At 40.8% G+C, this 273785-nt stretch overlaps 12 protein-coding genes across 20 annotated transcripts; 5 read left to right on the top strand and 7 right to left on the bottom strand.

Annotated features, from left to right (window-relative positions):
* Window positions 1-47642: 47642 nt before the first annotated feature.
* cpne7 (copine VII) lies at window positions 47643-76098 on the bottom strand (the record flags this gene model as incomplete). Its single annotated transcript, XM_080491613.1, has 17 exons — window positions 76001-76098; window positions 74392-74458; window positions 73990-74304; window positions 70100-70282; window positions 69742-69816; window positions 66141-66215; window positions 61695-61778; window positions 61529-61618; window positions 61246-61344; window positions 60969-61055; window positions 60471-60530; window positions 59715-59848; window positions 54151-54205; window positions 51489-51540; window positions 51093-51226; window positions 48952-49188; window positions 47643-47792 (listed from the first exon to the last, which is right to left on the bottom strand). Exons 3-17 carry the CDS (start codon window positions 74161-74163, stop codon window positions 47643-47645), a joined length of 1689 nt encoding a protein of 562 aa, XP_080347739.1. The 5' UTR covers window positions 74164-74304; window positions 74392-74458; window positions 76001-76098.
* A 5514-nt stretch (window positions 76099-81612) lies between these two features.
* Window positions 81613-85692, bottom strand: rpl13 (ribosomal protein L13). 2 transcript variants are annotated; one of them, XM_080488922.1, is made up of 6 exons: window positions 85659-85692; window positions 85110-85227; window positions 84048-84189; window positions 82718-82891; window positions 82116-82172; window positions 81613-81818 (listed from the first exon to the last, which is right to left on the bottom strand). In XM_080488922.1, the coding sequence occupies exons 2-6, from the start codon at window positions 85211-85213 to the stop codon at window positions 81660-81662; spliced, it is 636 nt and encodes a 211-aa protein (XP_080345048.1). In that variant the 5' UTR covers window positions 85214-85227; window positions 85659-85692; the 3' UTR covers window positions 81613-81659. The 2 variants fall into 2 exon arrangements, with proteins under 2 accessions (XP_080345048.1, XP_080345049.1); XM_080488923.1 differs by having other exon boundaries at window positions 85663-85686.
* A 3172-nt stretch (window positions 85693-88864) lies between these two features.
* gcshb (glycine cleavage system protein H (aminomethyl carrier), b) lies at window positions 88865-93411 on the bottom strand. The gene is made up of 5 exons (XM_080490334.1): window positions 93154-93411; window positions 92096-92175; window positions 89858-89921; window positions 89647-89778; window positions 88865-89485 (listed from the first exon to the last, which is right to left on the bottom strand). Exons 1-5 carry the CDS (start codon window positions 93398-93400, stop codon window positions 89388-89390), a joined length of 621 nt encoding a protein of 206 aa, XP_080346460.1. The 5' UTR covers window positions 93401-93411; the 3' UTR covers window positions 88865-89387.
* Window positions 93412-94501: 1090 nt separating this feature from the next.
* Window positions 94502-102128, bottom strand: kars1 (lysyl-tRNA synthetase 1). Of its 2 annotated transcripts, XM_080492041.1 has the most exons (15): window positions 102043-102128; window positions 101120-101286; window positions 100672-100816; window positions 100409-100574; window positions 100227-100320; window positions 99797-99983; window positions 99057-99182; window positions 98810-98929; window positions 98562-98724; window positions 97045-97218; window positions 96807-96892; window positions 96632-96717; window positions 96422-96548; window positions 96062-96205; window positions 94502-95608 (listed from the first exon to the last, which is right to left on the bottom strand). In XM_080492041.1, exons 2-15 carry the CDS (start codon window positions 101257-101259, stop codon window positions 95534-95536), a joined length of 1833 nt encoding a protein of 610 aa, XP_080348167.1. In that variant the 5' UTR covers window positions 101260-101286; window positions 102043-102128; the 3' UTR covers window positions 94502-95533. The 2 variants fall into 2 exon arrangements, with proteins under 2 accessions (XP_080348167.1, XP_080348168.1); XM_080492042.1 differs by lacking the exon at window positions 101120-101286 and having other exon boundaries at window positions 102043-102124.
* An 868-nt stretch (window positions 102129-102996) lies between these two features.
* nfat5b (nuclear factor of activated T cells 5b) lies at window positions 102997-139030 on the bottom strand. The gene is made up of 13 exons (XM_080492600.1): window positions 138789-139030; window positions 119985-120110; window positions 116714-117344; window positions 115526-115712; window positions 114678-114868; window positions 114213-114385; window positions 112169-112303; window positions 112028-112080; window positions 111165-111297; window positions 110873-110947; window positions 110603-110706; window positions 108506-110402; window positions 102997-107608 (listed from the first exon to the last, which is right to left on the bottom strand). The coding sequence occupies exons 1-13, from the start codon at window positions 138859-138861 to the stop codon at window positions 107370-107372; spliced, it is 4017 nt and encodes a 1338-aa protein (XP_080348726.1). The 5' UTR covers window positions 138862-139030; the 3' UTR covers window positions 102997-107369.
* A 988-nt stretch (window positions 139031-140018) lies between these two features.
* On the bottom strand, window positions 140019-156981 carry LOC308106361 (polycystin-1-like protein 2; the record flags this gene model as incomplete). The annotated part of the gene is made up of 41 exons (XM_080458059.1): window positions 140019-140492; window positions 140588-140719; window positions 141516-141617; window positions 141735-141945; window positions 142543-142703; window positions 142797-142924; window positions 143024-143157; window positions 143697-144027; window positions 144248-144433; window positions 144522-144662; window positions 144762-144858; window positions 144955-145427; window positions 145521-145737; window positions 145835-146061; window positions 146401-146600; window positions 146705-146851; window positions 146927-147105; window positions 147231-147332; window positions 147544-147774; window positions 147907-148097; window positions 148418-148643; window positions 148714-148842; window positions 149291-149411; window positions 149497-149621; window positions 149708-149854; window positions 150515-150652; window positions 150752-150931; window positions 151025-151167; window positions 151579-151758; window positions 151841-151979; window positions 152059-152170; window positions 152437-152638; window positions 153029-153176; window positions 153303-153403; window positions 153522-153932; window positions 154023-154252; window positions 154339-154486; window positions 154777-154887; window positions 155583-155771; window positions 155854-156012; window positions 156660-156981. 41 exons carry the CDS (start codon window positions 156979-156981, stop codon window positions 140322-140324), a joined length of 7422 nt encoding a protein of 2473 aa, XP_080314185.1. The 3' UTR covers window positions 140019-140321.
* A 1487-nt stretch (window positions 156982-158468) lies between these two features.
* Window positions 158469-161609, top strand: bola3 (bolA family member 3). Its single transcript, XM_080489417.1, has 4 exons — window positions 158469-158637; window positions 158720-158846; window positions 159570-159658; window positions 159823-161609. The coding sequence occupies exons 1-4, from the start codon at window positions 158569-158571 to the stop codon at window positions 159886-159888; spliced, it is 351 nt and encodes a 116-aa protein (XP_080345543.1). The 5' UTR covers window positions 158469-158568; the 3' UTR covers window positions 159889-161609.
* A 1071-nt stretch (window positions 161610-162680) lies between these two features.
* On the top strand, window positions 162681-177685 carry vat1l (vesicle amine transport 1-like). Its single transcript, XM_080458774.1, has 9 exons — window positions 162681-162976; window positions 163568-163697; window positions 163919-164134; window positions 165051-165193; window positions 167105-167208; window positions 167903-167958; window positions 168114-168308; window positions 172743-172826; window positions 174624-177685. The coding sequence occupies exons 1-9, from the start codon at window positions 162762-162764 to the stop codon at window positions 174720-174722; spliced, it is 1242 nt and encodes a 413-aa protein (XP_080314900.1). The 5' UTR covers window positions 162681-162761; the 3' UTR covers window positions 174723-177685.
* Window positions 177686-179121: 1436 nt separating this feature from the next.
* Window positions 179122-180823, top strand: clec3a (C-type lectin domain family 3, member A). Of its 2 annotated transcripts, none has more exons than XM_080491002.1 (3): window positions 179122-179382; window positions 179538-179624; window positions 179862-180823. In XM_080491002.1, exons 1-3 carry the CDS (start codon window positions 179265-179267, stop codon window positions 180257-180259), a joined length of 603 nt encoding a protein of 200 aa, XP_080347128.1. In that variant the 5' UTR covers window positions 179122-179264; the 3' UTR covers window positions 180260-180823. The 2 variants fall into 2 exon arrangements, with proteins under 2 accessions (XP_080347128.1, XP_080347129.1); XM_080491003.1 differs by having other exon boundaries at window positions 179202-179376.
* Window positions 180824-206532: 25709 nt separating this feature from the next.
* Window positions 206533-231802, top strand: usp47 (ubiquitin specific peptidase 47). Of its 4 annotated transcripts, none has more exons than XM_080493385.1 (28): window positions 206533-206814; window positions 212103-212297; window positions 215394-215510; window positions 215626-215773; window positions 215866-215962; window positions 216053-216198; window positions 216312-216391; window positions 218431-218580; window positions 218736-218831; window positions 218919-219071; window positions 221189-221347; window positions 222538-222669; window positions 223279-223355; window positions 223471-223526; window positions 224125-224237; window positions 224331-224432; window positions 224906-225113; window positions 225269-225384; window positions 225518-225637; window positions 225734-226544; window positions 226762-226937; window positions 227020-227100; window positions 227222-227337; window positions 227429-227547; window positions 228301-228431; window positions 228535-228582; window positions 228665-228795; window positions 230128-231802. In XM_080493385.1, exons 1-28 carry the CDS (start codon window positions 206770-206772, stop codon window positions 230300-230302), a joined length of 4098 nt encoding a protein of 1365 aa, XP_080349511.1. In that variant the 5' UTR covers window positions 206533-206769; the 3' UTR covers window positions 230303-231802. The 4 variants fall into 4 exon arrangements, with proteins under 4 accessions (XP_080349511.1, XP_080349510.1, XP_080349513.1 ...); XM_080493384.1 differs by having other exon boundaries at window positions 206558-206814; window positions 218404-218580; XM_080493387.1 differs by lacking the exons at window positions 206533-206814; window positions 212103-212297 and adding an exon at window positions 215115-215299.
* Window positions 231803-232113: 311 nt separating this feature from the next.
* Window positions 232114-237789, bottom strand: dkk3a (dickkopf WNT signaling pathway inhibitor 3a). Its single transcript, XM_080493383.1, has 7 exons — window positions 237508-237789; window positions 237207-237302; window positions 237054-237113; window positions 235653-235745; window positions 234441-234585; window positions 234193-234349; window positions 232114-234062 (listed from the first exon to the last, which is right to left on the bottom strand). Exons 1-7 carry the CDS (start codon window positions 237712-237714, stop codon window positions 233975-233977), a joined length of 846 nt encoding a protein of 281 aa, XP_080349509.1. The 5' UTR covers window positions 237715-237789; the 3' UTR covers window positions 232114-233974.
* Window positions 237790-239832: 2043 nt separating this feature from the next.
* Window positions 239833-272785, top strand: mical2a (microtubule associated monooxygenase, calponin and LIM domain containing 2a). Of its 3 annotated transcripts, XM_080493584.1 has the most exons (22): window positions 239833-240022; window positions 248459-248815; window positions 253322-253529; window positions 254002-254118; window positions 255737-255838; window positions 257357-257512; window positions 257862-257962; window positions 258622-258879; window positions 259527-259642; window positions 259928-260054; window positions 260171-260261; window positions 260965-261112; window positions 263004-263203; window positions 263877-263983; window positions 264143-264211; window positions 264777-264911; window positions 265219-265323; window positions 266985-267251; window positions 268839-268946; window positions 270056-270236; window positions 270327-270403; window positions 270772-272785. In XM_080493584.1, exons 2-22 carry the CDS (start codon window positions 248555-248557, stop codon window positions 271171-271173), a joined length of 3336 nt encoding a protein of 1111 aa, XP_080349710.1. In that variant the 5' UTR covers window positions 239833-240022; window positions 248459-248554; the 3' UTR covers window positions 271174-272785. The 3 variants fall into 3 exon arrangements, with proteins under 3 accessions (XP_080349710.1, XP_080349712.1, XP_080349711.1); XM_080493586.1 differs by lacking the exons at window positions 265219-265323; window positions 266985-267251; window positions 268839-268946 and having other exon boundaries at window positions 270772-270862; window positions 272613-272779; XM_080493585.1 differs by lacking the exons at window positions 265219-265323; window positions 266985-267251; window positions 268839-268946.
* The last annotated feature ends 1000 nt before the right edge of the window (window positions 272786-273785 follow it).

Below are 273785 nucleotides of genomic sequence, written 5' to 3'. Positions count from 1 at the left end.
CCTTGGAGGATTACTGTAACTTCTGATAAGAAATAATCAAACGCATTAAGTCGAGGCCAAATCCATTAATAATCTTACTAAAACACAGTATAGAACTGGATGTATACTTTATATTTAGCCACAATTATTGTTTACTGAACTTGTGGTGTTTCAATCTGACCCCTCAGCACCGCTCCATAAAATCAATAGTATGGCTCCAACTTTGTGGCTTCAGTTTGGGTAATGGCCTTCTCTGTTTCAATATGATGGTGTCCCATTGCACACAGCAGGGGCAGCGATGAATCCCACTACTGACAGCGGCTCCCTGTGCAGCCTACTCCACCTATAGCAGGTGTAGTTAAGCTTAACTATAAATAGGATGGGTTGAATGTACAAGGGCATTAATGAAGTAAGAAATCAAATGTAATTACCAAGATCCATAAAGACATCATTGGCTGAGTTTACTGTTGAAGGACTAAACAAAATCCTGACTTCAACCCCCCCCCCAAGCAATCTTGGCATGAACTGGATTATGATCCAGGCCTTGTGGTCTAACATCAGCAGCAGGCCACATAATACTCTACAGAGTACATAGAAGTACTCAAATATGTTAGAAGGCCTTCAGAGAAGAGGAGCGGTTGTTATGGCTGTAGATGTAGTTCATGTATTTTAATACTGGCGCAATACAGTCCTTGTTGGTGTCATGGTCATGTGTCTGGATAGTTGTGTCCATATAGTTTATGTACCACTCTAATTCAGTCAAATTACCATACCAGGCTATAATTGTAACAAGTGTGACAGTAAATGAATCTAACCTGGATGTGAAGAGTTGTTTGGTTTTTTTTTAGTATCTAAAAATGTATTTGGTATACTTGCAGATAAAACATGTGTGAAGCTGGCGCTGATTCATTTTCTTAAATATTTCTATTCAAACACATTTACATTTTTTGAAGTGTTTTGTTTTGGAAATATAGCTCTTTGGTATTTATTAATTAAAAAAATGTTGTTTAGTTCATTACGGTTCTAAGACTATATCATTTTTGACACAATGGCTGGGTATACTGTATCCCCTAATTATGTTTTGTTTGAATTATTCATATGTAGAGGGTGGATGTATTTCTACAAATGCAAAACTTCAGAAGAAATCGCAAGCAGATTTTGAATCAGAAACAGAATCATTTTTAATTGCTCCAAATTGGAAAAAGCTATGCTTTGTCAAGTATTTCTTCACAATCCTCAGAATGCATATGGAAATTTGATTGTATTTTTTCCCTTTAGCCTTCTTTATATAATTCACATATGTTGATATAATTGATCTACTAGGCAGAGTAATTAATAATACAAAGTATCAGTAAGACCTGATCTGAAGGGGGAACAGTTAGAATCACTGAATTGTTTATGCTTTGGTTCATATAGAATTGTGTTTCAGCATATGTAGATTAGTGAAATATTCCTAGTCCATTTACATAGTGAGTGAAATGACTTGTTATATGTTTTTCCATCACTGCTCTAATAAAGCTAAGAGACATAACTCCTTCAGTTCATACATATGACATGTGGGTCTTGCATAAATATAGAGCATATGGACAGAACATTTTAGATGCGAATCTCAAAATGCACACAGTGGAATGTTAGTCATTCGCCCATTATGTATACTTAGTGGGCGAAACTACTATTAAGCGAATTATATGTAGAAGCTGACCTGTTTGCTCTCTCCTTTGCTTTATTAATGCAATTAGTGAGACACTATCCACATTGCTGGGCTTTCATTGCATCCTATAGTTTGGAGCAAAGAAAGCTTCTTTGTTTGTTTTTAAATGGGTCCTCTAAAGCCATTAAAACTAAATTCATGTAATAGATTGCCTTAATTGTTGCGCATATGAACTTGTCTAAGCATTTTCATCACCATTATTTTGTTAAAGTAGTTTTTGTTGCAAAACAATGTGGGAGCAAATGAAAAAGGCCACTTCTAACTCCATTCCCAACCTATTCCACATAGCAAGTTTGCGGGCCTCTCCATCTTGGCAGGTTTCATCATCAGCAATAACAATGAGTCAGTCAACAATTTATCACCACCAAAGAGGTCCCCCTGAAGACGTAAACTCTGTCAGCCTGACATATCACAACCAATCATCGTCCAATTTCCACAATCCCACACCACCAGTTTTCCTTCACCTGCTGTTTCAAACTGAAGTGGTTTTTTTTTTCTTTCTGTTGTTGTTTTTGAGGGCTACCTTGTTGACTGCTAGCAGTCGATGTTACTCCTTAAAAAAAAAAAAGGACAACATTGCACAAGGGGCTAAAGAAAGGGCGACAAAGATTGTCACTGACCTTTCCAACTTAGGTAACCATCTGGTTCAGAGGTATTCTTCTGTGTGATCGTCCCTTCATTAAACTGTAAACTGCACATGTTGGCAGACTCTTCCATCTGCCTCTCTGCGTCTCCAGGGACAGTAATCCCAGCAGTGATTTATTGAGCAATCTTACACATCTTAGTGGCTGGCCTCTGTTAAACCATTCAAACTACAACTGTTATCTATTTAAAGAAAAAAAAAGCTTTCAGGAAGTGAACAAGACATGTCCATGTAATCAGTAGAATGAACAGGGCTTTATGTTGTGCATGGAAGGTTTAGATTAATGAAAAGGTGCATTTTGTTTTTATATGAAACTTGGATCACATTATTGCACTTTTAATTGCACGATTCTATTTCACTGCAGAATCCTGCAGCGGTCATCAATCTTCTGTCTCAGTGCTAATATTATAAATAAGTTTAAAGCATATGCTACACTGCGTCATGGGAGTCCTACACAAGGCCCCGCATATACATAGGACAGGCAGTAAATATACATATGCAGTACATGAGCCTGAGGCATACAGCTTTGCCGTTCTGGTGCTGTTACCAGAACCCCCAGAGGAGAACTGACAGCTATCTGTGTTTGATATATGTGTTTCTCACGCTCCTAATGAGCCCATTTCTCTTGGTAACGTCTAACACGGGGCCTGGAGGAGGAACTGGACTGAGGCTTTGTGTCCATTGAGCAGTCAATTGCATTTCCCTTACCAGACTCATTTTAAAAACAACGTGTAAGCACCAGGCACTCGTACATGAATTACAAGATGCTGCATGTAGTAAAAGTTATTTTCTCAAGGCTGCTGTGGGGTAGAAGTACTATGATGTTTTCTGAAATCGCAAAACCACAAGGCAAATGTTTTTTATCGTAATTGCATTATTTCTATTTGTTTAATTGAGTATGGGTGTAAAAAATACAGGTAAGACGCTGAAAGGAAAACTATCTTTTCTGCAGGACGTCCTTATTTATAACAAGCGAAGCAGTAAATTTAACAGGTACAGGCTTCACATTCTTGGTTCATCTTTTGTGGCTATCACCTTTTTAGCACACCAAGCTTCCCCTGTGACCCAGCAGTGACACCCATGAGGAAACCTTTCTTCTCCCAGCACAAGCTGTCAGCCTGTTACAGGAGACACACTATGCCATTGAGACACGTCATGGGCTTTTAAATCCAGACCAAATCCTGGCCAGACATGCAACAGGGCACTCTTCATGTTCTTTTATATCTTTATACTGGCCTTTCGAGACTTTTCATATTGTCTCTTCATCCATAATGTCTGTTATATCATGGCATATTAGACTAAAACTGCTGACTATAGAATAATTTCAAATATGATTCATAACCAGATTAAGACATATCCTGAAAATGTAGTATTTGCTTTGAAAATGACCAGTCATAGAAAAGAATAACACAAATAATAATCACTCAAAATTGTAAACAACCTTGTTCACTTTCCTTTCCTGCCAGCACCGATTCATTTAGTTTGTCCATTAAATGTTTTGCCCTTTCAGATGAAGACCATTTGATGTTTCTCGTCATGATGTTCTCAAAGATATAGTTGGTGAGTACGGCGAGTAACCTTAAGCACATCTTAAAGAAGAACGGGTACTTCCGCCTGTTTACGTGACCTTCCAGTTCATTCATGAATTCAGTGTTTCTGTGAGGCCAAAATCCTGAGGTGTTCATGAGTGACAAAGAGCAAGTGTTGTGAGCTTGTTTCTATGTTGGGTCTACATGTGTGGGTGCGTACGCACAAGCAGCACTTGCCCAAAGGTGCATGTGTAAATGCGGCCGATCCCAGGCGGACATGAGTGAGATAAAGAGAGGATGAATTTGTACATGCTTGCAATTGAATATCCTGTGAGTGGGTGGACTCCTCCATTGGCCACCTACTGTACAGCACTTCCTGATGTGGAGGAAGGCAGCCATTGATTTGATCTGTCTGTGCATGCATGCTCGTGCGTGTGAGTGTTTGTGTGGGCAGTAACGGTATCTGATTCTACCAATGAGAGACGATGCATGATGTTTAGAAAGAGATAGTATAGCGGAGACGTTTGATGGACATTTGTGTGAAAACCCGATGCCTGTTTTGACAGTCCGTCTAGCTGATAACAGGACTCTGCCAGCACACACAAAAACCCAACCTGGCAGGTTAGACGTTATTAAGTTGACGTCTAACATATATCCTTTGTGTGCTGACTGAAATATACTCCCTGTGGACTCAAATAAGGAAGCCTACCCCATGGTGTGCACAGAGATAAGTGTAGAAGCTGAATAGAGAGATCCCTGTAAGTGGTGTAGTGCTTTGTACGGCATATCAAAGCCAGAGGTATATATTATTCATATTCACAACTGACTTGGCAATTTTCATCAAATAATAACATATATGGATCTTCTTCTGCACGATTCCACATTTTAATCTAAAGACTGTCTTTATCGAAGTACTGAGAAAGATATCCAACGTTGTTTCTGTGAGAAAAAAAAGGCTTCAAGCATGAGGTCTTCTTTATATTTGATACTCACTTTTGAAATATGCCAGAGATAGAAGCAACAGGACAACAGTGAGACCTGCATTTATAAAGTTTATTAATTGATGCAAGCTTGTTAAAAGGATTTGAGAAACATGCTCGGTGAGCTGCGTGGACTTTAAAAAAACTGCAATCTGCTGCTGTCATTTTCTAAAGAATCCTCTGTAATTTAAGCAGCACATACTGACCCTGTTACACAACATTTCTATGTCATAGTGCCTCTGCTTCACTTCGTTGTACAAAAATATCTAAAGTGAGGCTGGAGCATCAGCTCATCATAACATCTATTTCCCTCCTATTTAAAATCCTGGGTATTAAATATCCTGAAAGATCTTTTTGCCTTGTTTTCAGAAAATCACATGTGGATTAAAATTACTTGTATTTCAGCAGTTCTTTTATGATTTTACAACACAACTTTCATTTTCTCCTCACTAAAAGGTTTCCTGGCATTGGGGTAGTGTTGGGTTAAACAGGGCAAATCCTGCTTTGGTACTGATCTTTAATTTTCTGCCAGCGGCTGCAATTTAAGCCTAAGCGCACAAGCAAGGTAACCACTATCCATCCTCAGCCTTGCTGATATGTAGTTTTATTGTGAATCCTGTGCCTCCCACTGAGCTGGCCATTTTCAAGGTATTGCAAGAATATTTTTTCTACAAAAATGTTTAGGGAAGATTTTACTGTAACTCTGCATTCTTTGATGTCTAGTACTCAATGTACATTCCACATTAAAACCCAACAATCATCATTTCTGCATTAAAGGTATAGGACAAAAACACTATTCTTTTCATATAGATGAACCCAAAATCACCATGTTTTAAATGGTAAATGGGCTACATTTACAAAGCAAACTCCTCCTGCTTCAACATATGCAGCGCACTTTACATGATCAGACCAATTCTCCCAAACATACAACATTCACAGAAACACAATTAAGCAGATCAGAATGGATGGCAGGCAAGTTGTTGCAACTTGAAGTTCAGTGTCCTGCTCAAGGATGTTCGTATACTGAGACGAGGGTGAGATGGGAAGTTATACTGTCATCCTTGGGATAATTAGACAACCTGCTCTCCCAATTGGAAATGGTAAATTGAATTAACTGTCCATTTTACTAATGACCAATGTTTTGATCAACTCAGTTCAAAGTAATGGGTTACTGTAACGTCAGACCTTTGAGAGAAGGTATTAATGAATCATAGCCATAACACTGATACATTTCAGGGAGCTTGTTGCTCCGCACGGTGCAGTAAAAGCAACGACTGTGACACAAAGTAGTTGTCGCTCCACACTCACAGCAATTTGATCTCAAATGGGCTACTCGACCCATTTGAGTGATTTGTCTTTGTGTTAGCACAAACATGTACAATAACAATAACCCAAAAGTTTGCTTGAAAACTCAACAAAACCTAAACAAGTTGGAAAAGTCATTGCAATTTCAACATCACACATTTTATTTTTTAATAATGCCGTGAAACATGCAGGGAAATGTCAAAACAATGAAGCTCTCCGTTTGTGATTCATTTTTTCTTTTTGAAATTTGTTGAATCTTTTCATAATGAGAATCATAACAGACCTTCCCCCTAACTATAACAATGCAAGAAAAGACTTTGTACCTTTTTCTGATGAATTTCAACATCTGAAGTCTTGTCTGCTGCAACTTTTCTCTTCAGACTCCCGACTGTCTTCTGCAAAAGACCAAATCCAGCATGCCAGCTTAAGGTAAAGCAGTAGTGGTACCTCATGCAGTATGGAAGCTTCATCTGCTGCATCACTGATCTCTCAGGTGTGATCGGCTATGATAGAAAAAATATCGTGATCCCAAGTGGCCAGTATATGTTTCAACTCCTGCTCTAGACACTATTATGCTTTACTAATGTTCAGTAATCTGCACAAACCTGTGCATGACCCATTTGCTTCCTGATTTTCTTTTTTCTTCGGATTACAATGTTCAACTTTTTCTTGTGTTTGGCTATTGGGAGCCGAACTTCAGAATACATTTCCTCGATCAAGCACATTTATGTCTAATTCCTTCAGTCAAGCTTACTGTGTTTAACAGGTTTAACAAATTCTGAAACACTCTCTCATTACAACTGACAGTGTGGTTGCTGCCACAACTCATTGCTACTTGCAACCAATACAAATGCAGGAGAAAATGAACCAATGATAGACAGTATGCTGGCTATACACAGACAGTAGTTTACAGTTTCACATTAAAGTAAAATACTGAACCATTTCTACATTCTACATCTACATCTATACCAACAGAAAGGCTGATATGGCTTGATTTTATGTCTATTATATATCTCATGAATGAACCTACAGTATACCTGGATGATGTACTGGAGGACTTTGCTGCTCTTGTTTATTTTGAAGTCCCATTGCGATTGACACCTGCAATTCAGTGGCGACTGTCTGTTCATTTAAACTTTTATTTTTATTTTCTTTTTTTTTTAACAATAACAAACAGTGCTTGAGTTTTAAGTAATGAGTAATCTTTTCCATTGTGTAAATATCCTTGATGATTTCAAACCATTGCTCCATGCTTGGTGTTTCCACTTTGTGCCAGTTCCTGCTTATGGCCTTTTTACTTGCAATAAGTAAAGGTTTAACCATGTATCTGTCTTCATTCTGATTCGTCAAGTTTTCCCAGATACATGATAGTGGCGACTGTCTTATAGTCAAACCTACTGTCCGACTCAAATTAAATAAATGCACATCAGTGTAGCAGCTGAAAAACTTAAAAGTTTTCAAACCCCTGCATTAGCCTACCGGTAATATTTATGAAATGAGAGCCTCAATGTTTATAAAGTCAACCAAACTGAAACAGCATCCTACTGCAGTTATTAATGTAAGTAAAACAATAACAATAAAAGTAGCAATAACAGTGGTATTGGCCAGGGGTAAATATACGCCATACGATTTCAGTGTTGCATTATCATTCTCTGCACTGGCCTCTTCCTATTCATAGTTAACCTGAACTTCCCTGCAGGGGGCTGCCGCATTGCAGCGTCCAGGTAGCGGTTGGGGGTCAAGGGCCTTGCCCAGGGACCCACAGTAGTAACCCATCGGCAGTAGGATTCAAACCAGTAAACCTTTGGTCACTTACAAAACAAGATTTATTATTTGGATCCCAAGAGCTCCTAGAGAAGTTTCAAACAGTTCTCTTGTGTTAGGACTAGTCACCACCTCAACAGTAATTGTGTACTCTCCTTAAAACATGACCTTGCTTTTCGTTCACTCCACCCTTGTATAATAAATAAATACATAAATAAATAAATGTTGCCTCTTTGCCATCACCTACTCTTCATCCGTGTTCCTCTATTCACAAATTATTCAAACCACAATAATATAATTACCTTTGTTTTAGTAAATGTTGGCAGTGAGATAATTAAGTCCATTAGTGAGGGCTGTTAAGTAGAAACATGCTCAATCATAAATGGTTGCAGCATTGTTGGGGGAAAAAAAGGGAAGAAAAAGCAGGAGATACTACTCACTTTCCTTGAATTGCTCAGTTTTCTCAGTATTTCATGCACTGGGCCTCCGTCCTCTGCCATTATGTCAGTATGTAGCCAAAATGCCAGGTATTAGAGGAAGGAAAAACACTGTTTGCGGCATGACTCCAGTAACAATGTATAAGGCTTCTCCCCAACCCCAACAGAAAGTACAAGGTTTGAACCTGTCTGTTACCCTCTAATCTGCCATGCAACCAATTCACATCTCAGCACATATAGTCACATAGCACAGCAGCAATGACCAGCTTCAATCAAAATCGAGTCTGCCAGCATAGTTAGTGACTTTCTCCTCCATCAGTTGGTTCCTGTTGATCGTGCAGAGAAATGTTTATTATGTGACGTCATCCATGTGTGCGTCACAGCTTTGATGCCGAGTAACAGGCAGAGAATAACAATGAGCCCACTGAGTGAAAACTGTGCCTGAAATTTTCTGCCCTCACATTTATGGCAATGGTTTTGTTCAATTTCTGTACTTTCATCAGAAACAGCTGAGGTTATGACCAACCTGATATGCCTTCACTCAACATCCATCCAGCAACAGGTTGTTTTGTTTGTTTGTTTTATTTAAATATAAAAATAGATTTGCCTTCAGACGTCACCAGGCACCGATGCTTTCAGAGAAGCACTGTTGGCTGTTACGTCCACTTTCAGATACGTCTGAAACCTGTTGGCCAGTGGATCTTTCTTTGTGTCTGTGTTATTGCATTCTTTCCCAAATGTAGGGTTTAAGAGACACACTTTGGGGGTATGATTGCCCATCTTTCTGTGTTAAACCTTTGATAGACTGGCAGCATGTTCACAATGTAACTTTACATTGTGAACATGTGATGACAGGTGACCCCCTGCCTCTCCTTTTTAGAAATAGTTGATCGTTGATCGAATTGATGAATACATAGATGGCAGAGAGGCTTATAATAATGCATTTGGCTGGAAATCAAAGCATATTGATTAAACAAAAAAATCATAAAAGCTCACAATGGCACTAAAGATTGAAAAGAATATGGATCACCAAAGTGCTTTGGATATGTGCAGTTTATTCAAAGACATTTCAGTCTCGATCAAAGTGGCAGACTGTTTGACTTCAGCAGCTCTCCAATGCCTGGAGCTACCTAGCTACTGCCCTAAATTACTAGTTTAACACAGCTGGTAGGAAATTAAAACTGAAGGGTTTCATAGTCTAATTAGGTGAAGTCCAGTGCTTAATTATTTCTAAATGCTTATGTATTTGAATGGGGATCATTAATTAAATCTGAAAACAACATTAAACCAACAGTTTACACATAAATGCAGTATGTTCACAATTAAAGACACTAATTGCTACACTAATTGTATGTTGTGGTATTGCCTCCCATGATTAATTTCCCTCTGATTGCAGACACACACACGTGCACATAGACTGGTTCACTGTCTTAAGTGTGTTAAGTGTGTCTTTAGCACGTGTTAAAGTGGAAAGCCCAACTCAACAGTTTCACTTTCACGTATGAAGAAGAAAAAGCAGAATTAATATAACATGCTGTCGGATTGTTGGCTCCAGCCTCAGGAGTGCTGTCAAGCTTTATAATGAGCATCTATTAAATCCATCCGTTATATGATTAAAATCACTTTATTTACCATGAAAACAAAACATTCATATCGATAAAATCTGTTGGGAGCATTTTGAAAAGACCAGTGAATAGAGAGATTAGTTTTCATCTGCCACAGGAGTCTTTAGCAGCAAAATAAGATAAGAGGCTTCATTTCCACACAGAAAAATGTTTCTTGCAATATTTCCAGTGGGGTAGCCCTGGTTGTTGTCAAGGCTCAGTAATGGCGCTGTCTGACTCTGAAGCTTTTTTTTTCAGCTGATGTTATCAGAGTTAACTTACTGTCAGTATTTTACCTGGTGGTGGCACGTCAAAGCTGTCACATGTTACTCCTCGAGTTGTAAAACATAGAAATTAATCAATCGCTTGCAATATAGGATTTTAATTGAGTATGCGTGATTTATTACCATTCGGACATAAGCAGTTATGTTTAATTTTGCATTTGCTGGCAAAACAGCCCCCCCCCCCCCCCCCCCCCCGATTTAAACAGACAGAGTTGCCTCATTGGTTTTTCGTTTCAACCAAATCCATTCAGAATAAAAATAAATAAAAATCAGACGCTGAGCTCATTTACTGTCCATTTCCCATCAGACATCTACAATCTGTCATTACTGAATAACTCAGCCCTATATTTAGAGAGCATGCCTCCCTTATCTTTTCTCCCCTCCCCCTCTATCTGCATCCCCTCCTGTTCTGGATTCACTGCTGTTTATCTAAGTCGGGGTGGTTGCTTGCAGCACGATCTCACAGGATTTCATCTTCATATGAACCTTGTTTGTCATTCATATGTTGGCAGCCCGACTTGCTATCTGTGTGTGACGAAAGAGAATAAACATCAAGATTATACATTTCCTTTTAACAAACATCACAAGACATGAAATACAAAAAGAAATGGCAGCTGACACAAGATACACGTTCACACATAGTCAAGGTAGATAACGGTCAGTGTGTTACAGCCATCCGCCTTGTTGTTGTTTTTTTTTTAATATTTTCTGTAATTCCAACACTTCCATTTTTTTTTTCATGACAACTATCTTCCACTGTCAGTTTGCGAAGGCACAAGATGTCTGTGTCTGACCTGTTGAGGGAACAGCCCGTCCTCCGTTTCTCTGGACCGTGGTGAGTCATTAAGCATTTCCCATCCAAAAGAGCTGCAAAATGCCTTACTGTCGACAAAGATTGGACCAATTCCTACAATTAATTTCCCATATCTAAAAGAATGTGTATACAAAATACACACAGTATATGGTCTTTCAATTGGTAGGATTTCTTCTAAGCTGTTTGGACTGGCCTTATAGACCAGAACAGATGAGCAGAAAAATCCTTTGCACGCACGCATGCACGGACACACATATACAACTCTTGTTTTGGTATTCGTATTTGGTATTGTTTAAATTTATTTAGCATATTTACACACAAGCCCATTGTCTCCTCAAGTATTCATTGCTCAAATTCTCAGAGGTATTCATGTAAACACTAACTGACCTGCTGGCATGTATTGGCTTGAAAACCAGAAGTAACATTCAAGACAGATACTGTATATAGTATAGGTCAATGTGTCCCTAACAAAGCCGGTCACGGTTTCACAAGTAGAAACTGCAATTATTCGGTTCGATCGATAAAAACTGGAACTAGCTGTTACGTGAGTTGCACAAATGTTATGTTGCAGGATAACCTTTCAACAAATAGCATATTAAGTCAAAGCAAAAGGTGGTCAACATATTGAGAAAAGACTGGGAAAGCTCCATCGTGTTTCTGCTGTGATGAATGAACCATAAATCGAGTGAAAAAGACAGCAGCATAGAATTATGTATTAAATTCAGGGGTTTAGCAAAACACATTACTTATACTGGAAGTATGACAGAGCAGTTCTGTGCACCAGCTCACATAATGTTGTACAAGCACCACTCTGGACACTGAATCACTAACTAAGCACGACTGAGCCAATGTTTTCAGTATAAACCAATAAACTGAATACATGGTTGTGTTCTTCTTCTAAAGAAAGATGAAAACCTGTGTGTGTACGTATCGCGTATTTTGTGTGGTCTGCTGCCACATCTGTTGCTACCTCTGTGCACCTTAAGGTACAGGTAAGGCCATTTATGGTTTGTAGAGACCATGACCACTCCTCTTCCATGACAACTAGAAGGCAACATGCATTGGAAGGAAAAAAAAGTTGTTGAAATTTTGCAAAAATACAGGAGATAGGTGTTAATTAAATCAACACTTGAATCAGAATTTTCCTAATCCCATCAAGGTTTGGGATTGATGTTGTTGCCAATGAAATGCAAAAATTAGGAGAATAAATGACTGTTGGTTTTGTGACAAAACTTGACAGTGTTTCTATAATTATTCTTTCCTAAAAGAAAAATAGGAGACACTGAAAATTGGATTGCAAGGTCTAATCAGACCTCCGGGTTTCACTCACACTAATATCCCTCATCAGACCATTTGTCTGCATTACTTCGTTTTTGCAGCATATCAAAATTTATGAGGCTAATTTGGCCGCTAAATAGATAAAACATCTAAGTGTAATTACAATCAAGCCTCACAAAGGCAAGTCCGTACTGACTACTGAGCCTGGTCTAGAGGAAACACAGTATCACTACAATATACATTGACCAACCCAACGAGTAACAGGCGTTTTCCTTAGTTTAACATACTTTTAATCTCAATTAATCATCTCTCTCTCTCTATCATTTTACACTTTGTCAAATTACTTTCTTCCTTTCGTAGCACTTAATGTACAGGTTGTACTGTTTCTGAGCTCCTATCCTAACAATGATCCCATCAATGAATCATTAATTTTTCAGCAATGGCGCTAATGAATATGGATGTTGGCAGCATCACTTCCATCAAATGGAGACTGCAGTATGGGCATACACACACGGAGTGAGAAATGTGGTTTTTTTTGCCGGCTGTGGCTGCATCCCATGTGTCACAGACTCGACAACTCTCTTTCATCCCCTCCATTTACTGTCATTTCCGCTCCCCCAGCACCTGTGATTTATCAAAGCTGTGGCGGAGAAAAAGAATACGAGATTAAACAACGGCATTATATTCAGGTGCTGGTTAGTTTGAGAGGAAAAAGCTACATTAAAAAGTGCGAGTTGACTTTGATGTTAAAGTAGAAGAACACAGCGATGAAGCACTCAAACAGAGAACTCTTCACCAGGACAATGAAGTGTGGAGCCCACGGCACATCAGTCATGGGCCTGCTGGTACGAGCGCACCACATTCACACTTGTATTTGCCTTTACGGCTGGCTGGAGCTGCACACCTGTGGTGAGAGGCACCAGCAGACAACTTGTTGTTTTCTTCAAGAGGGGGGGGTGGGTTCTTGCACTGTGGGAGCAATTATAAAAGTCATGTTGTTTTCCAAAGACACAAAACAGGCGTCTAGTATTTACACTATTTCACAGGTGTGTTGATGCAGGGGAGCATCGATTGTAACACACACAGATGTTATCAACGCATAAAATCAATATGTCAGACAACCCGCGAGATCAGATATAACTAAACCCAGCACATTCGCCTGCCTCTACACGCTCTCTGCCTACTGAGATGCTGAAGGGGGATGGGAGATCGACAACACACATGCAATTTGGTCATTTTGCTAACAAGAGGGGCTGGCATCCCCTCTAACCCCACTATTAATGACCTACTTAGCATTACTTAACAGCATAGCAAGTGATTGGATTGCTTGACAGCTTCTTTCTTTCTTATTTAAGCTAGCTAAGTTAGCGCGAATACACCCCCGCCCCCCCAAAAAAATACAAACGTGGCATTGCTTTTTATAAGCTCTCCTACTTTAAGATGATAAAACGCATCCAAGCAAAAGTGTTGTTAGCTTTCAGAAAGAGCTTTTATTGTGTTTTCCACAATTTGATTTGAATTGTGTGTATTCTTTCTATTTGAGCATTTCACAAATGTGAGTGGCGTAGCTCTTCTCGCGTTTGGAAGGACAAATGTGAGATGCTCGTTAATGGATGAAGGCTATGAAAATGCTGCGAGAGAAACATCCACTGGAGTGCAATTTTAATCATTTACAGCACAAAGTTTTCACAGTCAACAAATCGATTTATATGGCCCCCACTTACCCCTACCCTCAGAGCGAATAAGTGCAAATTTCTTGGTATCTGGTGCTCTAAAATACTTCGACAAACATTCAACTTGTTAAACCTTTTGACAGGAGAGAGAGAGAGAGAGAGAGAGAGAAAATTCATCTAATTTTCCATCATATTTGTCAGTATTTTGCCTGTTGTTTACAGCTTGTCTTTGCACATTTCATTGTAACAGTCTCCAAAAAAAGATACTAATAGATAAATATTTGGAAAAAGGGATTTTTTTTTTATCTGTGCATAAAATAACAAGGCTGATTTAAAGTATATTCAGTATAAATCCAATTCTGAATCTAATATTCGGGAAAAACAGGACACATAAACAAACAAAACAGAGCAGAGCGAGAAGGTAAAAGAAATGACACGGGGAGAGCAGGGAATCGGACTTGAATGAGACACAAAGTGAGAAATGGAGCTGTCTATCACTGACCAATGACTGGATACTGATGGAGTAACCCTAATTATTAGACTACTCACTTCGTCGCCTGACACAATGATTCACAGCCACCGTGGGAGAAGAAGCTGCCATCTTCATTGTGAAGCTCAATATTGTATCACACACACACACACACATACACACACACACACACACACACACACACACACACACACACACACACACACACACACACACACACACACACACTAAACTATTTCTGAACTATTCAAGTTAGGGTTTCAGGGAGTGGAGCCAATCCCGGCTGACAACAGACGAACATACAGACACACACAAATAACAGATTTACAGCTACAGGCATTGTAGAGTTCCCAAATAACCTTACCAATACATTTTCTTTTTTTTAAATGGCTAGTCAACTTCTAAAGGATGAAACAAACATGAATGGATGAATAAACTTGACTGATAGTGGAAGAAAGACAGAGCACCTGTAGAAAAAAACCCCGATACAGAAATCCTCCATCATTGACGGCCTTCTGGTTGTGGTTGGAACAAGATCTGAGAAGAAAGTAACACATTGAGTGAAGAAGTGAGAATAGGCTAACAATACACAAATACTTCGCCCTACTCCCTTTTGAACACTTTGTATTGGCTTGTTCGTCGATGTTTTGTTTTCATGCCTTTCGAGGGCATCAGGCCTGCAGAGTGTGGCTTGATTTGTTGGTTCTCTGTCCAATTCTTTTCTCTCTTACTCTTACCATTCTCACCCTGTGCAAACAGAAAGCCATTACTTCTGGATCGGCAGGAAGTTGTTTGGTTGTTGGTTTTTTTCTTAAATAAAATTTTGTTTTTCCATTTCACAGATGCCTATGTTTGCTCATGAGGGGTTGTTGGGTTTCTCTCTGTGTTTTATTTAACTGTAAAGTGCTGTAATTGACATTATATATTTGTATTTAAAAAAAGAAAAAAAAAGTGAATTGAGCTGAATTGAATATGCATTGAATCAAAGTAATTTGGTACAGTTTCACTCTGTACCCAGTGAAAACCACACTTTACTTGAAAATCTATTCATTTTAGTCTCCATGAAATATTTAATTATCTCAAAAACATAAACACAATTGACAAACCAGTAAGAGGTCATTTAAATGTTCCTTTACGTCCTTTTTGATTGTACTCGGATAGAGAACTGTCTGGGATTTTATAAGATATATAGATAGATGGACATGATGAATTATCTTGTAATATAATGGAATGGTAAATGTGGTGTGCGTCATTCTTTTCTTTTTCATTAGACCTTTAAAGCATTAAATATGGGCTGCAACATTAACACTGTGTGCTTTATAAATGTGAAATCTATTTTGAAAAGACGTTTTGGTTTCATTAAAGCACAACCATCTATTATCACTAGTTTTTGAGCCTGAGGGAATTTCATGACGTTAATTTCAAAATCTTCATTGTAACTCTTGTAGCAATACCCGTAATACCATTTATCTTCATTTCTATAACAGAATTGCATGAGCTAAAAAGATTATTCTTCTGCTCTGTTGTTGTTTCTGATTTGTGCATGAACAGCTGATCTAAAGCTTTTTGAGATTTCAGCTGTTATTCCCGATGTCACTAAAGGATATTTTCCTTTGCTACCACCACAACTAGGGCTTTTATAAAACTAAAACAGCTGTTTTATCACTCTGCATGGAAATCAGCTCAGTTTATTTAATTGTTTTTATAGATTGTATTAATTGATGGGTCATTGAGGGAGTTCATGCATTAACAAAGTTTCCCTCGCTGATTATTTACTGCATGCATTGAAAATAAAGACAGCGCTTAAAATAATTTCCCGATATGAAGATGTAAATCAGCTCAAACATGTTTATTCAGTTGACAGTATGCTTTCGTTTATTCAACCTCTCAGTTCAAATATATTCCGGGCACTAGATGCGAAATTGGCATAATCTGAACGCCATCCCTTCAGACAAAAATCAGTGGCAGCGATAACGCGTCAGTCAAATGTTGCAAAATGTCAGGCGCATTGATATGAGGCGAAGCGTAGGTGGAGGTCTGTTTGTGCCAGAGGGAATATAATAGACAGAACTTCAGGGACGGATTTTTCAACTGCTGGAGACACATCACACTTCCTTTTAACACTGAGCCTTGAGAAGAATATTTCACGAGAAAAAGAAAAAAACAAAGAAAAGAAGTGGCATAATGCCTTGATGTTGATCTTGGAACTATTACATTTTTATTGTCAGCGTTTCAAACTTGTATTCGATTTTAATGTCATATAAACCGAGTATATTTCCATAGGTAGGGAAAGCAGATGGTTTCTAGATGAAAAACAAGCAATAAGAGCCAAATCACTGTGGAACGGGCCCGTTTTTGTTTCAAGCATTGAGAATGTTAAACAGCAATCCCGGAAATATAATTCCAATATCAAATATGTACAAAGAGTGACTTATATGGATGCAAACACAGATGTCACAATGAGGCACGTTTCCCTTTCCATAAAAAAAACCCCAAAAAAAACAACAGCAAAATAAAACAAATAAGTGTAAAGGGAAACTTATATTTATTTTTCAACACAAATTTTAGAATATAATTTAATGCAGGTGAGATAGTGTCATGGCTGGGATATAAAAAAAAAAAAAAAAAAAACCTTCGGTACAAGAAGAGTTGGTTGTGTGCGGTTCAATGTTTTTTGGGAGAGCTCATCCTCAAATACTTCCTCCCACTTGAGCCACTGATCTAAATATGCATCCTTCCATTGTATAGAGTCCATCCATTTCAGGGTCACCAGATGCTAGAGCCAATTCCATCTGACTTTGGACAAAGGTGGGGTACATCTGGGTCAAGTGTTAGCACAGAAACACTCACATTCATATCTACAGGCAGCTTTAGAGCTCTTAGATTAGGAGGAAACTTGAATACCACGACAACACATGTGCTTGAACAAGGAAAACATGCTGTATACAGAAAAGCCAGGCACGCACTCAAACCCACGGCTATCTTGCTGTGAGCTGAGTCTGCCAGCCACAGGGCCACAATACTGCGAGGATCTATCAAATTAAAATAGAACAATTGTAAATGAAAATGGCACAAGCTCTTGAAATATGCACACAGATTGCTTCAATGACTGGCACCAGTTGACGCATCCTGCTGATGACGCAGTAGCTCCAGGTGATAACAATCACCCAGTCACGTCGGGAGGAAACCACCTGGACACACAGAGGGAACTGCAGACAAATGAACAGACAGACCCTCGGTGATTCAAATCATAAGCAAGAGCAGTCATCAAATCTATGAGTGCAATTATCAACCCTTGTTTTAGAATATTTGAATTAACGATGTATGTACAATGTGTTGTTTTCTTGTTTTGTTTAGTTTTTTTCTGCAGTGAGCCCTTCCCGATGATACTCCGTGATAGAAAAGACTGATCTTTTTTTTTTATTTAAGTATTGCAAATATTCAAAAACACTGCTATTGAAAGTGATGAATGTCAAACAAATGTCCAACGTGCCCTTCATTCATTGACTATGCTATTAATCAGCTCATTCCCAGAACAATCAAAAACAAGAAAATACATAGATATATTGATTTGATATGTAGGCTGCACAGTGGCGCAGTGGTTAGTGCCCTCACCTCACGGCATGAAAGACTGGGTTCAAATACTGGCCTTTCTGTGTGGAGTTTGCAGGTTTTCCTTGTGTGTGCGTGACTTTCTGTCGGGTACAGTCTAAAACATTCATGTGAGGTCAATTGGTGAGCCTAAATTGCTCCGAGGGAGTGTGTGTGTGTGTGTGTGTGTGTGTGTGTGTGTGTGTGTGTGTGTGTGTGTGTGTGTGTGTGTGTGGTTTCTATGTGATGGACTGGAGAATGTATTCTGTCCTCGCTCATAGTTGGCTGCTCCAGTGTCCCATGACCCTGCACATGATTAAGTGAAGAAGATGGCTTTGATATTTATTACTGATTCTTAAGCAAAGAATATTAATTGCTTCATTGAAAACAAAACTAAAACCAGGCTCCAACACTAGAAAAACGCAATCACCCCTTTCATGCAAAAGTCTGTCATCTACACAAACACGTTCGATCAAATGTGTCCAGAGCTTGTGATCATATGGATGAGGATTCTGTGGTCAGTTCAGTCTGGCAGCTTTAGGAATCTGCAGCTGTTGGACGGTCTCAGTGGTGTGTCTGTGGATATGGTGCAGGCTTTGTAGAAACCTACAGGTCACTTGAGGTAGAGTTGACGCAATGATTTGCTGGTTTCTGATTTCTGCAGCATTTTCTGGATGCTTGTATTTCAAACTGCTCTTGTGTTTGCATTCTTTTTGATATCATCTCTATCTCCCAGGCCTATCTTTTCACAAACTAATGACACTCTCATGCTGTAGCATATTTCAGGTCTGCCAGGCATCAGTTCAGGGACCTGGCCGTCTGTCTCTTTTCTGTTCTGGCCACAGTTTTTTTCTGAACCACATCTTTTTTTGAAAGGTTCCATTTCTTTAAAGAAGTAGTTTTGCTGTCCCTGTAGTTTGGTGGCAGATTTCAAGGACTTCTGTTTCTTACAGACATTGTGATTCTTGCCACTTTTGAGATTTAACATTTCACCTTTTTAAAGAAAAATAAAATAAAAATTCGACTGCAGTTTTCCACCCACCAGTCTCTGAGCTCCCTGACCACCTAGGCACTCCCAAGGACCTCTGGCTATCAGCTTTGTCCTTCATGTTTTCCACTTTTGGATGGGTGAGTCAGAGTCTAGTAATTCCTTTTGTGCATGCCATCTGCAGTGTCTGATGAAAACTCGGATGGCTTTCAGAGGGAATGTAGTGACACAACATTAAAAAGAAAGCTGTTCTTTCTTATGGTAATTTTCTTTTATGGACAGATTTCACTCCTTTACCTACAGTATACCTCACTGAAACATCAACCCCTGCTACTTTTGTCTCCCTTTTGTGTCAATTATAACATCTCCCCTGACATTTCGCTTTGTCCTTTGCTCTGGCAGGTGTCACTTCTTTTGCATCAGTCAAAACTGTGGATGAACCGCACTCGACAGCACAACTCCACAAAAAAACATATTTCACTCAGGTAATGAGAATGATTCTCCTTATGGGAGATTTGAAAGGTGAATAATTTGTAAAGTGAAGAAAAGCTACACAATTAATTTAATTTCACGGAGAAAAAAGAAGTCACCTTCCTCTGCCAAATAGAGTCTTGTGTGCAGGCTCTGCCCTCAAAGCACTGTCTTTTAATACCGTAACAGTTATTGAAAGTCAAACTCAGCTATCAACCACTTTGCTTCATCAAGAGAATCTGTCCCCTCCTACTTTGATTTGGTTCAATGAGAACAATCACTGCAGTGTGAATTAAAGTCTGGATAAATGGGATTAGAGACTCATCAAAATACAGTAAAAAAAAGTTGTGCGACAGCTTTCTTTCACATGATTTCTACACAGATATTGCAAAAAAGAAAGCATGATGGTCTACACCCCCGACCAGCCATCATTGTTTATCCATTCCTACCCTGTATGAGATTGCGTGAGCCAGACCAGTAAACGCCAAATAGTTCATGTCAAGCATATTACGAAATAAAATCCACATTTCCTTCAGTACCTGAATACCTACCAAAATTTCAACAAGTTATTTTCTTTGAAGTAAAATAAGTGCATTTCCAATGTTATGTAATTTTTGATAATGCTTCCTGGTTCAAAATATATCTAAATGTCCAGTGTCGTCAATTTGTGGCTCATATTATGTTTTGAATTTATTTTTTTTTTTTGCATCTAAAAATGTAAAAAAATGACTTAACTTTGTGCTTTGGCATATCTCCAAAAACTATCTCAAATCCTGTCTGGTGCTGTATGTAGTAGTGCAGTTTTTTTTTGCAAGACGAGAGGCCTGATTTGCTAAAGGTTTATAAAAATGGGGTCAAATGTGATATTGTGTGTACACACAAGCCAATCTAATAACGGCACACTGTGAGATTTCCATCTGATGGATGGGTAATATAACACACACTATCAATTGAGCTCAATTCCCTTCATCAACATGGGATATTGTGCATTTGCTGCACATTGTGCAAAATGCTGCAGTTTCTACTATTAGATGAATGAACAGCCTGCAACGTTATTTACAACATCTGATAACTTTTGCATTGTTTATGATCGCATCTCTTTTTAACACATTTGAAAAATACCCTAGGTGTAAATTGGCTCAGCCTTTACCAGAGATACTGTTGTTATGGAGAAAGGCAGTTCCTACCCTCCTTGACTTTAATTGTGGACTTTATTTAGAACATTTTCTTTGTTGTCCACCTTTGAGGAATACAGACAGACGCCCCAAGGGGAAAGCCAGGTTCAAACGAAAGATGATGTATTAAGATGAGGGGTAACTACACCGCCAAACTAGGGCTTACAGGGTTAGAAATACTGGCATCAAAGCTAAGCTGCAGGTATCAAGTCAAGTCAAGTCAAGTCCTTTATTTGTGACAAACGACTTGTTTGTGACAAACAAGAGCAGGAACAATGCCGCAAACAATGCTGATGGACCAACAAAGACACATAGACAGACTTAAGTGCTTATACACAAACCAGGAGGAAGGACATGATGAGATGCAGGTGGGATCAGAGTGGGAGCTCCCAGGAGCAGATCCAGACCAACTGGAGAAATGCAGAAGACTCAATTAGGAGGGGAGAGTACATGCATATGGAAACACTCCACAGAAATGCAACGCAAAAGGATCATGACCTTGAGAAAAGATGAATACACAACAATGTGAATAATTAACTATGTAGTTTGTAATCATGTAATACGGACATCACATGGAACAAGAACATGAGTAACAAAGCCAGAACCATCTCCAATAAATATAGCAGCAGTTACCAAAAACCACAAGGGGATGACACAGACACAGGAAAAACAATAAATGAAGGCAAACGAAGAATCAAAACGAGGACATTCACTCCGGCAATCTTTTCTTAATCTCTTCTGTTGCTTCTGTTTTTCCCACAGCTTCAGTACAAATATATTTGATGCTGTAGCATTCTAATATGTTTAATAAATTCACCCACCAGTACTTACAGCTCAAGCAATAGTGATACTGTTTCCAGCAGATCATTCTCTTATCAACAGGGTCTCATGCACACAAAAAAAACTATTCACCTGCAATTCTCTTTGGTGGAAAGACAGTAAACGTCGCTGCAAATCAGTGACGATCAAAGGTCTTCATTGCAAGGCAGTTCTCCATCACTTAAGGCGCTGACATTTTGTCTGATATCGCTGCCTTTTTTTAAAGTTTTGATAAAATGTTTGACTTTTAGAATCTAGAAATGAAGGATGGAGTCTAACATATGGCTGAAAGGTGTGAGATGAAGTGTCAATGTTTCCCCGTAGCTGCCACAGATTTGGCTGCAATACAGAAAGATATGTGGTGATAGTGCAATGGCCATAGTAACTTCAAACACTGAAACAGAGTGCATGCTAATGTTTACCAAAGCTGAATAATAAACACTCACATCAGGCTTCAACTTTGGTCTCAAGAAAACTTTAACATGAGAAGCTGTTAATATTCTGAGCAGGTTGCAGAGTGGTGATCTTTCTGACGGAGGGTCAGTGTTGTTCCAGCTGGCTTTTGCTTTGTCACTGCGACTCTACGACCTCAAACAACCTCCCTGTCAAGTAACATTATATTTTACTTTCACACTGAATAGCTGGGAATGAATCCAGTTCCTTAAAACATTAGCCTGGGTACAGATGGATGGATGGATGGAGTAAATGTTAACCTTTTTGGTATTTCTGTTAGTCTCAGACCAATGTTTTAAAGCCATTACTCATGTCCACGATGTGTAAAAGCCTTTGTCTAATGCACTCGGAATGTAACAGACACTAAAAATGATAAACTCACTCAGTGTTACTCCAGACAGTACAAAGGAATGACTATAACTAGGACATTAAAAATGCACTACCCATGGATAGAGGTAGTGCTAGAAAGATTTAATGTATGTAGGGACCACATGTAATGATTCTATGATTCTGCTTGTTATATATTCATACACAGATATCCCATTATATAGATAGGTTAACATTATGAGGAGACAGATATTGTATTGAATACAGTATGTGAAATATTGTGTAACTATTTAATGTTGACATATTTCAGTACGTTTGGAGTTATGATATATTACTGTGCTGTATTTCTACTCACCATCTCATCTGATTGGTTAAGTTTCTTACTTCTATTTTGCCTTTTGTGTACATAAAACTTTAATGCAATAAGGTAACATCAAATTGTTAAAAAGGTAGATGCATGCATGCTGTTGTATCCAGTCATAATTTAGCCTCTTGGTAGAGAGAATAACATTTTTCTGGCCCTCACAATGGTAAAAGTTTCTTTGGCAGAAGTGAGGCAGCACGCCCGATTCCCATCAGGTGCTTAATCACCTCTCTGCCCATAAAGGAGGAGCCGCCCAGAGACACGACATGGCAGGTGGGAGACACAGAGTGCAAAGACTGTGTGTGCGTTTTGAGTTTTGAGTTTTGTTTTCATTTAAAGAAACGTATGGTTTTGGAAAGTTCCGACTCCGTGCCTCTGTGGGTGAACCCGACGGTGGCAGGCATCCACTTTTGAATACTTTTTAAAACCAATCTCAGGTCCGTGATACGTTCACACCTAGGGGCAATTCATTATCAGGTTTTTATGTTTTGAATTGTGATTGTCCCATTAGGGGGAAAAAACCAGCCTCTGCATGGGAGGAACGTACAAAATCCACACAGAATATTGCAGCAAGGAAAACACAATCATGCTGTAATAGTTGGTTGAATATTTATTGTATTTGTACACACAAGGTAATAAGAGTATTTTATTATGTTAACTTAACCTTTCTTTAGACCTGATCTTTGATATGTACCGAGACTGTAATTGAAAACTATGTATGGCTTTATGTGACCGCTGACCACTTTCTATGCCTCTACCACCATGGGAGAGTCTGATTTCCAGCTTTCCAAAAATCCATTATACAGTTCAGCTTACTATAACACTAAACCAGTTAACTGAGACATGAAACTTGTTTTGGATGCAGCATGTAATCCATCAAAGTGAACAATCGGTCACTTTTGGCCTTTTATAACATTACTCAGTGAGTAATATAATGCTGTTATGAGGTTCGACAACTGTGTCTGAAGTGTTTCGGCCACAAGCTGTGCGAAATGAATCCAGTCAAGCTTTTTTAATTTCAAAGGTGCCCGATATGTCCGAAGCATTTTGAATGAAGGAGTGAATGGTGTACTTTTGGTCATAGTTCAACACATTTAAAATAGGAACACAAACAAAATACTGGGTTCACTTTGAATGACCAAGGAAAGGAATAAGCTGAAGCCAGCGGCCTATTCATGTCTATTCTATAAAGTCTATTGAATAACCTAGAATATGTGCGATTTACAAACAAAAGGAAAAGAAGAAAGAAAAACATTCAAAGAACAATAACCATAGTATGAATTATGATATTCATTTTCTCTTATAATTAGTTTGAACTGTAACCCTTTATCGTTTTGTATTTTCAGCTTTTTTGAAAGTTGACAGTGAGCTACTAAAAAATTCTGGCTTGTCATTGTGAGATGCTCATTTACATAAACGCCCATACCCTTCAAATTCTTCACTTACTTTAACACCTCAGTTTTATCTTTTCTACTCACAAAGGGAGCGATGATGTTTGGTCTGTAGGTTTTCCTTCGAGGGGCGGTACAGAAAGCAGCTATGTCTTCACTGTCAATGGTGTGATCTGTGTTGTTAAAGAACTTTATGACTTGCTGCTCCAGTGAGTGCAGTCGACCCTCGTCAAAAAGCCCACAAACAAACAAATATAATAAACATTATTCCCAAAATTCCTGGTGAACCAATACAGTGATCCAGTTGGCCTGCTTTCAGAGATTCATCAAAAGTGTCCAAATGCATTGAAACATCAGAAAAGAATAATGTCAATTGAGTCTTAACTTTCATATAGTGCAACCGACTCAACTTATAGATGTTGATGGGAAGTTACTTTCTTAATTTTTCTTTGATTGGTTAAGGTCAAGCACATGGTGAATCTAACCAGCAACCATCCCGTCAAAACTGCAGTTTGCTTGTTTTTGAGGACCTTACCCAAAATCATTGAAAATGTGTATCTACTTTAAATTGTTAACTGTGTAGGCATGGTATTGTCAAATTAATATTTTAGCTTGACATAATATGCATTCTAACATTTCATAACCTCAAAAACTAAATAGATAAATAGTTTTTCTTTCAAACCATAAACTCAATAGAACTCACTTGTATAGTAAATACTCCGGGAAACAAAACTTTGCTGCTCAAGCTCATTTTTAAAGTATTAAAGCATCCAAATTGTCAGTGCCTTCACAGCTGTGTGCAATATGTATGTGACACTGCAAAATTAAACAGCTCATATTAAAGTTTTTATTTCACAAAATATTGCAGGGGTCTTCAGATCTTTTCTCAAGTAGATTTTCTATCACAAAACAGTAGTAATACACACATATATATATATATATATATATATATATATATATATATATATATATATATATATATATATATATAGTCCAGCCAATCATAGATTGGGATGAGAACCACATTATTTAGGATGTGATGTTTTACAATAAGTATCTTGATTTCTTCGGAAGTCATTCAGATCAGAACGTTCAAAAACAAGTTTTCTTGGAAATGGAAAGTTCTGCAGCTTTGAACAGATTATTTCAGGATTACAGTTGAAAACATACAAGCTATTGACATCATGTGAATCACGGGATGTGAAGCCAAAGCCATTTTTTTTTTTTCCAAAAGTCATCCAGTTCAGAAAAAAACATTTGAAAATTTATGTTGCGTGCCAGCTGTCTGTGAGAGTTTAATAGACCGTCTGTCTTCTTCTTTATGTCTTAGCCTTCTCCTTCCTTCTGTCTTTAACTTCTTCTCCCTTCTTCATATGATCATTTGATTTCTTTTACATTCTGTCATCCTCTTCCTCCTTCCGTCATCATCATTTTCCTCTCCCTTCTGACTTTGTCTTCCTCCATCTGTGTTTGTGTTTTTTCAGTGATGCTGTGAATACTGAGGTGCCCGGACTCATTGAATCATATAAAGGATAATGACTTCAAAGACATCTTGAAGCTGTGAGAAAGTGATCGTAGCTCATAGTACTTCCTCAGCGTAGCTGTTAAGTTGGGACCGTGCAGAACTGTCGCTTTCCTTTTTTTTTTTCTTCTCCCAGTTGAACTGTTTACTCATGTTCAGTGTACTCGTATCCTGGCAAACGCCTCAATACAAACAACCGGAACAAATATGCGCACTTGTATCAGGCAGTCTATTTGGACAGCATGGTTTACATTAGGCTTTACACTCTCACACTTGCAATGAGTTTTCTATCTCTCCACCAAAAGTGACAACTAATCTGCCAAGCTGTCAATTAAGTTGGGAAAATTGTGATAGCAGAGACAGACAGAGAAATGCCAATTGAACTCATCGGCGTGTTATCTTCTCCACAAAGTGGACCTTTGGAGAATCACTGGCATTTATCACTCCATTGCTCTGCAGACTGAAAAGCAGAGAAAGAATAAACAACCGGGCCCGTACGCTGCTCGACTGCCAAATCGCATAGCTTAATAACTTCTCAAATTGTACTTTTTCAAAGACGGTCAGACTGAGTGTGGCCGTGGCAGCCCCACATCCCTGTTAAGCAAATTTGCTCAAAGTGGAGCGCCTGTTTTAAATGTACTTTTTTTTTGTCTGTTTTACCATCTGGAGAAAGAACGTCGTCACGGTCCATTTACTTTGCGAAACAATTTTGATGGGCATCAAAGTATCACATGGCACTGCACACTTTCATTCCCACCTTCAAGCATTTTGTGCCTGTTGTATGATTATGTTTGGAATCACTTTGATATTGTTTGAGGAATAGCGCTTTACAGCATTAGATAAGTAGCTGGCTTCATGAAAGAAAAATTAGAGTTCCGAAAATTTGAATTAGATACCAACGGAAACACGGGAAAAGTCAGAGGCTTGTAAAGGTTGTTATCATTCATCCTTTTCACCAGCCAGTCAGTACTTCACCACACAGCTTAATCTAGACCTGCAGGAGTCTCACACCTACTCTCTCAGCAGCTCAGTGCTCTGACTGCTTTATGGTTTCTTCTTCATCCCTCAGCTTACTTAGATAAGGAGGAGTCCCTCCCAACTGGCGCAGATTGATTGTCCAGACTAAGCAGAAATCTGAGCTTTGAGTCGTTTTCCGATGAAACACAGCCCAGAGGAAAAAAACTGAAGTAATGTACACACCAGTCAAAGTGTTTCAGGACGCTGCTGAAATAGTGTCACATGCTCAGCTCATATTTAGATCCAATACACATCTACTCTTCTTTTTGTACCCTCGTGATGAACCAGTTGACCTGAGACTCAAATGTGTAAAGAACAGTGGTGGTGGTGCTGGACAGTGGATTCAATTCAGTTTTTAAGGTGACCCATAGTAATGAGATTGTGGCCTGAAGTAGATATAGATATGTAAAATATCATTTCTAAGCTCGTGCAGGTAGCCTAGCTAAAAGCTTCATTTTAAAAAGTTTAGCTTGGTCGTGTTTGTTGGCACATTTGGACCACAACTGCCCTCGAAAGTCAGCTGAGTATACACTGTGTTGATGACTGGTGAGTAGCTCTCTCCCAGGGATACTGATTAAAACACCCTTCGAAGAGAATAACCAATATCAGCCTCTGCCAGGTGTACAGATTTACAGGGATTTACTACTGCCTGCAGCAACTGACTGCCATTTCATTTCATTTGACTGCTTTTATTTTTCTGTCTCCAAATTCTACTTAAACATGACTCAGACTGTGTGTTTATGCTTGTTTTGTTTGGGCATTAAAGTATTGTGCAGTATCTACTTTGGTGTAGTCACAGCAGCGGCACCAGTAGCACATTAACATTTATCGCATACAAACCACAGTGGGTGAAGACATATTGAGTCTTGTTTGTTGACAAGAAAATATTTTGTACTCTGTTGGCCTCTAGATAGATCTATAAGTAAAGCGGGGACTCTGCCGCCTATAAGTCTAATAGGGACTTTTTTTTCTTCTGATTTAAATTTTATTTTTATTTTTTAAATATAAAGGCTGTAGGAATGAAGGTTAATGTTGGATTGTACGTTAGTAAATAACAACAGACTTCTCATCCCAGGTGAACTTCTGACTTTTCTGCAGATAGACTGGGGCAAACATTTAATGGACCAACAAAAACATCATCAACTTCTTAATGGGCTGAGAACTGTTTGTGTTCATCATCCACAATCTCCACGGATAGTTGAAGGCTATTAGCATTATTATTGTTTATGCTTGAAATAGATGGTCAACGTTCTCTTGAAGAAGCAGCTCACTGTAATTTAAGCAGTACTACTGAGATTCATCACGTAAATGTTACTGTGAGGAATCACATGGCTTTGCAGCTTCTAGTTCAACATGCGGGTTTGTTATAGCAACATAAAAGCAAAGAGAATTCCGAGGGTCTAACAAGCATTGTCTTTGCTCATGACAATGAAACACAAACACATCTTCACAGCTTTCTCATGAGTGAATGAGTAAATGATAAGAGGAAATGTATTCTCCTATTTACGGCACTCAAATGGTCTCCTTCAGAAAATCGAAAGGACACCAGCAGCACGGCACTGCATGCAGGAAGACACTGGCCACTATAGTTTCAGTCAATTCCCATGATACTGTCTGCAGTAGTATATGTCAGCCCCCCCCTACAACTGAAACACAACCCCATTTACGCATACTGCATACGCAGGATGTGGCCGTGGGTGTGAGTAAAGAGCTTTTTTTTTTTTCAGGATATCTCTTCCCACCTCCACTAAAGCTCAATACACAAAGAATAAAGGTCATATACTGCATATATGCACAATTTGGTGTCACTGTGGATTTTTGGTACTTGGTCGCTGTGCCACCAGCGAAATCCTGGCCATTAAAGTAATCCATTTAAAATGTGCTTTCCTAATGAATGACATTAGAAAACATGTCCATGTTTCATGTGTTTCTTTGATAAACGTGGCTCGGTTGATAATGCAGGTACATATGCATTCATCCGAATTTAGCAGTTTGTGTTACTCGTGGGACTTTCAGGTTCAGACAAAGGTCTTAAAAAATGCTTCAAAGAATTTACATCAATTGAATGTGATGAGCTAAACAAAATGCAGTACAAAGAAAGTGTATGTCTTGGTGTTTTCACCCTGGTAAATATGTATAAAGAAGTCCAAAAATGTTAAAAGGAAAGGGACAATAGTATAAAATGACATTTTCTGTGGTGCGTAGCAACAATACTAAAGAAAGTGTGATGAAATAGAAAAAATGTAATGCAGCTCCAGATGAACATAACATCCTGTTACTTTTTCTCAATGGATGTTTTTGTTCCTTGCTCCATTAAGATTTGACAGTGAACCAATATTTGTTTGAAGACAACTCACGTTTCTATACATCTTTATTCACTCAACTGTGGTGCCCCTATTATTTACAATCACAAATGTACCACTAAAATAGAGCACGAACACCAACCACAGCCTATACAGATTCCTTTCCGAATCTTCTAAATGTGAATCAGATGTAATTGATCTTTAATTAAATTTTCTTTTGACGCTAGTGCATTAAAGCAAAAACAACTTCATTGTATCTAAGCCACTTTACTGAGATTGACATTGCTTGAGATCTGTGACGACCAATGTAGTATGGCTATTGTCCCGACTCAACAATGAAATGTCTGTCCATACTCTTTTGCTCTCATTCTGCCCAGGCCATGGAGGCAGAGACTGCAGAGATGGATGAGTGAAAGAAGTGGAAATAGCCACAGTAATGTCAAGCGTTTGTTTGTTGACTCACACATTTAAGGCGTTAAGTCTGGCATTTTGTTTGAGTCAGGAGTGATAGTGAGAGGCTGGGTAGGGGTTATCATTTCTGAAATGTCTTATCGGCTATACCCCTTTATTAAGAAAGCTTAATCCATCTACTTCATTTATTGTCAACTAGTTCCTGACTGCTATTATGAAATTAATAACATATTCCTGTTTCCGTTTAACCAAGCATGAAAACAGCTGTGGTGCTGCTGCTTCTCTGTGTCCTGCTCTTTGTGGCAGCTGTTTACTTTCATGGTGTGAGAAGCTTTGCCTCCACAGTGCCAGAGGTGTATTTACACTGCTGAATGAAGGTTAGCTTACCTATAGGAGTCATCTGCTATCAGCATGTTGGTATTTTATCTCAGCGGATTGGCTTCCCAACGCCTTTTCTTCATGAATTAGTGTTTCACGTTGTTCCGCACGGCTTCTAAAAATTGTATTCCCTCTATGGGACCGCACACAGATAAAGACTGAACAACTCACACTGAACAAAAAATAACATGTGTGCACCAACATTTGACTTCCAGATGACTTATGTAACTTCAGCCGAACCTCATGAATGACTCAGACGTCAGACCCACACAGTGCTGACAGCTCTGCTAATGTATGAAAGCAGCATAAAATTATTTTGCCATTTTCACATGATTAAAAGATGCTCATTAAGAGAGACAAGATAGATGGATGCATGGATGGATGGATGGATGGATGGAGTAGAAAAGACTCGAAAAATACTTTATTCATCCCCCAGAGAGGAAATTCAAGGTGTCCAGTTGCTCACAGTGTAATCATCACCGTACACAGAAAAGTTCAGTATTCTATAAAAAAATATAAAAAGATAACATGGAATGAAAACAATGGACTCCATAGCAAGTTAGAAATGTAATAAAAATATCATAAAAGTAGGCGATACAGCAGCGGTATCTAGATGTCACCATTGTCTACAAAGGCTCTCCTGAACCTCTCCAACCTGCCGTGCAGTGAAGTGAGCCTCGAACTGCGGCTGCTTCTTTGTCCCACCGCAGGTAACGGTGCAGACAATGAATCGATGGATGGTTGAAAGAGGATTCTGGAGGGATGGATTGATAAAGTAAATCCATTATTTTTTCTGAAAGTATAGTAACTTTAAACAAGAACAAATTTTTCGGCAACTTGTCCAGGCTACCACTTACCAAATATGTTAAAGAACACGCCGAAGAAGATTCTTTAACACAATATAAAGCATCACTGCATCTTGAGAGTTAGGTTGCAATTTATGATTTTGAACATTGTACTTTTCATTGACGTATCCCATCTTTTAGCTTCACTGACGCTCCCATACTGTAGGTTTACATCATTTCCTCTTCCAGCTTTGTCAGTTGGCTGAGTGCTGTCCTTTCTTTTGACTAAACCACTCAGATTTTTGTCAAAATGTCAGTCTGTGAGCAAACCACTTTATTTCCACCAAGTTTTAAAGCTGCTTTTTATATAACTGCTGTCAGCCGTCATTGTACAACTCAATTCATATAATCCACTTTATTCACTTTTCAATTCTGTACATTTTATACACCTCACGTCTTTGGGCGATGATCTCCTTCAGTGAACACAATGTCAAATAGATTATTTTGATGACTCTTTCAACCATTTTATAATTTGTATTTTCCGTGATTGATCATCAATTCCTAATCTATCATCAGAACAGTTTGATCAGTGTTCTCAAACATTTTTTTAACGAAGTGATGTCTTTTAACATGTGCCTAAGTCTCCTGCCTGAGTCGAGTTAGAAAATGTGATTAATTGAGGCACTATTGTGAAGAATAGTGACAGATGTGCTCATGCGCTTAGTCAGTTCTGATAGATATCCCCTCTGTTGTGGGCTTGTTGGTGGTCATTAAGACAAAATGTCTTGTTTTGAAGTTCCTTTCACACTTTGCTTAGGGGCATTAAGAGAAGAATTGTTAGCAATGCTTTTCACTCCCGTGATGAATGTGTTTGGCTGAACAGGCCGCTCTGTCTTGTGGACAGCACAAAATAAATATTACCCTCCTTCTGGTGGGACCATTTGTCTCAAAAACATTTCACTGATGTCATTCTGATTATTTGCTTTGCAGATCGGGCCGCATCAACGGAGCCTTTCGGCGATTTATAAGAAGATAACTATTGGAGATGTAGCGGTTAGCACTCTGGCTTTACAATGATTGTCTACCAAGACTGATTCTGGGCAGGGAGGCGTTCCTGTGTGGAGTTTGCTTGTTCTCTCTGTGTAAATGCAAAAACTCAAAAAGGATAAAGAATAATTAGTCCATCTAAAGTGACCATAAGTATGACTACTTATCTCTCTGTGTTTACCCTGTGTTTGACTGGTGGCTTGTCCAGGTCGTCTTCGTCCAAAGTTAGGTGGGATCGGCTCCAGTACCCCACAGTCCTGAGTTCGATGGATGGATGGATGGATGGATGGATGGATGGATGGATGGATGGATGGATGGATGGATGGATGGAGCCACTACTCATGTCCACGATGTGTAAAAGCCTTTGTCTATTGCACTCAGAATGTAACAGACACTAAAAATGATAAACTCCTTAATTGACTCGCTCAGTGTTACTCCAGACAGTACAAAGGAATGACTATAACTGACATTAAAAATGCACTACCCACGCATGGAGGTAGTGCTAGAAAGATTTAATGTATGTAGGGACCACATGTAATTATTCTATGATTCTGCTTGTTATATATTCATACACAGATATCCCATTATATTGATGGGTTAACATTATGAGAAGGAGGCATTTATTTTATTGAATACAGTATGTGAAATATTGTGTAACTATTTAATGTTGACATATTGCAGTACTTTTGGCGTTATGATACATTACTGTACTGTATTTCTACTCACTATCTCATCTGATTTGGTCATTTTTGCACTTATATTTTGCGTTTTGTGTACATGAAACTGTAATGCTTTACAGCAACAATGATGTCAAAAGTGTAACTTTAGAGAAAAAAGTTGACGGTATCAAAACCAACAGCGAATAAAATAAAGAATTGTGGTATATTTTAATTGAAAAAAAAAAGGGTCAGTAGAAAAATAGAAAGACCTCTGCCTGTACCCATAAAGGCATTCAATTATAAACTGACAATTATGATGCTAACATACTTGAATGGAGGCAGAGCAGTTAATTCAGGATTTGGCTTCCTGATTTTAATAGAATACATCAAACGTCATCTCCTTTTTCATTGTATCCAAATCAGTGCCTACATTAGAAAATTACCTGCCTGCCTCATGCCTCATGCAGCTGCCTCATGCAGCCTATGATCTGCTCAGAATTTGATTTAGCGCCTGGAAAAGGAAAGTTCATATACACGAGCTGTCGCATGGCTCAAGAGACTCTCGGACAGTCTGACCTTACCTTTAACAATAATCGTATTGACAAAATGTAACAGCAACAAGTCTGAGATAAGAACAATGCATGGGACTGTATTAACCTTTAAATCCCTGCTACAACATTAAAAGACCTCCTCCAACAGAAAAGTGAAGGTCACTGGTAGTCCAGGCCTGAACCATAAAAAGGATTCTTCAATTTCCTTGTAATTTTATGTCTATTTCATCTGTTTAACGCCACAGATGTAACCTCAGGTGAGGTTCTCTTTGTGTGCGTTGCTCTTTCGACATAGTTGGTAATTAATGGCTCGTAGATGAAAGACTAATAAATGCAATAATGCGGGGGATTTTCTTTTAAGTCGAAACTCATTGATCTCTGCCAAGGTGAATAATAAAGGCTATTTAATCAATCAGGGTCTTGGATTATTCACACTATTCGTTTGTAGCTGTCAAAAACAGGTTCTAAATATTTTGCCTTTCCCCCCCCCCATGTCGATCCAATCAGAGCCAGTAAATATTCATCCACAAGCTTAATACCTTACTTCACAAAAACAAATATGTACAGAAGTAAGTAAGTAACAATACAGAAATAAAAGGCATTTTAAATCACAAGTAAAGATGTTTTGAATCTAAATAAGACACTTTGGTAGATCACAAACCATCAGTGGATCTGGCTCAAACATGTGTAAACATGATGCTGTGCGCACACACTGTGGAAGCTGATGTACTAATGGAGCGTAATGGGCATCGCATCTGACACCAAATTACACACACTCCCCATTTAGTGAGTTTACCTTAATGAATATGGAATATTGGGCGGAACTCCCAGATCAGGCAAGATACTGGGAGGTAATGTGGAAAAAAATCTAAAAAATGTATCTTCTCCTTCAGGCTTCATCATTTTTAGTCCAAATAATTGTGACTATTCCTTATAAAGAGTATATGCTTGTGAGGAGTGTAATTTCCTGAGCTGCCAAACCTTTTGAATGTTATGTTCTGTGTTGTGCCTCAAATGTTCAGACCGATCATGCTTTAGATGGCAGACTCCTATTTGCACGTGAGGTTTAGCGCTTCATGCAGGATCTTAGTATATCAAGCCCATAGTTTCTATGTTGAGATGAACTCCTGATAATGTGAAAGTACCATGAGAGGGGTAGTTTGTAATATGGAATTATTGCTAAACAAATAAAATGTAATTGAATGCCATATAAGCATGAATACAAATGGAAATATCACATATGTTTCCTTGTTCTCTAACTCAACATGAAGGATTTGGTTAGAGGACTACAAGTTAGTGCACTTTGTGTACTAATAACTCTTTTCTTTGCATCAAATTAGCAAATTGTAGATATTTGATTAAATTATAGAAAAATGTGTCGCCTATAAAAGCCAGTAACAAAAATAAAATAGAATGCGACACAATTCAGGTTTAAAGTTTAAGGCAACAAGAAAGGTGAGGTACGCTTCAGTGCTCTGAGTGAATTGACGCTCTAATTAGGTTGATTGGCTGACTGATGAAAAAAGAAGGGAATTGCTGGGATGCAATCACAACTTCTTCTGTCATCACTAATCACCTCGTTGCATATGTAACAGCTGTCTGTCAAGAGCACTTATCAAATAAATTCATTGCAGACATTAAAACGAATATTAATCCCGAGACACAGTTTCTTAAAGGAGCTGTAATTTATTTAATGAAATAATCACAATTACGGGGCTCAGTTGGTGGAATGTGTCGCCTTTTAATTTCAATATTGAAGTGTCCTTGAGCAAGACAGTGAACACAATTACCTCCACTACAGAATGCCCAGCAGTGTTTGGCTTCACTGTAATGTTTTTTCACAAAGTAACAATAATAGAAGGGTACACGGGCTTTGGCCAGGGACAATTTGTCTTGGGGTTTTGCAGTTGCTCTACATATTAAAACATTTATTCTGTTACAGCGTTTTTTAGTCGCAGCAGAGATGCTATTTAAAGGGGTCACTAATTAATTCCTCAAATAAATAACTAAAATAGAACATGCGATCTAACCTTATATCTATTATGTGATTGAAAAACATTTCCTTCAGCAGCATGTCTGTCGTCTTATTCATTTGTGCAAGAATTCTGTCTTTCAGGCAACTGAAATTACTCATATTTCATTATATACTAGGGAAATCTGAACGACGGGAGGTCATTACTAACATCTACAATCAATAGAAATCAATCAGGTGGAAGGTGCTTCAGTTAAAGAAAAGACACTCATCACATCAGTGAGTTGCCACATGTGAATGCAAACTTGAGATTGCAAGCAAAAGATTGTAATTAAGATAACAGAAATGGGGGAGGAAAGGGTGAACAACAGGACTAATCAATAGGAAACCAGCACGGGTTTGCAAAGTACCTCTCATGTTGATCCAACATCAAAATAGAATCGGGGTCTTTAGTGGCAATACCGATCAATAAAAACCATCCACTGACATTAGCGAGATAATCAACATTTCCACACAAAAGATCAGGAGAAATCTTATTCCCAGGGTCTGTGAGAGAGGGGGGATCATAGAAAAAGGTGGGGTGTGTCCCTTTAACTTAAAATGTGTCACCAATCAATGTGCAATCAATGCAAAATCATCAGCCCAATTTAGGCCCACCTCTGAGTTGTTTCAGGATGATTCCCCTCATGAGTGCTACCAGACTATATCTTTGTTTAAAAAAACAAAACAAAAAAAAAAACACCTTGAGATCAATATGGGAGGAGAGTCTTGATTTGCAATGTGATCTCAGGGTCAATACCTCCCTTCAAGGGAAAGATGAGCACAAGGCAAATACTTCAACATGAAACCGTCAGATTCAAAAGCCTTACTGCATGCACTTATCCAGTGTTGTACAAATCTCTGCAAACAGTCAACCTTTAAAATTAAAACTCATTGTGGTTGCTCTGGTGCTGACAGAAATAATGATTTGCTTTGTAGAAAGTACTAAATGTATAAATTAGGCCGTAAAATATGTGACTATTAAAAAGACCCCTGCGTTTGACTTGTGGATCCAAATACCCTGTGTGTCCCCTTCAAAACATGAATGGGTCACCAGCTGTCTCTCAAGGCGAGCTTGATCAGAGAACAAGGAGAAAATAGCTGTAGATGGCTGAAGCCAATTGCATCTAAATATGAGCAAAGGCAAGGGACATCTTGCACAAGTCGTCAGATTTTTTTAAATGTCGCATTATTCAATTTGCTGACAAGGCAGTTGTTGTGTCCCTTTCAAATGACGAAAGTAGTGATCATGGCCCAGTTTTAGAAGACATCATTCAGTGATGCACTGAGTCCTTCCTCAGTAATAATGTGCCAAAAAAAAATGAAATGTGGATAGATTTCAGGAAGAAGCCTTCTGCGCACGCTCCTTGGCATCACCATCGACAACAAACTGTCCTTAGAGCACCATGCCGATGCACTTTGTATTAAAGTCAGCCAGCGCATGATGTTTTCAAAGAAACTCATGAAATTTAAACATTGATCAAACTTTTATGACAACGATATATTGATATTATTTTATGGAATCTCTTCTTACTTTTTCCTTTTCCTTGTCTGTTTGTATGGGGAGAGTCTAATAAAACACTGCTGCAAAATTGCACATGATACTCAACAACCTCAATGATTTATACAAGATGAGAAGCAGGATAATAGCTCAAGCAATCCTGATCAAAGCCATCCTCTGTTTTCAGTGTTTCACTTGCTGACATCAGGTCATCGGTTCAGTTCATGTGCTGATCCCACAGACACAAGAACTGTTTGATTCCAACCACCATTGTTCTGTTCAACAACTGTACATAAATGTGTCAGTGTGTATTGTACGAATGCAGTTTTATTGTATGGATGTTTTACTGTAGGCTGTACCACATATTGCCCCTCTGCAATATTAAAGTTTACGTTAACCTTGAGTCAATCACAGGCAAACACATTTAAGCCATTTCAGTTCAAATGGCTTAAATGTTAAAATAATGTTAAACACATATGTGCATTTGAAAAAATATATATATATTCAATGCCTTCTACGCAGGAAGCATAAATGCTGAACGTGCACACACGTGAACAATATTCACGTGTGTGCACATGTACAATCCCGCTGCTGACTCCCACGGTTATCATAAGCACGTGTGCAAAAACCCATTTCACCTGTTTAACATGTAATTGCCAATCATCGTCATAGACCAGAGAATCAGCAATGACTCCAAAGGCCTATTGTTGCCTTTGGTTTACATTAGCTGCATCCTCTTGAACCCCCGAGGCAGACGCTATACAATGATATTACGCACCATTATTGCAGCATAGCTTTCTTCTTATTCAATGCACAAATCAGTCCTCTCGCATAACACTGTATGACTGAAAGAAATCTGCCGGCACTGAAAATCTCATACTCCTTGAGAGGATCAGAGAGAACAACTTGTTCACTCATCTCCTTGTGGTTTACATTACATTTGCATTTGGGTTGTTCTGCTTCACTGATTCATACAAGAAGCATTATTTAAATTGAAGTGGTCATTGCATTGCTGCCCAGAGGTTGTGAAAGATGTCAACATCTGTAAAAGTAGTTTCCATAAAAATGTTTTTGCCTTTTGACTTTTCCATTCAGGGTTCACCACAGCAGATCATCTGCCTCCATCTCACTCTATTCCATTCCTTCTCGATTCTCCTTATTCTTATCTTGGCTACATCTGGTTACCAGATACATCCTCAAAATCCTCTGCCCCTCTCAACCTAACCTCTAAAGCTTTACCTCTAAACTTTCTCTGCATTTTCATCTTTGATATCTTTAGCACTTCATGTCTTTCGGCTGGGCTGGGAACGCCTTAGGGTCCCACCGGAAGAGCTGGAGGAAGTGTCTGGGGCGAGGGAATTCTGGGCTTCCTTGCTTAGACTGCTGCACCCGCGACCCGGCCCCGGATAAGTGGAAGAAAATGGATGGATGGATGGATATCTTCAGCACAGCCTGCTGTCTTTTAAACAGTGCCATTGTGTTCATACTCTATAACAGGTTCCACTATGCAAATTTCTCCACATGCGAGATAAATAAAGGGATATCTTATCTTACTACTGTCCCTCCTTCACTCTTTTCCTCACCGACTTTGTACACTGTTCATTACTCTGGATGATTGACCCCAGGTACTTGAACTCAGCCACCTTCAATACCTCCAATCCTTTTATCCTCACATTTCTACCTCCGTCTTTCTCATTCACACACATGTTGTGTTTGGTCTCTACTCACCTTTATTCCTCTTTACTGTAGTGCAGACCTCCACCTCTCTACGTACTTTGCAACCTGCTCTCTACTTTCACCGTAGATTACAATATCGTCCACAAACAGTTAAATTCATTCCTATATATGGCCATTGTAAGCATGAAGGGGCTCAGAGCATTATCTCTTATATATCTTGACCCTTTTCCTGAATCCATTTTTTCACTCTGAATGCCCATCTCACCACTCGCTGACATGTATAGTTTTCTCCTCCCAGTCTTACTTATACAGTACCCACAATTCTTCTCTTTCCACCCAATTATATCTTTTCTCTAGATCCAGAAAGACACAGCGCACCGCCTTCTGACCTTCTTTGTACTTGTCAACCAGCTCTCTCAAAGTAAAAATAGCATCAATGGTACTCTTTCTGGGCATGAAACCAAACTGCTGCTCGCTGAGCTGAACCTCTCGCTTTAGCCTCCGTTCAACAATTCTTTCTCATACCACCATCGTTTGGCTGATCCACTTTATACCTCTTTAGGTACTGCAGCTGTCTCTGCCATCCTTCTTGTAGATTCATACAGTATACTTCTTCTCCACCCATCAGGCATCTCTCACTCCTCAGGATTATGTTAAATAACATGGTCAAAAGGTCTACTGCCTTCCCTCCAACACTTCTCCATCTGGACCAGCTGCCTTTCCAATCTTCACTCTCTTTAAAGCTGACTTCACTTTGTCCTTACTAATTCTCTCCACTTCCTGATCCTCCATCTGTCTCGTGTCGCTCTCTCTTTATACTCATTCATCAGCTCTTCAAATTTTCCCAGCTCACAATGATTCTCTCAGGTTGGTAAAGATACATGACAAGCTTGTTTAACGATACTCTGAAACACAACACAAAAATCATGTAACCCTCTAGTGACTAGTTCACGAACAACATCTGGTGATACTGAAACGGTAGAGGTAGGTATATGCATTGATTTTTGCCCGTCACCGTAGGGCTTCTTAAGACTGTAAAGCAGCAGGAAAAAGGACTATTGTGCATTGAACATTTTAAGTGCAGTGTAGATTTTTGTATTATTTTAAACATTTATTTTTTCCGATGCAATATTTCCATGGGAAATACTCAGTGTCACGTGTGTTAGGAAAACACGGAAACGATCTGAGACACAGATGCAACCAGGGGCAGAAAAAGTGATCCAAAACAATAGAGACTAAACGAAAACACTAAACTATCTAAACAAACTTTCATCAGACCTTGAAAACTTGAAGCAGAGGTAAATTATTAAATGTTTCATGCAAAACCTGTTACAACAATTGCAGACTATAATGGTTCAGCAAGTAGTTCAGATTTAAAACACTTAAAAAAAAACTCCCAACCACCAATCAAAATATTTTATATTTAGAAAAACACAGGAGCAAGTCGAACAACCCAAAGTTACAACTTGGTGGAAGAAAAAATATTTGTAAGTTTAGTTGGTTCAAGCTCGGACAGTGTGAGTCTCGCGCACTACTGTCATGCATGTCAGCTTGTCTGTCTGTGTGAATGACAATAAACGAGAAAGAGGCAATGCGGAGAGATAATGTGTTGGTCGAACCAAAAGCTGGCATAATTTAATCGTGGCGGGCCGCCATGATTGTATGGGAAACACTACTTTACAATCAAAAACATCACCAAATGGCAACAGCAGGGCCAATCTAATCCAGAGAAAGTAAAAAAAATAAAAATAAATAAAACAAACTAGCACTGACCCATCACTTGTAGATCAACTCCATCCTGCGATCGTTTTTGATGAATGGCTCCATGAGGCTGTTACAATCACTGTTATTCCATGTTCCGGAGCTTGTACTGAAGGGTCAACATGGCCAGCAGAACAGCTTGTTGTGCTCCCAGCTAGCTGTCATCCAGTCGTAGCGTTGGTAGTTTCCCACTGTAAAATGCTGCACAAAGCCTTTGGTCTTCCTCTTCTCACAATTTCCATTTCTTCTGCAAACGGGCGCCTTGAAAAAGGCACTTGAAGCAGGTCCGCTGTCATATCACCCGATGTTGCTGTTAAATTAGCCGCCATCACCTCCAGAATAGCAGACAATAACAGTGTGTCATCACGCACCTGCCCATGGGCCAATCAGTCAAGCTCATTTCAATGACGACACCAAGACCAGCAAGAGAAACCCCGCTTGCCCCGAGGGCGTTCCGTCAATAACACATCAAAAGTTGATTGGCTGATGATACTGTCACTCAACATTTTAACCCAATAGCAGCGTCCAGCTTCGATCAGAGGTGAGCAATGCAGTTACTGCTAGCCCCAGCAGAGGAAAGGAGCTGTGATGCGTTTAGAGGACATAGGAGATTTGAGCTCCACAAAATATAACCAGTCGTTGTCTGGATAAAGTTGCATGCTGAACAAGCAGCCTAATTGATTCCAGACGCAGATTTCAGAATCACTTTTTTATTATAAAAAAAAAAAGAAAAATAATTTTTGACAGGGTGAGCAGTGCTGGCCCTGTTGCCCCTGACTGCACACCACTGCTTAAAAGGAAAACATGTTTTCCATTGCCATTGGATCCCAACCACCAATCAAAATATTTTATATTTAGAAAAACATACAAGCAAATCGAACAACCCAAAGTTACTACTTGGTGGAAGAAAAAACATTTGTAAGTTCAATTGGTTCAAGCTCTGTGAGGTTCTCCTCCTCCTGTACATACAACCTCTGGTGTACATATAAGTCAAAGGAATTAAATGGACAAAAGTGGAGAGAGGAGATTTGTTTGTCGGCAACATCCCAACGAAAGATTTTCTGTTGTGGAATAACAGGGCAGAAGTGAGAGACGAGTTGTTCAACCAAGCATTCACAAGTTCTATTAAATCACTCCATGTACGTCGATTGTATGTCAGAGGCCAACACTTTTTTTTGTCTTTTGCTATGATGGACTCACAACATAATCTTGACAGTGCGAGTATTAATAACATATAAGTTGAACCTAGTGAACCTGTTGAAAATTACATTGTAACGGCATCATAAATTACACAATAGGTATAATATTGGCACAGTAACATTGACAATTATCTTTAGCACACAGGTTGACAAATGAGGGATTATACTCACATACTCATGCAATGTGAAAGCAAATGGAATGATAATGAGGGTTTTTTGTTTTCTCAGAGGTGGTGACAATATCTTTTGAGTCACAAAGTAAATGTGGAAACTGAAAAAAAGAGAGTAGTGCACGAGGGAACAGCAGCGTGAGATGGAAAGCAAGGTGTATTTCGGGACTGCATTGTGACGTTGTTTGAGTGCAAAACACTTTCCTGAGGGTCAATTTAACTTGACTAAATATCACAACTCCAGCCCCCTGTGTGGTGGTTGAGTCTCCCCTTTCTCCTCCTTGTCAGAGAGTGTGAATCTTGATTCCGGATGAGTCATCTATTGACACTTTCAATAGACTGACTTCAATCAAGCGCTCTGCATGCACCATCGACCAAGGATGCCAACAACGCTGCTGGAGACTTGGAATGCAGCTTTATTTGGAAAAAAAACGGATTAAAATGTTAAAAAGTACATTTCCTTTCTGGTAATCTGCCAGGGATTTTGCACAAATGTATTATTGTACTTTTGTTTTTGTATTTTCCAATCAGCTTCATTCTTCAAATTGTATTTGTGTATATGTGTGACCAAACATGTATGTGCTGCACAGTGTAACTGAGGAATAGAAAGCGTGTGTGAGACAACACATCAGAGAAACTAGCTGGAAGCATTTCAAAGGTGTGCACGGTTCCCTCAGGGAAAGGAGGAGACAGCTAATTACTGCCGAGAATTCCCATTCTCCATCCCTTATTAGTCATTTCCTCATTACAGGCAACTAGCCTGAGAATAAAACCGATGTCCTTCTTGTTTTTACTGTGCCCCATCCAAACAGGTACTAGTGAAACCCAACTGGGTTTAAAGGTATTAAAAGTAATCTGATGAAGTGACTTTACAAACAACAGCACCTTTTACAGAGGTACAAGCTACCTGCTGATTTTATTGCCACTGAATGTTAAGCAGAGCTGAGTGTTCTTTAATTGTGGCAATAAATCAGTTGGTCAGGCACAAGAAAAGAGTTGCAGATGAAAGACTGAGAGGAGGAGTGAAACTGTCTATAGTGGACTCCTCTCACCTAAGGCTCACAGCCATGCTGGATGTTCGGTGGCCTTGCTAAAACCGGCCATGTTCAAAAATCAGAGCGTCCTCTTTCCCTCGGAGCATACTGATGACCTCCTCCCAAAGCAACCACATCCGACATCTTTGTCCCTGAATCTGATACACACACCAAAAAAAAAATCTCAGACGGTCTATAGTCCCCCCACAAGTAGGTGTCACCATGGAAACAACCGTTATTCAGTGCTCTCAACAATAGCCATTATATGAAAGGAGCTGCCTGATGGAATTAAAGAGTAGGCTCAGTCCCTCTTACCTTGCAAAGTACTCACAGTACCATGTAAATGTGCATCTGATAGTGCAACATGCCTTTTATAAAGTCCAGCCGTATCCTTTTTTGTTTTCAATTTATTTTTATCTTTTCAGCACACCTGAATGTGGTCAGAAAATGTTCTGCAACCTGATCACCCAAATGACAATAATGATAAGAACTATGAAATATAAAGGAATAGATTATTTATATATATATAGAGAGAGAGAGAGAGAGAGAGAGAGAGAGAGAGAGAGAGAGAGAGAGAGAGAGAGAGAGAGAGAGAGAGAGAGAGAGAGAGAGAGAGAGAGAGAGAGAGAATGATTAAACTTATGAAAGCACATTCAGTTTTGGAATCTGAGTTCATTTGACAAAATGAATGACACTCCAACAAACAACAGTAATAAATCACAGAGCCGCTTTCAGTTAGATGATGAGATTTATTTACCAAACTGCAAGACAGTGAGCATAAACTACAGGAACAGAGGTTTGTGCAAATGCAGGCTTGCATATCAGCATATCATAAAATCCAAAGGAATGACCACACAGCACAGCGTAACAATAAAATTAAGCATGCAATAAATCCCCTTTATTCTGTTTGAAGAAACCAAATAATTCCTAATGATGTGTGGGTTGCTTCTCACCCACACAGCTTGTAGTTACACCAATTGCATATTAGGATTATGGACTGTAAACCTCATTCTGATTAGTAACAGGTGATTGAAACAGAGTGAAAGCTTGTGTGTGTCCAGGGAGTTTCAAACCCATGACGGTGGCACAAAACCTATGACTTGTTAATTTTATCTAACAGTTGTTCGCGAAAAGATAAGAGAGTAATCAGCACCTTGACGGATAGTTCAACTGAGCCTTTCTGAGGATTTGTTAATCTGCAGTGCCTGAAGGTAATGGGAACTGTGCTCCATTCAGCACGGTGCTTCAGTTCGCTGTAATTTGCACCAAAGATAGGTTTCCATCCGAACATGAATGTTGATTACGTTTGAGTTTTTTGGTTGTTTTTTTTTTTTTTTCAAAAAGCTGCTAATAGTTTCAGTAACTCCACAGAACTTGTATTAAATAAGCTCTTGTACACATATACTCAATAATCTGGGGGAAGATTCTGGCCTTTTTTTTTCTTCTTTTTATTTTTAAACTAATCAAATTTGACACTTAAATTTAAAACAAGAAAAATAATAATGCCTCTCTTTGTATCTGAATAGCATTTATAAAAGTCATACTTAATGGGGCAAATCTGGTGAAGCATAAAAAAAACAGGAATCACTTTATTTAAACACAGATTTGTTTTTACTGACATTAAGTATACAAGTGCATCTAAAAGAAATATGAAGTGAAATATTCTTATTTTGTAGATCGTGTGAAAAACTATGATTTCTGCTCGGGTCGGGTAAATATCTAATCTGATGACATTTTTTCAAGGGGGGAGATTAGGTATTCAGAATAGATTCTTATAAATTATGAGAGAAAAGAAAGTTAATGTTTAATAAATCTAAAATATACTTTTCCTTTGTACTCTATTGTCTTTTTAAATGCACTTGCACTTCACAGGAAACCTCTAAGAACCATGAAACAAACCAAACAAAATACAAATATAGTCACTGGCTCATCATTTTAAAAAAGAAGTTTTATCATTTGACTTGTTCTTAGAACAATGGTCGAAAACCAACATCTCCCATGTCTAAAAAGTGGGTGATGCTGGGAAAGTAGCTTTTAGAACTGGTGTAGCTCATAACCTGAGGCCAAATAGCATTACCTGTGGACAAAGAGTGTGATGTCAGGTAAGGCCTCAATCATAAAAATGCTTCAGCATTTTCGATATTAATATATGAGCCGGCCTGCCCTAAAGAAACACAGAAATTGGCTGATATCTCTGTTGATTGCCTTTTTTAGTCAGAATAGTTAAAGATTAATGGGAAAGCACAAAGCTGGTTCTACAGATAGTCCTACACCCAGTTTACATGACATTTATACTTCAAAACATTGATGTGTAAACGGGGCCTTAAATAGTGGTGAGGGATAATAAATCCCTGATATGCACAACACTTGTTCTTCTTCATACCTGTTTAGGGTCAAATAATCTGGAATGCATGTAAACAAAAACCCCATTTTTAAGGTATACTATACCAACAATTCATCGAAAAGAAAATACAAGCTTTCACAATTAAAAAAAGAAAAAAAAAAAATTTTTTTAGTGCTGTTTAGTCCAATGGAGTATTTCCTAATCACTTTTCCATTTATTCCCACATGACTAAGGACCCTTCACATGGAGTTGATCTTCAATTGAGGTACTGAAATCCCTTGTTGATAATCTACATTACAGCAGCAGGTTATGGCTCCAAGTGACGGCCCATTGAATCAATAGGGCTCATCATGTGATCCACAGAGACAAGATCCTCAATAACTGATCTTCAAAGGAGTTTAGAAAGCAGCCATCAGCAGAGGTAGCTGTGCTCAGGTGTATTCAAGACAAGTCAATAATCTGTATGCTGGAAGAGCTGCTTAAGGCTCTAGAGGACAAATCAAAGTCAGATTATTATTGTTGCTAGTGGCCATTTGCTTGTGAGGGGATCTTTATGGACTAGACATGTGTGCTGTGCATTCAATGGCAGCGAGAGCTTTGCATCCCGCCGGGTGAATTAATCATCACATAAAGCCATTCAAAGCACAAATGCCACATATAGAATAAAATTAAAGAAACCCATTAAAGATATGCACAGCACACATGGTTTTATATGAAAAGAGAAATGAAATAATTAGGCCTATGTCCGCAGAAAGATAATAGAGTGGTTGAAGACAGCGACGGGCTTCAGATGTTTATGCTTTCCAGATCTACTTCTCATCAAACATAACATTTTGGGATTAAAATATATTGATATACTTATTCAAAGTCTTAATCATTGACGTGATTGTGGAGGAATCTACAGAATATCATTTGCATAAGCCTTTAGAACCAAGGGGAAATCAAGTAAGAAAAACCTCAGTGTTATGCAGACCTAATTGTATTTTTTATCAATAATTCACAGTAAAACAGATGATTTACTGACACTTGTGGAAATATTTGTATATTCATGCAAGCAAAACATTTTCTTTTCAAATATTTGCATTCTTCGTGTATAAATGCTGAACACAATTCTGAAGAGATGCACTCTGAGAAGAATTGTCTTTTCTCTCTCATTCTGTCCCGTTTGCCTTCTCCCTGTGAATGTAACCTGAACACATTTGTCTTGTTTACTTACTTTTCACACTGACACTGAAAATGCAAAAGCGCTTCCTAAACAGCAACTTGTTTTTTTTGTTTGTTTGTTTTTCGTAAAGTGTTGATTACAGTGAAATATTGTGCCTTCATCACTGTAGCAATAAAATGTTCCCTTGGAAAATGATGAGGTCAAAGCATGACGCAGGGCTTTTTCTTACAAGTTTGCATTAGAGGCAACACTGACAACTATCTCACAAAGCTTTAACAAGTAAAAGTGAGAGTTTTTGAACCTTCTGAACCTTTTAAAGCTGAGCTGAACGGAAAAATCAAGGATCCCTACTTTCTTTCTTGAAAATAGTGACTTTTAAGGCAAGAGTTTCTCTGGAATGAAACGATTCACAAAATAGGTTATACTTTCGTGGTAATTTTATATTTTTGATTTGCTAAACTTCTCACTGCTTGAATGTCTTTTGAATGCATCTAGGATGCATATCAAAACCCGCAAGACAAAATTGAAATCTGCAGAGACATGAAGAGCACTAACTGCACAATGACTGGCTTGAAGATGACGACAATAATGGACAATCCAGAGAGAAAGGTTTCACCTTGTATGACGCATGACTGTCACAGCTTACACCAGAGCCACTTGACAAAAGACCAAGAATGGGTGCGATCGACTGATTATTTCCTGGAGAAAAATGTGAGTTCAGCTTGAGTCCAAACCTGCACTCAGAAAACACAGCGCTCCATAACCTTTTGTACCTATACAGCAAAGCAAACACACCCTCCTCATCGGCGTGCGAGCTGATGACCTGTACATATTGTCTGCTCCTTGCTGTAAATGGAAAAAAAAACAAAAAAAAAAACATGCACAGAGCGGAAGCAGCAGCAAACAGAGCAGAAAGCAGAAGTTATTACGTCCCTTGCCGTTTCACTGATGAACCAGTCTGAGATGGTGACACGTCAGGGCTAAACAAATCTATTTTTAATGCTGTGGTTTTCCTCACCTGGCGTTCCTGATTACTTGGGGAATCGCTTAATTAATGGTATTTAGGTGACGACTTTACACAGCACACACACATTTGGCAGCTTGTCCCCACTGACTGACAATCACACGCTGTCGTCGTCGTTTGTTTTTGCGAGCGAGAAGTGGTGCCATTCACAGTTTCTGTTGTTGAAATCAGCATGTTTTTGTCGGTGTTAGTTGACAATGGCTCTGCACTTTGGAACGAAGCCTGTAGTTTCAGCAATAGATTGCAATCACAAGAGCATTTTCCAAGAAAAAATTTGACATTTGCACCTTGTTCCAACGTGGACTCACAGTATGTTGATTTGAAATTATTATCCACGTGTATCTGGAAATATTGTTCGTAATGCTTGTCAACATATAGCCAGATGGACTTATCATGCAAGAGAAGTAATTATAAAGCCAAATCTAGTAATGTAGCTAATGTAGCTAATGTAGATTCTGCTGATATATTTATCTTGAAAAACCTTTGCCAGTGTGTTCAGGTTGAGTAGTTTGATTTTAATTGCTCTGTACTATACAGTTCCTCTCGGAAATTGTCTGCGCAGCGGGAAAAGAGTCATTAAAGACAAAGGTGTGGCACTAAATTTTATGGGCAATCTGGAGTGCGATTGCCGCTTCCAATCGATGGATCAGCACAGACGAATAGACCTGCATGCATCAAAATTAGTGTGGGAAAGAAAAAACTAACTACAAACTTTATCACCCCCTTTAGACTTAGTGATGCTGAAACAACTGGACAGTCAATGTGCACAGCCAAGGACAAATGCTCATTCCACACTGAGTAGAACAATATACAACCCCACAGTCTCTGCAGTGCTGTCCTTGTGTAAACACTTTGCTTCGAGTGAAAAATGAAATAAATGAGTAACAACACATTTAGGAGGATTTTCTCATCCATTCTCATCCCAAAATGTGTGAGGCATGCGTCCTCATTCCTTCCCAGTTTGCCAGACTGCCGCTGCTGGTCAAAGCCCGGCCACAGCAAGAAGGCAGCCATTATTCTGTAGGGGTGGCGACTGGGCTGAGGATGGGGGTCAAGCAGTCCCTCATAGGACACATGGGTGGGATGGCCTTATGGCTGTAGTACTCCACCACTTGCTTGGGCACCTCTGCCAGAACACATTTGGCCAGGGCTGCAGGTGAAGCCTGCAAAAGAGACAGAGAACAGCTGGAGTTGTCAAACCAATTATTAAATGATGTGTTATTTAGAGAAACAATAGGAAACCAATTTTTAAATGATGTGTTATTTAGAGAAACAATAGGAAAATGTTTCCTTTTTCTTTTAATACATTTTTTTTACAGTGAACAGCCTGTGGATAATGTAAGGGCTGCTTTTCTTTGTTTCAGGCTAATTAAAAGAGGTCAGTCAGGGCCAAACATTGTATTGGAGGGCAATTGTGTACGGAAGGAACGAGGCAATCATCTTTCTTGATCCCAACAGCAACATAGTAATTTATGGTTTAATTTTAATTACTAAATTGCAGAACACAGTTTTAAATTAATTTAAATTGGCCCAGGGTGGAAGACCAGTCAGGTCTGCCCCTGCATTTAATACAGAAAATCTCAAGATTTCTAACAAATTCTGTACAAAGTCTACTTGGACATATTCCTTGGTTTACAGAAGAATTTTATGTGTTTATTTGTTTGTTCGTTTAAATTTACAATCAGAATGACTGTATAGATGAGTGAAAAAAATACAAATCAGTAGAGTATCAGTGTATTTACAAGACACCGGGCCACCACTAACTGAAAAGCTCTTACATAGTCGAGACTTTCCAACACTAAGACAGGGATCAGTACCAATCTTATATGATATTTCTGATGAAAATCTGGTGAAAATCAAAGCACAATAGGAACATTATTTTCAAGCTGGAAATGTAATTATACTGCACTCTGTGTCCAGAGGAATGGGCATTTCTGTGTGTCTCTATCCACATACCTGTTTATCATGAATATATCAATGGAATAGTAAAAAAAATGTCTCTGTGGTAAATGAAACATTTAATCCACAACAGACTGCATACTTGTACATTTGAAAGCTTGCCGCTTGCATGTGGAAACAGGGACGATTCATTTCTGTGTGAGCGAATGTCTGAATCTCCTCCAGTTCAGGACGCCCATCTGTAGCGCTGGCAAAACCGGCAAAACCTGGCTCTCTAATCTTTTCATTGAACGGGGGCATGTAACATAGACAATATTCAATGTGCATGTGCATCCCTGGCATGGCAGTCAGCGGCGAGCAGCGTCGAAAGCAAAGCTGAACGTCAACAAGTGCAGACTGACAGATATTTTTAAAAACACTGACCGTTTTGAAGTCTCTGAAGGGCACAAATTGCACAATGTCCCTGAGGACTGGTTCGCCCTTTGGTGAGCGTAGGACTCCATCATCACCATCCAAAATCTGCATGTCTGTGAAGTCCGCGTTGCCAACACCAACAATGATAATGGAAAGAGGCTGATAGGAGGCCCGTACAATGGCTTCACGCGTGTCTGCCATGTCCGTCACCACACCGTCCGTGAGGATGAGCAAGATGTGATATCGCTGCAAGAAGATAAGAGCTTTCAGTGTGAATTGATCCGTGTTAACATTAACCCATTTCAGTGCCTACATGGGGTCATAAGAGAGGACACCTCTCAGTGTGTGCTGTCGTCTGAGGAAGGCTTTTCATGCTGTTTTGGTTCATTTTTCCATCTTTCAGTGAGGAGTGAAGATTATGGGGAAGATCGGGGAGGTCAAATATTGCACAGGAAACATGAGAATAAAACATGAAAATGAACAAAATACAAAACAATAAATCAAACAACTACTGCAACTCACTGCAGTATAAACATATACTTATGTAAAAGACAAAGTATTGTGTTCGTTTTCCTTCTACTCCCTGGGATATTTTTTATTCTTGTTTTAACATGAGATGCAAATGCAAGCCAAGAACAGTATATAATATTGAACTTCTCTCATGTCCACAGAAAGCACAAATTATGGAACCATGTTAAGATTTTCTACCTTTATGAAATTGTCCATGTATTAATTCAATCCATACACACACAGGTGTCATTTTGAAGTACCTTTGCCTTTGGAAACTGTGTATTAGTACCCGCTTCCATGTAAAGGGGTTTGGGTCTTTATGGCAGCAGAACATGTGGCAGCACTGAAGGTCACAGCATGGGGAAAAGATGGAGATGGGCTCTGTTCTCTATTTTTGCTCCTCTTCTACACCTGATCACAGGACACTCTAGACGTGTGCTGGGGTTGTTTTTTGTTTTGTTTTGTTTTATTTTGTCTTAAATGTCGAATGTTGAATTAGACATTTTGCTATAAGAGGAAACAAGAATCGTGCTGTGAAAATTAGTTTCAGCTGCCTGAGTTTGATCTTTTATAACAGATTCTCGCTCTTTTGCCCAGTAATGTTTGTTTCGCCACAACAGAGCAACTGAAGTGAGCTCTAGGCTTTTTGTCCTTTCACCAACGTGAACTTTTGGCTGAGGTCTCATACATGAAGAAACTGCGACGGCATATAATGAGCACAATGATCCTTAGCGCCAACAGTGATGCCATTCAGTGTCTTGTTGAAAGACACTGTGACAGATGAGAATTTAACCCAAAAAACATCTATCTGTTGATAAATGTTTAAGCATTCTTGCACAATTATTTTATTTTACTACCTGAGAGACCGTGGCCCCGAGAAGTGAAGTAACCGTTCTGTAAGTGTGTTCTTCGAGCATTAATCAACATCAAGTTTATTTGGTATGTCACTTCTTTCTTGTAATAATGACATCTTTTACCATTGAAGGGCGTGTTTATCTTCCTTCCATTCCTTTCTTTTTATGGGTAGTTTATCTACCCAGATTAAATGAACAATTACGCAAATACGTGGCACAAGTAAAAGTGTTATTGTAGTAATAATATTTACAATATCAAATGATTACTGATTTCCAGAAGGAACCTCATAAGTGTGATGTAGGCCTATCAAATGTAATTAGAGGAAATGCACTACTTTATGACCCTGCTGCAATCATTATGTCCAAGGGATTAATGAGTAATTTAGGACAATGCACAGATAAAAGTCTAGTATTTCATCTCTTTTTTTTAAAGTTACACAGTAAGAACTAAGATTTCAATCTGAGGTATAAAGACTTCATAAACATTACTCAACGGGCCTCTTCTTCTGAGGTGGTTTTGTTGATGAAATGCTCATTCACAGGGTGTGCGTATGGGATGTGTGGGTAGCTTGAACATGTGTGTGCCTGTGAGTGTGAAAGGGGGTAAAAATAATTGTCCTGGGGCTAAATCACAGTTATTTGGTACTGTCGACCATGGGGAGTCATTACTGTAAACAGTAAGCTGGACCAGAAGCTACACACTCACAGAAGTCGACAGGAGGTAAAACAACAAAGTGTCTGTATTACATCCATATATTCCTAAAAGACCATAAAGGGGCCACTCACAGAAGCATCTTTAATGTTCCCATCCCCTGCTGCCAACTTGGCTATCCTGTTAATGATCGGAGAAACGTTGGTGGGGCCATACAACTGAATCTTGGGTAGGCAGTTCTGGTATGCCTCCACCACTCCCTGGATGCCTGATCAAAAAGAACAGCAAGTAAAAGTGAAGGAAACATCAATACAGTTGCCTAGACTCCTCAGTAAACAAGCGACTATGTACTAAAAGGTGCACTCGGATGAGTCTTCCACTGCAGGGAAGAGACAACTATTTGTGACTTTGATATGTTTTCCCGTTGTCATGAAGCCGTGTTATCGTAGCAGCTGTGTACCATAATTACAAATGTTAAAATTGAATACAATCAGCATAAAGGCACAGTTCTGGTCTGTGACATTTCTTACCTTCACATTCGTCATCGTCTGGGTTGAAATTAATGGCAAAGTCATGGGACACCTGTGATAAAAGACAGCCAAAGTGTAAGATTGCAGTTTCCCCCGCTATGAAGACTCTTTGCCGAGCCATGTTTTTACTTATATTATATAATGTTCTCACATTTGATTATTATAAAATGACTCCCATGCTTTTATTTCATTGACAGTTTTTTTGCTTCTGCGTTTGTTTGCCGGCTTCAATTCAGTTTAGAAAAATCTCATTGAAAGCAACCTGAGCCAAGCAACTGCAACTGTGAACAGTTCTTGAAAGTGAAGCAGCATCTGTGAGTTAGAGCTGCTGACCGTGTGCACGGGGAGCTGGAAGCCCCCACCAGGCAGATTCATCAGAGAGACCATAATATTTCATATTGAAAAACAAATAGCAGAAATGCTTATTTAGGGCACAAACAGAAGTTTTCCTTTGGGAAAACACCAAGTTTCAGTGCTGCACATCTATTCAACAACAGGCTGCATTAACTCATATTAACAGTGACCTAAAGGATTCTGAAAAATTATGACTTTTTTTCTTTAGAAGTGGGGAAAATATGCAAGATTACAATGTTATGAATGATATTTTTATTACATCTTGAAGTTTTATTCATATAATTTAAGCACACACAAAATGGCATTCCCTTCTGTTTATATTAGCAGTATTTTTGTTTATGCTTGTTTATGCTGATGTGTGGCTGCTGCTTATATTAACATCATGAATCATCTGTTCATCACATTATGAAGTAACAAGCATAGAATGTGCTATATAGTTTAATATGTGGTTACTGCAAAGGGATTGCCGGGCTCTCTTCTTTTATCTGCACTATTCTTGCCATCCAAACATCAGATTGATGCAGTTATTCTCAAAGCTGTTTAATTGGCAAAAATAACCCCCCTCCTTTGGTTCTTCCTCTCACTAGAAACAGGCTTTTTATTTTCTTGAGCACCAACTGTCAGCCAGATCAGTGACAACTGACTCCTCTCCAGCTGGCAACTTTTTTTCCCTTAAAATTATTTCTTGTTTTTAATGTGATTAACAGCCTGAATTTAACCACTAGGCACATAGACAAGAGAAGTAAATAAGAGAATCACAGTGACATTGCAGACAAAGTTAATTTTGGTTTGTATCTAAATAAAAGACATTCTGTACAGCAGGTTTTGTAATGTAAAACATATACAAGAGGAACTAAAGCTCCAGATGATGTAGGAGTAGAGCTCGGGCATTGTACATGCTGCACTGCTGTAATGGCTTCCGAGATACTTCAGTGGGTCATCTCCAGATATTGGTGATGTTATTAGTCTCACCTTTCCTTTTTTTCTCCGCCTCCTGACAGCAATTCAATATTACATCCTGAGCTGCTGCCAATCATGCAGAGTAGTCTGAAATGGTTTCCTCTTCTCTTTTGTTTAAAGAAACTCATTTTCACTCACCTGCAAAATATGTGTTGCTTCTGTCTCCAAATAAATTGCATATATCATCAGTACATCATTTTTACTAAAGTTGGTTAAGTTGGTTATTGGTTTGAAAAAGAAGAGCTTGATTGAGAGTCAAAGTTCAACCTAAATGTAAAATTTGATGCTGGTGAAAATGTTTAAATTCCCAGCAGACTTGTCATTAGTATTTACTTGGACAAAAAAGCGGCTTGAAATATGAATATCAAGCACCACATGTACTGCAACAAAATGCAATGTTTCACATGGCTACCAATTCATACTAAGGAAAAGAATAACCTCATTTATTATCAAAATATATTTTCTGATCACCCTTCACAGGTCTATACATGATTAAGGATACCACATTTCTAGCTCACAGATCTGTAGAGCTTATACACCTGACGCAAAGGAGCCTGTGGCTTATTGAATTCACACACAGCTCATGATTAGTCCCACTTCTTAATCAATGTTCATCTGCACTCATCACACAGACACAAATGTAACTAGAAGGTTGTAAGGGCACATTCAAATATTAATAGTTTGCTTACTGGGCTGAACATCATTAAAACAATAACTATTGGCGTTTTACGAAGACACACAAGGTATTATACTGTTTTGCTGGACAGTGGCTACGCTGGTGGATTGTGTAAGTAACGTGTTTCAGCCATATGTATCTGCGTCTGCTCATGCACGCACACTTTTCACATGTCGGATGTGTGCACGCCTTTATGCACACGCGCACATTCCCTTCACATGTCAGATATCTCCCTGGGGCTCTATCGAGGATCGCTGGTTCTCAGGGTCCAATTTGCTTGAACAAATGCTCTCACACTCAGGAATTCTTATGTAAATTGAGCATCAATACTCTGCGGCTTTTATGTCATCGCAACATGATATTTTCTCAAGACAAGTTGATATTTTGAGACAAGGGCCTTATGAATAAAAATACACGTAGTAATTAGTTTTAAATGTGAAATTTTGACAGGATGACAAATTGTGTCATAAAATGGGTCATGGATATCGACTTGAATAGTGTAATGTTCCAGAGTAGAGGAAATACCAGGCTTCAAGAGGAGCACATGAATCTGCAGCATGCAATATATCATTCATGTGAAGGAAACGTTGGTTTCTAGATGTGAATTGCAAAACTGAAGATTTAGTATGAACAATAAGAAGGAAATACAGAGATATGAACTGATCTACTCACCTCATAGTTGGGAGGAATTCGAGCACCAAACCCCAAGGCAGAAAATCGTTTGTCACTGAAACGATAGGCAAATTAAAAAGTGAAGAATTAGTGTTGCTGCGGTCCAATCAGGGTGGCTCTTGACAGCAATCAGAAAAATATTAGTGGATTTTTCATCTGTTTATATTTCCAAGGGCATTCTCATTGCTTGTTTGCGTTTCATAATACGCTAAAAGCTTGAATTCCAGTTTGAAAATGATCCCAGTCTTTGCAGCCAGAGCTTAAACCTGCACAAGCAGCTTCAAAGTCTTTAAGCTCTCCATTTATTGTAGCATACAATGTTGGGAAGTGTCCTTGGAGTCAAAGGCCAGGGAGCACAGTTTTGTAAATAGCAAAATAATTTTGTGCGTGAAACAACAGTCCATTTAATAAGATAGCACTCAGTATTGACTCTACAATTGTATTTTTGTGTGGATTTTAAGCATGAAAGCCATCGCTGGTGTGCTTCCAAATCATTTTAATGGATTGAAAGAAGTGTCAACATGTCCACTAAAGTTAATGCAACATACTGGGGTGTTCATCCAGATGAGAAGTCGGTAAGGTGCCACTTGGGATGGTGCCATTTCCCAGTTTACATTCTTCATGTGATAATAACAAGTGAAACGGTTGCCTCCGACTGTGCTGCTTTATTACTGTTGTTAGTCCAGCAAAGAAAGAAACAAGCTTGTTGTCATGTACTTCAACCAAGGATCAAACGAATATCAAGATGTACACTTCATTTACACATTGGTGCAAATTTACTTTAGAGCAGTCACGCTGTTTGCATACCCAGTAGCAGTTATAAGTGTTGCTCTAAAGAATAAGTTGTCTGAAGGAGTGTTGTAATTTATGCCTACTAATGACAGCAGAAATAACAATTATTTGCATATTGGAAAAAGATGTACCTTTTTTTAAATTAGACAGTTCATATATGCAATCAGATTGCAGGACACTGGTGAAATACACTTTTAAATATCATATGAGGACATATTATACTGTATGTCTAAGCAGATAACACTTTGTTCCTCCTTTATTGCATTTTGGACGAGAACCAGAGCTGTCAAATCTTATTTTCAGACACAACTCTGACTGTTTGCCTACAGACAGCTTCCCTGACTGCTTCTGTTATCGCCATCATTTACTGTACTTCCTGCCTTCACGAACGACAAAACAGCCCTAAACTCTAGGCGATCACACACAAGAGCCTCATTTTGAGCCTCAGATCTCAAAGACTATGTATTGACTTCTTGGGGCTGTTGACAAGTGTTGATTAGGGAGTTGTTTGTCCACTCACAGTGCCTAAAAACAAGGTTTGGTTGACTATGATGGGTGTAGATATTCACTGATATAGAATATTCTCACTTCAATATGGTATCACTGTGAGACACTGTCAGGTCACACTGTTTGACATTAAGAGGAGTCATCAACTCTGATCTGAAATTGAATATTCAATTCAACTTTATTTATATAGCGCCAAATACAACACAGTCATCTCAAGGCAGGTTATTCAGGTGGCTATTGTCCATATAAACTGGGTTGCCTGAAGCAAGAGGAAAGTGGCAGCCTTTCTCTCAGTCAGCTGACTTGTGTTTGTATCTTTTGCTATCCTAAATAAAACCTCCTGTGCAGCGTCGAAACCCTGACTCCTCATCTTTGGCCTCACAAAATTCCACAATATTCAGAATCACTGGCAGTGAGATGATTTTAACACGAACAGAGTGAGCAATAACTCTGCAAGTGTTTGTTGTTCTTAAATAATCAATAATTAAGAGCATTGTTTGCAGCATATATAATACTAAAAGACATGCTAATATTACATTCTGATAACAACTACAGTTCCATCCCAAGGAACTCATTGATACAAACAGATTTGTAAGTGTTGCTCTGCAATTTGAAAAGCATGAATTCGGCAACAAAACCATCAAAAACCTCTCTGAATATATTAAATGGGGAATTTTGAGTGCATACTTTCTTACCACCATTAGTCTCTGTTATAAACAAACAACAAAAAAGACAAAGCTATGAATGAGCCCAACTTGATTCGTTTTAGTGAACCCTCTTCACAGGCTCTTGCTAATGTGTTGGACTGTATCCAGACATAAAGACACTCAGGTAACAATGATGCACCTGAATTGAATAGATTTCCTGTCCGATAGCTACTGGAAACCGGTATGAAAGTATGGAAAAAATATCTCAACTCACCATCAACAGTGACATGTTTTATAACTGCAGTTTTATTCATTTTCCAGAAAATAGGTCCCATTCATTTAATACAGGTTTTAACTCCCACTATTATTATTATTATGACCTTTGAAACACACTGAGTTTTATGACTACTAAACAACCATCAAGAACTAATCAGGACTTTGCTATTATGTTGGTTTCACCATCTCTGCAAAAGTAGAAAAAAAAGTTGTAATACAAGCAGGAGAAGGTGGAGGGAGTTACTCAAAACTGGTCAACTTCAGTCAAATGGGTTTTCTTATTACTGTTAATGAGGGGAAAAAAGTAAAAATTGTGAAAGTCATTATCGTGACCCCAGAACTTCGGAAATCCTTTCATAAAATGTGTCCTTGGAGCTTTTTATATGGCACCTTTTAAAAATGTCTTAAGACATTATCAAACTCAATCAATCTGAGATATGGCACAGCACCCAGCCTTGGCAGCAGAACAGACAAGTAATTTTCATCATGTGAATTCTTCTGTGAAGATGACGGTGGCCCTTGTTTTCTCACTTTGTCAGCACACGTGAAGAGCCACAGGGAGATGTGCCCCATATAATAGTCCTCTCAGCAAGCCAAATGAGCCGCTACCCACACAGACAAAAAAAAAACTGGTCACTCCAGCTCCATAATGCACTCCTCTGCAAGAACTCTAAAATCCCACGTCACCTATATTCACTAAAGGCTAAAAGGCTTGCTTGCCCACGTTTTACTCCTCAATAACAATCCCAGAGTAACAGTGAAGGCCTGCCTACACTTGTGGTCATTGTTCTCCCAGAGGCATGTTTGCATGTATGAAGCTGATGAGCATTTACTGTAACATGAAGATAATTTTGCTACAAGGATGAGCAGCTATTTTTCAGGCGTTTTTTTTTTTTTTTTTACTTCCATTTTCTCCAGTACGATGTCTTGAATGCTATAATTAGCCAGACAGTGCTCCCCTGATATTAAATAGGAGGATCTGCATAAATCAGCTGTCAGGGTGTTAATCCTCATCTGACTTAGATGCGACAGATGACAGAGTCTTCCTCTGGAGCAGATCATATTACTAATGTGCTTTTCATTAATCATCACACACCTGCAAGTGTACACACTTGTTAGCAACTTTACAAAAGTCCTAATGAAAATAAAGTAGAAAGAAGGTTTTTGGATATCAAAACCTCGCTATTACATCAGCTGTGTATTTAAATTCACAAGAACAGCAGTTCTTAGATGAAAATATCTCATTTAGCAGCCTTCATGCAGCACCTCCTCTGTCTTTACATCGGATTCTACACCAGGCTGTTATTTCTCCAGCCATAATGCTTCCCACTTCTTTGTGAAGTGCCTGCGATCCCAGTGTCAGCCCCCGTCTCTGCATGTGTTCGTCTGGGTAATAAGCCTGTGCGGAGCTAAGGAGGGCCCGTCTCTGCAACAGATGCTGTGGAGAAACTGTATCATGAAGTTATCCACAGTAAAAAGCACATGCAGTGAGAGCAAAGAAGCTGTGACACTAATGCCAACAGTAACACACTATGTGGAGCAGCTATTTTTATGACCGTACTAAAGCCAAAAGACCCCCTGACATTTAGTATGTTTGCAATAAAATGAAACAAACAAACAAACACGCATTCAAATTCACACATGCGGGCAATTAAGAGTGACCGGTTGTACTCAAATACATGTTTTTAAACTATGGGAACAAACCAGTGACCCAGGGAAAGCTTGCAAACGTTCAGATATCAAACATGACGGATATCGCACAAACGAGTATAGGTGACGGGATTCAACAGGAAGACATCACAGTTTGCGAAAAAAATACAACGAAAGCAATATTATTTACTGGTAGCGGCACTGTTCCCGTAAACAGAGTAGTGGATGTGTCGAAGAATAACGTGAAGCTGCAGTCATTGTAATCTCTGACGACCGACAGGCTTCTGCTAACATCAGTCTGAAGAGAAACATTGAGGCAGACAAGGCTTCAGATCTCGCTGCAGGATTATCGTCATTAGTTGCGGTGGTAGTCATTTGTTGCATTTTAAGATGCAAGAAAATTCAAAACAAAAATACAAGCCGCATAGTGAAGATATGGTTTTTATTACTGTACTTCACATTAGGAAATTATAGCAATTGAAAGTAGATTCCTTGTTTCTATAACATACGTTTCCCTCAGCTCTAGAGCAAAAGGAAACATTTGGTGTAGTTACTTGTAGGTCATTATCATTTCACTGTGATTTGGCTCAGCCCTGATCAACATGCGGCTTCTGAATGAGAATGGGTAGTAAAAAGGTGGCAGTGTTTGCAGTGGCACGCTGTTGGCCTTGTGGCGCATCGTATCGAGTCTTGAACTTGAGTATCTGAGACCTGGAGTCAAAATTCTGATTAAAACCAGCCACAAGTCTACGTATGGTGCAAGATTCAATAGCAACACTCGGTTAAAGGAAGCAAATAGACAAGTAATCAGTTTGTACTGAGTTGATACCAACGAACAAAACACTGACAGTCAAGCAGAAACTCACTGCACATGCAGAATACTTCATACACTCACTTGAGTTTGTTAGTGTGTGTTATAACAACAAATTTGTTTTCTTTAGTGGTAGTATTTGCTGAAACAAAAATCAATATGTGTGAATTGTGACTTTGGTAAGCATATATTTTATAATTTGCTAATAAATCTCCACCAAAAGGCTGTCAGCAGCTGACATGCACACAAAATTTAAATGCTCGTGGATGAGAAAGGTCAAAAGTCCTTCTAACTGACAGAAAGATAGACAGATTGATGGATATTTGGGGAGGTGAAAATGGCCATTAAAGGAGTGTTTTCAGAATATTGTGTCAGTGTCCTTGACCGCTGCCTCCAAGTGACATCTTCAGTCCTAAATTAGTCTCATGCATTAATAATACAGAGGCCAAATTTGCTTGCTCTAATTTTTCAAGGCGCAAACACTTTTCTCGGTCTTTCCTATATGTGCAGTTGAACACGCATTAAAGCTAACTGAATAGTGTAAACATGATGTGGATGGAGAGAATTCATAATTAAATAGATTTTCAGAAGGTAAAGGATCGCTGGTGGTCAAGCGTTTGTTTCTATCAGCTTCCTTACAAACTCGAGAGTAGAAATGTAATAGCCTGTCTCATTCTCTGCCATTCTGTATCAGTGCTTCCAAATGTCCATTATATTTCCATTTTGCTGAGGTGAGGAGTTACCCATTTCAGGGAGAATCGGTGTGATTCCACCGAATAGTATTGAAAACGACACTGCGCTGCCCAGACTCACGACAGGACACACGGGCAATGCTTGTGAGCACCAAAGAACCTTTTGTAAAGTACAAAAGATTGACAAACCTGTCGTAGTCTTGACAGATCTCCCCAACCGCTATCAGCGCCTTCAGATATTCATTGGGCTGGTACGGGTTGATGTAGTGCAATGAGCAGCTGTTCCTGGGGTCTCCATTGGAGGCTGTGAAGTCAATGGCAACCTGATAGAGAGTGTGCAACATCAACCAGGGATCCACATATTTGTTTTTCTCATTGCACTGCAAGCGACTGTGAGAGAAAGAGCTTGAAAGATCCACAACAGCACCATGAATTATACAATGGGAGGTAAGAAATTTCTTTACACCCACATAGGCTGCAGCAGCTACAGCTTCCATACACAACAGATCTAAGCAGCTAGTTATTTCAACGAGGAGGATGTGCATCGAACCAGCAGTCCTCATGATTAATATTCATTGCTTTGGTAATCCAGCCAGAGAGTGAGGATGAGCACTACAGAGGGCGGACCAAAGGGCAGGAGTTGAAGGTTTGAATTTATTCCATGAAGCTGCCTACGACAGGACAACTAACACACAAAATATGATCGAGTTATGAAATGAAGAGAATTATTTTTTTTTTTAAACCCCACCGAACCCCGCACGATCATAAAACCCAGAAAATGTTTACCATGGCACCGACCAGCAAAGTAAATAACATGCCAAAGCCGGTACCAGCAATTTAACTGACGTGTTGACTGAAATGCAAACATACTGTGTTTCAAAATGAACAGATAAGCAAGAGCTCAATAAAAGCAAAGCATCAACAAACACAGACTGTTATACTTACCGTAAAGTGAATTTGACATCCTCCCATGATATAATCTAAAAAGGAATACACTCTGTGGAGCTGCAGGGATGAGAAAAAAAAGGAAATTTTCTTTTAAGTGAAACCTCAGCAGTGAAGTTTGGGTGCGAAAGCAAATGCTCTGCTATGCTTTCAGAAGCATTTGGTCATTAAAAGAGAATTAGCCCAAGAAATCTGCTGACTGTAAAGCGTATAAACATGCTGTTATGTATCTTGTCAAAGCAGTGGAGGCTACAAATGTCCTTGGTGTAAATATTAATGAAAGTCTTTCATTTTGATGGATAGTGGGAGGAATATACGGAGATCATTTCTTTGTACAGAACAAACAGGTAGAGAGGCATTTATGATGGGAATTAATTCATGTTGATATATGCAACACAATTTTGATTCTATATTTCAACAACACTTTATTCGGAATGAAAATGCCATCAGTGTGGGAGAAGAAAAGAAAAGGGTTGTTTTCGCAGAAAGAATTCCTACCTTAAGGTCAGTGAGACTGACAACTCCTGAATTTTTATAGTTTCTCTTCTTTAGTTTGTACTTGGGATTCACACAATCCCACGACACCTTGAACAAAACAAGTTGACACAGAACAGAAGCAACAGCTTAAGGTGTTTTGATTACATGAAAATGCCTCAAAATGTGTCTCATCTGTCATGGATTCCAGCAGAGTATTTACAAGACGCACATTGGAAACGGATGAAACAGTTGCACGGCTGTCTCCCCTCAGCTCTGCTCCGCCTCTCCTCTCACTGACCTTATTTCCACTGGAAATTTCCTGCATTTCCCTGAAAGTGGCATAGAACTCGCCGATGAAGTCGTGCTTTCCCCTGGAGTCGTAATCCCACACGAGGCACTGTGGCACACAAAGATGAGAATGTTCACTCACCTACTCTGCGGTTACGCAAACGCTTCACTGAAAACGAAGCTGTTTAGACGGGAGCCACTACATAAATCAAAGAAACACTTCCTCATTGTTGATTGTTGATGATTTTCACCTGTGTTATTTGACAGATTTATAGTTTTAAGACATTCCATACCTTGATCTTTCGGTCCTCATCACAGCTGCACAGCGATATAAGTGACACTTTGAAGGGTTCCCATACTGGATTCAGGTTGTTTTTAATAACCTGTTAAGGTATGAGCACATTAGTTGCTTCGTTTCAAATCAAAGAGGGATCGTTGAGTGAGTGTGGTGAGAGTTACCTCTGTTCTGTGCACAAGCTGCTCAGTCTCGTCGTCATTTATTCGGTATATTTCCAAAAATGGGTCTGACTTGCTAAAAAGATCCTGCAGAAGCAAAACGATATCACAGATTAACCCGACATCTCAGAAACAATGAGTTTGCTGAAGATTATGAAGTTTAAATACTGAAAGATATTTTATTCATGACCATAATCTTAACATCCATTTGTAAAACAGCTGTAATTCAATTTATTCAAATGTTTAATATTTCACTGTCTTCTTTTTTTTTTTTTTTTTTTGCCTTGGCAGAAAATTTTACAGAAAATAAAGCTACAATATAAATCAATGAGACACAGTAACGCTCTTGATTTTCTTTGATCTGTACCATAATGTTTAAAGCTCTAGAGATTTGTGTTTGTCAATATTTACCATGAAGACTCAGTGTTTGGGTAATTTTAACATTTATCTCAGCCTGGTCCAGATGACTCATGTGACAGAAAGCTAAAATCTCTCCAAATGGCTGTTGATGCTGCTCTATCACTGCTGATTGCAGGAGGGGTAATTTTCTCCATGATTAAAGGTCAGGGAGACACAGGCAGAGAATTCACAGCACAGCACGGCTGCATTTTTTGGCACAGAAATCATCAGTTCAGAATTTCATAAAATTTTATAGGACTCCAACTCCTACCAGTCCCTAGTTATTACAGTTTTTGTTTCTCAATCATTGACCTTTTTCTTGAAAAAAAAAAAAAACCCTATTGATGTGCTATTTCCACCGATACAGCTTTCTCTGCTGCATCTTCATTGGTTTCTTCAGCCAATATTTGAATTCTTACCAACAGAGACTTTAAACACTGTATTGCCCTCTGAGTTCTCAAAATGCAAATGCATCTGAAATAGCACCAGCAGTGAGCAGAAATTACCATCATGGATACAAATTAACAGTATTTATGTGTCCATTTCTACCCTGAGTGCTCAAAGCACCTCTCTTTAACAGAAACAACACAAAACATTTAGCATCCGTTAAAAAAAATCTGTGTCCACCGTAAATCATCCCTGAGTTTCAAATACAGTCGCCAGAGAGCCGAGGCTACACTGATTATTTGGGTCAATTGATTCTTCAGGCAAGCGCACAAATAATTACCGTCTGTACATCTCTGTTGTGTGTGTGACTGTGGTGACTGGGTGGTAGTGGTGGTGGTGGTGGTGGGGGGGGGGGGGGGGGGGGGTCTGTGTACGCCGAATGAGACAGTTAAGGATGTATTTCCCGCCACATTAGCCAGATACATCTCCTGAGGGACAGGAGCAGAGAAAGAGAGCTGTAGCATCCTCTCTTTTGTTGCCACGGTAACCAGTAGCCACTGGCACCGTTGCCCCGTACTGACGAGACACACGTGTCAAAATTCACTCTCAGCCTGACAATGATGGTAATGTTAATCATCGCCAGATTCCACAGCTGATCACATGTTTTAATGAAGCCCGCCGTACACCGACAACTTTCCTGTGACCCTTCAGTATTTACTGCGGGCTGCGCTGATGATACGGTTCACCAGCAATAAGAAACAGTTGTCTGTTTCACTCACTGTCTATCGTCCTCATGGGATGTAGTGCCTCACGCAAGTGGTCTGTCGCAGCTAATTTGTATTGTTCCTCATAGACGACAACAGAAAAACATCTGATCCCTGACACATCCAGAAGTTTTGGAATCTCAAACCAGTTTCTTTCATCTGTTTGAACACTAAATATGCCTCACGGACCATATTGTTGTGGATTCATGATCAATATTTATGTTTTTGCGTCCGATCAGCAGGTTAACCTGGCTTTAGAGGCTCATGATAAAAAGAAAATACTGAAAGCTCTTGATAAACAGTAGAACCCTAGGAAATCTGCTTTATGTTTATTTATATTTGTATCCACCTGATACATTCAGCAGGGAATTTCTTACATTTTATGATGTGATTGGCTGACAAGGATCTTTTTTTGTGTGATAATTTATTTATTTTTTCTAACACATCTGCTCGGCAAACTCATGTGCTAAACATGAAGACTCAACACATGAATACCAAGAAACATGATTGCATTTGGTCAGATTTGTCTAAGGAACAATCGTCTTCTTAAAAAAGAAAGAAAGAAAAAAATCTTTGCCTGCTGTAAGGATATTTTACATTTTAAACAAAATGTAAAAATAATCATAGACTTGAAATGCCAACACATTATCAACAAATCTGTGTTTATATGCTTCCATCAGCTTTCATCGATTAGTTTTTCTGTATTTTCTGCACTGCAAAAAATAATATAGTAATACATAACATGCGTCTATTTGATAAATAGGCTGCTTATTACTTACAGAGTTCAGTGAATTACATGTGATAAATAATCCGGCATTTATCCTCAGCTGTACTTATTTTCCAAAGTCCCACGAATGCATTTTAAATATCCTCCAATCCAGATGTATTTTAATCGATTGTGATGAAGAGGTGTGAAAAGAGAAAATAAGACCTGTTGGTTGTTCATGTTTTAAAGGTTTTAGGGAGGCCATCCAATGCTACTTTCAAGTGCAACTCAAGATGAGCTTTCTCCTCGCAGTACTTGCGCACTATTCAACTGTGCACAAAACCTCTGAATTTAACACAATGAGGACAGTTTATGTTGTGCAGTTTTATCGAATCCTGACCCCACAGGGGCCGCTGTCCTTCATGTTTTAGTCGTGTCCGTGCTCCAACATAAATGAGTCTAATGAATATGACATTAACAAGCTTTGTCGGAAAGCCTGAATACAAACTGACCGTTACAATGAGGTGTGTTTGAGGAGGGCAACGTGTAAAACATGTTGGACTGTGACCTTCCAGCAGAAACGAGCAACTCGTGGCCCGCAGGCCACATGCCCCCCCCCCCCCCCCCCCCCCCCCTCATCTGCCTTCTTGTGGCCCACTTCTAAAAATGGTGATGCAAGGAATAAATCCAAAAAACAACATTTGAACCCAATATAATCTGCGGCTATTCTTTCGACATTGGAAAAGTAGATGCATTTTAAGGAGAATTTTAATCAATAAATCTTATCTTACCCATTCAGTTAGCTAATCAGTTTACATTGGAAGCTCCAGTTCTCATACATTGTGGGATAATCAGTTACAAGCTGGCCCTCCGTTTTACAAGACATGCATGAAATAATTTCTAAAGTTGCCTCTTCTTTGTTGTTTACCTGATTAGACACGCTCATATCTAATGAAAAGTCAAGATGCTATTTCACATTTAAATGAGTGCTGCTTCTTCAGTAAATCACTCCTGTCACCGCCGTCATCTGAATGAGCAGAAGCAGCTGAGGAAATGTTAATTCTAACTCTATTAGTGACAGAAAACAGTGCTCACGCCATGTTTGTTGTTGACTTGTTTGCACAGATGGTTCAAAACTGAACCAGACTTCAATGGAAAAAAAAAACCTGTCCCGAGCATTCAGTTAGTTTTCCTAGTTTATACGGAGCAGGTTGTGTATGCGGTGATGGAAAAAGCAGCAGAGAATAAAGAGTGAAAACTGTTCCTGCATGATAGAACAATCAGTGTCTGCATCCTTGTTTTGAAACGCTCGTCTCTCGTAAGACGGTTTCCATGCAAAGAGATGTCCATATCATATAAACCTTGAGTGTTTGTTAAGAGTAGAGACTCAAGTATAATTGGAGCTCAGTGCTCATTGCTGCAAAAGAAACACTGTTTCATATGAATGTGGAGAATTTTCAATGGCAATTATTTCCGTTTAAACAAAGTCAATAAGATTCTCAAGAAAGTTGACATTAACTTACTACTTCACCTGCAAACCGCATATATATATAAACCATCATATGCTGTTTCAATTTCAAAGATAAATGCATGTCCAGAAAAATGAGAAAGAAACAAAAAGAAATTCATTACTCAATATAGCCTGGAGTTTACAAGCTGACCCATGAGTGGGGAATCTTGTGGCTCAATCCTGTGAACACGCTGTAACTTCCGATCATCAGACTGGTAACTGGATGTAAGCTCCCGCTGTCTTTTTGATTGAAACATGCCTTCAGCAAAATGTGACTATGTGCGATCAGGAGCAGCTAAGGTCAGAGAAAACCCAATCTTAAAGTGAAAGCAGCAGAATTCAACAAGTCGTACCCGACAGTTCACCTGACTTGAGATGCACTCGACTGAGATGTAATCCGTGTGTAAGATTTTTACAAATGATCCACTCTTCCTGAATTACAATGATGGTTTTACTATCATTATTGTCAATACTGTATATTTGCAGCTATATATTGGTATCGAATAAATCATAGTGGAAAAGAAAATCATCTGTGTGTCACTTAGGGTGAAGCATTGTTTCTGCTTTCTACTCTACTGTGTCAGTACACTGAGTGCATCGTATCATCACAACCAGACATGTTCAGCACCGCTAAACTCCTGATAAAGCAGCAGTGTTGATGTCAAAGCATGTGCAGTACTCACTTTATCGTCAAGCTTCTTTGCGCGAAAAGAGAGCTCCACATATCCATTGTTTCCAGAGATTTCCTCAGCATGCACCTAAAAAGAAATGAGATTTGTGGGTAATACTTTGCTTTTCAGGCTCTCCATTTCTTGTTCAACATTACTAAACCCAACCATTGGAAACGCTTTGCAAAAGTTTGAGGCAGGTGAAATATTATACTGCTTATCCATTAGGTAGTACCTTTAGGAAGGTCCACCGCTTAGGAAAACAACCACACCGCCTGTGTATTATATCAGCCTTTCTGCATCAAACGGAATGAGTAAAGGGCGGTCACATCAAATAGTGATTTCTTTTCTGCTCATTTACTTTGTAATTTGCATAAACTGATAAAGAATAAACAAGTGACACATCACTTTTGAAATTCACAGCACTGGCATGCATTTCTGCAACACCGCCTGGCAACAACTGGGAGTGTCACTCCGTACAAAACAAATGTACGATTTTTGTGAGCATTCAGACACGTTGTCTGCTCACTGTAATCATGACACTGAGATGTTTTTTTTCTTACTTTCAGAAATCACTAGGGTCAGGGATGCTCCCCTGTTGCTTCAGTCTTGATTAAACAGTAAACACTGATGATGTGACTACTGATTCTCTCAGCCATGTAGGTTATGAGAGTTACTGTGAGGCAGCGAACCGAGAAACACAATCAGCTTCGTCAACAAAATCTCAAAAAGTTGTACGAAAAACAAAAATCGAAACTGTCACGCGCACAGTGTGTATATGTAAGTGAATGGGAATGTAAAAGTTTTACCTACTCATGGATTCAACTTCTCGCTGTAAATGCAACAGCAAAGTTATGTAACAGCTGGTTCTCTGAATGGCTGTTGTTGGCTGTTTGGAGTTGTTGTTTTTAACGTGCTGTGTTGTTGAAAAAGAATAAGTTCAGCCACCTTCTGCTGCTCCCTCTGTGCAGTCTGGCCCACTCACAGAGCACAGACGTGTGTTCTCAGCTACCCTGCATGAAACTGACTGAAACCTCACATCAAAGTATAAGAACCGAGGCAATGCAGAAAGCCTGGCCACGGCTCAACCAAACCTGACAGTGACAACGGGCAAAGTAGGAAACCTTTTTTTAACCGGAACAGCTTAAATCAGGGGTGTCCAAACTCGGTCCTCGAGGGCCGCCATCCTGCATGGTTTTAGGTCTCTTCCAGTTGCAACACACCTGATTGCAATGAGGGGCTTAGCCACTGGGCTTTTTCACAAGCTTGATGATGACATCATCATTAGATTCAGGTATGTTGATGCAGGGAGAGAACTAAAACATGTATGATTGAAGCCCTTGAGGACTGGAGCTGGACACCTCTGGCTTAAAAGTTTAGAAACACTGAGAACCTGGTGTGTGTGCGCGTGTGTGCGCGTGTGTGCGCGCGTGTGTGCGTGCGTTTGAAATTCTGCTCATTTGGACACTGAGGTTGGAGATTTGGGCTTTGGGCTATATTCAGGATATGTAAAGGTTGTCCGATCAAGGTTAAGTAAGGTTCTGTCTCTGTTTATAAAGAGGGCTAAGATTAGGTGTCACCTTGTCATAGTTAGCGATACGGTTTTCACTGTGAGGAACACCTCCCCAAACGTAAGACAGAAATATTGCCTTAGCTGAAAGAGACAGGTGCATGCAGGTGGTGTTAAAACAACATAACATTAGTTATTTTTGTTGAGCCTTTGATGCTCAAGATGGTCAGTGACGGCGGCGCCTGTGATACAACTTTAAGGACGGCCTGTGTCAAAATGCAGCCGTTCACTTCAAAATGTGCTCTCCTCCTTTGGGGCGTACATGTATTTTAATTGTAATCTGACTTACACTGATTGATGATATAAATACACCCCATGAATTCGATATATCTTAGAGCAGAAATAGAATTTTCTTCAGTCCACTAGTCACAAAATGCACAATTGTTGCACACAGAATAAATATTTCCTATATACTTCCTGTTTACCTCATCCAAATAAGAGATGGAAATATGACCTTGTCGAGGAAGCCTCATGAAAAACTAGTACTGCTGCCGAGGGCAGAGCCTTTATATCTACTCAATTCAGCTTGATTTAATACATCTCTAAATGAAAAGCAGTATGTTACGCGGTTTAGATGAGCTATTGTTCCTGCACTGCATCAATCAACTTCTTGTATTTCTTTGTTTTGTTCGATAATGGTGACTCAAACTGTAATCTTTCAACACAATGAAGATGGATGAAGGTACACCCACAAGCATGAACTACATAAACTGGAAAAAATAAAGCTGTCACCTTCAAAGTGAAAGAAAATCAACCAATCTGCATGTGTCATGAGCATGTTAGGAACAGCCAAAGGACCATATTTGGACCCCAGATAAAAAAAAACGCCCAAGTCTGCTCTAAACAGTTAAACAGATTGTCACATCTTCAGACAGGCATTTTTTTTCAGCTGAAAACCACTGCATGAGCTCGACACCTCCAGAAATCATCATCTGTGAACCACAAGCAGAATAAATGAAGGCCAGTGGGCAAGAAACTGCGGAGCTTGTTATCGGTGCACAATTAGCAAGTCAATGTATGTATGGGCTTGCATCAGTGCATATGACCTCAGCATCTGGACGGGCATTAACTCTACTCTACAATCCTCTCGTGTGAATTTCATTGTGATTCTGACATCTAGCAAACATGGGATTTTTTTTCTTTCTGGATCTGGCCTTCAAATCTCACTGAAAATATTTCTTTGTTTCTCGTCATAAAGAGAAATACAAAAATAAAAGTTCCCAGCTTGTATATGAGAATGTGGCTGACTTTGGGTAGAGACGCATACTCTTTCAATCACACCAAATACCTTTTCTATGAACACGGTAACATCTGTATTGCACCACACACTCCAATGCTACCCTTACTCTGAGTTCCAGAGAACAACAAGCTTTGTGTGCGCAGACATCCATTAGGAGAGGACGCTCTCCTGTGTAGTCACAAGCAAGGTAGAGGGGTTATTCCACAAACTAGAGTGAAGCGCCGCATCATTTGGCTTGTCATGTTTAATATGTTCTCACCACTGGCTTGTTAACAGCAAGATGTTGGTTAATGAACCAACATCTCCTTTTCTTTCCACATTTGACACATGAGTTTTTCTACATGCATCATTTCGTCCCTACATGTGGATTTTCTTGCTTTCTTGTGTGCGTATTTGCATATTTAGAAGGGACGGCTCTCCGCATCATTAGAAATGGACGCGAGCTTAAGGAAAATGCTTAGAAAGGATGTGTGCATTGATCCCTACACGAACAGAACATGGAAGCATGAATTCTAATGGTCTGCTGAAGGTAAGCTGATTTCCTCCTCATCATATGCTAAAGGAAAACTGAGGTAATGTTATGATACATTCAGCAAAACATTAACAGAATGTGAGCCCATTATGGTGCCTGAGGGTGAAAAGCTCTTGGACAGGCAAAATCTTTTTGAATAAAACTAGCGCAATGCTGCTTCCCATCGATTTGCCATCCAATGTTCCTCTATGCTCATCCACTTTCTTGATGTTCTGCAGCCCAAACAGTTTCATTCACTTCAGCAGGGTGGTAAGAGAAATGCTGAGAAACCTACTGTGATGGTGGATTTGCCTGCATATTTTCCATACTTCAACAACAAAGGCTTCACCATCTTCTTCTGTGCCACAATCTGCAAAGAGCAAGATAAACACCAGGTTGGCCTTGAGACACCATCAGCAGTAAATCCATACAGGGACCTGAGGGATCATCACCGGCTGCTATAAGTATCAGCTGTTTACTCTGCCACTTTAAACGGCACATGCTGTATATATTCATATAAATCTACTGCTATCATCCTTTTTTTTAAATTTAAACAAAGACTGTCGGGGCACAAAACTCACAGAATTAAAATCCAGGATAACAAGTCACTATTGTTACAAATCAATAAAACGAGACAAGCAACAACCGCCTACCTGACCAAGAGTGCACTCCACCCCTCCCAAAAAGTCGTCGTCGCGGGTCCCGATGCTGTGGGTGCCATGGATGTCGTAGACTTCGAATCGCAGCTTCTGAACCTCCTCAAAGTAGTAATCCAGTGAGAACACTTTAGCAAAGACTGGGTGCAAGTTGCTCTTGATCACTTCTGTCCTGTCCAGCTGAGAAAGAAAATACTGAATAAGACTTTGAACCTTCACACAATGTAAAAGTGATGATACAATCATTATCAATTTCATTCAGACAGTAAAACTTTGCTATGTTTTAGATTTATTATAGTACATATAACTAAGTATTTGAAGCCTTTTTGTTGAACTTTTAGTAGTTTTTGCTTTTCAAAGAAAAAACGAATCTGAATAAATAATAAAATCCATAATTATAATTATTCCATAATTATCATGATTGAAATTGTATTGATGAAATGAACAAATCAATGATATTTTCAAGATGCACCTGTTTCAAGTAAAGTTAATGACCCTCCAGTTTCTGAAATTATAACAAAGTAAATTGTTCATCTATCAGGCTCCACTCTTATTAATCCATCTTCCAGTTTGACCTCAAAACTTTTAAGATCAGGCTCAAAACTTTCCTTTATTATCATGCTTATTGTTAAGACTGGCTCAGGTCACCCTGATATATTTTGTTTAGACTGTTGGGAGACAGAGGCCTGTTTGACAACAATTCGCTTCTATCCTCTTAGAACTCTCCAGGCATTTATTCCGTCACTGCAAGTCATTCATTTTATATGTTTTTTAGGGCAAATTCTGAATTTTGTGATAGGGCACAGGGGTACTAAGATGGAAGCACACAAAAATGATCAAATTTAAACCACTTTGATGTTTAGGCTACAAAGTGGAAATAAACTTGAAATTGTCCAGTTGGTGTATCTAATTCTGCATCTTGTTTGTGTTTCTTACTGTAGACACATGGGTTTCCCCCACACTGTCCAAATACAAGCTTTTAAAATTAGTTAGTGACGCTAAAATTGCCAGAAGGTGTGAATATGACTGTGTTGCTGTCTGCTTCTCAGCAATGGATTGGTGGCCTGTGCAGGGTATCCCGTGCCTTTGCCTATTGTCATCTGCGATCAGCTCCAGGAACTCTGAATTAAGATAGAAGTTCACTTATTGTTGTTGTTCTCGGTCCGGTTCTTTAATTTTAATTAAATTGTCTTTAATTCCCACATTATTATCCTCTCGACAGCCAGTCCAAGCAGAAAGCTGCCGCATCTTATCAAACAGGGAGCCTTTAAGAGAAAACTCAGCTTTGTCAAAATGACAACAATTATACAATTTTGTTTTTGTGATATAATATATACAGTATCTAGAAAAAGGCCTTGCAGGATATTTCTTGTGATACTTATTTTGAGAAACACCAGAATATATAAACAGGCAAATGTTATTATATTCCATCAAGAAGATGAAATAAGAGACGAATGGCAAGCTCTGACATTTAATCTTAGCACAGAGAAAGGCGTTCAAGCTCGTCTTTGACTGTCTGACAGGGAGAAGCTGAGCTCTCCCCAGCCCCATCTGCTCGCCATGTAGGATTTAGTTCTCCGACAGCTCCATGAACTGCCCAATTTGTCACAAGGGCAAATCATCGTTTAAAAAGATATTGAAGTCTACACAGCTTCATGTCATTTAAAATGACAAAACCAGTGAAAATATGCATCTGAAACCAATTTTCTAACTGCTTATGTTGATGTTTCAAGGCTGAATCTATATACTATATACTGAAACCATCTGCCTCTTAGTGGACTTGACCTTACTTAAAACGGAGAAGGCTCTGAGAAGTATATATATATATAGATATATATATCTATATATATATAGATATATATATAGATTATATATACAGTATATATATAACTTTGAGGAGTAAAAGCAACAGAAATGAAAATGCAAACAGCTGCTTTTGGCCTGTAGTTGACATGCAGGTGTACATTATAAGGGGAAAACAACTGGCTAAGATTTGGCCTCCTCAATTCCATTTACCCCAGATCCTCTTCATTGTCTTTCCCTGCCTCCTTCTCCCATGTCTCTTCGTGCCATCTGGATGGACAGATTTGATTTGAGTCTGATGAGTCCATTTATTGATGAAAGCTAATCAGAGCTACGTAGGATCGGTTGTGTCGACGTCTGTGACGTCTGTTCATTGTTGGTATGGCGCCAGAACTATGAAGAGATCCCTGGCATCGAGGATTGGTGTCTATGATCCGGTCCTCTCAGGTAGAACAAGTATTATCTGTGTAGCTTTATCAAGACAAACCCATGTAGCTGAGGTTGAAGAACAAACAGAAAATTCGGATTGGACTTCAACTAATTATCACCAAAGGGCAGGGGAGTCCGGGTCACATCAAACGAGCGCACAGCGTGCCAGTCGACGCTGTCATGTCATCTCCAGTCTGCCTTTGAGTTGAGATCGTGACGAGGTGGTGAAATAAGGCCAAAAAAAAGAAGAAGAAAGAGGAGTGCCGTTCGGCTCTATTAGCACTCGGAAGTTCACTCTGGCCATCTTTCGTGTGCTCAGGGTAAAAAAAGAGAGGGTGACATGGTAGTGAAGTGAGTGGGCTCTGCTTCTTACTCAGTTGTTGACGTAAGTAAACAATTTGCACAAGCAATGGTGCCTCCCAGTACTGAGGGAAGTGACAGCAGAGTATTGGACAAACCCTGTACACTGTCAGGACTGTCAAGACTAGGGTGGATGGATGAATGGAAAAACAAACAAATAGAGTGAGGGAAGGACAGATAGATAGATAGATAGATAGATAGATAGATAGATAGATAGATAGATAGATAGATAGATAGATAGATAGATAGATAGATAGATAGATAGATAGATAGATAGATAGATGTATTGCATCCTAATGTGACCTTATTCATATCATAAACAATTGCCTTAAATAGTGCAGCTAAAAAAAGCTCCTACAATCACGCTACACTGAACCTAGGTCAGTCGTCTCAACTAACAACCCCCCCCCCCATCACATTGAAACCAGGAAAACTCCATAACACTGCCAGCCAAGTGTTTCTCCCTGCCTAAAATAGAAACTCATAGTTCTCCATTCATAAAGCCCAAACATTACAGCAAGCGCCTTCAACAAATGGCTCCCATGTGGCTGAAATCTGGCAGTCAAAGTTAATTATTATCTCCCATTTTTCTAGAATTGGAGTGTTCTGTTAGATGAAGACTTGCTGGGAAAAGCCTATATAATTAGATTTCCTCTGCCGTACTTTAGCACATCCTCCACTTCATGGAGACCTGCATTTTGGCTCTCCCTCCTGAACCTAATGACTTAATTAGCAGGCAAATGAGGGACCTGCTGCACACATCCAAATCAGCTTGGGACCAATCCAAGAAAGTAAACATTTTCAGCTGGAGCACTACTCCTCATGCCGCGTAATACCAATCTACTGTTTGTCCATGTAGAGAAGTGAAAGGTGCTTATTGTATCTGTCTCTGATTAACTGAATTGTGGAAAAAGACACTGTTGACTGCCAACAGTTTACATTTCGATTCCAAAACCAGACTGATGTTGCTGGAAAACAGCTGCAAGACCATCAAACCATCGTAAAATCTCTGCATTTGTGATCATGATGAGTGAATGTTAAGCAACTATCTTTGATGTGTTTCTACCCATTAAATGAAAATATTCTGAGATCATCTAAAGGCACTTCATGTAAATAATTTGACCTCTAATCACGTGTGAGTCAAGACACAATTTCTAATGATGATGTAGATAGGGTGGTTATTCAAAACCTGGGTCATTATTTAACACTACATTTATAAAGCTCTACCCCCCCCCCCAAAAAAAAGGCTCAATTATACATTAATTAAATTAAAGAAAAAAGTAAATGATGCTCACCTCTGTCCACTGTCCATTAGTCTGTACCATCAGCATGACACAGGGGTCTGACTTATTCAGAGTGTCTCGATCCAACAGAGCTTTACAAGACACACGTAGCTCCACTTTGGAGACACAAGTTGCTGGACCACTGAGGCTGGTCGCAGGGGAGGTGGCCTCCAGAACATCATTCATGCTGGCGCAGGGCAAGAGGAGCTGCCGACCAACCGAGCAGTGCGATGTGATTCAGTGGGTATACGCTCCAAAGGAGGGAAATGTGTGGTCAAGGGATCTCAGTGAAGACGTGGCGTGCTCACAGGAGACAGGCCCTATTGACTTGATGCAAACGTCACAAAAACAAAGATTCCTGTTGAGTTTCCTGGGAGGGTCAGACAAGTTATCTTGTAAGGAATATCATCTCACCTTAGTAATGGTGAGAGACAGGGCATGAAGGTGCAGGCTTCTGCTTTCAGAAGAGTAGATCAGATTCCTGCAAATGAGTCATTTATTAAATTGAGGGCTCCCGTCTCAAAAGAAAAAAAAAGTCATTACGAATTACTGTGCTGCACATAAAGATATACAAACAACATGACATACGGTCATATATATGTACATAGTTCGACCATCAATTTCATAATGAAATGCAAATGAGTGGCAAAAAATGCTTTTTTTTTCTTTTTCCTTTTTTTAATAATTGACCAATGGCTAAACAAGCAGAACGGGTTAAATTACATTTTTCCAAGTGTCTCTATTACTCCGATTATACAAAGAGATCTGAAAGGACCTTGATTTCAATTGCAAAATACTTTACGTCATATCATGACGGATTTAATATAGTCTTGCTTCTGTTTTACTACAATTTATTTTAATGTCCTGTGTGAAATGTAAGGCAGTAAACATATTTAGTGGTATTTAATGTTTGTTTTAAATACAACAGTGGTTAAACAAGCAATGGTGACAAAATGACATCTTTGTGAGTGTCGTTCTTGTCCAGCCAATGCCAAATGACCATGGAAGGACATTGATTTAAATTACTGTGCAGCACATCAAAAAGCATAATGTCACATTGTGATGATTTAATGTAGTCATTCGTCTATAATATGATGCCACATCATCATATCAACCATGTTTCCAGGGATAGAGCAAGCAGATATATTCCAATACAGTGTCGTTTTTTCTTGAATCCATGAATGGATAAGCAAAAGTAACCAAACGAGATTTTTCTGAGTGTCTTCATTGCTCAGAGACCCGAAAAAGGACTTGTTCAAGCTGTTGTGAGGCAGGCATCCGCCCTGCTGAAGTGTCCTTGAGCAAGGCGGTTACGTATGTCTGTGAGAGCTGCCTTACAAGAGAAGAATGTGTGCGTTTGGGGCGTCGGTTTACATCTCTCCACCGACATCGTTTACTGTAAAAGTGCTCCAGTGTCTGGAGACAGACGCAAGAGTCTGTCTGCTGCACGTTTGGCTCTCAGCACCAGGGACAGCGCCCGTTCTGTCCGCGCGCGCCAGCTGTGCGCCTCAAACCACATGCGCCTCAAACCCCCCCCCACACCACCATCCCAAATAAATATTCACCCTCAAAACTTCACTCAGCCATGCTCCACATACAGCCAGGGGCTTTCGCTCTATAATACGACCCAGTTGCTCAAATCAAGCAAAACTTCTCACCATAATTAAAGCGCAGCAGCAGAGAAAGCAACACGTCCAGGAGCGAAAACAAAAACCCCGCAGATCAAACCTAACAACTTCACCTATAAACGCTCCCATGTGGTTTATTAACACTTCACTACTATAAATGAACTGTACTGTAATTATATATTCTTGAAACCCCATCTAAGAATCTTGCAGGCGCACTCCGGGTTAAAAGCGTTTGTTTGCCTGTGTGAGGCAAAGCGTCCGCAGTAAAAGCGCACTTTGACTAAACTGACTGATATTATTCATTCCCAAACACATTCACACGCACTTCCATTGACCACCACGGACAATAAAACTGCGCCGAGGGTGAAGTTACAGACGACAAAGTCACTTCCTACCTTTCCTTGGCGCTCCACTCCTGGAAACACTTGTTTAATCCGCTCCCATAACACACCGCTCGGTTTGTTTTGCTCGGATGGAAGTCATTGGCTGGACTGGAGAGGAGGGAGTGGGCTCGGATTGTAGTGATGGGGAGTGGAGCGAGTCCAGCTGCTGATGTAAGGATGGGCGTTTCGCCAAGACCAAGGCGATTATTTAGAGTTCAATCTAAAAAAAAATAGATGAAAAAAACAAACCAGGTCTGGAGGAGAGATAGGGGGAGAGATAGAGAGAGAGGAGGCATCTGCCTTCAAACAGACGTACAAAAAAGCAACAAAACATGAAATACATGTGATGATTATGCGCCGAGCTTGTGTGTGATTTGCTGACAAAAGAGACTCTAAATTTAGACCCATCAATGAATCAGTGAAATGCACAACAATCTCACAAAACCGCATGTTCAATTCACGCTTCATCATGAGCCCATTGAGCGCTGCTGAAACATTCTCTGCGAGTTCAATGGAAACATTATAAATATTGATTTAAATGTGTTAAAAGCCCCATATCTTTCCCAGCATCAGAAATCCACGTTACCATGTCTCAGGCTTATTCTATAGTTTGTCTCAGTCTGCAAATTATAATTTGTTTTTAGCATGGAATAGAGTGAAAGAACAGGAGATAATCAGTATTAAAGTGACTGCATCTGCATGTACTAATAATAACACTCAAAATCACTAAACATATGCATATAAAATATCCATTAAGGAATCCTATGGTGAACCATGTGAGTCTATATCAATGTTTCACCCATCAAGTAGTGTGTTAAACCATTATACAGCTAATTGATAAATAATGACACCAAATCAATACTATCAGTGCTGGTTTGTTATATATAATACACTTTATGTGCAAATAACCCCAAAAGATAGAAGACTATAGTAGGTTTAGGATTTTTTATTATTTATTTTTTTTACAAAAATCCAACAAGAAATCTTTCCAATTTTAATGGATCAGTTTAATGGTGTTCAACCGAAGTCAATTCTAATCAAATTCCAGGATTTCATTAAGCGTCCAAAAAGGGCAAAACAGTTCGGCTGTGGCTCGGTTGGCAGAGCGGTCGTCTCCCAATCGGAATACTGTGGTTTGATTCCCATCTCCACCTGTCCACGTGTCAGAATATCCTTGAGCAAGACACTGAACCCCAAATCACTCCCAACGGATGGATTGAGTCCCATGGAGGGCAACCATCTCCGTTGGTGTGTGAATGGGTGAATGTGATTAACTGTGTAAAGCGCTTTCGGACTGCTGGAGCAGTTAAAAAGTGCTATATCAGTGAAATCCATTTCCTCATTTCACTCTCCTCCAGTTAGAAGGACTCCTTTGTTATTTCTGGAGTTTCAAGACAGACGTGTGCTTTTTTTCACACATGAATATAAGAAGAGAACACAGGTGATTCTCTAATGCCTCTCTCTGCAAGAGTCATATTGTCCATTTGTGCCCAGAATGGTTTTGCGCATCTTCATGAAGAACTAAACCAAGAGTGATGTGAGCAGCAGGGGCTCAGAAAAGCTGATCTACCAGCAGCGGCACGCAACAATTAAATCTCCATGTTAAGCTCCAGACAGCTGAGGACCAGTCAGGGGTTCTTTCATTAAATGAAAATTTAATAAAAATTACATATCATGCACCCATATGTTGTATAACATGTAACCAATGTTGAAACGGTTATGAACTGATTTACAATGTAGATTTCTAGTCACTTGACAGCTATGTATATTACATAATGTATTGTTCCAACACAGCATCTGTGCTCACACCATTTTGCAGCCCACCCACAAGTGTATTATTTTCATGAATGTATTTCCAGACATTGCATAACAATCATGGATTGCGCTGACAAAACAGCGGCGCTCCTGTTTCTAAAATACAATTACTTGGGAAATTTTACTTCCTCAACATCCAATCTTAAAACTGCACATAAAGGCATTGTTTTGATTTTCTAAATGTACCTTGTATGGTGGGCTGTTAATAACAGGGCACTTTGCAAAGATAGAAATGTGTTGGCTTCAACTGAACTGCTGCAACATTTATATCTGAGGGTTGTAAAGTCTCATCCTGAATCGTCCTTCAAATGAAGAAAACTTTCTTTTCTTTTCTTTTTTTCATTTGAATTTGCAGCATTTCAACACGGTATTTGATTTCAAGAGGATATAATTGATTCGTTGACAGGCTTTCCAAGCATTCAAGCAGGCAGGGCACTCAAATTACCCCTGCAGTAGGAAACAAACATTTAGCTCGTGGCTTTTTGAAATCATCAGCACTATTGGAACCACTTAACATGCAGCTTACACATTAAAACGCCAAAATAAACACAAACTCCCATTTCAGGCTGGTGTTTCTTTTGAAGAATCGTTTAAGTCTTTATCTGCTTAAAGTGTCTTTAACACCGAATCCGGCTGCTTTCTGACACCTCAAGTGGGTTCTCGTTTCACCCTCACTGCCTCTTCTTACATGAGGGCCCAGAGTTGGTCGGAAGCGTCTGCTGTGGGGCACACACCTGAGCCCTGTTACGCCACAGCTCCAAACAGCGGCCATCTGCTGCTGCTGTGTGGGTTCAACACCTCACAGGACGTTCTCTGCGTTTACACATGGATTATCCATCCAGACTCCCCCTGCTGCATTTCCCCAGCTACATTCAGGGCTTTCTTTGGCTCTCCTGGCAACACTACATCTACAATATGCGCAAATGGGAGCATCTCAACGTGGCCTGACGCACTCAAATATTTGAATCTGTCTCGCTCTGGTGTGTTTGTACAACATCATCGACTGTGTTCCACCAGCAGCTCCCTCGAGTGCAGGTAGTTTTATACATAGGTAGATTTTTGGAACATTTCGAAGGCAATATAGAATTATGAAGCCTTTCCCAGTGTTGACGGCTGCTGTAGGGTTTCCATTAATGATACTCAATCACTGCCATTGTGCTTCAGATAACTCTGACATCAGATATTTCCAGGAGTATCATCCATCATCATTATATTATTGATCAGCTGAGTTTTCTCTTTTCACTCAGACTGAAATAAAAACACACACTCAGGATAGAAACGATCGGAGGGAATGCACAATCCCATTGATTGTATTTGAATAGTGGCAGAGCATGGCGGAGTCCATTTGAGAAAACCTCAAAAACAAGGCTGCAGCAACTAATCAATCGAGATGTTGCTGTTTAGCTCATTCGAAACAATGAGCATTACATTTCCTCAGTGATTATGTGAGGTAGTGAGCCAGTGATTATCCATCCAACAATAATGTCCCATTAAATGGCCAAATAAAGCCAGAGCCCGAGATTTATATGGCAGGAATATAAATGCACGCTTTACAAATTGTAATAGAATATTTAACCAACAAAAGCAAGACGATCATATAAATACACGATTGTAAAGCCATATTCATTTCCTGTTTTTCTTTCAGTCATCCAACGCTCTGCGATACCTTACCTTGAGAATAAATAGGAGCAACCATGCAGACTTCAGGCATATCAATCAAACTAGATCCAAAACAACTTGACTGTCCACTCACCTTCATTAACTGAATTATTGATGAATTTTTTAGACTGCTGGAACATGGAGGAACACTCTAGCAGACGCACACACACACACACACACACACAAGGACACAAACCTCGTCCTGCTCTTTCCGCCTGTAAACACCGACAATGGATGTTCCAGCTTGTCTGGATCTGTAAACATTTTAAAACCAAACAGTGAGTAACACACAGAAATAGTCTCAAGGTGACGGAGTGATGCTCTGTTGTTATCAGAACAGTATAGTACATGCAACGTTCACAGTGTCTGCAGTGATGAGTGTTTTATTACAGTTCGTTTACTTTATGTGAACCACTAGAAAACCTTCAGTAAGGGTATTAATATGCAGCTTTACTCCTGCATGGGCCCAAGAGGAAAGCTGGCCCGTTGGGATGGTATGTTTCCACTTACTGTCAGCTCCTCCTGACCTTTCTTTGCGTCAGGGGTTGTTGTTGACCTCCACTCCTTCCACCTGTGCATTAGCATGCTGGACCCGATGTCCTCTAAGTATCTACCAGCTTTAAACTGAACTTAACATTCACTCCTCGTAAAGTGAAGTAACTCCAGTTCGTTTTCCGATGGTGAAAGAACCAAATGCAGTTTTCACAATTAGACTGTCAAAACAGACCTTCCAATCCCAGACCTCTGTGGCTTCGTGTCTTTATCAGAGCCTATGTTGTGCCTATAGCGCCACCTACTGCTCTGAACACCAGCAAAACTCAAGTGGTTTTACACAGGAGCACTCAGGCTGGTGTTGATATATTAAGAGGGTCTCCCATTTTTCAGTGTGAATGAATTTATTTATTTTTAATATTTTGTAACGTACCTTTGATAAAGAAAGCCAATGGCAGGGGTGGATCAATGCGAGCAGTTTGTTGGTTTGAGTCCAACACAGGCCTCTTACTGTGTGGAGTTTCCATGTTAATGAGGTTAATTGGTGACTCTAAATTGCACGTGTGTGTGATGACAGAACTGTTAAAGAAATGGATGATTACTTAAAACATGTCATTGTGACGATGAAAGTATATAAGGTAATTCTAACAGAGCCATCTGATTGGACAAGACTTTCACAACAGTGTCTGTGGCACTTTACAGTTTTTTTTTTTGCAATTTCATTAATCACACTCAAAACTCTGGTTGGGTTAAGTAATTCACACTTTTCAGAGTAATTCTAAACATCAATAACTATTCATTATAACCCATTTTGTTCTATTTTAGTGAGTTATGTCATTGAATAAAAACCAATTCAAAACATAAATCAATGAAACTTCTTTGTGACACTATGGAGTCTATTCCAGAAAGTGGTTATAATGGTCATCAGTGGTGCCAATATTATCTCCATCATGCGTTGGACAGAACTTCCTCTGAAGCCACGAGGTCTGAGGGGATCCGCGTCCTGCTGGGTAGTATTCTGGGTGAATGTACTACACTCCTGTAGACCTCTCAGGTGGAGGGACAGCTGCAGCGAGGAGAGTTCACTTTCCCATTCAGTCTTTACTACTTTTTTTTTTATCTAACTTTATACCCAAGAGGGGTCAGCTGGTAACACCAATATTGATCAATCTTTAATTTATACTTTCATATCACATCAGACTACCTCCTTTGCACTATGGTCGTACATTAAGTTCATCACCAAACATTTTATTTTCCTCACAGGTTGAGTACAACTAAAGCCACATGCTACGTTTACGAGTCAACATGGGTCATGTCCCAAAATAAAATGTGCTCATTTCATTAGAAATATCAAAACCAAAGATATGTTGACTTTCAAATGTTGATGTTTATAGTTTTATTACCATGAGTCATTAACTGAGCTGCTTTGCATAAATGAGGATGTTCCACTTTGTCACATTGAACCACGACGTCCTTAGTTTTGTAAAAGAATTTAGTATCCCGTTGAGAAACCGTTTTATTAACCCTTTGATAATAAGCCCCGAACTCAGAACTCAAAAAATATCCAAACCAGCTGGATACTATAGTGATGCAGATTATATATTTACAATTACAAACCAGCACCAAACACTAAAATCATAATCACGACATTCCCCCAATTCTCTTTTTAAACACTTTATTTTGCAAAGTTCCATAGTGACTATTTTCACTTCTTTTTCTCCACGTCCTGCTCGGCAGCCTCTTTGGCTCTCTTGGCACGAATGCCGAAAAGACGGGCATTGGCGCGGGCCATACGCAGGCTGGCGAAGGCCTTGAAGTTCTTCTCGTCCTCGGAGATAACGCGGGCCTTCTCCTTCTTGTGCACCTGAGGAGAAAACAAGGGGCACATGAGACCGTTTGATAGCCCGTCTCCTACGATGGATTTGTTTGTTGAAAAGCAGTCGTCAGAAAAGGGGTTCAAATGCGTCATCAGAGACGTACAGAGATTCCGGAGATTTGTCATCGTCCGACTGCTGCCATGAAAAATATTTCTGCCTTCTAGTCAATGAGGACACCATGACGCTCAGACATGAAAACTAATCCGTTATTTCCATCCAGCTTGTCTATTGCTGAATAAAAAAATGTTCAAGTAATGTCGAACGCCGCAGGAGATGCAACTTACAGTTCTGATGGGCATGACTGGACCTGTGAGCTGAGTGGCCATCTTCAGTTCCTCCTCCTGGAAAGATTGAAACAAACATCAGGATGGCCGACAAAACAAGTCTGTTTATTTAGGCAGCATTTAAAGAAAGGAAAATTACACAATGAAAGACAAATGAAAGATCAAATCAGCTGCTGGTAAAGGTGTTTGGTTTCTATCTTCAACAACAGTAAATATAAATGAATTACTTTTGAAAACGGAACTGGATTCTACAGGTTAGTTCATTAAAAACTCCCATCCAGTCCAATCAATCTTATGATGAAACCAATGCAGCAAAACAGAAAAACCTTCAAAATACAAATTTTTAGTTTCAAGTATTTATCATAAAAGCGTCTACGATTTAGTTTTGGGGTCATTACTCACTGTTAAGTGTGTAAAGAATTAAGTGTATAAAAGCAGGAAAAAATGCACAAGACTTTAAGAGCTGAAAAACCAAGTTATTGTTATATGACTCTTAAATGTTGTCTCATGGATGCAGCGATCACACAGCCACACACACATCAATGATAAGAGTTCCATCAAAAATAATCTTTCTGCTGCATGTGAAAACCTGAGAAACTCACAGTGCTGTCTCCCTTCTTGGGGGCAGAAGCCTTCCTGGGGAACAGGATGAGCTTGGAGCGGTACTCCTTGAGGCGCTGCACGTTGGCCTGGAGAGACTCTGTGGATCGGTTGCGGCGACGAGCGTCAACGGCGATGCCAATAGTGCGAGCCGTCTTTTTGTGGATACCAGCAGCCTGAGGAGAAGCACAGCACAATGAGTTTCCCCTCGTATACTCGCGTCAAATCAAACCTCACCACTTTTTACTTTTCAAAACAGAAGCAGTCATCAGAAAAGGGGTTCAAAGTTTTCATCAAGTGAATACAGAGATTCCGGAGATTTATCATCACCTGACTGCTGGAACTGTTTTTTTAGACTTCAACATGTCTGATCACACTGAACAGAGCTTTACTGGAAACCCACAGCTTAGTATCACTTGAATCCTGGCAAACAGACATCTATAAAGACTAGCGAGAAATCAATGATACTGAAAGTGTTTGATAGGAAAGGATAAGAACTCTACAAAAACATGAGAAGTCATTACAATCTGTAATTTGCTTTTGAAGCAGTGATAGACCTTTGTTATCTTCATCTACATCGGAGGAGCACCTTTAGTAGCAAGGATGAAAATCATTTTGGCTTCAGTGATCAAAAGGTCAATGTTTGGTCAAGTATTTGAACCACAATGACATGGAATTAATGTGGCCGATTCAAACAGTGCAAGTCTCGAAATTATGCACATTAAATAAATGTGCTTGCTATCCGTATTTGTTCCTTTGAACTACAAGAATATAAACATCTAAATACAGTTGATTTATTAAAATTGAGCATCAGTATTTTGGTGGCAAGGACCAACATGTTCAAGTGGCCATTAGCACTGATAAATGTGCCAACCACTGCACCAAATAACCTCAATTAAAATATTAAATTGTGCTTAAACATACTCCTTTGTGAATAAAAAAAATCAATCAAGTCCACAGGCTTCACAGTGATGCACATCAACAATTATTTAGCTTTCCTCCCACTGCAGGAAAAGTACATGGCAGGAACAGCATGGTACACATGGGCAAAGACATCAAGTGTCTGACCAGCACTTCATGTTCTTTTAAGTTATTTGGCAGCGTGGAAAGTATGAGTCATTACAGAAAGGTTGAACTGGTTCTGCCTTCCATCCACAGAAAATGTCAATCGCTCTTCTGATGTGGAGATCCTGACAAACTAAGTTTTAAGGTGCAAGTAGCACCAGAATTTCCTTCCCTTCTTTGGAGATTACTGTTTCACGTTTGGGCATGTGAAAACCGGCACACATTATTCTTGCACAAAAATGTTGGTATTAAACTAGAATTGATTACCTTCAGCTCCTCCAGGGTGAATCCACGCCCAGAACGGACCTTGGTGTGGTACCTGATAGTGGGACACCTGACTTGTGGCCTCAGCGGTCCAGCGACAGGACGAGGAGCGATGAGACGGGCCTTAGCCTGACGAGCCTTTCGCCTGAAGAGAAACATATCAGGGTCAGACAGTGGTAATCACAAACTTTTGCTGTCCGAGGGCATTAAGGCACACAGGCCAAAAACACATCAAGTTAACAATTTTGAGAATTCGTAATTATTGAAATAAACAAAGCACAAGCAGTAGATAAAACTAAAAATTGCAATCAAAATTTGGTAGGTTGCAATCTGACTTGTCACTATAATGCAACACTACAGTAAAACTTAGTAAATCAAATTTTCTTCCAGTGATGTTTGGAAAAAACATTAAACCTGCAAGTGAGTGGTTTTTTTTTTTTAATGGACTCCTATGTCTGCATTAAAGATGGTCAATTTTGAGCAAATTCCTACTTACAGCTGTTAATACATAACTGAGATTTTAAGCACAATACTCATTTTAATGATATTTTAGAGACCTGTCATGCATGTTATCTGCACAAGTATGCTGAACATGGATGGAAGCAGCTTTGATTGCAAGAGGAAACATCCTTGAGTGTAAACAGTTGCACACATTTTATCCCCGGTCTCTGTGGTTTGACAGAACAGAGAAAATAGTCCAAATTTTATCTTTGCATATGTGTTAAAATCAAAAGCACTTGATCTAAAAACATTCAATGCAGTAGTTGTGTATATAGCATGTATTCAAATGACATTTAACTGCATCACACGTGGAAACCAAACAAATGAGAACTATGACCATTAACTACTCCAGATGGAGGCGCTTGGGTAGGAACACAAACTCAAGGTGTTTGACAGCTTCATTTCAGTTCCATTTGAAGTGTTTAGTGAAGATTTAATAGTTCTGACCAGTCATAAGTCTCTTTAAACAGCGCGAGCTCTGATCGTCACATTCAGGTTACATCTCTCACGCGCCATGCTAACTCCAGTTAGCATCACTCGGGAGTGTGAACGGACTGTCCTCACCTGCGGATCTTCCTGGCGGGCTGGTTGAACCAGGTGCGGACTCTTTTCTGCCAGTCTTTGTGGAAGTGAGGGTTCAAGATCATTCCATTCCGGTTGGGGGCCATGGCTGCCTACGTCCCTGAAACACAGCGTGGTACACGGACATCAGCGTCTCGTCATGCCGGCACACTCAGCTAAAGGCTAACGAGGCCAAGGGCTACCTTGGTGAGAAACTAGTTAGTCCTACAGCGCTAAGCGAACAATACAAGCAAAATGCACTTAAATACAAATTTAGTATATTCGTCTTTATTTACTAGGACACCGGTACAAGACGGAAGGCGCAACTATTAAAACTGTACCGCCAATGCTAAGTCACCCAGTGAACTGGTAACGCCATGAAGACATGGCAATCTTTACAAATCAACAAGGGTTTTTTACGAAAATAGTCACTTTATTTGAAATGTGACGAATTGCTCTATGTGATACTAGCAAATAGAACAGCATGCATTTATAAAACGACGCGGATTGAAGCAGATTCTCTTGAAATTTATGGAGAATAATTTCTCATACCTACAAGGGAGGAAAATGGCCGAACGGAAAAAGGAAGTTGAAAGGCGGTGCATTGTGGGATATGTGAACAGCAGCCAATGAGCGAAGACTCGTGCTCGCGAAGAGCAAAGGCGAAGGGTATGTCAGGAGTGTTCCCCCCCTCACAGTAAAACTGAGAGTAACGCTTCAAAATATAAACAAACACACGGGGGCATGATACTGAATCATCACTTTTAGTCTTTGATTTACCCCGCGGTATAGTTACAGTTTCTAAATTATAAAAGCGAATAAACGAAACGCTTATGACAAATGTGCCTTTGAAACTAAATAGTGAACAGTTTTGTTTTTCTCTGAAAGAAAGAGAGAAAAAAAAACAGTTTTGTACAACATTGCAATGATATTTGTTTTTGCTCTCAACTGTAGGAGCTGTGTATGAGTACACGGTGAGTAAATAAAGGTGAGGGTTTTTGTCATTGCCACTAGGTGTAGACCTAACACCTCTATGTTGTAGGTGTTTGCCCACAGACCAGTGACACGCGGTGAGGTTCATGGCTGGTGAGGCACTGGCTCCTCTAGAGTCAGATTTACAATTGTAAGAACTGAAAAGAGCATCTTATTTCACCATTCATCCAACAGCATGCAACTGGTAATGCTTCATATCCCATCAGCATTCCTCTTTCAATTACACTTACGCCAACATAAACATATACACAGGAACATATTTGTCCTACAAAGAAAGTTATACAAAGAAAGTATAAAACCCTTTTATAGAAATGGATAGAGCACCCTTCTTGTGTCCAAGCAATTCATATTTACTGTCAACAAATTAAGGTACAGAGATGTGTGCAGCACAAATTTGATTTTGAGTAAAGATTTGTTATTTTTCAAACTTTAAATTCAGGTGCTTTAATCAATTTTAATAAAGGTTGTCTATCAAAATGATAAGAAAAAATATTATTCTTTAAGGCCAAAAGTTTAATTATCACATACTTGAAACTGTCAGTTTACTTACGCCCCCTTGAGGTGAAGCAGAGCACTGCCTGCCTCACCTGTTGCCATTTCTCTGCACTTTCTTGTTACAATCAGCCCGAACAATTCTCTCAAACATACATTAAAGACATTACACAGACTGTAGAGAGTCATGCTGTATAAAACAAGATTTCTGTAAAGTTCATATTGGCGATATGCAGAGGAACAGAAACGGGCACGTGTCAAAAATGTGTAGAGTCGTACTGAAAATGAATCTTTAACACAAATCTATCACAAATATTAACATTAATTTTATGTACTTTTTTCATGACAGGTGAGGGACTGCCTCACCTGCCTACTCTGACTGCACGTCACTGGCACAGACCATATACCGCAGACAGCTTGCAGGGACATTTACTTTGTAGATGAATTGTGAATTGTAGATACGCAGCAGCGTACATTATTTTGATAAGAAACCTTTAATGACACGCTGTAACCAAACCGCTGCAGAATATTATAGATGGATTACTGTAAATGTGCACCAAGCACAGCTTGAAATATAGCTTTAGAGCTGACGAAAGTCACTAATTTATGTTGGAAAGTAAAATGTTAGTCAATAGAAGGGAATGCTCATGTGGTCAGGTTCTTGATTTTATTTTATTTTTTTGTGAATCTAAAATACAAAATATGTTTTGAGTCATTTCACACTTTTTTGTTTACTACATAATTCCACATGTGTTCATATTTCATGCTTTCAACGGCTATCTACACTGTAAATGGAGGTGTGTCTACACGTTTTACTGGTAGTGTACATTTCCAAGAAAGTGATACTTCCACTTTTAATTTCCTGTGTGAACTTGCTTGGTGAGTCAAGTTGTCTTATGAGCATGAACGGACGAGTTAAATATTTACTGCGTCATTAAATTCAATTGCTTGTATGCATTAGGTAATATGAGTATTCTTGAACTGGCAAAACAAAAACAAACTGTTGCAGCTATCATTAAGGTAAGGGACAGGATTTATTAGGAATATTATGCATGTCTTATAATAAAAATGTTCACTTTGGCTGGCTTGTGTCAGATCGTTCCACTATGGTCAGGTTTGATGGGTTATGCCCGTCCAATGTAAATTGCTGGTGTTGCTCAAATGCAATGGTCAGTGAGTATACAGCAATCACAGCATCAAGACTGTCGGGATATTGTGAAAGTTCCCTTTTTTTTTTTTTTTTTTTAAGTCAAAGCAGTAAAGACCCATTGAGTGTGGCATCTGGCACCAAGATTCTGATTATTGTATTTATTATTGGAAGTTGCAATGTGGGGGCATCCATTGGACCATACTGATCAATCAGCCATGGGCACCCTGTTACCTGATACCACCACAGCTGCAGTTTGGAGATGCTCTGATTCAGTCATTCAATCAGTTGGATTCTTGTCAAATTTGCTTAAATCTTTATGTTTGGTGATTTTTCTGCAACATGGGAGTACCAATTGTGAACTTGCTGCCTACTGCCCCCCCCCCCAACTAACCATGACAAAGACAAAATCAGTGTCTTCTATGCAACTGTCATGAAGGCAGTGCTGACGGGTACAGGTCTACATAAAAGAAAAAAAACCATCTTGCTCAACCGGTTAAGTATCATACAGTAAAAAAAAAAAACTCTTGGGTACAATGCGTTTTAATATTTGCAACAAGTCAACTTTAGTGCAGTGGAAAAGAGGTTAGAGAAGCAAGCTTGTGTTTGGAGGTTTGAATCCCACTGTGGGTTAGAGTAAAGCTCCCTGGGTGCTGCACTGTGACGCCACACTGTGACTCACATGTTTAGTTAAGGTTAACCAGGAAAGGGTTAAACGCAAAAAATTTATTTCAATAAGGGAGATAAGGGAAGTAGGTCTTCTCAGAGCGGTGTCAGGGTGGTCAAATGGGCAGTTTTGAATGGGACACGTCTCGGAGGCATTCAGGAGTCTGCCTGGTTGTTTCAGGAGGTATTGTGAAGTCATTTGATTCACTCGTCTTTCAATATACAAATAACTTCACGGGAATTGTGAGCGACAGTTTGAACCAGGAAAAGCCCTCAGTTTTTCATTTACAGCCAAACAGTGCAGTGCTCACTCGCTGGTTTTAAACTACAGTTGTATTAACGATTGATAAGCTTTGAACAATCTCAGTTGAGCTTCACCTGAGGCCAAAGGTCAAGGTGTGTGGAACTACAAAGGAGCGGTACGCCGGGTCAGCACATGTGCAGCAACACCATATGAACATGGCAATTTGAAACACATTGAATAAGTTGCATGGATTTTTTTTTTTTTTTAAGAAAAGTTGTATTATTGCTACAACTGGAGGAAATTGTGCCATTTTAACACCAACTATATACTTTGGTAAATTAACTGAAGTTGCCATAATGTGATTTTCTTCCCTTTAAAACATTTTCTTGCTAATCAAATCAATACTCAGGCATATGAACACATACAAGGGTCAAATTTTATTAAAGGAATGTGACACAGCACTTTCCAGTCTTACATCTGCGCACGAAAAAAATAAAATAAAAGGAGCAAAGCACCAGACACAAGACCCAAGAATACAGACCGATCTTGAGTGTAAGAGCCCTTTAGATTTGATAGTATCTAAACCTTCTAAACAGATTTGTTACTCAGTATTTCAGATTATCCTGATGGCACAATTCCAGTATAAAATAAATACCACAGATGAAGATGCGCATCACACAAGATGTTAGTAACCCTGCCAACTAATTACATCTCAAAGCAGCACAGTGTCTCCACGGAGTTATTCTTCCAGAGACTTTATAAATTTATCATACGCAGATTGATCCATGAGGCCATCAAGTTCTTCGGGCTTTTCAATGGTCATCTTGATTAGCCACCCTGAAAAGACAAGAGTTCAGGATTTGAAGGCCGGGTGTGAACAGATTTCATAAACAAGACGCGACTTTGTTCTGGTTATTCTCGTTCACTCAACCGTCACGGCATCAGAACCACTCGGAATGGCTTCAGGGAAAGAGCACCGGAGATCACAAGGCGTTTACCTTCTGCGTAGCACTCTTTGTTCACCAGTCCAGGATTCTCCGTCAGCGTCGTGTTGATTTCAGTCACTTCTCCCGTTAGTGGCGAGTACAGCTCGCTGGCAGCTTTTACACTTTCCAAGGCACCAAACTCCTCTGAAACACACGGGCCTTCTTCGTCAGCACGTACACAACTGAGGAGTCTGTGAGTGTGGCTCGTCTCTCAGTGGCTCACCCATTTGTTCAAGTCTTTGGCCAACTTCAGGGAGTCCACAGTACACCACATCACCCAACGCTTCCTGCGATGACAAAGGAGGCTGATCAATTCAGACGGGATCACAATCAAAGTGCATGGAAAGACTCACGTATTACTTTACCATTAAAATCTTGTACATTCATTAAACTGGGGTAAATATTAGACATTTGCAGTAAATAAATTGGGTCCCATGTTGAAATGTAGCACAGTGTTTTGCTTTGTACAGGAAACTCGCACCTCAAATAAACAAAGGACAGAACAGCTTGTGAGCAATAGGTTTTATTATGAAAATTGATACTACTGCCTAAATTGGGACAAGAAGCTGTACAGACCAACTCAAGTGCAGGAATAGATCTGTAATTTCAAAACAGAAGAGTAACTCAAATATGACCACTACGTTAAGTTCTGCACCTGCTTACATATACTAGGATTGTTTCACATTATATATATATATTTTTTTAAAAGGACAACCGATTTTCCTTCGGGACATTAAAAAGCTTTTTTAACAGCACCAGTTCCAGGAAACACATTTGATTTAAATGTATTTGTCATCGATTTGAAAATCCTGGTAGCGAATGGTGCATTTTAGTCAGATGTATCGAGACTTCTTAAAAAAAATAAAAATAAAATACAGGAGAGTCCCCAAGTAAGTGTCACAATAAAACCTCAACCTTCTTTAGGATTCAAAGACTTCCTGTATAGAAGCTAATGCTCACCACTAACAAAGTTTAAAAAGTAAACAGTTGACAGGCCCTTTTATTCAGCATGTAGAAGTAGATTAAACTGTAACTTAATCCGACATATGTTCACTGAAACACAATAAAAACGGTCCATTGATTCATGTGTGACTAAATGCATAACAGAACCGCAGTGTGTCACAGTCACTGCTCCTCAAACAAGTTCAACTGTTCCATTACCTGCTGGGAAACTTCATTAACTACTGAATTTAACAAAAGACAAAGAAATTGTTTTCACAACCTCAAATTATTTTTGAGTGTAAAAATTTATCTCGACTGTCCAAAACGCCGCCTGCTGTATACGTGTTAAAAGACACTGTTAAAACCAAGTTGGGAATAAATGCAGAAAGGTTAGTTTCACTTTATAGAAGTGCTTCAGGCTGGAAACATCTGCAACAGGTGTAAAACCACTGCTTCAACACTGAAATCAGCTTTTCGTAGGATGGTCCTGTTTAATGAAATAAAATGTACTTTTTTTTTTTAACTCAGACATTCAAATTGGAAAAAGAAAATTCGTACTAATCCATTTGCCGTCTAACATCGACCTTTTGTTTGTAGTTTTTTTTTAATTTTATGTAGAGTTCAGTCTTCCACAACAAAGTAGTTGCACAAGCTCTCAGGTTTGCTAAACCTTCACATCAAGTACAGCACAAAATGATAACGTCCACACTTTGCTCGCAAATTATCAGAAGCACATGGCTTTGTGTCGTGGCGATACGGGGTCAATAGATAATGTCAACGGAAGCATGAGGAATGAACTAATCGAGAAAAGAAGACAGTGTCAGCTGTGGTTCAGGTGGTCGAGCAGGTTTATCTTCCAATCACAGGTTTGATGACTTCACCTCAAACCTGCCCCGTCCTTGGGCAAGACACCGAACCCTCAAATTGAACCCACTTTTTGCGGCAGCAGCTGCTGCTGCTTCATGTCAAAAGACACTATCGGCTTAGAGACAAACATGTAAAAAGGACATTTTTTCTATATCAGCTCCTGAGGAAACAGTAAATCCTTTGAGAGCGCAGCGGGTGACAAACAGTGCGCTTTCTCTGTCATTTCATTAAACTTTCTTAAATCAATTAATCGCACACCTTTGGTGAATTAATCACGATTAATTGCACCTCTCTTTATAATTTGAATTCTGTCATTTTTAGTGAGTGCACAGGAACATAATTTATCATATTTCAATCAATGTATATTCCACACGATTCTATGGCGGTAACAATACATTTAACAAGACAAGAGTCTTTACTGAAAGCTTTGACCTTCTACAGTCGACGAAACAATGGCACAACTCTGCTGATCTCATTAATCTATAGCCTCAAACAATAGTTGTATAACAATAAATATTCCCGATACCGTGAGGCTGCTGAGGGCAAAGTGCAGCACTCAGGCTCGTATCACATACATGAGGGTATCAGTGAACGGCTGACCCAAGTGTGCCATAAATCAGTGATTAGCAGAGAGTCAAACTCAGCAACCTACCTGAGCAAAACTGCTGATGCCAACAGTCCCGACTCCACCGTCCACTCGCACCCACTCATGTTTATCTGTGAACTTTAGGGCTGCACAAAGAACAAAAAAAAGGAAGGAATTAGTCTGGGAAGAGTCAAAACAACGGCTTTTTCTTGAGCTTGTCAACACACTCCTGACAATAAGTGCAACTGTTGCAAAAGAGGGAGGCCTTATCAACCCCCCCAGGGAACAAGGAACTGTGCCAAACATTGTTTTTACTCATGCTGTACAAGGTCTTGCATATTTGAACTCTTTAAAGAGCTGGAGGGTTTGGATCATAACTACAACCTTAATCCGTTTGACAGAAAGCAAACACAACCGAGATCACAATTGAGTCGAACATGCCATGACACACATCTCGTTATAATTACCCCCCCCCCCCCCAAGGGAGGAACTGTAATGCCTCAAAAACTTCCAGGGTTGGCATCAGACCATGCAGAAAAATACAGGTTTGAACCAGATTGTGGGACAGTGCAGATGCAGATGAATAACCACTGCAGTGTCAGTCCTGGAAGGCCGAGAGTAGAAACCATTCCATTATCCTTCAGGCGTGGATTTTAAACACTACATGTACACTGGCACGAGTAATAAATTGCATCAGAGTTGGCTCACACGCACACAATATATAGTACTCAGCCCACCACAATTAATTACACGTGGCCATGATCATGGGTGACTTTGGTTCTAATAAGGTCCTTCTCGGTGCACGAGACGCATTTTTGTTTCAGGTCAACTTCCCAAATGTAGAGCTCGTGCTTGGACCCTCACACACACACACACACACACACAAAAAAAAAAAAAAACCAGAAATCTCTGCAGCACTCTCCCTTCAGTCTAACATGTGGCTGATAAAACTTTATGTCGACCAGCAAGTAGAAAAACTAACTTTCTTTTAGCTGCCCTCTCTGCTCCACTGTGGGAAAGTGACAAACTGCGTGGGTTTTTTTCTTCCTTTCCGCCCATTACAGTCAGAAGAATGCGGGACCGAGCCCACATGTAGCCTGCACCGTTCCGTTCCGTTCCGTTACCTGTGGACAGGACCGAGGCGGTGCTCAGTGTCCGCGGAGAGCCGCTCCTCCACAGAAGCCGGGTGGCGGAGGACTGCGCTGCGGACGACAGCTGAGGCAGCCTGGGGGAAAAGTTTGCGGAGAGACACCGCAGCGTTGCTCGCATCGCCATCTTCACTCCGTGTGTACCGACCGGTTTAATCGGGTGCTCATACACTTGACCGCGGGAGCGCGCACCATCCCACTGGTTGCGTGCTCCCGTCAGCATGTGCGCGTGTTTGTGGGAGGAGTGTAGGGAGAGGACAGTAATGTAGCGAAAAGCTTAAAATACAGACAATGTTACGATTCGAGTCTGTTTTTACACGTGACTTTTCATAAACTTCTGCAGTGAGAGGATTTAATATTCCATTTTATATGGACCTAAGAGTCTGCAAGATTGATTGATTGATTGGTTGATTGATTCATATATTCCGTAACTTCAAGACTTCTTTGCCCTTAGCACAGGCTCACGAGGAGGGTGTGAAGAAGTTTTTATTTGCCGCTTTTGTTTGTTTAGTTTTTTTTTCCGCAAATTGGCATTTGTGAGTTTTTCCCACATTTCAGTTTTTGTCCCTGGCAGCATTTACATATACTAAAGCCAGGGGTGTCAGACATATGGCCCGCGGACCAAAAGCGGCCTCACAAGCGTCACTTTCTGGTGTCACCTCACGTACTACTTTTTATAAAACCCTCACATTTTCTCCTACCTGGAAAAATGTAGTGGTATCTTATGGTGTTGAGAAGTTTTCCTCATATAGTTACATCTTTGTTTATGTGTCAATCAAAGACACAAAGTTTTCAGCCACAAAATATTTCCAGTGCTGCCAAAGAGCCCAAATGATTGACACCACTTAGAGCCAATGACAATTGGGGTTCGCCAATAAAATTACAGGGGTGTCTCTCCCCTATACCAGCGACCCCATGCCAGTAATAGGTTGACAAACTGATCACAGTTTGGTCTTAAGAAACTGTATGTAAAGTTATGACTAATTCATGTTTCTTGCCATTTCTGATTGATCAACTTTTATTTATACAGGTAGTCCTATTCAGACATGCAGTCTCATTTACTAGTCTTGAACTGTAATGTATGCTGTAAAACTTAATGCAGCTATGCATAAGGGGTGTATGTAAGTAGGCATTAAAATAAACTGATTTCAAGACGGTATGAGATAGTTTGAGGCGTCAAAGGTTATTGTCAATTTTAGGATCATCCTGAAATATGACCTGAATGGTGAATATCCTTAACTTTTTGTGAGTATTGTATGTAAAGGAAGAGAGTTGTTGGTAAAGATACTTTCAGGGATTGGATGTCATCTGACCACAATATTGTTTTGAGAAAAGCTTTATTTTGTTCTTAGATTAGATACAGCTTTTATCGTTTTGTAAAGGTTCAACAAAATTAAAAACTCCAGCCGGATTACAGCATAGCTTAATGTCCTCACCCATTTTCAGTTCGTTTTCCTTTAATAATAATAAAAAGTCCTCACTCATGGAGGAAACAAAAACACATGAAAGCTTAAAATAAATAAATAACCTCACTGGAAATGCATTATTTGCATAATAGTCAAATATTAAATGGAGGAATTGTAAAATCCAGTTTGCATTTTAGTTGTAATGTAGTCCGGCAATTTGATACATAATTCATAAACCTTAAATATTGCAGGTTTGTTGGGTCTAAATTAAGCTGCTGCAAGAGTCTGATACTAGTCACAGATGTCACGATACTAAAAAGCCCAAGACAATTTATTACTCTGAAAAGGAGAGAAGTAAGAGTCTAACACCATCATGAGACAGGTGCAGATTCATTTGCACTTTATTCTGACAGACAATCTTTAAAGTTCTTGGCAGAGAAATCTTGAATTTGCAGAGCAATCATTGAAAACAGGACAGATGAGCACACGTAGAGAAGAAACTAATGGACATACTGCAAATATTAAGAGGGTTCAGATTCATTTTGATGTATTTCTACGCAGCATATTTGGTAATCAAGCACCCTCTTTAGTAACTCAAAGTATATTCAGAAGTATTAAAACTGATTCTGCATCCAACAGCACACCAGATGGCTTCCTGATCAAACGCCACGTTTACCGACTGACTTACAAAGGAGGTTAAAATGTGTTTTTCAGTGAAAAGAGGATGCAGTAAACGGGTAAGAAATATACAAAGAAAATTGTTCATCAAAACAAGATGATTTCCTTTGCATTAACTTTCAAATTCTTAACACTCTGGAAAAAAATAAACAAAAGTACCCAAAACAAAGAAAACCCACTGAATCCACGGACAATTGTAGTGAGGGAAACACTCCAACACGATGCTTAGCCCCGTCATGGCGGAACAGCAGGAGAGTTTGCGGGTCACGTCATTAGACGGAGGTCCCCTCGTTGGGTGCTGATGTCTTATTGTCATCAGGCTTCATGGCTGGGAACAGCAGCACCTCCTGTGGAAGCACAAAAGGGTTACATTATTATTAGTTGTTTTTATTTAACTCCAACATGAACATAACCAACTGAAATATTAGTGAAACATGCAGGTTGATCTGCTCATCATTCATAGGTTCAAATCTGTTCTACCAATGTTGTCAACCTTTGGGTGTGGATTTTGCAGGGGTGTATGGGGCCCTATATTAGAAATCTGTGTGGTGGTCTGTTCAATTGTTTTAACTTGGAAAAAAATGGCAGGACAAAGATTTTCGCCTCGTCGTTTCATTCGAGCAGACTGCTGTGCTGCAGGCATCATGGTTAGTCTGACATCCTGCTGTCTGGATCAGGCTGATATTCTGTTCTCGACTAAATTTCATATCTGATGGTATAAGGTATCTGACCTGTATTTGCTTGGTTGTTATATATGTGCAAATAAATAAAAGTTAAAAACAAGACTCTAATATCTTTACTTTGATGTTGTTGGAGTCGGTCAGGAACATGGCGACGCGATCGAGACCCATTCCCCAGCCGGCGGTTGGCGGTAGACCGTATTCCAGAGCTGTGCAGAAGGTCTCGTCAATGAACATGGCTTCATCATCACCCTCAGCTTTGGCCTGGGGGAGGAAAAAAAACAAAACAAAAACAAATCCACCTCCATGATTAAAATACATTTGTCATGTGATGTGTGTGTGTGTGTGTGTGTGTGTGTGTGTATGTGTGTATCTATATATATATATATATATAGATAGTGACAATTGGACAATGCCTGAGCTTTTGGATAATCTTCCTCTGTAGAAAGAGAAAGAATAACTTAAGAGGTTCATACACACCTTGGATTGCTGCTCAAAAAGCTCTCTCTGTCTGACGGGATCATTCAACTCCGTGTATGCATTGCAGATTTCCTTCTTCATCACAAAGAGCTCAAAGCGCTCCGTGAGACCTTTCTGTGATCTGTGCCTGCAGCAACAGGGGAGGCATCAGGACCCAACCGAGCTTCAACTCTCACCATGAACGTGAGGGCAGAACAAAGCGTTTCTCACCATTTCGCGAGAGGACTCATGATCTGAGGATGGTCACAGATGAATGTCGGGTTGATGCACTTGACCTCGAGGAAATCGCCAACCAACTGTAATCAAAAATAAACCTAAAAAATTTGTATGCAAAAGGAAGAACGGCAATAAGAAGGCAGACAAGTGGTGATCAACAATGCAGCACCTTGTCCAGGAGGCGGGCGGTGGTCCTGGGTGGAGGACATTCAACTCCCTTCTGAGCGCACAGGTCATCAAAGAATTTACGCGTCTCTGCAGGAAAAAAGTGAAAGATGAAGCACAAAAGTTGAATACAGAGATCGCACGCAATCTGAAACGCATTCTCAACTATAAAAAATATTTAGAGAAAGGCACGGGGCTGTCCTCTCGGTTGAAGCAATTCTTTATAGTTCCACATTTCTTACCATCACTGTCGTAGCTGTCAGTTGGAGGGAATTTGACCCCCATGATTTTCTCCAAATCATGCGTCATGCTCACTCTCCTGAAAGGTGGGGTGAAGTCAATCTCATAGGCCTGTCCCTCCGGACCGTCAGGGTGATAAGTCACCTTGTATCCTCCAGTGATGTGCTTCACCATCCCTAAAGCAAACAGGATCATGTGAGCAGCTTCTAAATAGATTTGATTCCAGCACATTTTCACTATATCAAAAGCAACAAAAGTGAGATGAGACTGGTTATTCTATACTATTCATTAACAGACACAAATTCATTACTTTCAACAACCCTGAAGTTGACCAAGTAGCTCATGACTGACACCTGTAGGTTTTTAGATGAAGTTCTTTTTACATAATCAAAGATGTGTAACCTTAACAATTCATTAAATCCCTTTCCACCTAATAGTTCTTCTACCCTACAAAATTAAGACCCTAGCCCTGTATGCTGTATGCATGTAATTCAAGAACCACTGATTCCAACATTCTTGAAGTGTTAAGCTCCTTCGATGATGAACTTTTGTTTTTTAATGCCATTTGACCAACACTCATTAAACGTACAAGTGGACTTAAGTTCACACAGTTAATTGTTTTTGTTTTCAGGCTGCACAGGGGTGTAGTGGTTAGCACTCACGTCTTATGTTTGAATGAAAGGTTGAGCTGGAGTTTGAATGTTCTCCCTATACTTATGTGTTGATTTTCTTTCCTGGATAGTTTGGATTCTTCCCATCCAGAAACATGCAATTGAGACTAACTGGACACTCAAAATTTCCCATTGACCATCTCTTGGCATTTGCCCTGTGATGGACGGATCGGCTTAACATCATCATACTTGGGATCTGGTTTCGTTCCCTGTGAGACAAAGGTTGATAAAGCGAAATAGAAAATGGTTGGATGGATAGATACCAGGTAACTTGGTAAGTTGTACTTAGAACTGCAGGATGAGAAAAAGATTTTATCCCACGCTTAAAAAAAACCTGGTCTAACTACTTATTAATATGTAGTCCAATAAAACAACATTGAGTCACTAAAGACAGAATTAAAAGCAGCCAATTGTAGACCCCTGGGCTATTGGAGCATACTCTATAAAGCTTTATTTTATTCAGAGTGCCAGGGAGCTGGAGGTGATCCCAGCTAACAAAGAGTAATGGCAGGGTAACCCCTGGACAGGTCAACAGGCCGAATCAGGGCAAACACTGAAAGACTGACAAACACAATTTAGAGTCACAAAGGACCTCCAATGCTTTTGGAGTGTGGGAGGAAACTGGAGTGCTTGGGAGAAAACCCACACATGCAAATGGGGAACTTGGAAACTCCACACAGACACGCAAACCCAGATTCACTTCATTATTACGAGATGAGGGCGGTGAACCACTTCACTGCGTGGGCTCCTCTGGAAACTTGAAATGTGTTATTTATCCGATGGACAGTTGAGTCTCACACAGATCAGTTAGAAAATGATTTCTAAAGCGCGGCTCAGATTTCATTTACCTGAGAGTAACTTTTCAGTGATTTCCATCAAGTCGTGGTAATCGGCGTATGCCATGTAGAATTCACAGGTGGTGAACTCTGGGTTGTGAGTGAGATCGATGCCTTCATTCCTGAATTGACGGCCAATCTCGTACACTCTGTCCATTCCACCAACCACCAGCATCTGAGGGAATGACACACAGGCATTGTTAGCACAAGAAAAGTAAAACCTTTTTACTTTTGTTTTTAATTCCCTCCAAAGATATTACCTTGTGGTAGAGCTCAGGGGCAATCCTCATGTACAGGTTCATATCCAGATCATTGTGGTAAGTCACAAATGGGCGGGCCACTGCTCCACCAGGAATAATATTCATCATTGGTGTCTCAATCTAAAGCGAGTACAAACATGACTCAGCCAAGCAAATTGACACTAAATGTAAGTCACTCACATGTACAAAAAACTATGTGATGTGGTTCGCTCTACTGTTGCAATACATTCTGGACATCTCATCTTACCTCCAAAAAGCCAAGCTGGTCCAGGAAGCTCCGCAGGTACGTGATGATTTTGGAGCGAGTGATGAACTTCTGCCTCACGTAGTCATTGAGAATCAGATCCAAGTAACGTTGACGGAATCTTGTTTCCTTTGAGAAAACAGAGTCACAGCAGTGATAATCAAGACCGCAGTAGCAGTTTCTGCTGCTATAACAGTGTCAATTTTACTCAACATCCCACATGCAACTGTGCCCAACTTCAAAGTCAATATCCTGAATGTATTTCCAGTACTTTCAACACTTACAACTAATTTAGTCACCAATTATTTAAGCATGTCTTTGGGCTTTGAGAGAAAAGTGTACAACTGAGAAGAACCCAAAGTTAACATTAAGCAAAGGAGGCTGGAGCTGTATTTTTTTCCAATGAGGTGAAAGTGCTCGCCACCGTAACACTTTGTCACCTCAAGTAGGAAGACAATGAAATAAATTTTAAGAAAAAGTTTCTGTGAATAATAATTTTGACATCTGCTCGGTTCTCCGTCGAGTGAGCGGAAGATGTTTTATGCCTTTTTTTGACAGTCCAATCAAAAAAAAACTTCTGCAACAGTTGAACTTCTCCCTTCAAACTCAATGTTATATTTAGTTTCATTTTAACAAACTGTGTCAAGAAAAAAACGTTTCATTGCTTCTCCTAGAAAGGAGTAGCCATGTACTGTGTGAGAATAAGGAAATTCCATGAAGGCATCTCTGAGGTTGTCCAGTACCTTGTCTTTGAGGCCAAAGTGGAGGTGGGGCAACATGTGCAAACATGGCGACAGTAGAGTCATCTCGATAGGAATAATGCTCAGCTCCCCCTTCTTTGTCTTCCCCGGGTGACCGCGGACCCCGATGATGTCACCACGGCGCAGTTTGTCGTTTATGGCCACAAAGTCTTCCTCAGACTTATAACTCCTGTCAAGATTCACCAGAAATTAAAACACGCGCTACAATCTTAAGAAAGAGATTGAAAGAAGAAAACAAAACAAAAAAACAACTAAGTAACATTTGACACAAGGCTGCCCACTGACTATTATTTTCATAATAAATTTATGTCATTTGGGGTTTTAAAATATCAGCATTTTATACTCACTAGTTAACCAGTGGTGAACGTGACTAACAATATAAAAAGCTACTGAAGCGTTAACGAGCGAGTACCTTGAGTTTGCCATAACTTGCAGCTTGACTCCTTCCCCTCGCAGGTCATAGAAAATCAGCTTGGCTCCAGAAGCCCTCTTAGCGTGGACACGACCTGCCAGACACATACCAAGCTTATCAGGGAACATGCTGCAAGGTAACAGCACTTGTTTTATTTAAAGCTCATTCATTAATACCGGTACCTGACACGTTGAGCACCACATCTGTCAGCTGGTCTCCTGGCTGTAGATGATTGTATTTCTCAATGAAGTCTGTAAGCGACAGGTCCACATTGTACTTGTGTGGGTACGGATCCTCGGCTGTGCCCTTCAGCTCCTGGATGGCCTGGGAGCGAATCTTGTAGTATTGCTGTGTTGCAAACAACAGATTTAATATTGGATTCATTTATAACAAAAAATTTGGAAACAACAAGCAGAACAGTGCAATAGCCAAACAAAAGCCTCACATTTGGATCAAGTGTCTCTTCATCCACCTCACAGGCATTTTGTGCTGCCTGGTCATTGGACTCCTTCTTCTGTTCCACTTGGTCTTTGACCTTGGCTTCTTTCTCGGCTGCCTTTTTCTCCGCTTTCATCCGCCTCTTCAGCTCACTGATAAAACAGGAAGGAGGAAATAAAAATGACTCGGATTAGATAAAAACATTTTAATTGTCTCTGATGCAATTGCAATGCAACAGCTTTGTAGATGAATGTGAACAGAGATATGAACTTTCAGGAAACTACATTGCAGAGATCAATGTATTGTGGTTTATTAAAACAACAAAAGAAAAAAGACGAGAGGAAGCAACAAATGCAGGAATCCATGCAGAAAAGAGGGTGGGGGTGGGGGGGCTACATCTGCTCCGATGACAAAAGGTTGGTTGATTTTCTCACTTTAATGGAAAAGCCACCAACCTTTTGTCACCTTTCCACCGGTTCCCGTAAATTTGAGCTGCGCCTGCAGCTGTACATGGGGGTGCATATTTTAACCACTGTCCCCTGACCCGATTGGCTTGGCACAGCTGCTGCCTGGCTGCCCTTATCAGACACAGCATGCTGACTATCTCGGTCAGCAGACAGTCCTGAGAACATAAGACATATATGCAAAGACAGAGTACAGAATAAAGATGAAAAGCTGACTCTGTCTGCCAGGAAAATGACAACACTGTCATCATAACGCAAGTCTTACATGTCAAGAGCCCTAAGGGAGCTGAAATTTTATTTTTCCATGCAAATCAACAGAGTTTATGGTCAGATGTTGAGTTCATTAATTTTCCCTCAAGGTGCTCAACAGTTACGGGAGTGTCACTGCAGGCATGTAAGGTTAAGTGAAAGCGAAAGAATCATATCTGAGAAACTGTTACTGTGCATATAAAAAAAATATATATATATATATACATAATACACCGAAAATTTTGTATGAAAAGGTGCCCTGCTTGAAATAATGCGTATCTTCATGCAGTATTCACCGCGACTACAATCTGACATAAGAAAAGGATCCGTAAGATTGCACGATCAACGTGTGGAGGACATTTGGATAAATGTCTTCTGGTACTTGTAGTTTAATGGACTAGCAGAAATAAAGTATAGCTATCGGTTTAAAACAGTGTTCAAGACTACAACTACCAGCACCCAAAAACGAAATGCATGCTGGGATGTGTAGGCTTGTACGGCGCCTCCATATGGGACCTTCGTTTCGCTTCTATCCTCTGACTGAAGGACTGGAATTACGAAAGGGAAACAGTCTTAACCGCATAGAGACGCACTGCTTTGAAAATTGAAGCTGAACGAGAGACCGAGGGGACTTGAATGGCGCCGAGAGTAAAGAAAGAGCTCACTTTTTGCTGAGTTTTTCGCCGTCAACCGCTGTCACGTCGGCCATGTTCTTGATGCTGCGCTCAAAAAGACCAAGGAACGCGCACGCACGTCGAAACACGAACGCGCAAGGCACCTCGAAAGTAACGTGACGCTGCGTTTTGGTCCGTCGGAAACCGCATACACTTTATAATAGTATTTCACTGTCTCTGGTTTAATAGATCTATTCTGCAGCAAACAAAATAACAACAACAGGAAAATACATGTTAAGATCTAATGAAGGTAAATTTTGATGAATTTTAACAAGTGAAAACTAACAATTCCAATTCAGATAAGTACTTTTGACGTCCGCTGCAAAATACCTACTAATCTCAGCTGATATTGAAATTAAGGTCTCGTGAAAAAAATAATCTGAATTTATTGCAATTATTATTTTGATTATTATCATTATAGGCCACATGGAGTAGTGGTTAGTGCTCCCACCTCAAAGTGAGAAGGATGCAGTTTTTAAATACCGGCTGGCCCTGTTTGGAATTTGCATGTTGGAGAAGTGTGGGTTTCCTCCAGGTACTCCAGTTTTCCTCCCACAGTCCAAAAGCATGCAGGTGAGGTTAATTAGTGACTCTAATTTGTCCCTTGGCGTAAATGTAAGCATGTGTGAGACAACACACCCTGAAACATTAATCCTTTAATACTCTTTTATTCAGTTCAGTGTGTTTGAATGCTGGAGACAATCCCAGCTGCCTGTGGGTGAAGGCAGGGCAGGCCCTGCAGGTCAATCACTCCAGAACAGGCAAAATAAAGAGATGTGTGATCACGTGAAAATTGAGCCATCTTGCATTCTGCAGATGAATGCGGGAACTTTATTACTTTTAGTGGACAGCTCAGAGACAAACGAACGAGGCTTGTAGGTTGTGCCACCGTAGCAATCTCAATGGACCAAACACATGAAATAAATACTCAAACACTTTAAAGTATACAAGTTTAATATGGAGAGCAGCAACTTTACAGGAATCAGATTGCAAGAGAAGAAAAATGTCTCAACAAAAGCCAAATGCATCAAACCCTTTCTATCAGAGGTGATTGTTTGACAGTTGTTCACTTGGTTACAAACAAAAAGACAAAATTCCTCCCAGAACAGTGATTCACATAAAATAGGAAGCTTTTAAAGAAATGCTCAGTGAGAAATTCAGACGTTTTGCAGGATTTGTAACCAATAAAATGCAGGACATAACAGATGTAGAGTGGACAGACTTTTGCTATTCTGTTTGACGAATCACACGACGCCCGTGTAACGCACAGGCTCTCAGAGAAATCAGCAAGATTAGAAATCATTGTGCTAGTAAACAGTAAGTCAGGGTAAATCTCCTCTTAAATTCACCAAACAATACAATTAATGACTTGTATTTTAAAAACAAAAAAACATGTTATACTGTTGTTGAGAGGTTTTGCATTTTGACTTCGGGAATTAAAATCAGGCGGCACTCAAAGCGTTGGAAAAGGCAACACAAAAAGAAAGAACATCCAGTCTGTTGTTTTTCCATTATGTGGAAAACCAAAGAGGTTATATAGAAAAATATATGTATATTCAAAAACTAATAGATCTATATTTAAGATATATTAGCTGCATAGCAGTTTCAGAGAAAATTTGTCTGCATCTACGTCAAATAACATAAATGCGATGGATACTTTAATACAAAGTTACAACGTTGTAGATGCATGACGGAAATTGCACATCACATGAATCCACCACAGCCACATCGGTCTGCTCACTGTTGTCGAACTAGTGAAGAACACTTTTGTAGTGTTATGGCTTTAAACATTCTAGATCACGAGGACTAGTCTTCGCTGGCAGGACCGGCGGGATGTTAAACCGGCAACCATGAATAAGCAGAAATCCTGCTGCTACGACAACATCTACTGAAGGCACATGTACAACTTCTGCAAGTATGTGAAGAAACTTTTCCTATGAAATGTAACTTTATGAATACATGTGACTCATAAAATAACTGGTGATACTCAAAGAAAACCGCATATTGTTCTATTGCGAGGAACAAAGAAATAATCTTTGGCAGCTTGAGAAAAATGAAAAAAAAAACTCCTGTTAATAATCTCTTTTCTGGAAAGTTAGTATAAAGTGTAAGAGTCACACACAAAACCTCTTATATCCAGCTATATTGTGAAAACACAAATGAGAAGAATGTAATTTCAAAAAAGTAATTACCTCCCCAGATTGTGACTCGAACAACATTGTGGCTCTAAGTGACACATTCACAATCACAATGTAAAACCACATTCAGTAATATTTTCCATTGTAAAAATACTGCAGATGAGCTGGTCCAGCAGTTTGCTGCCATTTTTCCCTGCTGTCTACCATTTGGTCAAATGGACTACAGAGCCACTGCTCTCAGACCACCTCTGAAAGTTGCAGGAGTTAGTGCAGACAGGAATGTGTGTGTTATTCATTCGTGTACAAAAGCACACGTCCAATTTGTAAAGCATCACCGCCAACACCACAAGGCGTTAAAGAATCAGATGGTCTCAGGGCCAAATCACATTGCTGTCATAAATTATAGTCAAAAATACAAGTATGATTACGGGAAGAAAATTTGGTAACAACCAACACAATAAATTAGATATGTTTTTTTCTGAAAAGAAGCTGGAAAGAAAAATAGACTTTCTACAAGGAAATGAAATCATAAATATGCAACACTGGAAATCTTAGTTCTTCTTTTCTGTTTCACAAGTTGAAGAAAGCCAATCTCAGACAGCTCTTCTCTCCAAAGTCAGGTTTCCTTCAGGAGTAGGGTCCCTTTAAAAACTACTCTGACTGCTCGTCACATTGATAAAGTTTGCACCATCTCCATCAAAAAACAAATAGCTCATTCCAACTTCCGACGATATAAAATGTAACGGTGTTGACATGTTAACAAACTATACATGGAAAAAAAAACAAACAAACAAAAAAAAAACCCAGACACAACAATGACGCATAAAACGGAGCTAATGCCATCATAATGAGAGACCAGCCCCTTGTTCGTACAGACACTGACAGTGAAACGACACATAATGGGGACACGCAGAAGCACACGGACACACAAAAAAACTGTTTGGCAGCAGGACACCGTTCAAAAAACTGAGCTGGATAATCAGGAGGCAAATACATCGACGCCTATGCTGATCTTGAAGTTACATTGCAGGCCAGTAGAAAAGAAAAGTTTCCGAGCCATAAAACTGGCCTGTCATCAGGATTTATGCAAAGCCAGAGTTGAGTCAAACTTTGGTCCTGAGGCAACTGGCCAACTGCAGACGAGGACAGAGTCTGTCAAACTTGCAACAAGTTTGTATTTACAGGAAAATGCGTGAAATGGGCTCTGATCCTGCTTCTGAATACCATAGACATGATGCAAGGAACTTTGTCCTCACCATTCACCAAATCCATCACATTTATAAAACCGGTGAAAAGGCTCTTCTCATGCTGGTTTAAGAATACTATTCCAGTTTCTGCGTGCCGGACGCAGAAAAAAACGACAACAAAATGACACTTAAACACACAATATTCTGAACCCTCACAACACAAATGATAATAATATACTATGTTACACTCTACTCGTTCTATTCCTGAAGACTGAACTTCTATTACATCGTTATAATGACATTCTCCTGAACCACATTCTTCCTCATCGGTCCAGTCTTGTAGGAAATATGTTTTTGAAAAGCGCAACGCTGATTATGACACTGCTGACAACCGCTTACGCCAAAATCTGGACCAGAAAACTCAAATTTGAACACAGTGGATCTAATAGAAATATATTGAATGATGATGACATAAAAGTGGATATTTACATGATCTGCGTTAATGTGAAAATATTATTTTTGCAACTGTAAATAGAGGAATAGGCAGAGCAGAAACCAAAAGCACCAGCTCTGGTGGGACTTCATGAAAAAAAACCAAAAAAAAAACCAACAGTGGCTGCAGATCATACCTGTAAGTCTCAGCCAGCATTTGTTGTATATCTTCCACTATTCTTTGTACAAAGATGAATTTTTGGGGGGCTTTCTTGCGTCTAAACCAGCAGGTTTCAAAGTGCAGAATGCGTGAAGGATTGCATCAATGTGTGGTAATTCCATTTAGAATAAATTCCGTTCTAACAATGTGTTTTTATTTAAAAAGAAATCAAACTTTAGCCTCCTGTGAAGCTCAGTGGTGTCCCTCAGGGTAGGTCTGTTTCCACACTTTGAAAACCCATGACTTAAACAAGTGTAGAAAAAAAACCTAACGAGTATTTTCTGCTTTTAATCAGATCACTAACAAAATCAAAGCCAGTTTTTTTTGGTTGATCAAGCACAAAGAGAACTTTTAAATGTTATTGGTTTCCATGAAACAACAAGGAAACTGAAACCCATGTACATAACAGACCACGCATCAGGTTCGCTTCGACGTATTTATCACCACAGACCTTCAACCACTAACTTCTCAGCCTTCTTGCGACTTCTCGAACTTCCTTTGAAAACAACTCCTGCATTGTACGGTGGAAATGACTATAAACCACATCTGACGCAGGTGCCTTCAAAGTCCTCCCAGTTCAACCAAACCTTCCAAAACCTCTCTAACATACTGTACCATACACTCCAGCCTCCATGCAACAAGATATACAAACAAAATGATTAAGGAGAACACTATTCCAGGAAAGCACTCAACACTTTGGAGAACACTTGAGAGAAACACCTCAACTGGAAGGCGGTGTTGCTAAAAATCTACACATAGATCAAAACTTCACAAAACGTCTCTCCACAAGGAAAGTTCAAGAAACACGAGTTTTACATTTCTCATTAGGATTTTCCTCACATCGTTCACGCTTAAAACAACAGGGAGTCAGTCTCGTTTGTAAAACGTGCTTAGTTTTTCTCAATTAACTAATGAAGCTAAGGAATGCCTACTTTCTCTGTGTGAATATGAATTTTGGTCAACTTTTCTTCATGGTCACCATCATTCATGCTGCTCATTCTGTCGCTATAATTTTGAAGATGGAGACAGGCTCATCATGGCCAGTAGCACTTAAATAAGTGTGACTCTCCTTCACATTAGTTTCAGTTAAATGCATGGCTTTAAAAGGGATCAAATTACTTTTTCATAGACCGTAAGAACATTAGATGGCCACTATAAACACATGCTGTAATGCTAATTTATGGACATGTCTCGTTTAATACGGAAAATATCGGGATCCTTTAGTCCACATTTCATTAGCATTACAAAACCAAAATCAGTTGGCCCAAGCTGCCGAACAGGACAAGGAAAAAAAACAAAAAAAACAAACAAACAAAACCAAAATCAGGTCTTGCGTGAAGGTCAGTATGAACGAGTTAAGTTGCTGCCGTTGTCCTGCAGGCTGACCAGCAGGTCGTCAATCTTCTCCATGTTCTGAGAGGCAGCCATGCTGCTCTGGACAGCCCCGGGCTGAGACAGCGACTGGTTGAGCAGCGACTGGATATGTGCGTCGCTCTCTCTTTGGTTCTGACCCGACTGGCTGATTGCGATGATCTGGTCCGACACACTGTTTCCAGGCGTGTTCATCATCGGGCCACATTCTGCCAAGACGGAAGAGGGAGAAGGACGTTCAATTGTAAAAAGTATCACTATTGGCGTATTTTACATGAGCTTTGTCTTTCGGTGAAATGGTGTCATATGATTCTACACTCGAGGGAGTTTCTCAGTTCTACAGATACAGCACATCTGTCATTTTCACATGCTAATAAAATATCTTATTATTGCTTTTTTCTTTGTCATTTTGTGAAGTTCGTAGCCATAGTTGATTGTTTTGTGTCTGATAGGCCAATTCGCTGTGGGCTCTATGAAGGTGATGACACGGATATCATAACTGCCAAAGCAGCCGTTCCTCTGCACCAACAGCTTCCGCTTGAACTGGTGGGGGGGTGAAACACACAGACAACACAACTGGCTACTGAAAACGTCAATCAACACTGAAATACGCCCCCTTTACTACACCAAATGAAATATTACTCAGACATAATTTGTCAGTGTCCTCAAACAAAATTTTAAACACCTAAACAAAACAAAAAAAAAAGTACCGTAATCAAGTGGTTGATTCATCTCTATTCACTCATTGTCAGTAACATGAGATTGTCTTAGCGTTCCGAGTGAGCTGATTTTAGCCACTTGGGGGCAGGAGAAACAAACTGTACACACATGTTGCTTCATTTGAGATTGAAGTGGTTATACCTCATTTAGATACATTTGCCAAATTGCTCTTGTTACTTTCCCAAGTTACTTTGAGATCGTGTCCTTAATATTCACAAAGCAGATGATCAATGAAACAAGAGTCTGTGTGGATGATAAAACCAAAACAAGGAGTCAAAAGACAAGCAACACCTGAGAGATGAGAAGCTTCTAGTGTTGAAAGCTAGTTACGAGGGTTGTAGAAAAATACAAAAGGGTGAAAACACAAGGCAATAAATCAAACTCACCATTCTGCATACCGAAGATGAACAGGCCTGGCTGCCGAGGCTGGCCGGGCTGACTGATGCTTCCACTCATAGCTGTTTGAAACAGAGTCCCTGGCTGTTGAACCGGGGAGGAGGTGGTCGTCTGGAGGTTGGCCACTCCGTTCTGTGAAGCGTACAAGGCAGACTGCGACAGCTCCTGAGGCGACAGTCCTCCCTGTAGAGAGCCCATGTTGGACTGGGGCATGAAGAGACTGACGGGCTGCTCCTGCCGGTTATTGGTGCTGCCGCCCAGCTGCATAGGCTGCTGTTCCTGAAACATGGTTTGCTGTCGTGGATCAGCGGGGTTCCCCAAGGCCATGGGCTCAGAGCGATCCTGCTGGTTAACATTCACCATGCTGGTCTGGGAAAAGAGCAGAGGAGGGTTTTGGGGCTCTTGAGAAACCAGACTGGAGCTGGTCGGAGGAGGCATCTGTCCCTGGCTGCTGAATAGGAGGCTGGAGGCCTGGTCTGACGTAGGCACGGCGCGGTTGCAAAAGAGCAGACCAGCCTGCTGTTGCTGCTGCTGTCCTGGAGAGAGCACATTTGCCGATGGATGTGAGGGGATGGTCTGAAACAGGGCAGCTGGCTGGGCTGGTTGTGTGTGTGGCTGTGGCTGGGAAGGCTGCTGCTGCTGCTGCTGCTGCTGCTGCTGCTGTTGTTGCTGCTGCTGTTGTTGCTGCTGCTGTTGCTGCTCCATGGGGGTTCTCTGCTGGATGGGTGAGATCTGGCCTTGGGTCTGAAATACTGATTGTGGTTCAGGAGTGGAGGACTGGAGAGCATTCAGGAAGGCCATCTGCTGTTGCTGCTGCTGTTGCTGAGCAGCACCTGTAGAAAGCTGGCAGGATAAGGGGGCCTGGGGGAGGAAAAGTCCAGGAGTTGAGGGCTGCTGCTCTGGAGATTGCAGTACTGTCATGGTGTTTTGAAACAGAGCAGCTTGAACCTGCTCCTGGGATGCTTTCTGAAACAGCGCCACCTGTGGATCCTGCGGTTCGGTCAAAGAGCTAGGATTGTGGAATATGGGTGGTGATGGGTGGGAGGACGTCTGTTGGAGGAAGTTGGTCTGAATGGAAATGTCATTAGCCTGTTGAAAAAGAGCTGCTTGCTGCTGTTGCTGCTGCTGCTGTTGCTGTTGTTGTTGTTGTTGTTGCTGTTGCTGCTGTTGCTGCTGCTGCTGCTGCTGTTGGGGTTGTTGGAAAAGAGGGCTCTGGTTTGGTACAACCCCCTGTGATGAACCCTGATGTTCTCCATTTTTCCCTGGAGAACCATCTGGGAACATGCCACACTGCATCTGAATCTGTGACTGAAACAGTTGCCGCTGTAAATTCTCCAAAGCCTGCTGCTGCTGTTGCTGCTGCTGCTGTTGGATTTGCTGCTGCTGTTGCTGCTGAATTTGCTGTTTTTGGAGTTGTTGTTGATGCTGAATGTGTTGCTGCTGCTGTTTGGTGATAGAGTTGTCAGACTGAAGTGGCAGGCTGCAGTACGCTTCAGCTTTCAGTTGTCTCACTGCTTCCTCGAGCTGTGCGACTTCATCTGGAGGAAACAGTTGTATCTGCTGTTGTTGGGTTGCAGGTTCCCCACAAAGTCTAACAGCTCCAGGAACGCTGCCCGTGCTCTCCTGCCGGATGCCATCTCTGGGCTCCAGAAGGAACTGCTGGGAGCCTTGCTGGAGGAGGGAGTCCGCCTGCACAGGAAACGAGCTGCTAGCAGCAATATCCTGCTTCTGGATGGTGCTTAAAGGCTCAGCGTTAGTGAAAACTGGAGCTGGGCCTTTGTCTGGATTGGCTGCAGACGGAGACAGGTTGTTGGGAAAAGCTCTGCTTTTATTTAGATGTCCTGTTGTCATGTCTAAGGTCTGCTGGGCCGGACAAAGGTCTCCCGACTGCTGGGAACAAACGACACAGAAAAAGGGAGATGTGTTACTTTAACTCATCCCAGTACAATTTCAGTTAACTTTTTTTCAAACTTGCTTTTATGAAGCACTTTTTTTTCTACAGGGCATTTAAGTAAAAAGTGAATTTAATCAAATATTCAAACACCTAACAGAGACACACTGAATGAACTTGTAGGTCACTACATCACCTTAAATACTCCAGAAGACTGGAGGTTACTTGTCACTTCCATTGGAGTAACATCCTCTCTCTTCACTAACGGCAACATTGACGGCATCAACCCACCATCCAGACCTGTAGAAGAAACGATTATATTAAGGACATCTTTCTGCAGTTATGTCTCTCTGAAACATGCAATAATGATGACATTAAGAAGAGTTCACAATTCATTTTCTCCTGAAATGTATAAATGTAGTTCAACAATGATTGAGTATAACAGTAAAATTCAGACTCAAATAACCTTTGATTTGCTCGTCAAAAGAACAATTCTTCACTGGGGAGGGTATCTCTTTCTTCACAGAAACATCCGGTTTTACTGCAAGAGAGTTGGCAGAAAGGAAAATAAGTTTTACCACAACAGACTTTCTAACTCGGTCAGGCCGTCAGTCGGTAAATATAATAAACATTTTGTCAAAAAATATATATAATCTAAAAGTGATTTACCACTTAACAAGAACCTTGATTGCATTTTCGTGGACATTGTGATGGTGAGAAAAGGGAAGTCGTTTTTTGGATGAGCAGACGAAACAAACCTGGCTCTGGAGTGTAGGTGAAGGGCTGAACATCATGAGATCTCCCAGCGTTTGTCACCACGTAGATTCCCACACACACAGGAGAGGTGATGGCTTGGTTCTGATATGGCGGGACCTTCACTATTAAATGATTCTTGAGAATAATAAAAAGAAAAGTCAGCAAACTAGAATGAGAACGGGCTATCTGACTTCATGAATCGGAGGAAAGCCATAAGTCACCAGGTTAAATAAGTGATTCAAAATAGAACAAGTTACATAATTCTCTGGGATAGCAGATAAAAGTGAATGAGTAGTGACCTGCAGTTTGCAACAAAAACAAAGGGAATGGTTAGCTAAAGAGATTATTATTAACTAAGTAGATCATTTACAATTGGAAAATGCTTTGGCAGGAAGCAAACTAACCATTAGTCCAAAACGGCAAGTTCTATTTATTTGACAATAATGTTAAAAAAAATAAATAAAAAAGTAGTCAGTGATCAATAAAATCTCAAAATGCAATCATATCCACCACATGACATTCCAGACCACCAGAAGCTGGGGGGCGATAAAGCTACAAGTAGTTTTGCTTCAACTTTGAGGACAAAAGACCACGAGCCAGTTTGTACAATTTGGGTTTCAAGACAAGTCCGAAGGTTTAAACAGTCCTGTTGAGACACACTCAGCAGAGCCTCTGACGCTGTGTGTATTTAGGTCACCACACAATAAGACTACTCAAACCTTTGAACCAGCATCCATGTAAGATGATTACATCTAAAGCCCCATACCAATCTGAAATGGCCCTGTCTATCTAATCAGCTCATTAGTAAATAATACCAACAATTATTCGGCACAAAAAAAACCGCCAGGAAATAGAGAGTTTTCACCTGGTGAAACAGCTCCATGTCGATTTCGGCCTCTGCTTTCCATGACTTCTCCTCTGGAAGAAAGAGAGGATGCAGTAAGTTGAATCGAGAGGAAGTTTTACCTGAAATGTTCAAATAACGTTCACTGGGCTCATTTAATACCTGAAACATTCTCCTGGAACATGACTTTGGTATCTTTGAGAAAGTTTTTGCCAATGATGAAGACTTCTTCTCCGCCTCTCACTGAGCAACTGTGGAGGGACTTCTTCAGTATTTCAGGAACTCCAGCAGGCTGAGCTGCAAACAGAGCGGAACATTAATGAGACACTTCCATGGCGAAGGACAGGAAACAATGCAACAAGAAGAGGAACTGCACCCCTGTAACCATTTGGAAATAATGTTTAAAAAATGTACCTGGAGCATTTTTTCACTCTTTTCCTCCACAAAGTGAGAACTGTTTCTGTAACATCAATGACTCTTATATTGTAATATTTAGGCTATAGGGACCAAAAACGCATGAATGTATTTTGTAAACAGGTTTGTTTCTTTCATTGATTTCGTTACAGGTTATCAGTGGGAGCTGCAGGGCATTCTCCTGCTCAGTCTCCTTCTCTTCTTCCTTCTTCTGCTTCGCCATATGTTAGCCCCCTTCATGCCAACAACCCACAGTGGAGCATCTGCCTCCATCTCAGCCTCCTCTACTGTTACACCACCCATCTCCGTGCACTCTTTCATTACACTGTTGGGACACTTTCTGTGTGCGGTTGGGTCCCTGACCAAGGCTTCAATAAAGGGCGAGCGTTGCAACAGGAAGGGCAACTTAATCGTCTCAAAGCCAACAAGCTTTGGCTTTTTTTTTTTTAACACTCAAAAGTAATTCTCTTTGACCCCGAGACATTTCTAAGTGGACACGTTGAATACTGGACAGAGAAGTTGTTTATTATACCTAACTGGTGGAGGCACAAAGGGGTCGACAGGTTTCTGAGCACAAAGCTGGAGAAACAGGTCATTTTTTGTTTGTTGGGGATGCAAGTGGGAAATAAATATCCAATTGGAGTTTTGGAACTTGCAACTTTTAATGTGTGGTTTCTTAGTGCCAAAAGGATCCGAACCATTTCAATGCAGACCAGCGACACACGCTTGACCTTCTAGATTGTGCCAACAAGTTCGGTTGAAACATACTGAGCAGTAACGTATTATTAAATGACTCCCGTCAGTTGCCCTAATATAATTGGCTTTGACACATTCATTCATTCACTTCTACACCACTTCATTTAAATCAGGGTCACAGCATGCTGGAGTCCATCCCAGCTGACTGTAGACTTGGTTGCCAGTCCATCACAGGACAAATACAGAGAGACAGTCACACAGAATCACACCAATCAACCCCCACAACATATTTTAAACAGTGGGAGGTCAAAAAACAGAAGAAACTAATTTAACTGCTGCGATTGTAACCATCACAATTTTTCACCACCTTCCTCCCCCTCCAACACACAATTTTACATACACACACACACACACACACACACACACACACACACACACACACACACACACACACACACACACACACACACACACACACACACACACACACACACACACACACACACACACACACAACACACACACACACACATAGGCTAAGAGGGATTACTCTTTTTTTTTTCTTCTTATTTTGTAGAAAGATATTTCCCTGGATTGCATGCAGGCTCTGTGTAAACAATGGAAGTCCACACACCTCTATTGTTTTGTCCTTTCCCTCTTTTTTTCTCCCAAATCCACTTACACAGATATTTCTCTGCTGTAAGCGTCTTTCCTGTTTATGAAACCAACCACGCCCTCCTGTTGTAGGTATTATCAAAATGACTGAATCTGACAGGATCTTAACACATTGTCTTCAAATGTGTCCATCTGAAAGTCTTCTGACCTCCAGCTATTTTTAACATAAGACTGTCTCACGGAGGAGAAAAAAGAAGAAGCTCTGTTTACCCTATAACTATTAACTAAGTAGGTTGCAGGTCAACACATTGTTTCCTTTAATGAACCTGCCAGATTGTAGTGTTACTGGTTTATCGAAGATGATAATAGGCTGTGCATCAAGCAGCACTCTGTAAGGATTCCTATATTACCAATGTTTTTTTTACACGTGTCTCTTCGAGGTGCGAGCATTCCCCCAGAGGCAAGCACAAATCCGACTTACTACATAAGATTGAAGATGAGGGAGTTTGCAGTATGAGCACCGATCCGTCTGGACGGGGGATGCTGACCCGAAACACCAACCGAGCTCGCGTGCTCTTCTTCTTCGACCCGGCCACACCGATACGAGCCTCGACATCAGCATTACGAAGCTTCAGGATCCCAACACAGTCCACTCTGCAAAGAAAAGCGGTATTAAACAACAAACCTGACATTTACTAAACATGCATTTTTTTTTTTACCATGAAAATAACTGATACTTTCCAGAAGGCTTAAAGAAGAATTCCACAGTCTTATCTATCTACTTTATAGTTTACATATATCAAAAATTCCCTTCATTAAGCAGTTGCTATGAATTATTTGTAAGGCACATCTAAGCACCTGAAATCAACTCACTTCACGACACTTTGTTGGATTTCACATCTCAAAACAAAAACGAGACTTTCCAGTCTCGGAGAAAAATACGCACGCGAGTGTCATGTTGGTGCTCGGCTCGAGGGACACCTCAATGACGGTTGTGCCATCGATGTCAACCTCCTTGCAGGCCGTGGTGTTGCGTCCGGTCACCCTGCAGGCTTGGTAAAATCCGTGAGGCTTCACACGTCCCGCGTCGTTCCCCACAAACACCTGCAGCACTACTGGCTCACTCACACCCTCCACCTGCGTCACGGGAGAAACAACCGAACGGCTCAGATCACTTTTTTTTTCGCTCATCTACAAAAACCTTACGAACATTTTTAGATATAAATTTCAGGAGATCCTTTTCTTTTGTACCCCGCTGTACAGCAGCATGCCCCGGCTGGGCCTGAACTTGTGTCTCTTCTATCTTTCAATCTTTGTTTTAGATGCACCACTAATAGTAATTACCTCACCTATCAAGGAGAGTCCTTTATTGTTTTGCCCAACACACCTCCTCAATGTTTATTGCTCTCCTGTACAAACGAGTCGGGCTTTTAAAAGTCGGCCTGTACTTGTTATGCTCCGCTTTCGAAGTTACTTTCTAACTTGTACATGTTCTCTTCTGAAAGGACATGTCAATGATAAACATTAAACCTCATGATTGAACAATGGTCTCAATTCTGGATCGAAATTTGTAAACTCTGACACACAATGACCTTCCGTACTTGCAGCATAATGTTTTTTAATTACTTTTTATTTTAACGTCACTGCTCTTATGGCTCTGTGCAAATATTAGATACATAGGTGTGAATTTGAAACCTTTATTTACCCTTAAACAAAAGCAAACCACTGCAGGAATGTTGAAGGTAAGCGGTCCAAGTGTTCACCATAGAAACTATGCCATGGGATTATCTTTACCTTGACAGTAGGGAAGCCCTGCTGAGTGCGGTCCTTCACTGATCCTCTGCTGCCTTCAGTCAGGTAACGCGCTCTGTGCTGAGTCTCAGGCTGGACCAGGATCTTCAGCTCCTTTCCTTCGCTCTTTTGTGGGAATTGCATTGAGAGAGTTCCTCCTTTGTGATTTGTTGTTTGAGGATCATCCAAGCTGCAAAACGACGACAGCAGATCATCTTCAATTACAAAAAGATTTGTAGAACTTTTATCATTGGATATGTAACCTGGCTTTTTCCCTTTTACATTGTAGACAATTCATAGAGTAAGTTCATAACTGAATCAGTTAATATACTCCTTAACTGTTCATATTTCAGGAAAGTTCATGTTTCTGTTTGCGTCCTCTTTACCTGCCGGTCCAGTGAAATTCAAGATAGAGCATGCACTTTCATCTTTATTAAATATATGTGCGTGCATCTGGCCGGTGCTCACTGCTGTTCAATTTGCAGCCACAACAGTAAAAACACTTCAAAGTTGCCATGGTGCTTTGAGCAATGCCTAGTTTAGAGGCCCTCCATCAAGCGGGCATATTCTATACCCAGCTCTTAAAACCTTCAGCGATATCTGTTTATTTAATCTGCTCTGCTTATCCTCGGTCTTTGAGGGAGGCTCTGTGATTCACTGTGGCTGACCATTGTTTGTACTTCAGTATCCTGCCCCTCCCTCGCTTCTGATCTAGCCGCCTGCTCTCCGTCAGTCATAGTGTGGTGGGAAATTTAGAGCCTGCGCCGTTTGTTGAAGATTTCCATCTGTCGGTGAGTGTCAGAGTGTGTAATTTCCTGATAGAACCTAATCTGACCATCAGAATGAGTGCGGAAGGAGATTATTATTAGAGGACCTTTAAAATAATGGTGAGACCAAAATAAGTGCCCACTTCAGAAACTTCAAGGGTGGGACTAATTAAAAAAAAAAATATATAAATGAATGTAATGTGAATCACTGAGTAAATTATGCCACAAATAGAATTGAGACATTTGTATTTGATGGTTCCGCAAGACAAAGTGCGCCCCCAAAACAATCATGATTAAATACATGAAGAGCAAATGAATGTTATTCTTTCCTTCCAATCATTCATCTTTCTGTGCATGAAAATATCTTCTTATCAAAACCTAAATGTTGTGAGCCTGTTGTGGCCATTTGGAACTGGGTACAAACCTTCCTTTTGCTCCGGGTTTGTTGTCAGATCCCAGCTGGGACAGCACAAAGTGTGGCCCTTTCGCACTGTCTGCATCAAACACATCCATGCTGGCTTCCGCTGCAGGCACAGTCTTGGGCCCGGGTCTTTGCCGAGGGGTACGCTTGCGTGACTTTCGTGGCACCTCGGTGTTATCATTGTAGGAGACGCTGCTCGTGAGACTGAAGTTGGAGAGGGAGTCATCCATCCAGATGCTGTTACTCTGCTCCGAGTCCACAGACGCCTCATCCTGGCAGGACATGCGACTGTCGTCAAGCAGGTCTTGTGGAGGTGGAGAGATGTTTAATATGGTGCGCCGCTTGGATGGTGTCATCTGATGGTGTGGTTGGGGCTCCTGGGGTGTGACGCCTCTTCCTCCTCCAAGCTCGCTGCTGCCCCTGCTGTTTCCACCACTGCTGCTGCCATTCCCACTTTCTCCTCCTCCGATGACCTCTGGGACCACTCTGCTACTCCTGTGGTCCTCCTGGTCCACATTGCTGCTGTGAACTGGGTTCTGGTCACTGACTAAAGCACTGGAAGGCACGGCGGAGCTGGAAGAGGTGGAAAAAGCACTGCGGGGGCCTTCCACGGTCACAGAGGAGGACATGGCATCTACATGGCAGATAATTAGACAGTGAATAAAGGTTTCTCAGCCAGTGTTGGCTAGCAGTCCCTTGTAAGCAGCAAATTTTATCCGTGATTTTTTTTTTCCTTTTTTTTTTTTCTTTATTTTTGCATTTCTTTTAATTTATCCAAATAAAATTTCCCCCTTTCTTCTTAAATGTGTGCCTGTGTGATGCAGATGTTATCTGTACATGTGAAATAGTGTGGCAAAGATTGGACTCAAAACGAGGTGAGCAGTCCATTTATGTTTTGTCTTTTAAAGTTGTTTGGCAAAAAAAAAAATTTTAAGAAAAAAAACATCCAATTATCATAAATTAGCATTATTGCATTTTGGTTATAATCATTTTTTTTTTCTTTTTTTCCAAAATGAAGATATGGAGAGGGAAGTATAAAACAGTAATATGTGCAATAACGAGGCATGCCAATTATTGGAGCTTTTTGTTTTGTTTGTTTTTTTTCTATTCTGTTTTTGCGTCAAAAGCTCATTTTTGGGACTGAACGTAGCCACAGAGACAAAATAAACAAGCTTCTGACCTATGAAGCAGAGAACTGCAGACCATTTTATATGCAGACACTCCCTGCTTCAGAGGGAACTTCCTGGAATATAAAAATGAGACAGCGAATGAGCAATAAAAGCTGAACAGCAAAAAAAATTTATTCAGATTTGAAAAATCAAGACAAAAGCTCTTTTGTTTGCCAAAAATAAAAATAAAAAGTTGCTCCAGCATGCTGACATACACTGTGACTTCATAAGCATTCAAATAGTTACAATGAACTAGATGAAGAGTGGGGAAAAGTGTGGTTAAGTTGCAGATTGTAGAGAAGAAGTTAGACTGCTGCTGACGTTGTTTGGTGATTCATTAGTTTGCAAAACATACAGTTGGAAAGAAAAAAGATGCACATAAAACACATGGAAGGAGTTTCATCTTGGGCAGTTATCAAAAATACAAAAACATCCACGATCAGAAGGTAGACAACATATCATCAACCCAAATCTGCAAAAAATACCAAAAGATTTATCGGATATAACTTCTTTTTTTGTTGTTGGTGCGTGAAAAGAAAAATGAAGCAAATGAATGTATGGAATTTACCTAAGCTCATTAATAATTTGTCAGATCTGCATGCAACAGGACTGACAAAGTGAAACCCACAAAGAGGTGATATGTGTAAATGATCAAACTTGTTTAATGGAGATCTATTCCAGTTGATTGCTTGTGATATTTTCAAGCTATATCGTAGTCGCTTTTTTTATTTTTTATTTTTTTAAGTTCACAGCACAAAGAAGTCCTTATAGCCACATTCTGGCCTCTTCTTCTAATTTCAGTAGAGCTGAACATCATCACAAGCAGAGTCAAGTGCATTTCTAAAAATTTGAAAGTATTTTTTTTGTCACATGTAGACTCATAAGTCTAGACGCATGTTTAATTAGCTTAACATTTTAAAAACATTTGAAATGAAGAAATATGCAAGCACTCTGATTCAACATTTCTGAATTAATGTACAAAAAATAATCAAGAATAAAACATAAAAAGCCTTGAAATACTTCATTTTATGCATACTACAAGTAAAGTATGCAATGGTTTCACAGTTTCTAATAAATATTTGGAAACAAATGTACTTTTCCAAGAAGTTGTAGTGCTGTATTCTCTCTCGGTTCTATTTTTTTTCTTTTTATTGAGACACACCTTTATATAAAAACATCCATGATGACCTGTCAGAATGTTGACCATGCACAGTGATTTGAGCATAAACATTGATTAATCTCAATACTTGATATTAAGGACCCATTTAACATGAGCTAATGTAAGAATGTATGTGGAATGTTCATATAATGTATATACACGTGACAGAAAAATGCAAGAAAGGTTAATATGTCCCCTTTAACATGAGTTGACCTAAAGTAAGTTGTTTGTTTTGCTTAGTGACCCAGACTTGGACCATCTCTGCATTTATGTCAGCATAAAACCAGACAACCGGTTCACTTTAGCTCGATAATCTGCTCAAGTAAAACATTGCGTCACCATCACACAACCAAACACCCTGTGGATGATCAAAAATGGCAAAAAAAATAAAATGTACGCTAAATCGTTTGCATCCAAACAATGAAGGATGATCAATGGATGAAGTCCAACAAAGATAACTACATGAATGAAAAGTGTGGCGGATAACATTTACAGTGGACTGATGACAAAACTGTGTCGTAATAAGTCATGAGTCATCGGATTGTGCAATATGCTGAGTATGCAAAACAACTGTTGCAAAAGGTACACACTTTAAAACAAATCTTTATTATTATCCTGCAGGCAGAAAGATGCGAGCAAATTTGAATACTGTTTAAATGAGCTGTCGTGGCCGAAATTTAAAACAACAATGCTGCAGAAAATCACCGTATGGTGAATCACAACAAGCAGATATGATCAGTGAACAAGTAGAGCTGATTTTAAATCCTTCTCAAGGTAAAGGGTTTTCCCACATGTGTCAAATAACCGAGCAGCATGTTGTTTGACTTTCTCTCCTATAATATGCAAATGTTTGTTTGCCTAAAACTGTGAGCTGTAACATGCGTGGTGGTGTCTGAGGTGAGACGTGATCAGCCTGCGGGGCAGCGGAAGAGGAGCAGGATCCTACCTGATGCGAGAGGAGCTGAAGGGAGAGGCCCTGCCTCTCCGCCGCTGGTTTGACTCATGACTTTTTGTTTGTGGTGCGTGGAGGAAGGCAACAGCAACTTTCTGGGAAGAAGGTCATACACCGACTCTGTTGAGAATGGTGGCAGAGAGGCAGTGAAAGGAATAATTAGAGGATATATTAATGGGAACAGCTTTTGTGAGTAAAACAATACTGGTGTGCTTGGCTGATGGCAAACGTAGACAAATGAAAATATGATGGTTAACAGCAAATAAATGGACATTTTTATTAGTTTTAAAACACAGGTTACAATCAAAAACATTCACAAGTCATATTCAAACACAAACACTTCCACACACACACACGTCAATGGTGATGGCAGTCATTCAAGGTGTTTGCAGAACAAGGACTTTTGCTCAAGGACACTGCTTGATGGGTGATTAGACGCCAATCGCATGTTTAGACGACTACTCACTCTATCAACAGAGCTACAGCTATCCATGTCACGTTATTGTCACAATATCTAAAATTTTGCCTTAAGGCTCTGAGTTATTAAAAATTTATCATAAATGTGATGAGTTGATTGGTCTTATAATAGAGCATCCTAACTGTAATGTCTGAACACTCAATTGTCCAGGTCATGATCAGGGTATTTCTGCTTTGTGTCTTAAAAGGCAGCTGAAATGGAGCACTTTAAAGACTATTAATGTAACCGGGTAGATTTTGTTACTCTCTGAATACACAGACCAAGTGCCACTAATAGGCGGTGAACGGACAACTCGTCCACGACTAATTTTTTTCAACATTATTGATTTAAAGGATTGGGTTTCAAAGTATATTTGACACAAAACCATAAGATATAAAGTATATTTGACACAAAACCATAAGCAGTGGCTGATTTTGCTATGGGCGAGGTGGGCAGCTGGCCAAAGCGCAAACTCAACAGGGGAGTACCGTGAAGACCGGCTCAGGTACGGTCGTCAGATATACGGTTTTCAGATATGTATTTCTGAAAACAAATAGGCTGTGCAGTTGAAAAGTTAAAATGCACTTCGTAGCTGACAGCTTTGAGTTATGTTCAGGTGCATTACGTAAGCCCACCTTCTGACATGTTAATGAGCTGCGAAGCTCATAAAGTAGCGACATTACATGCTAAACATGATTAAAATATGACTGATACAGTCATTAGCGAGCTGGAATGTGCATGCGCTGCACACGGCAGTGCCGAAGTTTCTGGTGGGTGTGGGTTTATATATTAGAAATAATATGTAAAAGTACATTGTACAGGATTTATTTTCTCCCAAAACAATTCTGAAATCTCATCCGTGGACGAGTTGTTCGGGGTTGCAGTTTTGTGGACAAGTTTTCCATGGAAGAGTTGTCCTACAATCCTAATAGGCATGGCGCAACAAGCACATGTCCATGCATGTTCTCATTTGTCCAGGTCAAAGGTCTCTCAATGCAAATTGAATCAGGTCAACTGGCCTTGGTCGTCGTCTCACTAACTAGCCAGTTAAGTCTAGTGAGCAGCACAAACTGATAAAGCCACTTGGATAAGGGACCATACCTCTTCCAGGACATATGACAGAGCCCGGCTAACCTGATTTAATTTGCAACAAACATAGACATTAAAGTGACTTATTAACAAGCACTATGCTCAGTTAGGTAGTTTACAATAGTCCAGGGTTTACAATAGTTGGCGGTACTAATCCATAGCTTTGTTGTTTGTCATGTGTCAATAAACCTCAGAGTAAAACTGAAAGGACTGTTTTGTGTCTTTGCATTGAGTAAGAAATTCTTCCAGGTAGTTTTGGCATATAATCCAATCTCTTATCAAGGCAAAGTCAACACATACACTGAGTATTGTGTGCAGTTTGGAATACAACATTTGACATTTTGCTTTCGAGCCTTGGTTCAGACACAAGGCTCTAAAGCATGAGTGTCAAACACACGTTAGTTCAGGGGCCACATGCAGCCCAATGTCATCTCATGTGGGCTGTACCAGGAAAATAGTGACATAATAACCTTTAGATTTAAACTTTAAAGTTCTTCTTTGTCATGGCACAGAGTATACATGATGAAAATGTCTATATTTTCACAAAACCAAACAATTACAACTAAAAATGACTCCACTCTCAATATAAAGCCAGTTTCTATGATACCTTCTGGTGCACAGCAGGGCTTAGAGGGCAGTTTGCTAGTTTTCCAGTAACAAGGTAGTTAGCTTCAATGGCAGCATCGTCAATATGGCAGTTCGGATCTCAATTTAGAGTCGTGCCTGCCACTCCAAAGAAATGTGTTTTAGAAAAATCTACATTTTCTTTGAAGTTTTTACGATTTGCTTGATGGCTTGGCAGCCCGAATTGCAGCCTCTTGCTTACTCTCCTCCACAGTCACAAAAAGTGGCTTGAGAAGTGAAATACAAAACTAAATTCTGCGGGGGGTTTTTGTTTTTTTTCCTTGAAAAAGCTTCTAATGCACATTGACGTCATCTCACAGCACTGTTCATTTCAACCGACCGAAAACTGTTCCTCAAGGCTCTTAATTTCCTGTAAAGATCATCAAACCAGGTGAAAACAGATTGATGAGACAATTGAAGACAAAACAAATGTTCTTGTTTACCAAATTAAGAGTGGATCTCATTACAGACAGCCTGCAGAACCCCACAGAGCCTGTTTCTCTCCATTTTGTGCTTCCCTCAGGGCCGACAGGACATGGGGATGGGAGAAAGCCTTGGGTCAACAGCACGGCAACACTTTACTAGCAGCCTGATTCATCAGCCAAATATTATGGTATGAACTTAGAGCGCCCATTACAGTCGCCTGACTCTCTCCTCTGCCAACTGCCAGCTTTAATTACTTGCAGATGAGTCCCGGGGTTTGGTGTGTATATCAGATACTTAACCCCCCCATTGTTACCACTCGCTGTGTACAATAGACAAACCTGGGCCATACTGAAACTAACCCAATGCCTCTTCATTCCCAAAGCCCTCCGGTCTCTTGCGGCTCGCTCTGGAAGAGCATGGAAAGCTGGCTCCCAGAAAGGGAGCTTAATACTGCACTCCGCAAACTCGTATAACTTCCAATGCACACACACAAACACACACTCACCCACGCCGACACAAGATTCTAGTGTGGGTTTTTTTGCTGGTTATTTGCTAAGTTCTCCAAACAAAATCACAAACACACATGCATGCACATGCACACAAACACCACTCCCCCCCCCCCCCCCCCCCCCCCGACCACGGCAACAAAAACACTTTTCTGGCCCTGTGTTTGCACTTAAACTCGGCAGTCTTCGCGGGGCTTGCTGACTGACTGCACATGCAGCAACATGTGCGCCGAGTGAGTGAGCAGCCCTTCCAGTAAACAGATTGCCAACCGCACAGACAGAAAATATATACTCTTCTGTCAAAGCAGTGGTCTCGAGTCACTGGCTGGCCTGTTCAAAGTGTTTCCACAGCCGCTTTGACATTTTAAAGACTTACAAAAAAAGAAAATCTCATTTGCCTCATATTTGTTTCCTCATTAGCAGACAGACTGCAGTTCTTTCTTCACACGTGACAAAAACACTGTCCCTTTCACAGGAGAGGAGATTTTAAAAAAAACAAAAAAAAAGAAACGGACAGCCGGGTTAGCTGGCAAATAAACTGTACTGACTCAGACACCACGTGCTGTTTTCATTTTACCTTAAGACTACAGTCGTGTTGTGTGCACCACACACCGCACAGGAAAAAGCTTTCATCTTTATTTGGTTTGAAGACGACGATGGTGACACGTTACAACACGAACAAAAACATTCACCCCGACGCCATCAGCCGGCCTTGGTGCCGATTCGCTCCTGCTGATAAACATTGTGAGACTTAAAACTGAGCAGAAGGAGTCCACCTTCAGGAGCTGCTTCCCTCGCTTGGTTCCACTCATCCGGGGGTAAGTAACGAACCGCACACAGAGAGTTTTCTTTTTCCTGGAGCCAGCTTTAAGAATACTTTTACTTTTCATACCTTCGCCGTGCCTTGTCTCATGTTTTACGGTAAGTAGCGCAGGCTAAAGGTGAAGAAATAGAGAGAGAAAGCACTCACCATGTGAATGACAGGACTTACACTCCCATTCATTTCTCCCACATTCCTGCTGCTTGCTCTTACTAGCCCTGGCACCTGGGGCGTGGCACTGGTTTTTTGGCTGAGTGACTGATTTAACTCCCTTCTGTCCCCCTCCTCCACTCCACCTACCTCTCAGCCAGTCTTGTTTACTGTGCTCCAGACCCTTTTTCTGTACCGCATCTTGCTCGACAGGTTCGTGGTATTATTGTGTGGAATCCTGCCAAGCAGAAACAAAGCAGTACTATAACCTACAAAACTGAGGACCAAATAACCGAGCCACTCGGATACGCAGGTGACTGAGCGCAGAGGGTTACGACTTCAAACTTAATGAGCAGGACAAGCTAGACTCACCTTGCTCGCACATTTAGAGATTGTTCCAATCGGCAAAGAGGAAAAGGAACAGTAGAGGGGCTGGCACCTGCGGCAAACCATGTACAACAACCCTGAAATGTTTACAGCCAAGCCTACATGAAGGCTGCCAGCGACTCCATAGCAACACCGAACTGGGGACAAGTCTTTAGAGCGTTTCACTCTCTTGAAGGCCGACAAAGTCTGTAGAACCAAGCCTCGGCTGCAGGACAGCACTACAACAGCACTGTATCGTGGCAATTATTTGAATATCTACTGCAAGGTGTCTAGTCTGCATGATCTTCACGTAGCCTCTTCATCGTCTATCTATAAAAAGGTGATGGAGGGACCATTGATAATTGTGTTATGCAAGGTTACTTTAATATTAATAATGAAATCACTATTTTTCTATTCGTTTTTCTGATATCGCTTTATGTTTTCATTTCACGTTGACCCAACTCCTGCCAGAAATGTTTAATTTGTGGTTTTTGAAGGCTTGGTAATAGTTGTATTCAAATTCTGAAATACTTGGCTTGTGTAAATTGCGGCATACGGTGGTGCATTGGTTAGCATCCTCCGACATACAACAAGAACGTCCCGGGTTCAAGTCTTGTTTGGATTCTGTGTGGAGTTTGCATGTTCTCCCTCGGCATGCATGGATCTTCTCCGAGCACTACGGTAAAAAACTAAAAAGTCATTTTTTTGGATCAGGATATATCAAGAACATGTGTAAACTTGTGAGACAGCACAAGACAACCAATTAACTGTCTGAAAATAAGCAAAGAAACATTAATTCTGTGGAAGAGGAAAGTCAACACAATGTAAGTATGAATGGATTCAGAGGCTGAGCGAGTGTATTTAATGTTTTCATCTGAAAACATCCACTCGGGTTTTTTCTGCAATCAGGTTTTTTTCTTTTTCTTTTTACAATGACTCAGCAAAGGCACATTAAAAAAAACACTCAAATACGTCTAACAACTACTCACCAATGACAGGGATCAATATTGACATCTTAATTACTGTATGATGTGCCAAATGTAACAATCCCCGACTTTGCCGACAGCATGAATCACAATAGCCAAATATGTGCTTCCTCCTGGGGACGTTTAACCGACCTGCGATCACCCTTTCACATCCAGAGATCAGTTCATGAATTCAGTAAACTCTTTTTGTCAGACACTTCTGTCACGGACATAATGAACAAACATATACGCCTGCCTTCATGATGAGTGATTAATTACGGTTAGTGTTGATAAAGTTTAATAGTTATGGGACAATCATTGATATTATCTGAGGTGAGCCTCAAGGGTTTTATATCATTTTACTCTAGGTCAATAAAGATAGTGGTGAGGTTATATGGCAATTCAGTCGAGTCAAATCATAAACACAAGTCTCCATTTTGCATACTGTCCTTTGTGAAGCCAGTCGTGGGTTCGATCCACATTGTTCCCACTGGGATTAGTAGACCTACCACTTTATCGTGAAGTACTCACAGCTGTTCCTGGAATACATGTCACACAACTTTCATTTTGACTGCGGAGTCTGTCGTTACTGTTCGAACGATTGCGTCAAGCCTGATGACTCAAACTGCTGAATACACTCTCTCTTACTTTACAGCCCGGAGCACAACAGCACACATTGCAAGAGGAGATGTCATCATTGCTTTGAACCATTTATTGCATTCAGGAAGGAGCATGACAAAGTCACATGCGTCTGATGAGGAAACACATAAGAATGACCAAACCACAGCTGAAGCATGGGAAATCACAGTTATCGTGCGTATACTCAGACACTGGTTAGAGACTTGGAGCCAGTCAAGAGTCTTCAGGAGAATCTGAATCAGGCCAAATTATACATTTAAGAGTAGAATTAAAACATTCTCACCTCAACTTTAGTCTGGCTTTTATGGCGTCCTATGTAATTTATAATTACACGTTGTTGTTGTTGCTGCTGTTTTTTTTGAACTTGGTGTTTATCTTTTTTGTGTTTTATGGAAATTTACTTAAAAATATTTAAGATGTACAATTATATTTTTCTTACTCATCCTCATCATGTGACAATAACATCCACTGTTAACTAATTTTACACACCTTTTATTGATTTGTTTCATTCAACTCCTTATTCCCCTGGTCTCTAAAATGTTATTGCTCTGTGTAGTTAAACATTAACAATATTTAAATTTGTGAGCATGTGCAAATATAAAAAAATCATACCATCCTGTTCTCTGTTGTCCCCACGGCTGCCTACCCTTGAACAACCCCCTCTGCCCTTTGTCAGACTGTCGATCACCTATGAAACTGGACTGTGCTACATAAATGTTAATATATAATAATTGATATTGCAACTCATTTTTTGATCAGCCATAAGGACAAGCAGGGACAAAACATCAGACACAGAGAATGGTTTTATCCATATTATTTTAAAGTAGCTTTCATATTGGCATCACCATACAATAAAAATCACATTGACTTTAAACTACCATTTGTATCAGAAGATTATCAACATTGTCCACACTGGAATAAAAGTCATATTGTAGAACAATAAAATGATTAAACATAAAATCTACTTTAATATTGGTTTTACACATTTCTTTCAAGTTAGATGTTGAGGAAGTGCTGGAGCAGAATAGTGACTTTTCCTTTTATTAAATTTTGTTGCAGAAGTGAAAACCACACCACAAATATAATTAGAATCAATGACTTTCAATTTCATTTTTAGTTCTTACTGAAACAATCCAACAAGCTTCCCGGGGCAGAGTTTAAGGGAGCTGATATGTTCCGAGTTACAAATATGAAGAAACTCTGGACTCAGGAATGAATCAAGCAACTTTCCACACCGATACTGCAGCAGCTTTAATGAATACATTATGGTTACCGTTTTGTTTTGATTAGATTTTGAATTAAAAAACAATCTAGCAGAAAGAAATGCTTGTTATAAAGTATCTGCTGCATCTCAGTGGCCGGAGTCTCAGTAATTGTCGGCATTTTTTGTGAGAAAGTGAGTGAAGCTCTGGGTCACTTCCAGCAGACAGGCCTCAAGTCATTGTGGCACATGTTTTTTCAGTCGGGCTAATCCTAAAGCTACCAGCAACAATCTCCAGGCCTCAGTTTACGTGATTTGCTTTCAACAAAACTTCACAAAACAGCCCACAGAGGGCGAGTCCTGTGAGGGCTAAAGCACCCAGCAATGGGTCCTGCTCAAAAACAAAGTAGCTCTGTCGTGTTGAATATCCTCACCGCAGTGCAGTGAAGTTAGTGATACTGAGCGTAGGAGGGGATACAACTTGGAAAAATGGATTTCAAGAGTACCTTCAGCTGTGCGCTCACCAGCAGACTCGAAAGATCAACCAGGCAGTCACTGAGCTTCACATGAAAGCGCGACTTCGGAAAGCCGTGGAATTCAAAGCATCTACAGAGGACAGTGGCCATGCAGGCTCACATTCATGTGCAGCCGCCGAAAAAGGGCCAATGTTTACATACAAATGACTGGAACTTAGAAAACTCCTCCACACAACGCTTCCAGGGAAATCAGCCCTCAACGGCAGTGATAGAATCATCGAGTAACCGCAGGCTCGGAGGAGATTACACTCACACACAAAAACGTTAGTGACAGACTACAGTTTTCCCCACCATATGTTTGGTGTGCCAATACTGGTATTTCACTGGAGAAATCGAGCTGAGGCAACAGGAAGAGGCTTTAGCAACGCTGCACGCACTCTTTCACAGTGTGACATCAGCAAGGCGCTTCATTAATTGCACTCAGGTATTAAAGCAATACCATAAGCATTTTGAAAACTATTCACGCCTCACAAGGTTTTCCAGCTTGTCTAACAATAAGTCAAACCTTTACCTTGTCCAAAAGGGGTTTGAGAAACAAAACACCAATTATTGATCAAATAAAATACCACCTGTACCGCACATAATCCCTTCCTCCACACCGTGCTCTTTTGCTCCTGCTGTCACAACACCAGTATCTCTTGTATGTCCACCGTCTCGACCCATCCATCCATGTTCCACTGACTTTACTCATTTCAGAGCAGAGCTGGAGCTGGTCCCAGTCGATGGACAGGGTACCAGTCCATTACAGAGCTTACACAGTGACACATTCAAATGCATGTTTTTTTGGACTGTGACACCCTCAGACACCCTCAGACTCGGAGGAGACGAAAACTTCCATCAGACTTGAACTGAGTGCTGTCGAGCTGTGAGGTGAGAGCACACACCACTGCACTGCACAATCTGCTTACTATCGGGTCCCAATTAACTGTAATCCTTTTGTGCTTCTATACGTGTGGGTGTTTTTTTTCTTATATAACTTTAATACAGAGTTTCAGGTCTGAATATACTCATTTTATTCTAACTTGTTTGTTTGAAGGGCGGCAGAGTATTAGAATTCTCTTCTGGATTAATGAGGGATTTTTTTCTTAACACCATTACTTTACATGAGCACCCATGACATATTATGAGATAACGTGCAACGATTCTAATGAGTTGAGAACTGCATAGCAGAAAGAAATGTTCCCAAATACTGAATATTGACTTAAAGATCATTTCCACAGAGTTTATAAGTGCGCTGATACACCGCTGCATGAGAAACAGTCAGTACAGTAAACGCTGAGCCACACCCAGTAGCCGGTAAACCGAGCACACTTATAAACAGTAGCCATGCAGGTAATAAAATCCGCCATCCAGTGACTCTCAAGCCCACTACTTAGCACAACTTTTAATCTATACAAAATCTTTACAAACTATTTGCTGAAGTGGCTTGACTGAGCTTGACGTGCTGCTCAAAGCAATACACGGGGAGATTAGTGAAGAAAGAAAATCTACATACGGCAGCTTCAGGCCAGTGTTATTAGAGCGATGGCGCCCTGAGAGTGTTCATGCAACACCTCATTACAAAACCGTCACAAGTCTTTAGAAAAACACAATCAGTTTTCTCTTAAACAACACAATCAAAAACCACCATAACAAATGTGAATAAAATAAATAAACAAACAGAAAACCTGCTTTTTTAAACCTTGTGGGAAAACTTGTGCAGAAACAAGGAAATAGAGAGTTTCAAACCTAAGGGATCCGGCATTGTGACAACATTTTGTGCGCACTGGGAATCTCGAGTCTTGAGGCACTGACAAGTTCACAAAAGAACAGAAAGCAAGGCAGTATGTAGGACTAGAAACCTAAAGCCAACATTTTGTAAACCGAGAGCCCATTTCAAAACAATCACTGCTCCAGGCATTGCAAAATCCTCACTTGCTCCACTCCAGCTCATACAGACTGTGCAGTCATTCCTCACCGGTTTACTAAATCTTAGAGCTTTCAGACTTGACACTTTTCACATCCATAACAATTCATGACAGAATTCGAGAAAGAGCTGGAGCTTGAACCTTCAGCTCTCAGTTACATAAGAAGATTTGCTGCAGGGGCTAATAAAGGATTTAAAATGTCTGCCGATTAGTGAGGCAAAAGCAGACTGCAAGAAGGGTGACTGACTGAGAAGCAGCAAACAACGTTGTCACACAACAACGGAGCCGTTCTGGCCTCTGTGTGACTATTTAATACCATAATCTTGATTTGGATGAAAGCAGGTTGTGTCTATTGGACTTTGACTTCAGTAACAACTTACAATCCGGTGTCTTGGCAACATAATGAAATGTGAAATGTTGTACCTTTAATCCAGCACTCTTTTCATTTCATTTATACAAGCAAAACTGGTGTTTGAAGGTTGTTCACTGTCATGTCCTTCTTGCTTAAACGTGACTTATATGAAAATGCACACTCAGTAACGAAATATATTGGAGTCATGTTTCTTTTGCTCACGATATAAACAAGTTGCAGCTTGCATTAATGATGTTATTTAATAGCGAACGCTGATACATAGGGGAGCGGCAAAAAGGGAGTTTAACCTTAATACTGTAATTTTGGCATCATGTCACACCACTGAGGTGTCACGGTGCGAATACACTCATTAAAGAGGAGATAAAACATGCTTTGTTCAGTTCAAACAATCAGGGATTAAAAGAAACAGAGAAATTATTGAAGAAATTATCATAAATACTCCAGAGTTACCTGAGTTCACTGTCACTCGCTCTGTCATGTTTCGACTCGTCTTCATCCTGATTGAGATGCCTTCACTGTGTGTGGTGATAAACATAAATGAGACCCGTCTGGTTTCACATTAAACAAAACCAATGCGACTTTTTCTACATTATTAGATATGAAGAACTGTGTGTGTGTGTGTGTGTGTGTGTGTGTGTGTGTGTGTGTGTGTGTGTGTGTGTGTGTGTTTTATAAAGGCGTATCCAAAAAAGTAAAAATGCAAAAGTTAAATTAAACTGCAGAACTCCCATACATATTAGATTTACATTAGACTGAAATATGTCAAACTTTGTAGTTTCATTCTTTGTAATCATAATTTAAAAGTTACATATATATATATATATATATATATATATCAAGGAGGAGCACAAACAAAAATCGGATCTTAAAACATTTCAGAAGAAAACAAAATTGCAACGGAAGGTCACACATTTCAATGCACTACAAAAGTAATTAGCTTTTTGATGGTATTGTAATCTTTTTAAGGTGCACTTGTTTTAGTTTGGTCTGGTTTATTTTATGTCTTCTTGTAATATTGTTGTAAACATACAATGACAAAAAACGCCTTCAACTGAAAAACACTTTGACTGCAAATAAATGAATAAATAAATTGTATCCTATTTTATACAACACATGTATATTTGAATGTATTTTTTTTTAACTCATGGTTTCCAAATGTAGATATGTATTCCATTCCAAGTGTATTCCTCACAATTCTTGTTTATCTTTGTTTATTGTTTTAAAACTAAATAAAGGTGAAAATCTTTCAAACTGCACAATCAGTATCCGAAATGAAAACTATAGGGCTGTCATCATTTTTATTTTTTAATTTTTAGCTTCACTGCTGCCATTAAAGGCTGAGAGAGCTCCGAGTTGCCGGTTTGTTGAATATGCATTATTCTGTCCCTCGTCTTCACTCTTACTATATTTAATGCGGGCAGAGGGCTCAGTGGGACAGTTTCACATCACTGGGGTCTTTTAAGTGTAAGAAGCGAGAACACAAACAATGACAGGATACAGGGGAGAATCAGAGGGACCAGCGGGGCGATTCATGGGAGCCCTTGCCAGTCTGCCGAGGAAGCAGCAGATGACTCAGAAATATGAAATGAAAACACAGATAAGAGGAATGTCAGTGTTGGAGTCATTCACTACTTCAGGTCAAAGGTCTTGATGATTTCTGAAGGTCATGGATACCCGCCCCCCCACCACCACCACCACCCGGTTGAGTGAGCCTCTATCGGGAAACCTTGTCATGTGACAAATTGTGTAAAAGGCAAAAACAAAGTCACTCAGGACAGAGCCATCCCCTGAAGGCAACACAGACCTGGATCATGTGTTTGCAACCATGGGGTGTAGCGGCGATACGCCGTTTCAAAACATGAACGGCAGGTGGGAGGAAAGCTGAGGGCACGTGTCCTATGATCATGACCTAGCAACACTGTAACTGCTCTTGGATATACTGGTGAGGTAGTGGTTAGCACTCTCCCCTCACAGGGGAGAAAATCCCTGGTTTGAGTCCGGGAACCTTTCTATGCAGAGATCGTATGCTCTCCCATTTGCTCCAGGTAGTGCGATTTCCTTCCACAGTTCAAACACATACTTTTTGAGGTTAACTGGTCACTCTGAATTGCCCGTGGGTGAGCGTGGTTGTTCTGTCTGAGCAGAGTGATGGCTGGATAACTTGTACGGCAGGTTGATCAGAAATTTGCATGAACACAGTATTGCAACGTGCAACCTAAGGCGCATAAACGAAACCTCTCCTGCAGCTCGGGACTCCACTTTTGAGCAAAGTTACCTCACCTGGTGCCACAAAATGAAAAAAAAAAATAAAAATCTAATCAACATGCAGATAAATAAGGCACTTTTCATAAAGATGAAAAAAATGTCTTTACTAAGCCTCACTGCACATATTTGCATATTTGACCATATTGTTCATCTTTTGAGCCGCACACTGCTAATTATTGTTGGATTGAATCCGTCACTGTCGGCTGTCACAGCAAAAGCACCACGGATCCAGGGCTGCACTAGATGAAAAGACAATGTGGCAGGATGATAGATAGGCTAATTACAGTCGGCCACTGCGGGCATAATTCACACAACCAACACGGTGCAGTAACTGTGATGGTGGACAGGACGGCTGCTGCAGCGGAGGGTGGACATGATGACAGACTCCAGTCAGAGCGCTGGTGTTGGAGGTCACAGCAGTCAGCCTTCAAACAGCCCAAACCACTTGTGAGAGCTGTTGTTGAAAACGTGACGAGTCAACAGCTCCCTGGCACAGTGTCAACAAAAAACTGAATATGATAGGCTTCACAAAAGGGGAGTTGCAGTATTGGATTACAAATGGAAGTGTTTTTTCGGTTTCTGGTTTTCCAATGTACAATAAACAAATGTCTGCTTGAGGCTGGGAGGCCCGACTCCGTCTGAAATTCCTCTTTGTATTATGTAGGTTATGAAGCAGATCCTAGTTTATTATTGTTTATTAATCATCACATGTTGACAGGGCGGGATCTTACATACAGTGAAATGAAAGTTCAATGCACCATAGTTTATATACTGGGTTTCTTTTACCGCGGGCCAGAAGAACTTCTCACACTGTGCACAAGTTTCAGACACCATAACTGCAGCATCTCATCTGTCCAATGGAAAGAGACAAGCCGGCCAAGATTCACCACATTTAATATTTAATGTCTGACTTCAGAATCATCTTGTTACGGAGAGAAACACAAGGGGAGGCCGTTAGATCTCACAGGGGCTTTTGGCTTTTCACAAAAGAGTGTGAGAAATATTCCAGAAAGCAAGGAGGCCTCCAACACTGAAAACAGACTCTGTCTCAACACTTTACCAGCTCAATCTGAGAATGGATGCATGCTTCTGCACTGTGGTTTGTGCAGTCCAACATTATTTAATGGAAATTCTCAAGGAAACTGTATTTCTGTACTTACGTCCCTGGCAGAGGGGACCGATGAGGAACGAGGAAGCAGAACTCTCACTTTGAATACACGACTGCACTATTTAACTTTAAACTCCATATCACAGTGCTTCAATTTGTACGTCACAGTACTTTTTCAGAGAGGTCGCCTGCTCTGGTGTGTGGAATTTTATCGAATCTCCACTCATGAGCAACACTTTCTTTCCATTTCACGGAGCCTGCTAAACCCACTAACCTAGAAAGATCAAACTTAACCCAGAAAAAATGTTTCCTACTCCTCTCGAGAACATTTAAAAAAAAAAAATACATTACTTGCAGGACAGAAACACAGCAACAACAGCATGCTAACGAGAAAATCTACTCAAGAACTGCATGCACTAACTGCAGACACCGCAGATAAATGAATATGCACAGATGAAACACTTCAATTACTGCTAAGTAGTGTTGACTAAAAACAAAATATCACCTGTTCATCAATTTCATGTGAAATACTCGTATCGAATATTTTGACGTTATGGGATATTTCTCAAATACTGTTTAAACATTGTAGTTATTACTTTACTCTGTATTTCAAGCCAGATAAATGTATTCCCAGGCCAGTTTGCTTGTGTGCCAGTTAGGAGGACGACATACAAAATAAAAGTCAGATTTTTATGAACCTTGAGTGGAACAAATGTTGGATTTCATCAAAAACAACCAATAGGTTCGACGAATTGTTATTTTGACAACATAAATATTAAATGGATCTGTAGATCACAGGAGAAGATCATCAGTGCTTCTCCAGTTTTACAAATTTCTGTTACATATGCATATGTAATGCAAACAATCTGACGCTGAACAACAACAGCAGCAGCAATTCAGAGGATATTTCTGGGTGTGGAAGCCAAAACTAGAACTTGTGGGCATCAATACATCAACAATCACACACAGAGAAGCTTTTTATTATCAGCTCTGGGAGCTTGTGCAGGTTAAACCACTCATTCAGTGATTTGCTGCGGCCAAAACAAAGTCCCAGGTGTGCAGTAAATACCAAAGCAGGTGACATTTTGTCCAAACCCTGATTAGACTCCTTACTGGTGTTTGGTTAGTGTTAATAATTGATCAAAGAGATTTAAATGAAGGCAAGGTCACACAACATTGTGTTGAATTAGATCATCCACAGTTAAACATTGAATATATGCAGATGATTGCCAGAAAAAGTTGGCCTTATATTTCCAACACGTGGACTTTAATTGCTACAGCACTAAACAAAAGAGATTTCACATAATTATGTATTAGAAATGTCTTTCATTTGGTCTGTCATTGGGCTGTTCAGGTGTATCCAGCTACTCTGTTATGTCGCTCTTCTCAAATGAGCGACAATGTGTAAATGGTGGCAACATTACCAGATAGACCAACATCTACTGTGACACTACAGTCACAGAATACTGAGGGGGTTATATTACTTCACAACACTGTGACAAGTATACGACTTAAGGGAAGTAGAATGTGTTTTTTTTTTTTAAAGACACCAGTAGGTCAGGAATGAATTTGTAACACGTGACAAAGATATTAAGAAGAAGAAAAAAAAATACGCCAGATAACAAAACAGCCTGCTGTGTTCTGCAGAACAGGTTGGATTTCATGTTAAACAGATGAAGACACCAGAAAGAATTCGCTCGATGAGGTTCAGCGTGATCACAGTGGAATCAAGTTCACAAGTCAACTGGGTCAAAAGTAAAATATGTCAGGCCACATGAAATAAAAATGTTCTAAATCCTCTCCCGTGATGTTTTTTTTTTTTTTTTTTCCCCAAATGGATAAAATAATGCAGAAAAAAATGTATTGTGCTTCCAATCAAATGCACAAGTCTCTATGAGGAATAATGCTCAAAAGTGGCCATCATTGCAGGTAAAGCCAAACAAAATAAAAGCCTAAACATATATGGTCTTGACAAATCAGACTCTTTTACACTTCAGCAGTTTGGAAACTTAATTCAAAAACCTCCAAATGTTTGTATGCGTTCATATTCCCTGTTCGTGGCGCTCAAACTCCAGATAGTTCCTTATTTTTCTAGATCTCACCCACTGTCTTGTCGCATTGTTTCTTTCATCAGCCAATATCAACAAGCTTTCAAGGCAGTCAGATACTTTTAAGTGCATGCTGCTAGGTTTGCTTAACACAGCAGAGTCAATATTAATAGAGTGCTATTTAAGCTCAGGTTTATACACAGAGCAGCCAGATAGTTAATGATTGTCCTGGGTTTGGTGGGTGTCAATAAAAAAAGAAGAAGAAAAAAAAAAAAAGAAGAAGCACAAAACTATGTCGAGATCTGAGGCTTTACAATTCTTTCGCGGGCCTGACAAAGTTACGGGAAAGCTATAACATTCTTCACCCTTAAAGTGCAACTGGTGGGAAGACGTTTTATTACTTCCATTAACCTGCAGTCCATTACAAGACAGAAAGATAAGCATTCCTGTCCGGAGTGCTATTGTTACAGTGGGATGTTTTTCCTCGGTATTCCCTCGACTACTCGCAGGCCAAAAATATGAGTTCCTTTTTATAAGTGAGAGGTTCAAAGCAGATTTAGGGAAGGAAGCCCTAAACATGAGAGGAAACATTTACTACAATTCACAGCAAGTCCTGTTCAGAAATGACGGGCTTCTTTTAATTCAAGTGTTCGGAACGACTTGTCAGCACCGAGGAGCTCCCTGACATGAGTGAATCTAAAGACAGACGAGGTCAATCAGCGTTGTCGGCGAGATGTGAAAACTAACTTCTCCTCACACACACACACACACACACACACACACACACACACACGCACACACACACCCCCCGAGTCAACTGTGTTTACACAAACACACAAAAGAGTGATTGGTATTCAAACAAAGTATAAGTAAGACCGGTGAACATTTAGATTTCAAAGGAATTTCTGCTGATTTATTGAGTGAACTGATAGTTTACAGTACAGGGAGGTTTTATCTAGAGGCAAATATTAAACCAGAGTTTTCCATGAATAATCATTCTTGACCTTTCTGGGTGACTCCCATTTTTTTATATGTATTGTCAATATTTTTATTGGAGAATAAATACAAATGGAACTGATTATGGAGGCAACGTGTTATAATAACACCATGGCAATGTTTCGTTTGAAGTCAACTGTTTGAAAAAGGAACTCATTTTTTATCCGGTGTTATATACAAGCCAGCCATTGGACCCGTGATTCAGCTGCAAACCCGAAAAAAGTGTTAAATTTTGGCAAAAGATTACTAACTTAACCAGCATTTTCTTCTCAAAACAATGAGTTGGGAAATAAAAGTTGACAAAATATCCAGTGAGTCAACATACTGAAATTCAGGACAGACAGTTTGAATAGCAGGTTTAAGGCTTAACGTGGAACAAAGAGCTGCATTTAGTCTGGTCATTTGGAATAAAAGGAGAGAGGGAGTCACAAGATTATCTTTCAGTCATCGCCATATAAACATGGCACAGACAATACACTCCACAAGAATGTAATGGATTAAACTTTTATTCCATACAGCTTTTATACTCACTTTATCCAGACTAAGGTCTGATGGCTGGAACCAATCAACAGTTTGTGCTTTTTGTTTAGGGGAAAAAAAAAATCTGTTTTATTCGGGCCACATTAATCTTAAACACTAATTAATTTCACTTGTTGTGATAAGCTGAATTCTACTAAGAGGTGAATCAACTATTTCGATGAAATTAATATTAAAAGTTTAACGTATATTTATCAAAGTTACAGTAAAAAACAAACTGACAATAATTATTGGAGAAACGCACAGAAGTGATAAGCTAACTCGACAGCCACAGCTTGTAATACCACTTTATGCCACAAGATGGTACAGTGAGTGCTGAAGCAAGAATGGGAAATACAGTACTGCACAGCAATGATTCACTCCTATGACCCAGAGCACAAAAGTGGCATTACTTAATTCTTATGAACTGCCCAAATGATCTTTAACTGGCAAACTGCTGAGTTATTCCTTTTTCTTTACATGAAAATGAACAGGATTGCAACGGATTCCGTGCTTTCACTATAACCATGTAACTAACACTAGTAAGAGTGTCACATCATATCCATGGAGTCGTGCGGAAATCAATCAATCAAATGAATGTCACTAAAAGTAGAAAAAACAAACTATTGAGCCAAAGTTATGTTTCCCCCACCCTATACTTTATGGATTCAGGTACAAACTGTTTGAAATGGCTCACAGTCATGGACCACTTGCACACAATAGGCCAGCTTTATGCTGCAGGGGTTTGCTGAAAACTTGTAACAGGTGGAGATGAGTTACCAATGCAATGAAACAGATCAGTGATACTCCTGTGCTATTCGTGAGTAATATACATTACAAAAGTCTTGATCTCTGCCTCAAATAGGGTTTGATCAAATATTCTAAGGGCATTTTAAACAACAGTATATCATAAAATAATGTTTTTACAAACGGTCCATTACTTCTTTTTCCAACAGCAGCGACACCTTCTGAATAGTAACTATTTGTCAAAAAAGAAGGAAAACAAGCTGATATATTTTTTTGAAATATGAGTACTTCTCACAAATGCGTGAACTCTAAAGCTTGGAAGAGGTTATGTACATACATTTTCCCCTCATCTATGGTAAACTACTGCTTTATCAGAAAATGCTTTAGGAGATACAAGTTGTTGTTGTTTTTTTTTGCCATCTAAAGCTTTTATGTGAAAACTATTTCAGAAGTGAGCTTATGAGCCCCACACCTGGTGTAAGAAGTTCAGTTCAGCTCAGTTCAGTTATTTGATCTGCTGCAGGGCCCACTGGCCGATGACCACTCAGGTTATATTAATGGGGGGCTCTCTCGCGCCGCCCTATGGGCCACGCCGTGCCTGTGCATCCCCTGAAGGGGGCGGGTGGCGCTCTGATGGCCTCTTCAAACGACCAACAGAAAATAGAAAGCGATATTTTTCAGCTGGCAGAGAAATAAACTGGTCTGACCGGTGTGCATACAGCTGCTGAGGGCTTCAGTATGCAAAAAAAACAAACAAAAAAAACCCCACCACTTCACCTTGCTCCAGGATAGAAAGACAGCGACTGAAGGACATTATGAGCATTTAAATGACTCTACACGAGATACCAAACTAGAAAAGCGGAATATTAAGAGCAGACGTGTTGTCGGAGGAGGCAACTTTACACATGAGTGGGACTCAAATTGGCTCGTGGCCACTGCAAAGTTATTGAAAAATAAATAAACAAATAAGTTACAAACATATTTATAACAAAAATAAAGCAGCGACAAGTGGAAAATAAAGCGACATAAAAAAAAAAATCTATATATATTTGTTTTTACCTTTGGTGTATAAGGATCTGGGAGAAGTCAGGTCGGGGTCCCCGCTGAAAAGGGAGATAAAGTCAGAGGGCATCGCAATCCCTCAGACTGGAGGAAACAGGACGCCCTCAGTCACACACAGCGGCTCAACGCAAGTTCACTTTCTCTGTGCCGCCAGAAGAACCTTTAAGTTGAGCTCGGACAACTCGGGTTAGTGACTGGAGTCAGACTCTCGAGCTGCTGGACTACGTCTACTGTCACTCGCGCACCTCGTCCCCCCCTTTCAGTCCGCCCACGACGCATGTTGAATGCCAGCGGAGCCACGCCCCCCTCAACGTGGTGACGCAATACGCACAGACGACGTGTGGAACGCACTGCAGAGAATCTCATTTCTCTGTACAGGGCTACTTTTGTCAATGAGCACGACAATTAAAAAGTTTATAATTACATATCTCTCCAGAGAGCTCCTTTTATCATTTACCCTGACCAAATAAAAAGTGAATGTTTATCTCCAGAGAGCTCTGCTTATCAATGACCTTGATCAGGGGTGGGCAAATAATTTTCCCAAAGGGCCACATGAAAAAATTAGCACTCGGGCTGGGACTTCAATTGATCTGAAATTTGCTAAATAAGAATTATCTATTGATGAAGAGCATTTTTAAACTTGGTTTTTATGAGCTAGTGTTGCTCTGTGTCACTTTTTCTTTCCCAGCCTTTATCTGGAAATCATGATGACATTTTTCTAAATTTCGAGTTCAGTAAATAAGTAAATAAAAACTATATTTTTTTCATTAACTGTCTTTTCTTTCCACTGTGAAACACCAATTTCATGAGGTAACAATTGCTACTCCACTAGCCAAAGTGCTGAACACAACCAAGCCTGTAATAATGTAAAAATGTGACTATTTTAGATGTAATAAAGCCAATAATAACAGTAATTTTCATTTGATTCATGATTTCCCAGTGACACCCTGAACCAAAAGCAGAATAAAGGGCCATCTGCTCTCAAGGCCTTATGGCGCCACTGGCTTTGACAAAGTGAACATTTACATTTCTCCTCAGGAAGCTCTTTTTATTATTGACCACGGCAATAACAAAAGTAAGTTTTTGTCATCAGAAAGCTTTTTATTAATCATGGCAATAAAACAGTAAGTATTTACATTCCTCTTTAGAAAGCTCTACCTATTAGCGAATTTCACAGTAACTCATTGAAAATAACTTGACAAAATAAAAGCACACTGAACATGATTTAGTCACAGAAACTCACGTTTATTTGCATCACAAAATATAGTTGTTACTAAGTACAATGTCTTAAGCATAAGCATAAGCATAAGCATTATGTATTATCCTCTGTTACTACCATCATCACGTCAGATTCTTGTACAATGGCAACAGCACTGCAGCATTAAAGAACAGCTAATAATTTATCATTTATAATTACTATTCAGTCACAGATCAACACCATTGCACCAATGCGGAGCTAGCAATGAAAAGCAATATCAGATCTTGTGCGATCTTACATTTTATCTATATTTGACTATATAAACTAATAAATCACCCATCATAAATAATCCCGGAGGAAATTGTGGACATCTTGGTATTTGGATTAGATGAAGCGGCTGGTTTCTCTGTGAGGGTGTTGTCCTCTTGTTTCTTACACTTGAGTCCAAACAAACTGCAGAGTTTCATCAACATCATGTCCACAATCTCATCCTCTTCTGAAGGCTGAAACAACAGTGACTCAATAAATATCAAATTATATGAGGCTCATTTTCCGACAGTGATATCAACAACAGTCAGACTGAGTACGGGTGAGTTACCTTGTGATGGATCTGCTCTTGACTGAATGCCACCAGAATGACAGAGATGAAGAGGTTCAGCACTACAAACGTCATGAACACAATGCAGGAGCCGATGAGGAAAGCACCGAGCACAGGATTGTAGTTCAAAACCTGAAGGATCCGACGGAAGAAATTGATTGTCATCGTCTGCTGAGAAACACTTGCAGTAATACGTGTCATAATAGAGGTTGTGTGGTGGTGGATATTTGGAAAACTCTGGGGCACACACTGCAAAAAAAAAAAAAAAAAAGGATTGCCCAAATATCAGCTATAAACACTACATTTGAGAAGAAAATTACTCAAAACTGGTGAAATTATTCATCCATGCAGCAAGTAAATTCTACTTGCTGTAGTAATTTTTATAAGAACTCTTGAAAAAACGTTTTTAAATCTAGATTTAAAATTATACTGTAAAAATGAAGGACTAAACCCAAGTAAATTACTTTTAAAACAAGCCAAATCAACTATCATGTCTGAAAAGGAGATATTAAATCTTGGCAAGTGTCAAATAATTTGTAGTGTAAGAGGAAGTCTTTTCCAAACATGTTTTAATTTATTAGAGGAAATCTTGAATAAATCACAGATAATAAATAAGTGAAGGGTAAAAATAATGAATTTATCGGTAAAACAAATACTAGGTTTGATTTCAATGTAGGCATAAAGGCGACAACTTAAGATTATTAGATATATGTTGGTGCAAAACATAAGATAAAGAATGCCACCTATATAGAGAGTTATTACCAATTGTTTTTTTATATTTAAAAGCAACCTCAGTAGATCAGGAATTGGATTGGTCTTTATTGCCTATTTATGATAATATTTTTAGAATGATAATATTTTATAATGTGAAAAACATCAGGACACCCTGCATTCAACCTACACTTTGAAAACCTTTTCAAATACAAACCTCATCATAGTTAAAAATGCCAAGTTGCAGGCTGATCATGGTCAGTGCAGAATCGAGCAGAGTCCGATACGAATACAGCTTCCAGCCATACATCAGGTTGGACTACAAAAGAAAAAGTATGCATCTGTTTCAAAGACCACATTTGAGTGAGTTACAATAAAATAAAGCAGGATAAAAATGTAGCAGCATGGTGATGGGAAGTGTGGGAAGTCTCCTCACAGCAATGGAGTAGGCCAGGAACATGATTGTCATGACCACCAGGAATCCTGAAATATCAGTCCAAGCCCGCTGCAGCGTGGCTGTGATCATGTGCAGCTTGGGGTTCAGTCTCAGCAGGTGCCACAGCTTGACTGTAGCCAGCAAAACCAAGAAAGCAATCAGATACCCAAGCACTGCGTCGGCCTTGGCAGTCTCATGGAAACTGGCATATCTGGACACAGAGCACAAGAGGAAACAGTCCTCTGAAATCATTTATCATACTGCTTTTTTTTTTTCTTTTTTTTTAAACAAAGGAAAAGTAGAATTTCAAAAGTCAATTCATTAGAGAGCACCTTTTGGTGTACAGAAATTGGCTATATGATGAAACAACATTTTTCCCTGGTTATAGAATACATTTATTTTAGTATTTTTTTCTTTAGACTTAAAAGCAGTACTGACACAGGCCTTGAATCTATATGTGTAACAGTTAATGAAAGATGTGGGGTTTTTTTTTTAAAGCAAAAGAATTGCCTTCAAAATTATAATTAACATTAGTTTTGAATATGTTGAATTGAAAAACATGCTAGCTATAGTTGTTGCTAAAAAGGTACATTCCCAATAATTTGACAAAATACAAAATTTAGTGAAATGCGAAACAAAATAAAAAATATAAGCTACTATTTCTCTGGAGAAAAAAAAAGAAAAGCACATCATTTGTTGTAATTCACTGATATGGACAAATTACAACAAATAGAAAGCGAAAGTTGTTGTTCAGAGTAAACAAAATATTTCACATTTAATATAGGTAGTGTTACATCTTGTGGCTTACTGATCTTTGTTGTTCTGGTAGTAGTCCATGTCCCTGTTCCCCAGTAAAGTCCTCTTGATAAAGACAGACAGCGCACTCCAGCTGAGAAGGATGATTGCCAATTCCAGCAGGTTCCACTTACTCTTGAAATAAGCCCATTTCTGTGTCTTCATCAGATTTCCCTGTCAAGACAAAAGGGTTACATGGTCACATGAGCAGTTTTATCAGAAAAAATCAAGTCTAATCGTATTTTCTGAAGGTCAAGGACTACTCACCTGAACAAACATGTAATAAATAACAAAGAGAAAGTAGATGGCCTCAGAGGCCATAACAAAGACGTGAAGGCCTCCTGTCGACTGGTAGAGACGCACACTCTGTAGCTCACTGCGGTACTGGAAAGCTCCTGCAGGAAACAGAGGGAGGAAAACATACACAGATGTATTCTCGTCAGAGAGGAGATTTTGGGAAGTTCTTAAACACTGCCCTTTCCTGGTCTGCTTACCGATGGCTGTGGTCTCCAGCATCAGTGTGGCAATGCAGAAAAGGTTGACGTTCGCGTTGTACACAGTGAACTCAACGAAGATCGCTTGGGTATACACATCAAACCATTTGTTGTCATAAAGGTACTGGAGGATTCTGTATGAATATGAAAAAGCAATAACATTCTCGTATGATTTTTATAGAAAATATAAGTTGAGGCAATCAATTCTGTCCAAAGTTTCCAAAAAACAAGTTGTTTTCTACATCAAAGAACCAAATGAAGGCATGCAACTAAATAAAGAGCAGGGTCAAATTTTTTAAGAATGAATACTATTTGAAGAAATGAAACATTGAAGAAATCATGCAATTTCCTTCTTTCATTATATTGGCAGAGGCCCATTGCACATATAGTATATAAAGGCTAAAGTATCCATCCATCCAATCATTCTAATATGCCTTTTAATAAAATACCAATTATTCAAAGTATATTTCATTATATTGTGTTATAGTAGATAGTTGTGTTTCTTTCTGTCTCAAAATTAATATAAAGTGAAATCTGTACAAACTAAAGTTGTTTTGGCAATTTTATTAGACATTTCATTATCTTCATAATCTCAGTTAAATAATGGAATAATGGACCAAACATATTTAAACCATTCAGTTGTTCTGGGTTAAACAGAAAACAAAATATGTACCTGCTGGAATTTTCTAAATCAGGGCCCAGATCCGCTACAAACCCTCCTCCTCTGTAAAGCTTCACGCTCCCCCAGACAGGGTATGCTCTCAGTTTACCCTGAGACTTGTATGTCCACAGGCTGTGGAAGTTTGCAGGAGTGTGGTTTCCCACCAGGTGATTCCAGCCAGGGCCGTAGGAGCCAGTGTCCTCCACGTCCCATGAGTAAGGAGCGTGACAGTCTGGCACAGACTGCTGCATGGACTGAGGGATGCGGCAGGAGTTTTTCTGCACCCTCACCTGGCGGATGCGTGCGTTACCAACCAGCTTTGAGTTTCCGTCTGTGATGAATCCTGTGTCAGGTTTTCAAAAAGTGAAAGAAAAGCATAAAAGTGACGACTTTCTGGACCATGAAACTTAAGTCAAAATGAAACAGAAACTAAAATAGCTCCATAATTACAATGATGACATCCATTGTTTCCCGTGTCAGTATGACATAGATCCACAATATTAATAATTTAAAAAAGAAAAAAAACAACAAAGCAGTCTATATAGACATTTACAGATACTGACCTGGGTATTCTCCAAAAAGGCTGCTTACAAGAGTTGTGTTTGCCCAGTTGAACACATCCTGAATGCTCATAGTGTCAGAGATCCCTTTGCTGAAGCTCTGGCGAATGTGTTGTGTCAGGAAGAAAGCATTGGGGTCCCTTTGACCGTAGGCCACCAGAAGCAACATCCACATAAATCCCATGTAAGCTATAGCACATAAACATATGTTGCATCAGAAACTGACATTGTGTGGCATTGTTTGCTACGTGGTTAGATATTTGAGCAGTTCTCTTACCAAGAATCTCTTTTATGAGGGCAAAGACTTTCTGCTCTTTAATCATGTTGTTTCGTATCTTCTCAATATCAGTAGGGGGTGGTGGTTGATAGAAGCTACAGGTGCTGTCTCTTCTCGCTGCCCGCATTGCATCAGGATCACCTGAGGGAGGAATGTTGCACTTGTGAATTAGGTTGTATTCCATTTTCATTTTATGGGGGAAAAAACCCACAAAACAATAGACATGTAAATAGACGATACCTGGATTTCTGAGGCTTTCATCTATCTGAGGTTCCCCGTACTCCTCTTGATCAACTTTTTTGAGAACAAGAGCAAAGAAGGCAGCGAAGCCAAGGACCTGAGAAGAAAGAGTTTTATTAATATTTTAATTTCAGGGTACTGCTTTGTGTGTAGCGCATACATGCATCGTAATTTGCTTATTAAGGCTTCTCACCTTCAGGGGTTGGGTGATGAGGAGACTCTCAAAGAAGGACACAACCATGGAGATAAGCCAGCTGATTGAGCGGTCTTTGCCATAGGTCAGCCCGTACATCATCGTGAAGTATCCTGAAACACCGCTGGTTGCTATCACCAGTATCCAGCCAATGAACACAAACCACCATGGCAGCCCTCCTTGGCAGCACTTCCTGCTGGTGTTTCCATCAATGCTCTCCTCTGGACTGGGGCTGCGAGTGAGCTGGCATCTGTCCAGGCTGGATAATGGCAGATGGTACTCCAGAAGATCTTTCATTCCCTGAACCTGCTGCACAGCCCGGCTGTAGCTGTCTGCCTTTGGAAAACGAGAAGGTCCCAACAGACTGAGCTCCTTCTCTACATGAAGCAGCTGTCTGTACAGGTAGCGGTTGTTGTTAGTTTTCTTCTGAACTTCCTCCGACGTCTTCTCAGGGCTCCCCCACATGTTGTTTTCTGTCAGTCCAAAAAGTGAAAAGCAAGATGAGGCGAGAACACTAAGACAATCCTAAACAGAATAAAGCGGGACAATGTGACGTCGGCGTTCACCTTGCAGATTAACTGCACCTAGACTGAGGATCATGGAGCGGTCCGTCTTTGAGGAATCAGTGTAGAAGTCTCCAGCTGCTCGGTTCTGGTGTTTAATGATGTCTTCCACCAGAGCCAGCAGAGTGTTGATGTCCGCCTGCTGGCCAGGACGCAGCTCCAAATGGGGCAGTGGACTCTTCATGGCTTTTGAAAGAGACTGAGCAATCCTCTTTATGTCCTAATGAAGAAACCACATCAAACTCTTCACACATGTAGAACAAAGTAGTTACCAGGTCTGGGCTGTAACGAGGGACGGTCATGAATCTTTATTTCACCTTAATCACAGTGTCGGGTGTAATGTCCTTCAGCTCCTTTTGAGGAGAAGAAGTCTGTGAGGGGGACACTCGAACGGTTTTCCCTTGTTTTGAAGCATCTGTTTTGGTCCTTTTCTCACGAGGACGAGTGTTTCTGAAGATGCTCACGATCAGGAGATTGATGGGAAACATAATGATTGAGCTTTGAATTCCAATCATGACCTGCTGCCAAGTAAACTCGATGTGACCTGCAAAGTAAAAACTTTTTTTAATCTGAATTTGAAAATAATCCTTTTGGATTTCAATAAATAAGTAATGCCCATATATGCAGATACAATAAATTCTCAGCACTGTCAATCCTGCAAAACGTCTACATGGTTTACTGGATTCACTTTTAAGACAGTCTAAACATTTGTAATGGTTGCATGCTGGTCAGTGCTACAAACTAGGAAGAGGCACATTTTCCTTGAAAAGGCTAAACTGCTGTTGAAACATTAATAGGCTCTGATTAAAACTACTGAAATATTCAGACTTTTACTAATTCTAATACTAATGACTTATTGAACTGATTTGTATTTGTTACTGACCCAGGTCCATGGTCTGCTCAGAGGGGTCTGTGGGGATGCCCCAAAACATGATGCTGGTCAGCATTGTGCAGAGCAGAAGGGAGAAACAGCACGAGACTCGCTGCACACGTGTGAAAGTGCTGCAGGGAGGCCGACTAATGACAGAGAACCAGATGTGGCCGTCACGGAAATCCTTGGCTGTCTTCATGAAAAACAAATTGCTGGAAAAAAAAAAATAGCTATATTCAAGAAATGAAAAAAAAAAAAAAAAAGACAGAGACTTTAATATACCTCATCTGTTATTGATGTCTTTGGCAGGACTCACCTAAATCTCTTCAAATCAGTCTCTGTTGCTACCGGGAAGACCTTGTCAAGCGTGCACTCTGCCACGTCAACAGCCAACCAGGAGTTACACAGAAAGTGCCACTTTTGACCACTGTCCAGATCCTGCACCATCACTTTGTTGACATACCTGCACATTACATAGATATGGATTTCTGAGTCTCACAATAATGAGACGAACTCAAAGGTAACCTCAGTCTCGTACCATGCCGGGTGATCTCCTGAGTTGTCGTGCCAAAGTCGAATGCTCTGAAGATCTCCAAGAGAAAAGTGTGTGGTCAGCAGAAACATATCCACTCCGCCCCGCTCGAACACAGGCTTCTCAGAGTCCGTCATGTGGTGGGGCTCACTTTCTCCCTCTGTACCAAGCAGAGTTATGGTTACCTGAAACAAAAATACTCAGTCAAGATATATAGAGAAGCAAAAAGTATCAGAATGTCCAGTGTTGTGCATCAGATGTGGACAATCTTTCTTTAGAAAGTCTTTGAAATTTCTTAGACATCCCTGACCTGGGAGGAAGTGGATGCACCGTGCCGGTGCCCGGTGCTCACACTCAGCATGTAACGATATTCAGCCAGAGGGTCGTTGTCCTCAAGGACTGTTATCTTGACCTGCGATGGAAAAAGTAAAACAGAGGGGAAGATACATTTTTTAATGAGAAAAAGTCAATCTGTATGTCAGCACAGAAGAGCAAGTACTTCTATTATTTTTTTTAGTTTTATTGTACTATCATGCAATGGTACAATTAATTTGGACATTCATTTGGACCAGGAACAAATCCAATATTATAATATAAAAGAACCTTTTTTTTATAACACTGACCTTGGCTGAGTCCTGGATGTCTTTCCTGCGTGCCCATATGGCCACCATTAGATAAGCAACAAAAATAGCCCCAACAAAACACACCACCACAGGATTGTTGGTGAATGTGGCAAAAAGTTCAGCGGTGCGTGACACATCCACCAAATTTGGCATGACGAAGAAAGAGCTGCCAAAGACAGTTAAGTGGTTACAAAGACACTGAGTGACCAGCGGTGTGGTGAGCGGACCAACCTGTTGGGGGGGGGGGGGGGGGGGGGGCAAAATAAACGTCACAGTCAAACCTCACAATTTGACAACGTGTGAATGCAATCAGATTGTAATAAAAAAAAAAAAATGCTTTGTGTTGTTTCTGTGTTCACTCACCCTACAACCGTCTTCACTCCAAGAAGATGCAGTTTCATTCCAGTATTTGCACTGAGCAGCGACGGTGCTGACGGTGACGGTCGCGTTGACAGATTTGATGCCAGGCTCAACAATGGGCTTCATGACAAGGTAATGCACCCCAACATCTCCTCTTCTGTCTTTGGGACTAAGGACCCATGTCAGTTTTTCCTCTGTGTTATAATGACACACATACAGTCTCTTTGAAAATTGTTGAGCAATTATATCACTAATGATAATATTCATAATAATGACTGTCTGTCAGCTGTTCCCTTCTTCCAGGGTCAACGAAGAAGATCATGTCACAGTGGATTTTTTTTTTTCACAAGTTTTATGCCAAATACCTCTTCTGATGCATCCTGAGACATTAGGGATTAAGTGTCTTGCTCAAGACTCACTGTATTGACCCACCAGGAATGGAATCCTACCTTCTAGGCTTTCACGTCCTCCAATAATCATAACGTGTTTATTGATTTCCATTTAAATAATTTACCTTCTTTTGTGTTCTCTAAAGGCATCTGAGTCTTGGCTACATGATTTTTATCATTTGGGTAGTCTTTGTATCCCAGGAATAGCATAAAGGAAATGTCTTCAGAAGGCTCCATTTTCAGCACCAGCGTGATGTCCGGTGATGGGACATCAATTATTAATGTGCTGTAATTGGCGAGGTCCAGGACTGTGCTGCTCTGCTGACCCACGTCTAGTCTTGGCAGGAGAATCTGAAAAACCAACAACAACAATTTTCCTTTCAAGTGAAGCAAATTAAAATATTTTTGGAAGGGACGTTACCTCAATCTCTTCAGGTAGGTTTTCAACAGGAATGACAGAGCCGTTGGCTCTGGTGAGAGAAACAGATCCGACTGTTCCTGTGATGTTGTCTTCCCTCCAAGAATATGGATTCTTCTCAAAACTCATCATCTAGACGATGAAGAATACACCAACAAACCGTCTAGTCAGCGTAAAAGGTGATGAGGGTGAATTTTGTAGGGTACACCTTATCTAATTTGTCCCTTAATTAAATGTTTTTTCCATGTTATTATCACAGAAGGATCAACTATGTTTTAATTGATAGTCAATATAGGAAGCTATAAAGGCAACATTTGCTATTTTTTTTACCTTAACTTGTGGTTTGGATTGTCTATGAGAGATTCAGTCAAATCTGATGGTTTGTATATTCTTTTAAAATCAAGTATGAATGTACAGTCTAACACATTTCAACAACATCTAAACGCCTCTCCCCATAGTCCACTCTATTCCATACATCTTCAATTCCCAATATGTATTATGATACAGACTTTTAATCTGTGTAGGCCTCTGTAAATTCACATGATGACGGTTTCATTTCCTCCATTTAGCGTAAACATACTCTGACATCCACTGGCTCCTCTGGAGAGACAATGTCCCCAGGCAGTGTGGGGAAGGAAAATCTGGAAGAGCTGTTCTTCTGGACGTTTATATCCTGCATTTGCATGGCTCCTGGAGTTATTCTGAAGGCGGAGAAGTTGAAAATATTCAAGTCAATTTCAGATTGTGGACAGAGCCTTTGTGTAACTTTTTGGAGTCATGTCCTACCTGTTTACATACACACTGATCTGACCCGAGTCTATGATGGCAGGCTCTCCATCCAGCTTTCTATTATTCAGCAATGCACTTTGGACGTTGTTTATTCCGGTCAGAAGAAAATCTGAGACTTTTTTCTGTGGCAACACATAAATCTAGTTGAGGGAAAAGCAATACAATTCTCAGAAATAACACTTAGCGTCAATGATAGTTGTGTCCTTACATTGGACGAAGCATTGAGAATATTGCTGGCTGCTTCAACTATTGGTGTTGCTGCTTCAGCAACTTCTTCTTCTTCTCTGCTGTGCTGACCGACAATGATAGTGTTGAGGGAGGAGCTGAGGTCTACCAACAATGAACTTGCTTCTTCCTGTTGAGAAATTCAGCAATATAGACATCGGATGAACAAAAACTAACACATTTTATATGCTGAGGTTTCAAGTTGAAGCAGACAAATTGATTCAACTTAAAGCCCTTCAAAACATTAATTTCCATCACCTGGTTTAATGCTCAAAACTATTTTGAAAGACATAAACGTGTCCTGGCCAATAATGTTTGGCCTACAGGAGAGATAAACTTGAACAGTATAATTTGTTGTAATTTTTCAAGGTTTGTATTGTGAAGACAATGTATTGTAAATTATGAGTTTTAAAGAAATGCAATTGCTCAATAGATGTGAGGGCCAATCTCAACCTATACACACCACAGAAGGCCATGTTGAAGCCACTGAACTATAATCCATACATGTTAGTTTTTTTCATTAGCCAAATGTGCATTGCTCTTTGTTTTTTGTTCTTGATGTAAAGAAACTCACATATTATTGGCCTTGTTCTCAAGAAAGAAAAAAAGACACAAGCCAGTTGTATCTACCCGACTGCTCCCTTTTTCAGGCGTCACCTCAGCATGTTGCTACACTATACTGTAGACTTGCTTAGTTTTAACCCGGACACCCTTCTATACTCGGCCAAGTCTCGAATCCAGATCTCTCACATTCAAAATGTCACTCATTATCAAGTATTTATTGCCATACCTGGGCTGCAGGACTGAGCTCGTCTGAGCGCTGGGTCAGTCCAGCCACAGCTCTGGCCGTGACTTGCACTTCCTGTGTTGAGTTGCTGGGGGAGTCCAGCAGGACTGAATTCATTTTGGTAAGCATTTGCTCTCTGAGCTGAAAGAGAAAGAAACAATGATTCATGCTATTTTGTTCTCGTCTCACTAACACTGGACAATGATCTCAGCAGGCACAGGCTCAGCTGCAGTCAGTTACCTTTGACCGAGCATCCTTTTGGTCTTGGTCTTCCTCTGTATTCAGCATATCGGAAACTGAAGTGAATATTTGTCCCAGTGTCTCCCCAGAGAGAAGCCCCTGCTGCTCTAACTGATTGACAGTGTCCTCCACGGCAGACTGGAGAGTCACTATGGATGCACTGGAGTCACTTTTTCGTACCTTATTAGAGACGTAAAAGTCAAATAATTCATCATCATCTATTGAACTAATAGTTCTTCTTTTCTTAAAGACACATTATTATTGATGACGAACCTGAGTGGTGACAGTTGTGGTGGTTTTGTCAAAGTCATTTTTCACAGTCACCACAATGGACAAACTGTAATTGTTGTTTTCATCCCCGAGAGGCAAGAAGACAGATTTCACGTCATTTGCATTGCTGCATCGCAGATGTTTGCCTTAAAGAAAAGAAAACCATTGACTATAGTTTTATTTTCTTATTCTTAATTACGGTCTGCGTACAGCTGCCAAAGCACTGATAATGATTGCAATCACTCAAATTGAGCGCATCGAGTATTTAGAAGGCTCATAGGGGGGGTTCTTCTAAAGGTTTTTCTTTTTTTTTGCCTTACTGTTAACAAGCAATGAACCATATTTCATATCTTCTCAAATTTCTTGATTTTTGATGTTGTTGTTGTTGAAATAGTTCTGCTATGGTATTCATTTATGTGTATTATGTATTACTCAGATCAAATAAAAATTGGATCGGAGGCTCTCTATGTGGACTGCTTTAAATGTTAATGATATTTTGAATTTTGAAACTTGTTTAAATGTGAATGAAAATGGTTAACAGTACAATTCCCTGCTACCTGTGTTGGTTTTGAAGCAATAAACACATCCTGCTGAGCAGAAAGAAGTTTCTTTGCAGGTAATGTTGAACGCATCAAGCACAGTTCCTGATGATGGAGAAATGCTACACGAGAGCAGCGAGGGGTCAGGTGGAGCCGGGATTGGAAGAACGTACTTGACAAAACCAGGTACCTTCTTGCCTGTTGAAAAAAAAAAAAAGGTATAATTTTAAAAAGAGTTTCTTAAAGAAAACATTATATTTGACAACCGAAACAAACCCACCATAAGCATAAACAGTGATGTTTTGAGCAATGTCCCTTGAAACTTTTAGATATTGGCTGTGGACGGTATACTCCGTGGTTCCGTCCTGCTTCTCAATAGGTGGCGTTCTGCCTGCTTTGGCGTAACATTCAAAGTTATCCTGAGGAAAACAAGAGTTGGACACGTGAATCTTGGTCCACATTGAATGATGATCCAATTGATGTGATTCCTAGACTTACTGGTAAAGGTTTGGGGTCCTCAATATACCAAACAACATCTGGGCAGCTGGTCTCACAGTGCAGTTTCAACTTTATGTCATCGTTTGCATTTATTGATGTGCAATTTTCACAACTGAAAATATAAAATGAATAAATATGCAATAGTCAATTCCCATTTTTTTCCGGAGTTTCTCCATTTAATGTGATGCCTGTTTGCATGAGTTTGTCTCTTAAACCCATGTTACATTATGAATTATTGCCTCTAACAAAACCTATCAAACCTGATGTGTCATGTGAATTGAAAAAGGGTTTGTTGTCCTCAATTTGCTAATAAATTCTCCTCAATTAAGATGCTTTGAAAATGGTTTATTAATGATTTCTCACATGAAACCTTTTTACCTGATTGTTACACCTGTAAATTCCTCTGAAGGAGCAACTGTGATGCACTTGAACGCCGAAGCGAGGTCAGGCCATCTTCTGAACCATGTTCTTTTCCTTAAAGTTATAGTGTACTTGAACATTTCAAAAGGACTGGGAAGGCAAGTGTTTTCAATGACATGAGTTTCGTCCTTGGTTTTGTTTCTGCATTTGCATTCACCATCTGTGTGAAAGAACACAGAACCTCAGCTTCAATACACCTGAACCATAAAAATAAATAAATAAAGTAAAAGTTCATATTCCTGCTATTTTTTAGAGACAAATTGTGGTTGGAAACAAATAACCATATAAAAGCAGTTTCAATCAGACGTAAAATAAACAAAGGCTGACTGAATAACCTGAGTCAGATCTGAGTGGTTTCTCCAGGGAACTCAATACCAAAGGTCTTCGCAACTCCCATAAATGTCTAATCATAGATGATTATACCAGCATTATTTTAAAGTACTTTGTGAATCACACTGGATCGCTGGAACAGTTTGTACTCCTGTAAAATTAAATTCACGAACTTGACTGGTACCTTTAAATCTTGAAAGACATTTAAAATCACACTTACCACATTTCCATTCAAATGCGCGTCCTTGACTGGGTAATGTTTCACCTACACTTGCCGTCAGCGTGACATTCTGAGAGTCGTCAACCAAAGTGTCAGGAGTTGCAATTATTTTCAGGTCAGAGGAGTGGTGGATACTCATATTGCCTGTCTGCAGACATAAACAAGAAGAGGATGTACATTTTGAAAACTGAACTGAATGGCAAAGCATAATTTAACAGTGCAAAGGATTCGACTGTTTATACATAGAGTATATGATACAATATATTACACGTACTGTATTTGTATGCAGGCAGGCCTGAAGTATCTTTTCTACATCCACATCCACATCAGCAGATGAAATGGCGTTTGTGGCTCGTATCTCCACTTTAAAAGACCCTTCACCAAAAATGAAATAATAAAAATAATCACAATTCAAGAGACTTGGACATTTATTTAAAATCCTTTGATTTGATTTTTGGCTTTATCTTTGCATCCATACTCAAGCTACTAGTACCTTCGAGTGGATTGGAGAATGTATACGTTTGTAAGGTACCATTGAGCATTTCTCTGGTCTCAGACAGTGTGTCTGTGACTCCAGTGAGGGTGAAGAGAAGCTTCACAGGGGCTCCGCGATCCAATGACACCCCAACAATGAGATCAGTGGAGTCTGGACACTTGTGCTCCTCTGTCAGCACAGACGCCTGCAGACCTTCCACTGGCTGCAGCAGGCACAGTTCCAGATCAGTGGACACTGGCTGTGACGTGACCCTGTTTGAAGCGGCGAGGGTTAAATTGTGGCAACCATGCCCAAGTTTTTCTGCTATGTTTGCATCCAGTGTGACGTTGAGGGGTGTAATCCCTCTATCTGCTGAGACGTTTGTCAGAAGGCGATCTTCATGGTAGATGGTGTAGGAAACATTTGTACCTGTTTATTTAAAAAAAAAAGAAGGTTGATTTTGTTTTTCAAATACTTTAACAGGGCTGATAGATTCCCCACGATGTTATATTAACTCACCTGCCTCCAGATTGAGCTGGATCCGAACAAGCTCTCCATAAAGTGCATTACATTTAGTGTCACCTGTTGACATATTTGTGCCGTAGCACTTGACTCCACCAAACTCCCCAACAGGCTCCTGAATGGTTATCACTTTGTGAGCAGTGACATGCCATTCGCTGGTAGTGCATTCAACCGTGACAGTGAAAACACCAGGATACTTGTATTTGTGTATGACTGTGCTCTCCATCCTGCGAGAAAGGTTAAATAAATGTTCATTACTCGAGTGTAGCTGCAGATGTGTGGGCAGTATTGTGTGAAGTGAAGTCTGGCTCACTCTTCTGGGTTGTATGGATCTATGGTGTGGCCGTCTCCAGCATTCAATGTGCATGTTAAGTTCCCCTGAAATGGATGGAGGAGCCACTTCACGGTGATAGTGATATTATCAAATACGGCAGCCAGTTTACTCATCAGCAAGTGAAGTCCTGAGAATAAAGTACAACAAGAAGTAAGAATCACAGAAAAATACTTCCCCAAGCAAACATCCAAACATTCATATTTGACTTTATCTCATGGGGTCGATGCAAAATCTGAACTAATTCAAAAAGTACTGTTGGCAAAGATCGGTACAATATCAAGGAGATAAAATGTGGTCATAAAAAGAGGAACGGCACAAAATGTACAGTCTTGTGATATCACCAACAACTTCCCGTGAATCATTTAGAAAGGCATTGGTGCGTGGTGTGATTGCAAATTTACAAAGTGTGCATCTGACCATGTTTGCAGTGGTACTCTAGAGACAGGTAACTTCCCAGCAAAGGACACGGTTCACCAAAGGAGCTCAGATTCACAGGAGCCTGGCAAGCCTGCAGTCCGTGGCAATGGGCTGCAGAGGAAATACCATGTTAATGTTGGGGGACAATGAACAGAAAATATCATGAGGACTATGTTTTGGTGGTTGGGTACACAAATTATAAATTGAGGGAGACAATTCTGATTCCAGAACCAAGGTTCCCATTTTGATTTCCTCCATATTTAAATAATCTTTCAAATAAAAGTGTCAGTTATTTCAATATCTGTTATCTGCATGAAAAAAAGGAACAAAATTTTTTGTAGAACATTGACTCCCGCTCTCCCCCCCCCCCCCCCCTTTTTTTTTTACACAAGCCAACCCATCCAGATTTCAGAGGGTTTCACTAGGTACTTCAGTGGCCATTGAAACCTGCGATGTGCAAGCAAAGGAGAGTAATGGTGTTTGTGTTTAACGAAAAGCAAAAAATAAACACATGCTGCGTTTTTTTCCCCTCCCAGAATGCTTATCTAGCCTCTTAGTTAATGTACTTTTGACAAAACCAAACATGCTTTCCACTCCCACACAATGTAAATACATCTATACCGACAAAACAAAAGATTTCTTCATCCATCACAAAGTTTTAGGTTACAACATGAAAAAACTATTTGTCAAATAAAGGAGGTGTAATCAGCTCTAGCGCACATTAATGTTTCTATTATGGCTGCTATGAAAAAAAAAATGTAATTTAAGTTTGATGGTAATGACAAATACTATTTCAGAACTCAGACCTGTTACTGAATCCACCACGTCTATCCAGCTGCACTCTTCCTGAGAGGGTGTGTGTGAGGTGGTGAGTTTGGATCGGCAGTAGTGAATTGTTTTTCGACCGTAGAAGCTGTCGTCAATCTCTATAACCTGACCAGAGCCGCACTGCAGCGTGGCATTTTGACCGTCACAGGCAATGGATTTTCCAAAATCTGAAAGACAAAAAAAATTAAATTTAGCTTGCGGAGCAAACGCCACAAAATACAACTCAGTGTTTCATCGAAAACTGCTCACCAAACTGGCAAATGAAGTTTAGTTCCTGGCTACAGTTTTCTGTGGCTTCCCACTGGAAACCTGAAAGTCTCAATATATGTCCACAGCTTGCTGGAGTATCAGGCATGGTCTTCCAGTTACTATAGCTGACATCTGAGCCATCCAACCATGCAAGGGAACCTGCTACAAAAAAAAAAAAAAAAAAAAACATTTCACACCAACCCATATGGTTGAAATTGCATTTTGAATCTCTTTATTGTGGAGGAAATGTTCTGACTAATAAAGACAAACTAATTCTTTATTAACCAACCCACTGGCAAATAAGGAAACATGAAAGCTGGGATTGTTATACTGAGCTGGTGACAGGGTGAATAAAGACTCATTCTCTGTGAAGAACAATAAAGATACACTTGTAAACAGGCATCTTGACAGCTATGGAACCATTAAAAACAACGACAATTCTATATCATGAAACCTGTTGGTTGAGATATCATAATGTGGCAATGGTGTTAGTAAAAAACAAACAAACAAACAAAAAAAATGCATCACAATTAAAGCTTCCTAACTAGATAACACCTGGGGCAATAATTTCCTAATGTTTGAAGTGTTTTCTGGGCTGTTTAGTCAAATTTCAGATCACATTTATCATCCACATTTCAAGAAATGTACTACAAATCTGAATTACTAAAGGGGTATTTATTCCCCTTTATAAATACCATTGAAAATGTGATTTTGCCTTTCTTTTTTTCTTATCGAAACTGTAAAATGCATGTATATTTACAAAAAAATGTCAAATGAAGCCTTGTAGTCCCTTTATGTCCTCTCACCTGCAGAGGTTTCTGAGTCGAGCGTAAGGTTTGGAGCTGCAGGTGCCAACCCAAGCCACCAGTCCTTCGCTGGTTCCAAGTGCTTCTGAAGGAACTGCTGCGTTTCATCGTTCAGGATGAAGGCGAGGTGTCCCCCTCCACGCTCACACCATCCTTGAGCGCTAAGAAAGGATCGCTGCAGACTCACAAACTCATAGCAAGAGCCGTCAAATCCCTCCTGGTTCTCTGGACAAGGGAGAGTGTCAACATCCTCATCGGCATAGCAACCCCAGCTGAGGACGAAAACCACCAGAGTCAGTTTGGTTGAAGCAGGTCTGTCCATCTCTGAACCTGTGCACTGTTCGGTCTCTGTGGTAGCATCTTGTTTTAAAGGGTAACAACGTCAGCAGCTCCAGCAGGGATGGCTTTCTTGACGGTTGTTCAGCCTTGTGATGTGATCATAATTCTTAAGCACAAACAAAGCTCAGGCATGTAGTGAAAAGAGCAGAGAGCCAACTGTCAACAGCCACTGATTGCAGGTCTGCCTCCATTAATGTCGGAGGCAAACCTGCTGTGTGAGATAAGCTTCTCATTCAAACCTGTTCTACCATTACAATGACAACGCAAGCTCTGAATAGCCAGCTCGTACTGTTAGTTAAATCAGATTTCTTTCCCCCCTAAGCTAACTGTAAAACTTCAACGGCATTAAAGACCATTTGTCAACGGTTTTAACTACTAAACTGAAAATTGGAGACTTTTTTTTTTTTATGTATGTTAGAGTATCTCACATTTTTTATTCATGATGGACACATCCACATCAATTCACAGGTGACTCTGGTCCAGTACTGAGAGCTCGGGTTTGCACAGCTGCAGTTATTGATGATGTGTGCTTTACAAGTGATGGATTTCACTTATATAGCACTTTTTTAAAAATCATGTTAATCGCATTTCACTTTCACAATTCCCATCTTAGGAGATTTGCACAATTTTTCACACAATAGTTGAAGCAAATTTGAAGCATGTTGAATAAGCAAAATGCAGTCCTGTCCATAAAACAGTCACATTTTTCCAGATAACAGAATCAAAAAAAGAAAAACATTTCCCTTCAAATACTAAAGTGTATTTCACTTGTCTCGTCTAGTATCTCTATTACAGTACAGTTAAGAAATATATGTCTGTGCTGTTTCTCATTATTGTTTCCTTTATTTGGGTAATTATGAAATATGAGCATAAGTGCTCTCCAGAAGAGAGTACAGTGTTGATTTTTAAAAAATGTATTAGTTCATTGAACTTTGTCGATTAGATATTTAAGAATGAAGAATAAAATCTTCACTGATTGTTTGTATTATTGTAAAATGACACATTACTTTAAATTAGAGACACATTTTGAGAAATAACTGCATTTTTCTTTGTGTTCAGAAAACTGGAGTGGCCCCCAGCTTTGCTTCACTTCAGTTTTATGACCAGTATTGTTGTATGTTTGAAAGAGTTCATATCAAAAATACAGAATTGGGAACTTTTGAGCGTGACAATTGTAATGCTCAACTATTTTAACCACAACTCTATAGATAAAGCAACATGTCACTTGTTTAACAGTGTGGAAATAAATACAATACTTCGATAAGAAATGTGTGGAAAACACTAGGTCGGGAGCAATTTGGGTTAATAGTTTTTGTGAAAAGCTGATAAAATATATACAGACAAACCAATGAACAAACAAACAAACAAACAAACAAACAAACAAACAAACAAACAAATAAATAAAAAAATACACACAGACAAAAACAACATTCGTTGGCGAAGGTTAAACTTTTTTTGTTTATTACCCGGATGTGTGACGTCATATATACGAGACGAAGCTGCGTGTGGACATGGCTTGTTGAATGACCGGAGTTGTTTTTATAATCGACCCTCGGTCTCAAACTTGACAATGTTCGCTTGTAAGCCGAACCTGACAAACACCATGATCTCTGCCCTCCGGTGTCTTCGCTCTAACCGGGTAAATGTCACTGTTTCCGGCTCTGTCGAGCTACAGTTGGTGTGTAGCTTCTTGCTAACAGCGGATTCTGTGTTTTCCCCAGGTTGTTGTTGTTTCTGGACCGGGGCACAGATGTCTGTCCACACGTACAGACGGAGAGCTCCGCATCGCAGAGATCCTGAAGGAGAAGTTTCCCTCGGCTTCGTCGCTTAAAGTTGTGGATATATCAGGTGAACGCGGATGTGACGACTGGATTACAATAGCAGGGCATTTAAGATCTAGTGACCTCCTTATGTATGTAGAGTCCAACGACATTCCTCTCTAACCAAAGCAACAATGTCAGCTTCCCCAACATGGTTGATTATTCTTCATCGATTGTACAAAAACAACATCAAACTCTCTAGAATTATAGTATAATAGAATTCACAGTGCTTTATAAAGAAATTAAGGAAAAATATTCAAACGTGGAGTAATAATGTCTTAAGTCCTGATTTAGAAGAAGTGAGTGTGTCAGCAGTCCTCAGGTGTTCTGGAAGTGTGTTGTACAGATGAGGAGCAGAGGAACTAAAAGCTACTTCATCTTGCTTCATTCTGACTCTGGGAACACTGATAAACCTCGGTATTGTATGAATCTTGATGCCCTTGACATGACATCAATAGTTGATGTGCTCGAGCAAGACAGGACATTCCGTCATTGTTGATTTCAGATTACACCAGAAACGACAAATGCACTTAAAGTTGACTCATTGTATACCAAAAAAGGTGGAGATTTGTGGAATTTCTAACTCACTTTACGTTTTACTTTAAACGTTAATCTGAATGTAACCAATGCCACAGTGTTGTTTATATGTACTTTACTGTGGACACATGTATGGATTTCAAAACCATGGGAGGATCTTGGCCACTTCACAGAGCTTGAACTATCCTGTGTCCTACTATCCTGTGTCCTTCAGGTGGTTGTGGGGCCATGTATGAAATCCACATAGAATCCAGTGAGTTTAAGGGGAAGAGGACTGTTCAGCAACACCAGTTAGTCAATCAGGTAAAACCCCACTTCTTTTCTTCGCTATGATGGTCTAAATGTTATGGATCATTTTATGCTCCAAATCACACTTTAGCAGTTGGATTGAAGTGACAATTTTTCTATTTAGCTGAAAATTGTCTTCTGGTTTTTATTAACTACATTTTACATTTTGTCTTCTACAGGCTCTCAAGGAAGAGATACAAGGAATGCATGGATTACGGATATTCACCGATGTTCCAAAACAATAGATGCAAGATGTTCCATCCTTTCGCTGAGGAGCCAGTCTTTTCTTTTCTTCATCTTATTATGAATGTATAGTTTATTTTAAAAAAAAAACACACACAAGATGTTGTGTCAAATGAATTTCAGGAACTTTGATGTGCCAGGAGCAGATACAAAGAGTGACATTATCTCTGGCACTTACTCATTGATAGTTTGAAATGTGTATTGTATTTAGGATTACACTAAGCTCTTCTTTTTACCTCATGATTTATAATTTTTCTCTTCGATAATATACAATATACAGTGAAAGCTTTGATACGCACAAAATGGCTTGGTCAAATGTTAGCAAACTGTCAAGTCATTTAGGTTTCTACCAATTTCGGGGACTTCTCAGGATTTATTGTGATGCTGATGTTACAATAAACATTTCAAGATTTTCTGAAAGGGAATCACTTTGAATAATGGAAAACAGCCATAAACCTTTGCTTCAAAAGTCCCACATTAAACAGTTTTTCAACAATTTCAGATAGGTGTAATAGGTCCAGCAACATAGTATTCAAAGTGTATTGCCCCAAAACCCAGTCTTGGTCCTGAATTTGATCAGTCTTAAAGTCCCTCTAGTGAGCTCTACTGAGAACAGGTTGTACCTTTAAATGCTAATGAGCTGTGTCGGCCCATACCTACTCCATCCCTCTCCGGTTGTGTTTGCAAGGAGAAAAAGTGGCACTCACTCTTTAATTATAGAGGGCAGAGCTCATCTACCTGTGGGGAAGTCAAAGGGAGGGTCCACTACCAGAGGGAGTGTTTTTTTTTCTTCCCAAAAATCTCTGATTTGCCTGTTTGAGCACACACTGACTAAAATCAAGTAAGAGAGGTGACAGACTTTCTTCACTTCTGGGGCTTCATACACAGACTATGGGGATAGAAGTTACTGTTAGAAAACCTTTATGAAGGGATTTTTTTTGCATAACATGGGACCTTTAAACTGAGGAAAATGTGTCGATTGACCATTAGTGTGCCAATCCATTCAGATTGTGACCATGGTTTATGTTACTTTCCAGTGGAACTTGGCAGGTTTTGATTATAGCCAACATTGGATTGTACACGAGTCGTGTTTTTATGCTACCAATGCATTGATGAGTTTTAATAAAAAGCTGCTGCCTCAGTTGACTGACACTGAAGTCTTTGTGATTAAAAAATGTTTTCAGAGGAAATGTTTCCACTTTTTAGTGATAATTTAATCAAACACCTTAGAATATGTGTCTGGTAGTGAGGATCATGTTAAAAGGGCTCATTTACATTTTATATTTTTAATTTCTCACCTATTGCCATTATAATGATATAATGTAACAATATCAACTACAGAGGAGTCCCCAATGAATGTATAAGCGTCAAACATGTCTAAACGTTGGATGTTCGTAATACCAACTTCAAAACCCAGGTGAGTACAGTTACTTTAAACTCTATTAATAAATGTGGTCACAACAACATTTGTAGCAGTAGGTGGGGAACCTTTAAAATTTTTTTTTGCTACAACCACAAATAGATGTAGTGCTACCATGTCAGTATAAATGTGTGTTCACTTGCTTAATTTCTTCATGTCCTTCGCTTAATGAATAAGTGCCGGAGCCTTTGTGTCAAGTGTGTTTTAGAGTTACCAAATAACTACTGCAGTACTTCACAAAAGAGAGAAAATTAAGACATTACGTGGCATGGTTTATGATCTCATTAAAACTAGAAGAGGGGCTATGTGGAACTTCTCTTGGAATCAGCAGGTATTGATTGGTATTAAAGCAAAGTAGAAAAGGTTGTCCACGCACAACACAACAACCAACTTCTATATTGTTTTTCTAATTCAGTGTAGGGGTAGAACAGCCGCCTCGGGCAGGAGACACCATGGACAGGTCACCAGTCCATCTCAAACTGGGGATGGTTGTGAGATAAGAGCACTAACCACTGGTCAACTGTGTGGCACTTTGTGTATTTAACTTCTCAAGATATAAATATGGGCAGGAAAGGATAACAGGTTTATGCTGCATCACTTAGTGTAGCCGACAGTCGCATCAGACTCTGTGGCTTTTGTAAAATTTGACATTTGTTCAGACAATTGAAGACTTAGCGTGACATTTTCACACTAACTTACCTTCAAATGCATTACATAATCTAGCGACTGGCCACTTGCCAAAAAAAATTTCAATCATATAGAGACCTCCTTTAAATATAAATGCTCCATATCTACAGTATCAAATAAATCATTATTAAGAAGCCATAATTCCTATATAGTCCTCCCCCCTGGCGGTAATGATAATATTTTTTGTAGCCCTCACAATGATCAGGTTGCTCATCCTTGGTCTATTTGCACATACAGGGGATTGAGCCAAATAACAAATCATTTTCTTTCATCTGATTTTAATCCCTTAAACACACCACCTGATTGTATTGCAAATCTGACAACATCCAAGTGTACCTGAGAGCCTCCTGGTTTATGAAGCAGAGTTGATCTTTCCTCTCCTCTCGTTTTTATCGAATGACAGAAGAGGAAAATGTAGACGTGAGTTTGAGCTGAACTTTTGCACAGATTCAACCAGCAGGCGGCGCACTTCCTGCTCCACAGCAAAGATAACGCGTCAGGATTATTTTTTATTTTTTTTCTTTCTTTCTTGCTATTAGAAATGGCAAACTTTGCCCATATGAACGCCATGTTTTGAGACTGGGAAACACATGTGACGGGTGAACCGCGTTTGCCAAGAGCGTGCAAGAGTGGAGAAAGTGTGATTTGGTGAAGCATCATTCACGCGGTCACAGCGCCCGTGTGCGCGCAGGCGGCTCCTCCAGTACCGCACAGTGAGTCCGCACATCACTCTCTGGAGAAGGAGCGCAGAGGCAGCTGGTCTCCGACATGGCTAAAGAAGGAGCAGATATGACGGAGGAGACGGAGTACATGATAGACAGGAACGTGGGGAGAGAAGCGGAGAACCCGGAGTCCCCCGGCAACGTCAAAGAAATGCGAGCGGTGGTCCTGGCAGGTTTCGGAGGTTTGAACAAACTCCGGGTGACCAAGAAGGCAATGCCCGAGCCCCAGGAAGGTGAAGTGAAGATCCGCGTCAAAGCATGGTAAAATACTCTTGTTATCCTCCACATTAGATGCTCACGTGTGTTTTAGCCCCTTTTCTCTGCAGCGCTCCGATGTATTTGTGATCAACAACATCTCACTGGACGGATTGCAGTCGTGAAGCCAACAGGTCCTTTACAGTGCAGTGGTACTCGCTCATAACAACAAGCAAAACTGCTGTCAGCAATTTACCCAATCAGTCGTTGTTGTTGTTTTTTTTTTTTTTAAATCAGTTTCTGCTTTTATGAGACTGAAACACACAGATCAGGTCGTTTCGCTCCGGGTTGTAGCCGAGGCAACAGCTCTGGCAAACTCCCATTAGATAAATTAAAGTGTACTTCGTTTTATTCAAAGGAGAGTATTTGCTGAATGTGGCCTTGGACCCACAGATGAAAATCCAGTGACTCACTGCTGATAATAATAGAAATCCAGGGTACTCCCCGAATCCCCCGCCTGGCAGCTCCTATCAGAGATTTGATAAATAAAAACTGTGAGTGGTCAGAGAGTTTTGAGGCATGATTTCATCCAGAATAATGCACCTGGTGGATGTGAAGTCTAACAAATACTGAGCTCCTAATTATTTTCTGTTGCAGTGGCTTGAATTTCCTGGATTTGATGGTTCGTCTGGGCACTATTGATAATCCTCCCAAGCCCCCCATTGTCCCTGGATTTGAGTGCTCTGGAATAGTCGAATCAGTGGGTGAAAACACGAAGGGATTTGAGGTTAGTGAATTCATCAGTTGTTTATGTGGTGATCATGCCTGAACAAATGGTGCGACAGAATCTGAATCAATATAACTGCAGATAATGCAGATTTAAATGTGTGTGTAACAATGCAGAAGGGCTAATCCATACGTTTAAATACCGTCCCCCTGATGCCACACATGATTGCTTCACATGACTGTGTGCTTGTTATGCTGCCACTCTTAACATTTCTCTTTCAGATAGGCGACAGAGTTATGGCCTTTGTGAATTACAATGCCTGGGCAGAGGTGGTGTGCACACCAGTGGATTTTGTCTTCATGATGCCAGATGAGATGACTTTTGCTGAGGCGGCGGCGTTCTCGCTGAACTTTGTGGCTGCCTATATGATGCTCTTTGAGGTCGCCAATCTGCGAGAAGGGATGTCAGTTTTGGTTCATTCGGCTGGAGGCAGTGTAGTAAGTCCATTTCTTAAATTTTTTTCTAGAGTGCTTCTCAACTCAGGCAAGAGGCTCATTACCAGGCCTCTGCAGTGTCTGATTAGGACTCAGTGGTTTGAATCAGGTGCGTTGGATCAGAGCGACATCTAAACCATGCAGCTCAGTGATACATGAGGAGTAGGATTGAAAAGCACGTAACCACCAAAAAGTAAGTTTAGCTGATTCATTGAACTCCCCTTGAAAGCTCTAATCGCACGCACAAATGGAACACGTTTGTTTTTCTCTAATTGCTTGATGGCGTTGTTTATATAATTGCAAGCAGGGGCGGCGTTACCTTTGTGCTCATCATGTGATTGGCCGCCCTGTTGGCCCCCTCCATTGTCATTGCTTCCAAGTGATGTCATTGTGTGTCTGTCACTGGATTATGAAAAAGAAAGAAAACTCAAAACTGAAAGTAATGTGGAGGACAAGACTTATCATGTCCTTGATTTTATTTTGAGGAAATCTCTGTAAAAAAAACAACCAAAAAACTATTAATTGATTTCTGGTCTTGTTTTGCAAGTTTTACTTGCGATTCTGTTAATTTGCTAATTACACTGAAGAGCCAACAACACACCCAATGTGATATTAATATTAAAGTAAAGAAATCAACTTAGCTTCCAAAAACAAGATGGGGGGGAAAAAAAAACAACTATCTGAATTTAACTGAAAGTTGATTTCATTTCTTCCTTTTTTTTTAATAAAATGGATGTCCCTTCTTCAACTCTTGGTACCCTATATTTATAAAACTCATTTATTGCAATAAATGACAGTCATTTCAGTGGTGGATTACGTCTTGTGTCTGAGTGGATTCTGGTGCTTTTGGAGATCCATTTTCAGTAAATATCTGCGCTGTCGTGCTTCGATACATTGAGGTTCCTGTTCTTATTTCCAGGGTCAAGCCATTGCTCAGCTGTGCTCCACCGTGTCTAATGTCACAGTGTTTGGGACGGCGTCGTGTTTCAAACACGCAGCCATCAGAGACTCAGTGACTCACCTCTTTGACAGAAACGTCGACTACTTACAAGAAATCAAAAAGTAAGTCGGTCCATGTGTTTGTGTGACTGATGCACTGCTGAGGACTCTGTGCTTAGTTTTTTTTATTGATGCGCTTTTGCAACATTGATCGAAGGCGTCCCAGGTCGCGTCTGCTGCAGCCTGTTGCACGTACTGAACTAATGCGATAATGTGGACTCTGCTGAGAGGAGAGGGCTGAGTGACGATGCAGATGTTACCGGTTGCCTCGTTTGGTCTTGCGTGGCAGTGGTCCCCATGGCAACGCACAGCTCATCTCTGAGAGCAGCAGCATTCTGTTGGGTGGAGGTCTGCGCCGGCAACGTGGAACAACTGAGCCAATTAGAGCCAACCACTGCTAACTCCTCGCAGTCCACTGACGGCGCTGCCACCATGCCTGTTTATCAGCGCCGCATAAGAGTTGATTTGCAGTATTCCAAAGATTCACTGAACTTACGCCAGGGAAGTTTCAATCCCTTTAAACCTTTCACTGACTTTAGAAATTTCATCCCCACACATCCTCCTACGCTTCACAGAGCTTCACCAGTAATATACCATTATTGCTGCTGCCGGTATACCAGGAGTGACTGTACTATTTGCATATATATACTGCATATTTGCATGCACTGTCTTTGTCAGTTTATAATACATCAGAATTAAAAGAGCTTCTTTGGTAATTGATGTTTCATGCTTTCTGCCTACATATCAGCTGTGGTAGTGGATTAATATGCCTTTCATCTCTTGGGCCCACACATTCTTCCCAGGATCAAGCCCAAAGTACAATTAAATTAGTCTTTTAACAAAAGGCAAAAACTATGGGAATCACAAGACCACAGTTCAGCCAAGCAGGTGTTCAAGGCCACAAGGCAGAAAGTAAGGCATTATCAAAGTAACATGCCAATCATTCTTTTACATCCGCTTCTTTTGTAATGATTCTCATTGTGGAAAGCTTTTTTTTTTTTTTTGTCTGATTCCTTCTGGATGCTGTAAAACCACATATTTGTCAATGCAGAATGAGTTATAGGTAAGAAGTAATGTAGGTACAGCACAACAGTAATTTCTGTTAAAGAAACTAGAGAGAGGCTAAAGAAAAATGTGAGCTGTGCACTGCAGCTTTTTCTCAGAGCAACACCCAAGAGAGTTGACGCTGATATCTTATGAATGCATCATTAGACAAAACATGAAGCTGCTTCGGCATATGAATCACACTCTGGCTATATGAACTCTTTGCATTAAGGCACAAAAAAGGGGCATACTGTAGATAAATGCACTGCAAATTAGTTGGCACCTGCCAAGATTTAAACTCTTTAGTTGTAGACATGATAGATCATTTGACTTGTTTTGAAAAGTTATTTACTTTTCTTTAGTTCTTGATTTAACAGTATAATCTTGAATCGAGATTTAAAAATCTTTTTTTCCAATTTTTCTTATCAAGTAACATTTACTTTCTGCATCGACTGATGATTATATAATTTTCTTCTCAAATTTAGTGTTTCTATCTTATATTTGGGGTGCCTTTGTGTGTCTGATTTGACTACTCGTATCTATTTGTAGACATCCACAATGTATGTATACAGCTGAGCTTTAAATGATTCACAGTTTGAAATTGAAAACTACTTCAAAATTTACATTTTGAATTTCTGTCCATTACCAAATCAATATATGGAGCATTTCATAATCGGAACAACAAAACTCTGGTCAGAGCTTCTGCAGTGTTTCAGTTTGTTGACTCTTTCTGGCTTTTGATTACATTTACTAAATTTGCCATCTGAATATATTAATCTTATTTATTTTTTTTGTCATTTTGATTGACTGGGCAAGTAGTTGAAAGTCAAATTATCTACTTAGTAACCAGTACCAGTAATAGCTGGCAGCTCAACCTTGAGTAAAAAGAAATGTACATATTCACCTTTTGCTTTGTTCCTGACGCTTCAGGATTTCTCCAGAGGGCGTGGACATCGTGTTGGACTGTCTGTGTGGGGAGAACACGGGAAAAGGTCTGAGCCTGCTGAAGCCTCTGGGAACCTACGTGCTCTACGGTGAGGGGAAAAAAAACACTTAACGCCTTTGTGATGTGTTTACTGTCAAATTTGCTAATCAATGTCGAGCTTCAACTCAAATAAGACTAATTTGAAAATGACTGTATCAACTCTCGTTCAAATTTTTTTGATTGAATCATGGCTATAGAGATATTTAACACTTTGTAAAGCAAACCTGAATTTTGAGGTTATATTCACTTTGAACCAGGTCAGATTAACTGTTTCTACTCTTTGTGCTTCAACTAACTTAACTGTTCCCTGGCTGAAGCTTCATTGAAGAGAAAGGCATGCTGGTGTTGATAATCCAAGAAAACTTTCTATTGTTTAAAGGTTTTTTTTTTTAAATACAAGTGTTTCATACATTCATGTGTTGGCAGCAGGGATGGTTACAAAATAGCTCATGTGAATAAGATCCAGTCCAGAGCTTAAAAATGAACAGTATTGTCCTTCACAGCTACCACTCTTACCTGGCCGCTCTGAATTACTTAACTTCTTGTCAAGCTTCATGAATCAAATATCTGCATTAGATTGATTAATTAGTTGTAGTAACACTGACTATGCACAAATGACATGCTTTCATAGATTTAAGGGGCCAAAGGTGCCAACCCCCCCCCTTTACCCACCTTTTCCTTCATGCTTCATGGCTGCCTGGTCTGCCCAGCATACAAAACGCTTTTTATTTTTGTTTTTTCAGGCGCGTCAAACATGGTAACTGGGGAAACAAAGAGTTTCTTCAGCTTTGCAAAATCTGTGAGTCAGAGAAGCAGCCTGTCATCAATATTTGCAGGAAACAGTGTCCTGTTACCACCCAGTCAATTGCATTCTATAGAAAATGAAATGCGTAAACAAATGACCGACTGACTGACTTCTTTTTCTTCTTTTTTTGTTTTGTTTTTTTCCTCCAGTGGTGGCAGGTGGAGAAAGTGAATCCTATCAAACTATACGAGGAGAACAAAGTCATAGCTGGATTTTCGCTGCTCAACCTCCTCTTCAAACAAGGGAGATGTAGTCTCGTGAAATCAGTCATGGACAAACTGTTGAGTCTCTATGAGCAAAAGAAGATCAAGCCTGTGGTGGACTCGCTGTGGGCACTGGAGGAGGTGAGAGGCTGGGCTGAGCACAGGATAAGACGGGGAGGTCGATGACGATCAAATTAAACATGATCTTATTACCGCCGCAACATCGTTTGACTTTCCGTGGAAGGTGTCAGGATTCATGCAAATATCCAGGAGCAGTGTACTTAATCTGTTGTTTGTTTGTCACTGCTGTGGACAGTGTCCGCTGTTCTTGGACATTCTTCAACAGATGGCGGGTTGGTTGAATCTCCCTGTTCCACAATTATTTTCCCACCCACACAATAACCCAACAGGCCATACATCAATCACTTCGCTGTTGATTCCTACAGACTCTTGAAGTCTCTGTCGAACTGGTTATTCCATCTCCGGAGAGTGTTTGCCCAGCAGATGCACAACCCACTCTAATCATGATCAGTTTATAGGCCACCGCGGGGAACAAGCACACGCAGTAACTGCATCATTTGCCTCTTCCCAGTGCGTCGGTTCAGGTGGACGTCACTCGCTGGAAAACGTAGCTCAGAGCAGGAAGCGATGGCGGTAAACAGTTGATTCTTGGTTGTGGCGTATTTCATTAGTTTTCACAAAGATCACAAAAAAGATTGATTAGGAAAACATACCATAACAGCATGTCAAGCGTTTCCCTTTTCAAGTATCTGGATGGTTGTGTATTTTACCTCACGGTGAAAACGTTAGCCGTATTTCATTGTTGTAAGTAAGTATTGAGGTCAACGAAAGAAATATGAATCACATTAGTGTACATGATACAACAGTCCTGCTTTTCTTTCTGACACTGTGTGTAGTTTGGACTTTTACCCTTACTGTTGACGACTTGCACAGCTAATAATAGTTTCCCAGAAAATATGTCAGCTCCTTGTTAATAAAAAAAACAAACAACAACACACAATTATACAGCATGTTTTATAAGTCTGAAAAGTCAGAAAATATGTCTCTTTCTTCACTTTGCGGTGCGTCCATGGCTGTGTTTTGATGCCTGGTTGCCGGCAAGTGTGAAAGGCTCGCTTGGCGGGGCTCGAGAATCCTAACTTTAATTTCACCCGTTTCTTGTAGTTGTTTACTAGTAGATGACAGCAGTATGACAAAAATGTTGTATTATGTGAATACCTTTATTTTGTTATTGCTTTTTTTGACTTTTTTTTTTTTTTTTGGTGTCATGAGGACTTTAACAGTAGCTTATCAAAATCGTGTAACGGGCTGCTTCTTCGAAGGAGATGTATTATTATTATTATTATTATTATTGAGCAGAATTCAGGTCAATTTATGGCTTGAGTTTAACAAAACAGTCCCTCTTTTTCATCTGAAAAAATTACTTGCCCACTCCTGGCAATAAGCCTCTACTACATCATTGATTATGGAGATGGACAATGGAGTATAAAATACAACAGTTTACCAGAAAAGTTGATATTTCTAACCAGGTGCAGTTTATTGCAGAATTTTGTAACTTTGATTATTGTGTAAGAGTAAACTCATTGAAGGTCTGTGCTTTCTGAGTGGTGTAGTAGTTTCATTGCTGTTTGCAGGTTTGTGTCCATGTGTAAATTAAAAAAAAAACAGACTTCTGTCGTAGCAGAAGTGTAGTTGTCTAAAATATGTGCGGACTTCAAACTATGCCACTTTAATGAAACTCTGAGTGGAATTTGTATTAGACGTTGAAGATTTGTCCATGGGATTTTTTTTTTTTTCACTCCTAAGAATTTAGCTAAATGCAGAGGCATTGAAAGCAGTACCTCACGGGACAAATGACAACAAGTTATTCTCAGTGAGAGATATTGATGAAATCGTTGCTGCCTTCAGATTTTTATTTCTCATGGGAAACTTCCCATGTTCTGTTGTCATTAAACTTTGGCAGGTTGCTCCGGCTATTCACTGGAACCACTGCCCATGAAGAATCTCATTAGAGCATAGCGTGGGATGTAGTGTCAGGGACAGCGCCAGCTTCACTTCTTTATTTGCCTGTAAGGAGAATTCAGAATGTGTTAGTTGACCTGTTGACGACGGAAATCTTTCATGTTGGAATTTATGTGTGTCTGGGACTGAGTAAAGCCAGATTGCCATACAAGCCAGTTGTTCTACGAATAAAAATCAATTTTTTTTATTTCTATCACTTAGATTCCATCTAATTGTGCGTGCTGAGAAGAATTGGGGTACATTTGCATATTAATACAGTGACTACAAGGACCTAATGCTCCCAAAATGTAAGAGGAATTTACCCCCTCCTCCGTGTACACGGAAACAAATTGCTGAACAAACTCCTGACCTAATTTTGGTCTTGGCTTGATTTTTTGCTGAATTGTTGTGTGGTTTGAGTGTTTGTGACACAATAGCTTCAACACAAAGTAGAACGCATTAATTTGTGCCTGTGTGAACTAAAAAGAAAGAATGAGTTGTAGCATACAGAGTTTTCTCCTGGTAAGGTCTCAATCCAGTAGGTCTACAGGTTGAGAACGCTGTTTGATTTGTCATAATAGAACTTCAATTGCAATAATCCTTCAATTTAAAGCACTCAATTAGAAAACTGCAACTTTTTATTACAATATTATCCTACTAGATGGCGACAGAGAGCCAAAATATAGTCAATGGTGAGCCACATGTGCTCTATTAATGTGAAGCATTTGAGTTAATTCCATGGAATTGATCTCAAACATTTATGTAAACCTGAGTATTGTTTAAAATGTTTCTTCCTGATTCCAGATATTGTCAGTAAACACAAGCATGCTGTTGTTCTTCCTCATGAAAAATCTATAAAGTCTGAAATTGAAGCATGAGCAAGTGCTCAACACCTTTTTTTGGTTTATCAGTGAATTCAGTTAAATCCAAACTATCAAACTTTGTGTCTGCCATGGGGACATAATTGGTCATGACAGCAGAGGGAATGCAGTGTAGAAGTGAAGTAAAATAAATTCACAATTGCAGTCCGCCTGTTACCCCATTGCTTTGCTTGTAGCAATCAGGCTGCAGCTGATTTGTGTTGAATTGAATTTCACACTTATTTAGCTCAAGAATCAATCTGTCAGAAAACATCATTTCAAAAGGTGACATTTGTTAAATTGAAGACGCGTTATGAAGTAGGTGTTTCGACTGAAAGCCTGGTAGTGAAATTCTCACTGTCCTTGCCTTACAAATGATTCAAATAGGTGCGATGAAGCTCAAGTATCCTGACAGACAAACTATGCAATCTATTGGAATTTTAGTAGTGTTTTATTTTAGTTTTGAAAGCAACATTATCTTACTTTGACTACAACAGAGTTTTTTGTTTTTTTTTTACTGTGGGAGGAACTACCCAACTCTCACTTATGTACATGCTTTGTCTCACATAAAGTCATACGGTCATATTTGGTTGAATGCTTGACTTTATTTTTGTTTTTGATATTATACGATATTATTAATGGAGCCAATAGACAAAATCTCTCTTTGTAGTTGATGCACCCAGTTTGACACATCTCTCTATAATTATTACCTGCAACTGTTGCACCTATGAATTTGCACTGATGAGTAGCTTTTTCCTATTGTTTTTATAAAATATATAACCGTTATACCTCTTTTTTTTTTTTTTTTTAAATCATGATTTCCTCTGTACAAGTCAAATGAAAAAATAATTTTGAGAAAAAGGTACATGCCGCACGTCTCACTTTCAAAAAAAGCTATACAGTACCCCCTTCAGACTGCATTTATAGCATTGAAAACTGCAATTTTCTAAATGTGTTTAAAAAGGAAGTCTGGTCATTAGGAGCTCAGAGTTTAGAAAAAGTTTGCCGAGGATTATACTGAGCAAACTCAGCATTATTTGCTGAGTTAGGAAATATTTCTCGTTGGCAGTGCTTTGTGATCCATATTTAAAAATAATCATAAATATTGCACTTATGGTAAGGTTATTTTGTATTTGATATTACAAATGATTAAAAATGAAACAAAAAAGGAAAGTTATTGCTTTTTTTTTCATTTTTTAATGAAAGTGAATTAAGTGATTTGGTGTGACTCACTTCAGAGCTGTAGCAGAATAGTAAGTGACTTGAAAAACATGTGTTATTCACATAAGGTGTTTCTCATTAGAGCGCACTTCATGCTTACAGATGGTTAATTCATTCTCTAATGTGTGGTTTATGCTGTTCCCACAATCAGATATGAAGTGAAGCTTGTATGCATTTTCTAAAGCTGCATTTGTGATTTCAAACACCTCTTAGCATCAATGTTGAGTAAATGATGCTGACTCACTCTGCCATTCCTCACATAGTGAGCTTATATTATTGCTGTTCAGAGAAAGAGTGTGATGAATAACCATGAAACAAGAACTGAGGTTTTTTAAAGCTTCTGGTTTAAACTGCATTGAATAAAGTTATTTTAGAGCTAATTTGTGTGGTGATAGAAGTTTTTGCTTGATTTCTTTTATTTTATAATCTATTAAGTTGTTGAAAATGACTTTATATTGTGTTTTATTCTCAGGTCAAAGAGGCCATGCAAAGAATTCATGACAGAGGAAACATAGGAAAGCTCATACTGGATGTTGAGAAGTCCCCCACCCCTCTGGTAACAACAATTCCAACTGTTTTTGTTTTTTTTTCCCTCCCCAGAACATTTCTATCAATGAACAAGGCTAATGCAGCACCTCCGGAAAGTATTCACAGTGCTTCACTTTTTCCATATTTTGTTATGTTTGAGCCTTATTCCAAAATGTATTAAATGCATTCTTTTCTTCAAATTCTATACACAATACCCCCATAATGAGGTAACGTTTCTACAAATGTATAAAATTGATTAAAAACAGGAACCTAAGAAAATACACGTATTCACAGTCTTTGCTCAATACTTTGTTTCTGCATTATTGGTAGAAAGTAAAGCCTTAGGGCACAGTTTATTATAATTATTATAATACTATATACATGTTAGAAGCAGTGGGCAGCCATGGCACACATTGGGGGTCAAGGCTCTGGCTCAGGGACCCACGGTGGTGACCTGTCTCCTGTGGGATTCAAACCTGCAAATTTCTGATCCCAAAATCTGCTTCTTTAACCTCTAGGTCCCCACTAGATTGACACAGTTCTCTTCGGGCCGTTTGACCCATTCCTCTTTGTAGCACAGCCATTTTCAGATCTCTCCAGAGATGTGCAGTCAGAGTCAAGTCTGGGCTCCAGCTGGGGCATTCATAAAGTTTTCATGGAGCCACTTGGGTCGTTGAACCGTTGACCCAGTTCAAGGTCAAGAACACTTCAGAGCAGGTTTTCATCCGGAATGTCTTTCTTCCTGCTTTTGAAAAGCATCCCACATCATGATGCTGCCACCACCATGCTTCACTGAGCTGATGATGTTTGCCTGGTGATGAAAGGGCCCTGTTTCCTCCAGACATGATGCCTGACATGAATGCCAAAAAGTTCAATCTTGCTCTGATCAGACCAGAGGATTTAGTTTCTTATTGTCCAAAAGTCTTTCAAGTGCATTTTGGTAAACTCCTGATGAGCTGTCATGTGGCTTCTGTCTGGCCACTCTACCATACAGGCTTGGTTAGTGTGGGGAAAAAGTGAAGAGCTGTGACTATTTTCTTGATGCACTCAAAATATTTCAATGTGTTTGTATGGATGGACCTTAGAGTGTGAATGTTGAATATCTTTGTAGGTGTTCAATTAACTCAATGTATTTTTCAGAGTAAAAGTGGCTGATTGTTTGATCTTGAAGGAATTGCATTACCTGTCGCTTTGCTTCTTGTAACAAAAAAAAAATTCAAACAAATTAAACAAGACAAGCTTAAAATGTCATTTTGATCACAATAATATAAGAATGATGTACAGTTACAGTTTCACTACATGTCATGGAGGATTTATTCATGATTCAAATAGTTATCTAAAGTAATAATTAATTGGTCTTTATTGTTCAATCTCAATGTCAGTTGTAATTAATGCTGATGGCAAAAAACTAAAATAAATGATTTAATCTTCCTGACAATAAATATCCATTGCATGTGGGAGACAAGAAGAAAATGATGATAAAATTAAAACAGGAGGTGAAAGATTCCTAACAAAAACTGGCTGACCTGCGGAGTGGTATTTGTTATTATTAAAACTATATTTATTGCAGCACATTCCAGCTCATGTTCGGGTCATCAGTGGTCACTGAATGTGATTCACTCTTGTTTTATAGCCCTGGTTTCCATGGTGATCTCAACATTTTACCTTGGGAAAAAGTGTCTGATGCTCATTCTGAGAGATGATATACAGCAGCCCAGTCACCACATTCCTTGCACTGTCAAATGTCGGCTCACTTTTCTTTGTATAATCCATGTGAGGAGCTCAATAACGGGTTATTGATGGCAGGAAACTGTGTTCCCACTAGATGGCCAGTGACAGCACGGAAACCAGTGAAGCAGGGGAGGAGGAAGAGGAGCCTGAGGGAGACAACGACAGCAAAGAGCGAATGCCTTTCATCCATTAGACCCAACGGAACCTTCTGTCACACCCCGGGAACGTGCAGAAGCTGCACAGACTCAGTGCAGCGAAACACAACCACACACAAGAGTACATGTGTATGCATGTGCTGTATGCATGAATGTAGGTGTGTATGTGCCTTCTGTGTGTCACCGTTTGTCTGTCAATTGATTAGTCAAACAAAGCATAGACATAGCCTGTCTGAACAAATGTGTTTGACACCAAGTCCAAGAACCATTTTCAGAACAGTGTTACAGTCTTTACTGAAGTAGGAGAGTGGCATGATGGAAAACCACTCTTTCAAAGATGTATATGTCCTTTTTGGAGTTAATTGCATTTACAAATGTTAATTGAAATAGCAAACCCTGTTGAAGTGCCATCATCACTGTTTTTATTTAGCACCCTTAAATAAATGTAGGAACTAGTTTCATATACAAGTTGAACATTTCATGGGTAAAACTCTTATGTTTTTGAATTAATACGACCTTATGCATTAAGACAGTATTTTTTGGACAATGACTTCTGTGTTTTGTTACTGATCAAAGTTGTGACTCATTCCTCCTGTAACGGGAAGTAATGTGCAAGCTGCCACAGGCCGCGGGTAGATATTGCATTACACTTGATTCTCGGTGCCAACAGTGCAATTCTATGGGATCAACAGTGCCTTTGTTGGCTGATTAAGTACACACGAAATGAAAAAAGGCTGTTTCGCTCCGACACGGAAACTGCTACGTAAACTATTGGCTAATGATACACATCGACTGACCAGGACATTAGGTCCAACTCAACACATTGGGCACCCATTTTTGTCTGTAGCGCTGCCTTAATTGTTTGTGATACATATTCAGCAAGAAGTTGTAAACGATCATCAGAGATGTTGGTCCATACTGACACGATAGCGCCACACAGCTGCTGGAGATTCACCAACTGCAGAACTATTTGAAATGGCAACAATTTTCGCTGTATTGGTGCTCTGCTTTTGGGTGAAAAGTTGCTTGAAAATTCACATGCATGTCTTCACAGCAAAACTTGCTCTGAATTTGCACTTCCGGACACGAACGCAAATCTCTTACACTAGTTTCTTGCAACATTGCATGGAGGTTGTATAAATGTCACAGGAGATTTGTGTAGGACAAATGAGAAGTCTTGAACGGTCCAGCCGTCACTGCCGTCGTTCAAACACCAAGCAGAACGGAGATCGTAGCGTTGCAGAAGCTGCAGGACGGGGATTCCAAACTCTTAAATGTGTTGCAGCCTAGTCATTGCATCATTGCACCACCATTTAAACCCAAACTTTTGCGTGTAAGCAGAGAGACTCCACGTTGTGGTGTTGCCGAATTGTGATCGTACCATTCAAAAGTTGCTGCAGAAAATAAACCTCACCAGGTCAGTCGAAAATGTAGCAGTGAAAGCTCAGGTGCATTCCAGCTTCAGTTTGTCGTTAGGAAAGGTACTTGCTGTGGTTCTCTGCTGTTTCTTATCTGCTTCGAGTTCTGTTGTGCGGTGCAATCAGAAAAGCTCTTCTCCACGTCTCAGTTGGAAAAAGTAGTTGATTCAGTGTTATTTCTGTTGTCTGAAACCAATCTCGCTGTTCTCCAACTATTGCCACTCGTTCAGGATTGATTCATTTGATCCAGTTCCTTGGATACTGTTGAGATGCATGGAAATCCTAGTGGATAAATCGTTTCTGCAACATTTATATCAGCATCTTTCACAATTACCGTACTTCAGCATTTCAGTTCAATCTCTAGCTGGTCGTTTCTACCTCGCATTAATGCCTGGATTGCATGGACTGCGTTGCTGCTTTGTGATTGGCTGATCTGCATTAATGAGCAGTGGCACAGGTGTATCTAATGTTGTGGCCAGTGAGTCGAATATGGTGTATTGAGTGTAATATTTCTAAATCTGTGTGTCTGCCACTGTACAAAGTTAGAAATATTCCAGTTTCGGAAAGGCTTCCAAAAATATCAAAGTTTTAGTCTCAAGTAAGCAAATCAATCTGTCAAAAATTGTAAGCTCAAGATAAATTGGTTAAATGAATAAATCTTCCTTTTTTTCTGTGTAAAGTGAAAAGTGTCAGACAGGAGCGGAAATCTTTGCGGAGTCTTTGCTTTGCTTGTCTGTCCAAAGCTGTTTACTTGCGGGTGCCGCACAACAGAAGTGCCAATAAAACTCTGTGTAAAATTATTTTATACAGTTCACTGGTGTGTGAAATCAGTCTAAATTAGGTTTGAGCAGCACTCTAAGTACTCAAGCGTATTTAGAACTGCTTTACTTCTCATCTGTGCGTCATTCCTGTAAATTACTCAACTATTCACATCACTCAAGTGTTTCTATTTCAAAAGTAAAAAGGAACCCTGCATTGTTCAATTTTCACTGTTTACCCAACATAGTGTTTTTTTTTTGTTCAGGGTCGTTGCCGGAACTATAAAAACAATAAATCAAAGCAGTGTTTGGTAGTCATTTCAGGAAATAAATTAAAAAAGACTCAAATTTGAAAGTGTGAAACCAACACTTCTCTGTCAGCTTTCAAGGTGCAGAAACTTTGGATTTTCAGAATTGGAAATAAACATGCATCCATCCATCCATCTGCCCTACAGCTTATATCATGTGCAGGAGCCAATCCCAGCCAACTGTGGGCGAGGGCAGGAAACATGCTGGGCAAATTGCCAATCCATCGCGGGAAATGAACATGACAGTGATAACAATTAGAAAATACAACCCAGTTTTAAAGCCTTTAGTGTTGTGTGTTACGTGTGCACCAGAGAGAGTGGATGTTTTGTATGAATTAATGATTCCTTGTTTAAAAAAAAAGAAAAAAGAAAAATGTGTGCAGAGGTGTTTCTGCATTGGTGTAGTGTGTTCACAAAAACCCTTAAAAAAAATATATGGTTTACCTGTGGTCAAATATTTGTTGTGTACTTTGAGTTCAGCTCTGTTTACTTGAATAAATTTGTCTGCGAAGCATTTAATTATTTTGTTGTTTCAGTTTGATCAATCAATACATTCATCCGATAAACCAGCTTCACCCGCGGTACGGTCACAGTGCCAATCCCAGCTGACGCCATTTAAGAGCCGCGAGATGCACCACAGTCACCCACTCATTCTCGTATATGGACCATAATAAATATATCCTCAAGTAGTTTTACTCGAGTGAAAGTAGAGTCGGCATCCGAAAATATTACTCGATTAAAAGTCAAAGTATTTGGATTATTGTATTAAAACCTACACAAATAGTGAGTAATTGGTGAATAAACTCTATGTCATTAAAGCAGGATGTGCAAATTCAGATGCAATGAAACAAAATATCATCTTGAAATTGAAAGAAAATACAGCATAAAGAATTGCACATTAACTAAACTGTTGCCACAAGAATTTGTCAATATAAATATTTTTCCAAAACATTTTCTTTCCCCTCACCACATTCTTGTGAGATAGTTTTCCTACAATACTGAAACTTTGGAAGCAGCATGAAGTGAACATATTCACTTACATCAGGGAGCCTTTAAATATTGACAATTGGAGTCATTATCGACATAATTTAATCTATATTTGACATTTAAGGTTTTTTTGTTCATTGTTTTTCAATGATGGATGGAGTCACTTGCATGAAAAATTAGTTTTGAAGCTTGTCTTAGAGCTCAGGCCCAATCCCTGCCCTCCCTATGCAGACAACTACACCAACGTTTTTCTCTGTATAACCTGCCGTTAAATGTTCAGGAGCTACTTTATACAGCTTCAAGCACAATTACTACTCTATGATTTTGAGGGGTCAAACATGAGAAAACCTACCTGAGCTGGTTTTGAAGGTTGTATGGCTATATTGAGAGTGTATGCCCAAGGGGTTTTTCTGATTTAGATCGCCCCTCCCATCGGTATACAACATTTCATTCTAAAAATAGCATGACCAGCAGCAGAGCTGGACCTCCACAGGTCTAGCAGCAGCTTTATTTTTCAAGATTGCATAACAACCTTTAAGACTGTAACTTTAAAAGATATCTTGAGACACTCTCTTAATGCAGTGACCATTCACAACTGTTGTATTTTTTTTCACATTTGAAATCATCTTTTCAAAAATATGATGATTATGGTGATTAAATCTGAGAATTCACTGCATGTGTTGGTGTGATTCGACAACAGGGGGTGATATTGTGTACTTTTCAAATGGCTAAGTTAGTCCAAAACTGACAAATAATGAAACTCAGATGAAAAACATTTTGTATTGGGTGAAGAACTCAATAATGTTCCTGTTTGGTTGTGAAATGAAAGGGAATACTGCTTAGTGCTCCCTTTCCCAAGTCAATATTTATCTAAAAATAACTAGAAACAAGGAAATCATTATTTGCCTCCCTCCTTTTTTCCCTTCCTTGCCTCCTCCTGATGTTTGGACAAAAACAAACAGACGTGGAGCCAATGCAGGGAGAGAACCCAGAAAGGCACACACAGGGCCAGTATATATTGAGTTGCCTGTAGGACTTTTGGTTCCCTTCGCAGCAGTACAAGGTGTGCCACTGTGTCCCTGCCCTGTGAGGATCCTCTGGCCTCAGTCATGGCACGTCTGGCCCTCCCTGTATTCCTCGTCCTCTGCTGCTCCTTGCTTCACCTTTGCTGCAGCCGTCCATCCCGCACCAGGGAAGCTGTTTCACCGCGTCAGTGTAGAGGTATCTGTACGTGTCACACACACACGCACACGCACACGCACACGCACACGCACACGCACACGCACACGCACACGCACACGCACACACCCTCGGTACATGGTGTGCTGCTGTGCACCAATGCTTATCTGACCTGTTTTTCCTGCCTCCTTGTTGTGATGCAGCGGTGGAGGAAGCTGATGTGAAGTCCCAGCTTGAGAGGTTGTGGCAGGAGGTGAATTCACTTAAGGAGATGCAGGCATTGCAGACAGGTACTGTCATATATTACTGTGCAGTACTGCACTCTTGGGGTGTTATCAAACATTCTAAACTTATATCTATGCTAAATTACCAGTAGAGGGCAGTCGCATTCACATTATGAAAGATTGGATTGGGTTGAACTTTTGTTTGAGGTCGTTTTGCATAAGATACATTTAGAAATTTAATTGGAAACTGAACCTCTTTTGACGTGGCACGCTTACAATTTCATCCCTTTGTGACGTTTCCAGTCTGTCTCAGAGGCATCAAAGCTCACAGAAAGTGCTACCTCACTATCGAGGACCCCAAACATTACCATGAGGCGAATGAAGACTGCATCGCTCAGGGGGGGACCCTGGCCACGCCGCGGGACGCCACGGAGAACAACGAGCTGAGGGACTATGCAAAGAGGAGCGCCCCGGGGTCCAAGGACTTCTGGATCGGCGTGGCGGACATCGTGAAGGAGGGCCAATACGTGGACGTCAACAGCCTGCCGGTCAGCTACTTCAACTGGGACCGCTCCAAGAAGCAGCCGACTGGGACGAAGCGGGAGAGCTGCGTGGCTCTGTCCGTGGCCGCGCAGGGCCGCTGGGCCGACGAGGTGTGCCGCAGCCTCAAGAAGTACATCTGTGAATATGTCATCCCCTGAAAACTCCCCCATCTCATCGGCAGCCAGCGGGTTCAAGTGATGCAAACTGTGCAGAGAAAAAAAAACAACCATTGTCTGCTAGAGGCGAAATGACTTATTTGATTTGATTGGTCAACACCTCAGGGCCACATAAACAATTAAAAACTATATTAGATCACTTCTACAGTTCTTCCTCTTGTTTACACTTGTGTTGCATGTGGATGATTCTGCTTTTCACTTCCCACTAAAACACGAACTGTGTTTAGGAAAAGAGTTTCCTACAGTTAGTGCGCCTCATAATTTGAAGGTATGAAAGAAATGAACATCACAACAATGTGAAGTGGGCCCAGAATACAGGATAACCATTTCCAGCTCCTAATGCTTTTATTAAGTCACATTTAAGGTCAAATATTTATGATACTGAGGGACGGTATAGTAGAAGATGTGTAATTGCAATTGTACAATGTTCTATGAGAAAATCATGCAACACCTCTATGCTGGTTAGAGTTTGTAGGCTTTTACTTTTGTCTGTGTTTGATTTTAATTGTTAAAATATCTTCCAATAAAAGTAGAAATGTGTCATTTCCAAGTATTTTAGTGAGTGACCTGCAAATGATTAATTGTATTTTTGTGGTTATCAGGTATTGGTTTATAAACACGATTTAATTGATTATCAGATGACTTTTAACTTCCACACAACCTCCTGGCCGAATTAATCAGAAAATGAATGAAATGCAAGAAAATAAAAAATCTCATATTTTATTGAAATAAATACAAATGTAAACTATTGCAGCTCTGCTTCAACGTTTTGTCTGGAAAAACAACAGCAACAACAAAATCGTTTGTATTCCCCCTTTTTTAAGAAACTGAAAGCAAAATCAAACTGCCAGTTCACAAGGAATTGTACATTATAAAAGGCATAAATGTCCTCAATTGTGTAACTTGCAAGAGGCCCCTAACCATGATCCCAGGATGGAGACCCTATGCCAGGATGTCTTGTTGATGAGCCACAAACAACCCAAATTGATATCAAGTGATTCAGACCAGTTAAATGACTGAAAAATAATGTGGAAAAACAACTGTTTCCCTTTTTGAAGGTATAGAAGGATTATGTTAATGTCTACATTTAATTAAATCTCTTCACAGAATAAAAAATAATTCAACATTAATGTGTTAACTGAAGCCTCCTTTTCAAAAATACATTCAAATGTAAAAAAAAACATTTGTTTGCAGCTCCTGTTTTGTCTTTGAATATAGTTTGTTTTTATTCAAAAGTGTGAAATATACTAAAATTAATGGACGTTGTGCTTCTTTCAGCAAATCTAATGAAACAGGTGACCTTTGATCACTGATGATCATCTCATGACTCAGTGTTTAGGAAGGGAGACACTTCTGTACAGGAGCTGAAGTGTGAATATGACTCTGCTGCTACCCTTCTCACCTAAAAATATATTTAATCCTCTCACAGATTTGTCCCCAAGATGAGGACAAGTGTGAAAAATCTGAGGGTTTATTTTTTTTTTTCAAATAACAATGAATACAACAATTTATACACACATGTTGGTTTGTCAAAACCCTTCAGGGACACGTTATTGACTTACAGTTATTTCATGCTGACTGAAGTCAACCATAACCTGCCTGCCCAACTCCAGCCTGGATCACACCCCGGCGCTTTTTATTGACTTACTTTCCCAAAACTCCACCGATAAGAACTACGACTTAGCAATCCCTAACGTTTATCTGACCTAAAAAAAAAGCAGATTTTACTTTTTTTTTTAATCATTTTTGTCTGCACAATGGCCTAAAATATATAACCTGACACACACAACCTCACACACACTGTTTCATAAAGAAGCCTGCTGCTGACAAACATGAACCTGAATCACAAAAAAAAAGATTTTTGACTTTTCTCCTCACACACGCACACGCACACGCACACGCGCGCGCACACACACACACACACACACACACACACACACACACACACACACACACACACACACACACACACACACACACACACACACACACACACACACACACACACACACACACACACACACTTCATTTGACTACATTCACATTCAATTGTTGTGTTTAAGTCTCTTTATTTTTCAGCCGGAGTAAACGAAACAGCTTACAGTCTGATGCTCTGACAGACCCAGAGGTATCCACTCTCATAACAATTCATTGCCGCCTTCCTCTCTCTCTCTCGCCTCTCCTTCCTCTCTCTCTCCTGCCTCTCCCTCCTCTAGGTCTCTGGTTCCTCTTTTTCCTGTGTCTTCATGGCCTCTTTTCTGGCTTCCTTCTCTGCCTCTCTCGCTTTGACCTTTTCAGCGATGCGCTGATACACCTGGAGGTATTCACGTTCAAAAGGGTTCATAGCCACCTTCCTCTCTCTCTCTTCCCTCTCCTTCCTCTCTCTCCTCTCACTCTCCGGTCTGTCTTTTTCCTGTGTCTTTGTGGTCTCTTTTCTGGCTTCCTCCTCTGCCTCTCTCGCGTTGACCTTCTTAGCGATGCGCTGATACACCTGGAGGTATTCACGCTCAACAGAGTTCATATTCGCCTTCCTCTCTCTCTCCTGCATCTCTTTCCTCTCACTCTCCGGTCTGTCTTTTTCCTGAGTCTTTGTGGCCTCTTTTCTGGCTTCCTCCTCTGCCTCTTTCGCATTGACCTTGAAAGAAATGCAGTCATTAGTGTGTTCTTTAAATTGATGAAGGAACAGAAAGATGTTGTTCACAATACGTTTATTGATAATTACCTTCAGGCAGAGTACATGGGTTACAGCGAGATCTCGGGCTCAACCCTCTGACCGTCCGGAAGGACCAGACATCAGAGTGAAAGAGCTCCGAGTCTCCAAAAACATTGGCTTATAAGGATTTTCTTTCACCCCTCCTTTCACATATGATGTGGATGCCACAGGTTGTTTTTACCGAAGCTGAACACATCTCTATTGTTCTGTCCCGGGAAGATTTGTGATCTTATAATGGTACCAGGCCTTACCTCTTCCCGGCTTTAAACTAGCGACTTCTTGATTTATGACCTTCTCCAGCTGGTTTTCCTCTAAGATTCTCTAACTCCCCTTTCCAGCATGGCGTTATCTGCCTGTGAACCAAGGTCAGTTGTCTGCTTATTCCTAAGACTCAACAGTTCAATTGTTCTGCCTCACACACCGGATGGTTCTTACATATATGGTCATGTTATTAACAGTTCTGAGCAGAAGAGATACAAACAGATTATACTGCTATGCAAACTAATGTGTTGATCACTCATAACACTGGTTTCTTCCTTTAATCCCCCTTTTGACATCTGGTAAGACCTGATGTCAACACACAACAGTGGAGTAAAACAGTCAAAATCATCAGCATCCATATCAGTGAGAGGGGCGTTGTCAGGGTCCACCGCGTCTGGGGTAATTGACCCCTGACACTCAGCCATCTGATATGGGGGTGGCATTTTAGCTTCAATAGTAGTCACAATCAACCTATTACAAAGAGAGCGTATACATGGCACGCAGCAGCATCCACACGTGACCAAGATGCCCAAGAATATAGCCAGAGACAACAGTATAGCGACAGCTAGAGAGTGCCATTTTCCAAACCATTTATCCATCAAGTCACTGAACCACGGATCTACTCCGGAATGTTCCTTCATCTCCGCAGAGGGAGGTAGCAGACAGTTGTTCATGGACTGCTATTCCCAGATCCCTGGTCAGTGACGTGCAGTCATGGAAAGAATAAAATGTAAAAAGAAAAAAAAAAACTATTAAATTGTTATATGTATCCAGTGATTATACTATAAAGTTATTTTCCATTTAACTAAACTTCACCAGTTTTAGATTATTTTCATTCAAAATCGCTGAATTTTCACATTTACCGTTCAAATACTGAGAAGAGACTTGCGGTGAGGCAGCAGCCAGCTGAGCCTCACCATGGATTGCGCAATGACTCGGCTAACTGCTGGCCTGCTGTGCAGTGAGACCGTATTGCTATCTCTCTGTATGTCGCTATTAAAATGTTCAAATACTTTAGTCATATGAATTATATTATAAATTTCCATAGTTTAGTTAACTGAGGTATATAATGTACAGTGTATTTTGTCAACAACTGTACGTGTGTAACGTGTTTCTTGTGCTGAGCAATCAAAAAACGGCTGCGAAGACGCACTGGGTGAGGCACGCAGTCCTCCTGCCTCATGGTAGAGGGCGTTAGTGATCCCAGGGATCCTTCTTGCGACTCCTCGGCTGCAGAATAAGTGACAACAAGCTACAATTAGCAAGTCAAGTGCAGCGGCAGCGATCGTTTATTTTTTCCTCTCGCCTGGACTTACTTTTAACATGGAGGATTACATATCTAAAATAAAACAGTTTTCTAAACTTTTGTTCAGATGGAGCGACGCATGGACTTCATTTATAAGTAAAGGTAAGACCAAAAAAACATATTTTTTTTGATTAAATGTGCTTTTTTTGTGTGCTTACAGTTTGTATGTGTAAAGAATGCTGGTATGAGCTTTTAAACATAACCCGTTAACTGCTGCCAATCAAATGGTGAATAAGATACTCTTTAGGGTTCATATGTTTGTAAATCTGACTGTGATGAAGTCAGTGCCTCACCAGCCATGAACCTCACCGCACGTCACTGTCCCTGGTGTAATTGGCCAAACGTTGGACATTGTAATGAACGTAGTTGATGCGCTCAGTGTTCTTAAATGGCACCACAAAAGCGCCAGAGAAACCGTCTGTAACTTCATCGGCGAGTTAATATTCAGGTGGGATGTTTCTGGGTTGTCCTATTGCATCAAAATAGACTGGGGAGGTGCCAGTGAATGACATGACCTCTCTTTTGTGTTGTTTTAGTTCTGTCGGAAAGAGAGCCTTCAAAGATGACATAGTAGCGTCCTTTAACGGAACAATCTGTACTGGAGCAAGAAGTGAGATCAAGGTGCATCTACCAGACCAATTTATGGGCAGCCAACCATACAGCTGCCGGCCACCACAGTACCACCATACATCCGCTCTGGAAACGGTCAATTGTGGAGCAGGATCAATATCTGAGACATTAACAAGTGTGTGACATTGGTTTAATGGTATTTTGCCCAATTTAATCATTTTTCGGCTCGTAGTGTACCGGGAGTAACATGTAACATTGAAGGGCAGACGAGAGTCGAACAGTGGGGGTGTAGCTGTGGACGGAGTGACAGGGAGGACAGAATCTAGTGTGAAAGTGAAAACAGGTCGGATTTTACGAGCAATAAAACGAGGCATATGTGTGTGGTTGTGTCGGTGGTGACTTGGCACGTCACTTGGTGGAGACGAGCACTCCTTCTCTGTCTCGGGGTTGGAGGGGAGGTCTTGCACCTTTTCCCTCTTTTCGTCGGAGTAGGACGGATCAGGGTAGACCACCTGACGGTCAAGGGGACTCAGGGATTATTCTGCCCTGTGGTTGAGAGTCCCCCTTTTAGGTGTCGCGCACAGGAGCACAGGATGACCAGTGGAACCACGTGTTCCCTTTTCCGGCCAGACGCACGGCGTGAGACGTTCTTTCCACGACTCGGAACGGTCCCGTACACCTTAGTTCCGTCCACTTTCTTTTGATGGCCTTCAACCAGATCTGGGTTGTGTGTTGGACGTCTGGCTGGTCTCCTGGCTGGTTCTGCTGGTCTCCGATCTGTCTGGCGAACCTGGAGTGCATACTCTGTACAAATTTATAGTATTGTCGATGGGCGATCTTACCTGTAGCTTGTAGATGCGGTGGGGTGCTCACAGGTCCAGGAAACGGCCTTCCTGTTTGTAACTCAAAAGGAGTGAACCCAGTTTGTGAGTTGATTGCCATTCGAACAGTCATTAGTGCGACAGGGAGTGCATCTGTCCACACCACACTCGAGTCTTTGCTCATTTTGGCAATCTTGTCTTTTACTGTGCGGTTCATTCTTTCCACCTTCCCTTGGGATTGTGGATGATGTATCAAATCTATGTTTTGGCCCTAGTAGCTTTTCAAACTCCTGCAGGTCTTTGTTTTTGAAATGTGTACCATTGTCAGACCTGATGGCCTTTGGAAAACCATGATGTGGGATATACAGTTGTGCTCATAAGTTTACATACCCCGGGAGAATTTATGATTTCTTGGCCATTCTTCAGAAAATATGAATGATAACACAAAAATCTTTCTTCCACTCATGGTTAATTGTTGGGTGAAGCTATTTATTAGCAAACAATGGTGTTTACTCTTTTTAAATCAAAATGACAAAAGAAAGTACCCAAATGACCCGGATCAAAAGTTTACATACCCCAGTGACTTTGACCTGATAACATGCACAAAAGTTGACACAAACAGGTTTGAATAGCTAATCAAGGTTCCCACCCTCACCTTTGACCTTTTTGTTTGTAATTAGTGTGTGTGTATAAAAGGTCAGTGAGTTTCTGGGCTTCTGACAGACCATTCATCTTTCATCCAGTGCTGCACAGACGTTTCTGGATTCTGAGTCATGGGGAAAGCAAAATAATTGTCAAAGGATCTGCAAGAAAAGGTAATGGAACTGCATAAAACAGGACAGGGGTATAAAAAGATATCCAAGGAATTGAGAATGCCAATCAGTGTGTTCAAACGCTGATTAAAAAGTAGAAAATTAGTTGAAACCAAACCATGGTCAGGTAGACCAGCAAAGATTTCAGCCACAACTGCCAGGAAAATTGTTCGAGATGCAAAGAAATATCTATAAATAACTTCAGCTGAAATCCAGGACTCTCTGGAACATCGTGGTGTGGCTGTTTCAAGATGCACAATAAGGAGGCAGTTGAAGAAAAATGGGCTGCATGGTCGAGTCGCCAGAAGAAAGCCATTTCTGCGCAAATGTCACAAAGTATCCCGCTTCCATTACTTCAAACAGCACAGAGACAAGCCTCAAAACTTCTGGAACAAAGTCATTTGGAGTGATGAGACCAAAACTGAACTTTCTGGCCAAAACCATAAACATTACATTTGGAGAGGAGTCAACACGGCCTATGATGAAAGGAACACCATTCCTACTGTGAAACACGGAGGTGCATCACTGATGTTTGGGGATGTGTGAGCTACAGAGGCACATGGAACTTGTCCAAAATTTATGGCAAGATCATTGCAGCATGTTATCAGAAAATACTGGAGGAAACTTTGCACTCATCTGCCTGGAAGCTGCACATGGGACGTTTATGGGGGTTCCAACATGACAATGATCCAAAACACAAGGTCAAGTCGACCTGTCATTGGCTACAGCAGAACAAAGGGAAGGTTCTGGAGTGGCCATCTCAATCTCCTGACCTCATTATCATTGAGCCACTCTGGGGAGATCTCAAACATGCAGTTCATGCAAGACAGTCCAAGAACTTACAGGAACTGGAGGCTTTTTGCCAAGAAGAATGGGCAGCTTTGCCATCTGAGAAACTAAAGAACCTTATCCACAACTACCACAAAAGACTTGAAGCTGTCATTGATGTTAAAGGGGGCAATGCATGGTATTAACAACTGGGGTATGTAAACTTTTGATCCGGGTCATTTGGATACTTTCTTTTGTCATTTTGATTTAAAAAGAGTAAACACAGTTGTTTGCCAATAAATAGCTTCACCCAACCATCAACCATGTGTGGAAGAAAGGTTTTTGTGTTATCATTCATATTTTCTGAAGAATGGCCAAGAAGTCATAAATTCTCCCAGGGTATGTAAACTTATGAGCACAACTGTAATGGTTTACCAATGCCTTGATTACTGACCGGGAGTCTGCCTTTCTGCAGGGATAAGCCTCCGGCCATCCTGGTGTATGCATCCACCAGGACGAGCAGGTACCTATATCCCCCAGATCTGACTCCCATGTCAGTAAAATCTATTACTACTTCCTTTCGTGGGAGCAGAGGAAACCTCTGTTTTCCCTGTCCCGCCTTGATGGTGGGTCTGGTATTAAATTGTTGACATGTTCTACACTGACTCACTTGTTCCTCCACCTTTCTGTTTAGGTAGGGGTGCCACCAATTCTGTAACAGTCTCTGGACTTCACTCTGGCCAACATGGCACGGCCCATGTGCTTCACTTATCAGATCCTTCAATAACCTAGCAGTTGGGACGGGACGTCCGTCCGGCCCTTGCCACATTCCCTGGTCCTTCTCTGCACCTGCTTCTATCCACATTGTCTTCTCTTCTGAGGACGCTAGTTCCTGTTCTGTCTTTATCATGCTTCTTTCCAACACTTCCCTTCCTTTTCCACTTCCTCGTTTACCATCATCATTTCACATCTATATCCACCTGCTTCCTTCGCTGCTCTGTCTGCTGCCTCATTTCCGTGAGCTACTGACGTGTGAGTTTTGTCATGACCTTTACATTTTAGTACTGCCACCTGTCGTGGAGCATGGAGTGCCTCCATTAACTCTCTTACTTTGTCTGAATGTTTGATGTCTTTTCCTGCTGTTGTTCTGAACCCAGCTCTCAACCATTCTGTTAGGTGTACATGAATGGTGTTATGCACATACGCTGAATCAGTGTATATGTTGGCTGTCTTGTCCTGTGCTCTCCACAGAGCTCTTACTACTGCATGTAGCTCAGCTACTTGAGCTGAGGGTTTGTCTTCGTCTGTGTGAGGGACCGAGGCGGTCACCCTGACTCGGGATGTGTTCGGCCTGGTGGTGGTAGCGAGGATGAGGAAAGGATGAGGTGGCAGTCGGCGTTTCAAAAATGAAATCAGGTTTATTTTAAATGTTCTTGTTCCAAAAGTTGACACAAACATTTGTTTCCAGCCTCACAGCAGGCTGGCTGCCACAGACTTACTCTCTCAGCTGTCAGGCCCCACACACTGAAGGTGTGCCTCCTTAAATAAGGCCCGCCCCACCCTTAATTCAGCCAATCAGGACAGGCCGGAATAAAACAAATGTCCAAGGGGTGTTTAAACCACCCGAAATTAACATGACTGAAAAATTATAATAATAAAGTAGCTGAGCCATCAGAAAACCATTATAACATTACACCTACCTACAATACACTATTTTAACCCGTCACCAATTTCCCACTATACATATTTACACATACATCTACAAACAATGCACTCCTACACCCAGTGGACTGGGCCAGCTGCCGTCTGACGGCTGAAATACAGCTCCTCCAGCAGCGCGCGCTCCGCTGAGGGAAAGTCTGACGGGCATTGCAGGAAGTGCGTGCGGTGAGTTCTAGTCTTTATTTTAAAGGGAGAAGGGAATATCACCTTCTCACAGTCTGGTTTTGTGGCTGCTTCTTCCACAATGAATGTGTCTCGAGTTGCCTCCCATTCATCCAGTCTTACCACTGCATATGACGCTATCAGTCCTTTAGCGGGGTGTCTGTAGCAGCAGCCGTCGGTAAATAAAGTTAGGTCCGGGTCAGTCAGTGGTGTGTCTGAATGTTCCTGTTTAAATTAATTTCGATCTCTGCTCGGTCCTCACATCGATGGGGTTCAGCTGCTCTCATGTCTTCTGTCATGTTTATCCCATCATGTGTGTGTGTTTTGTGTGGTTGGAGTAGAACTTTTTCTATTCGTGTTTGTCTTTGCGCGGTCATGGTGAAGGCTGTGCTTGATATATCAGTTACCAGATCGTGATGCGTTAAAATGGTGAGTGGGTGTTTCAGTACTATGTTTGCAGTTTTTTTTTTTTTTAATCAGTTTGGCTAGTCCTGATGCATGTTTTGCACAAGGTGCTGCTCGGTTGTTTTTTTTTGATCCAATAGTACTCAACAATACATTAGCACTCTTCTACCATCCCCCTTTTTCTGGAAAAGCGCAGCTGAAATGGACTGGGCTTTTTCAGAAACATCCATAAAAAATCGAGCTTTATAATCTGGAACCGCCATGTCTGCTTTAAAAGAATAAATGCTTGAGAGGCAGCTGGAGTCCAATCTAACGGCACCATCATGCCATTGAAACTGATCAGGGGTTAAATCAATACCAAAAGCGACCCCTTGGGGCCCGGCATATAGAGTGAAACCATCAGCTGCCACGTGGTGCCACAGATGTCATGAAAGGCCTCCTGATATAGCAAATCGCCATCCCTATCATAATATTGGGTGCAATCAAAAGGATCAACAGGGGGAAGGTAGGGATGTGGACCCTTGAGCCATGGCAGCTAGTCATAATAGAAGCGCATGGTTTCCGGCCAGCCGTCTGGGTGTATTTCCGCCCAGTAAATGTCCGCCATCTGGCTGTGGTCATCCAGCTGTTCTGGTGAGGGAAAAAGAGCCAGCATGGAGCCTTGATCTGCCGTACAATGAAATTGTCTCCCCTCAGGGAAGACCAGTGACAGTCCAACAGCGGTACATTGGATGAGTGGCTTTGTGAGCAACAAGTCTCTTCCCAGTAGGGACACTGGTCAATGTGGAGCGAAAACAAGCGGATGCAGGTGAACTTGTCCAGCAATGGTGACAGAGAGAGGTTCAGTGAACGGCATGGTGGTTGGATGTCCCGAGAAACCAGTGAGAGCCATGGATTTTGGGCAGCTTCGTGAAAAATAGCCAACTTGTCCGCAAATGTAGCAGGCATTGTTTGGTTGCGGCATGGGGTGGGGTCCGAAACGACCTCCTCCTCCCTTTTGACCTGTATTAAAATGGCCTCTTCCCCTATTGGGAGGGCGCTGATTGGGCATTGGCATCTGTGGAACCACGTACACAGCCGGTGGGGGTGGCAGAGATGGAGCTGCAGTAACCGGGGCCTGAACTGAGTCTGCTTTTTACCAGTGTTTAATCTATTTTGGGCTTCTTGCAGCTGTAATTTGAGGAGGCGGACCTCCAGGCTCTTATCAGCCTCTCGTTCCTTCTTTTGTTGTGTTTGGTAAACCTGCATGTGACTGGACAGGTGAGAGTCCCATCGAGACTGAATAGCATCTGCTAAATCAGGATTCATTTTCATAGCATTTTTAACTATGTCTCGAGGTTTGCTAATATGGCAGAGCGGAATGTGAACGTGTGCAAGTCAGAGGATCCTGGATCTACTCCTGTTATTGCTAAAAACTCACTCCTGCATCTTGAGAGAAACTCTGTTGTAGTTTCACCCTCAAGTGCAAAATGCATGTTGTAAAACATGTCAGCCTGTACTGAGTACAATGGTAAAATGAGGGGATCTGGCCACCAGATGGCATACTCAAAAAGGGGTTGGTCGAGGTGTTGTAGTCTGAGTCAGGCCCTCCCTGTTTGTCAGAGCTCCCTCCCTCTCGTTCGATCGTACCGCCCCCCCGCGTCTGGTCTGATGTGGTCTGGTTCTGTCTCATTTTACTCACATGAGCCAGAGAAGCAGCTTGTCCGACCGCGCGAATACACCATCTCCAATTTCTATATTGTTCAAGATATTTGTCGCGGTCACGTCTGCGTTGAGTCAATGCTGAGGTTTTTTTCTCTTCTAATCTACGTATCATTTTCAACAGGCAAGATTCAGCCGTGCCCATTATTTCAAACAGATCATGTTTTTCCTTGTCTCGTGGAAGGAGATTGTTCTCTAACATCTCTCCCCAATGTTTTTGGAGTTTAATTTTATTTTTGTTTTGCTTTTGTTTAGTCGGTTGTCCAGCTATGATTATATTTACTGCTTTTTAAAAATTGTCGACCGACCGTCTGATCCTGCGGACTTTCTTCAGAGTCGATCGGCCCCTTTTAGGGGAACTGACTCGATCACGCTGGCATCAGAACCTTATTCTGGCATCAGAACCTTATTCTGGCATCAGAACCTTATTCTGGCATCAGAACCTTATTCTGGCATATTCCTATAATATAAAATATGTATCTCATGTACTATGCCTGGGTCATTGATTATTTTACAATTATAAAATACTTTATCAATTAAATTTTTTCCCGTGGGATGACGGACCAGACTGTATCACAATTTTAAATTATTATTCTCACCAGTTATTTGAGGCGCGCCGTGATACCAGTCCGGTCCGAGAGTCCTCACGTTGTTTCCGACACCATCACGTCGGGGTCACCAAATTGAAAGAAATGCAGTCATTAGTGTGTTCTTTAAATTGATGAAGGAACAGAAAGATGTTGTTCACAATACGCTTATTGATAATTACCTTCAGGCAGAGTACATGGGTTACAGCGAGATCTCGTGCTCAACCCTCTGACCGTCCGGAAGGACCAGACATCAGAGTGAAAGAGCTCCGAGTCTCCAAAAACATTGGCTTATAAGGATTTTCTTTCACCCCTCCTTTCACATATGATGTGGATGCCACAGGTTGTTTTTGCCGAAGCTGAACACATCTCTATTGTTCTGTCCCGGGAAGATTTGTGATCTTATAATGGTACAAGGCCTTACCTCTTCCCGGCTTTAAACTAGCGACTTCTTGATTTATGACCTTCTCCAGCTGGTTTTCCTCTAAGATTCTCTAACTCCCCTTTCCAGCATGGCGTTATATGCCTGTGAACCAAGGTCAGTTGTCTGCTTATTCCTAAGACTCAATAGTTCAATTGTTCTGCCTCACACACCGGATGGTTCTTACATATATGGTGATGTTATGAACAGTTCTGAGCAGAAGAGATACAAACGGATTATACTGCGATGCAAACTAGTGTGTTGATCACTCATAACACTGGTTTCTTCCTTTAACCTTCTCAGCAATGCGCTGATAGACCTGGAGGTATTCACGCTCAACAGGGTTCATATTCGCCTTCCTCTCTCTCTCCTGCATCTCCTTCCTCTCTCTCTCCTACCTCTCTTTCCTCTCACTCTCCGGTCTGTCTTTTTCCTGTGTCTTCATGGCCTCTTCTCTGGCTTCCTCCTCTGCCTCTCTCGCGTTGACCTTCTCAGCGATGCGCTGATACACCTGGAGGTATTCACGCTCAACAGGGTTCATATTCGCCTTCCTCTCTCTCTCCTGCATCTCCTTCCTCTCTCTCTCCTGCCTCTCTTTCCTCTCACTCTCCGGTCTGTCTTTTTCCTGTGTCTTCATGGCCTCTTCTCTGGCTTCCTCCTCTGCCTCTCTCGCGTTGACCTTCTCAGCGATGCGCTGATACACCTGGAGGTATTCACGCTCAACAGGGTTCATATTCGCCTTCCTCTCTCTCTCCTGCATCTCCTTCCTCTCTCTCTCCTGCCTCTCTTTCCTCTCACTCTCCGGTCTGTCTTTTTCCTGAGTCTTTGTGGCCTCTTTTCTGGCTTCCTCCTCTGCTTCTCTCGCATTGACCTTCTCAGCAATGCGCTGATAGACCTGGAGGTATTCACGCTCAACAGGGTTCATGTTCACCTTCCTCTCTCTCTCCTGCATCTCCTTCCTCTCTCTCTCCTGCCTCTCTTTCCTCTCACTCTCCGGTCTGTCTTTTTCCTGAGTCTTTGTGGCCTCTTTTCTGGCTTCCTCCTCTGCCTCTCTCGCATTGATCTTCTCAGCGATGCGCTGATACACCTGGAGGTATTCACGCTCAACAGGGTTCATATTCGCCTTCCTCGCTCTCTCCTGCATCTCCTTCCTCTCTCTCTCCTGCCTCTCCCTCCTCTCACTCTCCGGTCTGTCTTTTTCCTGTGTCTTTGTGGCCTCTTTTCTGGCTTCCTCCTCTGCCTCTCTCGCATTGATCTTCTCAGCGATGCGCTGATACACCTGGAGGTATTCACGCTCAACAGGGTTCATATTCGCCTTCCTCTCTCTCTCCTGCATCTCCTTCCTCTCTCTCTCCTGCCTCTCTTTCCTCTCACTCTCCGGTCTGTCTTTTTCCTGAGTCTTTGTGGCCTCTTTTCTGGCTTCCTCCTCTGCTTCTCTCGCATTGACCTTCTCAGCAATGCGCTGATAGACCTGGAGGTATTCACGCTCAACAGGGTTCATATTCGCCTTCCTCTCTCTCTCCTGCATCTCCTTCCTCTCTCTCTCCTGCCTCTCTTTCCTCTCACTCTCTGGTCTGTCTTTTTCCTGTATCTTCGTGGCCTCTCTTCTGGCTTCCTCCTCTGCCTCTCTCGCGTTGACCTTCTCAGTGATGCGCTGATACACCTGGAGGTATTCACGCTCAACAGGGTTCATATTCGCCTTCCTCTCTCTCTCCTGCATCTCCTTCCTCTCTCTCTCCTGCCTCTCTTTCCTCTCACTCTCCGGTCTGTCTTTTTCCTGAGTCTTTGTGGCCTCTTTTCTGGCTTCCTCCTCTGCCTCTCTCGCGTTGACCTTCTCAGCAATGCGCTGATAGACCTGGAGGTATTCACGCTCAACAGGGTTCATATTCGCCTTCCTCTCTCTCTCCTGCATCTCCTTCCTCTCTCTCTCCTGCCTCTCTTTCCTCTCACTCTCTGGTCTGTCTTTTTCCTGTATCTTCGTGGCCTCTCTTCTGGCTTCCTCCTCTGCCTCTCTCGCGTTGACCTTCTCAGTGATGCGCTGATACACCTGGAGGTATTCACGCTCAACAGGGTTCATATTCGCCTTCCTCTCTCTCTCCTGCATCTCCTTCCTCTCTCTCTCCTGCCTCTCTTTCCTCTCACTCTCCGGTCTGTCTTTTTCCTGAGTCTTTGTGGCCTCTTTTCTGGCTTCCTCCTCTGCCTCTCTCGCGTTGACCTTCTCAGCGATGCGCTGATACACCTGGAGGTATTCACGCTCAACAGGGTTCATATTCGCCTTCCTCGCTCTCTCCTGCATCTCCTTCCTCTCTCTCTCCTGCCTCTCCCTCCTCTCACTCTCCGGTCTGTCTTTTTCCTGAGTTTTTGTGGCCTCTTTTCTGGCTTCCTCCTCTGCCTCTCTCGCATTGATCTTCTCAGCGATGCGCTGATACACCTGGAGGTATTCACGCTCAACAGGGTTCATATTCGCCTTCCTCTCTCTCTCCTGCATCTCCTTCCTCTCTCTCTCCTGCCTCTCTTTCCTCTCACTCTCTGGTCTGTCTTTTTCCTGAGTCTTTGTGGCCTCTTTTCTGGCTTCCTCCTCTGCTTCTCTCGCATTGACCTTCTCAGCAATGCGCTGATAGACCTGGCGGTATTCACGCTCAACAGGGTTCATATTCGCCTTCCTCTCTCTCTCCTGCATCTCCTTCCTCTCTCTCTCCTGCCTCTCTTTCCTCTCACTCTCCGGTCTGTCTTTTTCCTGTGTCTTCGTGGCCTCTCTTCTGGCTTCCTCCTCTGCCTCTCTCGCGTTGACCTTCTCAGTGATGCGCTGATACACCTGGAGGTATTCACGCTCAACAGGGTTCATATTCGCCTTCCTCTCTCTCTCCTGCATCTCCTTCCTCTCTCTCTCCTGCCTCTCTTTCCTCTCACTCTCTGGTCTGTCTTTTTCCTGTGTCTTCGTGGCCTCTCTTCTGGCTTCCTCCTCTGCCTCTCTCGCGTTGACCTTCTCAGTGATGCGCTGATACACCTGGAGGTATTCACGCTCAACAGGGTTCATATTCGCCTTCCTCTCTCTCTCCTGCATCTCCTTCCTCTCTCTCTCCTGCCTCTCCCTCCTCTCACTCTCCGGTCTGTCTTTTTCCTGAGTTTTTGTGGCCTCTTTTCTGGCTTCCTCCTCTGCCTCTCTCGCATTGATCTTCTCAGCGATGCGCTGATACACCTGGAGGTATTCACGCTCAACAGGGTTCATATTCGCCTTCCTCTCTCTCTCCTGCATCTCCTTCCTCTCTCTCTCCTGCCTCTCTTTCCTCTCACTCTCCGGTCTGTCTTTTTCCTGAGTCTTTGTGGCCTCTTTTCTGGCTTCCTCCTCTGCTTCTCTCGCATTGACCTTCTCAGCAATGCGCTGATAGACCTGGCGGTATTCACGCTCAACAGGGTTCATATTCGCCTTCCTCTCTCTCTCCTGCATCTCCTTCCTCTCTCTCTCCTGCCTCTCTTTCCTCTCACTCTCCGGTCTGTCTTTTTCCTGAGTCTTTGTGGCCTCTTTTCTGGCTTCCTCCTCTGCTTCTCTCGCATTGACCTTCTCAGCAATGCGCTGATAGACCTGGCGGTATTCACGCTCAACAGGGTTCATATTCGCCTTCCTCTCTCTCTCCTGCATCTCCTTCCTCTCTCTCTCCTGCCTCTCTTTCCTCTCACTCTCCGGTCTGTCTTTTTCCTGTGTCTTCGTGGCCTCTCTTCTGGCTTCCTCCTCTGCCTCTCTCGCGTTGACGTTCTCAGTGATGCGCTGATACACCTGGAGGTATTCACGCTCAACAGGGTTCATATTCGCCTTCCTCTCTCTCTCCTGCATCTCCTTCCTCTCTCTCTCCTGCCTCTCTTTCCTCTCACTCTCTGGTCTGTCTTTTTCCTGTGTCTTCGTGGCCTCTCTTCTGGCTTCCTCCTCTGCCTCTCTCGCGTTGACCTTCTCAGTGATGCGCTGATACACCTGGAGGTATTCATGCTCAACAGGGTTCATATTCGCCTTCCTCGCTCTCTCCTGCATCTCCTTCCTCTCTCTCTCCTGCCTCTCCCTCCTCTCACTCTCCGGTCTGTCTTTTTCCTGAGTTTTTGTGGCCTCTTTTCTGGCTTCCTCCTCTGCCTCTCTCGCATTGATCTTCTCAGCGATGCGCTGATAGACCTGGAGGTATTCACGCTCAACAGGGTTCATATTCGCCTTCCTCTCTCTCTCCTGCATCTCCTTCCTCTCTCTCTCCTGCCTCTCTTTCCTCTCACTCTCCGGTCTGTCTTTTTCCTGAGTCTTCGTGGCCTCTCTTCTGGCTTCCTCCTCTGCCTCTCTCGCGTTGACCTTCTCAGTGATGCGCTGATACACCTGGAGGTATTCATGCTCAACAGGGTTCATATTCGCCTTCCTCGCTCTCTCCTGCATCTCCTTCCTCTCTCTCTCCTGCCTCTCCCTCCTCTCACTCTCCGGTCTGTCTTTTTCCTGAGTTTTTGTGGCCTCTTTTCTGGCTTCCTCCTCTGCCTCTCTCGCATTGATCTTCTCAGCGATGCGCTGATAGACCTGGAGGTATTCACGCTCAACAGGGTTCATATTCGCCTTCCTCTCTCTCTCCTGCATCTCCTTCCTCTCTCTCTCCTGCCTCTCTTTCCTCTCACTCTCCGGTCTGTCTTTTTCCTGTGTCTTCATGGCCTCTTTTCTGGCTTCCTCCTCTGCCTCTCTCGCATTGACCTTCTCAGCAATGCGCTGATAGACCTGGCGGTATTCACGCTCAACAGGGTTCATATTCGCCTTCCTCGCTCTCTCCTGCATCTCCTTCCTCTCTCTCTCCTGCCTCTCTTTCCTCTCACTCTCTGGTCCGTCTTTTTCCTGTGTCTTCGTGGCCTCTCTTCTGGCTTCCTCCTCTGCCTCTCTCGCGTTGACCTTCTCAGTGATGCGCTGATACACCTGGAGGTATTCACGCTCAACAGGGTTCATATTCGCCTTCCTCTCTCTCTCCTGCATCTCCTTCCTCTCTCTCTCCTGCCTCTCTTTCCTCTCACTCTCCGGTCTGTCTTTTTCCTGAGTCTTTGTGGCCTCTTTTCTGGCTTCCTCCTCTGCCTCTCTCGCGTTGACCTTCTCAGCGATGCGCTGATAGACCTGGAGGTATTCACGCTCAACAGGGTTCATATTCGCCTTCCTCTCTCTCTCCTGCATCTCCTTCCTCTCTCTCTCCTGCCTCTCTTTCCTCTCACTCTCCGGTCTGTCTTTTTCCTGAGTCTTCGTGGCCTCTCTTCTGGCTTCCTCCTCTGCCTCTCTCGCGTTGACCTTCTCAGTGATGCGCTGATACACCTGGAGGTATTCATGCTCAACAGGGTTCATATTCGCCTTCCTCGCTCTCTCCTGCATCTCCTTCCTCTCTCTCTCCTGCCTCTCCCTCCTCTCACTCTCCGGTCTGTCTTTTTCCTGAGTTTTTGTGGCCTCTTTTCTGGCTTCCTCCTCTGCCTCTCTCGCATTGATCTTCTCAGCGATGCGCTGATAGACCTGGAGGTATTCACGCTCAACAGGGTTCATATTCGCCTTCCTCTCTCTCTCCTGCATCTCCTTCCTCTCTCTCTCCTGCCTCTCTTTCCTCTCACTCTCCGGTCTGTCTTTTTCCTGTGTCTTCATGGCCTCTTTTCTGGCTTCCTCCTCTGCCTCTCTCGCATTGACCTTCTCAGCAATGCGCTGATAGACCTGGCGGTATTCACGCTCAACAGGGTTCATATTCGCCTTCCTCGCTCTCTCCTGCATCTCCTTCCTCTCTCTCTCCTGCCTCTCTTTCCTCTCACTCTCTGGTCCGTCTTTTTCCTGTGTCTTCGTGGCCTCTCTTCTGGCTTCCTCCTCTGCCTCTCTCGCGTTGACCTTCTCAGTGATGCGCTGATACACCTGGAGGTATTCACGCTCAACAGGGTTCATATTCGCCTTCCTCTCTCTCTCCTGCATCTCCTTCCTCTCTCTCTCCTGCCTCTCTTTCCTCTCACTCTCCGGTCTGTCTTTTTCCTGAGTCTTTGTGGCCTCTTTTCTGGCTTCCTCCTCTGCCTCTCTCGCGTTGACCTTCTCAGCGATGCGCTGATACACCTGGAGGTATTCACGCTCAACAGGGTTCATATTCGCCTTCCTCTCTCTCTCCTGCATCTCCTTCCTCTCTCTCTCCTGCCTCTCTTTCCTCTCACTCTCCGGTCTGTCTTTTTCCTGTGTCTTCATGGCCTCTTTTCTGGCTTCCTCCTCTGCCTCTCTCGCATTGACCTTCTCAGCAATGCACTGATAGGCCTGGAGGTTTTCACGCTCAACAGGGTTCATATTCGCCTTCCTCTCTCTCTCTTGCATCTCCTTCCTCTCTCTCTCCTGCCTCTCTTTCCTCTCACTCTCCGGTCTGTCTTTTTCCTGTGTCTTCATGGCCTCTTTTCTGGCTTCCTCCTCTGCCTCTCTCGCATTGACCTTCTCAGCAATGCGCTGATAGACCTGGAGGTTTTCACGCTCAACAGGGTTCATATTCGCCTTCCTCTCTCTCTCTTGCATCTCCTTCCTCTCTCTCTCCTGCCTCTCCCTCCTCTCACTCTCCGGTCTGTCTTTTTCCTGAGTTTTTGTGGCCTCTTTTCTGGCTTCCTCCTCTGCCTCTCTCGCATTGACCTTCTCAGCAATGCGCTGATAGACCTGGAGGTTTTCACGCTCAACAGGGTTCATATTCGCCTTCCTCTCTCTCTCCTGCATCTCCTTCCTCTCTCTCTCCTGCCTCTCTTTCCTCTCACTCTCCGGTCTGTCTTTTTCCTGTGTCTTCATGGCCTCTTTTCTGGCTTCCTCCTCTGCCTCTCTCGCATTGACCTTCTCAGCAATGCGCTGATAGACCTGGAGGTTTTCACGCTCAACAGGGTTCATATTCGCCTTCCTCTCTCTCTCTTGCATCTCCTTCCTCTCTCTCTCCTGCCTCTCTTTCCTCTCACTCTCCGGTCTGTCTTTTTCCTGTGTCTTCATGGCCTCTTTTCTGGCTTCCTCCTCTGCCTCTCTCGCATTGACCTTCTCAGCAATGCACTGATAGGCCTGGAGGTTTTCACGCTCAACAGGGTTCATATTCGCCTTCCTCTCTCTCTCTTGCATCTCCTTCCTCTCTCTCTCCTGCCTCTCTTTCCTCTCACTCTCCGGTCTGTCTTTTTCCTGTGTCTTCATGGCCTCTTTTCTGGCTTCCTCCTCTGCCTCTCTCGCATTGACCTTCTCAGCAATGCACTGATAGGCCTGGAGGTTTTCACGCTCAACAGGGTTCATATTCGCCTTCCTCGCTCTCTCCTGCATCTCCTTCCTCTCTCTCTCCTGCCTCTCCCTCCTCTCACTCTCCGGTCTGTCTTTTTCCTGTGTCTTTGTGGCCTCTTTTCTGGCTTCCTCCTCTGCCTCTCTCGCATTGATCTTCTCAGCGATGCGCTGATACACCTGGAGGTATTCACGCTCAACAGGGTTCATATTCGCCTTCCTCTCTCTCTCCTGCATCTCCTTCCTCTCTCTCTCCTGCCTCTCTTTCCTCTCACTCTCCGGTCTGTCTTTTTCCTGAGTCTTTGTGGCCTCTTTTCTGGCTTCCTCCTCTGCTTCTCTCGCATTGACCTTCTCAGCAATGCGCTGATAGACCTGGAGGTATTCACGCTCAACAGGGTTCATATTCGCCTTCCTCTCTCTCTCCTGCATCTCCTTCCTCTCTCTCTCCTGCCTCTCTTTCCTCTCACTCTCTGGTCTGTCTTTTTCCTGTATCTTCGTGGCCTCTCTTCTGGCTTCCTCCTCTGCCTCTCTCGCGTTGACCTTCTCAGTGATGCACTGATACACCTGGAGGTATTCACGCTCAACAGGGTTCATATTCGCCTTCCTCTCTCTCTCCTGCATCTCCTTCCTCTCTCTCTCCTGCCTCTCTTTCCTCTCACTCTCCGGTCTGTCTTTTTCCTGAGTCTTTGTGGCCTCTTTTCTGGCTTCCTCCTCTGCCTCTCTCGCGTTGACCTTCTCAGCGATGCGCTGATACACCTGGAGGTATTCACGCTCAACAGGGTTCATATTTGCCTTCCTCTCTCTCTCCTGCATCTCCTTCCTCTCTCTCTCCTGCCTCTCTTTCCTCTCACTCTCCGGTCTGTCTTTTTCCTGTGTCTTCATGGCCTCTTTTCTGGCTTCCTCCTCTGCCTCTCTCGCATTGACCTTCTCAGCAATGCACTGATAGACCTGGAGGTTTTCACGCTCAACAGGGTTCATATTCGCCTTCCTCTCTCTCTCTTGCATCTCCTTCCTCTCTCTCTCCTGCCTCTCTTTCCTCTCACTCTCCGGTCTGTCTTTTTCCTGTGTCTTCATGGCCTCTTTTCTGGCTTCCTCCTCTGCCTCTCTCGCATTGACCTTCTCAGCAATGCGCTGATAGACCTGGAGGTTTTCACGCTCAACAGGGTTCATATTCGCCTTCCTCTCTCTCTCTTGCATCTCCTTCCTCTCTCTCTCCTGCCTCTCCCTCCTCTCACTCTCCGGTCTGTCTTTTTCCTGAGTTTTTGTGGCCTCTTTTCTGGCTTCCTCCTCTGCCTCTCTCGCATTGACCTTCTCAGCAATGCGCTGATAGACCTGGAGGTTTTCACGCTCAACAGGGTTCATATTCGCCTTCCTCTCTCTCTCCTGCATCTCCTTCCTCTCTCTCTCCTGCCTCTCTTTCCTCTCACTCTCCGGTCTGTCTTTTTCCTGTGTCTTCATGGCCTCTTTTCTGGCTTCCTCCTCTGCCTCTCTCGCATTGACCTTCTCAGCAATGCGCTGATAGACCTGGAGGTTTTCACGCTCAACAGGGTTCATATTCGCCTTCCTCTCTCTCTCTTGCATCTCCTTCCTCTCTCTCTCCTGCCTCTCCCTCCTCTCACTCTCTGGTTTGTGTTTTTCCTGTGTTGTCACTGCCGCTTTTCTTGCGTTCTCTAATTGTCTTGCCTTGACCTTCTCAATGATGCGCTGATAGACTTCAAAGTATTCTGCAGGCTCGTCTTTTGAGAATCTGTGTCGCTGTGAGTTGTCCACTTCTTATGTAAAATACTCCTTGAGCTGTCTAAACAATGTGACAAGCTAGAAAGATTTCAAGCAATGAAGGTTGTTCAAGCAGTCCATGCTCCTGTACACTCTGTTTCATGACATCAAAGCTTTCATGTGTTGTTCAGTTCTGACATGATAAAGGGATCAAAGACGACGATGCCATGAGTGAACCTACATGGTCTGATGATGTCATGGTAATGGTTGCCGTAGCAACTGCAGAAATGTTTTTGTCCTATGTATTATGACATTTAGTAGATTCAGTTCTGTGTACTGTAAACTTGGAATATATTTTCATTCAAGTCCATCTGTAAAAATGGTGTGTTTGTTTTCAATTGAAGTTGTGTAACCGGGGCCTAATCATTTGACACCTATTTCTCTGCCGCCTTCAGTCTCTTTCAGAAGTCCTGGTATCAGGAGGTAATCTGCTGTCTCATGGTTGTGAGATGTTCTGGATCCCGTGGGTGAGATCTCCGATGTTCACAAACACAACTCACCTTCCTTTTGGATTCAGAGCAATAAGCAGCTATGGCAGAGCGAAGACAAAGTCCAAGGAGAGTTACTGCAATGTGTTTCCAGAACCGAAGCTTTGGCTGCAAGGTGTGTGGAAAGGTCTTCAAGTTGTCGTCCACCCTGTCCACACACCTCCTCATCCACTCCGGCACCCGGCCCTACCCCTGCCAGTACTGCGGCAAGAGGTTCCACCAAATGTTGGACATGAAGAAACACACCTTCATACACACAGATTAGTGCACTCAGCTGTGACAGAAACAGTTCTGTGAAACTTCTGCAACCTCTGATCTGCTCTCAGGCCAGAAGCCACACGTGTGCAAGCTGTTTGGGAAAGGATTCAGACAGAGCTCTCCAAAGCTAGATAATTATCTATATGAAAGTCGTGAGAGGTTACTCAAGTGAACAAGAAGAAGAGTTTATGAGAATAAATGTCACATGAAGTTACAAGTTGGCGCCACAGCGACTTCATGATTGAGGTTCGAGCTGTTTCCTAAACAAGCTGCAATTATTTCTAAACCAAATTAAAATGTATTTTCTTCCAAACAGAACAGAGACAACATTTTGATAGAGAGCAGTTTTCCATTTAGATTTGGTGATTTGGGTCCGAGAGACAACTTCCTAAATCAATTCCAGCAGTGTGGAAACTTTAGGATTAACTCTGGTTTTCTCTTCTGGATTAACTTCAGGATTAACTCTGGTTTTCTCTTCTGGATTAACACTGGTTTGCTGTACTGCAACGCTGCTTCAATTCTTACCGGGATAAATCATTGACTGAACCTCTAACCTGTTCTGGAGCAGGTTATGTTCTGGATCACAGATCAACCAGTATAAAAACTTTGCCTCTTGACCAACCAGATCTCTTGGAAAAGGACCTGCCCATTTGTAGAAGATCCTGATTGGTGTGTCGATGGTGGGAGGAGCTTTGTAGAGTCAGAATTTTTAGGTAGAGATGCAATCCTTTTGACATAAGAAAATGAATCCTGGTCACTGAGCTTTGAAGAATGTTTTTGCGCTTGTTCTGTTTGGCTCCGCGACGCTCCAGCTGAAATAATCAGCTTCACAATAATTTGACGGCGCACTGATCCTGACTGGAAAACCCTGGGTTGAATTACTGAGTTGATGTCCTGCTTCATAGTAATGCTGATCAGGGATTGAGAATGTCTGGGTAAATTAACCTAGGTAACAGAGATATCCAGGAATCAGCCATATAGTTTCAGGGTTGACGTGACGGTCACTTTAAGCACATTTAAACCAGTTATCAGTTAAAATGACTTCAAAGTGTCTGATTCATTTATTTTAAAACAATATCGTCTGCTTGCATGTTGACTCAGATTAGAGGAACACAATTCGTTCTTTTCACTGAATTAGCTCAACTCCCATAAATTGTCACACTTGATTGTAAACACAACAGGCTTGACTGAATACAAAGTGAGTCCTGGAATGACTCACTGCTGCCACCTGTGGCACATGAGGAGCATTAATCTTTCTATGAGAGGTATATCTTCACAAGTCCCTGTCGATAAACTTTCTCCTGGAAATCCTAGTTGCTCCTCTCACACGGACCGGTCTGGGAGAAAAGCCTGCACCAAACATCAGTAGCTGGAAACTTCTGGGTCTGCACTAATCCAGCAAATTCAGCAACACAGAGAAAAACATCCAAACTCATCTGTGAAGGAAAATCGGTTCTGCAGGGAGATGACGACACCTCGTGAGGAACTCTGATGTCTAATGCATGAAATATTTACTGATACTCGGAGGAGGAGGAGTTACAGGAAGTGGAGATACATGCTGAACGACCTTGCAGATAGAGCTTTTAACGCAGGCTGTAGGACTGCTTTGACCTTTGACCCCGGCTGATGGGTGCTGGACTGGAGAAGGCTCTCGCAGCACAAGGTCAGCTGACTGGTCTCAGTCTCACCAGTCAGTCAATGTGGAGGGAATCTAGTTCTGCTGTCGAGCCTCAACGAGCTGAAACAACTTCTGAGCTTGATTCTTTTTCTCATGGCTGGAACATCATCATCTGGAGGCGGTGGACACCCCAACCAGACCCTGCTTCTGCAGAAGGTCTGGTTCTGCAGGTTTCTACCTGTTAGAAGGATTTTTTTCCTTTCAACTTGCTCATGAATTCCCCTCTGGGATTGATAAAGTTGGCAATTTGAGATTTCCCCCCTGAAATATAAAGTACTTTACAAATAATATTAATAATAATTATTATTATCAATTATTATTATTTTTATTATTATTATAAGGAGAGAGAGGAGAGAGAAACACGCTGGTTGACGGAGGTGAAACACATCAGGGAGGAGGCAAGAAATCACACGCTGAGGGAAGGCAAGTGACCTGAGACACAGACGAGACGCGTGAGATTCAAAATAAAACAGGAAGTGCAGCTCAGAGCATGAAAACACAACATCCAGCCACAGCATGAGACAACGGCCATGGTTGTTTTCCTGCAGCTTTACTTTGCATTAGTCAGGAGGACTAGAAACCGTCTAATGCCACAGATCAATCGGCTGCAATTGTACAACTGAATGTGGCCGATTATGAGTGTGAAGTAAACAAAACATTTCCCGTGCATCAGTCATCCTTTATCAAACATCAGCGTTACAACACCAACCGTCACCCAGACTGCTTCTCCTCTCAGCAAACATAAAGAAAGTATTCTCAACTTTATCCATCAAATATATACATGTAAAACTTTTATACATATCTATATAAATATATATACCATAATTAGCTTTTTTACAGATCTATATAAATGTATACTATATACACACACATACATACGCACACACATTTATACACGTATATTTTTTTTAACAGATTTATATTTGCACTTTGTTTTATTTCTGTCTCCATACTGTTCCACAAAGTCACCCCACAGCTCGATATGCACATGCTTTTCATCTTTGTTTGAACCTTTGTTTTTTTTTAAAGTTTAGGTCTCCCCTTAGAATATATCCCCCCTCCCTTTCACCAAACATTCCCTGTATATTTTTTGGCAATAGATTATTTCGCGCTTTATACATTAATTGTGCCATTCTGAATTTGACCAGATCCATGAATTTCAACATGTGTGATTTTATGAATAGCGGGTTTGTGTGATCTCTGTATCCTGCATCGTTTATTGTCCTTATTGCTCTTTTCTGTATTGTGCATATCGGCTGCAGAGTGGTTTTGTAGGTGTTTCCCCAGGTTTCTGCACAGTAAACCAAATGTGGCAAAAATAATGAGCAATATAGAGTAATCAATGATTTGTAGTCTAGGATATGTTTTGTTTTCCACAGAATTGCTGAGCATTTTGCCAGTTTAGCTCATATGTACTGTATCTTACATGAGGTTTCCAGCATGCATGATCCAAGATCCCACCGCAGTATTGCTGAGTACAATGGTGTCCTGGTCAGCCAATCTGCTGGCGCCATTGTACTCAGCAATACTGATTGTACATTGATTACTCTATATTGCTCATTATTTTGAAATTGCTTATGGATGTTAAAATCAACAATCTGTAATATTTAACTTTTTTTATATATTGACGATTGCTAAGAATTGTCCAAACTCGCCTGTAAAAGTGATGTTTCTCCTCAGCATAACTTTATTTACAGCTATCGGGTGAATACAGTGTCTCGAGAGTATTGCGTTACATATAACAAAGTACCTACTGTTCCTGATGCAACACAATCTGCAACGCTGTCATTCACAATCCCACGCCCCTCTCAGTGGAAGCCACGCCCCCACGCCAGAACAGGGCCAAAAGTTTTAACCTGAAAAAATACGATCTGAAAGTGAGAAAAAAGCTTTGAACGTGAAAAAAAAATTTGAAACTTGAAAACAGGATTTGAATGTGAAAAATATAAGATCCTAATCTGAAAACATTAAACCTGCAACTGAAAAAATAACACCTACATTAAAAAAAATATATCTAAGATTGAAAAATGAAAATAAATGATTTTATCAAAAGAATCCCAGAGCTGAGCCAAAATTATACGTAAGGTGAAAAAGCTTTTCATACACTTAGTTTTATTATGACTACAGTGTTTTTAGTTTTTTTTTTTTTTAATTGAAGCTCAAACCTTGAACATTCAGATTCAAAATATGTTTTATCAATCACATTTATTTCTTCAAATAAAAAACCTTTTGACCTGGATCGAGCTCAATTGGATTGACTTCAGCACCCTGCGACCCTGAACAAGATAAAGTGGTATTAAAGATGGATAAAATCAATCAGCCATTTAAATCAGGATTACCTCAGGAATGAATGTGAAAATATTCCTGCTTATAGGAAAAAGCTGATTGAAGACGTGAGACTCCTCGGAGGAGAAACATGGCTCACGTCAACCTTCTGGGAAACATGTTTCATTCTCAAAACAATCAAACGTGCGCCCTCACGTACACTCCCTGGCGTTACGCCGTCGACGCACGTCACGCGCGCCGCTCTGGACGGAGCGTGACGTCAGAGCTCCCTGCGCGAAGTCTCGCGGAGTAAAACACCGGCCATCTTTCTCCATTTATAGCAGGACACTTTGTGCTACAACCCGGAGTGTCGCGATCACTTTCCGAAGCCTGCAACTTTTCATAAGTTTAATTTTGGTATTCAAGCATCCAAAGTTACATCAAACCGCGCACAAACCATGTTTGTGTTCACCGCCGCAAAGTTTGTACGCTGACATCCTCGTCCGGATAGACACTGGTCTAAACTGTCGCACAAATGGAAATGGTGCCGAGCGAGGAGAACCAGTTCGTACCCAAAGAGGTGAGCTCACCACGGACCTGCTCCGGGTCGGAGCGTCTGCCTCGAGCGCTTTTAGAGGCCTCGCACATTCATAAAGCCGAAAAGTTTTGCGGTAGTTTTGGACTTTGCGGTCCCGCCGTGTCGTCCAGAGGCTAACAGTTAGCTCAACCTGACTTGAACGGCCTATCGTGACAGAGCGCGAGCTAACGTCAGTTAGCGGCTAGTTTTGCTATCGAAGATGAAGTGACTTAGTGAGGCGAAGAAAACCTTCAACGTGCCCGTCATTCAACAGCTCTTCCTGTAGATTGAGCATCTTTTTGATCGAAAACGAAAACGTTTCTCAGTTGTACTAGCTGACACGGTGTTATCAAGTCGAATAAATGTGACATTTGTCAACATTACTTGGCTCAGTTGCATAACATTAGCTTGGAGGAAATGGCTAGCCGACGGCGTTAGCCTTTTAAATCTGGTCAGAGGCAGCGAGCAGCTAATCTACTTGTTTTTGAAGTTGCTTAATCAAACACAACATACTGACACCAGTAGAATTGACGGGTCTTGTTGAAACGATTTTCATTTAGGGCCATTGTTAGAAATGTGTCGTCTGCAGTTCATTCAGCTTGTTATTTGTGAGTTGTTTGGAACACTGCTTGTAGTTTTGCCGTCAGCACGAATGAACTCGTAAGCAAATGTCAGGAAAAATATACAACCGTCATTACTGCGAGTGATCTGGGTGGACGTCAAAGCTGTTTCTTGTTTGCTTTGACGCCCGAGATGATCTGCCACGACGGTGAGTTATTTTGCATTTCCTCGTTCAGCCCGACCATCTGCTTGGCCAACGTTAATCTAAAAAATTCTGCCGTAAATGGGTCGTAATTTATAGTGCGAGTCTGTGTTTACTGTGGTGTTTACGAACGAAATCTAAACTACTTTGACTCTTGTCAATAATATCGATGACGGCTTGGTTGTTGGCATATTTCCCCAATTTAACACGGTGACTTTAAGGTTTTGAGGCTCTTATCACGAGAGTCAAGGTTTATGAGTTTTGATACACATATATGTTGCGTTGTTTCTCTCCTTGAAATCAGGTGTGTTGTTGCTTTTCCACCAGACTGACATCAGCTGCAGACCCATAGTCATGGATCTACATGCATTCCTAGTGAGAACATTGGCTTTGATGAAGCAGCCATGCAACACTATTATTTTCGTTCTGCTTAATGGTAGTGGAGCTTAGACACACAGTTGGTCCGATGGTTCATTTATTAACTTTGAAGGACATGCCTTTAATCAGAGATGTGCAGGTTAAGTGAATGTAATGTGATTTCTAACCGCTAAGCAGTTCTTTCAAAGGGGCTCTTGTAGTTTGAGCAGAAATATGTGATTCTAAAACATGTCACATGCTAACACATCACCTGCTTTTCACTTCCAATGATACATGTTGAGTTTCAACCTCAGTTCTCAGTAAGTTAACTATGAGTAATAGTCATAAACCTTGTATAGCACCTTCCATACAATAAATGCAGCAAATGCTTCATAACAAAGAATTTATTATGTCAAATGATTAACAATCCATATAAAATCATCTTTAAAAGTTTTCTGACAATTGTGACATGATGCAACACATTATATACTGCGTCATAAATATTGCTAAAGTCAGTTGCATTTGACCTGTGGAATGAGGGTTAGAAATGGCAGCCGAAAACAAAATAATGTTGCATTAAAGTTACATAAGTTTTGAAGGTGCATTAATAAACCCTGAATAAATAAAAATCTTGACAGACTTATTTGCTTTCACTGGCAACAATCGTGATTTCTATGTATGTATGATATATGGAGAGAAAATACAAAGCAACAGAAAAGTAATGATGGAAGGGCTAAATAGATTAAAAATAAGAAAGTAAAATGTAAAAGAGCTAAAAAAAAAAAAAAAAAAAAAAATCTAATGTGGTTTATATAGTTTTTAAAAATGCTGAGAAGACTAACGGTTAAAAAAAGAAAAGGAAAAAAAGCTAAAATGGCCATAGAAGTTAAAACACATGAATTATAAAATGGCTAAAAAATAAGATACAATGTTCATAAATGTAGAGTTTTATCTTCCGAAATGTCTACACATGCATATACTTTTACACTTTTACATAAATTCTTTTGGTATCAATAGCCTGCAACTGTATTTTTATGTTTGAAAGGCTTTGTTGTCTTCTCAAGGTTGAAGATGTTTTGTGGCTCCAGATAAATGTTATGTGGTTGAAAAGGGCAAAAACATTATTTTTGTTGTATACGTACCAATGTTCATTGTTGAGCAACACTACTCCAGTCGTCGCAGTATTCAGGCAGCGTGCATCTGTCACAGCTCAATGAGCAAAACAAGAAATGAACATGGATGAAATCACTCTGGAAGCATTTTCTTTTGTCTTTTATTCTGTACAAAAACAATGAATTTGATGAAGATCAGACTCTGTAAACTAGGGAAAGTTGCATTCAGTGCTGAGATTTTGGTGTTGGTATTAAAAATGTTAGTTCAAAATCTGAAATTTTAAACTGTCAGTCCACTTAATTGAAACACCGGCACAGAGAAAGGCCGCCGTTATATACAGATCAGTTTTCTGCAAGTGCTTTATCTCAGAACACTGACTGGCATAGTTTTAAACTCATTTCAACTTTAAACTTTGAGATCATCATTTATTTGTAAATGAATTAATTTACATTGATCATGGTGATTTCATCTATTTATCACACAGCATGTGTTTAATTTGACTGCATCTTTTTCTTCATGTAAAATTAGATTAGTTTCTTCCTCACAGCTTTGAGGAAAAAAAAATTGCTAAAATTTGTCAACATTTTGGCCTGTCATTACTTTGAGGCCATTATGGATAGGTCAGGTAAAGAAATATCAGCAGCGTGTTGCATTACCTGTGGCTTCATGTCAGCACCTTGTGATTATATCCACGGTAAAAATAACCTTTAATCTCATAATACACTTGTGTGTTGTCAGCTGGGATGCGATGCTTTGTGCGAGCCGTCAAGTCACATTTTGCCAAGATCACAAAGGCTATTAAAAATGTCACGATGATGATGACCTGATTGCCTTTCCACACGCTAAACTCAAACATCTGCTTTTTTATTTGTTTTCACTGGGAATTCAGTGGGTTACTTTCATTTTTCTGTTGGTTGTTTTATGTGTTTTCTTGACCCTCACTGTCTCCATCAAACATCAGGGCGTGTTTTGGAGTTGCAGACAGAGTATTTTTGATGAAATGAAGAGGATTTCTAAGGTGTGAGACACCAGCATGAGCTGTTCTTGTCTTATAAAGCATGGTGTTGGTCAGATGCATGATGCAGCCTCATCACCACCAGATTAACTCTTTATAGGGCACATATTGAATTTTTGAGGCCTTTTTCACTTTTTAGACTTTAATCAGAATTGTCACACTTGTATCTGTATCTACAAACATCTGTAAAAGAAAGCTTAAACACTATTGAATTCTTTATTTGACTTGGGTTAGTTCGGGAGCTACATTAATCTCAGCTGCTCTCACAGGGGCTCAAACTGTATAAAGATAATCACTAAGGATTCTCAGACAAATAATTGACCTTTTAAAATATTTTTTATACAATCAAACCTGAGGTAAGAAAAGATAGGATGTTTTTAGTGAATAAGAATTTACCATCATTGGTCCTTCTAACGTAAATAACATAAGTGAGAATACTGAATCATCACAGCCAAAACAAGAATACTGGCCCTTATGAAAGATTCCCATGATGGAATCTGGGTGAAAAAAAGATATTCCAAAATAAACAACAATGAAAGAGTGTTGGCTTATTTAATTCACTGGAGTTATTGACATGAATCATCACGATCAGACTTAACTGTGTGACGTCTTTTCCCGACATTGGGCCTATGAAGATTATGCAACCCTGATAATCACTGAAGTGCACGTTTTTCTTTTGGTTTTAGTGCCTAAAAATACTTGACAGTTCTGAAAATATTGGCATATAATAAATGTTTGCACGTTTACGATTCTTGGTGGATAAAGGCATGAGTAGAGATTAATGCATTTGTGCTTTGGGATTTGCTCTTCCAAATAACAGTGCTTTTTCTCTTGCCTCTAATTCCCAGTAGCTGTCTTCTTTTGAGTCTGTAGGGTTACAGCTGATGGGCAAAATATGGTCACGTGCAGAGCAGGAATGCACAGTGCATTGAAACACAAGTTATGACAGTTAAAGTTGGTCTTTTGCAATGTTGATTAAAACATTGCAAGAAAAGTTTAAGTTTTACTCAAACTTAACTCCTCCTAAAGGCCGAATAGGACCATCTGGCAGACCAGGTTTGTCCGCCTGGCCATATGTTTCACTCACCTGATATAGAAGTTAGCGTTGTCATTATGGGCAGGGAATTGACGAGCATGAGAAACGATGCGTGTAGTGGAATACTAACACTTTAAATCAAGCTCCCCTTTAAAAATGACATTGCCTGACCTCCTTCTTTTCTGGGTGAATAAAATAAACCAAGTCAAGTCTCCAGTTTTCTCTTAAAAAAGAAAATTTAAATTAGACCTAACTGTTTAAAGGTAAACAAGGCCAGGAATGTAAACGTTGAGTTCTGACTTAAGAAACATCAGTCCAAAAGGTCAGAAGGTTTTTCTGGTTACTAAGTAACCTTTTCTGTGTTTACTTCTTTCACTTTTGATATAATTTTCAGTCTGCAAGGTGCCACACTAATTACCAATCTAAAGGGTGCATTCAGATGGCAGACAATGACTCGCTTTCTCTTGAAACTCCTGTTCTACTTGAAAAACCATTTGGCTCTGTGCGTTAAGAGAAATGTGCACATACAGCGAAGCATGACTCAGCACTTTGATGACCTGTTTATTCTAACAGATTGTGGATAATTCACAACAACCTGCCCCTGTTTTTGCAGAGCGTCCAGTCTGAGCTCGTTCGTTCATGTGTAGGATGGTTTCACACTTGATGTGCCACTTAAGGAGACATCTGACAATGTGGAAAGGAAAGATTTCTATTGAGCCCCAGTGGCAGAATATGAAACTGTGATCTGCCTTGGCAAAGCTGTCATCGGTGGAGATCAGCCATTGTAATCAGCATACCAGATTTAATCTTCAGTATTAATGAGATTTTATTAATTTTTTTAGCATTTAAAAGAAATAAATTCTCATAGACATTAACCTACCTTTTGATTAACCCGTCTGTAAAATCTGTGTGTCCGGCTTGAGGCGAGGTGCTGTGTTTGACAGATCGGAGAATGCCTTATAATAAATGGTGCTGTCATGTTCACTGCTTCTTTGTGGATTTTGCAGATTCAAAATGCAGCCGAGGAGCCCAGAGTGCTGTGCATCATTCAGGACATCACCAGTGCAAAGACAGTCAATGAAAGGCTGACCCTCAACCTGCCTGCTTCCACTACGCTTTCCAAACTTCATGAAGACGTTGCCCACAAAGCCGGATATGTCAATGGCACTTTTGGCCTTGCGTGGGGAAACACACAGGACATGGTGAGGCCTTCAATCAGTTTTGATGCTGTGATAATGTTGTTGTTTTTTACATAAATCTGCACAGCTCCGAGTAAAGATGGATCTCATCTCAGTTGTGGGGGGAATTTTGTGGTTAACTTGTTAATGTGGAGGATAAATAAGCATGAAATGTGGACCTGAAGCAGCATCTAAGCTGAGGAATATATGAAAAATTGTGTTCCTCAGGTTGACTGAAGAATCACAGTGGTAAATGGACTTTCCTTATATAGCACATTTTCACAGCTTCAGCAGTCTCAAAGCGCTTCACACTTTCAGGCACATTCTCACACACAGTGACGACTGCTACGCAAGGTGCTCGACCTTCGTCGGGTACAGATTTGGTTTTCGTGTCTTGCTCAAGGAAACTTTAATACCTTTGCAAGGTGATTAAGGGATCGAACCACCAATCTTTGGGTAGATGATCCACTTTATCAACTGAGGTACAGGCTCATGTCAGATTCAGTGGGAGTCCGTTTTTTCTTTTTCCCTGTTTACATTACAGTTTTTAAGAGAAAATGGAAAAACCTCCATTGTGTTTTGGCTACTTGTTTAAACGACAACAATGTTTAGAGTCCTTGATAATGGTACGCTTTGGAAAATATCTATCCAAAGCACAATAATTTCCGAAATGTACCACAAATGCAAATTTTCTACACGTAGAACTGCACATATGCACTACTATTGTAATCAGTAATTCTTCCCCCTTTGTGCTGCTCACTTGTTAGAATTTCACCGCACTTGTCCAATAAAGGGTAAATTTACTTAGAACGGTCCTGGATCACCTGTGGAGACATCATTTACATATATGAGATCTTGAGTGGGCCTATAAGATGAAGAAAGACGGTTTCAGGGTGCTTGATTGCTTGAATCATATTGTTCTCTGCATGCATAAGTTGGTGGTTGTATTACAAAAATACAGCACCGACTTCTGTCTGAATGTGAACTGTCAAAAACTTTTCTTTTTTAGTGAAATTCAATTTTGTAATATTTCATCCTATATACAGTGGTCACTGAGCAGTTAGAAAAGCAAACTTGTTGAAATCCACCTGTAATGGATCATCAATATGTGTATCAAGCCTTCACGTCATGTAATCCTCTGTGATGACTTCGGAAACATGAAGCTGAAATGCACCATGTACGTGACAAAATATTGGCAGAATCAAATGTATAAATGCAGCTTTTTTTTAATCAGTGTTTTAAATTTGGATTAATAAAAGATCATATATGAACTTGGAATAGGATCATGAATTGTAATATCTCATAATCACCAGTTTTATGTCATTCCCGTCAGCACAGGTTAAGTTGCAAACATTTGCACTGCGTCTTGAAATTAAATGTTCAGTCACAAAAATATATACTGTGGACCTCTCATTGTAGTGAACCTGGTCAAAAATGTAAAAAAAAATCGCAAGCAGTCAAGGGAGTAGTTCGACTGTCAAGGCAAAAAAACTTGGCAAATAAACAGACGTAGCATATCGAACTGCCTTGCATTTGTCACATAGCTTATTAAATTCTGTCTCATAAATGCTTACTTTGTGGCTAAGTTAAGTCCTTTATTGAAATGATGATAATAAAAAAAAACAACCGTAACACTCTAAGCTCAACTTGTTATTTCTCCTTCAGCAGAAAACCGCAGAGTTACTCAGAGAAAGCTGCAAAGCTATTGGCCAAAAACAAGCCACACATTAGTCAGTGTATTGTAGAAACTGGGGAAATTTTGACATATTTCTCCTGAACCAAGACTGGAAAGTCTTGAAGTTTTATTGCAGATATTAGTAATAGGCAAAAAACAATAAGTTACACATGTGTGCACACTTGAAAGTAAATTACATGGGAATCACATAAAAGCAAACATTTCTGCATTTTAGAAATATAAATAGACTCTTTCCACACTACATTCAAAGAAATGCTTACATGTTGTCTAAATCATGCACTTTACGAGCTGAAATTATCACAAGTTAGTCACATCAGGCACAAAGTTTTTTTGTTGTTATTTAATTTGATTTCTTCTGCAGTCCTGATGACACCTGATGCACAGCTTAATCATTTGTATTCTTAAGAAAAACTTTTCAAATCAAAATAAATTTTGTCCTCTAAGACATGCTGAGATGTTTTCAACTGTTTTCTTGGTTCAGTGATCCTGAACATGTAAAATCCTGAAACTGTGATGCAGCAGAAATTGGGTGCAATTCTGCTACACCTGTTTTTTGTCATCATGGAGCTGTGATGACCTTTGTACTGTGTGCCACATTTGGCAACTCCAAAGAAGGAGTCTGCTCTGTTTTTATAGCATACATGTTGTTAGAAATACATTTTGTTCCAGTGTGGTCTAGGCGCAGTTGAGTTTAAGCATTTCTGGCAAGCTGTGGTATGATTCATGATGATGATTCTCAACCTGTGTGTATTCTTGCTCTTTATTCATGCCCCATGTATGGCGTATAGTGCTGCCCCCTGCTCCTGCTACACTAGCAGAGCACGACTCACGTATCATGACGTCGGTAAAGCTGGTAATGACAGATTTTGTTATACTTTGAGCATGCAAGTGGAGTTTGTTACACCAGTTATTTCCCATAAAAAATATGGCAACACTGGTTAGAATAGTGTTGCAACTTGTGAAAACTTTTCCATCCGTATCCACAGAACTACACAATGAAGATATTTTTAACATGCTCGGTCAGTGTTGTGTTCTCTTGCTTGTCACTCTGTGTACTTATTATTTACTTTTCTTAAATGAGCCCAGGCTAATCCTACTGCTGACCCAGCCCAAAGCCCAGGTGCTGTGTCTGTTGTTATCTCACTGAGTAGGTCAGTGGATTAAGCCACTGCATGTTTCCACTGCAGCACTTCGCTTGTTCATCCTCGGCTTGCCCTGAGAGCAAGGCCGTCAGGTAGCTTTGTTCACATGTTGACTTCCAGCTGCTTTCCTCAGACATGTCAGTGCAAGGATTTATCTGAAAATGACCCCCTCAGGAGTTTGTCATCTTGTGAGTTCTTCTTGTTTGGTTTTTAATGTTTGCTGCTCCCGTTTCTTTGCATTCTGTGAAACGGAATTGTTAATTTGTTTGTTGTTTTATACAGGCACCTCTGGATCACCGCGGTGAGATGGCCCTCTCGAATTCAGGCTTTGAACCTGGTGGTAAGAAGAATTTCCTCCAGCTGATAGACAAAGATGGAGAACAGCCTCAGATTGGATCAGTAAGTTATTCAACAATATTAACAAAAGGAGCTCCTTGTTTTTAAAGTGTTGTCAGGATGTTCTGCTTGGAGATAAGGAGTTGAATACAAGGTGAACGCATATTTGTGTGTGCAGGATGAGTCGGGAACAGCAGATAGCAGCGGATTGGACGACAGCTCCCAGGAACGATTTATTGGGCCCCTACCGAGAGACGGCGCTCCAAGCTGCAGTGGTGGCTACAGCAGTCCTTCTTACTCCTCCATCCTCAGCAAGTCAGAGACGGGTGAGATGTGGATGCCTGTTAAAGTCATGACATTGGTGAATTCTTCCGACCCTTACAGACTCCTTACCTCATGTCTGCTGCTCCCACTTCAGGTTATGTAGGCTTGGTCAACCAAGCAATGACCTGCTATTTGAACAGTCTTCTGCAAACACTGTTCATGACGCCGGAGTTCAGAAATGCACTCTACAAGTAAGGACGTATGCTCATTTCTGTCTCTATGAGGTTTAACTTATGGAACATAGTTTTTAAAGCCTTTGTCTTCCTCCTGTCCATCATCAGCTGGGAGTTTGAGGAGTCAGAGGAAGATCCAGTCACCAGTATCCCCTTCCAGCTGCAGAGGCTGTTTGTCTTGCTCCAGACCAGCAAGAAGCGAGCGATTGAGACCACTGATGTGACAAGGAGCTTCGGCTGGGACAGCAGCGAGGGTGAGTTCTTGCACTCCCCTGTGACTGGGCTCACATGGATCGCCTGCGTGTTGGTGAAAATAAACGACAATGTGTGCTCTGAGTCATACTTTTTGTGCATTTTTCTTTTTTAGCTTGGCAGCAGCATGACGTCCAGGAGCTGTGCAGGGTCATGTTTGATGCCCTGGAGCAGAAGTGGAAGCAGACAGAGCAGGTAGGAGAAAACAAGATTCTTTCTCACAAGTTCAACAACAAACAGCAGACCAAGGGCTCACAGCAGAGCCCAAACAAAAGACCTTCTGTGGAGAAAGTGTAACAGGCCACTAAGCCCAAGGGTTAGCTGTTTCTTGTCTCAGGAGGAAGTTATAAACTGCAAACACTTAGTCCTGTGTGCTTATGTACAGCCATGCAGTCTGTATATTTGTGCTTTGGAATTAGAAACTGAATGCATGTGAAACCAATTTAAATAAACACAAGTAACACGTAGGTTGCTTCTTCTTTTTTATTTTTATTTTTACAGTGCTAATTTATCATTGTTAGATTTACAAGCTTTTAGTCAAGTTTATTTTCTGTCTCTTCAGCCATATGATGTTATATAACAGAAAAGGTGAACCGTTAGCAGTCTTATTAGAATTACACATAAATAATGAACTGACGTGTATATATGGTAGACATCTTCTCAAATGCTAACATGTTATATTGTAGCATGTTGTTTTACCGTTTTCCTGTTTTAACTATCTGCCCAGTGGGCTCATGCAGGCCTTATGGACTCCAGTAAAACTGCTCTGCCCGAAGATTTGCCTGTACAAAAGTGACAATACTCATTAAAGTTAAAGCCTCTCTTACAACCTTCAGAAAAAAACTATTACTTCAATGAAATGTTGTCATTTACAGTGTTGTTGAGATGACACTATGCAGCATGTAGAGCACTGAGGCAGGCCTCTCCTGGGAGATGCCAAAAAGTTGTGGTAAAATAGGAATAAGGGCTGAGTAATATTCCATCCAAGCATCTTAGTTCTCATTTAGTCTGGCGCCTCTTTGGCAGTAAGGAGAGCAAAGAAGCCCAGATATTTTTGTCCCCTGCAACTTCCTCCGGCTCTTCTGGGGGGACCCTAAGTCGCTCCCACACAAAACCAGGGATATCATTTCTCCAGCCAGTCCTGGGCCGATCTCGAGGCCTCCTCTCAGTCGGTCGTGCCTGGTAAAACTCTAAATGGAGTAGACTAGAGGGCGTCCTAATCAGATGCCCGAACCACCTCAACTGGCTCCTTTCAATGTGGAGCAGTAATGGTTAGACTTTGAGTCTCTTCTGGATGGCTGAACTCCTCACTCTGTCAGGAAGAGTGACATCCGCCACCCTGTGGAGAAAACTCATTTCAGCCGCTTGTATTTGCAATGTCATTGTTTCAGTAAAGGCCAAAACTTCATGACCATTGGTGAGGGTTGGGATGTAGACTAACCTGTAAACAGAGAGCTTTGCTGTACAGCTCAGCTCCGTCTTCACCACAACAGTCCAGTAGTGACTGCATCACTGCAGTCGACTGTCTGAATCTGTCGCAGATTTTCCAATCCCTCTTCCCATCAATTAAGATAGTTGAACTCCTCCACTTGGGGGAAGGTGCTCCCCACTTACTAGAAGAGGGTATACCATCCTTTTCTATAAGAGAATCATAGGCTCAGATTTGCAGCCGCTGATCCACATACCAACTGCTTCACATGGCAGCAAACTGCAACGATGACCGCTGGAGGCCCTGATGTGATGGTGCCAGGTGGACAATATCATCCACAAACAATTGTACCAGTATTGTTATCTTAAAAAAAAAAATCTAAAATAAATATATGTTTAATTGTAGTCAGAGCAGAGTTAATGACAGCGCTTTTGTTTTAGAACACTTTAAATTGTATAAAGACACCTGACAAGGCAGTCACTGAGTTCATCATAGTTTTCGTAAAGTACCAAATAACAAAAATATGAATTATATTTAACTCTGAATAACAATACAAAATCTGTTGTCATTAAAGGATACAATTCAGTCTTTTTTCCTTTTTTTTTAATCTATAAGTTCCTGCACTATAAGTCATAAATGTTTTTTTATAGTCTGATTTCAAATGGTTGTATACCAACAAGTTCTGGTTCACAAATCCCTTCATATTTGTTCTTTCTTTCCTACCAGCATATTTTGTAAACACACAAAATGCTAATTTGTGAAGCATGACTGAAAACAGGGGCCTGTCTTGCCTCCATGTCCTCAGGCTGACCTGATCAACCAGTTGTACCAGGGGAAGCTGAAGGATTATGTTCGTTGTCTGGAGTGCGGTTATGAGAGCTGGAGGATCGACACTTACCTGGACATCCCTCTCGTGATCAGGCCTTTCGGTGCCAGCCAGGCCTATGGCAGTGTGGTGCGTTTCTCTCCACATTTGAATCTTTTTCCTCTCGTGAACATGGAAGACAGTGATCTTCTGCGTGCGATTCACAACTAGCAGCTCATGTCAGTGAAGTTTATTTTTTAAGACTTTGTCTAAATAGATGTGAAACTATGGTTTTGTGGCCACAGGAGGAAGCCTTGCAGGCGTTCATCCAGCCTGAAACTCTGGATGGACCCAACCAGTACTTCTGCGAACGCTGCAAAAAGAAATGTGACGCCCGCAAGGTGAGCCCACTGAAGGCGCGACTGTCCAGAGAATGTTTGAGTGTGTTTTAGTTGTGCTGGTACCTGACTCTAGGATTCTTCCAACAGGGTCTGAGATTCCTGCACTTTCCCTACCTGCTGACATTACAGCTGAAAAGGTTCGACTTTGACTACACCACTATGCATCGCATCAAACTTAATGACCGCATGACTTTCCCAGAGGAGCTGGACATGAGTCCATTCATTGATGTGGAGGATGAGGTGAGAGCAACAGTCAATACGGGCTTTCTCTCTCTGATGTATTTTGATGAGGTTTGTTTTCCGAATCATTACCTTTTGGCAAGATGTGAGAAGAATTTTTGTCACATAACATGATGGTGGTTTTTAAACCAGTGAGTCCCAATCTTTTATATTCTAAATAAGCAGTTTACCCCTTCTCCGATTTCTGATTTACTCAAATATTACTGCCAAACTATGACTCACGTATAAAAGCAGCATCCTTCAAATAAAAGCAAAGCCCGTTTCCTACATCTGCCCTATATTCTAGAAGTTGTCTTAACGTGGTTTTTCTTCAATATATACAAACCCAGTTTTAAAAACTTCCAAGGTTTAAAAGCCCTAGGTCTCATATTCCAAAAATATATTGCCTGTAACCCAAGCAATAAGGTCAAGCCACAGGATTCTATTGCAATGTGGAAAAATAATAAAGAACTGAATAATGGTAATTTTCCTGAAAAAGTAACTGCCAAGGTTTCTTCTGGGTGTTGCACTGTTTCATTAAGAGAAGAGAAAATAAAGCACAGAACTGAACGCTCAAAGCAAGAGTTCAGTGAAGTAGCAAAGAAAGCGAGCCAGCCTATTGCTAACATAGCATGAGCATCCCTGTTACACTATGAGTATGAGTTTATGTGCACATAGAAGCTACTTCTTCTCACTATAATGTTGTTGCTACTATATATGTACACTATAGCCAAATTATTATATTGGATTCTGTGAAAACTTTAGAGTTGTTGCACATTTAATCTTTATGCCATTTCTTTCCACTGGTCTGTCCCTCCTGAAATAAAATTGGGCTGTATGTGTTCCTGGAAGTAAAATGAGTTTTGACACCCTGGTCGAGAGTATTTGATGTTGTTTCTTCTGCAGATTTGAGCATTTTGAATTAAGACTCTGACAGGAGAATCTGTATGTCAAGAGCAGGTAGAAATTTGTCTGAGATGGGGTTTTTTTGTGATGGGCTTTACGATGGCATGGTCATTAGCACTCTGACTACATAGCAAGTGGTCGTGGGTTCAATTCCAGGCCTTTCTTTGTGCAGTTTGTACGTTGGTTTATTCATGGTAGTTTGTCCAAAAACATGCTTGAGGATTAAATGACCCATAGGTGTGAATTTGAGCGTGTTTGTCTCTCTGTGTTTGTCCTGTGATGCACCGGCGACCTGTCAGGGTGTACCTTGCCTTCGTTCTTAGTTAGCTGTGGTGGGCTCGAGCAATCCAGAACTGAATTAAGCGCCATAGAAGCTATTAGGATGTTTGCTGTAATATAAATGAGATTTAAATTCTCTCTCAATGTCACAATTACAGACAAACGTAATGTGCGAACACACCCATTTAGCCTTTTCTAAAGTGCTTGTGCTATCTTGGATTTCTAAACCTTTATTAAAACCTCCTTTGTTGGGTTTGACCTTGGAATATTTTTTCCTGTGGTGACAAATCAGACTGTGTATCATCCAAATGAGTTTTGAACCTTTCCTCACTCCAGAACTGCTTCACCTTAGCCCCCTCACTGGATCTCATTTTTAGTTATTCCCCAGAATATTTGCTGGATTTAGGTCTGAATTTTGACAGGACAACTTCAAAGGGAAGTTGCTGCATCAGTTTTTTCTGCACAGTTATTCACCCACATTGGATTAAAATATGGTGATTAAAATGGAAATGAAGGAAATTGGTCATGGCCAAGGGCAAGAAGGTATCAACATTTGTAATAATATTTCAACGTACTTTTTGAGTGCCATTTATTTTTCTTTACTATTTGCTTGAGTCTCTTCACAAGACCTCGTCTCGGCAGCATTAGGAAAACCCATAAGCTCTTGTTTGACTAAAGATTTGGAATTACTGCCATTGACATTGTGCTCCATTATTTCTGTACCTTTATTATGCCTTTTTGTCTGAACTGCAGCCTCATGAATGGAGAGATTTACTAGCGCTGCTGGTTGCTTTGCACTTTTCACTGTTACTTTGGAGTACTGCCTTCATTTGATCTTCAAAGCTTGTGTAGTCACTGTCGCTTGGCTGAACATAACCTTTGGTGCCTTTCTTTTTTTTTTTTTTGTAAAACATTTGTTTAATCATTTGTGTTTGGACTGAACTCCTCTTCAGAAGTCGCCTCAGACGGAGAGCTGCACTGACAGTGGAGCGGAGAATGAAGGCAGCTGCCACAGCGACCAGATGAGCAACGACTTTTCCACTGACGACTGTGTTGATGAGGGCATCTGCTTGGACAGCACCAGCAGCACGGAGAGAGTGTTGAAGCCAAAGGTGAAAATGGAGATCACTCAATTAATAAGTCACAATTATTGTTCTGTGATCATTTGTATTTTGTATTTGTATGATTGTAATACAATTAAAGCCCCGATATCACTGGTTTGTGACAAAACACATTTTTTTAGTTTTATTGTTCCTCCCCCATGTCTGAAATAAACTTCTCAAATCAAAATTCCAATCAGAAACATGAACAGAATTTGTTGAGGTGATTTTCTTTTTCTTCTTCTTTTCATTATTTTCAAACATTTTCAATTTCCTGAACTGAGTCGCATGATTGTGCAAACACATTACTTGTATGTGAAGGGAAATTTCACAAACTTTTTTTTTTCTTTTTTTTTTACAAAATGTCTGAAAATCATCGTCTGAAATGTGTCTCAAAACTCTTCTCCACTAACAACCACAATCATAATTTCTTGCGATTTTAAGTTAAGTATTCATCCAGCAGATTCTCTACTTCTCCAAGTTCCATTTTGCTTGACATCTGATGACAAACTGATTGTTGGAATGGTGGTAGACTCGACTCGTCTTTACATGGCTAGCAATTCTCAGTTTTTGAGTATTGCACAACCTTTTTTGCATTCGTTAAAAGACAAATGTGTGAATCTTGAGTGCCATATATGACAGATTTCCACTTGCGTTTCACCTTGAGTTCATGCAAAATTTGTGTAATATACACAAAGTACCAATTCAAGGTCTTTCCGAGTGAAAATTGTTTTGCTTAAATACACATTATCTAGCATTCTTGTGTCGAATAGTACCGGGTTGTAAAACAATATTCTTGGTGATGAGTTGAACTATATTGTCATATTAAATTCATCACGAAACAAACTTCCTCTAAATATCTCAAATGTCCTTATTTGTCTTTCGGAAAGCTGTTAAACTCTATATTTAAGTACAGTGACACACCATGTTGTTTTCCTTTCAATCTTATATGTTATCTGCCGTCTGCTGCTCTATGCCAGGGCCGGAGTGATAAGAGACTCCCGGAAACATTATTGAGTAACTGTCAGCTGGCAGACAAAGTGGAAAAGTTATGTAGTGCTTCCCTGTTGCCGCTACATGAGCTGCGGCTCTTTCCCTGATAATGTTAACTGCACTTTAGTGACTGACCGGCTTTTGGAGCAGTGCACTCGGTTTAACAGTGTTGTTTTGATCTCAACAATGTCTTCCATTATCTTTCTCAGAGTTTGCTTACCTTTGAGCTGTTCTCTGTCATGGTCCACTCTGGGAGCGCAGCGGGTGGCCACTACTATGCCTGCATCAAATCCTTCAGCGATGGCCAGTGGTACAGTTTCAACGACCAGCACGTTAGCAAGGTCAGTTTCAGCTATTGAGTAAATTATTCACAAGAACATGCTTCTGCTGCTACTCTTCAAATGTTTCTCTATAGCAGTCTAGGAAGGAACGCTAGAACACGTGGGAGGTCCTGATCAGATCTGCAGGATCAGATCGTGATTGACTTAAGTGTTTCTAAGTAGAATGTGACAGCAGTCCATCGGCTATTTGAAACATCTAAATACATCAGAGCTTCATTCAATGCAATCAATGTGATGCATCTAAAAAGAAAACATGTAGCTGACTATGACGATGCTTTCAGTGCAGCTGTATGAAATGGTCCAAATTCATTGCAAATCCCACAAGTTTGAACTAGGAAGGCTCCTGTAGTCTGATGATTAATGCAGATGACTTTTTAGATACTGTTGTCCGCACCGCACAGGAATAATCACGTTTATGTTGTGTTCAGTAAATGCCTCATAGATAATGATTTTAATCACGCCGTATATCAAGTTTAAAGCTTTATAATCTGCTGTATGTAATGTCATCTCAACATGGAGATCGAGGCAGCCCTTCATAACGCTCACTGGCATTTAACGTTCTGCCTGCCATTCTCACACTATTTCATTTCCTATTCCATTTCTGTTCAGATCACCCAGGATGATATCAGGAAGACATATGGGGGATCCTCAGGGAGCCGAGGCTATTATTCCAGTGCCTTTGTAAGGTCAGTTGTGTCTCATAACAGTCCGTCTTGTTCCCATTGAAGCTAAACATAGCAATCTGACAAATGTTTTCCTAAAATATTTATATATATATATTCTTGTTTTTTCTCTTTACAGCTCTACGAATGCATATATGCTGATTTATAGACTGAAAGATCCCTCAAGGAATGCAAGTAAGAAATGTATTTCATTGGACTGTTTTATCAAAATATCTAAATGTCTGAGATGGCAAGATAAGTATTGCGATTCTTGTGTTCACTTGTCCCTGAAATAAGGAATCTATGATCAATACTGAACATTATGGGCTTATACAGTTCAACTTAAATTGTTCCTGAAACTCTTTTGAGTTACATCTTGCTCTTAATCTATTGACATGTTGTTGATCATATTTTGTGTTGCTGACTAAGTGAAGGCTCTAAGAATAAGTCCCTGTCTGAATAAACTGTTTTGTGAATATTCTCCATTGAAAAGTTGGACTACTGTTAATTTCATCTGGAAATAATTTACTTACAGTTTCTACCGGTCTGCAGTCCATGTTAACTTGGCTTGCTGAGTGTTCGGCCTTCATGCCAGCAGTGTCAGGAGCCTCCTAGAGGCATCTTGTGTTAGCTTCGGAAAACAAGGATTGCTTTCATTGCTTCACGAGACACAATTGAGTACCGTAATGTGGTGCTTATATTTATCCTGTATCTCATGCTTCATTACAATTAGATTGAACTCCTTTCCTGTAGTTTTCCCCCACAAATTCACTGTGTACCTTTCTGTCTGCAGAGTATTTAGGTGTGGACGACTTCCCAGAGCACATTAAGAGTTTGGTTCAGAAGGAGAAAGAGTCTGAAGAGCAAGAAAAGCGGCAGAGAGAGATCGAACGCAATACTTGCAAGGTACTTTACCGTCATTTGTTTAACATTTTTTGTAAAAGACTTTTTTAAAACATGTTGCATATATATTGTTCATGTTTTTCTTTGTACCTTCAGATTAAACTTTTCTGCATGCATCCAGTGAAGATGATGATGGAGAGCAAGCTGGAAGTGCACAAGGACAAAACTCTGAGAGAGGCAACAGAAATGGCCTACAAGGTACTTTTTGAAAGAAACTCTTTGTTCAATTTAGGAGTTCCTCCGTCGCAATGCTGTCCTGCTTTAGAATGTGTGGAAGAGACGAAATAAAATACTTCTTTAAAGGTTCTACAATATCATAATTGAAGGAATATTGTCGAACTTTGCCTCGACATCTTTGATGATATTGAGGCCTTAAAAATATTATAATCTCTATTAGAGGCTCAAATTGTAATGGACTATTAAACAACTCATGAGGATTAGAGTATGTAGTTTAATGTCAAGAGTCTATCGTCAAAATGTTCCATTCGTTTGATAAGTGCTTCTTTCAAATGCATTTATTGTAATTAATATTTTGTTCAAATGTGATTAACTGACCTTCCTCCTTTCATCACCATTGTTGGGGATTATTCCACAGGCCAGGAAGAAGGCAGACTGGTGGGGGTCGGAGGCACATATAGTCCATATCTGATCTATGTGTTTTTGTTTCTCAGTTGATGGAGCTGGATGGAGTGGTCCCACTGGACTGCTGTCGCTTGGTGAAGTATGATGAATTCCACGAGTACCTGGAGCGCTCTTATGAAGGCGAGGAGGACACACCAATGGGCCTCCTCCTCGGAGGAGTCAAATCATCGTACATGTTCGACTTGCTGCTGGAGACACGCAAGCCAGAGCAGGTGTTTCAGCCTTACAAACCTGGAGGTAGGAATGGTCTCAAATCCAGCAACAAGCATCACTGTCCTGCTAATTTTGTGCAAATCTGGTGTTTCTTTTTTTTTTTCTTTTGACAATGTTAATGAGCACAATGATAACAAAGGCAGTGGCCTCATGTGTGTTTGTCTTTTGATTTTTCACAGAGGTGATGGTGAAAGTTCACGTTGTTAATCTGAAAACTGAGACCATCGCCTCTCCGATCAGCGTCCGGGCGTACCTGAACCAGACCATCACTGAATTCAAACACCTCATTGCACAGGTTTCATACTTTCTTTTTCACTCCATTCCACATTAACCCCTGGCACAGAGTCTGTGTAGAATAAGTGGGTTTTCATTTTGCCCTGAGAATGTGAAATCACATTTGCATTTTCGATGATTGTGTTTCCCCCTAGGCGACAGGGCTTTCTGCCGACACCATGCGTGTGGTCCTGGAGCGATGCTACAATGACCTGCGACTCCTCTACCTTCCAAACAAGACTCTGAAAGCTGAGGGCTTCTTTAGGAGTAACAAGGTCTCATTCTCTTTGTAACACTTCTGTTTAAAAATGCACAGCCATAACCCTATGTAAGCACTTCTACCATGATGACGTTATGTATATTTTTCTCAGGTTTTTGTTGAGAGCTCCGAGTTGACAGATCACCAGGTCACTTTCACTGACTCGCTCCTGTGGAAACTACTTGATCGTCACGGGAATACAATCCGTCTTTTGGTTCTGCTGCCTGAACAGTCTCCTGGTACCTTAGCCAATAGAACTCTTTGCCAAAAAGGAGGAGCAGACGCACCCTTTGAGGAGTCGAAGGGTAACAGAAAATCTGTGGAGGCAATCCTCGAGGAGAGTACAGAAAAGTTAAAGAATCTGTCTCTGCAGCAGCAGCAACAGCAGCAGCAGCAGGGCTCCAGCACCAGTGACAGCCAGAAAAGCTCTGACACCAGCGACTTTGAACATATCGAGTCCCCCACCCAGGAGGCCGACTCAAACTCTTCACTGTGTGTAGCAGCAGACAACAGAGAGCTTGAGAACAGGATCAGAGCCACGTCCGGGGGCAGCGGTGGCGCCTCCTCCGACCCAGAGAACCACTTCGCCTGCGATGAGCGCTCGGACTCTGAGGTGAACAATGACCGCAGCACCAGCTCAGTGGACAGTGACATCCTGAGCTCCAGCCACAGTAGTGACACACTGTGCAATGCGGACAGCGGTCCCATCCAGCTGGCCAACGGCCTGGACTCGCACAGCATCACTAGTAGCCGACGCTCCAAAGCCCATGAGGGCAAAAAGGAGACCTGGGACACTGCTGAGGAAGACTCTGGGACAGACAGCGAGTATGACGACAACGGGAAGAGCAAGGCAGAGGCTCAGTACCTGTACTTCAGAACAGAGCCTTGTTCTCAGGATGAGCCCTTGTGTGATGCACAGAAATGTATGCACCTTCTTTTTTTCTTTATTTAAATACTTAAGTAGCATCAACTTGCTGTAAATACATTTCCAACTTGTCCTGTGACACATGCAATAGCACTGTTTTCTCACATTACCTCCCATTTTCATATACATTTAAAAGCTTTAACTTTACTGAAAAAGAAGGATTTTATAGCCTGAGCAGAACTGAGCTTAACTAACTTTCTTGTGATCTGTTTCAGGTTTAGTGGTTCACGTGGACAAGAGAATAACATTAGCAGCATTTAAACATAACCTGGAGCCCTATGTGGGAGTCACCTCCACCCAGTTCAAGGTGTTCAGGGTGTACGCCAACAACCAGGAGTTTGAGAGCGTCCGGCTCAATGAAACACTCTCATCATTCTCCGATGACAACAAGGTCAGGATATTTTTAAATTGTCATTCAGTTTTATTTGAATTCATTCTTGACCCGAATGTTTGGTTTTTTTTTTCTTCTGCAGATAACCATTCGACTGGGAAGAGCCCTGAAAAAGGGTGAATACAGGGTGAAAGTGTATCAACTACTAGTGAATGAAGCAGAGGTGAGAACTGAATGAATTCTGCTGTCATAACACCACAAACTCATTAAGCTGTAAATGTTACTCCCTGTTAGAATCTTAACTGTAGTGACTCAAATTTAATCTGCTTTTTCTTTTTATCCAGCCCTGCAAGTTCCTTGTGGACACGGTGTTTGCCAAGGGCATGACTGTCAGACAGTCCAAAGAGGAGCTGCTTCCTCAGTTGAAAGAGCACTGCAAGCTTGAACTCAGCATTGACAGGTAAGATCAGCCGCTAACAAACTAGAGAAGTTCGACAGGCTGAGGTGAATTGGGAGAACGTGAACCATCTATTTTCCGTGTTCGTGTTTAGGGTTCGTCTCAGGAAAAAGACTTGGAAGAATCCAGGCACAGTGTTTCTGGATTACCACGTTTATGAAGAAGACATCAGCATTTCTTCCAACTGGGAGGTTTTCCTGGAGGTCCTCAATGGTAACATCAACCTGTCTGGATGATTTCAATCCTCAAAATGATAATCAATATAAGTAGATATGTACTTTGATAGTTGATAAAAAAAAATTTGAGCCTTTTTTTTAGTTTGTCATGAACAAGTGATTTTGAAAAAAAGGAGTAATGTGTCACTAATTTTAGAAGACAATACCAGTCTTCTGAATATCTGACCCTGATTATAAGACATAGTAAAAATTTGTTTGTGGACCAAATTGGGGGGGTTTTATATATAAAAACATGAATTTCATTTTCTCAAGTTAACAATATAAATAAATAGCACAGACACACAGGCGTGTTTGCACACTCACCTGAGCTTAGCTGTTTCCTGCTTACATGCAGGCTTATATACCGTCCACTCCAGTGTCCTCTGCCTCGTATTTACACAGATTTCCTGCACTGCTGGTTTTGCTCCAGCTGTCATTACTCATGTTTGACGATTGGCTCCGTCAGGTGTCTGTGGATCACATCCAACATGGACATCTTGTGTGTAAAGCCTCTGTGGTGTGATATGTAGAACTCAAATGACCCCAGTAGCTGAATATTAGACCTTGAATACAAGGTGATCCCACTTTCTCTGACTCATTTCCAGAAAAGAAACCTGTCTTTTCAGTATATTATTAAAGTTATTCCATTCTTCTTGAAACGCACAGAGTTGTGGAACATAGATTTTATTGCTTTCATTTCCTGGTAAAGTCTGAGGCTAAGTGGGTCAATGGTCTCTTGTATGTCTGTCAGAACCAGAGAAGATGAAGTCCATGTCTCAGCTGGCTGTTCTAACTCGGAGATGGAACCCATCGACTATGAAGCTGGGGCCTTTCCAGGAAGTGATCCTCGAGAGCAGCAGTGTAGAAGAACTGAAAGAGAAGGTATATTTTTATGGAGCATAACATATATAATCATGTGTCTTTCTGAGTTTGCTTAATGCACATTTGGCAATAATTGATAGACATACTATCTCTGTGTCCACAGCTCAGTGAAATCGGTGACATTCCTCTTGAAAACCTGGAGTTTGCCAAGGTATGTGTCTTTCTTGTCTCTGGAAAGAAAGACCTCATTTGGTTCTGTTGCTTTTCTCATGAGCCTGCTGTCATCCCTGCAGGGGAGAGGGACGTTTCCCTGTGATATCTCCGTACTGGAGATCCATCAGGATTTGGATTGGAACCCAAAGGTCTCCACTCTGAACGTGTGGCCTCTCTACATCTGTGACGACGGAGCTGTGGTCTTCTACAGGTAAAATATACTGCATTTTGGAGAGGATCCAAATATAGGTTCCCTTGAACCATTCATGTGTTTTTGGGTTTCAGTTTCACTTTGCGGGATAATGCAGATGCCTTTATACTCATGACATAAAAGTTTCCAATATTAACGTATAACAAGTTTGCATCTAGAAAACCTAGATTTTCATTTTAATGATATAAAAAGCAGAAGTGAGATGGTGTAAAAATTTAAAATATCACCACTATAGATTTATTAGTGTTTCTGTTATTGTCTTTTAAAAAACACTCATTGACATTTTGTGTTGACTTAAAAACTCCCGTGAGCACCTTTTCTGACCTTTATGATATTTTCGGTTTTGGCACTTTAAAAAAAAAAAAAAATCTAATATAGGTTTCTTTATTGTTAAATTATTACTTCAGTTTTCACAATTGGTCCAATATTCAGACCGCATCGTGCATCCAGTGAAATATCACAAAAGGCTCATATGTTCTGTTTGCATGTACTCATTCACATTCACACACAGCCAGCAGTATTGCTCTGTAGCTTTGTGGTTCTAATAAAGAAAACTATTTGATATACAAGAATAGGAGTTATGTCCAGGTTTGTGTGACAGATTGAGTAACGGCTAAAGGCGTTCAGAGTGACTGCTGATGAAACTAAAACTGAATGTAACCACAGACGGCTCGTTTGTGAGCTTGGCAGCTGACGCTGGTGCGAGCAGCTTGGGAACACAGACTCCGGCTTTCTTACTAATACACTAAATATGCTCCTACTTTTTCATATCTATTGGTGCCACTGTGGAATATGGATATGTTCCAATAGTTGTTACTAAGCTAAGATACACTTTTAGTAATTTAATCACTATTTTTGTTGTTGTCAAAATTACTCTAGATATTATTGGAGCTGCACAGTAGCTCTCACTTCTGGCTGTCCATCCGCCGGGGCTGCAGGTGAAGGCAGTTTACACTCTGGACAGCTCACCACCAGACACACAGGGATACTTTTGCACCTACAGGCAACTCAAAGATACTAATTAACCTCAAATGCATGTTTTTGGGTCATGAGAGGAAATCAGACGGGGGCTGTTTATCCTGCTGCTCTGAGAGGAGGATGAGCAGCGTCCAGGTAAAGACTTGAGAGCAGCTTCTCCTCCGATGCTGTCAGACTTTTGAACCTCTCCTCACTGACATAATGGACTGTGTATTTATTAATATATCGTCATCGTATCATTTTGTATTTTTTTTTTCTATTGTATCACAGGCACCAAGTCAAGAATACTGTTCCTCTCTTGCTTTGCGTGCTAACATTGTAATTGAAGCTGAACGTGAATTTCTGTGTGGACAGGGACAGCACAGAGGAGACTCTGGAGCTTTCTGAGGAGGAGCGCAATGAACTGATGAAGAAGGAGAGCAGCCGACTGCTCAAGACCGGACACCGGGTCAGCTACTCGCCTCGCAAAGAGAAGGCCCTCAAGATCTACCTGGATGGCGGCCCCGCAAAGGACCCTGGGCAGGACTGAGACCCACAAAGCCCGCGGCGCTCATTTGGATGGTCTGGCTGCTGTTAGCGAAGCGGCCGGGCTGCGGGGCCCTCAATGTCGGGGCCCTGATAGTGACTTGAAATGAAGCAGCGCTGTGAGGCCACGGTGCTCTCACTCTCCACTCTGAGTCTCAGGACGGGCTCAGAAACCCTGTTGTGCACTAGTGTAATGTACTGTAAAGTTTAAAGGGAAGTACAAATGCTATTCATACAGAAAAAAAGAATGAAATACTGTATAGACAAATCAATGGGAGGTGAAATATTTGGTTGCAGAGATGTTCGGACTGTGAAAGCGGTTTGGAAGGCGTCCATCCTGTCTATTTAAGTCTAGTTTCACGTCAGGCTCTTTCACTCTCCTCCCTGTCGCTGCGTCTTCATCTTCCTTTTCCGGACGGCGTCTTGATTCTGGTTCATCTGTAAGTCCATATGCTTACACCTCTGTCAGTAAAATCATCTTGTGTTGATCGATTACTTTGAATCCAGCAGTACAAACAGACATGAAAGAGCTACTGAACCAGCCTTCCTCACTCTCACCTGTTCTGGCGAGGCTGACCTCCCTCTCAGCGACTTCTAATAAGCTCAAACATCAGTCATTCACAAGATTTGATGAATCAAAAAGCAACAATTTGTAAACTAAGGGTTGTTAATGCACCTCTAACGCTCCTATGATGCCAGAGTGATGTGTTGTTCTGGATGTTTTCCTCACTGCTGCTCTTTGTGCTTTCTGGGAGCTCTGCCTCAGTTCTATTGGCTGTTGGTCCTGCTCTCCAGGGTACAAGGAGACAAAATGTTAAGAACCTCCTCTCTTTGTTGTTTGTTGTAAATTATTTTGCTGCAGACTCGATCACTATTAGGTCTCATGAGGCTTCAGGCGGACGTCTGATGTCTGTGTTATCCTTTAATTTAGAAAGTGAATATCTTTGTTTTTGAACCATATGATATGTGTGTACACATCTGCAGTCATCCACGTGTGTGTGTTGTACTGAGGGGGGAGAGTGCTCTCTTTGGGTGTCTTTTTTTTTTTTTTTTAATGGCATAGTGAGAAGGCTTCTTTGTTTTTTCTCTCTTTTTTTGGCGCTTTGACCTGCTGCTGCTGTTCAATGGACTGACACCAGAGGGTGCTGAAAGCCTGCTGGACTCTTCAGTCTGAAACGGGGGCAACTGGCTCTGTTGACTGAAGCTCAGCATCCTACCCCCCCCCCCCCCCCACCCACCCATTTCCCCGGGCTTCTGATGCTGCCACCAGCTGTTCACTGTAGAAATGCCAATATCAGAAGAATTTTATTTCTTTTTGTTGTTGTTCATTTCTTTGAGATTTCAGATCCTGTGTGAGATAGTTTATGATGATTTTAGAGAATTAAAGTGCTTTTTTTTTTTTTTTTCATAACTGCAGTTTTCTGTTGTGAATTACAATGACACAATGGTATATCATTTTTCTACCATTTACTCTAAATTGCCCGTAAATGTGAGTGTGTGACTGATCACAGTATTTCTCCTTTGATGGACTGGCGATCTGCCTCAGGTGTGTCCTGCGACGTTGGATGGATGGATGGATTTGTATGCTAACCCCTGACTCGCACTTCTCTTACTGAGTCTTGAAGTCTGAACGTTGACCGGAGAAAATTCACATTGCTTTTATGATCTTTTAAAAAAAAATCACATTTCCTTGCTAAACTTATAACCCCGAATATGTTCCTCGCTGACCTTTGCTTTTGGCTAAATGTTCATACAGTCTGCAACGTTTTGGATCAGACAAGTAGAAAATCACATGGTGAACCTGCAAATATCTTTGAACACGACTGTCAAATCTTTATTTTTTTATTGTCAAAGTTTGATGCACCTTTAAGTCAATGCTGTGGCTGACAAATCCACTTATTTTATTGCATTTTATTTATTACATGGTCATTTAGTGAGCCGATTCATGCTGTCTGCTCTCTTGGTCAGAACATCAGGAGCCTCTTCATGGTTAAATGATAAGAATCAGAAACACTTTTCAGCATACAGCCAATCTGATGACATGCACCACAAACCATGGTTTCTCAGGACATTGTTTGGCTGTTTGCAAAGGTTTACGGGCCTCCCTGCATTCGGCTCGAAGAACCGAATCCAAAAGTCCAACCAAAGAGACATTTAAATCAGTGTGGAATATAATAAATACAAATACTGAAGGAAAACATCATGCAATGGGCATATGCAGCCACAAGCAAACCGTGTTTTGATATGCCAAATAAAACGTTAAATAAAAGCCTTTATCATTATACGATGTATAATGAATCTAAAGCGCTGCTCCTCTTGCAGTGGAAAATTTTAATTTATGGTCTGGACAAACTTAAAACATCAAAGCAGAACAGTTGTTGACGAAAATCATTGCATAAACGCTTCAGCCAAACATTTTCGTAGTGAAGTCAAGTACAAAGCATTACTTTATCATTTCCTTTGCAAAAGCTGGGTTTTTTTTCCAGATGTAGTGAAGCAAATGTTCAGATATCAAGAGAAAACACTGCTGCTCTGCTGACATACTGAGGTGGTGCAATTTAGTGTGTATTACACAAAATATTGCTTTTTCCTGAAAAGATATTACCTATAATATTTCACAGGACAAAATATACAAGAAGGTTGGTTGGCATAATATATATTTTTTTCATCTTAATTCACAAAACTAAAGTCTGCAGAGAGGACTACTTTGAAATGGAGCTGCAGCCCTGCCGTTTAAAAGTAATATAATCCGACAGTAAAGTGATACAGGGAATGTGATTACAAATTTAAACAGTGAGGTGAGAAGCTCATAGTTCTTTAATGTCTTGAGTCGTTAAGGCTATCTTAGAATTACACACGGATTAGAGTTACAAACGAGTATAGAAATGCGGCAAAAAGTCCCAAAACGTACGTGCAAATATAGATTTGTCTTGGATTTGTGAGTGAGAGTTATATCTACATTTTCTAAAAGCTTAAAAGGTCTCATTCAAAGCAAATAAATACTTCCGTTCATCACCCATGCTCAAAAGCTTTGGATTTAAGCTGGCAAACAAGGCGTGTGACGACTGCTTGTAGAAAAGGTCAGGCTTTGGTGGAGATGTTTGCGTAGCTGTTTGAAAGCTGATGTGAACTTGAATTCTTATCTCTCTGGGCTGTGGCAACTGACACAAACCTCTTCAATTACCTCTCCCTACGAAATTGGTATTTCTGCATATATATTTTTTTTAAATGCTGCAGAAACTGCCAGAAAAATTGGGATCAGTAAGGAAGACGGTCGTTTGAGACGGTATAACATTGTTGGTGTTTGCGATCGTCTTGCAGCAGACCCACAGACATGGTGGGCGAGTCGACACAACTGAGCGGGGTCCCATTGATCAGTCCAGCCGTCAGTTTGTCAACAGATGTTCAGCAAAGTGGAAGAGCAGAGGCTCAGACTAAAGTTGCTTTCTCATTTATCGTACTTTATGATCTGCAGAGACTAAACTGACATCCAGACAATTCTGTAATGTTTTATCCAATTCAGAACCTACCGGATCAACAACTGACCTCAAGCACTTTTCTTCTTATTTTTTTAAAGTGGAGGTTGAATGAATTTTTCAACATGCAAGGCTGGTACTCATTCATTAAAATGGAGATTTCCGTTTGTCGCAGCCCAGTGAGATAAGTCCCGCCGTGACTAGATGATGTAGTCTATCTCTGAGTAGAGGGAGTCTGTCAGGTCCTCTTCACTTGAGTCCTCTCCTTTGAGACACATGGACCCTCGCCTGTTCAGAAGGAACACAGACAAGTATTGGTGATGACAGTCGGATCGTTGCCTCCACATCAAGCTATAATAACAATAAATCCTTCTCTTAATCAAAGTGTTGAGGTTTTTAGGGCCAATTGAATACTTACCCCAAGTGCTGACAGTGAAGATCCCCTGCACAGGGACAATGTTTCTTGGGGCCCTCATCGCCAGTGTCCCAGGACAACAGCGCCATCAGGTGGTTGGAGGCACCAAAGCAGCGCTCCCGTTCAATGGGTTTGGCCGAGCAGACGGCAAAGTGCAGGGCTGCTCATGCGAAGGAAGCACATGGACAGATGTCCTGAGAGAATGCCGTGGACGAGGGCTGATGCAGACACATTGTGCCTCAGTGTTGTACCTTTATGGAAAGCACAGCAAAGCTCCGGGCCGCAGTCGGTCTGGATCTGACAGGTGCTGCCGGGCTCTCCTTTGGTTGCATTCTGGGTGCACTGACCCCAGACACACAGCTGTTCAGCACAGCACTCCTCATCCTTCGTACAAGACTGGAAGAACAAAAAAAAAAAAAAAACCATGAGCCTCAAGTGTGCTAAAAGGAGTAGAATTATCAACGTATACCTTTAGTTCATTAAAAAAAAAAAAAAGCTGACGTGAATTATTGACAATCATTCTCGAAGTGTGACGCCTGCTGAGTTCTTGATTAAATATAAATGAGATGAGCAGGTCAGCTGCTCCCTGATAGCCGTTAGAGGACCACATAATATCACATCTTCTATATACATTGTCAATCTGGGGATATGACAAACAGTGTTCTGGTTTTTTTCCAGGGAGAGTTTTCCAGTGGAGGGATTTTTGACAAGACGCAGATCACCTCCTCTGTGTATTTATTACTCTGCTTCACTGTGCTATTGTTTGGCAGACCGCCAGTATCTCAATCCATTTGCGTGGCTTTTTGGCCTCCTCCACCCAGACCCACTCATCCAATAAAGACGCTGCACAGCCAGGACTCGGATGATAACAGAGTCCAAAAGCAACAACATAGGAAGCATCACATTATGAAAATGAACTTTGTTCTGGATGTTACTTGAGAGGCTGGACGGACGGAGCTTTAATTTGACCTTGACACATGATGTTCTTTCATGTGACGCTGAAGGGACACAAACAACACACTCCAATTACACTTGTGGACACACTGCAATGCAGCTGATGTGAAACCCCAGTAGCCTGGAAGAGTGTGTGTGTGTGTGTGTGTGTGTGTGTGTGTGTGTGTGTGTGTGTGTGTGTGTGTGTGTGTGTGTGTGTGTGTGTGTGTGTGTGTGTGTGTGTGTGTGTGTGTGTGTGTGTGTGTGTGTGTGTGTGTGTGTGTGTGTGTGTGTGTGTGTGTGTGTGTGTGTGTGTGTGTGTGTGTGTGTGTGTGTGTGCAGCACACTGACCCATGGGGGCAAAACTGGAAGTTCCCATGAATCTATCAATAGATTTTCAAGTCTGCAGGAAGCAAATGTGATTCAAAGTGTAATGGTGAGGCAGAGCAACACAACACTTAGGTGTGTCAGAAAACAACATATATGAAAACTTCGATAATGGACTCTTGAACTGTAACTTATTTTCTTACCACATCGGTGGCCTTGCATGGCAGACACTTGGAATTGCGTGTTTCCACGAGGCAGTACTTTCCTTGCCCACAGTCATCATGGGTGTTGCATCCCTAAAAACAGGAAAGAGGTTTATGTCTCAAACCGATCTGATCCCATAGTTTGGTCTCATAATCATCAGATGATATAGACCGTGTGTGGAAACTTTTCAGTGGAAAGTTTTTTTCTGTAAAGAGCAAATCAAACATTAAACAAATGAACCATTTAAATTATGACCTGTGCAGGTAATCAAGTAGGAAAATAAGTTCAATGAATTTTCATAGAGGATCCGCCACTTATCCTGGTTTTGTTTCAATCACTTGCAAGAGACACTTAAGTCAAGGATTTTAGTGTGAAGTATGTAAATAAATGATGTGTCTCATAGGAAGTCATTATGAAAAACTGTTTTCTCTTCAAATAGAGCATCAAATGTAAAGGGAACAAGGTGTAAAGATCTCCAGTACTGTCTAATTAAACTAGAAATGGACTTTTTTGTTGTAAGTTCTGACACATGGACACTGAGATACACATTTCAAATGCTGTTTTCGCTGCTCTGGAACCCTCCGCTCCAATGGAATTTAACATCACTCATGGAGGCAGCCTTGCAAAATGTAACAGACAAGGAATTAACAGCATATATTTTCTTTTAAGTGAAACTGCTGTTTGAGGACATAATGCCTCAATGAGACACAAACCTTGAACAGCAGATTGTGGAGGAAAGATAAGTGATGCAGCAGTGAACGCTAAGTCAGTCTTATTGCAAAAAGATGCATAATAAATAAGAACCACTAGCATCAAAGCCGTATTTTTTGAATGAGTTAATAGAAACATACACAAATCCTGCTGCCAGAGAAGGATTCAAATGTTCCCCACATTGGTGTGACGAAAAACACTACAGCAGAGCGCTTTTCTTTCAGCGGAACATTTCAGGTTGTTCTTTGTAGATTTGATAACTTGTGCATTAAATGTGAACATTTCTCAAATGTACTTGCTTTACTTTTCAGAAAAACAAAGAGAAAATGTTTTTGTTGCCATAATTTAAAGGTTTTCATGTTGTCACTTTTGTACTTTGGCCCGATAGGTGATCAAACTGGACGGCATTTGGCCCCTAATGTAAAAATTAAGGGCTGTAATTACTGCTGTAAGAAAAGTAAACAGCCATCCTATGAATTAAGTCAGAATATTTTATGATAATGAGAATATGCATGTTGTGTTGTTACAAAACAATCTAGTTAGAAACTTTTATTCTGTAAAAAGGGCACAGATGTAGTCAGACTTTTCGAAAAGATACTTGACATAATGTCAAGTCATCCTGCATTTGAAGGTCATTTGAAAACAATAAGTTCCTTGATAATTTGTTGAGTGAGCAAAAAGAAACGTACATGATCAATATGGTTTTCCAGGTCATCGGGCTGGACGGCCGTGGTAATGTTGTTCGTCTCCTGAGAGATGAAGTGACATAGTTTGAGTTTCATTTATAGAAATACAGAGGAAATAAACATGGTCTCTCCTTTATTTACTTCTCACAAACCCACCTGGTCTGCTGAAGAGGAGCGAACAGATTCATCAGTCTTGGATGCAGTTACATTGGGATGACTTGTAGAAACGTTGTTGTCTGTCTGGTTGTTTGTCTAGAAAAATCAAATATTGCCTCAGGTAAACAGATGCATAAAGAAATCATTCTTGTATCCTGTCTCCTCCCACTGCTGCATCTGCGTCACGGTAAGTTCCTGTGTGGCGTTTAGTCAGAAATCCCATAATAACTTTTACCCCAGGCAGTGGAATAATGCTTAGTCATGAAAACATGCTGACTGAGAGGTGGAGCTGGCAGCCTACTTGATGAGATGCATCCTCGGGCTTTAGCTGTGTATCCTCCGGCAGCTGCTCCACCTCCACCAGCACGCTGTCCTGCTCCGGCTGCACCGGCTGCACCCAGGCGAAGTTATCCTCCAGGATGTGGCTGATGCCTGAGTCCACTATCTCTGGGAGGATGGCATGGCAGACTGCTGCGAGAGCTAAAAGGAGCAGGCCGGTCTGCATCATGCTGCACCTGCTGCAGGACCCTCTGCCACTGATGCTGCTGTTACTGCTGCTGCTGCTGCTGCTGCTGCACTCTGAGGGTGTGGTGATGATGCTCACACACACACGCACACACCAACAGCGTCACCACAGCTGATATTTCCGTCACTGCTGAGTCATCACATCATGTAGACCCCCAAACTCTCAGCAGATCAACAGTCGTTCAGAAATGTAGTGGAGTCGACATCTCCTTAAATGTGAAGGTATGAAATTGAAAAATAAGTATTTTATTAGTCTTTCTAGAAAAGAGACGAGATACAACCAGATTTTAAATAAATAAATAAATAAATAAAGTAGGTGTGTTAGTATTTTTCTTTATATTGCACTTCCTCAGATAAAAGTCATTAATTGCTTCACAATTAGGCATGAAAAACAGATAAATACACACACTGCTTGTTAGTGTGCTACTTGTATGTATGATCTCATTCTTTCAGTCATAACTTGAAGGTACAAGAAGCTCTCAAACCACTGGCCAATGTCACAATCGCTGCGATACTTGCACTCCTCCACCTGTGCTCTTCTATGAATGTTTTAATGGAGGTTATATCATGTTGATATAACTGTAAATGTGCAGATCCCCTACAATCCAACAGGGGGAGCCACAGCCCCTACTTCCTACTTCCCATAGCCTTGATATCAGATGGCTGACAGCAGTTGAAATCTCAAAGAGCTTTGACCTTGAGTGAACCGATTCGATGAAAAGCTTAATGGACATTCATCTTTAAGCTTAATGGACATTCATCTCACCATCACTCATTGGACACGTTGTATTTTGATAATGAAGAAATTGAAAATTAATTACAACAGCAGATCAACTAATTTATGCAAAAACTGTTCATTTAAGTGCTGCATGTCCATTGATAATTGATTCATGTGTGTAGGGGTTTGGTCACATGAGATTGCAAAAGAGTTCAATTATGGAATGTTTTGTATTGCACCTTGTTTATGATACGTACTCTACTAAAGTAGCTGTGTGTGCGCTTACACTATAGACATTGAAATAAAATCATAATGTTGACATTTGTTGTCATTTGAAATTTGTTCAGGTTTTGCAAACAGATATTTAATTGGATGTAAACATTTTTCTATTGTATTCTTACCTCCGAGCACCAAAACGTAGGCGAGACATATGGATTAAACAATGTGCAAATTGATGCCAAAATATTGATTATTTCATGGATTGCATCGATTCGATCAATTCTCATATTAATATACTGATATTTGCATTGTAGATTATCATTAATTTGTGGTGGTTTTGTGTCCCAGGTTTATGCCAGTGTAATGTGACAATTTTCAAACTGCAAAGATCTAGTTAAAGCCTCAGTTTTATTCAAAATTCTGACTTTTTCCCCCCCTCAGAATTCTGACTTTAAACAGAACAGTAATGTCACTTTAAACTCAGAATTCGGAGGGAAAATAAAGTCAGAATTCTGAGTTTAAAATGAGAATACTGAAAAAAACTAATAAAAACTCAGTTTGTCATCTTCTTTAAATATACCAGGGAAACCAAATACAGTACTAATACAAATACTGATAATAACTTTCTCAACAAAACATTAAAATGATAGGATGAAAAAAAATCAAGACCTCCACAATTCACTTAGAAGTAAAATTACAGATGTTAAGTATCTTAGCCCCGTTATAATAAAATATATACCACATTGTGATGATGATTATCATTATTATTGTTATTATTACTATAATAGGCAGCATACTTAGTGGTCTACCACCCCCCTGAGGACCATGTGGTATGTGTGTATCAGCATCACTAGTCACATATAGAAGAGGAAGTTGTTATGTCGACCAGCAGGAAGTGCGACCTAAATAACTTTGAACTTTGATGAAAAAAAACAACGTTTAGTTTTTTTTAAAAACAGCAAAATAAACTATATTCTGACTTGAAAATCGATCCAAAAAACACAACTGGTATGTAGTTGTTTAGTATCGATATTACAGTATCGATCCGCACATCATTAATACAATAAACCAAAAGACTAGAAGTTTTGTATTTTGTTTGTGTCCAGTTTAAGCGCGTGTGATGAGGAGTGTGGAGGGTTGAGAGGTGGTGGATGAGGCAGCAGCAGAGACTGAGGGAGCTGGTCTGGGTTGCGTCCCTCTCCAGAGCACCGCCCTCCTCCGACACTGGACTCCTCCGCACCGAGCAGCGCCACACTGTCACACCGAGGAGGACGCGCTCCACACCGGAGTCCAGCTCCTCGTCTCACCCCAGACACTCTGGAAGGAAAGGGAAGGACTCAAACTGAGGAATGAGGTAAAATCAATCTAGGTTTTTTTTTGTTTTTTGGGGTTTGTTTGTTTATTGTTTGTTTCTTTTTGTGCGTGTTAATGGTTCGTTTCAGTGTTCGCTTAATCCCAGATCTGGCACACCTGACAGAGGTTTGAGTCTGATCCCAGCGTGTGGGTTGAGTAACCGCGTTAACAAGATCACACACACACACACACACACACACACACACACACACACACACACACACACACACACACACACACACACACACACACACACACACACACACACACACACACCAAAGTTCAGAAGTCAGTGTTCAAAGTGTGATTGTGAGCTGACAGTGGTCATGAGTCCTGCTGGGGGAGGTGTGATCGTCTCCGGTGACACGTGCCAACGTACAGGTGTTATCACGAGAGGAGTCAGACATCTGGGCTCGGCTCTCCAGCAGATAACACAAAGGTTATCTCCTGCGTTTTTGTCGTGCTGATGCACTAATCTCTTCTGCGCTGCCGGTGTTTTCCCCTCCTAAACTTGCCCCCAAGTCATCAGAACCTGAATGGCAGCTTTTCTATGCATAGAAGTTCAAAGATGAGTAAACACATGTAAAGCCAGTTATCCCTCAAATGACTTTTTGTTGTTGTTGTTGTTGCTCCAAATCCCCCCATTAGTGTAGTTAATGGTCTATTCTAATTCTTTTCAGCCTCTTTCTAACTGACTCCACTCTCTCTGCAGCATGTAGACTGTAAATAAACCTGCAAGCCTTTTGGGTTCCAGTGATTTAAGAAGCACAGAGAGGTGTGGTGTTGACAGACAGTAGCTCAGTGAGTGAGAGAAAACTACTGCTTATTAAAGTTTTCCAGTGTGGCTTTAGGTTAATGTGCAGCTACTGATCAAACAGGCAGTAGGAGGAGAGGAACAACAGAGAAGTCCTGCTTTTGTGTTTCGACATATTCTACAGCAGCCTGTCTGGTGTGATTCATGTGTCTTGCAGCATGATGTGTTCCATCACATATTTTGTGTTGGGTCAGAGGAGTCATACAAACAGTGGGAGTTCTCCTTCCCGCTGCTGTACGCGTAATCATTTCCTGTGTATTTTCATGACTGCGGGAGATAAAGCTACCCCCTCTTTTCCGTCAAATACTAAGGCTCACACTTCTGATTGATGGACCGTATATAACTTGTACTGAACGAGACAGACTGTCTTTAGGTCCACATTCAGCTGCAACCACATAATTCTGTTCCTGCTGGAATTTCCCCTTTGAGTCATTTTGTGTGCTGTGATATAAAGTATGGGGGGAAAATACCATAAGCGGCTATGTTCCGCTCAACAATGTAAGTGGTCTCTCGACGATACTTCCGTAAACATACGTTTGAGCTTTTTGCTCGTTTAAATCGTTTTGCTCTCTCAGTGATTACAGGTTCAACACCGCTTCATGCCCTTAACTTTTCAACTCGGATGTCTCTGGAGAGTTTTAAAAAAAATATACAAACATCGAGAGATAACAAGGCAAAGTAAACGAATATAACCTGTGTCGGATTCCCTTGTCATTACAGAAACCATGTCACAACACCAGCTAATACAACTGACATATACATACAAACAGACACCCAAATTTTTTTGAAACAGTTGTTTCCAAAATGACTGACCAAAAAAACAACTTGGGAAAAGCCTAACAAAGCAGGATGGATGGCAGCGCTGCTTCAGCAGCTTATGGTTGCAAAATCCTGTGTCAGCCTTTCATTTTTAGTTAGTAATTACCAGCTTTACTGGAGTTTAGCGTAACAACGGTGCAGGGAAATACAGTAAGCAGCACAGAGCCCTCCAATCACGCAGCCAAATTAAGGCTCACATCATGAGAATCCTCATGAAAAAAAGTGCAACTGTTTACAGATCTTGCTTTTAATGGTTTCATTAAAGCAAAGTAGAATGTAAATTTGAGCTGCTACTGGCAGCAGGTATCTGTGTCAGCTTAGATTGACACAAAGTGAAGTACCTATTGACTCACCTCATTGCTATAATAATAATAACAGCTTTTGTCTGCAAATTTTCAAAGAGGAAAATATTATCCGTTAGTTAGTCATCGTTTACAGCCTCCGGCATACAATTTGTGTGTCAATAGTTTGAGGATCGATGCAAAATGAATTTATAACTACAGTAGGTTTAACACTCTGGGTTGAGTGGAGGAATTAGTTAAAAGAATGCACTGGCAAATGTGGGAACGTCGAGTTGTGAATGAAAACAATGTGATTCATGCAGCCTGTTTAACTGTCCAAGTAGAAATCATTATGGGCAGAGAGAGGCGGTGTAAACTTTCTCCTTCCTCTATGCAACATGCTTCCTTCCTTGTTCCACAGCTGAAAAACTTGACACATGTGTGGAGGCTTGAGCAGACGAGGAACTCTCAGCAGTAGGTGGGGTTTGTTGTTCCCTGTGGCGTGCTACTTTATTATCAACCGGAAAGTTGTTTAGAAGTAAAGTGGTTGGCACAATGCAGCCATCAGCGAGTGGTCAGTACTATAGATGAGGAGGTTTATATTTAGTTGGTGAGCATCGCAATAAGCTACTTCAAGCCCCATTAGAACAAAGACTTATGAATCAGATACAGGAAAAATACATTTCTGACAGTTTTTTCCAACTGTTGCTAGATGACGGCACGGGCTCAGATCAAAGCAACATCGCCACATATCACATCTAAATCAGTGACACATTGAAGGGAGAGCCCGCCCGAAGGAAGTTCAAAGGACACCTCTCTGCAGTAAACTCACCCCAGGATGTCTCTATCAGGTTCCCTCTGGCTATGACAGTTGTCGTAAAGGGTTTCTTGGTCATACTTTAAATTCACAAGAGGTGGAATTTTACTGAGGCAGTGCTCCTCCGAGCTTTGATCTGGACAGGAAACCAGACAAACTCCACAGGAAGAGTCTGAATATGAGGCGTCTCGGGGAGCTGGTGCACTTTGTAGCATTACCTGAAGCTGTAAGTCTGTGTTGTTGCCAGATTCCGCAAACACGAGTGTTACCGAGGCGGACTTTGTACATCTCTGTGTTTTTTTTGTTGATGTCGACTTGTTTACAGGGCCTCCTGTTGACATGTTCCAGCCCTGTTGATATTTCCTCAGGTCATGTGCTGTTTTCTTCAGCAACATGATACATTTCTATTCTTAGCTTGGCTTCACCAATTGTTGGCTTCCAGATTGGGCTATTTCTGCCAGGTAGTATTACTGCTGTTTCACTGGATGAATGAATGACATCCACTGATCTTTGACCCTCGATGCCACTCAGGCAGCATTTGCCTTGTGGTTTGTTTTCACTACTTTTATTTTTTTTTGTTTTATACTGGGTGAGTTCATAAATTTGTCATTTTCTGAGCCCGTTGTTTTACGACGAAAGAATCTGCAAATGTATTTGCTTGGGTTTGTTCGGTGTAACTCAGTGTATCCACGGTGTAACACACTTCCTTCCTCAGGTGAGTCTTCAGCTGCTCTTCTTCAATTCAAAAAGTTTTCTCCTCTGAAGCTGCCTGACATTTCCACTGTTCTGTTAGGGTTTCCACCTCCTCATGACAGACTGTCTTTTGTTTTGGCACGGCTGCCTGAACACGTAGCAGCCAGATTTCAGACAGTTGTGATAGGACCGTGGAGCCGTGGGGCCTGGGGAAGGGCAGAGCCCACCGGCTGAAGTCCACATGAGCGCACTGTTTTCTGAGGCACGCTGCCTGCTTATCAGGCCTGCAGAGGGTTCCTTCCTGGGTTTCTTCGATCCTGTCTGTAATTACTGTTGCTGGCTGATTTCACGGCAGTATGTGTATTTCCCAGCACTCCTGGTGTTTTTCTTGTGTTGTCAACTTCCTATTGTATTCTGACAGCTGAGAGCTATAAATGACACTGTGCCAGGAGTGTCATTTACTTCACTGTCTTTACAGATCAATCTGGGCCAGACTTAACTATTATGTTTTCGGTTGTTTCTCACCCACAAACGATTACTTTTGGGTGATCTTATCCTTTCAATTTTTATCAAGTGTATTCTTTAGGGTTGACAATATCAGTGTAACATTTGGTATTGTTAACATTTCAATGGAAAAGAATAAAGCCAACAATGACTCTTTTGGAAAAACCCTGATAGTTTATTCTTGTGACTTTAGCTTTCCCAGTGAGGGTAGCTACAGTAGGCCGTAGGTGCCATCAATGAACCAACAGCATAGTTCATGTTGTGTACACATAGGCGTATTGCTTTAGAAGTGCTATCAAACTCCATGGATACCTCAGCCATGTGAAGTTTAGGTTCCATAGTAAATATCTGTTGGCTCTTACAGTAATGTATTGCGCTTATAGGTGAATAAAATGGTGTAGATTTAGCACTTAGGTGTTACAGGTACATTTTTCACATTCCTGACATTCCTCGTTTATCTCGCTGAAAACTGATAGCCTGCTATGTCTCCCAAACATACACGAGTGCTTATATTTATATCCCAGCACTCAGCATATCCACCCTCCTGATCTGCTCTGTACAAACTACTGACACGATTTTCTTCACATAAAGTGTCAAAGTGCAGTTGGATGAACCGACAAAAGATCCCACATTTTTAACAGCTTAACTGGTTGAATAAAACTACCAAAGCAGAGGCATTTCCTCACAGATAATTTATCCTTTCTCTAAGTTAATCACTGCTCATGATTTTCTCCATCAGCCGCAGCCGTTTTCACTCAACTTAGTCTGATAATCATCATAACAGGCCGGAAACTTGAACGTGTCCACCATTAAACTCTCTGATCCTATTAAGCACTATAACGTTCTTCTGTGATGTATGATGCGTGCGTGTGTGCAAACGGGTATTCTTTCCGCTTCATCTGTCATTAGCTGTACTTTTACTGCCGCTCTGTGGGTTCGTTCCGTCTGCCCACAAGTGACTTTTCCATTTTGTCTGACCGAGACGGTGAAGTCATGAGACTCTGACAAAGACAATGTAGTTTGAGCGCTTGATCACCAACTTGGCAATGGAGACGGTGAGTGGTACCTTTTCATTAGTCCTCACAGACTGCTGGAGCAGATGTTCCCAATAATTGTGTCTGTTTTACCACTTTATGTGGTCTAAGATGTGAAAATATAGGCGCAGTAAACATGTCTGTGTTTGCACTTTCCACCAAAAGTTTGAGACGTTATTGAATTATCGCCAAAAGTCGGAGGAAAATTCTACACGTATAAACTCTTTTTGATAAAACCAAGCTTTTTTTATGTCCTAAGACACAGACCGCACCAGTTAAAGCAAACTTATTTTAGATTTGCTTTCAGTAAAAAAAAGAAAAAAATGACACAAAGGCTTTATGTAAGATAATAGGCAGGCTTCCCAGCAATTTTCCAATCACAGCCTCCTGCCATGCATGTAAGATTAAAGCACCTGCATTATATATCTTGCTTGTCAACACTCGTCACCCGCTGACAATCAGTGAATTGCTAAATGTCTGTGGAGGTGGTCGTGACCTTTGACGAGCCGTTCGGCGCAGGAGGCAGTGCGAGAGCTGGCAGTGATGGTTTTGAAGTAATGCTGATAGAGCAGGACAGAGCTTTTCTAGCCACGTGGCAAAGGAATGTCAGCTCACTGAGTGAGGCTGAATGTTTGGTGTGAAAGGCCCTCAGAGGTCCAGAGGATCTTCTAGCAGGGCAGAAACTTTTAGGGATAAAAAAATAATAATAATTGAATCACCTGTATGTGTATTTGTATTGGCTGAGGTTCCTCTTTCTGTCTCTGGAATGTAAAACAACAGCATCAAAACAGGATGCAAACTCGAGCCCAAACAGGATCTTGTGCAAATGAGTATGCTAATTTTAGTCTGCGCAGAGACATTGTTTGTAAAAATCAAATCAAAATGACTGGCTGCTAATGTAATCTAGTGAGTGAATTATTCTGAGTCTGATGTAATATTGTCCCAAGCTAAAAGGTAGTTGTGGGCAGAGTAGAGTCATGAAACCTCCTGGGGCCCTGGGTGTGACTGGAGCAATCCAAAGCACGTCTGACCTCTCCTCTCTATCCATGCCCATCCCACTCCATGGGACGGAATGTCAACGGCAAACTTCTCCCAGAACTCATGGAAGCGGTGGTCTCCACCCAAGTGCACATGCACATGTACTTAATGCAGAAAAAATTAAAATAAAAAAAAACAACATTTTGCTTTGATGTTGACTCGTGGCTCAGATTCTCTGGAATGAATTCTAAAAAGCTTGATGGTTGGTTGGAAGACACTCACAGAACTATGGGGTATTTTATTCTGTCAGTTCAGTTTTATTTTGACTGCAGTGGGTGTTTTTAGTAGCAGTTTCCCTCACACACTGGCCCCTCTGCATGTATGGTGAGCACACATACCTCCGAACAAGGTGCGCTGTAAAGTATGCATACCTAATCAGTCTGCACTAGCCACAGTTGGCTTTACTTCATTGCTGAGGCCATTGTCTGGTGGTTTTTAGCTGGAATGCAAAATACCACATACTTTGCCCGTCCACTCTTGGATGGTCAGCACTGCACACCAGGAATGAAAGGTGCCTGACAGAAACAGTGCTCCATTAGATTGTAGTAATAGAAAACAGACCCCTTTACCCAGATTTGACAAATATGTCACAAATAGAAATGAACTTTTGGAGCGTTTTTCAACCAGTAAGTTGTATTGAATTAAAGGGCCTTGTTCTTTGCGAATTAAATCCATCCATCCATCCATTCATCCATATTCAATTCAGGGTCATGAGAGGGTTGCAGTTGATCCCATTTAAGTCTGAGTGAAGGCAGAGTGCCAGTTTATCACAGAAACGGAGACAGACGAGCATGTTCATTGTATTTGAAGTGGCCAGATATCCCCAAATGCATGCCCAGAGTGGACTCCCAAACCAGGAGAACATGCAAAACTTCAAACTTCACCTCAGCTGCACTCAATCTGGGGAAGTTTACAAATCTGAAATAGAAGTTTGTCTCAACTTTGGTGAGCAGCCATACATCTACTATTCTATTTTTCTTCCCTGGTCAGGGTCACAGGGCACTGGGACTGATCCCGGCTGTCTGAAGGAGAAAGCTATTGGTGAACATTTCCAGGAAAAAGGTCCAATTATCTACAGTGTATTATCTCAACATGCACATCATCAAAACATTCAAGCCTCTTTTCAGAAAGAGCAAAGGCCAACAGTCCATATCAGCAGCTTGTGATCTTTAGGCTGAGCATTAACAACAGGCATGATGCTGGACTGGAAACCATGTGTGTGCACCAACACTTCAAAATGATGTCAGAATTATTTGGACCTATTGTTAGTTTCATGTCTGTTTCATGTGAGTAATGTATAGGTTTATGGGGAATTGCCAGTTTACAAATGCTTTTCACACAGCATTCCAACCTTTATGGAACTGGCATCATATTACACCAGAATTATCACAAATATCTATTAACTAATTAAGTGTATATTCTTCTTTTCCTGGATGCATTACATTTAGCCTGTCTTTTTATTGCTGTTCAGCAGGCTTCTCTGGCTAGAATTATAATGACGCGGCCTGGATGCATTTTCAGTTTATAGCTGTACAATTGTTAAATATGTGTAATGTGTGAGTGTTTGACATTCCAAAGTTAAATTCAACTTTCAATATCTGTCAGTCATTAGGTAATACTGTATATATGAATGATGAAGGCCTCTGCATGGACTAATGTGTTTGTGTGGAGCTCTGTTTTTCTAACCTTTGGAATTTTGTACATCACAAACATTCTGTGAGTTGTGGTTATGAAAAGTATGCACGGTAAATGCTTTCAGTGGCGACAAGATCAGAATATAAAAGGGTTGAGAATGCATTATCTACACTGTTCATGACTCCACCATAACATTTTGCAGCAGATTCTGAGTATAACTTATAACGCTACAGGATCATTTTTATTGCTTGTTCATTGTGGACGATTCATATATATATATTTTTTTTAACACTTTAGCTCTTTGCAAAGTTAACACTACGAACCTAAAGCTGCTGAGACACTCGGTTCTTTGTTGAACCAACAACTTTAACAATGTGGAACCACAATTGCCTCCATTTATAGGCTCCCATGGTTTTGCTTCTATAAAGCACAAGTAGTAAATATGCTCAGCAGCTGCCTGACGCTGACAGATGGGCTCAGTCAACTTTGGTGCACGACTCTCTCTGTAGTATGTGTCTTACAACTGCGTCAGTATTTGAAATGTTATCTTCTTGATGTGGGAGTAAGCTTACTGTTTTTCAGAATCCCCCGACGATTGAGATATTTTCATGCTTTGTCCTTTTAATGTGGAGCAGTTTGTTGTGGTAAGCTGGTGGGAATGATTATTATCTTCAAACTATAATAGAAGAAAACCTGTCAAGTTTCGACTGGTTAAAAGTAGAAAATGCCCACGCGAGAACCATCAGGTGGAGGCTGTTTGCCATTCAGTGACATCACACTATGATGTGTCTTGCCTCCGCAGACTGGGCATGACGGTGCGGGCCAAGCTGAGGGTGTAGTCACATCTGGCGGAGAGTACTGAAGTTCGTACGGCAGACCATCTACAGCCGCGTGGAAGATGGGCGAGGCAGAGGAGGAGAGAGACAATGCGGGGAAACTGTTTGAGAACTTCATGCAGGCTTCAACTTGTAAAGGAACCCTGCAAGCGTTCAATGTCCTGTGCAGATGTCTGGACCTGGATCCTGCAGACCACAGCACCTTCTACAGCAGCCTGAAGGAGAGGCTCACCTCCTGGAAGGCCAAAGCACTCTGGAGTAAGCTGGACAAGAGAATGTCCAATAAGGAATACAAGAAGGGCCAGGCCTGTGAGGGCACCAAGGTAAGATTATTAATATCTTTGTAGAGCTGTACTTTCCTTTAAAATAGTTTACTAGTCATAGGCTATCAGAGGTGGAAGATCTGTCAACATAGATGTATAAAAAAAAAAAGAAAAAGCGCCCATAAGATTCTATGTATTTTGAGCAACATAATAGTACAGTTGCTGTACATTGTGTATATTTTTGTTCCTGCTGCGTGTTTTTCTGTCCTCAGTTCAGCCCCTGGCTGGACCATTGCTGCATTTCATTCCCCTGCTCCCCCCTCACATTTCCTGTCCATGTCTCCACCGCACCTATCCAATAAAGACACAAAAAAAGCACAAATATCCATAGAAAAAAGATTTAATTTTTGTTTTCCAGGCAAGCATTGTTATCTTTTCTCTTTGGTATGTGACAGTCCGTTGTTTTCGTTGCATATTTGAAGAGTGGTTCATCCCGGTTCTCATGGACTGAAAGTGCAGGCCTTTTCAAACGTTTATTTTTCTGTGGTCATGCAGCTGTTTTAAAAAGTCCCTTAACAATTTAGTCAAACATCCTTTCCTCTAGACACGGGACTTTACTGGACGACAGAAGCCATTTTATTTTGTTAAAGAATAAAACGATACACCTCAACTCTTACATATCCAGCATTTTTCCTGAAAATATCCTCTTTCTCATAAACGTTATACGATATGTAGTGAAAACTAAAAACATGTAATATTTAAATAAACATTCATGGAGACTTATGGATATCCAGAAATGAGTTGTAAGGGATGGTTTATGTGCAGTTAAAACTGATACTGTGGTTTAGGAAGTGTCTCCATAACTTCCCACATGGTTCCTTATTTATTCTAAACAAATGACACTCAAACACCCTGATAAAGTATATAACCTGCTTAAATCTAGTGCCTAAGTTTAAACAGTGCTTCTTCAACCTGCTTGTTCAGATCAAAAGATGTGCAGGTTCGCAGCTCTTTGCACCTCCATACACTGTATGTAATATATAGGCAAAGGTGTCTCCAAACAAAAAACCTGACAATAAATCAAAATGCACTCCCTCATCTTACTTTGCAACCAATTAACACAAATCAAAGGTTTATTTGGAAAAGAGCTGTTTTGGAGTTGATGATGAGAAGCTATTCACAAGAACAAAGCAGCTATATTGCAGTGAGTGTGTGTGCCGTGTGTGTCTGTGGGGAGTGACGGCGATGAGCGAAAGTTTGAGAACCTGGCGGCGTGCGATCGATCACCTTTCAACCCTCAGTACTCTTCGCTTGCGAGAGTGTTTTTTATTACACCGACAGCATCACTCAGCAACTATGATTACCTGGCTCCAGCTTTACTGAAGGTTTGCTCTGCTCTTTATAAGCTTTTCCTATAAACCTTGGAACCAGGCTCACTTTGTTGTTAAAACTGTTCTCAATGCTTTGAGTGTGAGCAAAAGATTTATACACTCGGTCTAATTTGAGCCAACACCCAAATGGGCAATCCGAAAGTAAAATGTTGTGAAGCCAGTTTGACTGCACGGCGAAAACTTTAAAGTCAGATTATGTCATTCTCACATAAAGGTGCAGAAGGTCGTGTTGTCAAATCAAAGGTGGGACCGAGCACTAAAATCTGTAAACTAGTCGTAAACCAGCGTTATTGAAACATATTGCGAGTCTGGGAGTTGGCCTTTCTTCTTGAAGAGTTTGATTTATTGAGCTGTTTATATAGCATATGTCCCATTTCTTTATTAGTCACAGGCAGTCTGCTGTTTTTGTGATTTATAATTTCTGTTCTCTCCCGGGTTCCTCGATGGTGCAGACTCATTTTATGACAGCTCAGCTCCTTAACAGTGACAGATGCGATATCACTCGGCACCTCTTCTCCATGTTGCTGCCGTAGCAGACGCATTTTAAAGGATGTGATGTCATCTGCGTTTTATAGTCCGTCACAGCTGGCTGCACGGACACATAACCCCTCGTATGTTCTCGTAAAGCTTTACTGTGCACAACGCTTATTTTTTCTTAAGTCTATATATACAATGTATATCTCAATATGATGCAGCTGTAATTCTCAGGCCACCTCAGAACCTTGTTGCCCCGTGTGCATTTATTCCTCATCCTGGAGCACTCCATGATATGAAAACGAGCTTTACATTTCAGACTTAAAAGGACTTCAGTTAATAGTTTTTTTACACATTCACAGTTTTGATGACTTAAATGTGTGCATTTTTTTCATCTTTTTTTATTCTGCTAAAACACCTGTAGATTAGAAAAGCCATTTGTATGTCTGCATTTTGTATCACTCAGTACAAGCTTAAGAACTAAATAAAAAAGGGCACTTAAAGTTAGAAACTATGCAGGATTGTTCAAAAAAACCAATTCAGTTGTAGGCACTATAGAGATCCAGCTAAAATATTCAAATACCATTGAAATTAAATAATGTCTGCGTTCACAACAACTACAATATAGAGTTTTAAGCATTTCAAACATGTTAATCGTGTAATATGGGAAATGGGTAAAATAACTTGGATTATAATATAATCTGATTCTGTATTTTAGATTTTCATCAACAATAAGATACAATTTAAAGGAATAAAACTGAAAATGTTTATTCAACATTTGTTTATATAGATTGTCTCATTATCAAAAAGAGACCTGCCATATCATTTAATATTTCTGTTCATTTGAAAACTTTATGGAAGTTTCATTATTCAGTTTTCAGATAAAAAATTTTGAGACGTTAATATGAAGAATATTATATAAAAAATATCATATATACAACTTTAAAACACAGCGGTACTTTTCTTTTATTGATGATGAGTACAAACAATGATTTAAGAGGCAACAAAACCAAAAGAACATAAACCCTGGTTGGAGGGCTTATGATTGACAAGTTACTGTTTTCTTACACTCTGCAAGTGAAGGCAGTTTTCACTGCTCGAAGCACGAAGTTGAATGTGTGAGTTTGTTCGCGGTCTGGGAACTCCACAAACTGATTGATGGGCTTGTTGGGAGTGTGGGAGACGAATGGCGGGGCGAAGTGTAACTGGGATGCGAATGAGGTCATGGATGGGAAGCTGAAAGGAAGTGTGTGTCCTGATGCAGCAGATCCAGTCCAGACCCTCAGGAAAGACCTCGTATCTGTGAAGGTTTATCAGCCAGTGGAAAGTATTAAAACAAACATCCCTGCAAATGTGTGATAGGAAGACCAAAACTATGACACAATGTTGGGAAAACAAATGTACAGCTTGTGAACATGTGTCTGAATAAACTGATGTAACGTTGTGCACCTAATTATTGCCTTTTTTTAATTTATTTTTTTACTTCATTCCACCTCATTGTGTGGCAGCTGATACACAAACTCCCCTTTGTTAAGGAGAGAAAAAAAAGATTTGGCCAGCTGGAAGGCTTGTTCAGGCAGCGTTCCCACCACCTGTGTGCACTTCACACCTGACTCTGCCTCATCCTGTTATCCTCCGGCAAGAAATGGTGAAACAGTGTGTTCCTCATCACCCAGGAAAACTCATCTTCACACTCGGCACAGCCAAGCTACCTTGTTTCTTCATGCACAAGAAGCTATGTTTCATGTTGCTCTTTGAACCACCTGATTATCTTCCAGCATCATTACATATGGAGTTTCCTCAGCCTCTCTTGTTTTTTTCTGATAGTGGATGAATGCAGGAATAGAGTCCTGTTCAACGCCCAGTCCACCGGATTCAGCTCTGCCTGTTCTAAAGAGTAATTGAGAATTGTTACCAAGAAGGTGAAACTAAATATATATTTTCAGGGCTGATTTGGTGAAGTTGTCACGGCAGGAGACGGTCCACCTTGTTGCGCACAGTGGGGAGAGACTCTCGGGAGTGATCTGGTCTTGGATTAAATCTCAAAAGAAACACGACGCACATAGCTCCCCCTTGATTTTGCCTCTTGATGTGGTCAGAAGGAAAGATGGTTTGCCAGCACACATGCGTCACCTCTTTCATCTATCATTCAGGAGGGTGATGTCATGTTCTCAGACAGACGCTTTAACCTCAGTGAACTGACTTCATGAATTTTTTTGGGTGCAGCTGGTCTATGAATAACACCGTAGAAATGGAACGGTCCTGTAATGGTTTAGTTTTGTGGAAGTTTGTTCATAAACATGCGCCTTTGTCATAAAGGCACCAATCTGGGAAGGTATAAACTCTGTTCATGTTTAAAGTGTTTCACTTATAGTCTCCATACAAGGTGTCCTAGAGATGTCATCCTAAAGCTTAAGTTGCCTTTAAGCTCAGTGTGTATCTACTATAAGTGTCTTCAAGCTTAATACTTAGTTTCTAAACTCTTCAGCTGGGTGGTAAAGTGCTGCTTCCCATCGTGATCGGTGTTGATGTTGCAGCGCTGCCAGGCATGGGATAAACAAATGGGACATGGAGGAGTTGTCATGTCAGTGTTGTCTGCAAAGAAAGCCTCAGCCATGTGTTATTAATACATCCAAGATGTTATCACTTCTCTGTGCCTGGCATTACTAATGAGGTCAATTTGTCACTCTCTCTTATTTAGTGCCTCATCATCGGAGGAGGCCCCTGTGGCCTGCGGACCGCCATTGAGCTCGCCTTGATGGGAGCGAAAGTGGTGGTGATTGAGAAGAGGGACTCTTTTTCTAGAAACAATGTGCTCCATCTTTGGCCCTATACCATCCATGATCTGCGTGGCCTCGGGGCCAAAAAGTTCTACGGAAAGTTCTGTGCTGGGGCCATCGACCACATCAGTGAGTACCTGAAGTCAAACAGGCCACCTATAACTTATTGTTTTACCTCTGATTGGTTTTCTGGTTTTGTCTCGGCCACAGTGACAAAAGATTAATTAAGACTTAATGTTGTTAGGAACCATAAAGGGTACCACCAGTCCATCAGAGGGGAAACACAGTTAAATGCATAATCACACACATTCAGAAAATGACCACTCACAAATTAACTGTAGAAAACACAAGTGAAGCACAGTGAAACATGCAGACTTTGCAGTCAAAGGCTCCTAAACCCAGACTTGAACCAGGGGTATCTTTGCTTTAAAGAGAGTGTAACCTCTCTCCGAGCTTTCTTTTCCCTCCTTCCCAAACCACCTGAGTGCTGGTTCACATCACATCATTGCTCTTTGCATTGTCAAGTTTATTTATACAAAAATTAATGCAAATTCCACACTAAAAAATGTGTTAAACATTAATGTGAGCTTGTGTCTAATAGGCATCCAGCAGCTGCAGCTGGTCCTGCTGAAAGTTGCCCTGATTGTTGCAGTAGAGTTTCACATCAACGTGGAGTTCGTCAACTTGTTGGAACCGCCAGAGGATCAAGAAAATGAAGGTAGATTCATCCACAAGTTCACGTCGGTTACATGTCCCAAAAATATATTAACAGTGCTTGTACAATTACCTACAGACAGTTTTTTGTTTTTTTTATGGCCGGCAAGATTTGTCGAGTATTGGAGATTCAAACTGAGGAAACGGTGTACCTGAGACATCTAGTATGATCAAGTGGACACCTGTTAATCTTGAGGCAGACAAATGTTTGTTTGCCTGTGTGTCTTCCTGAAGGATGTGTATTTACCCTTCTACTCTGCAGCTTCAGTTGTGTTCCAAGGCTGGCGAGACAACCAGGCACTCCTCAACCTGCAGTATTTCATTTCCTTGACAGCCACAAATAAACAGGAGAGAAACACTGGCACGGATCTCGTTTTTATCACATTTAGATTACATTATCATGGGTAAAGAATTTTTGTCTGACCATATGTGATCCAGAACAGACGTATACCATTTACGTATGGCTTTGTCTTGTATTTTCTTCTTGTTGAGCAAACACATGTTGGTTTTACCCGTTTTTATATTCGTACAGCGAATCAACTCAAGATTAGATTTTAGATTGTACCATGTACCCATTGTAGTCAAGTAGTCGTCGTCCTCTGAAGCGAGCCGAACAGATATGAGGAAGCAAATAACTACCACACTCTGAAGTTGGGCATTCATTTGTAATATCAATACACTGATAAGAACAAGAGCCTCACCTAAATTTAGAGAAACTCACCCTCCTCTTCTGCTGTGACGGACTTAGCTTTTGCCCTTGACATCATGGAAGGCATTTTCCACATGCTGGTATTACACAACCATCAGTGCAGCACTTCCACTTCCTGCATCCTCGCTGCACTGTAAATGAACATTGTTGTTGATTGTTTCATTATGATTATAGTCTTACATGTGATTGGGATTTGTTAAGGTCAGAGAACATGCACCATGGTGATATTTTGCGCCACATAGAGTTTTAAGTCTGCTACGTATTAAATAAAGCTTACACTAGGAGTTGGTAAACTTGCTTTCTTATGGCAATTTGTTTGTTGCTCCCTGTTTCTGTCCCATCTTGTTCTCTGGCCCCATCATTGCTAACCACAACCAGAATAGCAGAACGTCTCCAGCTGTGAGCCTGAGACTGCACAAGTTTTACTCCTAGTAAAAGGAAGTTTTCCCATTTTACTATCACATGCTTGCTGATGTGGAATAGTTTGGTGTTTCCCCTTTTGCCTTCAGATGACTATCTTATTATTGGTATTATATAGATGCATTTAATTGAAATTGAATTAATAAAAATATATGTTTGTGGTTATTTACCATTCTACTTATAGCAATAAAACAACTCTAAAAATGCTGAAGTTCATTATCATTATCATTATCATCAGCAAAATACTGATTCTTGTCCTACAGGAGTTTTTAAAAAATAAAAATATTTTAGAAGTAGATATTTTAACCTTTTTAAAAACATCTCGAAAATCTGTATGTCAAATTTTTTGAATATTTTCGCAATAAATATTTTTATTTTAAGACATTTTTCCTTAATTGTGTCCTGAAATGATGGTTCATATTATGTCTGTAGCAGAAGGGAATATTCCCAGGGTTTGTACTATGTGTTTTTTTTTCTTTCCTGTTTCTTTCAGGACTTGGGTGGAGAGCTGCAATCCGACCTGCTGATCACCCCGTGGCTAACTTTGAGTTCGACGTTGTGGTGGGGGCCGACGGTCGCCGAAATACTCTGGAAGGTGAGAAGACAAACAGACCATACAACAGTGTTGACGCCTCAAGGATGTGCTGTACTTTCAGGCCGGACAGAGAAGCAGTGATCCACATTTTGCTTCTTTGTGACAACAAGGCTGACGCCAGTTGCCACTCCCACTTTGTTCATTGTGATTTAAGAAAGCAGCGAGAATCTGTAAAGAAACATACACATCACAAATCTTGATTTTTTTATTATCTTTTTGTCTGTCTCTCACCAAGTTACACATTTCCATTATCTTCCAGAAAATGTTCATACAAAACATTTATCTGGAACAGTTTTTTTTACATTTTATCAAACAAGACTTGCACCTTTTCTTCAGCAAACAGTCGATAAAAGCGGCCTCGTCCTGCTTTAAAGCTATAAATGAAACCAACCTTTTTATAAACTTGTGTGAAGCCATGGATCTCTCCTACTGGCAATGGCTGCACATGAAACCGACGACGCATCGTACAGAAATAGAGCAGTCGGGGGCGGGGTGGGGGGCTCAGGGCTGCAGCCAGTGTATTCATGTTGGACTGACTCAATTGCTCTAACCGTTGCGGGTGCTCTCTTGAAAATGCTGTCATCTAACGACCAATTCGCATCAAATGCTTATTCCTAAAAAGGGCATTTTAAGGCAGTACGAGATGTTTAGCTCATTCCCCAATTATGAAGAACCCCGAGGGAAATGATTTTCCCCTGTTCTCGGTCTGCTTTTGTGTTATTTTGTGGCCTAGCAACGCAGAGTGAGAGACAATCACATTGTAAGCTGTTGATTACTACGTCTGTTGAAGAAAAAAGTAGTGTCAGGACAGAGTGGGGATGGAAAAGTTGCTGAATGATCCTAAACAGAGACAGTGTGCACAAGTTGTGGCGCAGATACAGATTTTTACTGTCTGTACTGTCGCTGTCTAAGTATGCTGTGAGCTGCGTGTCTAACTGTGGCCTTATCTTTCATGCAGCTTTGCAATGAATGACATTTTCTCCAAGTTCTTTGTTTGCTGCTTTTAAAATCATTGATTTTACTCTTTTGTTGCACATCTGGAGAATCTCACTTTAACATCTAAGGACCTCTTGAATGTTTTTGTTTTCCATGTCCCTGATTTCTCCTCATAAAAAGCTCAAATATTCACTTTGCTCTGCCAGTTAAAATCAGATTCCTCTATCAAACTACATTTATTAATTGTAAAATTAATTATTGGTTCATAAAATGACTGACTGTTGAATGGCGCTACCTTCTTACAAGTGGTCGTGAAGGTTAATTAAATAGAAGGCTTTTAAGTTTGATGATAGACGGAATTATTTAAACCCTGGTGCTTCCTAAAGTGTGGGACTTTTGTTCCTTCAGCCATACAAAGGTTCACCTTGGTGAGCTTTCTTTTATCCCAAAATAACTGCCTTGTAATTATGGTTTAAGGCTAGATTTCCTTTGGTTTTAACAGACAAGCCGATAGTGCTAGAATGCTTGGAAAGATCTACATCCTCTTTTTACTCCGTCTTCAACGCTCTATATTTGTCGCAGGTTTCAAAAGGAAGGAGTTCAGGGGGAAGCTGGCCATTGCCATCACGGCCAACTTCATCAACAGGAACACAACAGCAGAGGCCAAAGTAGAAGAGATCAGTGGCGTGGCCTTCATCTTCAACCAGAAGTTTTTTCTTGACCTCAAAGAAGAGACGGGTGAGGGGGAAAAAGCAACATTACAATCACACCAATATACCAATCCATTTTCAGCATATATATATATATATATAATATATATATATAGTGTGTCTGTGTGGTATTTATAATGACTGTGGTTGTTTAAAAGCAAAGTTCTACTTTTGTTTGATCTCCTTTGACTTAATGTAAAGATTCTCTGTTGAGTTGTACAAAAGAAAAAGTTGGTCCAGTAATGTGTCATGCAGAGAAAATACCTTTTATGAGTTAAAGTCCATCACCCCAGACTATGTACAATGTATGGTTGTTGTTGTTTTTTTGTTTGTTTCTTTAAACTGTAGAAATACTAAAAGTTCTCTTTTTCTTGCAGGTATCGATCTGGAAAATATTGTGTACTACAGGGACAACACACATTACTTTGTCATGACTGCCAAGAAACAAAGTCTACTTGACAAGGGAGTCGTCATTAATGTAAGCTGAGTAGCTGAAGGGACCTGGTGTGTCCTTTTACCTTTCATTGGAGTTTAAAAGTGTGGCACAAGCCGGATAATGTTCCAGTTGTTTTATGCTTGCGACTGTCTTGAAGCAGGCACGCTTCATAGCAACTAAATTGATAAAGGTTTATTATGGCCTCAAGACATCTCGAGCAGCTATTTTGAGACTATTTAATGAGATACAAATATGTTTTTATCTAATGTTCAAGCTTTATCCTGCATTTGTGAATGTACCTTGCTCTTTTCGTAGTTTGTCACGTCCCAGTGAAATACGGTCTTAAGTGCAAAGAGACACATGGTCTGTGTTTGATTTGTTTGTAAAACAGTGATGTTGAGAAATTCTATTACATTAGGAAAAAATAGTTCAGAAAAAAATAACCTGTCAAACAGGTTTTTGGTTCATTTGAATATTCCATTAGTCTAATATCTAATATGGTAGAGGTTGGTTGAGTTGCGGAGATCTAAAATGGACTTGCAGGTCTGTTCTTTTAACGTCATATTTACTCTCTGCAGTCACGTCTCTGGTGTTTTTAACTGACAACAGGACTCGCACAGAACACATGAATGAGTCCGTTAACAAAGCTTAACCCTGCCTTGCTCTCTATAATAGCTCTCCTGCCTGCTTCTGTTCAACAGGATTATATAGACACCCAGATGCTGCTGAGCAGTGAAAACGTCAACCAGGAAGCTCTCCTGTGCTACGCCCGGGAGGCTGCTGACTTTGGCACCAATTACCAACTTCCCACTCTGGATTTTGCCATGAACCACATCGGGCAGCCAGACGTAGCGATGTTTGACTTTACAAGCATGCACGCCTCCGAGAACGCCGCCCTGGTCAGGGAGAGATTTGGACACCAGCTGCTGGTAGCACTGGTTGGCGACAGTCTGCTTGAGGTAAGGAAGATGAAGATAAAGTGAAGTGAGCTCATCTTGGCTACGGGCTGCCTGAAGTGTGGATCTGATACTGAAACTCCTCTGGACAGACACCGTGGAATGAGGGGTCTTTTGCGATACTGGCCGATATTAGTAGAATTTTGTAGTTTTTAAAGTTGGCCATTTAGCTTTTTATCAGGCGATTTTCTAAAGCAAAACTGACTTTTAAAAAAGATTGACTAAGATGCGAGATAAGCCGGAAACCACTTAAAAGTTACATTGTCGGTTTTATCATTCTTCTGTTTTCTCTCCTTTCTTTATTTTTTCCTCCAACATTTTTTTTTATTGTATATGCTTTCTATACTCAGGAAATCTGCACTCAGGAAAGGTGAACGCCTCTACTGCATACCTAAGCATGATTTTCTCTGCTCTATGTACTTATGTCCTGTACTCCAATCTTTATGCTTGCCTCATCGTATATGTATGTGAGGTTGTTCTTTATGTGTTTTGCTTGGCAAGTATGTAAGTATGTGCAACAGTCTAAAATCATCCCACCGTATGTCAAATATTAAATACTGCTGCTCTGATAAGAGTTGTTTTGACTCCGCATGTACAGACGGTCATGTTTCTGCATTCATACAGTTTGTGTGCTCTGTGTTGATGTGCAGCCCTTCTGGCCGATGGGAACAGGCTGTGCCAGGGGCTTCCTGGCAGCCTTCGACACGGCCTGGATGGTGAAGAGCTGGGCTCAGGGCCGCACGGTTCTTGAAGTGCTCGCAGAAAGGTACTTATGTGTGCTTTTGTACATTTCTTTCATTCACCGCCATTAGCGGTTTGATCTCATAGTGCTCATGGGTCGTGGTGTTGTCTTGCAAAACATCGAGCCTCCACTTGCTCTTGGTGGTGTGTGAACGCGATGAACGGCAGCTGTCAGCGTTGCTGTGTTTGTGTGTGAGTGAATGTGCCTAATGTGTGAAGCCTCGGGCAGTAAAGCAGTAAAATGCCCTGTAAATAAAGTCAATTGACCGAAATTGATTGATTTTGAATCCCGATTTTAATGCTTCTCCAGGGAGAGTATCTACCGATTACTACCACAGACGACGCCTGAAAACATCACCAAAAATTTTGAACAGTACACAATAGATCCCGGGACTCGATACCCCAACCTCAACTCTTCCTGTGTTCGACCTCACCAGGTGAGAGGGAGTGACTGTGGCGGATATATCACTACATACTCGCATCATTTTTCACCAAATGTATACATCTTTAATCCCTTCTGATATTTTTTGTTTTCCTTTGCTTCGTGTTTTAGGTGCGTCACTTGCACATCAGTGGAGAGCTTCATTCCTCCTCTCTAGAACGTGCTGCTACCATCCGAAGGCCTGTTAATCTTTCCAGACGAGGTGAGTTGGACAGGAGGTGACAGAACTGCTCCCGAGCCACAAATAGATCAATAAGAGCAGTACGCTTTGCATCTTTCCTATCCTCTCCTTGTGATTGACTAGAAGCAACCAAAATGAACCTCAGTTAGTGGGTAAGTCACGATCTGAGGTTGTTGTTTTTTTTTGGGTTCACCAAGCAGAGGAAACCGTGAAAAAAGCTTTAAAGAAACAGTCACACAGAAATACCTCATTGTGCTACTTAAATGTTGCTTTTGAAATGACCCTGCTATTAAAGAAGCAATCACTCACAACACTTTACACCAAATGTGTGTATCAAATGATGCAATATGTAAGAGCTTAAGAGGAAACATTTCTCATATTTTTGACTGAACTTGATGGGATGGAGTCTGATTATATCCGCTCTTGGAAAACAACCCGAACCGAACAGTGTGTGTTCGACCAAAATAGCTTCATTCACGGAGCGCAGCGAGTAAGTGCATGTCCAGACAGAGGCATTTACATACCAGAGCACCAACTCCCAGCGTTTTCTGTCAGGATTCTCTTCAACGGCACCAAGCTGATTACTGTACGGTTATGACATCATATCCTCTCCATCTGAAAGTGGTTTTCTAACCCCCCCTCCCCAAGAAAAAAAAAAAAACAGGACGCATTCCTTTGGTAACTTATATGAAAATAAATTGTTTATTAAATGTGTCTTTTGTAGAGTCGGAGATCAGACCAGCGAGGCTCCTCACCTGGTGCCAGAAGCAGACGGAGGGCTACAAGAATGTGACCATCACAGACCTGACGTCGTCTTGGAAAAGTGGCGTCGCCCTCTGCGCCCTCATCCACAGGTTCAAACCCCAGCTGATGTACGTAACCTGCATCAGATACGATGAGCTTTTTTTTTTTTTGTTAAGTTCTACGTGCCGTGACATGAAGCTGCCTGCTTTTTCTGTCTGAAAAATGAACTTACTGCTCTCTTGTCCACGAGCAGTTTTTTAGTGCTGATTGATGAGAATGAGACTCTCAATCTTCAGCTGGTAGCACAGAGCAGCTGTCTACGTTTTACATGTTTTTAATTTGAAATGTTTTGTTTAAAGTTGAAAGTTCAGCTGAAAGAAATGATGTCCACATCAGTGTGGCTGCAGCGGGAACATTTTGGCATTTGATTGAAACTGTTGTCCCGTGGTCTTGAACGACAAAAAGAAAAGCAACTCAAGTTTGACAAAGAAACCAAAAAAAAAAAAATACACCTCCGTTTCCACTCTCACAGGCAGCTCGCCTCGCCCAGCTTGGATTTATTCGGTGCGACTGTAGATTAGTACATTTACAAATCTAATTATATCATGTCGCCCTTTAATTATTGCTTTCATACCTCGACTCATACCACTGCAATTTTATGTGGTCCCGTAAGTTTCCAGGAACCCACTGGCATTTTTCCCTCTCCATGTGCGTGCCTGTCAGCAGAGGGGGCGGCCGAGAGGGGAGCCGCTTCACCTAGAAGAAAGAGAGAGCCTCGGCACACACTGAATAACAGAGTTTGTGTGTGTGTGTGCTGCTGCTTGGTTACTGCTCTCGTCTTTACATTACTTCTGAAGGTGTCTGCACACTGTCATTGTAGGTGGAGATGTCTCTATTTTGTGCGGCAATGTGAGAAACAAGTTCTTCTCCGGGTGAGAAGTATTTCTTCCCTGTGCTTCTCGTGCTTTTTCACATCCCAGTGCGTGTTACCTTATGCGTGGAGTCAACTGAAAACTGCAAATAAAATCCCGCCCGTAGCCGTTTAGAAAAACAATTCAATGAACCTCAATTGTAAATCTTCCCATCACATTCCTTTCTCATCTGTCAGGCAGTGTTTATGCTTTTTTATTTTTTGAGGGGTTTTTTTTGGAAGTGCACTATAAGAGAAACGTGTGCACTCAGTCAGTTCACCAAAACAGCTGCTGTGATGTATTTTCTGCACCATAACTTCCAAAACGATGCTGTGGGCTTTAGCTGGATGCGGCATGATGCATCTTGGATTATCGTGGTGGTATTTTTACGAGCTAATAACTCAACAACAGCCCGTAAATGTTTTTAAAGCGGCTGAAACTGTTACTCCAGTTACAAAACATGCAGTGGCTTCAACACATCTAAAGTAGATCAGAGGAACTTCATTTATCCCAGTTTGATCGAATTGTGAAACGAGAGCATAAAGATGCTTGAATACTGACAACTCATCATTTAAACAGCAAATAAATGCATCTCAAAGATGTTTAAATGCCCTTTTCTCTCAAATGAAGTAGATTTCTTAGGAAGAAATGTTTCTGTCCAGACTGACGTTGGAAAAAGTCACTTCAGTTTTTAGAACAGGGATTTCTGCCACTTATAGAGTGCATGCGTGATATTTCATCAGCGATAAAGTCGCTTTCGCTGGTGTCACACAGATTTCTGAGTATTGTTACCATCTGCCGTTCAGCGTTCAGTTGAGGTTCTGAGTGTTGTTATGATCTCTACTAGTCTAAACAGTGTGACCCCAGCGGAGACAAACACAACACTTAGTTTTGCAGGACCTGCAGTCATTTTCACACGGACGCGGTCAGCATTGTTTAGTGTGATCGAGAGTGCAAATGGAAGCCTTCACACTTCACCACATCTTACCGCACTGACACAATTGTACCCAGGTTCAGTTTAACCGGACCAGATGTGAAAACACCCGTCCTACAATATTACAATGCTTATGTTTTTGTTTTTTTTGTGTTTTTTTCTTGCCTTCATCAGAGAATTTGACTCCATAAACGAGGAGGACCATGTTGCAAACCTCCAGCTGGCTTTTGACGTCAGCGAGCGGGAGTTCGGGATCAAACCGTTCACGTCAGCGGAGGATCTGAGCGCTGACCAGGAGCTGGATAAGACCCGGATGAGCGCCTACCTGTCCAAGTACTATGAACTCTTCCGTGGAACTCCTCTACCTGCATCAGGTACTCGGTGAAATGTTCATATATATTAGATTTGTTTGACATTAATTTTGATATTTTAAGATTTTTTGTTTTGTTTTAGGTTATAACTCATGAAAATGAACGATGACATGTACTGAAATATTCTAGTATTTTATAAGATCAGGTGTTTTTCACGGTTTGTAACTGGAGGTCATAATTTTTTAAATAAAATTAAAAGACTTTATGTTTATATGAGTGTAGAAATGAAAGAACACAAAGTTGTTATATTGTGCCTATATTTTAGATGCTATAACTGGATGCATGTATTATTTATTTGGGAATGAATATAATGTGCAAAGGATTTTCTTCTGAGTAATGACAAAACTGAACTCAAGCCAATAGTTACTATGCCGTTGTACTTTATCTCCTGACAGCCTATAGCTCTCTCGTACTGTTTATCAGTTACCTGTGGTGTACTATGTTGTGCCATTTAACACAATTTTGGGCCCTTTTTTGTTTCACAGCTGAATGATTCAGCTCAGCTTTGTGAAGTGGAATTATTGCTCTGCATAATTTGACTTTTGCTCCTTTTTCCAGTCCGCCTGTTTAACGTCTTAAATCTATAAGAGAATAACACATGGAGGTTATGTGAAGTTTACAGCTACACGCGGTGGAAAATATGAAGGCTTTAACACAGTCATGTGTTATACTGCAGGTTCCAGAGGAGTGGATGAAAACAATGAAGATTATCCTTCTAAAGAAGTCAGAAGTAATAATAATAATGTGCTCAAACTTGCACTGCCCAGGAAAAGAGTGCCAAAGGTAACTCTGTCTGGAGGTGTTTATCCAGTTCACTGATTACTCTTGTGTTTGCCTTGCATTGTCTTTATTTCCAAGGCGAATGTGATTTCTCATTGCTACATTTCATTGTATGAAATGCTTTATTTTTTCTGTAATCGTCTCATTTCTTTGTATTTCAAGGATGACAAGAAATCGGACAGTGCAGACCCAATTTTCAAAAGGAGGCGGCGCTTCTGCTATCTGGAGGAGGTTTGTAAAAAATGAATTGTTAATAAGCAAGTCTTTTGGTACATTTCTTTTTTTTATGACGCCTCAGTGAAAAAAACAGTGCATGAGCAATACTCAGGTATACTAGACAGACGAGCATATCAAAACGCTAAAATGGCCTAAGTGGATCTTGCAGGTAATTATTAACTAATGTTGACAGGAGAGGGACAAGTGACAGATCTATAATCATTGCCACATTGCTGTTTGCGATATACTTCTTGCAAAAAGCCCGACTGCAAGCAGGAACAGCAGACACGGTGGCGTCTGGTTAAAGTTGAGGTCTGGAATTACAAATCGTAACGCTCAAAGACATCAACATCATAAATTTAAGTGTTTATTGTACGTCCTATTGAATAATGAAATATCAAGCTGTGCTATAATTCAGGAGTAAAGGTTTCTGTGTTGACTCCAACACGCTTTATCGTAAACTGAGTGATAGTGTATTGATCACTACAAATGTGAGGATATATTATCAATCTGTAGGGTGAGGAAAGCGACACAGCTCCTGTGTTCCCTGAATGTCTCACTGTTATCTGTGTGTCTTTAGGCCACCAATCTGTCCAGCAACGGCCCCTCAGTACGAGATGGCCACGATCCTAAGGAGAATAAAGTTCGCTCAATGGCTACTCAGCTGCTAGCCAAGTTTGAAAGTACACCGAACCACGCCATTCACAAAACACAGGTAACAGAAGAGGGGTTGGATTCTAGTTTACGGTTTGTGGATGGGACTTTTCAGGAGGCATGCATATACTTTATATCATTCTATATTTTCTCACGCACATTTTGTTCTTTCTTCAATGCAGAAAGTTAAAATGGCTCATTTCTTTTATGTTTTCAATTTCCCTTGTTGAAAGTGTTTTTTGGCTTCCCTTTTAACTAATTCTACAAAACTTCCTTTTGTCTGTTTCCATTTCTTGATGTTTTCAGCCTTTTCCACTCCTGTGCCTATTTATTAACTCTATTTTTCCCCTACTGCTCTGGGATCTCAGTCAGACTGTGAGGAGTCATTGCTGCTCCATACGTTTGGCCTGACCCACATTCTGCCAGTTAAAGTCGGACCTCCGGTCCCACCCAAACCTCCTCCTTTGACCCAGGTAGTCCGGACAAGCTCAAACTGTAAAAACAGCACTGAAACACGTCATGATAAACCTTGTATGACCTTCTCGGACTCTATAATACATAAAATGGGCAGTTGTTTGCGCGCTAATTTATCCTGGTGTCACAAACCACATGTACAGTACATAAAACCCAAACACCGCCACCCCATGTGTAAAACCTAAAAATAAGGCACATAAAGTCGGTTTTTAGTCCCTGGATGTTTAAAAGACCATAATGGTGGTTTTTCTTTGTTTAGCCCTGATGGATTGAAACCCTTATTTTACTGTGAAAACTGCCTGACAGTCCTTCCTGTGTCATTCCAGACACACGCTGCATAAGAACCTGCTAATCTTGCATTAAATTATAATCATTTCTGCATTCCTCCTGTGCAGTGTGTATTGTATATTTCCCTTTTTTGATGTTAATTGAAGGTTTTCTTTTGCCGAGGTTAAGAACGTAAGGCTTTGGTGTAAGTTTACCAACACTGGAATTGAAAATGTTTTGAAATTGTGTGCATGCGCAGCCAGACTGAGTCATATTTTTTACATCATTTAGCCAGTTTGAGAGGTTCTGGGCAGAGCTCAGATGTTAAAGCGTGTCTTCCTACAGTCAAAAGGGTGGCGGTTCGATCCCCATCTCACCGGGTCCTCGTTTCAAAGAATTTGTTGCACAAGACACTGAATCCAAGTTGCTTCGTAGCGGTCGCCATTAGTGTGTGAATGAGTCAATGTGACGGATCATGCAACGTGTATTGGGACTGCCAGGCAAAGTCAATCTGTCATTTGTTTTTCACTGATAAGGCCTATGTCCTAGAATGTATTTTAAAGTACTGGTATGTTTGTATTCAGTATGTCTTGAAATCCAAGCATCTACCTATAAAATGTGTGTCATGGGACACCAGAGTTAATCCCAGCTGACTTTGGGTGAAGGCAAGGTTCCCTGGACGGGTCAGCAGACCATCGCACGCATTCACGTGCAAACTCTACACAGAACTTCCTCCAGGGACTCTCTTTATTGTGACGCAAGAGTGCAGTCCACTGCAATGCATCACCATGTGGCTGTCTGGAAATTAGAAACTAATATAAATAACAGGCTTATATTTGCCCCATGAGCTTAACAACTGTGATAAAACACTCCTTTACAGCTGCAGTGAAAGCAGTGTACTCGTGGGATACGTTGCTGGGAGCTTAAATTCACAAGTTTTGTGGATATGTCAGTTTCTTATATTAAAGAAAAACAAAGAAACCTGTTGGCTGTTTAATCCCAGCTCCCACCTCTTCAGTTGTTGACCTCCGCAAGTCAGAAAGTTTAAATAGGAGTTTCTCGTCAACACTGAATTGCCATGAGATGGTTGCATAACTTTGTGAAAACATAAAGCCGACGGACAATGTAATGGATCACCTCCGTGTGTTGATTTTCCATGCTGTGCGAGCATGACTGATGTCTGCCAGGAGGGTCGGGAATCGATCTAACATCTTGTGCTTTACTTTACGAACAGCTTGCAGCAGAGTGAAGTGTTTGTGATTTGTAGTTAATGGGCTGAAACTCATAAAACCACCTCTATGGTCTTTAAGCGATCTCCAGTGGATTGGAGTGGATAGAAATGCTTTATTGTCAGATAAGTTCAAACAGCTCATGTGTGTATTATTCCTTTCAGTTTGAAGTCAGTCTCAGAAAAGCAGCGGAGCAGTTAGTCTGCCTGCCTCCAAAGACCCTGCCCAAACCTCAGCTCCAGTCTGAGTCCCAGCATCCGTTTACTCTAGTGAAGCTCAGACACGTTGATCAAACACTCGCTGAGACGAAGCCCCCGCCTCAGCCTGAGAGCGCAGACCCTCCCACCGCTCCTCCTCCCTACCACTCTGCAATCAATGTCATGTCAAGAATCCTCCACCGCCTCAGGGAGGTGGACGAACACGTCTCCGAGGTGAACAGAGTCTCCTTTTTCTTGCATGCTCCCATCCCGCAAAGAAGGCCCCAGAGTGCATGAGGATGATGATGGTATATTCTGTCCTGATTATACATTTAGGCTTGTGTAATACGTCATATGGTGAAGTCGGCCCCTAATTATCCAGCCCGACGAAAAATTGCAAGAGCAGGCCTACAGAGCTGGCACAAGCCGAGGCAGACACACAGACGCACTACTGGCCCGTCTCAGTTCTTGTGGGACAGGTTGGCCAGCGCACGCACGGCATTTACAGCAGCAAATAGACTATTTTGATTGTCGAGATTTGCCAAATGGCCTTCAGCAGTGGATGTGCTTACTCAGTTTAAGACTGCTAAATGATAACATTTCAATTCCTTACTAATTAAAAACTGAAGTTTAGACTTTTTTTTTTGTTGTTGAGAAAATACATCCTCAGTCAGCATGAAATGGACCTTTTCTTCTTACAATTATAATTTCAGTTTTTACATATACTTGGTGAACTTACAATCTGCGTGTCTGTGCTGCCGGTGTGTTCTTGTTCTTGCGGTGACCTGCAGGTCTTACGCCATACACACTTTTCTCTGCTTTGTGAAAGTTTGTGTAGTATTTTAGGATATTTTCAAGATACCATGTAAGCCAAGACTGGGCAACTTTGATAATTTTGAGGGCCACAAAAATGTTATTCTCACTACCAGAAGGCCATGGTGACTGAATGCATCTACCACAAGAATCTATGAGAAATGTGGCAATTACTTTTTAAAGAAAATGCAATTTTTCCATCTTATTTTAATCAGAATGCATGTATTTGATATTAGTAGATTCAAGTAGACTCTGGAATACAGACATTTTGAGTAATTGGTTCAAATATGCTGAGATTTACAATTCCACCCCACCTTTACCCATTTTTGGGGTGAAATCTGCTCCTTGGCCATAAAGTAGCAATATGAAGCAAATTGCATGTTTACCAAATAATGTACTAAAATGTGTTTTTCTTAAATGAGATGACAAATTTAGGAAATCTGAAGAAATCATCATGTAAAACAGAATTTCCCCTGACAGTGTCTCACCGGTATGCTAAGCTCGGTTAACAACCTCTTGCTTCTTTAAATAGAAATCTCATTACGGTATGTCATTGGAACTTTGTTCATTGCATTTTTCTAAACTGACGTTACATAATTATTCTTTTTTTTTTTAATTACTTTGTCTTGTGATTAGACTTCTCTGAAGTCATTTCTCTCCCAGGGTTGTGCCGCTGTTTTTCTTTCCCCCCCAGTACAGTATGATTAACCACATCAAGTGGGGTGTGAAATTAATATAATAGAGCAGCTTTCATGCCACACAGCAGCGTTATTGTTCAGCCCTCAACAATACACACTCGGCTGTCAAATCCTGTGTCTTATTAAGGAAGAAGAACAGAAAGAGCTTTCATCAGTTAACCGTGCAGTGCTTATTAAGATATTAGTCTCTCTAATTATGCGTCCTCACAAAGAGCTCCTCGTTTTTTGGGGAGTTGATTGTGTCTCAATGTGCTGAGGCAGCCAGTCTGATGACTTTTCTGATGTCCCTCTGCCTTGTGTCCTCCTCCAGAAAAAAGCCCAGACACAACAAGTTAGAGAGTTTCAGTCAAAGAGTATAAAGGAAAAGGCGGTTCACCTTAGGGGCTTGTTCTCAGCAGACAGCGATGCCTTGCTCAAGGTGACTATCTGGAGCTTGATCGCTAACTCCACTGTGACTCTGTGTTTTGCATTAACTTCCTCCCACTGTGCATTTATTTGCATGAGGAAACGGATCGTGTTTTGGACCTCGAGTGTTGCATGCATCGGTTTTGACACCCGGTAGGAAGCTTCGGCAAACTATACCTGAAGTTCAAAATGACGTGTGGACATGTGGAGTCGAGGCTAAACATGTGGTTTTCACTGCACGACAATGACGTGTGTATTGGAGTGATGGCTTCATTGTTGATGATCAGAGAGGCGTGTGAAGCTTAAGATGTGCATTGTTGGTATGAACAGTTCACTGTAGCATTGTGCTTTGCATGAGAACTTTGCTTTAACTGCTGTTTCTGCCCACTTGTGCTTTTAATTATCAGCTGCCATCGGATGGGTGAAGTGTGTGTGTGTGTGTGTGTGTGTGTGTGTGTGTGTGTGTGTGTGTGTGTGTGTGTGTGTGTGTGTGTGTGTGTGTGTGTGTGTGTGTGTGTGTGTGTGTGTGTGTGTGTGTGTGTGTGTGTGTGTGTGTGTGTGTGTGTGTGTGTGTGTGTGTGTGTGTGTGTGTGTGTGTGTGTGTGTGTGTGTGTGTGTGTGTGTGTGTGTGTGTGTGTGTGTGTGTGTGTGTGTGTGTGTGTGACTTTGTGATGGGTGGAGCAGAGGAAAATCCACAAAGAGCCAGCTGCAACTCCACATGTTTTTGCCAGACTGTAATACACAGGGTGCACAATTGTTATCTGTGGATTTATGTTGGGATTAAATTGCAATCCTGATGAATAGTGAGGAATCTCTTTCCAGTCTCCTGCGCAGCTTTATTCAGACGGAGAGCAGCAGGCCACTCATAGGGCAAACACAGAGAGAGACACAAACACACTCACTCACATTTACAGTCGCACAATTTAAGAAACTCTTTTTTAGAATGTTATTTCTATTAATGTCACAAATGAGCTTTTTGGTGAACGGCAGTTTGTGTTGTTTTGTCATGAGGGACTAGTTGAAATGAGTAATCGGAGGTCTGTATGTTGGCTTCGTATATCAGGAGGTATTGTTGTTCATCAGCTCTTGTGATGCGACTGTTTGCTTTCCCATGTTTTCCAGGGCGGCTCCGTACGGAGGACGTTTTCCCAGGCAGGTGACAAGTGTCATTCATGCGAGAAGCGTGTTTACATGGTGGAGAGGGTCTGTGCCGAGGGGCTCTACTTCCACAGGGAGTGTTTCCGCTGTTCGACCTGCGGCTCTGCTCTACGGCAGGGAGCGCACGCCTTCCACTCTGAAGAGGGTATGCTGTCCGTCAGTGGTGTGGCCACACACGGCTTCAGCTGGGCTTTTAACCATAAACCTGATCCTGACGTTTCATGTGACCTTACAGGGAAACTGTACTGTAAACTTCACTTTGATCAACGTAACAATGGGACAAACCTGCGGAGGAGTTTGTCTCTACGCTCTGTAAGTATCCATGTTTCCATTCATTCATCAGCTTTTTTTTCTTTTTTTAAGCAGTTGAAGCTGTGTTTAGATTATAACCATTATAAACATGCTGTTAATTTTCTTTAAATGTCATATTGTGAGAGGCAGTACTTTTTAATCTTTATGATTGTCAAGCTCAAACTATGAAGAGTAAAACAAAAAAAAATGTAAGAATTCCAGTTCATGTGTAACAAAATCAAAATATATGGCGGTGTCACTGTTTAATTTCTATTATGAGGTAGAATTAGATGGTGATGGCAGTCTATCACACTCTCTTAAAGGTTATCCTTCCCTCCACAGTGATTACGGTGAAAAGACTCATTTCTCTTCCCTCTTTTCTGTTTTAGACCCGTTTTGGAGTTCAGGAGCGAAGTGCTGCTGATGAAGACGGCCCTGCGTCCAGCGGTACAACAGACCTGCAGAGTCGGCCTGCTGCAGGTACCTTCGGCTCATTCCTGAAGAAACAGCTGAGCTGGCCGCTGCGTGTGACCCGCGCTGTGTGTAACGCCCCGGGGTACGTGTCCCGCCGCGTGCGCGGCGCTGCACAGGCCCTGGGCAGCCACCTGAGGGACAACGCCCAGGACTATACGTTGCTGTATGAGCTGCTGAGCATGAGCTTGCCCCTGCTGTTTGTTTTACAAGAGGTGCTGCTGCAGCTGTACGCAGAGGCGGTCCCCGACGGGCCGAGCTCCTTTCAGCCTTTACTGCAGTGGCTGCAGGAGCAAGTTGGGTCGGGGCTCCATTATTAACCTCAATCATTGCACCAAAAGCCGTTAGGTGAGCGGCTGTCAGCTGGATTGTTCTCATCATCCGTGCAAAAGTGCACAAGCACCTTTGTAATGTTTACTTCCTTTTCTGATGACACTGTTGGTCCAGTTGCGAGTTCCTTGGTTGCATTTATGCACCCGTTAAAATAGACACACTGTAAGTTGTTAATGCAAAACTTAGCAGTTTACATTGGAGAATTCATCAGAAAGTTAAGGCTGCAACAAAGGATTCTACTGCGGCCTTGACAGGGGGAACAATACTAATTAATGAGAGGCTGAAACTAGTTAAAATTAAAATCAAGTGTGCCACAGTAAGTGTATTAAAGACGAGACTGCTGAAATTTCTAAATCAACATTGCTGTAGAATTTAACTTTTCACAGAGTGACTTAGGAAATTGTTCTTGCAGTTCATTTCTGAACTCCGGTTATGACTGACTAACTTGACGCACTTTATCTTTGAGAACTGCCCTGTGTTTGTAGCAGCAAACTGTCACATTGGACAAAAGCCTGATCTCAGGTTAGCAGTAGCCGCAAAACAGGTGTTCCTCTGGTTATGCATGTGTGCCTTTGCCAGATGTTTTTTTTTTTTTTTATATAAGCTTGTGTGTTTTACTGCCAACAACTTTTGTTTCTTCAAGAGATGTTTTATGTATTTTTTTTTTTTTTTTATTGAACACAAAAGAATCTCTGAAACTGTAGACATAATACTCATAAGTACTGTGGAGTATTTCTGTTCTTTGCTGCCATCTACTGTTGACTTGGAAAACCCCCAAAACAAATGAAGGGATAATGAGCAACCCCACCTTCTCATTTTTTAGCCATTCAATATGTACGATTAGGAGCAAATGCCTTCATGATAATTAGATGATTATTTTGGTTTTACTGTACAAAGAAGCGTGCTGTGATGAGCTTGAATGTGTTCGCCTCTTTTGCCTTGAGTTTTGAAGCAGCAAACCCTCTGACTAGAAGCCAAAGTTACTTCCTGTTCACATATACTACTCAGTGTGGCTCATGAAGCACTCAAGCTACAAAAATGTTTTGGTTTTCCTTTTTTGATCATCTAACCTTTTTTTTTTTTTTTTTTTTTTTTACTGCTTTTGAACAGATACTACTCTGCTCCTATTTTGTTGTCAGACTTTCTGCATGTGAAACAAGCTGAATGTCTTGTTTACAGTGCAGGTGGAAAACAACAGTTATTTTGTGTTTTTATCTTCAATGCCAAAGATTTACTTTCATTTGCACAAACTGGACTTGTACAACAAACTGCAACAGAATACCTTCTTCGTGATGAATGTCAGTATTTTGTTTTTCCCTCAAAAAAAAAAAAACCGATCTTCCTTTTTTTAAATTTTGATATTTGAAATTATTTATGCCTTCGTCTCCTCAGTGTTTAGTTGATCTTTGTCTTTTCCTCCGTTCAGCCGATGCCTCTTTTGAAGCTTGTGAGACAACTGGATGGTTAGGAGAGATGACATTTTGAAGGTGATCGCCTGCATGGTCTTGTGTCTTTGGTTTCTTTTTTTTGTGTTTGTTTTTTTGTCAGGATTGTGACGTGGCTGCAGATGCTGATATTAAACAAGTCTGATATGACTGAACTGCACTTTCAGAGGTGATTGTTTTTCTCTCTTTGCTGTGACACTTGATTCCTGGCTCCACTAAAGTCATCACTAATGAACAGCCTCAGTGTTTGTTTTGGACATTAATTTGTACTCACACAATGTGGTCTGAGAAAAAGGCATGCAAATTCCTACTCAACTACTGTTACTTTGCTTGATTTGTCCTCAAGTATAAGAAAAAGTACTGTTGTTAAGATTACCTGAGTGAAAGTACATAGTGCTCCTAATACTTACTCTGAGTATTAGTTACATTTTAATATGCATTGTCAATAGCCAGAAATTTTAAACAAAATGTGACAAATGCTAAGGTTTAAAAAAAAAAAAAAAAAAAAAAAAAAAAAAAAGGAATTATAGGAATTTGCTCTGCGAAAAGGAAAAGTACTTTTTTGGATTACTTTTGTGTGATCAGTATTATTCTACAAATTAATTTGATCTGTTTTGTTATTGTTAAGGACCACATAGATTAAAGGCAGACGTGGATCTTGAGTATTGGTTTCTGATATCATGACACTAAATTGAAAAGCGATTTCCATGAAGTGCTGTTGCCCGAGCGCCAGCACAGCTCATGTGATTCTTCTTTACGGTTTCTCCTATTTTTGATATCTCATATGATCTCAAGATGCATTTTGAAAAAAAGTTACTCACTTCAGTCTGTTTACAGTTGCTGTCGAGACAAAGAAAACAAGGCCTATGCCTTCTATGTATCCGCTGGGATACATTGCCTCAAGTGATGTCACCCGAGTGAACGTCAGCTGAGTCTCAGACTACAAACAGAAGGTGTGTGAGCCTGGACTTTGAGAGGACGGAGCCTCAAGAAGCCTGCTCTTCATCTCTGCAGGAGGCACGCAGCTGGAGCTTAGTCCTGCACATTGATCAGGCTGCCATGATGTAACTGCATTGTGGGTAAAGGATACAGCTGCAGTGGTGACGTTTGGATTTAAAAAATGTTTCTCAGTGTACACCGCTGGTTCCTAATTC

The sequence above is a fragment of the Lipophrys pholis genome (genome assembly GCF_963383615.2).
Source record: "Lipophrys pholis genome assembly, chromosome: 2".
NCBI lineage: Eukaryota > Metazoa > Chordata > Actinopteri > Blenniiformes > Blenniidae > Lipophrys > Lipophrys pholis.
The sequence above is the reverse complement of the archived record's forward strand: the minus strand, read 5'-3'. Positions and strand labels throughout refer to the sequence as shown.

What these genes read in the sequence shown, in the direction of transcription:
- usp47 (XM_080493384.1), top strand. Translation starts at nt 206,770, where the DNA reads ATGGAAATGGTGCCGAGCGAGGAGAACCAGTTCGTACCCAAAGAG. An exon ending in CGGCTGGGACAGCAGCGAGG is followed by an intron (nt 216,199 to 216,311) that starts GTGAGTTCTTGC and finishes TTTCTTTTTTAG; the next exon opens with CTTGGCAGCAGCATGACGTC. An exon ending in TTTCCTGGAGGTCCTCAATG is followed by an intron (nt 227,548 to 228,300) that starts GTAACATCAACC and finishes TATGTCTGTCAG; the next exon opens with AACCAGAGAAGATGAAGTCC.
- clec3a (XM_080491002.1), top strand. Translation starts at nt 179,265, where the DNA reads ATGGCACGTCTGGCCCTCCCTGTATTCCTCGTCCTCTGCTGCTCCTTG. An exon ending in GCGTCAGTGTAGAGGTATCT is followed by an intron (nt 179,383 to 179,537) that starts GTACGTGTCACA and finishes GTTGTGATGCAG; the next exon opens with CGGTGGAGGAAGCTGATGTG. An exon ending in GATGCAGGCATTGCAGACAG is followed by an intron (nt 179,625 to 179,861) that starts GTACTGTCATAT and finishes TGACGTTTCCAG; the next exon opens with TCTGTCTCAGAGGCATCAAA.
- vat1l (XM_080458774.1), top strand. Translation starts at nt 162,762, where the DNA reads ATGGCTAAAGAAGGAGCAGATATGACGGAGGAGACGGAGTACATGATA. An exon ending in TCTTCAGCTTTGCAAAATCT is followed by an intron (nt 167,959 to 168,113) that starts GTGAGTCAGAGA and finishes TTTTTCCTCCAG; the next exon opens with TGGTGGCAGGTGGAGAAAGT. An exon ending in AGAAGTCCCCCACCCCTCTG is followed by an intron (nt 172,827 to 174,623) that starts GTAACAACAATT and finishes TGTTCCCACTAG; the next exon opens with ATGGCCAGTGACAGCACGGA.
- nfat5b (XM_080492600.1), bottom strand. Translation starts at nt 138,861, where the DNA reads ATGCCCTCTGACTTTATCTCCCTTTTCAGCGGGGACCCCGACCTGACT. An exon ending in TTCAGCTCCTCTCGCATCAG is followed by an intron (nt 117,345 to 119,984) that starts GTAGGATCCTGC and finishes TCTGCCATGTAG; the next exon opens with ATGCCATGTCCTCCTCTGTG. An exon ending in AGTCTTCTGGAGTATTTAAG is followed by an intron (nt 110,403 to 110,602) that starts GTGATGTAGTGA and finishes TGTTCCCAGCAG; the next exon opens with TCGGGAGACCTTTGTCCGGC.
- bola3 (XM_080489417.1), top strand. Translation starts at nt 158,569, where the DNA reads ATGTTCGCTTGTAAGCCGAACCTGACAAACACCATGATCTCTGCCCTC. An exon ending in TAAAGTTGTGGATATATCAG is followed by an intron (nt 158,847 to 159,569) that starts GTGAACGCGGAT and finishes TGTGTCCTTCAG; the next exon opens with GTGGTTGTGGGGCCATGTAT. An exon ending in AACACCAGTTAGTCAATCAG is followed by an intron (nt 159,659 to 159,822) that starts GTAAAACCCCAC and finishes TGTCTTCTACAG; the next exon opens with GCTCTCAAGGAAGAGATACA.
- kars1 (XM_080492041.1), bottom strand. Translation starts at nt 101,259, where the DNA reads ATGCTGTGTCTGATAAGGGCAGCCAGGCAGCAGCTGTGCCAAGCCAAT. An exon ending in ACCAGCTTGGCTTTTTGGAG is followed by an intron (nt 98,930 to 99,056) that starts GTAAGATGAGAT and finishes TACTCGCTTTAG; the next exon opens with ATTGAGACACCAATGATGAA. An exon ending in TGACAGCTACGACAGTGATG is followed by an intron (nt 96,893 to 97,044) that starts GTAAGAAATGTG and finishes TTTTTCCTGCAG; the next exon opens with AGACGCGTAAATTCTTTGAT.
- gcshb (XM_080490334.1), bottom strand. Translation starts at nt 93,400, where the DNA reads ATGCTGACGGGAGCACGCAACCAGTGGGATGGTGCGCGCTCCCGCGGT. An exon ending in GCATCAGCAGTTTTGCTCAG is followed by an intron (nt 89,922 to 92,095) that starts GTAGGTTGCTGA and finishes TTGTCATCGCAG; the next exon opens with GAAGCGTTGGGTGATGTGGT. An exon ending in CAAAGAGTGCTACGCAGAAG is followed by an intron (nt 89,486 to 89,646) that starts GTAAACGCCTTG and finishes TTGTCTTTTCAG; the next exon opens with GGTGGCTAATCAAGATGACC.
- rpl13 (XM_080488922.1), bottom strand. Translation starts at nt 85,213, where the DNA reads ATGGCCCCCAACCGGAATGGAATGATCTTGAACCCTCACTTCCACAAA. An exon ending in CCCGCCAGGAAGATCCGCAG is followed by an intron (nt 84,190 to 85,109) that starts GTGAGGACAGTC and finishes GTTTCTCTTCAG; the next exon opens with GCGAAAGGCTCGTCAGGCTA. An exon ending in CAGTCATGCCCATCAGAACT is followed by an intron (nt 81,819 to 82,115) that starts GTAAGTTGCATC and finishes TTTTCTCCTCAG; the next exon opens with GTGCACAAGAAGGAGAAGGC.
- dkk3a (XM_080493383.1), bottom strand. Translation starts at nt 237,714, where the DNA reads ATGATGCAGACCGGCCTGCTCCTTTTAGCTCTCGCAGCAGTCTGCCAT. An exon ending in CATGCAAGGCCACCGATGTG is followed by an intron (nt 234,586 to 235,652) that starts GTAAGAAAATAA and finishes TTGTTCTTCCAG; the next exon opens with TCTTGTACGAAGGATGAGGA. An exon ending in CTTCACTGTCAGCACTTGGG is followed by an intron (nt 234,063 to 234,192) that starts GTAAGTATTCAA and finishes CCTTCTGAACAG; the next exon opens with GCGAGGGTCCATGTGTCTCA.
- mical2a (XM_080493584.1), top strand. Translation starts at nt 248,555, where the DNA reads ATGGGCGAGGCAGAGGAGGAGAGAGACAATGCGGGGAAACTGTTTGAG. An exon ending in ACAAGGGAGTCGTCATTAAT is followed by an intron (nt 257,963 to 258,621) that starts GTAAGCTGAGTA and finishes TCTGTTCAACAG; the next exon opens with GATTATATAGACACCCAGAT. An exon ending in TGGACGAACACGTCTCCGAG is followed by an intron (nt 267,252 to 268,838) that starts GTGAACAGAGTC and finishes GTCCTCCTCCAG; the next exon opens with AAAAAAGCCCAGACACAACA.